This window comes from Artemia sp. Qi Xiang Cuo, chromosome 14 (genome assembly GCF_049724085.1).
Source record: "Artemia sp. Qi Xiang Cuo chromosome 14, ASM4972408v1, whole genome shotgun sequence".
NCBI classification, from domain to species: Eukaryota; Metazoa; Arthropoda; class Branchiopoda; order Anostraca; family Artemiidae; genus Artemia; species Artemia sp. Qi Xiang Cuo.
Window position 1 is genome coordinate 6,700,114 of NC_142807.1, and position 281,569 is coordinate 6,981,682.

The 281,569-nt window shown below is 34.3% G+C and overlaps 3 protein-coding genes across 3 annotated transcripts; 1 reads left to right on the plus strand and 2 right to left on the minus strand.

Annotated features, from left to right (window-relative positions):
* Positions 1 to 20,295: 20,295 nt before the first annotated feature.
* LOC148944074 (tubulin polyglutamylase TTLL5-like) lies at positions 20,296 to 157,266 on the plus strand. The gene is made up of 12 exons (XM_089100602.1): positions 20,296 to 20,374; positions 24,547 to 24,713; positions 31,265 to 31,371; positions 40,559 to 40,772; positions 52,988 to 53,244; positions 58,995 to 59,099; positions 94,700 to 94,931; positions 133,247 to 133,622; positions 144,078 to 144,159; positions 146,995 to 147,145; positions 152,036 to 152,205; positions 157,056 to 157,266. The coding sequence occupies exons 1-12, from the start codon at positions 20,296 to 20,298 to the stop codon at positions 157,264 to 157,266; spliced, it is 2,151 nt and encodes a 716-aa protein (XP_088956728.1).
* Positions 157,267 to 159,503: 2,237 nt separating this feature from the next.
* Positions 159,504 to 240,867, minus strand: LOC148944075 (uncharacterized). Its single transcript, XM_089100201.1, has 14 exons — positions 240,755 to 240,867; positions 212,662 to 212,877; positions 209,904 to 210,066; positions 193,045 to 193,168; positions 187,973 to 188,088; positions 180,304 to 180,397; positions 177,063 to 177,166; positions 175,435 to 175,576; positions 171,057 to 171,262; positions 168,607 to 168,812; positions 166,199 to 166,328; positions 163,024 to 163,122; positions 161,029 to 161,310; positions 159,504 to 159,694 (listed from the first exon to the last, which is right to left on the minus strand). Exons 1-13 carry the CDS (start codon positions 240,832 to 240,834, stop codon positions 161,032 to 161,034), a joined length of 1,959 nt encoding a protein of 652 aa, XP_088956327.1. The 5' UTR covers positions 240,835 to 240,867; the 3' UTR covers positions 159,504 to 159,694; positions 161,029 to 161,031.
* Positions 240,868 to 260,870: 20,003 nt separating this feature from the next.
* Positions 260,871 to 263,345, minus strand: LOC148944076 (uncharacterized; the record flags this gene model as incomplete). The annotated part of the gene is made up of 1 exon (XM_089100603.1): positions 260,871 to 263,345. A coding segment is annotated over one exon (966 nt), but the record flags the coding sequence as incomplete, so codon positions are not given.
* Positions 263,346 to 281,569: the final 18,224 nt, after the last annotated feature.

Sequence of the window (281,569 nt, forward strand, 5' to 3'; positions counted from 1 at the left end):
CATCGTTTCAAAAGTTGTTACTTGTTCAGAAAAATTAAAAATTTTGAAAGACGTGGCTAAAATTAGAAGGATAAATTTGAGGTTTTTTGGCATAACCAGCAACACTTCAAGCGTCCTGGAGTACTGTTTCTGGCTGCCTACCAGGGGATAAAGGCAGGCACACTTAGCAGACCCTACCCCTGAGGTTTAAGAGGGGACTCATCAGATGAGACGTATACAAATTTTAACTTGTAATTCTCCTACAATAAACAATCTTTGGATTTAAGCCACTGCTATTCTTCAAATTTTCCAATATTCTGCTTTGCTATTTGTAATTTGTTACTAGGTTGTTGACAATATCCTGCCTTATACTCAAACTGTCTTATACCACAGCTTATTCTGTTCCTGTTTTATTGTTTACTTCAAATAAGATATGAAAAGTAAACTCAAGCCACCTCTTGAACTAAAGTCTGACAGCACAATCCAATTCTCTGGATCATAATCTCTTTACGAGCAACTACTCATGCTCACTAACCACATAAATAGCACATAAATCAAACATAAAATGCTAGCAGATTCACTGCAACCTGAAAACCTTAAATCTTCAGTGAAAGGGTTACTTGATGACCGCATATTGGCTAAGATCTCGTCCCAGGTAGATGAGGCAGAGGTTAAAATGAAAGAGGAACAGACATTCTTGCGGCATAATGCCACTATCTCTTCCGATAAGCTGGATGCAATAAAGTAGGAGGTGTATGCTTGCATCAACCTAGATCTTAGTAATCTAGTGGATAAAATACTTGAAAGCTATAACATACGCATATTTTCTGTTGAATCTTCTTTGGCTACTTAAGAATCATCCACCAGCCTATCTAGTCCAACCTGGCAAGATTAAACTACCATTTTCAACAGCAGGCTTTGAGCAACCAAATTAATGTCTTTCGGGTGATAGAAAAGGCCTCCATTGAAATCATTCAAAGTCGATTCTTGTCACTATGTGCTGGAAAATTTTCTGGCATACCAGTTATTCAGTCTGATTTTGTATCAGCCAAAAGAATTGGCAAACCATCTGCAAAACCCAGACCCATAGTTTTAGAATTTTGTAACTTCCGAGTTCTTCGACTGCCTCTCAGACAAAAGAAGGATTTGAAAGGATCTGGGATTTTATTTTCTGAGACGCTTACAAAACCACGCTTACAACTTATTTCATATGCCAAGTCAAAGCTTGGTTTACGTAATGTTTGTTGCAGTGAAGGTGATATCCTGTATAAAACCAAATCTGGAAGAGTGGTTATGTTTAATGATCAGAATGAAATTTATTCATGTGCTGCAAATGCGGAAAATTAAAGTTATGAATTTAGATTTATTTTGTTATAATATATTGAATTGTTTCTGTGGGAATTCGTTTGACGTTCTTAAAATATTCCTCTATTATTCTTTACTGTCTTCACATAATTTTGACTGGTACCATATTAAACTTTGGGCCAATAAATTGGATGACATGTCCCTTCCCACTTATATTTCTTTATGTTTGTTTGTCATTCTGTCACCTTCATGTTGCCTGATTTACATCATATTCTTGTCGTGTCAATTGATCAATTCACCATCACGTAGCTTTGCTTCTATAATATTTTTGTCATGTCAGCGCACTTGCAGCTCACATAGTTTTCACTGGTCCTATATTACATTTTGGGCAAATAACCAATATAAATTTCACTTGGAACGTTCAACACTTGACTGCTTAATGCCTCAGCACCAGGAGTGGATCAAACTTTGGGCAAAAGAATATGACTTGAGGATACTATCATTTGACATTGCTGAAGCTCTTTACAGAGTGTGACATCGTGACCTACTGAATAAAAATCACGCTTTTGGTTTCAGAAGACATTTGTTAAAGGTAACTGAAAGCTTTGATTCTTTCTTGACAGGTTCACCTCCCTTAAATATCCAATGGCAAGTGTATCCCAGGGTAGCATATTGGAACCTACGCTTTTCATTCTCTACAAAAATAACGTGAGAGATAAAGATACGAGCCCCCTGCATCGCTTTGCCGATGACACCACAACACATTTAGTCATTGAAAAATGGTCTGCTGCCTGGATCGTCATATTCAATGTATTGAAAGCAAAAGAGCTGATGATCTTCTAATCAAACTACTTTGCATACACCCAAACTTAATCTTCTTGAACGAAGCTATACCGAAAGTCGACGAGCGTTCGTCTCCATGGAATCCCTTTCTTCACACATCACCATCGGAACACCCATCTCGATTGGGCTAGACCCTCCCACGCAAGAAAATTGAAGATAAACATTAACTGCCAAAACCCCACCACTCAGCTTGTTCATCCCACTTTATAAGTCTTGTATTAAACCCATTGCAGAATATGGATGCCCACTCAATGATGGTTGTCCAACAACCTTGCTGATACCAGTCCAAAAAATCTAAAAAGGGCAGGTTTACTCTTTACTCACGACTCTCAGAAGTCTGTTAGTGAGAAGTTTGATGTAGCAGCAATGACTGTTTTCTACAATTACTTAAATTCACCTCCTGCTGTAGAGCTTTCTCGTATTATGCCCCAATAGTCCAACCAACAAGAGAGACACGAAGACACACAGCTCGGTCCAATTAGCTTGAGATTGGCAAGGCGAGAACCAAGTACTTAAAGAAAATTTTATCCGACGTTGTGCTTCGATCTGGAATGATCTTACCGAGGAATTTATCCCTAAGGGTTTCTCTATTAACTCTTTCAAGAGAAGATTCAATAGTACTCAGCCTCAATAAAAGACTACCTGCATATTAAATATTTAATTATACCTGGTGCCGCCAGTTATAATTAAATATTTATTTATAACTAAATATAATTACAATTAAAAACGAAGAGAAATTCATTTTAAAAACAAACTTTCCAAAAACCTTCCATATAAAATTATACAGCTATATTAAAAGCAAAGATAAGCAGAAATAACTAAAAAAAATTGCTATCATAGGTAGCGTAATAGCGCTGCTAAAGTAAATAGCGTTGTCGGCACAATGTTTTTTTTATATATTTTAGACCAGGGCACTTTGTATCGAAAGAATTGTCGTAAAAATTCAAAAAGGGCTCATTTCATTGGAAAATAGAAGGGCTTGAGCCCTTTTTAACAGTCAAAAGTGATTAACGAGAAACTAACACCCGTTGCACGCCCACCATTTTCCCGAAAATATTCAATAAAAACTTTGAGATAGGCATTTTGTTCAATATAGTTGAAAGGTGCGGAAATTATATCTAAGAGGAGGACAATACCCCCAGAACCCACATGATCAGGGTTGATTCGATACTCCGATAGAATCTTAAATGTTGATGTGCGTCACCGCTGCTGTGACATTGAACCCGCCGCCATGATTATCAAACAGAGAAGACTGCGTTGGTTTGGTCATGCCCTTAGAAGACCCAATGACCACATTTTAAAGCAAGTGCTTCTAGCTTTCCAATTGCCAGATTGGCTCAGGCGACCTGGCTGTCAATTTAAGAATTGGTGGACGACTGCCAAAAACTACCTCGACCCAATAGGCAGATTTCTAAAGTTTGGCAGAAAGCGGGAGAGCTGCTGGCTCCGGTTTGCTTAAGAGCTGGCAGAAGATCGCGACAAATGAGAGTCAATCATACGCAGTCTTATAGATGCCGGGTGAGGCGTCAGCATCTGGTCCCGCAACAAGTACAAGTAAGTAAGTAAGTTAATCCCCCACAGTTCCCAGGGGAAGGGCTGCAAGCTATGAACTTTGACCCTTGTTTACATATTGTATTGGTTAATGGGAAGTATACAGACATTTTCAGGAAGGATTTTTTTCTGGTAGGGGAGGGGCTTGCGCGGGAGGATCTTTCCGTGGAGGATGTTTCCTTGGGGTAAGGTACATTTCTATGAAAGGGGCGCCTGATATCCCAGCATTATTTAAAAAACGATCAGAAATTAAATTAAAAGAAACAATTTTTTCTAACTGAAAGTAAGAAGCAGCATTAGAACTTAAAACGAACAGAAATTATTACGTATATGAGGGGGGTCGTCCCCAAGTCAGTACCTCGCTCTCTACGGTACAGTTTTTTTTTTTTTAGTGTTTTCAAAAGAGCTATCTATTCTAATTAAACGGCTTTTGTGATTCAGAGGTTTGTGATTTAAACGAAATTTTACCTTTGGGTAAAGAGCGGGGGATTGACTAAGGGAAGAACCTCCTTATGTACGTAATAACGTATACGTAATAAAAAAGAAATAAAAAAGAACAAGCGATACGGCTCAATAGGAATCGAAACTTTTAAAAGCGGAATTTTGATGTCAATAAAAGTATAAAAAAATGGGCTTATAATGCTGATTCTAAATATATGAATTTTACCAAGTTTAGTATTACTCATCAAAGGGTACGGGCCTGAGAAAATTCACCTGATTTTTGAAAGAGGGGAAAACATCCCCTACAAGTGAAAGAATTTTAATGAAAATCAGACCGTCAGATTCAGCGTATCAGAAAACCCTATTACATAGGTTTCAAGCTCATATCTACGAAAATCTGCAACTTTGTATTTTTTGTAAATAATTTCTTAGACCACACTGCTTTTCCATTAAAAACAAAAAAATTTTTTAAACACGAAAAACGGGTTTTAATTTTCTAAAAAGCAGTGAACTACAAACAATTAAATATGCACAAAAGCTCCGAATATTTCGGCTCCACATCCGGGAGCCTTTCTCAACGGAAAAAAATATAAATAAATAAAAAAAAAACAAATTTAAATTACATTACAATAAAACATACTAAACACATATAGAGAACGAAAAGCAAAAACGAAAGAAAAATATAAATAAATAAGAAACAAAACTCACATCTTAATTAAACACTTCCATGCACTGAATGTCTTTCAACTGGACTCCTCTCAATATATAAATGGAAATATATTAAATAAACACTTCCATGTACTGAATGTCTATATTGATTCTACTCGCCTCCTCCCAGTATATAAATTGAAATATATCAAAAATGAAGAATATGTTTATACTTAGACCAAAACAATAAAAGGTCAACTAACCCCCCGGCCCATAACCCTTAATTAAATTTCACAAGTTCATCAACCAATTTATGAATTATAAATTGAATGGATTTGTTTGGTTGCAAGCTTAGCTGCAGTTCGTTTACTTTTCTCTTCATTTAACCCATTCTGACCTTTGTTCGCAAGGTCATCTTTCGTTTCAGAAATATTATTAAAATAAGTACTAGTTGAATATCTTGCCTGCATTTTAATTAAACTATTATAAATTGAATTGATCCCAAATTTTCCTTCATCTCTATTGATACTAGTACCCCCATATTTTATCTTTTTTATTTCTATAATTTCCCTGAAGCTTTGTAAAAGTCCTACAGACGTATCTACTATTTTTGTTTGATCAAATAAAATACTGTGATGAGGAAAATTATAAAGATGTTCTGCAACCGCTGACTCAAACGTTTCTGGTGTTTTGTTTTGTTTTAGAGCGTAATCTATTGCATTTTTGTGTTGTTCTAGCCTATTTTCTAAAGTTTGTTGCGTTCTTCCCACATAAAATTTACCACAAGAACATGGAATTTTGTATACTCCCTTTTGCAAATTTCTCGGTATCTTGTCTTTCCCTTTATTTAACAACGAGCTTATATTATGTCCTGATTTAAATGCTGTATTTATATTATGTTTTTTTAATTCTCTTCTTAATTTTTGTGATAAAATTTGTATAAAAGGCAAAGTTATGTAATTTGTTTCTTTATTTGACCCATCTTCTTCTAATATTTTTGGCTCCGTCAACTTTTTTTTTCCTCTTTTCAATTATTTGAGAAATCATATTTTCCGGATAGCCATTACCTATTAGAATATCCTTAATAAAAATTAGTTCATTTCTTATGTATCCTGGTGATGCTAATTTTAATACCCTATCAACTAAAGAAATAACCACACCCCTTTTTACTTGGATTGGATGATTTGATGTGAAAGACAAATAACGGTTGTTACTAGTCGGTTTACGGTAAATTGAAAATGCTAGTTCATTATTATTTCTATGGATCAAAATATCTAGAAACGGTAACTTATTCTCTGTTTCCTTTTCAATTGTAAAAATTAATTCTCCTCCCAAATTATTTAAATGTTCCAAGAAACCTTCAATTTCTGATTCCCCATAATTCCAAATAACTAAAATATCATCCATATATCTGCCCCAAAATTTAGGTTTTAAAAAATATGTTTCTATAGCTAAATTTTCAACATATTCTACATAAATATTTGCTAACAACGGACTTAAAGGCCCTCCCATTGCTAAACCCCTAATTTGATGGTAAAAATTATCTCTAAACGTGAAATAGTTAGTATACCTGCTAGTTATTTTGACTAAATTTAATATAGTTTCCAGTTCAATTCCCGAAGGTAATTCTTCTATCTCATTTTTTCGTTCCTCAAGTTTTTTGGATAAAATACTGAACGATTTATCAAAAGGAATATACGTATACATGGATTTTATATCGAAACTGAACAATCTAGATCCTTCTGATATTTCTACATTTATAAGTTTGTCTTTTAAAAATTTTGAGTTTTTTATATACGAATTTTGGAGATATAATAATGGTTTAAGTGTCATTGCTGCCCCTTTCTCGATTTTTACCGTTGGTGAATTTGTTGTTGAAACAATAGGTCTTAAGGGGATGCCTGTTTTATGTATTTTTGGCAAACCATATATTCTAGGGCTAACTGATCCCCTTGGAAAGAACTTGTGATACATCTGGGGTGTGATACTTCCATTTGTTTACAATGGTTTGTTACTAAAAACAACAAAAGTTTTTAGAAAAGTGCAAAGTAAATAAACTAATTCCAAAATCGTTTCGTTTTAATTATCATTTAAATACATATAATGAAGAAAAGCACACGAGAAAGGTAAATTTACTAAACTTAAACCATGTGCTGAAAGATAAACGTTTCCAGCGATCACAAGTTGTAAAAGAAATAGATTGTTTAAAATATAGCCTTGGTAATTTCCTTAATACAAATGATTTCCAACAAATTACATCAATCTTTAAAAATTCTTTTCAACATATTCTAAGATTATCTAAGGAAAGACTAAACCAAAAATTTTTGCAGTTAAAAAGGGAAAAAGAAAAACAAAAACTATCAATGTATAAGCCTAATTATTTCCCAGGTCCTGGGGTGATTAATTTAAGCAAAAAGGAGCTAACGAAAGAACAAATGGAAATCCTTGAAAGAGGTATAAAATTTGGACTAAATCCTAAAAATGTACCGATAGAGGAAATTATTTCAAAGATTGAAACAGGGATTCATAAGTTTCCAAAAGATATAAATAATGTAGATGAGTTAAGACTAAGGGTAGTGAATATTTTAACAGATTTTGGTAGTTATCAAGAAAAAGTTAAGAACAAAGATATTAAAATTTTAAAAGATTTAAAAAAAGATGATTCTCTAATAATAACGAAAGCGGATAAGAGCAATACAGTAGTAATCCTAGAAAAAGATGATTATGATAGTAAAATAGAAACAATTCTAAGTGATACTTCAACATATAAAAAACTTAACTCGGACCCAACTGATTTGTATGTTAAAAGATTAAGAAAAGATTTAGAAGACCTTAAAACAAATGGAAGTATCACACCCCAGATGTATCACAAGTTCTTTCCAAGGGGATCAGTTAGCCCTAGAATATATGGTTTGCCAAAAATACATAAAACAGGCATCCCCTTAAGACTTATTGTTTCAACAACAAATTAACCAACGTTAAAAATCGAGAAATGGGCAGCAATGACACTTAAACCATTATTATATCTCCAAAATTCGTATATAAAAAACTCAAAATTTTTAAAAGACAAACTTATAAATGTAGAAATATCAGAAGGATCTAGATTGTTCAGTTTCGATATAAAATCCATGTATACGTATATTCCTTTTGATAAATCGTTCAGTATTTTATCCAAAAAACTTGAGGAACGAAAAAATGAGATAGAAGAATTACCTTCGGGAATTGAACTGGAAACTATATTAAATTTAGTCAAAATAACTAGCAGATATACTAACTATTTCACGTTTAGAGATAATTTTTACCATCAAATTAGGGGTTTAGCAATGGGAGGGCCTTTAAGTCCGTTGTTAGCAAATATTTATGTAGAATATGTTGAAAATTTAGCTATAGAAACATATTTTTTAAAACCTAAATTTTGGGGCAGATATATGGATGATATTTTAGTTATTTGGAATTATGGGGAATCAGAAATTGAAGGTTTCTTGGAACATTTAAATAATTTGGGAGGAGAATTAATTTTTACAATTGAAAAGGAAACAGAGAATAAGTTATCGTTTCTAGATATTTTGATCCATAGAAATAATAATGAACTAGCATTTTCAATTTACCGTAAACCGACTAGTAACAACCGTTATTTGTCTTTCACATCAAATCATCCGATCCAAGTAAAAAGGGGTGTGGTTATTTCTTTAGTTGATAGGGTATTAAAATTAGCATCACCAGGATACATAAGAAATGAACTAATTTTTATTAAGGATATTCTAATAGGTAATGGCTCTCCGGAAAATATGATTTCTCAAATAATTGAAAAAAAGAAAAAAAAGTTGACGGAACCAAAAATATTAGAAGAAGATGGGTCAAATCAACAAACAAATTACATAACTTTGCCTTTTATACCAATTTTATCACAAAAATTAAGAAGAGAATTAAAAAAACATAATATAAATACAGCATTTAAATCAGGACATAATATAAGCTCGTTGTTAAATAAAGGGAAAGACAAGATACCGAGAAATTTGCAAAAGGGAGTATACAAAATTCCATGTTCTTGTGGTAAATTTTATGTGGGAAGAACGCAACAAACTTTAGAAAATAGGCTAGAACAACACAAGAATGCAATAGATTACGCTCTAAAACAAAACAAAACACCAGAAACGTTTGAGTCAGCTGTTGCAGAACATATTTATAATTTTCCTCGTCACAGTATTTTATTTGATCAAACAAAAATAGTAGATACGTCTGTAGGACTTTTACAAAGCTTCAGGGAAATTATAGAAATAAAAAAGATAAAATATGGGGGTACTAGTATAAATAGAGATGAAGGGGAATCTGGGATCAATTCAATTTATAATAGTTTAATTAAAATGCAGGCAAGATATTCAACTAGTACTGATTTTAATAATATTTCTGAAACGAAAGATGACCTTACGAACAAAAGTCAGAATGGGTTAAATGATGAGAAAAGTAAACGAGCTGCAGCTCAGCTTGCAACCAAACGAGTCCATTCAATTTATAATTCATAAATTGGTTGATGAACTTGTGAAATTTAATTAAGGGTTATGGACCGGGGGGTTAGTTGACCTTTTATTGTTTTGGTCTAAGTATAAACATATTCTTCATTTTTGATAGATTTCAATTTATATACTGGGAGGAGGCGAGTAGAATCAATATAGACATTCATTACATGGAAGTGTTTATTTAATATATTTCCATTTATATATTGAGAGGAGTCCAGTTGAAAGACATTCAGTGCATGGAAGTGTTTAATTAAGATGTGAGTTTTGGTTCTTATTTATTTATATTTTTCTTTCGTTTTTGCTTTTCGTTCTCTATATGTGTTTAGTATGTTTTATTGTAATGTAATTTAAATTTGTTTTTTTTTTTATATTTTTTTCCGTTGAGAAAGGCTCCCGGATGTGGAGCCGAAATATTCGGAGCTTTTGTGCATATTTAATTGTTTGTAGTTCACTGCTTTTTAGAAAATTAAAACCCGTTTTTCGTGTTTAAAAATTTGTTTGTTTGTATTTTTTGCAAGAAGAAAGATGCTTGTTTTTTTTTCGTTTTTTTCAGGGGTAATCGTATCGAGCCAGTGGTCCTAGAACGTTTGGAGACAGCTCATTTAAAGGGAAATTAAAAGTTATAGCGCCTTCATAATGAAGATAGATTAGAGAGTAAAATCGTAAACATCTAGAAAGTCATCCAATTCATAACAAAAATGAGGAATTTCACATCTTTTAAATGTCATCTTTTAAAAAGCGACTTTAACCCTTTCATACATGCTGAAATTCATTCCACAATTTCTATCAATATCGAACCAATATTTTGGGGGAATATGATTCCTGTTTCCAAAATTATATCAAGTTTCGTGAGCTAATATCAATGATAAGCACCTTTAATGATAACAAATTTTACGTATTTTACGTATATTATTCAGCATTAATAACACATTTTGTTTTTTCGTATATTTAATCAGAATTTCATTTTTTACGTTTTTGGTTTCTTTTGTCAAAGGGTCACTCTGAACTTACAGTTTGTTACTATTGATTCAAGACTCCCCTAAATTTGAAGGATGTTAAAACTCCCCTTTTTCAACCCCTATTCTTTCATTCAAGTTGAATATTAATATAACAATACTTAATCAAAATTCTTTTAGGCCAAGCGTATAAGTGTCATTAACTTGTTTTTGCAGTTCATGCATTTAAACAAAGATTCATAGTTCAGGGCTCAATTATGTTTGACGTTGTCTGGATAACCACGTCCAATTAAAACTTTCCGTATAATTAATTATCAAAAAATATCTTGGCAATTGTTTTAGAATAGAGCTACAAAGCAAGCGGATTGTAAGAACTTAGGTGACACCTGAATGGAATGACATTCCAAAAATGAAAATTCCAACCACAAAAAGGGGCACAATTTCATGAAAGATCTATAATGACATTCTCTATAGAACTGCGTAAACAAAAATTGTAAATAATTGGAATTGAGAAAAATTCCTTGGTCATTTCACGAAATTTCAAAGTGGTATTTATTGAAGAGTTCTCTAAACAAAACGTTGTTCAAGACAATCTAAGAGCTATCAAAAATTATAATATAAAAGTATGAAAACAAACTTTAATAGATCAAATCCGCTATACACCATTTAATGAAGCTAAATTTGAGGAAACAATATTTTGCCAATCAAGTAAAAATATTAGCTCTAAGAAAACAGAAGGCAAGCGTAGTCTCATGTATTCTGATCTTATATTCAGCCTCTAATTTAAATTAAATAAAAAAAAGTTTTTCCAACAGAATGTAAGGAGCAACATTAAAACTTAAAACGTAAAACCAACAGAAATTATTACGTATATGAGTGGGGTTTGCCCCCTCTTCAATACCTCGCTCTTTACGCGAAAGTTAAAACTTTGTTCCAATTGTTTAAGAATGATCTCTGAATCACAAAGACCGTTTAGTTAAAATAAATAGCTCTTTTGAAAGTACTAAAAAGAACTTTAGTGTAAAGAGCGAGGTATTGTCAAAAGGGCAAACCACCTCATATGCGTAATAATTTCTGTTCGTTTTAAGTTTAAATGTTTCTCCTTACTATCAGTTGAAAAAACTAGTTTTTTAATTTAATTTCATTCAGGCACGAACTGCAGCCCTAAGTAAGTGAAGTAATAAAAGTAATCCTTATATTTCCCATACCGGGAATCGAACTTGAGCCAACTGGGTGGCAGTCAGCCTACTGTTCATTACCTTAAACTATCTGATGTAAATGATGAGTTTGCTTAATTAATTTTGTGTTTTTTCTTGCAGATTTTAAAGTAACTGTCGTAAAACACCTTACGACTGATAAAGTGTATATGAATACGGAGATTTTAGTAGGCGTTAAACTCTCCCAATAATAACAACATATTTCTATTTGGGACCCTGTCTATTTGCTCTTATAACTGTAAGAAAAATTCCTCTGAGTCACTAGTTTCTTCGTCAGTCGGTTCTACAGGGATGTATACTACTATATTTGATACCCTGAACTGTTTAGTCATAAAATGAGCAATTAGTATTCTATTATTGATAACTTACCAGCCTACACAAGACTTATCAGCTTCCTTATTCATCATGAGCAATATTCTCTGTCTATGTACCCCATACCTCCTGCCTGAGTAAACAAACTCTATATCAACAAATTTCATGCTTCCTACCCCTGGAATATGAGTTTCTGAAGCTCCTAATAAATCCAGTGTGGATCGTCTGAATTTGTCAGTCAAAATGTCGATTCAAGAGTCATATTTTAACTACGTAACATTCCAAGATCCAATTTTCATGTTCTTTAAATCATTGAAGTTATTTTCACCTCAGGAAAAGTAATAATCCCGGGTACCAGTGCAGGACGGGGATCACATATCTTCTCAAGTCTGCACCGAGGTGCTTAAACCGGCTAAGAACCGGACAGCAAGAAGTCTCTGGGACCTCCATGAATGGAGGCTTTGCGCAATCCTGGGCCCATCTTGGTCACAACATAGTTTTCAGCACTTGGCGATGCTCTTCTATCAACAAGAGTCGAAATCTTGCACAGACAGTCTCAAACCTATTACCTCCGACTCATTATAATATTCGTGCCTACAAATATTATGCTACTACATGCAGCCCGTAATAGATGAATTAGCTATGAAGAGGGTTTTCAGCCCAAAGACGCCTATTAAAACATACCAAGCCCAGAAGAATTGTCCATCAGTCAGAATCCCATGCAAATACTGTGTCGTTAACTATGCTATAATTTCCTCGAAGGGCGCCACTCCTCAAGTGTGAATAGAGTTGACCGCAAGGTCCCCAGTCTTGCAGGTGCCCCAAATAGGTCGAGACAGCCCTTTGCAGAGGCCGTTCCATAGATCTGGATCTTACACCCTGCCAATGTTGTCCTCCTATAGAGGATCCTTCCGCGACGGTGTTCTGCATCATCATGCAATTTAACTTATTACTTGGAGAAGGTTTCTAACTCATGGGACTTGTGGACAAACCAGTTGGCCCGTTTGAGTGAACATCTGAGGGGCCTTCTTCCTCCTCCGCCTGCATTCATGACACCGGGTAAGGGTGCCCCGGTTTCTATTATGGACCCTCAGGGACAATTTCCCCCCTTGGTCCGTGCTTCCTATGGACATAACCTACATATCTATAGAGCACTCCCCTCTCGCCACCTGTAACATGCTGAATTGCCTGCGGAAAGCCTGAAACATAAAAATGAAATTAATTAAAAATATTATGTTTCCTTTAAACATGGAAAATGGTATAGTCTTCTGTATGACTTCAAAAACATCAAATTATTATAGAGAAGTTATACAGAAGACCTTTTGGTTTCTTATTTTAATATAAATCAACACTAGCTTGTAAAATTAATGTCTATCCGAATTTATTGATTTACTTTAACATTAGCTTGTAAAACTAATGTAAAAAACTAATGTAAAACTAATGTAAAACTAATATCTAGCCCAATTTATTGATGTTTTTGAATGTCTAGCCTAATTCATAGCCTGATAAAAGATGGGAGTCAGGAGGTAACTTCATCCTGGTATTTAAAGTTTAGACAAATTAGGCTACCATTGAAATTGGGAGGATGTGTATATTGCTACCCCTGATTAGCCTATTAATCAGTTTTTATAAATTAGCCTACCACTGAAACTGGAAGGACATGTATATTGTTACCACTGATTAGCCTACTAATCAACTAACACAAATTAGCCTACCCTATAAACTGGGAGGATATGTATATTGCTACCACTGATTAGCCTACTAATCAGTTTGCACAAATTAGCCTACCACTGGAACTAGGAGGATATGTATAATGCTACCATTGATTAGCCTACTAATCAGTTTACAGAAATTAGCCTACCACTGAAACTGAGAGGATATGTATATTACTACAACTGATAAGCCTATTAATCAGTTTACGCCAATTAGCCTATCACTGAAACTGGTAGGATATGTATATTGCTACCACTGAAGCAATTAGTGTTCTATTATTGATACCTTCCCAGCCCAAACAAAACTTAGCTCAGGGTATCAGTTATAGTAGTATACGCCCCCTGTAGAACCAACTGGCGGAGATACTAGTGACTCAGATGAATTTTACTTCAAGTTACAGGAGCAAATAGACAGTGTCCAAGGTAGTAATCTGATATTATTACTGGTTTAACGCCCAGGTTGGTAGAAATAGGGATAGATGGTATCCCAACCTATGTAAATTTGGTGTAGGAAAAGAAAACACTAATGGACACAGACTTTTGCAATTTTGTAAGTATAACGGTCGAGTTATAACCAATACGGTGTTTGGTCATAAAATGGCTCATAAGTTAATATGGTATTCACATGATGGTATGACAGCAAACCTTATTGATTATTTTGTAGTAAACTGAAGACTGGCAGGATCAATACAAATTAATAGGGTATATAGGAGTGCCGTTATTGATGTTGAAAGCAAAGACCACCATCTAGAAGTGTCAAGGGTTAATTTAAAGTTTAAATATCGGAAGGGTAACTACCTCTCGGGAGGTTATGATGTTGGTAGCCTCCAGGATGAGAATTTCAGAGAAATTTTCCAGGAACAGTTGGATACTAAACTCAAGAGCTTAAAATTTGATAATGTGGAAGATGGTTGGAATAATTTTAGAAAACGATTTGTAAAGTTGCTGAAGGTGTATTAGGGAAGAAAGCTAGAACTGCAGCTAAGAATATTAGTGAAAAAGCTTTATGCTTTTTAAAGGAGATATAAAGGAGAAAGGACTTTTACTAGAATTATTTGAGCGATAGATCATATGAAAACAAAAGGAATGTAAAGAAAGTGGAGAAAGTATTAAAATATTAACTAAGGAGGTGTGAAGTAAATGCCATGGATAAAATTGCCGAGGATCTGGAAGATAGAGCTAGACGGCATAATAGTAAAATATTGTCCTGGCATGTTGACAAATTTCGAGGGAGTAGTCAATTCCGATTTGGCCCAGTTAAAGATAGGAAAGGGGCCGTAATTAGTAATAAGGAAAAAACAAAATAGGGGTCGACCATTTGAGAATTTGCTTAACCGAGATAGAGTTGCAGGAAAAGATATAGAGGAAAATGAAAAAGTTTGTGATACCTTGGATTTGAAGGAAGATCTGTTTTGTGAGGAGAAATTAGCAACAGTGCTAAAGGGATTTAAAAATAATAAGGCTCCAGGTCCTGATAGGGTGGCAAATGAGTTTCTTAAATATGGTGGCTCTGAGGTTAGAAATAAGTTACTGAAGATTATGAATATGAGTTTTGAAAAAGGGGAAGTACCTAACGATTTTAGAAAAACCTTAATTAAGCCACTTTATAAGAAAGGAGATATAAGTGAGTGTGGTAATTATCGAGGCATTAGTCTGGTCTCTTTAGGTAGCAAATTACTTAGTAATATGATTCTTTTTAGACTGAGAAATGCCTTAGATAAAGTTTAAAGAGAAGAACAGTGCGGTTTTAGAAAATATAGAGGATGTGTTGACCAAATTTTCACTCTTAGGCTAATAATAGAGAAGTGCCTAAGTTTCCGAACACCCTTGGTCCTCAGTTTTATAGATTAAGAGCAAGCGTTTGATTGTGTTGATAGAAGACCTAAGTAAAGGTCTTATCTGTGTATGGTATACTAGACAAATACAATAAAGTAATTACTGCTATGTACGAGAATAACACTGCTGCGGTTAAGGTAGGAATTGAGGTTAGCAGCTGGTTTTGTATTAAATCAGGAGTTAAGCAGGGTTCTGTTCAATCCTTTTCTATATGGATTATTTTGATGGATTTTTTTAAGGAGCATAGGAAAGGCAATGGGAGACCACAGAATCAATTAGGGAGGAAACAGTATCCTGAACTTGGATTATGCTGATGATTTAAGTATCCTAGATGAAAGTGTGAGCAAAGGGAATGAAGTTTTAGAGGTTTTGCGAGTTCAAGTGGCTAGAATTCGTTTGAAAATTAATGTTAGGAAGACTAAGTCACTAAGGCTAAGAATGAGTGAAGATTAAAAGGTGACGTTGGGTAATGAAAAGATTGATCTGGTGGGCAGCTTCACTTACCTTGGTAGTATTATTAGTAAAGATGGTGGGAGCAGTGAATATTTTGAAAGTAGAATAGCCAAGGCTTAGGGTATTTTTTCACTGTTAAAAAAGTTTGGAAGAATAAGAAGATAAGTCTGCAAACCAAGATTAGAATGTTAGAAACTACAGTGATAACAGTGGTCAAACATGGCTCCGAAGCATGGACGCTCCGAAAAAAGGATTAAAATTTGCTAGATGTTTTCCAGAGATATTAGTTAAGGATTGTTATGGTTACCCGGCTTACTGACCGTATTTTAAACAATAGGATATACAAAAAATGTGGTTCAATACCATTCTCTAGGGCTATAATGAAAGAAATGTTGAGGTAGCTAAGGCACATTGTGCGGATGAAGGGTGACAGATTGCCGAAAATTGTTATTTTTGGCCAACTTTCTAGGGCTAAACGGAAAGTAGGTTATCCCAATCTGGGGTGGGAGGACGTCAGGTTGGAAGGAAATGGGAACTTCGTGGGGGCGTGTAAAAAGAGAGGTTTTGAATAGATTGAGGTGGAGGAGGAGCATGTGTACCTGTGTTGGCCTCAGGTGGCTTGGTGCTGTGGTGAGTTATTAGTAGTAGTAATGCTAGTGGATGAATAGAAAATGAGAATAAGTAAATTCTATGATATTATTGAATAGAAAAGATGTAATTTGTACATTTTTCATTGTTTTCTTATAGTTTTGTTAATAAAAAGAAAATTTGACAATCTAAAAAATTAATGTGTCTATGTTTTGCACTTAAAAATTTGGCTTGATTTTAAGTTTGCTATCAATAAAACTACAGGTACCTTTTCTTGCATAACCTATCATATCTTGCAAATCTTTATACCATCGAATCTTGGGCTTTTTTGACTTGATCTCATTAATCGAAGTTGAGGTCGTCAATCAAGGTTAAAGTTAACAATTACAAATTCAATGTGTAAGCTAGCCTATCTCTTAGGAAATATTAGTTTAAAGAGAGAAAAAAAGTAAGGGTAAAAATTATTATATAATATAACATACTTAGGTTGTAGAATGACTCAGTCGAAATAAGGTTAAACAAAAAATAAACTTAGTTCAAATTCTATAATTATTATCTAAAATATGAATAATGCACTGGCAGCAATTCTACTTCTTACAAAAATAATTCTTACGACCATAAATAACACTCATTTAGTTTGCGTTCTGTATTGAACGGAATTTTTATAGCTTGGGATCTGTATTGGAAGAGAATAATGACTACGACACAGACGAGTTGGAGAAATTGCAGTACAAGTATTTGACTGTGAACCACACTTAACTACACTAATTTAGTGTGGAAAATACCTGAAAATTTTAAAATATATTGCATTCTAAATTGGTTTTAAGCATTATGCTATGAAGTTTCGTTTTAATTTAATTTTAGCTGTTATTTATTCGTTATGGCATTTAGACAGGAGTTTAGACGAAAGAAAAACAAATTAAAGCACCAGAACTTAGCAACCAATCTATCAACTGCAAAATAGCAGTATTATTTTAAAAAGAGACAAAGAACTCAAGAAAATATGAAATTGAAAAGGAAAATAAGAGATAAAGTAAGATATGAAAATATGAGATTGAAAGGCCGCTGAAAGAAACAAAAACTTGAGCTCGCACAAAGACTTTCGATGTAAATTTTAGGAAAATAAAACTATACAGAGCAAAGTATAAATAACGTTAACAGACCAGGGCTACCAATAAGTAAAAAATTAAGGAATGTCAGCTTAGTCACCTCTTGCAAGACTCATTTTTAACGCCACTGTTTGGATGACTGTATTTTCCACTGGTTTGACAATACTTCATTCATCCTTCCCCATCCCTTTGCCATATAGGACTGGAGAGGTCATCTTGTTCCTGTCGAAGTCACTTTCCTAATATGCTGCCAATATCATTTCCGTTTATTTAAAGTTTCTAGCCCAAACTTATTTATGGTTTCTGAGTTTGGATGTGCGCCTCCATTGGATTGTAAGTCCTCGGCGTAAGCTGACTTACAATTTTTATTTGGGTGATACTTCAAATGAGTCAATCGCGGCAGGACTGTAATGTGTTTTCTCCTGAGTTTTGGACCCTGAGAGCCAAATTCCTTGTTAGCTTAGGGTTTGACTCTTTTTATCTATTTCCTTTGTCACCAAAGTTCATGGCCATTTTTTTGTAATTCTACCATTTCCTCTCTATTAAATCTAAAATACCAATCGGGGTGCAGTTTTGTTTTATTTGTGTCAAAAACCTTATCGTGGCAGTTAATAGATATAAACCTACTGTTTGTTGGCACCTTTGACATCTTTAATTTGTCAGTGCTCTAAAAATTCAATGGTTTTCACTGGATGAAGACGTTTTCGTCCCTTTTCACTGATGACCGCACTCTTGGTACCGCAGCACAGAGTCCGATATGCATCCTAAGCAAGTCGACCTTTTCGAGAGAGTCATTCTTTGGTTCGATGCTAATTGCCTTGCCGTGAATGTCACTAAGTCATGTTTTTTATTTTTCTCGGGTATTTCTTACACTTGCCTTCACTTATTTAATATCCATTTATCAAGGGGTCCTCTCCGTAGATCTACAGAGTGGTATATCAGATTGGTATGAACAAAGAGTGTGGTTCAATCCCGCTTTCTAGGGCTACAATGAGAGAAAGGTTGAGATGGCTAGGACATGTTCTGCAGATGAAGAATGAAAGATTGCCAAAGATAGCACTTTCCAGCTAACAGTCTAGGGCTAAACAGAGAGCAGGTCGTCTGCGATTGGGGTTGGAGGATATCGTAAAGAAAGATTAAAGGGAAATGGGAAGTTTCTGGGAGAATGTAAACAGGGAGGCTTTGAATCAATTGGGATGGAGGAGGAGCGTACATAGATGTATTGGGCTCAGGATGCTTGATGCTGCAAAGAATTGTTAGTAGTGGTGGTGGTAGTAGATTTTAAATTGTCCCATTAAAGATTACCTGGATAGTCAGCTTAAAATGCGTTTTAAACGTTGTTGCTTGAAATGGAAAACTAGTTGTTTCTATCATCAAACTTGATGTCGAATGATACTACTAATATACCTCGGATATTCCCAATAAAACAACGACTCCTTTAGGACCAACTTAGAACTCAATGCAACCCCAGATTCCGACCGCTTTAGCACTAAATTAAGACCACTGTCAATCCCGCGACTCCAATTTTAAAGCATTGCTTATAGAAATCAATTCTCTTTTTTTGTTGGTAGGGTAAACAGTTGCTTTTTGGCAGAATATGTGCCAAAATATTTGGTAAAATAATAGCAAAATATCTGGAATTTTTTATGCCAAAAGTTTTCAAAGAAAAAGCTATTGAACTTTATCATGAAATTCAAGGTTTTCAAAGTTTATTATTTAAGCTAATTTCTGAAAAGTGTCACTCATCTGGCTTCAGTTTTTATAAATAGCAAAAAAAATGTCCTAAAAGTAATTGTTTACCCTGATGTTTTGTGCCATTTTTCTCACGTTTTTGCATTAGAAACAAGTGAATTTTCGGTATACAAGCAATCTCAGTCCACAAAATAGTTCAACCAGGGGCAACTAGAGGATAAAACTTAGGACACATACAGTTCAACCTGCAAAAGGTTTTCTTTTCCTGCTTCCAAAGGCTGCATTTTTTACATCAGCATTGAAGACGGCTTAGCAGAGGGACCTACCTAAAATTTCTGCTTTGTTTCAATTTTTTCTTTCACTGGCTGAAAATTGTGCCCGTCACTGATTTTTCTTCCCGTTTCTTCATATATTTTTTTTGTCCTCTTTTTTTTCGTGAACCATGGTAAATTTCCTATTTTAGACAGCTTAATATAGGAAAAATTAGATCCCTCAAAGTTTAACCGATGCAAACCATACTCTTAAACTGGTTTAAGAATTTAATCGGTTTAAAAGTATCTCCAAACGTTTAACCGGTGCAAATTCAAAACCAAACTCCTTCTGAAATGCAAATGGAAGTTTAATGCCATTAAAGTAAATCCTCATAAAGCTCAACTATAAAAATCGCTGCAATGCACATAAAGTCACCAAGCCTGAGCAGCAAAGATTCACGTTATTCTAGATTTTTTTGCAAAATTTGTTTTATATAGTGAAGTCACAAAAGATCTAGAGTTTTAACAAGACTTACTAAAAGATTACCAATTAGAATAACCAGAATATCTTTAATATAAACTAAAAAAGCAGCAAATAAATAATAAGACTAGAAACTTTAAATACCGTTTCATTTGATCCTCCCTTTACAATTCAAGCGAGGCTGAAGCGAAAAATAATGAAAAAAAAAAATTATATAGCTCTGGGAGACAAAGGTTAGTGTTTGCATAACATCGTCAAATTAATGAAAAATAAATAATCCACTTACTTGTGATTAATCTTCACTATAATACATGTTTTGTTGCTGGATTATTACTTCATATAAACATCAGCTTAACTTAGAAAAGCTAAACACGCCATCTTCTTAATTTTATTTATATGTTGACATGGAAATGGATTTTCTCTTGCTTTCAAACCTTCTCAAAGATAAATTTAGTCTTGCTTTATCCCTATATAAAGCCAGAGGTGAAATTTGGGAATATTTCTTTTTATGGTTAAGAAACTTCGTTTTTGGATTAATAGTCTTTTTTAATAAGTTTATAATAATTGGTTGCACGTTTCTGATAGAAATGAATTGTTTCCCAGCAAAATTATTTTGGAAGAGAATTCAGGGTTGAATTTTGGCTCTTTTACTGAGCACTTAAAAAATGACCAATAATAACATTTAACGCGTAAACAAAAAGATGCTGAAATGACACTTTAATAGCACGTCACAATGATCCGACGTCATTACCTTAGACCTTAGATCCACCTATACCTCCTGAGGCACCCAAGGCATCAAGGAGGAGCCGCCAATCTTTCCTCCTGTTTGTTGCTGCAGTGATGTCTTCCCATTCCAGTAAAACGGAGGTGTGCATGTTTCGTAGATCTCTTTGGTAGATCCGGCGCAGTGTGTTACTGGGCCATTCCCGGCTATGAGTTTCTGGTAGCTGGAACTGGTAACGTAAAATGATAACGTCACATCACCTATAATATCAGAGTCGTTATAAATGTTGAATTGGGATCAAAATGGAAAAGTTAGAATCCACAGACCCCTTAAAATTAATATTTTATGCATGTTAAAAGTTCTAAAATAAACAAGGCTTTCCGTCTAAGATTTATATGTTTTATAGAATTTTTTTTAAAATCCTGTTACCAGAACTTATTTGATCTCTTTTACAGAGATTTATTAAATAAGTTTATTCCACAAAATAAGTTTTTCAAAGAAAACTAAAGAATTCCCTGAAACTAAAAATGAGCAAAAATAAAATAAAATAGTCTACCAAGCGTAAAACTACCACAAAACAGCATCGATAAATAAACAAAACCCAAAAGGAAAAGAAATTAGAATAAATAACTGATTCAAACTCAAAAAGAGGAAAAAGTAACATGAGTAGGGTTCAAAGCCCCTATACCTTCCCAAGGCCAGAGCAGAATTTGCACTTTACTGAGAAAATGCAAATGAATCTGGATTTTCAGTTTAATATACATATGCGGATATTCATTCCTTAAAATACTAATAACATTCATATATTGAAGATATTAAAGTGAAAACATTTAAATTAATTTTTTTCAGTAAAGTACAAATTATGTTCTGGCCTTGGGAAGGCATAAGAGTCTTTAGCCCTACTTATGTTACTTTCTGCTAGTTTTGAGTTTTTATTGGTTATTTATTGTAATTTCTGTTCGTTTTGGGTTTCATTTATTTATCGATGCTGTTTTGCGGTAGTTTTACGCTTGGTAGATTATTTGATATTATTTTGGCTCATTTTTCGTTTAATGAAATTCTATAACTTTCCTTTGAAAAACTAATTTTGTGGAATTTTTTTTTGATTGATTTCTGTTCATTTTATATTGACATTGTGTTTTCAGAGAAAAAATAAATAATAGGTTAAATCTTTCCTGTTTTTTTTTTTAATTTATAGTTTGGCCTGCTATTGGTATGCTGAAGAAAATTTTTTAACAATTTTTAGCAACATTTAAAAAATCTAGAGACAAATAGTAGTATTTAATTTTAGTTTCAAACTTCCTCCAGTTGACCTGAAAAATAAAACTTTATACCATTTGCCAAAAAAATCTATTTATGCTCATTGACAGCCTGGATGCACTTACACTCTTTTGATTTAGTTCAATTTTAAGAGCAGAAGTAGTTAAGAAGTAGCCCGGGAAGTTTGAACATAATAGCCTATTCTTAGTCGTTCTTGGGATACTGCTGAGATGTCTTACTGGCAATCAGTAAGCACACAGTGCTTTTTGATTTAATCTTAAGGCAACATTTTGTTTTTAAACATAAAGTCAAATGGGAGGGTGGGTGTGGTAGGGGGATAATCACTTTTAATTATTAAAAAGGGCATCAGGCCTTTCTATGTTCAATCAAATGAGCCCTTTCAAAGTTCCTGCGACAACTCCTTCAACACGAAGTACCCTGGTCTAAACAACAACAACAACAACAAAAAATCAAACATTATACCCACATCGATCTTTACTATGAACATTTCAAACATAGTTTTTAAACATAATGGGCAAATTGCAAAAGTATGGAGGGTTGACATATACAGCAGCCCTAAAGAAACAATTACAAGACTGTTCAGCTACGCTGAACAAAATGGCTATCTTAAATATTTATAGGAAGTGCTTAGAAAATTACGAGCTAAAGAAGAGGGCTAATTGCCCTCTAATCACAATTGACTCTTAAAATGGTACTTGAGCTCCAAATTTCCAATCAAATTAGCTCCTTTAAAATACCAATGGTAGCTAGTCCCGTAAGATATTTTGATAAAAGACCCTTTGTCTTTATGACAGTCAGCCGACACTGAGTCCCATAAAATCCTTTTAAGGTACCATTTCCCCTTAACAAGTGATCCATTTCACTTAGGAATCATTTTGAATTAGTTACAAAGATAGTATTAATGAGATAGTCTTAGTTAGATAGATTCGACAGACAGCATTGTTGAAATGCAAAAGCATCGTCAAAATGCATCCGTGGAATTGAATTATAAATTTAAAATTTAACAGTTCGTGAGGATGAACTGTAAGCACCTGGGCAAATAGTAACCCAAACTTTAGCAAAATGTGGATTTTTCGTCCAAATCCTCTCCGATTGGTTGATTGGATAACGCTTTTCCCGCTCAATTTCATAGCGTCAACCTTTAGGAAGCCAAATAATCTGATCGTCTGGCATATTGAAGTAAGAAATCAGTGTAAGCATCAGTAATCTGTGGTTGAGGAGGGGGCTGAACCCCCTCCACAACCATACAGCCCCTCATACACTGGATTATTTTTTCCAATTTGAATTTTAATGTCATTCTTTACTTTCATTTAATATACAACTGTTTTTTTTTTCATTTAAGAAAAGGAAGGAATGATACCACTTATTATACAAATTATGCAAAATCATTAACAAAAGCTTACGAATAGTCAGGATTTTGTTTGAACACTTAATATTCTTGATAAGGAAATATTATGAAACTGAATTAGCATTTAGATTTATTTTTAATAGAAGTAAACGAGATTATTTCACTAGACTGTATTTTGGCATTTTGAAAAACCTTTGGTGTAGGGTCATAAACAGGCGACGAGAGGCGATCAGTTCCATTGGAATTCTTAGATTTAGACACTTTTTCTAGATTTTATTACCTTTGTCCATCTTTCGTCTAGTTTATGTGTCTTTTTGGAGGCTCTAATCCCTCTCCCGAAATTAAATCCTTCGAGTGTGACACTTTGTGTGATGAGTGTGGCTTCTTTGATGGGTATAGTTTCCTTTTTACGCGCCAATTAAAAAAAAATGTGGAGCTGTTTTCGAGAAAAAATAAATAGATGAATATACACTTACAAATAGATGAATATATATATATATATATATATATATATATATATATATATATATATATATATATATACATATATATATATACATAATGCCGAGAGCCCCTTGCACTAAGCACTCAGTAGACTTGTATATATTTGATTTTCTAAAACTGGTCTTGTCCTGACTTCTGCCTGAATATCTATTTTACTTTTGCTTACAGTATCTACTTGACAGGCCTGCTGATATAAGTAATTACACAGCAACATTGTATGCTTTTACGGTCTTCCTAGCACACGGTGTTTTATGCTCTAAGCACTAGAAAAATGCGCTAGGGTGCTTATAGGACAGAACTTAAATAAGGAATGAAATACATTGTTAGATTATCCAGTTAATGGTCTTTCAAAATACAGTAATCGGTGATGTCATAATTGTATCCCATCCCGCTTCTCAAGGCAAGATATAGACCAAGGCTGTATACAAAACCTTGCATATTTTGTGGGTTTGTTATTATTTTCTGCTTATTGCTCATCGAATGATTGATTGATATTGTCAAATAATAAGTCAGCAAATTTTCCCATATAACTTAGGACTATATATAACCTCATATGGGTGGGGGGCTGGTATGGATTGGTGCCGATGGTAAATATTATTTTTGGGAAGAAAATTGAATGGAGAATTGAATTGTATATTATTTTCTTTTCCTTTCTGATTTCTGTCCTATAAGTAAGCATAACCAAATATTACCGAAGAACAGCTGCAAAGATGATGGTCTGTAGAAGCAAGCCCGAGATATGTTTATTTCTTTTTCAATTAAAGTTTGAACTTGGTTTTAACAAGTTATACTTTTTAGAACCATCAGAAACAGTTATGAAGAAGGAAAATTTATTGCATTTTGATGCAGAAGGATTGAGCCCGAAAATGAGAACACTCCAGTCACCTACAAGTGTACTTTTTAAATGTAAGAAAGGAGAGTGTGGAATTCTTTCATTAATCCTAGAAGCACATGGATTAGCACAGGTAAAACATTGTGCTTTAGTTATTAACCCCTGTGCTAACTTATAACTCACGGTAAAACGAACTAAACATTCGGTGCTACTATAATGAGGGAAATATTTAGATGGCTAGGGCACGTTTTATGGATGAAGGCTGGCAGATTGCCAAAGATCCTCTTTGTTAGCCATCCAAATAGGGCCGAAAAAGAGATCGTCCCAGAATGGGGCGAAGAAAGGTCATAACAAAACTAAAGTAAGTAGAAACTTCTTCGGAGGGCTTAAAGAGGGAAGCTTTGAACAAATCCAGATGGGGGAGGAGATTGCGCAGTTCTGATGGCCTTAAATGGCTCGGTACTGCAATGAGCTGTTAGTAGTAGTAGTATTATAATCAATTACAATATCAAGATGAACTGGTTATTGCATGAACCAAAACAAAATTCTTATTTTAGAAATTATGAAAAGTTGAGTCACAGATAAACTTATATAGATTTAACACAGAGTAATCCAATAAATTCAAACTAATCTTTTACTCGTTTTACTGGTTTACAATTTCAAACAACGAAATCAGGGTATAAAATAACGGATGTTATTAACTTTCTCTTTGCCATAGATGTTGAATAGCTTGGCTGGCTTCACAAATGTAAACCATTGAATACAATGCAAACCTTTAACCAGGAAAATATAGAAATTAGTCTCTCTTTTTCCATTAGTTTAACTGACAACTGAGAATTCACACTCTCTAGGTTTGCTGACCATATTTGTATCACATGCAGTGCTAAAAATAAACATTTATGTGTATATTAATGAATAATATTTTAAATATTACGTCAACCTATATGAGGCTCTAGGTCCTTCATCGATAAATAAAGTGTTTTTTCCTTGACTTTGGTTTCTGATCGCCAATTCACGACCCTCACCACCGATAAATCACTTTCAGACTTGAACCAGGGAGTGGCTTTGGTGGAGTCCCCCACGGGCTCCCTCAGCTATCCCCTCAGGATTGTCATCCAGTGCTGTTTAGGTGCACACAAGATAACGCATCATCTAACGGGGCAGCTGTCTGAGTGGCAAACTTAGGGCTTGGCCTTAAGCATTTGCTCTATTTCTAAACAGTGGCCTCTCACACGGGAAAACCCAGTTCTGTCTGCTATACCATTTGTCTTGATCCTTATCTAGAACTTCATTGCGGTTCAGGTTCCTTTAAGACCTAAAACCAACTCCACCATTCTAAACCTTGGCTGTGCTCCTCACTCACCACCTCAGTTACCAACAAAGGGTCAAGAAACACTCACAGTGGGGGAGTAGGTAAACTAGGCTGTTTTGTACCCCCAGAACTGGACATGAGGGTGGTCCTGAACGTGAGAGATTACTTCAGCCCAGAGATGAAAGTTGCCTAGATATCAATATCCAGGATGTCCTTAGGCTCCTAGGGCTCTCCCTTGCCATCCACCATTTCGAGATTCAAGCCTAGGTTTCTCTCTTTGACCCTCCCCATCCGTGGTTACGGGCTTATATTTTCACCAGGCAGGCCCTGTGTTCTGAAACCAGTCCTAGATCATATAGAGAAACTATAACGACCAAAACGCTTTTCACTTCGCTCCCATATTAAGCCAAATACACTAAGCCAGTACCACAAGAAGAATACCTCCAATGCCACCGATATTACATTGATAAAACTGTTTCTTCAAAAAATCATGCGAAACTGATGGTGAAAATTCTTCCACAAAATTTGGTCATGCTTTAAACCTCCAATTTAATGTCACAAGGCAAATTTCAATCTTAAGATTTACCATAGTTAAATCAATATAAGTGGTTCAAATTGATGCTTTTCCCGTGGTTAATGACTAAGATTTCAAGATTGTCAAAATGAGAATTCCATAACCAAATTTAAAATTCTCCCTGCTGCTGGTTTGCGTGGCTTTTAAACTTTTCTTTTCATGCATAACTATAAAAATAATTCATTACTGCTGCTGCTATTATTATTTATTGGAAAACCCGTTTTATAAAAAAGGAAAAGACGGAATAACAAATGAAAAAAAGAAAATAAAATAGATCTAAACTTAGTAGTTATACATGATGGTCTTTAGTGACGAAATCAGCTCTGAGAATAAATCAGCAAAGATGAAAAAGAAAACTCATTTATACACTGCACTGCAGCCAAGTGACATATTTTTTTAAACTCCCCAATACTAAAGAAACATAAGCGATATGAGCATCATTGCATCAAGCCACAATTGGTAAGAAATTAACCTAAATAATCATCAGTGAATTAAAATACACAGTAGATAATCATATAATCACGTAGATAATCAAGAAACGGTAAAACAATTAAACGAGGCTTTCAACTGCTGGTCTCAAAATCAGATCACTCTCAACAAATGATTCATTTACTCCAATATACATAAATATGAGAAACAAGGAAATTATTCAATCATGAATTTTTTACATCTTTACTTACAACCATATGCTTAAAAGAATGAATAATTTAAAAACATTTAAATTATTAATAATATGCGTACTATATTATCAGAGAAAAATTGACACCAAGATTGAGAATAACCAATGACACTTAAATCGGCTTCGTACGAAAAGAGGCTAAATCATCTATCAGTTTAAGAGTTGAAGAAGTTATACTAAGCGCGACAAGAGACACTTAAAAAAACACAACAAATGCCTCTTAACTACTGGGCCAGTACCAACGGCCAACGATGGTTCAATTTCGTTAAACGGGAATTACAAGCAGACATTTGCTTTTCCACAGCTATGAGGGAGTCAGCAATGCTGAATTTCTAATCAGAAAAGAGTTCTGGGTCCTAGGAGAAAATGTAAAATATATTTTGCCAGCTGGAAGAAAACTGAACGAAGTTTTTGCTTGTCGTATTTTGTGAGCATTTTCCAAAATGGTGATATGTACAATTAATATGGCATGGCGACAGAATTGAAATGTTTTGAAAGAAGACGGTGGTTGAAGCGTAACTGTTTCATTTACAAAAGAAGCATATGATCACCCAACTCTACGTTCAATATGAGCAATTAATGGTTGTCATGTGGGCATTATTGACGAACCAATGAGAAGACCGAGGTAAGTTGTATGATCTACTGGCTTAATCCTACTATTTCCCAGAGGAATATCCCCAGACGAATCTTGCTTCCGGTTGAAGAATACTCTTTCAGACTTTTCAGCATTAAACTAAAGACCTAGTTTTGCATACTCAGATTGTAGCATTGCAAAAACCTCACTAATGCGCTGGATAGTTTGGCTCAAATTCAGAATGTTGTCTGCATAACATACGAGAGATAAATTAATACCAGTAAAGATGAAAGATGTGGGGACAGCTGACTGTGCATAAAGAACTCCATTGTTGAAGAGTGAAGGTGAAAAAACAGCACCTTGACGGGTACCTTTTTTGACGTTGACAAAAATATCAGGGGTTGGTTTGTAGAATTGAGAGTTGTCAGCCTAGCTAATTGATAAAGTACTAGGTGAACTTTAAGACGAGAGTACATGTCTCGAAGGGCTGTGATACATGAAGGGCTCACTCAGATGGTCAAACAACAGAAGTTCAAAAAGTTTACAGAAGGTAGAAGCCACTGTTAAAGGGCGAAAAGACGAGCACTGGGTGGCGAGTTTACCTTTCTTTGAAGTTAGAGTGGGATCTCCAATTGAGGAAGAAGAAGGTGCAACTCATAGAGTAACAATTATCTGCATAAAAAGAGCAATATGACTTACCAGAAGCTCACTTCCATGCAGAATATGAAGAGCGCTCACTTTATCGGTGCTAGAAGGTTTCTTACGTATTAGGCGTTGGATTGCTCGCAGTAAAAAACCACCCGAAAAAACAAAATTGTCGGTTAGACAACTAGACCGAAATTTATCAAGCTTGTTTTCATATTCGGACAGTGGGTGGTATCTGGTGGGGAGAATTCAGCAGAGAAGTATGAATTCCACTTGAAATCAGGAATAACCTGAGAAGATAGGTGGACGCTAGGAGGATATCTTGATACATTTTTCAGAAGGAAGGTTGGGCCAGAGAAGCTTGCTGGGATGTCTTTCAAACTCTCTGTTTTATATGGATAGATAGTTCTGTTGCAAAGTTCCTTTTGGTAGAAAGACGAATATCAGAAGCCCAGCCAGATTGATGATGGTCACACTGGAGCCACAAATGGTACCAAAATTTGGATTCTCTCCAAGCTTCAACTAGGCTTGGATTACCGGGCCGATGCTTTGTGACAATCCAACGTATACGCTTAAGAGAAATAGCGGCTTTTTCTGCGCATCACAGGGCATGGAAAATTTGTACAATATCTAGATAAAGCCACATTTCATTTGCTCCAGCTTGTGGACTTCTCATGAGCAGCAGGAACGGAACATGAATTCTATGTAAGACAGAATTAGTAAAGATTGCAAAAAGATCACCTTGGATATTTTTCCAATCCTTGTAAAATTGGGCGTGAGGCTAATTTGGCTGTAGGGTGGGAGTAGACTGAGCAGAACGACAAGATATAGATGCAGATATTAGAAGGTAGTCTGATGGTTGGAAGTCAGCAAGAGCGTGGACAGGTGACACTTGGAGGTTTGCAGAAGAAACTGCAAGGTCAAGGTCCGACACGTGACTGCAATGGTGTGTGTAAATGTAGTCAAGATCTTTCTTCCAGATCCTAAGCCAATCATCAAAAATAACTGAGAAAATAGAAGTAAGCAATAACGAGGCGTCACTTAAATTACAGTTAAAATCTGATATAACAATACAACAATTATCTAACTGACAAATCTTAGAAAAGTAAGCCCCTTGTTTCTCACACGCAAAAGTAAATAAAAATTTCGATCAGTCATTGCAGTAGCCTGTTGAGAGAGAGACGTCTACACCGACATACTCTTCTTCACGGACAGAGAGAAAAAAATGAAATGAATCAAAAATATTTGACCGAGACAAGGTCCTAAGAAGCATCGGAATACCACCTGTGAGGTGGCCACTGGAAGCGGATCATTTAGCAGGCCCAGAGCAGCGAGTAAAATTATTGTTAATTTTGGGAAGGCCTAAACTATGACTAGTCAAAAAGTGCTCTTGTAAGCACAATATATCACAGTTCAAAAGCAAAACTTTTATGACTGGAAATTTTAATTCAAGTCCACCATTAATATTTGATGAAAGTACAGCTTGAGCGGCGGTAGACAGATCCACATCGAACCATGGGCTTTGCTAGTTGACTGTTGTCAAATACTCTGCTCTTTAAATATTTTTTATTTTAGGTGTGAATCCCTAGAAGTGGGTTATGTTCTCCTCTAGTTGCACTGACTAGATCGAGTTTGCGTTCATACTGCCCACAGTAATAATAGTTTATATTATAATTACAATCTAAGTTGTATTTCTTTAAGAAATTTTTTTATAGTTTATGTTTAAATGATAATTTGGGATTTGTTGATCTATCATTATTTTTTTGTTGAGAAGATAATAATAAAAGATTATTTGGGTTTATTTTATCACGAGTGTGAATCTCTATCTTCCACGCTAACGCGTTTTTTATTTTACTTAAACTTATAGATTTAATTGTTTTCTTTTTCATATGTCGGGTCTATTTATAATAAATTTGGCAGAAAATTCAATGAAGATATTCTGAAAAATCAAGCCTCAGTAAGAAACTTGCGACCCAAAATGTTACATTCTAAAACAGTTATTTAGGAAGAAGCAAAATTTCTAGCGTTTATATTGATGCCAAAATCTTTCGAACCTATCCACAGAACAGGCAAGTTACAGCTTACTGTGGAACAGAAAAGGATGCTGTTTTTGTAATATCGAAATAAACAGAAGCAGCTGTGAAATTCTAAAACAGATTTTAAAAAGCTAAGAAAATATTAGGCGATCACGGGAGCAAAACGGTAAGCCTTAGTGTTGCTACTTCTATATTATTTCTTTTAGGAAATAAGTCAACTTATTTTCCTTCATCCCCCCGTCAGTTACCATATAAAGGCTATAATTTTTTGATAAATGAAGATGATGAAATTGCGAAATGAATAATACATATTTCCAACATAAGAAATTTTCAACTGTAAAACGAAAATAGTACTCTGAGGAATGCCATTGACACTTATACATCCTAATTGCATAATAATGTAATGTTTTAGATGAATTTATGTTAATTTTACAGTCGATACAAGCCTAAGAAATGGTAATTAATCTGTGCATATTTTAAGTACGACTTTGTTGAGCAAAATGCCGATTTTTAAAGGTCGACCTGTCGTAACTTGACATTCCGTGTAAAAAAAAAAAACGTTTATTTTATAAGAAAAGCAAAGAAAAGAAAATCAATAAAACTAGGCCCTTTGTATGTATTGATAAGCTGTTTGTTTAGACATAAGTCATGTTTGACATTAATACAGTGTCTAATCCCTAAAAGTGAGAAAAAGCGATAATATTAGTTTTTGTAATGGCGTGTAGTTGACTTCTTTTGCTAAATCATTGATTGAGATTTCCCCAAACTGATTTGGAACTCCTTTGAAGACAGTAATTCTTGAAAAAGAGAGGAAAGCATAGAGAGAAGAGAAAGAAAACAAATGTATGTATTCCTGTGTTCTAGGCAGCAGCCCCGTCTGACGATGTCACTTTAATTTGGACGGCTACCCACTTAAAACCAGATAAGCTAGGAAATCTGAAACCTCACCAGAAGATAAATCACTTTCCCAGGTAAACTTTGGGGTATATTTGAAATTCTTTTTATACCTCCAACCTGCTCAAACTATTTTATTATAGATAGTAAGCCTACACAGTCGTAACTAAGGTCATATCATTTCCTTTGTAATTTGTAGGATTGTTTCTCTCTGTTTAGGATTGTTTCAAGCTGATGTAAAATAGACTAAGTTTCTGACCTCTGGGGATAAACAGTTTCTTTCGTAACAGTTATAATTTAATGTATTGTTTTTAACATTTAACCGTAATATAGGCTTACCAAGCTTGTGTAAGCATCTGTGGTCAGAAAATAAAAATTTCCTCCGTACTGTGTAAAAGTTATTTAATTGTACCTTATATTTAACCTAGAATTTAGTCTGTGGTGCCACAAAATTTCTCAAACTATAAGCTTATTTGCTCTAAGCTTAATTTTTGTCTGACTTGTAAAAACGTGAAAAAAAGCGTATAAGTGAATTTTGGATGTGTTTAAAAAAATTTGTGTAAACCAAAAATGTAAAGGAAAATTTTTTATACATTTTTCTTACGTTTCTACGAGGCGGACAAAGCATATTTTGTCCCTCGGTAGTAGGGAGAGGGTTATTACTCCTGTACGAGCATTGTGTTGCCATCTATAATCGAGTCTAATGCCGAAAGGACATATTGTATGCATGTTTTTATGGTTTCTCTCACTGAGGATGAAAAAATATAGTTTTTCTCACTGAAGATGTATTTATCATGGTTTTTCTCACTGTTTTCTTAGATATCAAAATAAGTTCACATCAACAATAGCTGGATTATTTATCGAGTCCAACGGGACAGGGTAAATGACACCTCTTACAAGGTCAATTGGTTTGTTGTTTTCTTGGATGTCAATATAAGTTCAACAACATTGCTGAATTTAGACATCTGGATATTGTTTGATGGTCATGTGTGTTGGTCAATTTATTCGTTGTTTTTTTGGATGACAAAATAAGTTCACATCAACAATTGCTGGATTATTGATCGAGTCTAATGGGTCAGGGTCACGTGTCTCTTTCTAAGCCAATGAGGGAGTCGGAAATATTAACGGGATAGGAATTGCAGTGAATATAAGGAAAAGATTTTTGCTATAGTTTTTATTAGTGTGTGAAAAGAATTCAAGGAGTGAGAACAGTTTGGCTTTACTCATCAGGATATATTTTTAATAATGAGTAGAATGTTTACACTATTAGAAGTTGATAGTGGAGTTGGTAGCAATGATACAAGAGCACCAAACATTGCGGTAGAAATTACGAGAGGATCACGGCTTTATCTGGAATGGGATGATGTATATGCAAGATATGTGATATCCTTGAGCAAATTTAAAATGTAGGATCAATTATGCTTCGCTGCAAAAGTTGATATAGCACATGTGAATAGACTTCAAAGTGCTTTAAGTGCATTAGTGAAGCATATAGAAGACAGTAAGCTATATCACTAATTCTACATGTGTACTACAATTGTTGTAATTATAAAATAAAATGGTTTCGAAATCGAAAATGTTCCCTTTCTTTTTGTTAGATTAAGTTGAACGAATCATGGTCAGTCTAAGGTCAGCAGTGAGACTGATAGGATTAAAAAATGAATAAATTCGAGAAAAAGAGAATTAGATCGAATCTTGTGACTTGGGAAAAAAATTTGATTTTGGATTATGATTTTCTCGAGTTATCCCTTCATCGAAAGATATTCTCACAGAGAACACTTGACAATATAATGAAAACTGATTCTCCCCCATTGGACTATTGTATGAAACTTTTACGATGTGACTCAAATGCTTATACTCAACTTATTGATATATTAACTGGAACAAAGACGAATAATATCATGGACATACTTTTGAAAACATTGCCATATATTCAATGTAGATGGCTCCCCCAATTCGAACGAGGTAGCGTCAGAGAGTTACTCCTCTCACCGTTCCTCGTTCTGAATTTATCGAACGAGGATCAGTTTCGTTTTAGCTGTGAGAGAGTTGACATCAAAAACCAAAAATGTTCTATACATGTCCACTATGCATGTACATTCTTGGCAGTTGATCATCATGTGAGAATTGTACAATTATTCATGACATAATGAAAAGTTCAAATAATGCAATCCTTGTAAATTACATAGAGGATATGAAGTGCAAATTAAAGGATGTAATTATTTCTTGAAGAGTTTTGTGACTCTCAGCCTAGAGGACTTCTGTGCTCCAATTTTCACTATGACAAATTTGATCAGTGGGAGAATACTTACCCCGATATGATTGGAAAGAATCCCAAACACGATTTTAGTTTATTTCTACGAGATTGGTATGGTCTTGGATTTAAATTATTTTGGGAGGAAGAATCAGGCCTACGATTCATCTGTTGAAGCAACAAAACAATTTGGTTTCTACGTCATCGTTGTGACGATCCTGCCTATTATGACTATAAACCTAGTGATTTTTATTTGGCAGTTACGGAATGTGATCCACCAGTTGAAAACACTGTATGTGATATTGCTTTAAATAGACAGATTGAAACACAGCGAATTTCATAATATGAATGAAAACAGTATTATTAACTATACAAAAATATATGACAAGAGTGAAGTTACATTATAGTGTAGAAAATATGACCCTGACTTTGCAGCCAATCAAGATCAATATACAGTGATTTCAAATGATCTACCAGCATTAGTGGTTCACGACAGTTGCCTGTACACCAAAGAAGAAGAAATCTGAAGTAAAGAAAAAAGACATTGTTGCATATACATTTTTCATTTTTTATTAAACAAATTCACATACATTTCTTAAGCACTTTAATCGTAGGCAACTGAAATCAATATTATACAGTTCAGAGAGGATATTCTCCACTAGAAAATCATTCAGACGTGGATTGTCTACATAAATGTTGAAAAACTGCTTGTAAGTATAGCCGCGACATCGAAACACGAAATATAGTAGTGCATGGAAGCCACAGCTTTTAGTCATCAGATCCTGCACTCGTTTCTGATTTTGAATAATAGTTTTCCTACTATTCTCAATATAGTTGCTGATGTGTGGAGTGTAGAATGTTTAGGGTAGGCCAAGAGGATCAAAAGTTCAATCGTCTTCATTGTTTGAAAGATGCACAACCATCTGTGCAGACAATGATCTGTCTGCACAGCCGACGGATTGCTATTAGCAATAATTAGAGTATTGTTGGCACTTTGAATTTTTCCAAGAAAGTCCAAGGGCAGACAATAGGATCTGTATTTGGACACGTAGGGGTCCATATTAAATACATTGATTATTTGACTGGTGTTCATGGTGCCAAGTCTAGTTTAACACTGCCTTCGGGAGTTATTTCCCAATAGGTTTCAAATTGATTTAGCGAGATTAGTAAGATACTCTCAACTAATAGGTCGGCAAATGTACTTTCTAAATACACACTCCCCGTACGTACTATGCTCATATCTCGGGTGCCAGAAAAATACAATACAATGATACCATGTGTTTTAGCAAACAATTTTTCGGTTAGACCATTTTTTAAATAGTTGTGAATAATGATCTAGGGTTTGCATGGTCAACTCATACAATGTCCTGTAGGATTTATCAAAAGATAGATTTTAGAGTGGGATTCCATTTACTTTGCAGACAAGAGATGAAAGCCCAAACATTTCAAATTTATGTGGGCATCCAGTCTACGATCCTATTGCAATAGCGCTTTTTACAAATGCCTAGGCTAGTTTTGACGGAATTTCACCATTGATAAAGGATGAATCGGTGAAGCTGATTGGTGATTGTATGAGTAACAAGTAGTTTTACATTATTTCCACTGGCTCTCAGTTTTTCCACTGCCAAAGCAACAGAACTCATAATCTGTTCTATGCGTACATGTAGCATTGCCGAGAGGGAGAGAGTTACTTGAGGATTGACAGCAAGTTCTTTTCTCAATATGAAATTATATGGAGTAAGCGTCAATTTTATATCCACTTTGATATTGGGTGATAGCCATTGGGGTATAGTAAATATTTCATGATATATTTTTCCAACTTGATGCAATTCACTAGTTGTAGCATTTTTAAGTGCATCTGTTCTATCAGTATTAGTTATATATTCATATCAATTGGAGGTGCCTCTCAACTCCTTGTATGACTTGAATATGATCAGCATGAGTTACATATAGCTTGTAAAGTCTGAGAGATTGTTGCTTGTGCTCACCAGCTCGTCATTTATGACGAAATAAATTAATTGACGAAATAAATTAAGTAATATACAGTTTTCATAGGATATTCCATCGGCAAAAATTGGCAATGTATTATCGGATTTCCGGACTTTCATTTGTAAATCTATAAATATAGAAGACATGTCCATAAAGTAGTCTTCATTGGAATAAATCGGAAAGTGGATATTATCGGAAAGGGGTTGCTGTGGATAAAATTGTTCATATTATCCATGTTTTACACTCACATCAACATTGTCTGCATTGAATAGATTCAACGAGGAGGTGATTGAAGGCTGGGAATCCTTTTGCGGTATATGTGACATCTTAGGAATAGGAATCTAGTCTTGATCTAGTGATTCTCTCCCTGGGGCTTCTTCTTCTACTGTTTACAGTACGTGTCGGCTTTTTCCTTCTTTTCTTTGACAGGGGTGATGTCTTTCGTTTCTGACCTGAGTAGAGACTGATGAGTGGTGCACTTTTTCTCGACCTTTTTAAAACTTTTCCTTTTTGTTTTAATCTCTCGCCAAGGGTTCGTGCAGTGGACCTAAGATTTTCCGAAACACTTTTTTCTAAATCACTTCCAGACCTCCAATCGTGTAGTGTAGATGACGCAAAATCTGTCGCAGCTGTTACGATATATTTTCTAGCTAGAGGTAGTGCAGAGCAAAACAGCTTAGCAAACCAATTGCCAAGACCATAGCCAGACATTGACGAGCGACCTCTGTAATAGTTCATTCCATTGCCCAATTGTCTTGGGCCAAGGGTATTAACATTGCAGTCAATATCAGGACAAATGAATACCACTTTTCTATTAGACATCTTGTTGTTGTTGAACATTGGGTCGAAAATGGCATGTAATCACAGCCAAACCTTTTGATATTGCCAGGGTATGACCTAATTCAGTTCTTAGTGTTAACTGACAGAGTTACAAATAGAAAGTGTTTACGCAGATGTACTTAACATGCTTTATATTGTAGTGGTGAATGCCTTCATGATTGGTTTCTCGTTCAGAACTCGTAGGAGGGGAACATTGCTATTGCAAACCCGGGATGTTTCCACAAATGAAGCATAGAAAAATATACTAGTGTCCGTGGAGAAGGCTGGCGGATAGTGAGCAAAAATAAAATTGGTTTTTCCAGCACTTTTACCATGAATTATATTGAACTTAAAGCCAAGAACATCTCTCAGATTATCATTGATAATGACCTTTTCATTGGCAATGGGTGAACTAATGTAGATCTTGCCCCCCTCCTTTGAATAGTTGAAATGAAAAGCTCCTTTTTTACGAGCGGAAATTCTTTTATTGATAGAATGAAATAAATCCTTCTTACAGGTGAGTTCTTCGTAGGGTAATTCAATGTATGGATAATTCATTCAATTGATCTTTTTAATTTGTTCTTGATAACCTGAGTGTGGCGGCGGCCAATCATAGAGTCTAATTTTATATCATATTTGCGACCTTTTCTCAGGATGTCATATTTATTTTAGAAAATACTATTGACAAGAGCCACTTTATATGCGCCGTCAAATTTGGTGGCATTGGAAAGTTTCGTCCAAAAATCACTTGTGCTATTCAAGTCATTGTAAAGAAAATTAGAAATATTGGACATGAAAGTCAAATAGAAATCATTGTGCATTGTTAATATCTTCAACACTGACCCAAGAATCAAAATCAGAGTTGTATCCTATCCAGCGAACAAGCAACTGTCTCTTGCCCCTTGGAGTATGACTCTTTAATATCTTTTCAATTTGATAAATTTCACTAGTGTTTCAAACTTTTTGTAGTTCATATTAATAATAACCGCCGAGAATCTCATCATCTTAGGTGTCTCGCAGTCGATACGTCGTGGATATAGCGTTTAGGATTTTTGACACTTTAAAAAGTTCAGTGCTCTATAAATAATTCCCCTTTTCAGAAATATTGGTGGTTCTATTAATTCGAACAGCATCACCAACATTGAATTTCTTCTTTTTCTTCTCATTGACACTAACCCTACCATTGGAATATTGCTTTAGAAAATCCTCAAATGTATTTTCACTGCAATGAACGTCCCGAGGGCTTGAGGTGGACAGGGATCGATGGGTCGTTGGTTGTAGATTTGCATGATTTTACCAAATCATGAATAAAAGCAGCAGTCTTTTTCAAAGTACAATATCTTGAAATTAATAGACGAATCGTTCTTATCCCTCATTCAGCCAATGCAACCTTTATTGGGCTGTGACTATGACAGAGTGTTGTATTCTATTTCAATAGAACCTTTTGCGTTTGAGGATTAACAAATTCGCTGCTGCGATCCGATTGAATTTTCTATAGCAATTCTGTTCAAGAATACTTTCTAAAGTATGATTAACTTCAACACCTCTCTTTGATTGCAATGGAATAGCTAGCCATAGTGACTAAAGACACTGATTGCCACTAGAATATATTTGTAGGGTGCATTGTGACGTCATTGAATTGCATCTAAAGTTAAAAGATCAGTTTGCATTATATGCAGAGGGGAAAAGGCTGTAGTTTGCCGATATTGTTTACCACGAAGCCTGCGATTCCGATGCAGTGTGTAACTCGGTTCTTTTTCTAGATGCACTTTTGCTTTTTTTAATGTGCTGCTATCTATGTTAGAGGCAACTTTAGAAAGCGATGTGGGGGAGCTTAGACTTCACGCTTCACCAATATCTTCATAAACATGTTTCAGAGCTTCGACCATTTTGAACGCAAACACGTAGCGTAATGTCCACTCCCACTTTGCAAACTGGAGGGTGAATCAATCCGTCGTCGCTTTTTTCTTTCAGTCACGGTTGTTATAAAATCAATTCTTCTGCTGCTGCTGACGCAAGTATTTTCCAAGATTGAATCTTCTTCTTTTTTAAATGGTGGTGTTGGCGTTGTTTGAGGATTTGCTTATTGCCAATAAGACTTTTGGGGAAGTTTGATGCATTTAGAAAGGAGTATAGATTATTGTCAATTGATAAAAGTCCTTTACGATTCGTCACCATATCACAAATTAAATCAACTAGATTATAAATTTTTCCCTGAATTATAATTCGGTTCCCTGTGCTATCAACTTGAACTTGATGTTCACTGCTTTCCAACATGAGATATGTTAATACTCTTATACTTTGTTCTCGATAGGAAATTCAATTCATATGGAATTCAATTTTAGAGAATTCAATTCCTTCTCCTTTGATTGTATAGAATCTTGAGGATATGTTTCCTGTTTATGGGTATCTGTGAAGATGGCGGTGGATCGCTCACGATAAGGTCTATGTTTGTCCATATGGCGCAATGCCTCTTGAAGTAAAACTAGCTTTTTATCATCGGCAACAATCTCATCATTAATGAATTTGCTTAGATTATCTTCAAAATGTTCCACGGGCGAGAGGACACGTTCAAATGGTGTCAATTTATAGGGTTTAGCCATCACTGTTTACAAGTCCTGCAATTATTGGCAGTAAAAGTATCAAAAAGCTACCTCCCGCTTGAAGGAGATGTTTTCTTTTAAAAAATTTTCCATTGTATTTGCAAGCCAAGGCACATCAAGTGGAACGATGTTGCTTTGTCTGTTGTCTAACACCTTCTGGCAAGTGTACTTTGCCCTCAGTTAAATTTAAACGAAGTTCAGATATTAGATTAATGAAATCTTTATCAACACCATGTTTTAGTATGGCCTTCCTGAGTGGAGGTTTTGAAGTGCCTAAAACGGAAAATAAAAGTCGTTGTTCGTGTAGTTTCTTCATTAAAGCAAAAGAAACTACCTTCAGGTGAGTATATCCAACGGTGACAGCCCACTTGATAGCCTGATCGACAGATTGTTTCTCTTTGAAGATCAGTTTGACATATAAGCTATCGCAAAATCTGTAAGCATCACTCAAGTCTGGAATAGCTTCAAACATCTCCACTTTCGTAGTTTCTATCGGGTGTAACAATTGTCTTTGTGTCCTCGGCAGATTTTGTATATATAGTAAGAGCAAGCTTAGAGATTACGGCCTTATGAATTCTCCCAGTGGCACTAATGGAGTCAAGCAAATTCTTTTGACTTGAACACACTTTAAGCATCTCTGTGGCAGGGGGGTTCAATGTGACAGGACCTCATTTGGCACAGATTTAGAGGGTTTAAACCAGGCAGCTTTGTATATGGAGTATGAAGAACGTTCGAGAAGATAATTTAGTTTTTCACTGCAGTTACCCACTATACAGGCCAGTTTAGTTGCTGCCTGGTAATGTATACTAAGAACTTCAGCAGGGTCGCAATTTATGAAACTAAGTTTAAGCTGGTCGGCAGCATCCTTTATTTTTAGAGCCTCTAGAATATCCTCAACAACTAGTAAAACCGGCACGGCTGTTCTCCGCTCCTTGGGAATGTCCAAACCAACCTTATCCGTCAAAAACTTAGCAGCCATTGTAATATTCTCCTTACTAAAAAACTTCACAGCGGTATCCACTATAATGTTCTTTGGAATACCCTCATTTTCATCATTTTCTGAACGAGATTCAATACAGGGGCATATACATAATATGCCATTTCACTTCAATCACACCACTCCTCACAAGTGCTTCCAAGTGACCATAAACTATTAATACTCTACTAAGAAAACTCCAGGAAAACAAATCTGTTCTGAAGTACAAATTACATGAAAAGAATTGTTAACAACTATATTTTCTTACTGATCCTGGAATCACAGTATCCAAATTAAGCACAAGCTTGATTCAAGGATCAAACTACTTTCGATTTAATTTGACTTATTTAAAACTTAGCATTTTATTTGCTTCCAAGGTTTATCGAATTTTACATCTTCTTTGTCTTTTATCCACTTTCTCGTGCTCTATCACCTTTTATTTTGTAGGTTTGGACAGCTATACATCTAAAAGGTGTAAAAATCAATTATGACTAGTAAAAAGAAATGATTTTTATTAAGATCGATGTGCAAATGTTCTGCATGCTTCTTTTTGTATGCAACATGCGCATATACGAAAATGTTGTACATCTGTCTGAGTGTATCGTATACATATGAATTCTTAGGTCCTATGAACTAACAAGAAAAGACCGCCTTTACAAGAATCTCCAGAGAATGCAAGACTTATACGGAATGAGGCACTTCGACTTCATTCCACCAAGTTTTATCCTTCCAGCTGAGTATAAAGAGCTACTGATGGCGAGTTATAGACTACGATGTCCCTGGATTGTTAAGCCAGTAGCATCATCACGTGGAAAGGGAATATACTTGACATATGAGGTGATGCCATGTTTTTTCCATCAAATACTGTAAAATACACAAAATTACTAAAATAAAATATTTGAAGTGGAGATAAAGGTATTTTATATGTAAAATGTTTTGCGCGTGTATCTTAAACATTGCCTAAAACTTAGCAATGTTTAAAAAATGAAAGTCCTTCAAAAAAACTTTTCAAGAAAAAGTAAAGAGCAATATTCAAACCATAAATGATCCGAAATAAAGTAATGTAAAAAGCAAAACCCAAAACCAGTAGAATTTGCTTTGAGTGAATAAATAAAACCTTAATCAGACATATTAAAATGAATAATAAAGTAAACTTTAAAACGAACAGAAATGGCCGAAAAGAAAACTGGAACAGTGGCTTTTTGGACGCCTTTAAAAGCTAGGGTCTCATTTAGGCTTCCTTAAAACAATATGTCCTTCGAAATGTGTGTTTTAGCTTTTCATAACATTACCAACAACAAAAAAGTGATATACAAGCTATTAAAAGTTTATAACTACAGCATACACCACATGCTTTCAAACACTGTGCAAGGTTAATGTTATTAACGCTCTACAGAAAACTATATGTATTTTGAACATTATTTTTTTTTGTTTGAGATAAAATCACCAGATAGATCACTTGCCTTATTAAGATCAAAAACGAATAATTGTTTCTTATATTGATTAGGCTCTATTTGTGGATTTCACTTTAATTTTCAATTTTGGATTGAAATTTGTTTGTCAAAAAATTATTATTGGTTGCATTGTCTCATTTAATATCTAAATAAAACCATTGAATTGCGCATTTATAATTATTTAAAGAAATTGTTTGGTCTATTGAGGCAATATTTTGAGTGATTGATTAATGGCTGATAAATGATTGATAAGTTGCTCCACCAGTTGATATTCTGCTCATATTATTTAGAAGTTTTGTATTTTAAAATCCTTGATGTTCTTTTTTTTATTCATACAAACAGTCGGAAAATTCAGACTTTGAGCTCAAAATTTATTTTGTTGCATCTTGGATGCCTGAAAACACTCCCTGCACAAACAATAGATCCAAAATATCAGTAAAAAAACACAATATACATTTCCACTTATCTTGAGTTGTCAATCTGCTGCAAAAGTATTGTTTTGGAAGGTAAAATTTTTTGAGTTGGCCCAGCCAAAATGCTAATAAGTATTTAACAGATCAGTAAAATTATCTTTAAAACGAATCTTGTTTTCATAAACCCGTTTCGGTCAGATTATACCACCCTATTCACTCTATCACATAAACATTTATCTGACATGTCATTGACCAATGACTAATGTGCTCTTTCAATATTCTTCATTTTGTAGATTCCAATCCCTCTGAAACGTAGAGTATTGGGGAGTGGGGGTGGAGATAAAGCCTTAAGTTCCATACTTGCTATTTTTTAAAAACCGCAGTTCAAACGTTACATTTATTTTGAAGAAAAGTGCATACAAATACTTGGCAAATCACAGGAGCCGTGACCAAAAATTGCAGCTATCCTTATCTTACAGAAGAAGAGGAAGCAGATTATAGTAGTGGGGAGAGGGTTCCAGACTCTACCGGTCAGTCCCCTCTGAATACAACCGGTCACAGTTTCTTCCGGTCCCTAGGTTCCCGTTACGCTATGAACGAAACACTGCTGTTTTAAACGGCCAGCTGGTCTTTCGTAACACGACATAACCCTGTCTTATATGGTCAGGTATAATATGGATGACCTAATCGTGCGTGACTTAATGTGCGTGACTAAAATAATTTAATGACGGTGCACATGTTGCTGTTGTGTAATGACAGCGCACATCTTACGTAATGACAACGCACACATCACTGTCACATAATAGTTTTTGAAATTTTATTTTTCATCGAAATGTTCAAGGTGTTCCTTTTTTTGCTTTCTTTCAAAGCGTTTCTTTCGGCTTATTTTTCTTTCAAAAAAATTTTTCTTCAGTTCATTGTCCTCGTTAGGACTCTAAAGATCAATTTCAAATCAATACAACAACGCCCCAGACGCTAGGTTCATCAGGCTATTTCAAATATTTTATTCTGGCTAATATATTCTAGAAAAAGCCTACTGCATGTTAGGAGAGCTCCTGTTTTTCACGCATAATAGAATGACGAGTCTCCTACGTCTGCAATATTTGAAATACAGAGGGTGAATTCTATTTCTAGAAATTGCACCTGTTTTATTAATGTATTTTTAGGGAGTGATATCAAATAATACTGCGGCTTGCTCTTAATGTATTTTTAGTAATAAAGATGAAAGGGGACTACAAGATACTTAAAATGTGTATACGTTTCGGTACTGAAGATTCGCCCAACCAATAAATCTAAAAGACAAAGGAATTTGTACTAACAAACTTATTAATAAAAAGCATTACAAAACTATCAAAACACAGACAAGGCAGTTTAAAAATATGACAAATGGAATAAACAAAAACATAAGTGAATAGAATAGAGTTATGGGTCATAGCAGGAAATTCCAGGGAGGGGGTCGATATTAGAGGTAATTTTTTTGGCACTATTGAGTTATTTTCGAGAGCCTTAAACGAAAACACAGCGATTTTGAGACATGACTATGCAAAGTAAAAGCAAAACGTGAGACAACATGACAAATCTAAGGAACAAAAATATGCGTGAAGAGAAGAAAAGTATGGGTCCTAGCACGCAATTTCAGGGGGGATTGATATTAGAGGTAAAGTTTTAGGCTCTATTTCATTATTGTGAGGGTTTAAATCAAAATATCTCGTTTCTTTTTGAGTACATGTTAGAGTTTCACCCCCTTCTCCTTCCGCGGGAGAAATTCTTTTAAAACTTCGATCTTATCTTTTAAGCTTTAGAACATTTTACTCCATGCAATTCACACAACAGCGACATTATTTGACTGCCCCTCTGACACCCTATTCATCATTCCCGAGACATTTTCAGACATTTCTTGTTATAAATTATACTTCAATCCGGTGATTCAAGTTTTTGCAAGGCAAGCCTATCTTAATAACCTCCAAAACACTCCAAGGCATCACGTGCCTGCCCTACTGTCATCAACATTGCACTCCCCATCAACACCTCCTTGGATATTTTCAAACTTTTCGCTCCAAAACTAAGCTCCTAAATCTAAATTAAACAATTTTTTATTATTTGAACAGCGGAAACAACATTTTATTGCTATAACGTGATTCTGCAGGCAATTCAGGCCACAGTGACACACTATTAATGCTCATTGGGACCCTCTGTCACCTCATTTATCATTCCTATGACATTTAAAGACATTTCATGTTAAAAATTATATTTCAATCTTGTGATTCAAGATTTTGCAAGCGAAACCTATCATAATAAAGTCTAAAACACTTCACACCACCATTGCATTACTTGACTGCCCCTCTGTTATCCACGTTGCAACCCCAGTTATCATCCACGAGGATATTTTCCACCTTTTCCATCCAAAAATATGGTTATAAATCTAAATTAAACACTGTTGTTTATTTGAATAACGGGAAACTTGGCATTTCATTGCTAGAGCGTAATACTCCAAGCAATTACGCCACACTATGACTTCCCTGCGATGCCCTCTCACATCACTCATCACCCTCAAGATTTTTCAGACATTTCTTGTTAAAAATTTGCTTCAAACTAGTGATTAAAATTTTTTGTAAGCTAAGCCTTTTATGATGCCTCTAAGTTCCGCCAGTTCCAAGGTTTTTGTACGTTACTTCATCCTTAGTAAACTATGGCTACCAAATGGCAACCCACAGGGGTATATTATCAGGCATAAAGATTTTTCAACCTTTTTCCGCCTCAAAACTAATTTATAAACTAAAAATGATTGTTTGAACAGCAGGACTTGGCATTTCATTCCTAGAAGATGATACTCCAAACACTTCAAACCACAGTGCCAAAGTATCACTGCTCTACAGCACCCTCTGACGTCGCCCCTTCACCCCAAGAAATTTGTAAGATTTTTTTTGTTAAAAATTACACAATCGATGATTTGAGTTTTCGCAAGCCAAGCCTTTCATGATACTCCGCAAAAGAAATTACACTACCATGGAAATACATGCCTGCCACCTAACTTTCATACAGAAACCTTTTCACTCCTATGGCATTTTCAACTTTTTATTCCCGAAAACAAGCTTATGAATCGAAACTAAAAACAGTTTTAGTTATTATTTGAAGAGTAGGACTCGGTATTTCACTGCTTAAGCGTGATACTCCAAGTAATTTACATCACGGTGCCACACAAATACTGCTTTGTGGAACCCTCTGATATCCTCCCATCACCCCGAAAACATTTTTAAGGCATTTCATGTTACAAATTGCTGCATTTAATCCAGTTTTTTACGCAATCCAAGCCTTTCATGATTGTCTACAAAACACATCAAACCAGAATGGCATTATAGGCCTGCCACCAGCATCCCCGCAAACCCCCTCATCATCCTTAGGGCATTTTTAACCGTTTTCTCCTCAAAATAATCCTATAATTCTAAATTGAACACTGTTTTTTTCTTATTATTTGAACAGCGGGACTCGACACTTCATTGCAAAAGCGGGATACTCCAAGCAATTTACGTCACATTTCCAGACTATTACTGTTCTCCGACACCCTCTGTCATCGCCTCATTACCCCTAAGACATTTTTGAGATATCTCTTATCAAAATGTATGTTTCAACCCATTCATTCAATTCTTTTCAAGAGCTAACCCTATCATACTGCTCCAAAGAATAAGACCCTCCCCCCTCATACACATATCACCTAACAGGTTTTTTCATAACTGTAAAAAAATACTAACAAAATTTTTATTTATTTGTAAAAATTCTTAGAAGTAGCATGTTCTTCTTAATGGTAACAAAATTTATCTTGGAAGTAGCAAGTTTTTCTTAAAACCAACAAATTAATTCTTAGAAGTAATAAGTTTCACTTAATAGAAACAAATTTTTTCGTGTAGTAGCAATTTTTCTGTCAATGGTAACAAATTTCTCTCAGAAGTAGCAATAACTTTTTCTTAGTAGTCTTTCTTAATACTAACAAACTTTTTTCTTACTACTACAAGTTTTTTCTCAAAAATAACAGTTTTTTCTTAATAGCAACAATTTTTTTCTAATAGTAGCAAGTTTTCTGTCAACGGTAACAAATTTCTCTTAGAAGTATCAATAAATTTTTATTAGTAGTAATATGTCTTTATTAATGCTAACAAACTTTATCTTACTGCTAAAAAGTTTTTCCTTAAAAGTAAAACTTTTTCTCAAAAGCACCAATCTTTTTCATTATAGTAAGTTTTTGTACTGATAGTAGCAAGTTTTCTGTTAATGGTAACAAGTTTTTCATAATTGTAACAAGTTGTTTCTCTATACTAACAAATTTTTCTGGGAAGTAGCGAATTTTATCTTAATACTAACAAGTTTTTTCTTAGAAGCAAACTAATTTCTCTTAGAAGTGGCAAATTTTCTGTTAATGGTAGCGAGTTCTTTCAAAACTGTAAATTTTTTCTTAGTACTAAAAATTTATTCGTAGAAGTAGCAAGTTTGTTTAATACTAACAGTTTTTTTTAACATAACAAAGGCTTGTGTCAATGATAACAAATTTCTCGTAAAAGTAACAAGTTTTCTGTTAATGGTAACAATTTCTTCCCTAATTGTAACAAATTTTTCTTAATGCTAGCAAATTTTTCTTAGAAATAGCAAGTTTTTATTATTACTAACAAAAATTTTCTTAGACGAAACATCCTTCATCTTAATAGCAACAGATTTTTTCTAATAGTAACAAGTTTTCCTGATAACAATATAAAATTTGTTTATAATAACAACAAATATCTCTTAATAGTTGTGTCGTTCATAATACTAAAAAAAATCTTAATATTTTTTCTTAATAGTAAAATTTTTTCTCTTAATAGCAACAAGTTTTTATATATGAGTATTTTTCTACTAAAAGTAGCAAGTTTTCTGTTAATGGTAACAAGTTCTTTCATAACTGTAACTTGTTTTTCTAAATACTAAAAATTCTTCTTTGGAGAAGCAAGTTTTTCTTAATAATAACAAATTGTTTCCTAATAGTAACAAGTTTTCTGTCAATGGTAAAAAATTTTTCTAAGAAGTAACAAGTTTTCTGTTAATGGCATCAAGTTCTTTCATAATTGTAACAAGTTTTCTTCATACTCTTATAAAAACCTATTCATTTAATATTAACAAAATTTTTATAATAGTAACAAGTTTTCTGTTAACGATATCAATTTATTCTTAATACTAACAAATTTTTCTCAATAGTAATATGTTTTTCTTAATGCTAACAAAACATTTTCTTACTACTAAAAAGTTTTTCTTAATAGTAAAATTTGTTTCTCTTAATAGCAAGAAGTTTTTTCATAATAGTAAGATTTTTTTACTAGTAGTAGCAAGTTTTCTGTCAATGGTAATAAGTTTTTTCTTAATTGTAACAGTTTTTTTCTTAATACTAAAAATGTTTTATTAGAAGTAGCAAGTTTTTCTTAATACTAACAAAAGTTTTACTTAATGCTAACAATTTGTTCTTAGAATTAACATGCCCTTCATAAGTAGCAAAATTTTTCTTGTAAATAACCAATTTTTATTAATAGTAACAAATTTGTTCTAATAGTTGCAAATTATAAGTCAATGGAAGCAAATTTCTCTTAGAAGTCACAAGTTATCTGTTAATACTAACAAGTTTTTTTATTAGAGTAACTATTTTTTTAATGCTAACAAAAGTTTTTCTTAATAATGAAAAAATTCTTAGAAGTAACATGTTCTTTTTAATAGTAACATAATCTTTCTTGGAAGTAGCAGGTTTTTCTTAACACTAAAAATTTTTTTCTCAGAAGTAAAAAGTTTTCTTAATATTAAAAAACTTTTTACTTAATATTAACAAAATTTTTCTTAACAGTAACATATTCTTCATAAAAGTAACAAAATTTTCTTGGAGGTATAAGGTTTTTCTTAATAATAACAAATTGGTTCTAATAGTTGAAAGTTTTCTGTCAACGGTAACAAATTTGTCTTAGAAGTAACTAGTTTTCTGTTAATGGTCACAAATATTTCCATAACTTTAGCAAGTTTTTCTTAATACTAACAAATATTTCTTAGAAGTAACAAGTATTTCTTAATAGCAACAAATTTTTCTAACAGTAGCAAGTTTAGTAAGAATACTTTTGTTAGTATTAAGAAAGACATATTATTATTAAGAAAAATTTGTTAGCATTAAGAAAAAATTTGATATCGTAAACAGAAAAATTGTTACCATTAGAAAATTTTTTTAATATTAAGAAAAGAGATGGTGCTTCTGAGAAAATTTTGTTATTATTAAGACAAACTTGTTACAGTTATGAAGGAATTTGTTACCATTAACAGAAAACTTGTCACTTTCTTAGAGAAATTTCTTACCATTGCCATAAAACTTGCTACTATTAGACAAAAACTTATTACTACCAAGACTAAACTTGCTCCTCCTAAGAAACGTTTGTTGCTATTAAGAAAAACTTGTTACAGTTATGAAAGAACTTGTTACCATTAAACAGAAAACTTATTACATCTAAGAGAAATTTGTTACCATTGACAAAAAGCTTGCTACAATTATGAAAACTCGTTACTATTAAGAAAAACCAGTTACCTTCAAGAAAAATTTTGTTATTATTAAGAAAAACATGTTAATTCTATGAAAAAAATTTTTAGTATTGAGAAAAACTTGTTACTTCTATGTAAAATTTTTAGTGTTCAGAAACACTTACTACTTTTAAGGAAAATTTGTTAGTATAAAGAAAAGAACTTTTTTCAATTATGAAAACTTGTTACCATTAAGAGAAAACATGCTACTATTAGTAAAAATTTTTACTATTATGAAAAATTTTTCTGCTACTAAGAAGAAAATGTTACTTTTAAGAATACTTTTTAGTAGTGAAATTAAATTTTGTTAGTATTAAAAAAGACATATTACTACTAAGAAAAAATTATTAGTATTAAGAAAAAAATTGATATCGTTAACAGAAAGCTTGTTACTATTATAAAAAATTTGTTACTATTAAGAAAAAAGATGTTACTTCTGAGAAAAGTTATGTTAGTCATAAGACAAACTTACTGTTTCTAAAAAAATTGTTAGTATTAAGAAAACTTGTTACAGTTATAAAAGAACTTGTTACCATTAACAGAAAACGTGTTATTTCTAAGAGAAATTTGTTACTATTGACCAAAAACTTGCTACTGTTAAAAAAAATTTGTTACTATTAAGATAAACCTGTTCCTTCCTAGAAAAAATTTGTTATTATTAAGAAGGACATGTTACTTCTAAGAAAATTTTTGTTAGTTTTTAGTATAACTTTTGTTAGTATTGAGAAAAACTTGTTACTTCTAAGATAAAATCTGTTAGTGTTAAGAAAACTTGCTACTTCCAAAAACAATTTTGTAACTATTAAGTAGAACATATTATTTCAAAAAAAATTTTTACTATGAAGTAAAACTTTTGTTACAATTAAGAAAACTTGTTGGAGCAATAGAAAACTGTTAGGTGGTTTGGGGGGGGATGTTTTGGGGAGCAGCATGAAAGGGTTGGCTCTTGAAAAAAATTGAATCAAAGGAATGTTTGGAAAATGTCCTAGGGGTGATGGGGCTATAGCCCAGGGTGTCTCAGAGCTGTAATAGTGTGGCACTGTGGCGTGAATCGCTTAGTTTATAACGCTCTAGCAATGAAACGCCGGAGTCCCACTGTTCAGATAATAAAAAAAGTGTCTAATTTAGATTCATTATCTTATTTTCGAAAGGAAAGGGTTGTAAATGCTTAAGGAGTGATGAGGGGAGTGCCATATGGATATTGGGAGACAGGCGTGTAACGAAATAGTATTCAAATGTGTTTTGTGGAGCATCATGAAAGGCTCGGCATCCCAAAACTTGAATCATCGGATTGAATGTGTAATTTTTAACAAAACATTTCTGAAAATGTCTTGGGGGTGATGGCGTGATGTCAGATGGTGCCATAGAGTAGTAATAGTGTGGCAGTGCGGTGTACATTTCTTGGAGTATCACGCTCTAGCAAAGAAATGCCGAATCCCGCTGTTTAATTAATAAAAAAATATTTAATGTAGATTCATAAGCATTTTTTCGGAAGTAAACAGTTAAAAATGCCCTAGGGGTCATAAGATGGTTGCCATGTGGATGACACGCGGCAGGCCTGTAATGCCACGATTGTATGATGTGTTTTATGGAGCAGCATCAAATGCTAGCCTTTTACGAAAATCTGGCACAAAATCTTGGAATTGGTGAAACTCGGAGGTATCTTAAAAGGGTTTGCTAGCAGAAAACATGAATCACTGGATTAAAGCATAATTCTTAACAATAAATGTCTATAATGTCTGGGAGGTGATGAGATATGTCGTAGGGTGCCCCTCAGCAGTATTAATGTGGCACTGTGGTGTGAATTGCTTGGAGTATCACGTTCTAGCAATGAAATACCAATTTTTCCGTTGTTAAAATAAAAAACAGTGATTAGTTTATATTTATGACTATATTTTTGGAGGAAAAGGTTGAAAATGTTCTAAAAGCTGATGAGTGGGGGTTTCTACGTGGATAACAGAAGAGGCATGCGCGTAATCCCATGGTGGTGCGGAGTGTTTTGAATGTTATTATGATAGGCTTGGTTTGCAAAAACTTGAATCATCCGATTGAAGAATAATTTTTAACAAGAAATGTCTAAAAATTTCTGAGGAATGATGAATGGGGCGTCAGAGGGCAGTACAGAGCAGTAATAGTTTGGTCCTATGTGTTGAATTACTTGGATTATCACCTTCTATCAATGAAATGCCGAGATCCCGCTATTCAAATAAAAAAGCAATGTTTAGTGTACATTCATGAGCTTATTTTTAGAGGGGAAAGGTCGAAAATGTCCTAGGTTTGTTGATAATGGAGAGTGACACGTGGAGAACATTAGAGCAGATGCGTAATGCCAGGGTGGTGTGAAGTGTTTTGGAGGTTATTATAATATACTTGTCTCGCACAAGCTTTAATCACCAGATTGAAGTATAATTTTTAAAAAGAAACGTCTGAAAATATCTTAGAAATAATGAAAGGGATGTCAGAGGGGCAGTCAAATAATGTCGCTGTGTCAAGAATTGAATGGAGTAACATATTCTGCAGCTTAAAATTTAAGATGGATATTTTAAAATAATGTTATACTTGGAGGGGGGAGTGTAAATTTAAGTTACGCTAAAAAAAAAACAGATGCTTTCATTAAAAGCCCTTAAAATGATAAAATAGAGCCTAAAAATTTACCTCTAATATCAACCCCATCCCCTGGAATTGTCTTATAGAACCCACATCTCTCTTTTATTCACGTATGCTTTTATTTTTTCCAGTTGGCATGTTTTTTTTACGTTTTATTTTTACGTTAGCATAGTCATGTCTCCAAAACGCTGTATTTTCGTCAAGGGCTCCCAGAAATACCTCAATAATGCCTAAAAAAGTTACCTCCAAATCAACCCTCCTCCTTCCTGGAATTGCCTGCTAGGACCCATATCTTTTTTCTATACATGCATGTTTTAGTTTTTTCCATTTGTCATGTTTTTTAACTGCCTTTTCTGTGTTTTGATAGTTTTATAATAATTTTTGTTAATATATTTTTATGTACAAAGGCCCGTGTCTTTAAGATTTATTTCTTGGGACGAATCTTCAATATTCAATACTAAGCATCTTGGAGTCCCCTTTCACCCAAATTATTAAAAATTGATTAAGAGTAAGCTGCAGTATTATTTGATATCACTTCCTACAAACGTATTACTTAATGAAGAAGTGCAATTTCTAGAAATAAAATCTTTCCTCTGTAGCTCAAATATTGCAGGTGTAGGATACACGTTATTCTAGCATGTAAGAAAAATCAGACCTCTCCTTGCTTGCAATAAGCTATTTCTAGAATATATTAGCAAGAACAAATAATTGGAATAGTCTGTTGGATCTTGTGTCTGGAGCGTTGTTGTAGTTGATGAAAATTGATATTTTGAGTCCTAAAAAGAAAAATAATTAAAGAAAAAAAACATCTTGAAAGAAATAAAAAACCTTGAAAAAAAAAGGAACAGAAACGCTTTGAAAGAAAGAAAAAAGACCCGCTTTGAACATTTCAACGAAAATAAAAATCTCAAAAAGTATTATGTGACATTGATGTGTGCGCTGTCATTAAGTAAGATGCGCGCTGTCATTATGCAACACCCACGTTTGTGCTATCATTGCATAAAACCCACGTTTATGCCGTCATTACGTATCATGCGCACTGTAATTACACAACACCAAAGTGAGCACCGTTATTAAGTTATTTCCGATAAATCCACGTACGACAGCATTACCCTCAACTCCAATTACTTAGGTTAAAAATTCCTATAATATAACATACTATGTACGATTGCGTCATCCATTTTACACTTGACCATTCAAAACAACGGTGTATCGTGTGACATAAGACCGGCTGGCCGTTTAAAATAGGGGCGTGTCTTATATGGCGTCACGGAAATCCAGGGACCGGTAGAAACAGGGACTGGTTGTATTCCAGGGGTAGTGGCCGGTGGAAAATAGGGCTACAGTCGAATCCCATGGGAATCCTTACATATGTGTTCCTTCTAATACTGAAGCAAGATTGCGTCATCCATATTATACATAGCCATTTAAAACAGGGGCGCGTTGTGTGACGCAAAACCAGCTCGTAGTTTGAACAGGGGTTTGTCTCCCATGGCGTCTCGGGAATCCAGGGACCGGTTGAAATAGAGGCCGGTTGTATTCCGGGGGTACTGACTGGTAGGGTCTGCAACCTCCACCCACAGACTATTGATTAATTCCATTTGCTTCTGTTGAGCATTGTTAAATTGAAAAAAAGGAATCATAATTTGTGTTTTATATCCACTACCGTCTTCAGGGTGAGATAGCGGAATTGACCCCCCCCCCTGTTTGTCTACATCGTAAAAAAATGAATAACTCGTAAAATTAAATTAACAGAAATGAATATAAAAAAACTATGCATTTTTCAAAATGTATTTTTGTAAACCTCCCCCCCCCCTAAAAAAATTCCTGCTCCTTTTGATCTGAGTTACTCTTCCAAAATTTGGTAACTCGCTGTGTTTTTCTGTAAAACTCAGAATAAGGGAACTAATGGTTACAGGTAAGGTAGATTTCCCTTACCTAAAGTTAAGCTATATATGAACCATGAACACTCATTTAGATAAACACTTATTATTTTTTTATTATAAAGCCATCTGAAATATTAATGGAAGAGCCCGTTATTGTATCAAGATACATTGACAATCCGCTTCTTATTGACGACAATAAGAGTGATCTTCGTTTGTACGTCCTTATGACTTCATATGACCCTTTGGTGATTTATTTGTATCGAGAGGGACTAGTGAGATATGCAACAGTAAAATATACAAGTAATGCGATGAATCTGGATAATCCTTGTGTGCATTTATGCAACTACAGCATAAATAAATATCATTCAAACTTCCGAACGTAAGTTATATTTTATTTTACATTATATAATATATTTTTATATTAAAATTCAGATTGCTTATAATTCAAACTTCCGAATGTAAGTTATGTTTTAAAGTTAATTTCCAAATCCTTTGTCGTTCTTGCAATGCAATAACAAGAAGTACATGAAAAGTAGTCCAAACGTTACCTTTTCAAAATCTAATATATTTGATATACTTGTATATTATATATAATATTATGTTATATATTTTTATATTATACAGTATCATTCAAACGTCCGAATGCAAATTAAGTTTTTAAGTTAATTTCCAAATTCTTTGTCGTTCACACAATGCAATGTAAAGACAAACTTAAAAATTAATCGAAATGTTACCATTTCAAATTTCAATATGTTTTATATATTTTAGCATTATATATTATAGTATATAATATATTTTTATATTTTTTTGTATCATTCGAACTTCCAAACGTAAGTTAAATTAAAAAGTGGATTTTTCTGTTATTTTCCAAATCCTTTGTCGTTCATACAATGCAGCGTACTCGTTGTACAAAACAAAATTTCTTCAAGGATTCTTAAAAAAAAGGGAATTTTAGATTCAGGAATAAATTTTTAGCCATTGGAACCTCCTCCCCCTTGCTAGTGAGAAAATAAAATAATTAAAATAACTGGAGTGTAAAATTTGAATGATTAAAGCCTTATGTAGCACAAGCAAAGGCCAATACGATTTAAAGCAAGTCAAAATTATCAGAAAGTGGCCTTTACTCCTTAAGCCTCTCTTCTCCCATTAAGAATAATAGGATATGATTTCTCTTTAAGCTAGTCATCACATTAGGGTAGCACACTGGTTTTTTTTTTATAAAATGTGAGATAACTTTTAATGAAAAAAAATATCAGAATATATATGATATATATATGAAAAAATATCAGATATGAAAAAATAAAAGATATGAAAAATATGAAAAAATATATATGTATAGAATATATATGAAAAAATATCAGAATATATATGATATATATATATATATATATATATATATATATATATATATATATATATATATATATATATATATATATATATATATATATATCAGAAAGTCAAAATTATCAGAAAGTGGCCTTTACTCCTTAAGCCTCTCTTCTCCCATTAAGAATAATAGGATATGATTTCCCTTTAAGCTAGTCATCACATTAGGGTAGCATACTGGGTGAATTTGACCAACTAAGTTTTTTTTTATAAAATGCGAGATAATTTTAAATACTCTTCAAGAGAGAACTGAGGGAGTGGTAGCCACCCTTTAATGTTTTATTTATGCTAATAATTAGTTTTAATCGCCTTTTACTGGCATATTTCTTTCAATAGCAAAAAAGTCGTTTTAGATTACACATTATCTTAAAGATTAGTACAACTACATTTAGTTAAAATGTTCAAAATTGGTTTATTCCTCATGTTCTGAGGCCCCTAAACCCCCCCCCCCCGATCTACCTAACAGCTTCACTTCTTTCTAAGTCCCCCGGCATCTCTTTTCATCACAAGAGTTATATATATGTATATATATATATATATATATATATATATATATATATATATATATATATATATATATATATATATATATATATATATATATATATATATATATATATATATATATATATATATATATATATATATAAATATATATATATATATATATATATATATATATATAGCACCAGGAGCCCGGTAGCTTCACTGCCAGATTCCGGCATGGCTATTTGGATGGCTATATATAGATTTTCATTGTCGCTAGTGTTTTAATAGCAGATCATGTGAATTTATTCTTGATGTCATGGCTTTAGGTTAGGTTTGATGCAATTACCATAGGAAAAATGCTAAAAAGGCATATAATTCTAACAAAAAGATGTTTTAAATAAATACACAGCTGTTCGTTTACAGAGAGTATGCATATTCACAATTCTTTGTTTTAAGTCATGAGCTGTTTAATAAGCAATAATTGAGTTAAGAAATTCTGACGTGAATTCAATTACTCCTTCCTGTTAATGCACGACAGAATCATCCATCTTACAGTATTTATTTTCTTCTGGAGCTCATTTTGATTCTCACTGTTGCCTCTCTTCTAACCACAGATTACACTGACAATTCGATGCATTCGTTGTGATACTGGTTGTCAAATGTCTTCTAGCAGCAGTGCTTGCTTGCGCTTCATTTTCCTGCATAATTGTTCCATGCCTCTTACTTTAGCGGATCTCTCTGAATTTCCTAATTGTCTAATATTGGCATGATCATCGTTTTATTCTTTACTTTCAAGTAATAGGGTGGGAAATCAGTGATATCAATTTAATTAAGAAATCCTGTCGTGAATTGAAGACCTCCTTCCTTCTGAATTGTCCACGTTCCTTATTCAAATGTCATTTTTTGAAATACGAGGCATGTTTTTTAAGTAAGTACCGTTTTGGAATTAAAAAAAGACGTGCAAAGATATCGCAATAATTTTATTTTTACACGAAAGCCTGTACCTTAATCTACTTTTTTACATAATTTCCGTGAGTATTGAGGAACTCGTCATAACGTGGCACCAGTTTTTGAACACTCCCATCATAAAATTCTTCCGCCTGACTTTTTAACCACTGTATCACAACTGTTTTGACTTCGTTATCGTCTTGAAAACGCTGACCACCCAGTTGTTTATTCAAGTGCAGGAACAAATGATAGTCGCTGGGCGCCAGATCAGGGCTTTATGGAGGATGATCTAGAGTTTCCCATTTAAGAGATTTGATGAGATTTTTGGTCCGACTAGCAAGATGTGGACGGGCATTGTCATGCAGCAAAATGATGCCCTTATTCAACTTGCCAAGTATTTTGTTCTGGATTGCACGACGCAGATTGTTCAATGTCTCACAATAAGACGCTGCATTGATTGTCTCATTACGAGGTAGAAACTCCACCAGCAATACTCCTTTTTTGTCCCAAAAAACTGTGCATATGATTTTCCAGGCAGAAATTGTTTGCTTAAATTTCACTTTTTTGGGTGATGATGAATGTTGCCATTCCACGGATTGTAGTTTGGATTCTCACCCATTTCCTTACAATTCCATCACTCATAATGTTTTATCCGGAAACTTCACAGATCTCACGATGAATATCGATCGATTTTACGCCTTTAGCACTAAGAAATCGTATAACCGCCCGTACTTCACAATCGGCAGGACTCAGGATTGTCGGAGGCATCTTAAACAATCAGTAAACAACGTATACAATTAAGAATCAGACTGTAATGGCGTCAGTGTGTAGACAAGAGATATAGGTAACCACCGCGCATGCGTAGAAAGACGACCTTTGCGCTGTGGCGGCGAAATCACAAAACGGTATTTACTTCAAAAACATGCCTCGTATCTAAACTCCGTAATAGCATAATTATCGTGATATTTTTTTAGTTTTAAGTTTACATTTCTGTTTGCAATTCAAATGATTGTTGCTGAATCTTGTTCAATGTCTTCTTTTTTGGCTGTTCAGAGTCACTTGTGATTTTGTATAATTTTGTATGTGTCATAAATACTAACTATTAATATCTTCTTCTACCCTCTAATTTCTTCTTCTAAAATAATACGCCCCTTCATCAATTTTAATTTTCTGCAATGCAGTTTTTCATCTTGTGTAATTTATATGCTTCATAAATGTTAAAAGCGATACGGACACTCATTATAGATTCATGTATCATCTTATGTAATTTCTTAAGACGTAATTGATACTGAAAAGTGTCTTTTCCAGTTTCTAACCACCGATCGCAGTTCACAATTTCCTTTGCAATTTAAAGTGATTCTTTCTGTCGTTTGTTCCAAGTCTTTTGCTTTAGCTGTTACGATTTTGCTTTCGCTTCTTTTCTATTCACATTTAGTTGTGCTTCATTTTCATTTAGCATTTTCACCCCTTAAGCATTTTCTCTCCGTGCTCTTTGCTTTAAATTTTTGGATACGATCAAAATTTGATCGTCCGGGCTGTTGGACAACAATTTATTCTTTGTGTTCAAATGACGCATCATTTACAACCATTTTCAATTAAATCATGTCATGTTGTTTGTACTCTGTTTAAGCAAATAGACCTTAAATTGGAAGTAGTGCCTTTGCAGATTTACAACTTTTTTTTCTTAGTGTTCCGGTTACTGTTGGCCCGAACTTAACGTCTTTTGGTGCTTGATGCTTTAAACTAGCCTATATAGCTATATATCCTTTGTCACGTCTTTGTTTAGGGTTGTTTTTTTTATTTGATTTTTAACTGTTGCCTCGGCTTTTCTTTTTGAATTATTAAAAACACGGCGCTGTACTATTGTTTTTTTTTAACAGAAGCTTGTTCAATATAAGGTTTTAATGTTTTTCTTTACTTGGATTTTTAACTCTTGCCTCGTTTTGTCTTTTGTCATTATGAAATACTTATCGCCGAATCGTTTGATTTTAACAGAGGCGTGGTAAGCATTGATGAAATCATCCATGTCAAAATACCATACTCAATCATCATCGCTATAATTTTGAAATGTGACATTTCTTTCATCTTCATTTTGTCTCATTTGATCATCCAGGCTGTCCATTTTCACCTATAGTGAATTTACATTGTTCGGGTAACTTGTTTTGATGTCTTCTATTCCCACAATTTTTTCTTCTTCACTTTCGTTTTCAATTTGTTCTGCTTCTCACTGTTACTTATGCTCTAACCACATTTTTCTTTCTTCTTCATTTCTAATTTTGATTACTTCAGAAAATTTGTCAATGCCTTTCGCTTTAGTTGCGCGTATTGGTCATGTCTCATTTTATCGTCCAGGTCAGAGTTTAGATAAATATATAAACTGTGGTCTAGGTTGTTGATTTTCAGTCATTGTGTAATTGAGTTGTTGAAGTTTTTCTCTTGGACTTATCATGTTTAATAGTTCAGGTGGTTCCAACGTATCATCATTTGTAATAATTGTAAACTTTTGTGTTTTGTGTCTTCCTCCAGGCATATTTGCTTATGCTTATATAACCGCTTGCTTTCAGAAATATACTGATTGATCTCCTTTTTCCAGCCTTTAACCTTTTAAAATTGCATATTGCTATTATATATTCAGAAGTCATTGACCTAACAATCCCAGTAGAAGCATATCATTCCGATATTAAGCAATCTCCCTGTAGAATTCGCTAGAACATTGAACCTAAAAAGGAAATGTCCCAACCTATCCCCCACAATACCGCATGATGGGCAATTTCATAGTCTATTTGGAAAATTGATATTCATCTAATTTATTATAAGTGGTAGACAATAAGTTCGTACATGAGACTGTATTATACTTAATAATAACCCAAATAATATATTCATATTCCTAAAAAAACTATCTTTAAAGCTTCTATAGAAAAATTAACTATTCAAAGCATTTGTGTCAGCATCCCAATGTTGAATCCCCTGGTCTTCTAACCTAGCCCTTAAATCCATAAAAAAAATATAAAAAAGATAGTTCCTTTAGTTTAGTATTTTTCGATATTTTCCATTTTTAAAAACATCCTAACACTAAACATGCTCAAAAATCCCAAGGAAACTGCCCGGTGGCACAGAGAATATTTTGCTCGTGTGAATTTGTGTATTTTAAACCTGTTTCCATGTTGTTCAAGATTCAATAAAATGTTACCAAGGGCCTAATAGTTACAAAAATATAATTGTCTTTCACAAAGAATAAGGGTTCCAAAGGTTTTCGAAACGCAAAAAATACCGTTTTCGAACACCAAAGTTACTTCATTTTAGATCACCCGACCTTGAGGCTGATGGCGGACATAAAAGGTCATTCACTTCCCTAATACGAAGCCTCAGTCAATCCGGAAAATATACAAGAAAGCTGATATTTTCGATTTAAGACCTTATCATAAAAACCATCGCTAGTACGACATCCCATGTCAATATTGCATGCAAGATGTTTGTTCCGTCTTTCACGAACTGTTTCGGTAAGCATTTTTCGTTTTGTTTACATTTCATTCGGAAATTAATGGCTTTTCCAGAGTTGCTATCATTAATAAACATTTGGTACATTTTTTATGTCACTGGAAATAACTAGTTTGACTAATGATATTCTGTTCATTGAGACCCACTTTCTTTTATCGTGTGAAGATCGAATCTTTTGCAGGTTTCATTAAATTTGATATCATTTGGTAATAAAAGTTGACGATACAACATTAGCTTTTTTACCTGCATTGCCTTTTTTGAAAATCATAACGTCGAAATAGACAACAATAAACGAAAAAGAGGTATGCATGACCATTTTTAAGGGGAGAAATACAACATTTTGAATTTTTGTTTCACTATGAAAAAGACTTTCGGAGAGCAGGGAATCAACTGGACAGGTTTTAGACTTTTGTTTCTAAACTAAACTTCGGTTTTAGACTATTCTTCTAGATTATAATAACCTGCATTACGCACGGTAAGACTAAAATCGGTTCTTCGGTACCCGAGTCGGTTGGAACTCTATGAATCTGAATTCGTTCTAATAGCTTGCTAATTTTGGTACCCGGGGCGGACCTCTGTGAATCTAAATTCGGGGTATTAGCTTGATAATTTTGGTACCCGGGTTAGACCTCTTTGATTCTGAATTCGGGGTATTAGCCTGCTTGCTCTAGTACTCGGGTCGGACCTCTAAGAATCTGAATTTGGGCTGTTAGCTTACTAATTTCGGTACCCGGGTCGAACTTCTATGAATTTGAATTCGGGTTGTTAGCTTACTAATTTCGGTACCCGATACGAACCTCTATGAGTCTGAATTCGGGATATTAGCTTGATAATTGTGGTACCCAGGTTGAACTCCATGAATCTGAATTTGGGGTATTAGCTTGCTAATTTTAGCACCCAAGAAATTCGGAGCTATCTAAAGTCGGTGATACAGGTTGATGATTTCGGTGGTCAGGAAGGTAAATGGTGTAATATGGATAGTACGATAGTAGATATGGTGGCTGCTGATGGGATGCTTCCTTGTGTTACGGAAAAACATAACCAGTAATGCAAATGGAAGAAAGCAGGAAACAAATGTTCGTTAGTGCACTATTTCCAGTCTCAATGCAATTTGCATATCAATGTAATTTTATAAGAAAGAAACATCTTTGTGTGATAAAGAAACATCGATTGTTGCTCTAATCCAAGAAAAGGCAGGAAAAGATTTTTCAAAGGTCCTGTCCATTGGAATAGCGACAACAATTGGCAGAAAGGAGGAGGACTCACAATTACTTCCCCAAAAGTTTTTTTGGATAAAAAAAAACTTTTTATGAATTTTTTATTTTTTATAATAACAAAAATATGTTAAAACCCCATACCAAATTTCGACAAATATCGTTTTTATCTTCATAAAAAAAATCCCTGCCCTTCTATGCATTTTCAAGAATTGGTCCACTGCTCGGCACGAAATTCAAAGTTTTTTTTTATCAGAATAAGCGAAATGTACTTTATTGGATTTCCAAGGGTGCCGAAACTTTAGATGTTTTTGATGCCGACACTTTTTGAAACTTTAAAACTTAGAAGCTTTTCGAGACTTTAGATGTCTTTGGAACCCAAAATTAGCTAACTTCTATCCACGGTTTTAGATCACAAGGAGCACGGACCCGGGCACTGAGGACCTGATTTTGGTGAGAACTCATTATGTAATTTTTTTATGTGCAAAATGAGTGAATTTTTGGAGGGTTTGCAGGTTGCAAGAATAAGTTTGAGGATAAGCGTTGAGAAGTTTTTCTGACTAGGAATGATTGAGGGCGAAGAGGTGATCTTAGGTAAAGGGAAAATCAATCAAATGGATTTTCACTCTCCTGGGTAGTATTATCAGTAATGACAATTAATACAGTAAATATGTATAACTAGAAGAGCCAAGGCTTAGGTCTTTTTCCACTGTGGAAAAGAAGTTTGGAAGAATGGAAACATATGTTTGCGAAACAAGATTCGAATAACAAAATCTATAATAGCCTAATGACAGTAATCAAGCATAGTTCAGGAGCGGGGGCGCTTCCAAATGCTGAGGAAGGTTTTTAAATGTTTTCCAGAGGAATTGTATAAGGTTAGTCTCGCAGGAACTGTTTTGACCGTCCGTATTATCAAACAATAAATATATATATATATATATATATATATATATATATATATATATATATATATATATATATATATATATATATATATATATATATATATATATATATATATATATATATATATATATATATATATATATATATATATATATATATATATATATATATATATATATATATATATATATATATGTGTTTCAACCCTCTTTCTGTGGTTATGATGAAGAAGGCTAAAGAGGAATAGGCCATGTTTTGGGGGTGAAGTATGAGAGATTGCCAAAGACTGCGCTTTTGGTCATCAACAGAGGACAAACTAGAAGTAAGGCACCCCCGAGCGGAGTGAAAGGTAAAATTTAACGGATTTTGCAACTTAATTGGAGGGGGTAAAAGGTTAGGATTTTATTAGAAGTTAGGGGTTTATTAGGTTAATGGTTAGGGTTGGAGGAAAAACACGTGCAGCTCTGTTGGCCTCATGCAGCTTGGTAGTATATAGAGCTTTAAATATCTGCTCTCAGATTCTCAATTGAGTTCAATTTCACGGTATAGTCTTTTCCATAACGAATTTAGGGGTTGTGTTCACCTCCTTCGCCTTGCAAATGCGGGGTCTTTTTTTTATAAATTTTGATGGGTAAGTTTAAAATTAATCAGTCTGTTATTGCTATTATTATTTATTTGAAAACCTGAATGTACAAAACCAAACCAAGTAGCAGATAAAGAAAAAAGAACAAAGAAAATAAAACATACGCAATTTACAACACTAAACACTAATGAAACCAATGAACTAGTGAATGTAATACAACCACTTCAAAAGAAGAAGGACAAATGAGCAAAATGAAAATAAAGCTACTTAGTGTTTACTGGAGTATTTAGGGTCGTGATTCTCAACATGGGGCGCAGGCTCCACTAGTGGGGCGTGACAATATCTTGGTGGGTCATGGGCAGGACATGCACCCCTTGGCTGACTACAATTTAGAGCTTGAGTTTTGAAAGAGACATTTTCCCTGCGAATAACGTCACATTCAAGCACATTTAAAAAGCAAAAAAGATGCATGATAGTAATGCAATGACGTTCTACATTCCAAAAAAAACTGTTGTATTCAAATAATATTTTCCATTAACGTAAAATAATATTCAAAATTGAACCAGGTTATATTTTTAAAATAAAACCAGCCAATAATTAGAACTCTGTTTCAGAAATAATATCAGCTGACCAGGGGCAAACGCCTGATTTTTTTCGGGGATATAACAAAAGAAACTAGTTTGAACAAGAAAGTTCCAGAAAACTGGTTTTGGGACCCAGAAAGATACCTAGTTACATAGTTGCCAGGTGGTGGCGCCATTAGGGTGCTTTTTTGAGTTGATTGCGCATTGAATTTTTCAAATTGGCGCATTGCGTCGATTTCGCGCATGTCAAAAAAAAAAATCGGCGCAAATTGGGCGCATTTTGCCTTCTCAATAACAATGACAAAACTCAAAATCTTTAGGTCTAGTGTTTGCTGACAACTACTACTGACAGATTCAGGAATTTGTCTATAAAAACAGATGGAATTTTCAGAACCCCATAGGGATTTTCACATCGCATTCCAGGCTCCATGACGACCTAAATTTTAAATTATCAAAGCGTGCTAAATGACATACTGGAGAGATGTGACCTTCAAGGATCATGCTATTCTTGTGTTCTTCATTAGGAAATCCCATCTATTAGTTATCTTTGTCAAATGCAAGTAGAGAGGGGGGCTCTACTCCGAACGGGACTCCTTATAGGGGCATAGAATACTGACGGGACTCCAAATATGGGCATAGAGTCCCTAGAGAGAACACGTGGTTAATGGGGTCAATGACCTCTTTCTCCAGGTGTGTTTTTGGCACGCTCTCAGCGAATGTTATGCCGTCCAGAAAGAGAAATCAGTGTGACGTAATCAACTAGGACAAATGGATTTTCTGAGAAATTGATTACATAATCGGTAGAACCATATCAGGAGGTCGTGACGGGGGTCCATATATGGACATAGAATGACGTAATCGACTAGGAAAATGGATTTCTGGGAAATTGATTACATAATCAGTAGAACCCTATCAGAAGGTCATGACGGGAGTCCATACATGGGCATAGAATGACGTAATTGACTAGGACAGTTGGATATCTGATAAATTGATTAAATAATCGGTAGAACCATATCAGGAGGTCATGACGGGAGTCCATACATGGGCATTGAATGACGTAATCGACTAGGACAGTTGGATTATTTCAGTAGTGTTTTGTTGCGGCTTACCTTGTCACAGTTACATTCTCTTGATTTTTCAAAGATCATTTTCGATTTCTTTCGTTGAAATGCAAGAGTTGGATTATTTCAGTTTTCGTGGTTTACCTTGTCACAGTTACATTCTCTCGATTTTTCAAAGTTTATTTTGAATTTCTTTCATTGAAATGCAAGAGTTGGAATATTTCAGTAGTGTTATGTTGTGGTTTACCGTGTCATACTTACATTCTCTTGATTTTTCAAAGTTCATTTTGAATTTCTTTCATTGAAATGCAAGAGTTGGAATATTTCAGTTTTCGTGGTTTACCTAGTCACAGTTACATTCTCTTGATTTTTCAAAGTTCATTTGAATTTCTTTCGTTGAAATGCAAGGGTTGGATTATTTCAGTAGTGTTTTGTCGTGGTTTACTTTGTCACAGCTACATTCTCTTGATTTTTCAAAGTTCATTTGAATTTCTTTCATTGAAATGCAAGAGTTGGAATATTTCACTAGTGTTTTGTCGTGGTTTACCTTGTCACAGTTACATTTTTTCGATTTGTCAAAGTTCATTTTGAAGTTCTTTCATTGAAATGTAAGAGTCGGATTATTTCAGTAATGTTTTGTCATGGTTTACCATGTCACAGTTACATTCTCTTAATTTTTCAAAGTTCATTTTGAATTTCTTTCGTTGAAATGCAAGAGTTGGATTATTTCAGTAGTGTTTTGTCATGGTTTACCTTGTCACAGTTACATTCTCTTGATTTTTCAAAGTTCATTTTGAATTTCTTTCGTGAAATGCAAGAGTTGGACTATTTCAGTTTTCGCGGTTTACCATGTCACAGTTACATTCTATTGATTTTTCAAAGTTCATTTGAATTTCTTTCGTTGAAATGCAGGAGTTGGATTATTTCAGTAGTGTTTCGTCGTGATTTACTTTATCACAATTACATTCTCTTGATTTTTCAAAGTTCATATTGAATTTCTTTCGTTGAAATGCAAGAGGTGGAATATTTCAGTAGTGTTTTGTCATGGTTTACCGTGTCACAGTTACATTCTCTTGATTTTTCAAAGTTCATTTTGAATTTCTTTCATTGAAATGCAAGAGTTGGAATATTTCAGTAGTGTTTTATTGTGGTTTACCTTGTCACAGTTACATTTTCTTGATTTTTCAAAGTTCATTTTGAATTTCTTTCGTTGAAATGCAAGAGTTGGATTATTTCAGTACTGGTTTGTTGTGGTTTACTTTGTCACAGTTACATTCTCTCGATTTTTTCAAAGTTCATTTTGAATTTCTTTCATTGAAATGCAAGAGTTGGATTATTTCAGTACTGGTTTGTCGTGGTTTATCATTTCACAGTTACATTTTCTTCATTTTTCAAAGTTCATTTTGAATTTCTTTCATTGAAATGCAAGAGTTGGGATATTTCAGTAGTGTTTTGTCGTGGTTTACCTTATCACAGTTACATTCTCTTGATTTTCAAAGTTCATTTTGAATTTCATTCATTGAAATGCAAGAGTTGGAATATTTCAGTAGTGTTTTGTCGTGGTTTACTTTGTCACAGTTACATTCTCTTGATTTTTCAAAGTTCATTTGAATTGCTTTCCTTGAAATGCATGGGTTGGAATATTTCAGTAGTGTTTTGTTGCGGCTTACCTAGTCACAGTTACATTCTCTTGATTTTTCAAAGTTCATTTTGAATTTCTTTCGTTGAAATGCAAGAGTTGGATTATTTCACTAGTGTTTTGTCGTGGTTTACCTTGTCACAGATACATTCTCTTGATTTTTCAAAGTTCATTTTGAATTTCTTTCATTGAAATGCAAGAGCTGGATTATTTCAGTACTGGTTTGTCGTGGATTACCATATCACAGTTACATTCTCTTGTTTTTTCAAAGTTCATTTTAAATTTCTTTCATTGAAATGCAAGAGTTGCAATATTTCAGTAGTGTTTTGTTGTGGTTCACCTTGTCAGAATTACATTTTCTTGATTTTTAAAAGTTCATTTTGAATTTCTTTCATTGAAATACAAGAGTTGGAATATTTCAATAGTGTTTTGTTGTGGTTTACTTTGTGACAGTTACATTCTCTTGATTTTTCAAAGTTCATTTTGAATTTCTTTCCTTGAAATGCATGGGTTGGAATATTTCAGTAGTGTTTTGTTGCGGCTTACCTAGTCACAGTTACATTCTCTTGATTTTTCAAAGTTCATTTTGAATTTCTTTCGTTGAAATGCAAGAGTTGGATTATTTCACTAGTGTTTTGTCGTGGTTTACCTTGTCACAGATACATTCTCTTGATTTTTCAAAGTTCATTTTGAATTCTTTCGTTGAAATGCAAGAGTTGAATTATTTCAGTAGTGTTTTGTTGTGGTTTACCGTGTCACAGTTACATTCTCATGATTTTTCAAAGTTCATTTTGAATTTCGTTCATTGACATGCAAGAGATGGAATATTTCAACAGTGTTTTGTTGTGGCTTACTTTGTCACAGTTACATTCTCTTGATTTTTCAAAGTTCATTTGAATTTCTTTCGTTGAAATGCAAGAGTTGGAATATTTCAGTAGTGTTTTGTCATGGTTTACCGTGTCACAGTTACATTTTCTTGATTTTTCAAAGTTCATTTTGAATTTCTTTCATTGAAAAGCAAGAGTTGGAATATTTCAGTAGTGGTTTATCGTGGTTTACCTTGTCACAGTTACTTTCTCTTAATTTTTCAAAGTTCATTTTGAATTTCTTTCGTTGAAATGCAAGAGTTGGATTATTTCAGTACTGGTTTGTTGTGGTTTACTTTGTCACAGTTACATTCTCTCGATTTTTTCGAAGTTCATTTTGAATTTCTTTCATTGAAATGCAAGAGTTGGATTATTTCAGTAGTGTTTTGTTATGGTTTACCTTGTCACAGTTACATTTTCTTAATTTTTCAAAGTTCATTTTGAATTTCTTTCGTTGAAATGCAAGAGTTTGATTATTTCAGTAGTGTTTTGTCGTGTTTTACCATTTCACATTTACATTCTCTTAATTTTTCAAAGTTCATTTTGAATTTCTTTCGTGAAATGCAAGAGTTGGATTATTTAGTTTTCGCGGTTTACCTTGTCACAGTTACATTCTATTGATTTTTCAAAGTTCATTTGAATTTCTTTCGTTGAAATGCAGGAGTTTGATTATTTCAGTAGTGTTTCTTCGTGATTTACTTTATCACAATTACATTCTCTTGATTTTTCAAAGTTCATATTGAATTTCTTTCGTTGAAATGCAAGAGTTGGAATATTTCAGTAGTGTTTTGTCGTGGTTTACCGTGTCACAGTTACATTCTCTTGATTTTTCAAAGTTCATTTTGAATTTCTTTCATTAAAATGCAAGAGTTGGAATATTTCATTAGTAGTTTATTGTGGTTTACCTTGTCACAGTTACATTTTGTTGATTTTTCAAAGTTCATTTTGAATTTCTTTCGTTGAAATGCAAGAGTTGGATTATTTCAGTACTGGTTTGTTGTGGTTTACTTTGTCACAGTTACATTCTCTCGATTTTTTCAAAGTTCATTTTTAATTTCTTTCATTGAAATGCAAGAGTTGGAATATTTCAGTAGTGTTTTGTCGTAGTTTACCTTATCACAGTTACATTCTCTTGATTTTCAAAGTTCATTTTGAATTTCATTCATTGAAATGCAAGAGTTGGAATATTTCAGTAGTGTTTTGTCGTGGTTTACTTTGTCACAGTTACATTCTCTTGATTTTTCAAAGTTCATTTAAATTTCTTTCCTTGAAATGCATGGGTTGGAATATTTCAGTAGTGTTTTGTTGCGGCTTACCTAGTCACAGTTATATTCTCTTGATTTTTCAAAGTTCATTTTGAATTTCTTTCGTTGAAATGCAAGAGTTGGATTATTTCACTAGTGTTTTGTAGTGGTTTACCTTGTCACAGATACATTCTCTTTATTTTTCAAAGTTCATTTTGAATTTCTTTCATTGAAATGCAAGAGTTGGATTATTTCAGTACTGGTTTGTCGTGGTTTACAATTTCATAGTTACATTTTCTTGATTTTTCAAAGGTCATTTTGAATTTCTTTCATTGAAATGGAAGAGTTGGAATATTTCAGTATTGTTTTGTCGTGGTTTACCTTATCACAGTTACATTCTCTTGATTTTTCAAAGTTCATTTTGAATTTCTTTGATTGAAATACAAGAGTTGGAATATTTCAGTAGTGTTTTGTTGTGGTTTACTTTGTCACAGTTACATTCTCTTGATTTTTCAATGTTCATTTGAATTTCTTTCCTTGAAATGATGGGTTGGAATATTTCAGTAGTGTTTTGTTGCGGCTTACCTAGTCACAGTTACATTCTCTTGATTTTTCAAAGTTCATTTTGAATTTCTTTCGTTGAAATGCAAGAGTTGGATTATTTCACTAGTGTTTTGTCGTGGTTTACTTTGTCACAGATACATTCTCTTGATTTTTCAAAGTTCATTTTGAATTCTTTCGTTGAAATGCAAGAGTTGGATTATTTCAGTAGTGTTTTGTTGTGGTTTACCGTGTCACAGTTACATTCTCATGATTTTTAAAAGTTCATTTTGAATTTCGTTCATTGACATGCAAGAGATGGAATATTTCAACAGTGTTTTGTTGTGGCTTACTTTGTCACAGTTACATTCTCTTGATTTTTCAAAGTTCATTTGAATTTCTTTCGTTGAAATGCAAGAGTTGGAATATTTCAGTAGTGTTTTGTCATGGTTTATCGTGTCACAGTTACATTTTCTTGATTTTTCAAAGTTCATTTTGAATTTCTTTCGTTGAAAAGCAAGAGTTGGATTATTTCAGTAGTGGTTTATCGTGGTTTACCTTGTCTCAGTTACATTTTCATGATTTTTCAAAGTTCATTTTGAATTTCTTTCATTGAAATGCAAGAGTTGGAATATTTCAGTAGTGGTTTGTTGTGGTTTACTTTGTCACAGTTACATTCTCTCGATTTTTTCAAAATTCATTTTTAATTTCTTTCATTGAAATGCAAGAGTTGGATTATTTCAGTACTGGTTTGTCGTGGTTTACCATTTCACAGTTACATTCTCTTGTTTTTTCAAAGTTCATTTTGAATTTCATTCATTGAAATGCAAGAATTGGAATATTTCAGTAGTGTTTTGTCGTGGTTTACCTTATCACAGTTACATTCTCTTGATTTTTCAAAGTTCATTTTGAATTTCATTCATTGAAATGCAGGAGTTAGAATATTTCAGTAGTGTTATGTCGTGGTTTACTTTGTCACAGTTACATTCTCTTGATTTTTCAAAGTTCATTTGAATTTCTTTCCTTGAAATGCATGGGTTGGAATATTTCAGTAGTGTTTTGTTGCGGCTTACCTAGTCACAGTTACATTCTATTGATTTTTCAAAGTTCATTTTGAATTTCTTTCGTTGAAATGCAAGAGTTGGATTATTTCACTAGTGTTTTGTCGTGGTTTACCCTGTCACAGTTACATTCTCTTGATTTCTCCAAGTTCATTTTGAATTTCTTTCGTTGAAATGCAAGAGTTGGATTATTTCAGTACTGGTTTGACGTGGTTTACCATTTCACAGTTACATTTTCTTGATTTTTCAAAGTTCATTTTGAATTTCTTTCATTGCAATGCAAGAGTTAGTATATTTCAGTAGTGTTTTGTCGTGGTTTACCTTATCACAGCTACATTCTCTTGATTTTTCAAAGTTCATTTTGAATTTCATTCATTGAAATGCAAGAGTTGGAATATTTCAGTAATGTTATGTCGTGGTTTACTTTGTCACAGTTACATTCTCTTGATTTTTCAAAGTTAATTTGAATTTCTTTCCTTGAAATGCATGGGTTGGAATATTTCAGTAGTGTTTTGTTGCGGCTTACCTAGTCACAGTTACATTCTCTTGATTTTTCAAAGTTCATTTTGAACTTATTCGTTGAAATGCAAGAGTTGGATTATTTCACTAGTGTTTTGTCGTGGTTTACCTTGTCACAGATACATTCTCTTGATTTTTCAATTTTCATTTTGAATTTCTTTCGTTGAAATGCAAGAGTTGGATTATTTCAGTAGTGTTTTGTTGTGGTTTACCGTGTCACAGTTACATTTTCTTGATTTTTCAAAGTTCATTTTGAATTTCGTTCATTTAAATGCAAGAGTTGGAATATTTCTGTAGTGTTTTGTTGTGGCTTACTTTGCCACAGTTACATTCTCTTGATTTTTCAAAGTTCATTTTGAATTTCTTTCGTTGAAATGCAAGAGTTGGAATATTTCAGTAGTGTTTTGTCGTGGTTATATTTGTCACAGTTACATTTTCTTGATTTTTCGAAGTTCATTTTGAATTTCATTCATTGAAATGCAAGAGTTGGAATATTTCAGTGGTGTTTTGTCGTGGTTTACCTTGTCACAGTTACATTCTATTGGTTTTTCAAAGTTAATTTGAATTTCTTTAATTGAAATGCATGGGTTGGAATATTTCAGTAGTGTTTTGTTGCGGCTTACCTAGTCACAGTTACATTCTCTTGATTTTCAAAGTTCATTTTGAATTTCATTCATTGAAATGCAAGAGTTGGAATATTTCAGTAGTGTTTTGTCGTGGTTTACTTTGTCACAGTTACATTCTCTTGATTTTTCAAAGTTCATTTAAATTTCTTTCCTTGAAATGCATGGGTTGGAAGATTTCAGTAGTGTTTTGTTGCGGCTTACCTAGTCACAGTTACATTCTCCTGATTTTTCGAAGTTCATTTTGAATTTCTTTCGTTGAAATGCAAGAGTTGGATTATTTCACTAGTGTTTTGTGGTGGTTTACTTTGTCACAGATACATTCTCTTGATTTTTCAAAGTTCATTTTGAATTTCGTTCATTGAAATGCAAGAGTTGGATTATTTCAGTACTGGTTTGTCGTGGTTTACCATTTCACAGTTACATTTTCTTGATTTTTCAAAGTTCATTTTGAATTTCTTTCATTGAAATGCAAGAGTTGGAATATTTCAGTAGTGTTTTGTCGTGGTTTACCTTATCACAGTTACATTCTCTTGATTTTTCAAAGTTCATTTTGAATTTCATTCGTTGAAATGCAAGAGCTGGAATATTTCAGTAGTGTTTTGTTGTGGTTTACTTTGTGACAGTTACATTCTCTTGATTTTTCAAAGTTCATTTTGAATTTCTTTCCTTGAAATGCATGGGTTGGAATATTTCAGTAGTGTTTTGTTGCGGCTTACCTAGTCACAGTTACATTCTCTTGATTTTCAAAGTTCATTTTGAATTTCTTTCGTTGAAATGCATGAGTTGGATTATTTCACTAGTGTTTTGTCGTGGTTTACCTTGTCACAGATACATTCTCTTGATTTTTCAAAGTTCATTTTGAATTCTTTCGTTGAAATGCAAGAGTTGAATTATTTCAGTAGTGTTTTGTTGTGGTTTACCGTGTCACAGTTACATTCTCATGATTTTTCAAAGTTCATTTTGAATTTCGTTCATTGACATGCAAGAGATGGAATATTTCAACAGTGTTTTGTTGTGGCTTACTTTGTCACAGTTACATTCTCTTGATTTTTCAAAGTTCATTTGAATTTCTTTCGTTGAAATGCAAGAGTTGGAATATTTCAGTAGTGTTTTGTCATGGTTTACCTTGTCACAGTTACATTCTCTTCATTTTTCAAAGTTCATTTTGAATTTCTATCATTGAAAAGCAAGAGTTGGAATATTTCAGTAGTGGGTTGTCGTAGTTTTCCTTGTCACAGCTACATTCTCTTAATTTTTCAAAGTTCATTTTGAATTTCTGTCGTTGAAATGCAAGAGTTGGAATATTTCAGTACTGGTTTGTTGTGGTTTACTTTGTCACAGTTACATTCTCTCGATTTTTTCGAAGTTCATTTTGAATTTCTTTCATTGAAATGCAAGAGTTGGATTATTTCAGTAGTCTTTTGTTATGGTTTACCATGTCACAGTTACATTCTCTTAATTTTTCAAAGTTCATTTTGAATTTCTCTCGTTGAAATGCAAGAGTTGGATTATTTCAGTAGTGTTTTGTCGTGATTTACTTTATCACAATTACATTCTATTGATTTTTCAAAGTTCATTTTGAATTTCTTTCGTGAAATGCAATAGTTGGATTATTTCAGTTTTCGTGGTTTACCATGTCACTGTTACATTCTATTGATTTTTCAAAGTTCATTTGAATTTCTTTCGTTGAAATGCAAGAGTTGGATTATTTCAGTAGTGTTTCGTCGGGATTTACTTTATCACAAGTACATTCTCTTGATTTTTCAAAGTTCATTTGAATTTCTTTCGCTGAAATGCAAGAGTTGGAATATTTCAGTAGTGTTTTGTCGTGATTTACCTTGTCACAGTTAAATTATCTCGATTTTTCAAAGTTCATTTTGAATTTATTTCATTGAAATGCAACAGTTGGAATATTTCATTAGTAGTTTATTGTGGTTTACCTTGTCACAGTTACATTTTGTTGATTTTTCAAAGTTCATTTTGAATTTCTTTCGTTGAAATGCAAGAGTTGGATTATTTCAGTACTGGTTTGTTGTGGTTTACTTTGTCACAGTTACATTCTCTCGATTTTTTCAAAGTTCATTTTGAATTTCTTTCATTGAAATGAAAGAGTTGGATTATTTCAGTACTGGTTTGTCGTGGTTTACCATTTCACAGTTACATTCTCTTGTTTTTTCAAAGTTGATTTTGAATTTCTTTCATTGAAATGCAAGAGTTGGAATATTTAAGTTGTGTTTTGTCGTGGTTTACCTTATCACAGTTAAATTCTCTTGATTTTCAAAGTTAATTTTGAATTTCATTCATTGAAATGCAAGAGTTGGAATATTTCAGTAGTGTTTTGTCGTGGTTTACTTTGTCACAGTTACATTCTCTTGATTTTTCAAAGTTAATTTGAATTTCTTTCCTTGAAATGCATGGGTTGGAATATTTCAGTAGTGTTTTGTTGCGGCTTACCTAGTCACAGTTATATTCTCTTGATTTTTCAAAGTTCATTTTGAATTTCTTTCTTTGAAATGCAAGAGTTGGATTATTTCACTAGTGTTTTGTCGTGGTTTACCTTGTCACAGATACATTCTCTTTATTTTTCAAAGTTCATTTTGAATTTCTTTCGTTGAAATGCAAGAGTTGGATTATTTCAGTACTGGTTTGTCGTGGTTTACAATTTCATAGTTACATTTTCTTGATTTTTCAAAGTTCATTTTGTATTTCTTTCATTGAAATGCAAGAGTTGGAATATTTAAGTTGTGTTTTGTCGTGGTTTACCTTATCACAGTTACATTCTCTTGATTTTTCAAAGTTCATTTTGAATTTCATTCATTGAAATGCAAGAGCTGGAATATTTCAGTAGTGTTTTGTTGTGGTTTACTTTGTCACAGTTACATTCTCTTGATTTTTCAAAGTTCATTTTGAATTTCTTTCCTTGAAATGATGGGTTGGAATATTTCAGTAGTGTTTTGTTGCGGCTTACCTAGTCACAGTTACATTCTCTTGATTTTTCAAAGTTCATTTTGAATTTCTTTCGTTGAAATGCAAGAGTTGGATTATTTCACTAGTGTTTTGTCGTGGTTTACCTTGTCACAGATACATTCTCTTGATTTTTCAAAGTTCATTTTGAATTCTTTCGTTGAAATGCAAGAGTTGGATTATTTCAGTAGTGTTTTGTTGTGGTTTACCGTGTCACAGTTACATTCTCATGATTTTTCAAAGTTCATTTTGAATTTCGTTCATTGACATGCAAGAGATGGAATATTTCAACAGTGTTTTGTTGTGGCTTACTTTGTCACAGTTACATTCTCTTGATTTTTCAAAGTTCATTTTGAATTTCTTTCGTTGAAATGCAAGAGTTGGAATATTTCAGTAGTGTTTTGTTGTAGTTTACCGTGTCACAGTTACATTCTCTTGATTTTTCAAAGTTCATATTGAATTTCTTTCATTGAAAAGCAAGAGTTGGAATATTTCAGTAGTGGTTTGTCATGGTTTACCTTGTCACAGTTACTTTTTTTGATTTTTCAAAGTTCATTTTGAATTTCTTTCGTTGAAATTCAAGAGTTGGATTATTTCAGTACTGGTTTGTCGTGGTTTACTTTGTCACAGTTACATTCTCTTGATTTTTTAAAAGTTCATTTTGAATTTCTTTCATTGAAATGCAAGAGTTGGATTATTTCAGTACTGGTTTGTCGTGGTTTACCATTTCACAGTTACATTTTCTTGATTTTTAAAGTTCATTTTGAATTTCTTTCATTGAAATGCAAGAATTAGAATATTTCAGTAGTGTTTTGTCGTGGTTTACCTTATCACAGTTACATTCTCTTGATTTTTCAAAGTTCATTTTGAATTTCATTCATTGAAATGCAGGAGTTGGAATATTTCAGTAGTGTTATGTCGTGGTTTACATTGTCACAGTTACATTCTCTTGATTTTTCAAAGTTCATTTGAATTTCTTTCCTTGAAATGCATGGGTTGGAATATTTCAGTAGTGTTTTGTTGCGGCTTACCTAGTCACAGTTACATTCTATTGATTTTTCAAAGTTCATTTTGAATTTCTTTCGTTCAAATGCAAGAGTTGGATTATTTCACTAGTGTTTTGTCGTGGTTTACCTTGTCACAGTTACATTCTCTTGATTTTTCAAAGTTCATTTTGAATTTCTTTCATTGAAATGCAAGAGTTGGATTATTTCAGTACTGGTTTGTCGTGGTTTACCATTTCACAGTTACATTTTCTTGATTTTTCAAAGTTCATTTTGAATTTCTTTCATTGAAATGCAAGAGTTGGAATATTTCAGTAGTGTTTTGTCGTGGTTTACCTTATCACAGCTACATTCTCTTGATTTTTCAAAGTTCATTTTGAATTTCATTCATTGAAATGCAAGAGTTGGAATATTTCAGTAGTGTTATGTCGTGGTTTACTTTGTCACAGTTACATTCCCTTGATTTTTCAAAGTTCATTTGAATTTCTTTCCTTGAAATGCATGGGTTGGAATATTTCAGTAGTGTTTTGTTGCGGCTTACCTAGTCACAGTTACATTCTCTTGATTTTTCAAAGTTCATTTTGAACTTATTCGTTGAAATGCAAGAGTTGGATTATTTCACTAGTGTTTTGTCGTGGTTTACCTTGTCACAGATACATTCTCTTGATTTTTCAAATTTCATTTTGAATTTCTTTCGATGAAATGCAAGAGTTGGAATATTTCACTAGTTTTTTGTTGTGGTTTACCGTGTCACAGTTACATTTTCTTGATTTTTCAAAGTTCATTTTGAATTTCGTTCATTTAAATGCAAGAGTTGGAATATTTCAGTAGTGTTTTGTTGTGGCTTACTTTGCCACAGTTACATTCTCTTGATTTTTCAAAGTTCATTTTGAATTTATTTCGTTGAAATGCAAGAGTTAGAATATTTCAGTAGTGTTTTGTCGTGGGTTTCTTTGTCACAGTTACACTCTCTTGATTTTTCAAAGTTCATTTTGAATTTCTTTCATTGAAAAGCAAGAGTTGGATTATTTCAGTAGTGTTTGCTTGTGGTTTACCTTGTCACAGTTACATTCTCTTGATTTTTCAATGTTCATTTTGAATTTCTTTCTTTGAAATGCAAAAGTTGGAATATTTCACTAGTGGTTTGTTGTGACTTACCTTGTCACAGTTACAATCTCTTGATTTTTTTAAGTTTATTTTGAATTTCATTCGTTGAAATGCAAGAGTTGGAATATTTCAGTAGTGTTATGTAGTGGTTTACTTTGTCACAGTTACATTCTTTTGTTTTTTCAAAGTTCATTTTTAATTTATTTTTTTCAGTAGCGTTTCGTTGTGGTTTACCTGGTCACTGTTAAATTCGCTTGATTTTTCAAAGTTCTTTTTGGATTTCTTTCGTTAAAATGTAAGAGTTGGAATATTTCAGAAGCGTTTTGTCGTGGTTTACCTTGTCACTGTTACATTCTCTTGATTTTTCAAATTCATTTTCGATTTCTTTCATTGAAATGCAAGAGTTGGAATATTTCAGTTGTGTTTTGTTGAGGTTTACCTTGTCACAGTTAAATTCTCTTGATTTTTCAAAGTTCATTTTGAATTTCTTTCATTGAAATGTAAGAGTTGGAATATTTCAATAGTGTTTTTTCGTGGTTTACCTTGTCACAGTTACATTCTCTTGATTTTTCACTGTTCATATTGGATTTCTTTCATTGAAATGCAAGAGTTGGAATATTTCAGTAGTGTTTTGTCGTGGTATACCTTGTCACAGTTACAATCTCTTGATTTTTCAATGTTAATTTTCTATTTCTTTCATTAAAATGAAAGAATTGGAGTATTTCAGTTGTGTTTTGTTGTGGTTTATCTTGTCAAAGTTACATTATCTTAATTTTTAAAAGTTAATTTAGAATTGATATAGTTTAAATGCTAGAGTTGGAATATTTCTGTAGTTTTTTGTCATGGTTTACCTTGTCACACTTATATTTTCTTGATTTTTCAAAGTTAATTTTGAATTTTTGTCATTGAAATGAAAGATCTGTATTAGTTCAGTTTTGATTTATCTTTGTTTCCCATGTAACAGTTACATTTTATTTATTTTTACAATTTCATTTTGAATTTCTTTCGATTAAATGAAAGAGTTTGATTATTTCAGTTGAGTTTTGTCAGGGTTTACCATGTCATAGGTAGTTTGTATTGGTTTTTCAACGTTCATATTAGTTTTCTTTCATTTAAATGCAAGATTTGAAATACTTCAGTAGTGTTTTGTCGTGGTTTACCTTGTAACAGTTAAATTCACTTGATTTTTCAAAGTTCATTTTGATTTTATTTAGCTGAAATGCAAGAGTTGGAATATTTCAGAAGTGTTTTGTCGTGGTTTACTTTGTCACAGTTAAATTCTCTTGATTTTTCAAAGTTCATTTTGAATTTCTTTCAGTAAAATTCAAGAGTTGGAATATTTCAGTAGTGTTTTGTCTTGGTTTACCATGTCACAGTTACATTCTCTTGATTTTTCAAAGTTCATTTTGAATTTCATTCGTTGAAATGCAAGAGTTGGAATATTTCAGTAGTGTTATGTCGTGGTTTACTTCGTCACAGCTACTTTCTCATGATTTTTCAAAGTTCATTTGAATTTCTTTCCTTGAAATGCAAGGATTGAAATATTTCACTAGTGTTTTGTTGCGGCTTACCTTGTCACAGCTATATATTTCTTGATTTTTAAAAGTTCATTTTGTATTTCTATCATTGAAATGCAAGAGTTTGAACATTTCAGTAGTGTTTTGTCGTGGTTTACCTTGTCACACTTACATTTTCTTGATTTTTCAAAGTTCATTTTAGATTTCTTTCATTGAAATGCAAGAGTTGTTATATTTCAGTAGTGTTTTGTCGTGGTTTACCTTGTCAAAGTTACATCCTCTTGATTTTTCAAAGTTCATTATGGATTTCTTTCGTTGAACTGCAAGAGTTGAATTATTTAAGTAGTGTTTTGTCGTGGTTTACCCCGTCAGAGTTACATTCTCTTGATTTTTCAAAGTTCATTTTGGATTTCTTTCATTGAAATGCAAGAGTTGGAATATTTCAGTAGAGTTTTGTCATGGTTTACCTTGTCACAGTTACATTCTCCTAATTTTTCAAAGTTCCTTTTGAATTTCTTTCTTTGAAAAGCAAGAGTTGGAATATTTCAATAGTTTTTTGTCGTGGTTTACCTTGTCAAAGTTACATTCTCTTGATTTTTCAAAGTTCATTTTGAATTTCTTTCGTTGAAATGCAAGAGTTGAAATATTTCAGTAGTGTTTGGTTATGGTTTACCTTGTCACAGTTACATTTTCTTGATTTTTCAAAGTCCATTTTGAATTTCTTTCATTGAAATGCAAGAGTTGGAATATTTCAGTAGTGTTTTGTCATGGTTTACCTTGTCACACTTAAATTTTATTGATTTTTCAAAGTTCATTTTGAATTTCTTTCATTGAAATGCAAGATATGGATTATTTCAGTAGTGTTTTGTCGTGGTTTACCTTGTCAAAGTTACATTTTCTTAATTTTTCAAAGTTCCTTTGAATTTCTTTCATTGAAATGCAAGAGTTGGAATATTTCAGTAGTGTTTGGTTATGGTTTACCTTGTCATAGTTACATTCTCTTGATTTTTCAAAGTTCCTTTTGGATTTCTTTCATTGAAATGCAAGAGTTAAAATATTTCAATAGTGTTTTCTCGTGGTTTACCTTACGACACTTACATTCTGTTGATTTTTCAAAGATCATTTTGGATTTCTTTCGTTGAAATGCAAGAGTTGGAATATTTCAGTAGTGTTTTGTCGTGGTTTACTTTGTCAAAGTTACATTCTCTTAATTTTTCAAAGTTCATTTTGGATTTTGTTCGTTGAAAGGCTAGATCAAGTTAGGTTAGGTTAAGTTAGGTTAAGTTAGGTTAGGTTAGGTTAGCCTACGTACGCGCGCGTACGTAGGCTAACCTAACCTAACTTAACCTAACTTAACCTAACCCAACTTGATCTAGCCTTTAACGAACAAAATCCAAAATGAACTTTGAAAAATTAAGAGAATGTAACTTTGACAAAGTAAACCACGGCAAAACACTACTGAAATATTCCAACTCTTGCATTTCAACGAAAGAAATCCTAAATGATCTTTGAAAAATCAACAGAATGTAAGTGTCGTAAGGTAAACCACGAGAAAACACTACTGAAATAATCCATCTCTTGCATTTCAATGAAAGAAATTCAAAATGAACATTCAAAAATCAATAGAATTTAACTGTGACAAGGTAAACCATGACAAAACACTACTGAAATATTCCAACTCTTGCATTTCAATGAAAGAAATTCAAAATGAACTTTGAAAAATCAAGAAACTGTAACTGTGACAAGGTAAACCACAACCAAACACTACTGAAATATTCCAACTCTTGCATTTCAACGAAAGAAATCCAAAATGAACTTTGAAAAATTAAGAGAATGTAATTTTGACAAGGTAAACCACGACAAAACACTATTGAAATATTCCAACTCTTGCTTTTCAACGAAAGAAATTCAAAAGGAACTTTGAAAATTAAGAGAATGTAACTGTGACATGGTAAACCATGACAAAACTCTACTGAAATATTCCAACTCTTGCATTTCAACGAAAGAAATCCAAAATGAACTTTGAAAAATCAAGAGAATGTAACTCTGACACGGTAAACCATGAAAAAACACAACTGAAATAATTCAACTCTTGCAGTTCAACGAGAGAAATCCATAATGAACTTTGAAAAATCAAGATAATGTAACTGTGACAAGGTAAACCACGACAAAACACTACTGAAATATAACAACTCTTGCATTTCAATGAAAGAAATTTAAAATGAACTTTGAAAAATCAAGAAAATGTAAGTGTGACAAGGTAAACCACGACAAAACACTACTGAAATATTATAACTCTTGCATTTCAATGAAAGAAATTCAAAATGAACTTTGAAAAATCAAGAGAATGTAACTGTGACAAGGTAAGCCGCAACAAAACACTACTTAAATATTCCAACCCTTGCATTTCAAGGAAAGAGATTCAAATGAACTTTGAAAAATCATGAGAATGTAGCTGTGACAAAGTAAACCACGACATAACGCTACTGAAATATTGCAACTCTTGCATTTCAACGAATGAAATTCAAAATGAACTTTGAAAAATCAAGAGAATGTAACTGTGACATGGTAAACCATGACAAAACACTACTGAAATATTCCAACTCTTGCATTTCACTGAAAGAAATTCAAAATGAACTTTGAAAAATCAAGAGAATATAACTTTGACAAGGTAAACTACGACAAAACGCTTCTGAAATATTCCAACTCTTGCATTTCAACTAAAGAAAGTCAAAATGAACTTTGAAAAATCAAGCGAATGTAACTGCGACAAGGTAAACCACGACAAAACACTACTGAAATATTCCAACTCTTGCATTTTAATGAAAGAAAACCGAAATGAACTTTGGAAAATCAAGAAAATGTAACTGTGACAAGGTAAACCACAACAAAACACCACTGAAATATTCCAACTCTGGCATTTTAACGAAAGAAATTCAAAATGAACTTTGAAAAATCAAGAGAATGTAACTGTGACACGGTAAACCATGACAAAACACTACTGAAATAATCCAACTCTTGCATTTCACCGATAGAAATTCAAAATTAACTTTGAAAAATTAAGAGAATGTAACTGTGACAAGGTAAAGCACAACAAAACACTACTGAAATATTCCGACTCTTGCATTTCAATGAAAGAAATCGAACATGAACTTTCATAAATCAAGAGATTGTAACTGTGACAAGGTATACCACGACAAAACACTACTGAAATATTCCAACTTTTGCATTTCACTGAAAGAAATACAATACGAACTTTGAAAAATCAAGAGAATGTAACTGTGACAAGGTAAACAACGAAAAAACACTATTGAAATATTCCAGCTCTTACATTTCAATGAAAGAAATTCAAAATAAACTTTGAAAAATCAAGAGAATTTAACTGTGACAAGGTAAACCTCAACAAAACACTACTGAAATATTCCAACTCTTGCATTTCAATGAAAGAAGTCGAAAATGAATTTGAAAAATCAAAAGAATGTAACAGTGACAAGGTAAACCACAACAAAACGCTTCTGAAATATTCCAACTCTTACATTTCAACGAAAGAAATCCAAAATGAACTTTGAAAAATCAAGCGAATTTAACAGTGACCAGGTAAACCACAACGAAACGCTACTGAAAGAAATAAATTAAAAATGAACTTTGAAAAAACAAAAGAATGTAACTGTGACAAAGTAAACCACTACATAACACTACTGAAATATTCCAACTCTTGCATTTCAACGAATGAAATTCAAAATGAACTTTGAAAAATCAAGAGAATGTAACTGTGACAAAGTAAATCACGAGCAAACACTACTGAAATAATCCAACTCTTGTTTTTCAACGAAAGAAATTCAAAATAAACTTTGAAAAATCAAGAAAATGTAACTGTGACAAAGAAAACCACGGCAAAACACTACTGAAATATTCCAAGTCTTGCATTTCAACGAAAGAAATTCAAAATGAACATTGAAAAATCAAGAGAATGTAACTGTGAAAAAGTAAGCCACAACAAAACACTACTGAAATAATCCAACTCTTGCATTTAAATGAACGAAATTCAAAATGAACTTTGAAAAATCAAGAAAATATAACTGTGACACGGTAAACCACAACAAAACACTACTGAAATAATCCAACTCTTGCATTTCAACGAAAGAAATTCAAAATGAACTTTGAAAAATCAAGAGAATGTATCTGTGACAAGGTAAACCACGACAAAACACTAGTGAAATAATCCAACTCTTGCATTTCAAAGAAAGAAATTCAAAATGAACTTTGAAAAATCAAGAGAATGTAACTGTGACTAGGTAAGCCGCAACAAAACACTACTGAAATATTCCAACCCATGCATTTCAAGGAAATAAATTCAAATGAACTTTGAAAAATCAAGGGAATGTAACTGTGATAAAGTAAACCACGACATAACACTACTGAAATATTCCAACTCTTGCATTTCAATGAATGAAATTCAAAATGAACTTTAAAAAATTAAGAGAATGTAACTCTGATAAGGTAAACCACGACAAAACACTACTGAGATATTCCAACTCTTGCATTTCAATGAAAGAAATTCAAAATGAACTTTGAAAAATCAAGAAAATGTAACTATGAAATTGTAAACCACGACAAACCAGTACTGAAATAATCCAACTCTTGCATTTCAATGAAAGAAATTCAAAATGAACTTTGAAAAATAAAGAGAATGTATCTGTGACAAGGTAAACCACTACAAAACACTACTGAAATAATCCAACTCTTGCATTTCAACGAAAGAAATTCAAAATGAACTTTGAGAAATCGAGAGAATGTAACTGTGACTAGGTAAGCCACAACAAAACACTACTGAAATATTCCAACCCATGCATTTCAAGGAAAGAAATTCAAATGAACTTTGAAAAATCAAGAGAATGTAACTGTGACAAAGTAAACCACGACATAACATTACTGAAATATTCCAACTCTTGCATTTCAATGAAAGAAATTCAAAATGAACTTTGAAAAAACAAGAGAATGTAACTGTGACTAAGGTAAACCACGACAAAACACTACTGAAATATTCCAACTCTTGCATTTCAATGAAAGAAATTCAAAATGTACTTTGAAAAATCAAGAAAATGTAACTGTGAAATGGTAAACCACGACAAACCAGTACTAAAATAATCCAACTCTTGCATTTCAATGAAAGAAATTCAAAATGAACTTTGAAAAAATCGAGAGAATGTAACTGTGACAAAGTAAACCACAACAAACCAGTACTGAAATAATCCAACTCTTGCATTTCAACGAAAGAAATTCAAAATGAACTTTGAAAAATCAAGAAAATGTAACTGTGACAAGGTAAACCACGATAAACCACTACTGAAATATTCCAACTCTTGCATTTCAATGAATTAAATCCAAAATAAGCTTTGAAAAACCAAGAGAATGTATCTGTGACACGGTAAATCACGACAAAACATTACTGAAATATTCCAACTCTTGTATTTCAGCGAAAGAAATTCAAATGAACTTTGAAAAATCAAGACAATGTAACCGTGACAAGGTAAGCCACAACAAAACGCTACTGAAATATTCCAACTCTTGCATTTCAGTGAACGAAATTCAAAATGAACTTGGAAAAATCAAGAGAATGTAACTGTGACACGGTAAACCACAACAAAACACTACTGAAATAATCCAACTCTTGCATTTCAACGAAAGAAATTCAAAATGAACTTTGAAAAATCAAGAGAAGGTATTTGTGACAAAGTAAACCACGACAAAACACTAGTGAAATAATCCAACTCTTGCATTTCAACGAAATAAATTCACAATGAAGTTTGAAAAATCAAGAGAATGTAACTGTGACTAGGTAAGCCGCAACAAAACACTACTGAAATATTCCAACCCATGCATTTCAAGGAAAGAAATTCAAAATAAACTTTGAAAAATCAAGAGAATGTAACTGTGAGAAGGTAAACCACAACAAAACACTACTGAAATATTCCAACTCTTGCATTTCAATGAAAGAAATTCAAAATGAACTTTGAAAAAACAAGAGAATGTAAGTGTGAAATGGTAAACCACGTCAAACCAGTACTGAAATAATCCAACTCTTGCATTTCAACGAAAGAAATTCAAAATGAACTTTGAGAAATCAAGAGAATGTAACTGTGATAAGGTAAACCACGACAAAACACTACTGAAATATTCCAACTCTTGCATTTCAATGAAAGAAATTCAAAATGAACTTTGAAAAATCAAGAGAATGTAACTGTGAAATGGTAAACCACGACAAACCAGTACTGAAATAATCCAACCCTTGCATTTAAATGAACGAAAATCAAAATGAACTTTGAAAAATCAAGAGAATGTATCTGTGACAAGGTAAACCACGACAAAACACTAGTGAAATAATCCAACTCTTGCATTTCAACGAAAGAAATTCAAAATGAACTTTGAAAAATCAAGAGAATGTAACTGTGACTAGGTAAGCCGCAATAAAACACTACTGAAATATTCCAACCCATGAATTTTAAGGAAAGAAATTCAAATGAACTTTGAAAAATCAAGAGAATGTAACTGTGACAAAGTAAACCACGACATAACACTACTGAAATATTCCAACTCTTGCATTTCAATGAATGAAATTCAAAATGAACTTTGAAAATCAAGAGAATGTAACTGTGATAAGGTAAACTACGACAAAACACTACTGAAATATTCCAACTCTTGCATTTCAATGAAAGAAATTCAAAATGAACTTTGAAAAATCAAGAAAATGTAACTGTGAAATGGTAAACCACGACAAACCAGTACTGAAATAATCCAACTCTTGCATTTCAATGAATGAAATTCAAAATTAACTTTGAAAAATCAAGAGAATGTATCTGTGACAAGGTAAACCACTACAAAACACTAGTGAAATAATCCAACTCTTGCATTTCAACGAAAGAAATTCAAAATGAACTTTGAGAAATCGAGAGAATGTAACTGTGACTAGGTAAGCCGCAACAAAACACTACTGAAATAATCCAACTCATGCATTACACTGAAATAAATTCAAATGAACTTTGAAAAATCAAGAGAATGTAACTGTGACAAAGTAAACCACGACATAACACTACTGAAATATTCCAACTCTTGCATTTCAAGGAAAGAAATTCAAAATGAACTTTGAAAAATCAAGAGAATGTAACTGTGCTAAGGTAAACCACGACAAAACACTACTGAAATATTCCAACTCTTGCATTTCAATGAAAGAAATTCAAAATGTACTTTGAAAAATCAAGAAAATGTAACTGTGAAATGGTAAACCACGACAAACCAGTACTAAAATAATCCAACTCTTGCATTTCAATGAAAGAAATTCAAAATGAACTTTGAAAAAATCTAGAGAATGTAACTGTGACAAAGTAAACCACAACAAACCAGTACTGAAATAATCCAACTCTTGCATTTCAACGAAAGAAATTCAAAATGAACTTTGAAAAATCAAGAAAATGTAACTGTGACAAGGTAAACCACGATAAACCACTACTGAAATATTCCAACTCTTGCATTTCAATTAATGAAATCCAAAATAAACTTTGAAAAACCAAGAGAATGTATCTTTGACACGGTAAATCACTACTAAACTTTACTGAAATATTCCAACTGTTGTATTTCAGCGAAAGAAATTCAAATGAACTTTGAAAAATCAAGACAATGTAACCGTGACAAGGTAAACCACAACAAAACACTACTGAAATATTCCAACTCTTGCATTTCAGTGAACGAAATTCAAAATGAACTTGGAAAAATCAAGAGAATGTAACTGTGACACGGTAAACCACAACAAACCACTACTAAAATAATCCAACTCTTGCATTTCAACGAAAGAAATTCAAAATGAACTTTGAAAAATCAAGAGAATGTATCTGTGACAAAGTAAACCACTACAAAACACTAGTGAAATAATCCAACTCTTGCATTTCAACGAAATAAATTCAAAATGAACTTAGAAAAATCAAGAGAATGTAACTGTGACTAGGTAAGCCGCAACAAAACACTACTGAAATATTCCAACCCTTGCATTTCAAGGAAAGAAATTCAAAATGAACTTTGAAAAATAAAGAGAATGTAACTGTGACAAAGTAAACCACAACAAAACACTACTGAAATATTCCAACTCTTGCATTTCAATGAAAGAAATTCAAAATGAACTTTGAAAAATCAAGAGAATGTAACTGCGACAAGGTAAACCACTACAAAACACTAGTGAAATATTCCAACTCTTGCATTTCAACGAAAGAAATTCAAAATGAACTTTGAGAAATCGAGAGAATGTAACTGTGACTAGGTAAGCCGCAACAAAACACTACTGAAATATTCCAACCCATGAATTTCAAGGAAAGAAATTCAAATGAACTTTGAAAAATCAAGAGAATGTAACTGTGACAAAGTAAACCACGACATAACATTACTGAAATATTCCAACTCTTGCATTTCAATGAATGAAATTCAAAATGAACTTTGAAAAATCAAGAGAATGTAACTGTGCTAAGGTAAACTACGACAAAACACTACTGAAATATTCCAACTCTTGCATTTCAATGAAAGAAATTCAAAATGTACTTTGAAAAATCAAGAAAATGTAACTGTGAAATGGTAAACCACGACAAACCAGTACTAAAATAATCCAACTCTTGCATTTCAATGAAAGAAATTCAAAATGAACTTTGATAAAATCGAGAGAATGTAACTGTGACAAAGTAAACCACAACAAAGCAGTACTGAAAGAATCCAACTCTTGCATTTCAACGAAAGAAATTAAAAATGAACTTTGAAAAATCAAGAAAATGTAACTGTGACAAGGTAAACCACGATAAACCACTACTGAAATATTCCAACTCTTGCATTTCAACGAATGAAATTCAAAATAAACTTTGAAAAACCAAGAGAATGTAACTGTGACACGGTAAATCACGACTAAACACTACTGAAATATTCCAACTGTTGTATTTCAGCGAAAGAAATTCAAATGAACTTTGAAAAATCAAGAGAATGTAACCGTGACAAGGTAAGCCACAACAAAACACTACTGAAATATTCCAACTTTTGCATTTCAGTGAACGAAATTCAAAATGAACTTGGAAAAATCAAGAGAATGTAACTGTGACACGGTAAACCACAACAAAACACTACTGAAATATTCCAACTCTTGCATTTCAACGAAAGAAATTCAAAATGAACTTTGAAAAATCAAGAGAATGTATCTGTGACAAAGTAAGCTACGACAAAACACTAGTGAAATAATCTAACTCTTGCATTTCAACGAAAGAAATTCAAAATGAAGTTAGAAAAATCAAGAGAATGTAACTGTTTCAAGGAAAGAAATTCAAGGAAAGAGAATGTTCCATTTCAAGGAAAGAAATTCAAAATAAACTTTGAAAAATCGAGAGAATGTAACTGTGACAAAGTAAACCACAACAAAACACTACTGAAATATTCCAACTCTTGCATTTCAATGAAAGAAATTCAAAATGAACTTTGAAAAATCAAGAAAATGTAACTGTGAAATGGTAAACCACGTCAAACCAGTACTGAAATATTCCAACTCTTTCATTCCAATGAAAGAAATCCAAAATGAACGTTGAAAGATCAAGAGAATGTAATTGTGATAAGGTAAACCACGACAAAATACAACTTAAATATTCCAACTCTTGCATTTCAATGAAAAGAAATTCAAAAAGAAATTTGAAAAATAAAGAAAATGTAACTGTGAAATGGTAAACCACGACAAACCATTACTGAAATAATCCAACCCTTGCATTTCAATGAAAGAAAATCAAAATGAACTTTGAAAAATCAAGAGAATGTATCTGTGACAAGGTAAACCACGACAAAACACTAGTGAAATAATCCAACTCTTGCATTTCAACGAAAGAAATTCAAAATGAACTTTGAAAAATCAAGAGAATGTAACTGTGACTAGGTAAGCCGCAACAAAACACTACTGAAATATTCCAACCCATGCATTTTAAGGAAAGAAATTCAAATGAACTTTGAAAAATCAAGAGAATGTAACTGTGACAAAGTAAACCACGACATAACACTACTGAAATATTCCAACTCTTGCATTTCAATGAATGAAATTCAAAATAAACTTTGAAAATCAAGAGAATGTAACTGTGATAAGGTAAACCATGACAAAACACTACTGAAATATTCCAACTCTTGCATTTCAATGAAAGAAATTCAAAATGAACTTTGAAAAATCAAGAAAATGTAACTGTGAAATGGTAAACCACGACAAACCAGTACTGAAATAATCCAACTCTTGCATTTCAATGAATGAAATTCAAAATTAACTTTGAAAAATCAAGAGAATGTATCTGTGACAAGGTAAACCACTACAAAACACTAGTGAAATAATCCAACTCTTGCATTTCAACGAAAGAAATTCAAAATGAACTTTGAAAAATCAATAGAATGTAACTGTGACTAGGTAAGCCACAACAAAGCACTACTGAAATATTCCAACCCATTCATTTCAAGGAAAGAAATTCAAATGAACTTTGAAAAATCAAGAGAATGTAACTGTGACAAAGTAAACCACGACATAACACTACTGAAATATTACAACTCTTGCATTTCAATGAATGAAATTCAAAATGAACTTTGAAAAATCAAGAGAATGTAACTGTGCTAAGGTAAACCACGACAAAACACTACTGAAATATTCCAACTCTTGCATTTCAATGAAAGAAATTAAAAATGAACTTTGAAAAATCAATAGAATGTAACTGTGAAATGGTAAACCACGACAAACCAGTACTGAAATAATCCAACTCTTGCATTTCAATGAAAGAAATTCAAAATGAACTTTGAAAAAATCGAGAGAATGTAACTGTGACAAAGTAAACCACAACAAACCAGTACTGAAATAATCCAACTCTTGCATTTCAACGAAAGAAATTCAAAATGAACTTTGAAAAATCAAGAAAATGTAACTGTGACAAGGTAAACCAAGATAAACCACTACTGAAATATTCCAACTCTTGCAGTTAAACGAATTAAATCCAAAATAATCTTTGAAAAACCAAGAGAATGTAACTTTGACAATGTAAATCACGAGTAAACATTACTGAAATATTCCAACTTGTATTTCAGCGAAAGAAATTCAAATAAACTTTGAAAAATAAAGACAAAGTAACCGTGAAAAGGTAAACCAAAAAAAAACACTACTGAAATATTCCAACTCTTGCATTTCAGTGAACGAAATTCAAAATGAACTTGGAAAAATCAAGAGAATGTAACTGTGACACGGTAAACCACAACAAAACACTACTGAAATATTCCAACTCTTGTATTTCAACGAAATAAATTCAAAATGAACTTTGAAAAATCAAGAGAATGTATCTGTGACAAAGTAAACCACGACAAAACAATAGTGAAATACTCTAACTCTTGGATTTCAACGAAAGAAATTCAAAATGAACTTTGAAAAATCAAGAGAATGTAACTGTGACTAGGTAAGCCGCAACAAAACACTACTGAAATATTCCAACCCTTGCATTTCAAGGAAAGAAATTCAAAATGAACTTTGAAAAATCAAGAGAATGTAACTGTGACAAAGTAAACCACAACAAAACACTACTGAAATATTCCAACTCTTGCATTTCAACGAACGAAATTCAAAATGAACTTTGAAAAATCAAGAGAGTGTAACTGTGAAATGGTAAACCACAACAAAACAGTACTGTAATATTCCAACACTTGCATTTCAATGAAAGAAATCCAAAATGAACGTTGAAAGATCAAAGAAATGTATTTGTGACAAGGTATACCATGACAAAATACTACTGAAAAATTCCAACTCTTGCATTTCAATGAAAGAAATCCAAAAATAAATTTGAAAAATTAAGAAAATGTAACTATGAAATTGTAAACCACGACAAACCAGTACTGAAATAATCCAACTCTTGCATTTCAATGAAAGAAATTCAAAATGAACTTTGAAAAATCAAGAGAATGTATCTGTGACAAGGTAAACCACGACAAAACACTACTGAAATATTCCAACCCATGCATTTTATGGAAAGAAATTCAAATGAACTTTGAAAAATCAAGAGAATGTAACTGTGACAAAGTAAACCACGACATAACACTACTGCAATATTCCAACTCTTGCATTTAAATGAATGATATTAAAAATGAACTTTGAAAAATCAAGAGAATGTAACTGTGACAAGGTAAACTACGACAAAACACTACTGAAATATTCTAACTCTTGCATTTCAATGAATGAAATTCAAAATGAACTTTGAAAAATCAAGAAAATGTAACTGTGAAATGGTAAACCACGACAAACCAGTACTGTAATAATCCAACTCTTGCATTTCAATGAAAGAAATTCAAAATGAACTTTGAAAAAATTGAGAGAATGTAACTGTGACAAAGTAAACCACAACAAACCAGTACTGAAATAATCCAACTCTTGCATTTCAACGAAAGAAATTCAAAATGAACTTTGAGAAATCAAGAAAATGTGACTGTGACAAGGTAAACCACGATAAACCACTACTGTAATATTCCAACTCTGGCATTTCAACGAAAGAAATTACAAATGAACTTTGAAAAATCAAAGAATGTAACTGTGATAAGGTAAACCATGACAAAAGACTACTGAAATAATACAACTCTTGCATTTCAACGAAAGAAATTCAAAATGAACTATGAAAAATCAAGAGAATATAATTGTGATAAAGTAAACCACGACAAAACACTACTGAAATATTCCAACTCTTGCATTTCAACGAAAGAAATTCAAATGAACTTTGAAAAATCAATAGAATGTAACTGTGACATGGTAAACCGCGAAAACTGAAATAATCCAACTATTGCATTTCACGAAAGAAAATCAAAATGAACTTTGAAAAATCAATAGAATGTAACTGTGACAAGGTAAACCATGACAAAACACTACTGAAATCATCCAATTCTTGCATTTCAACGAAAGAAATTCAAAATGAACTTTGAAAAGTTAAGAGAATGTAACTGTGATATGGTAAACCATAACAAAACACTACTGAAATAATCCAACTCTTGCATTTCAATGAAAGAAATTCAAAATGAACTTTGAAAAATCGAGAGAATGTAACTGTGACAAGGTAAACCACAACAAAACACTATTGAAATATTCCAACTCTTACATTTCAATGAAAGAAATTCAAATGAACTTTGAAAAATCAAGAGAATGTAACTGTGACAAAGTAAACCACGACGAAACACTACGGAAATAATCCAACCCTTGCATTTCAATGAAAGAAATTCAAATGAACTTTGAAAAATCAAGAGAATGGAACTGTGACAAAGTAAACCACGACATAACACTACTGAAATATTCTAACTCTTGCATCTCAATGAAAGAAATTCAAAATGAACTTTGAAAAATCAAGAGAATGTAAGTATGACACGGTAAACCACAACATAACATTACTGAAATATTATAACTCTTGCATTTCAATGAAAGAAATTCAAAATGAACTTTGAGAAATCGAGAGAATGTAACTGTGACATGGTAAACCGCGAAAACTGAAATAATCCAACTCTTGCATTTCAACGAAAGAAATCGAAAATGATCTTTGAAAAATCAAGAGAATGTAACTGTGACAAGGTAAGCCGCAACAAAACACTACTGAAATAATCCAACTGTCCTAGTCGATTACGTCATTCAATGCCCATGTATGGACTCCCGTCATAACCTCCTGATATGGTTCTACCGATTATGTAATCAATTTCCCCGAAATCCATTTTCCTAGTCGATTACGTCATTCTATGTCTAAATATGGACCCCGGTCACGACCTCCTGATATGGTTCTACCGATTATTTAATCAATTTATCAGATATTCAACTGTCCTAGTCGATTACGTCATTCAATGCCCATGTATGGACTCCCGTCATGACCTTCTGATAGGGTTCTAATGATTATGTAATCAATTTCTCAGAAATCCATTTTCCTAGTCGATTACGTCATTCAATGCCTATGTATGGACTCCCGTCACGACCTCCTGATATGGTTCTAGCGATTATGTAATCAATTTCCCCAAAATCCATTTTACTAGTCGATTACGTCATTCTATTTACATATATGGACCCCCTTCACGACCTCCTGATATGGTTCTACCGATTATTTAATCAATTTATCAGATATCCAACTGTCCTAATCGATTACGTCATTCTATACCCATGTATGGACTCCCATCATGACCTTCTGATAGGGTTCTACTGATTATGTAATAAATTTCCCCGAAATCCATTTTCCTAGTCGATTACGTCATTCTATGTCCATATATGGACCCCCGTCACGACCTCCTGATATGGTTCTACCGATTATGTAATCAATTTCTCAGAAAATCCATTTGTCCTAGTTGATTACGTCACACTGATTTCTCTTCCTGGACGGCATAACATTCGCTGAGAGCGTGCCAAAAACACACCTGGAGAAAGAGGTCATTGACCCCATTAACCACGTGTTCTCTCTAGGGACTCTATGCCCATATTTGGAGTCCCGTCAGTAATCTATGCCCATATAAGGAGTCCCGTTCGGAGTAGAACGCCCCTCTCTACTAATGCAATTTTAACTTCCACGTTTTTGTATAGATTATCTATATTGCAAGACCAGTATACTGAGTACCTACTTCTTGTTTTAGTTCTTAATCACAATTTCTATTGATGATAGAGAATAATTCAGTATATCAGCCACAAAGTAATGTAAAATACCACCTTAGATATTGGCAAGTATTTTCTTTGTTAGATAATCTTTAATTCCCGCCTTTATTTAATTCTCTGACACACCAGAGAACTGAGGAAAATATCTTTCTTGTCAAGTCTAGAGACTGAGAGCAGAAAATTTCGACCACAAAAGCGCATGTAATCAGTCAAAAAATTGCTTCACTGTTTCAGATTTCGGGATCTGGTGCCGAAATCTGTCATTGAAGACTGAATCCTGCCATTTTCGAGTTCTAGTTTTCTGAAAGACAAAATTCACACAATTTGTGCCTATCTGGTAACGTTGTCTCTGAATTTTAATTTAATTTTATTTTTATTTTTTTTTATTTTTGCACTCATCCCTGCAAGATTTAATTTCCCCTGAATTTCGAACCATAAAAAAAATTATGACGAAAATGCGCCAACGGCACATTTTCGCTTCCCGTGGTGCGCTTTTTAATGTCAGGCACCTGGCATCACTGCCTAGTTAATACCTTTTAAGCTTCCTTCGGATGAAAACATGTAAAATTTTGAATAACAAAATTTGAATATCACAAGGGGGAAGGCCTCGGGGGGGCATGATCCAAACTCGGTTGGGAATCGATTGGGAACCAAGAATTGCTTGGGAACTGATTTAGAGTCGAATTGTTTGATATCGAACAAAAGTTCAAACTTGCATTCTATACTCTATTTACAAAGGAAAATTAGAATTATAATAGCTTCTTGTTATTTCGCAATGACTAAAAGCTGTGATGCTTATTTACTTTATTTATAGCATGCATCATTTTGATTTTACTTTAAGGGCAGTTTATTTGATCTCTGTATCCTTATATTTAAATATGAACCATAATTTAATGAAATCTACATGGTAACAATTGGTCACAGACAGTTCTCTGATAATACCAGGGATATTTGATTAATCCACCTTTATTTCTAACACGATGAAGAGAACCTAGCATGCAATAGGGAGGGAGCAAAAAAACTACAAAAGACAAAATTGATTGAGATATAAATGATTTACTAGTAGACTCGAGCATATAGTAATATTAAATCACGAAAGAAAGTTTTTTATTGAAACCTAAGGAGTGATATTTAAACCTATAGCGGGCAGAAGTTAACGGATATAGGCAATAATTTTTAAAGAAAAACATAAATTATTTATAACAAATACAAATTTGATATCACCCCCTCGAACCCCTCTAAAGCTAGAGTGGGGATATAGCCACGACTTACCAAGAAGTTTGCGCGGTTTGCCAACGCCTGGAAAAACAGGAAAATTCCACTAATTTACCCTCAAGCCTACCTTCATTCTGATGAATATTTTTGGTGTAAATCATGGATGTAAAAAATGGCGTTAGAGGGGGGGGGGGATTACAGCCTCACTTATAAATAAGACAACCCTGGATGATTGCTGCTTGTTAATTTTCTAATTTTCTAAAAATTTGAGGAAAAAATCAGTGCAGAATATTTCATTTGCATTTCCAGGAAAGTTGTTGCCACAGCAGTAGCTTTAGCCTAGTAAAGAGCGAAACAAAGCTCGTAGCAGCCAGAAATAAAATAAAATGATTTTCTAAAGAAAATCTCTAGTGACCCCATACTTCCCATGCAAAATTATTTTGAAAATATCTATTTTTTTCAGATTTAACTGAGCAGGAATTTGTAATCCCAAGAAAAAATTTCTTAGGATTCTAAAAAAGAGGATGAAACTTATTAAAAATTACCAATTTCCAAAACTGTCGAATAGAAAGAGAAAATACACTGTTGAAATTGTCATTGTCGAAAACTCTCAGATGACGGCTTATAGTCCCCATCCCAAACAAAAAAAAAAACACATTTTTCCATGGGCAGTAATGATGTGTTTTCCATGGGTAGTACCTGTACAAAGCAGGAGGGGAGAGCTTCCTGTTAGAGAAAACCCCTCTCCCGATTCCCACTGGAAACGCTTTTAATAAAGATGACCTAATGATGAGTTTGTTCTAGTATTAAAGCCTCATTTAAAGACTCCTTTCATGGCTGTTTAAAGTGGATTAGTTGTAACAAAAAGAAAAATCTTACAGAAGTAAAGAGCGAAGTTGAAACAAAAAAAGAAACTATTACCTCGCCGAATACATAAGGTATATCTACAAAACTAGCTCAAATAAACTGGTGCCTGATATTTTGAAATATCTATTGAATGCCTAAAATTGGGGCTTTACTGAAAACACAAAACTGTCACAAAAAACAGAGTACTCTCCTGCTATAAGAAAATCCGGGGTGTTCCCATTTGAGCGCTTTCCCATTTGAGCGCCACGGAATTTTGTTCCATTTGAGCGCCATGGAATTTTGTTCCCATTTGAGCGCCACGGAGTACCATTTGAGCGCCAAACCCAAAATTGTGATTTTGCGGTGGATGAAGCGTGGTTTGCTGCCACATTGACCTGTAGAAATATTTATTGCCACGAAGACAACGAACAAAACTGAGGATTTTATTGGGTCAATGGTTGTGAAAATAACTTCCATTTATAGTATTATAAACTAAGTAAATATATATAGTATTTATGTATACCATATATATTTACTACTAAAGGTATATACAGGTACTTATGCATTATGCGGTATCCACCGCTATATACTGTATGAGGAAAACAGACATGAAGACCCGTCGGTAAATTTTTCGCAGTTGATATTATTGACATAAGAATAAAGTAAACATACCACTCGATACCTTTTTTATGCTCTTTCCAAATAGAATAATCATTTTTTCTGATATGAATTTTACCCCCACCCCTATATATACCAATTCAGGGTATATATTTGCACATTAGGGGGGGGGTAAATTTTATTTCTGATGTTAATGGGAGAGTAAGTTTAAAATTTACCCCCACCCCCTAATGTGCAAATATATACCCTGGATTGGTATACATAGGGGTGGGGGTAAAATTCATTTCCGACAAAAATGATTATTATATTTGGAAAGAGCCTAAAAAAGGCATCGAGTGGTGTGTACTTTATTCGTAAGTCAATAATATGATTTGCGAAAAATTTACCTGATCAACTAGCTATATCACCTAACATACGCAAAATATTATCTGGCGATCAAATGGGACAAAACTGAACTAATTAAAATACGGCGCGCAAAGGGTGAATTCCCATTTGCGCGCCATGGCGCTCAAATGGGAAAGCGCTCAAATGGGATACACCCGAAAATCCTATGACTAGCCTACACAAAACAAATACCAATGTTAAGCCTCCCAGTATCCTTTCAGCGACCATGATATCGATAACTTTAAGTGTACAATTACAAATCTGTTAAAAGCTCAAGCAAACTCAGTTTTCAGTAAAGCGCTTGTTTTTAGAATCTTATTGTTTAATAGGTGGTTTACCTTTATTGTTACAGAACTGTATGGATTCGATATACTTATTGACACAAACTTGAAACCTTGGTTGCTGGAGGTTAACTTCTCACCGTCGCTTGGCTGCGACACATCTATAGACAAGCAGATAAAATCTGCTATGCTATGTGATTTACTAAACATAGTAGGAATAGAAAGCAAATCTACGGAATGGCGTAGAGAAGAAAATATATGTGGAACGGATAAGAGACAGGTGAGGTGTTTTTGCACTTCAGGTATATTTTTTCCTTTTTTCAAAATCTGACCGAAGATTTCAACATTGTTAGAAAACAGGAAATGGCTTTTCCTTCAGATGAAAGAAGTCTAATGGAAAATGAACAGTATAATCGTGACCTTGTTTCTTTATTAATTAAAAAAAAAATTCCACAAAATAAGTTTTTCAAAGAAAAATAAAAACTCCATTAAACAAAAAATGAGCAAAAATGAAATCAAATAATCTACCAAGCGTGAAACTACCACAAATCAGCAACAATAAATAAATGAAACCCAAAACGAACAGAAATTACAATAAATAACCGATTCAAACTCAAAACGAGCAGAAAATAACATGAGTTTGGCCGTAAACCCCTATGCCTTCCCAAGGCCAGAACAAAATTTGCATTTTATTGAAAAATATAAATGTTTTTACTTTTATAACTTTAATATATCAAATAATATTAACATTTTGATTACAAAATATCAGTATATCAATATTAAACTGACAATGCACAATCTTTTGTATTTTTTCAGTAAAATGCAAATTTTGTTCTGGCCTTGGGAAGACATATGTGTTTTGCGCCCAACCTATGTTAATTTTTGCTCGTTTTGATTTTGACTCGGTTATTTATTGTAATTTCTGTTCGTTTTGGGTTTCATTTATTTATTGTTGCTGATTTGTGGTAGTTCCACGCTTGGTCGATTATTTGATTTTATTTTTGCTCATTTTTTTGTCTAATGGAGTTCTTTACCTTTCTTTGAAAAACTTATTTTGTGGGAAATTTTTTTTAGTTAGTTTCTGTTTGTTTTATATTGGCATAGTCTTTTCAGGGGAAAAGAAAATAACACCTTAAATCTTTTCGTTTTTAAGACTTTATAGTTTGGCCTGCTATTTCTATGCTGGAGAAAAATTTTCAGCAATTTTTAACAACATACACCCTTTTAATAATCTGGACACGAATAGTAGTGTTTAATTTAGCTTCATACCTCCTCTAGTTGACCTGAAACAGAAAACTTGATGCCATTCGCAAAAAATCTGTTTACTTTCTTTGATAGCTTGGATACACTTAGGCCATTTTGATTTGGTTAAATTTTAAGAGCAGAAGTAGCCCGGAAAGTTTGAACATAATACCCTCAGCCGTTCTTGGGGTACTGCTGAGATAACTTATTGGGAATTAGCATTATCAAAGTACATTTTGATTTAATCTTTAGATTTTTTAGTAATTTTAATATTTAGTTTTTAAACATAATGGGCAAATGGGAAGGTGGGCGTGGGAGGGTGGGATTGGAAGAGGGATTAGTTGCCCTCCAATAACTTTCGACTATTAAAAGGGTATCAGCGCTTTCTATTTTCAATCGAAGGAGCCTTTTTCGAAGTTCCCACGACAACAGTAGAGATGACCCTAAAGCTCCCACGCGACACCCCTGCTGCCACCTACAACTTTTTTTACATAATTTATGTCTGTTTGTTGTCAGTGAGAATGAAAAAACAGGAATTTTCTCACATTGATGTCTATTTTCTTGGACGGTTATGTGTGTTGTTCGATTTATTTGATGTTTTTCATGGATGTCAACAGTAATTTATGTCTGTTTTATGGTTTTTGTCAGTGAGAATTTGAAAAACAGGGACTTTCTCACATTTATGTCTGTTTTCATGGATGGTTATGTGTGTTGTTCGATTTATTTGATGTTTTTCATGGATGTCAACAGCAATTTATGGTTTTTGTCAGTGAGAATGGAAAAACAGGAACTTTCTCACTTTAATGGATTATTGAGTCTAATGGGGAACCGGGTCAATGACACTTCCTTCAAGATCTTGTTGTTGTTTTGGTCATGTGTACGCAAGACGTAATGGAATCCTGGAAACCGTTAGATCCCGTGTTTCCTTCTCAGCCAATCAGCGAGTCGGATACATATCCTTTCTCAGCCAATCAGAGACTTGCTTACATATGATTTTCCCCGTTACATAACAATTCACCCTTGAGATTTCGTATATAACGGGCGTGCAATATGATTAAATTATCAGTAAGTATTTTTACATAGTTCAAACCGAAATATTCTTTTTATTACCTAAACCTAACCCCCCCCCCCCATTGGTTTCTTACAACCAAAATTCTCGCAAATAGAAATAATTATCCTTTCGAAAAATTTAGCTTTTCCATATTGTAATCTTTTCTCTAACTGAGACTTCCGTCAAATCTTAAAGCATTGTCGTTCTATTTTGACATAATTCTCTACGCGGGGTAAAAGTTAGCTGTCACCCCTATTCCTATGTGTTTACGAACGCAGCAGCCAAAGTCAAAAGAAACTGTTCCTCCGCAAAATTAAAACGCTTTGAGGCAACTGTAATAATTAGGCGCAGACACACTGCGCTCTTTTGGAGAAGTGAAACAGATTATTTTCAAGCTTTCTTTCGATAAAGTTTCTTTTATATTCCCGGGAGGGGAGCGTGAATCCAGGATTTTTTCTGAGGAGGGGGTTAGCACTTTTTATAGTGACAAAATAGAAATGAAAGATTGTTTTTACCATAATTATTTTCAACTTCAGTGTCTAACCATTTCTCTTTGATATTTTATTGATTTTATCTATAGCATTAGAATTAAAAGTATTAAGATATATTTTTTATTGATATGCCTTTCGCTTGAATAGATCGCAAGATTAATTCAATGAGAGGCTTGGCTTACTTTTCCTCAATTTCGGGGCGGGGTGGCGTGAATCAAGGATGTTTGTGGGAGCGGGGGTTAGCACTTTTAGTACTGAGAAAATAGAAATGAAAGATTGTTTTTATCTTGATTGTTTTCAACTTCAGTGTCTAACCATTTCTCTTTGATATTTTAGTGATTTTAGCTATAGCATTTGAATAAAAGGTATTAAGATATATTCTTTATTGATTTTCCTTTCGCTTGAATATATCGCAAGATTAACTCACTGAGAGGGATGACTTAATTTTCCTTAATTTTGGGTAGGGGGGCGTGAATCCAGGATTTTTGTTGGGTAGGGGGTTAGCGCTTTTATTAGTGAGAAAATAGAAAATAAAAGATTTATTTAAACATAATTGTTTTCGACTTTAGTGTTTAACAATTTCTTTGTGATATTTTAGTGATTTTATATCTATCATTTGAATTAAAGGTATTAAGATATATTCTTTATTGATATGCCTTTCGATTGAATATATCACAAGATTAACTCAATGATAGGGATGGCTTAATTTTCCTAAATTTAGGGGAGGGGGGGGGCGTGAATCCAGGATTTTTGTTGGGGAGGGGTTAGCACTTTTAATAGTGACAAAATAGAAATGAAAGATTGTTTTTACCATAATTATTTTCAACTTCAGTGTCTAACCATTTCTCTTTGATATATTAGTGATTTTAGCTATAGCATTCGAATAAAAGGTAGTAAGATGTATTCTTTATTGATATGCCTTTCGCTTGAATATATCACAAGATTAACTCAATGAGAGGGATGGCTTAATTTTCCTAAATTTAGGGGAGGGGGGCGTGAATCCAGGATTTTTTTTGGGGAGGGGGTTAGCACTTTTAATAGTGACAAAATAGAAATGAAAGATTGTTTTTACCATAATTGTTTTCAACTTTAGTGTCTAACCATTTCTCTTTGATATTTCAGTGATTTTAGCTATAGCATTTGAATAAAAGGTAGTAAGATATATTCTTTATTGATATGCCTTTCGCTTGAATATATCGCAAGATTAACTCAATGAGTGGGATGGCTTAATTTTCCTAAATTTAGGGGAGGGGGAGTGAATCCAGGATTTTTGCTGGGGAGGGGGTTAGCGCTTTTGTTAGTGACAAAATAGAAAATGAAAGATTGTTTTTATCATAATTGTTTTCAACTTCAGTGTCTAACCATTTCTCTTTGATATTTTAGCGATTTTATCTATAGACTTCTAACAATAATTATTTAGTTTTATTCTTTATTTATATGCATTTCTATTTAAAATATCGCAAGCTTAACTCAATGAGCGGGAAGGTTTAATTTTCCTAAATTTAAGTGAGGGGGGGGCGTGAATCAAGGATTTTTGTTGGGGAGGGGGTTAGCGCTTTTATTAGTGACAAAATAGAAAATGAAAGATTGTTTTTATCATAATTGGTTTCGACTTCAGTGTCTAACCATTTCTCTTTGACATTTTAGTGATTTTAGCTATAGCATTTGAATAAAAGGTATTAAGATATATTATTTATTGATATGCCTTTCGATTGAATATATCGCAAGATTAACTCAATTAGAGGGTTGGCTTACTTTTTTTAAATTTAAGGGAGGGGTGGCGTGAATCCAGGATTTTTGTTGGGGAGGAGGTTAGCGATTTTATTAGTGACAAAATTTAAAATGAAGGAGTTTTTTTGTCATAATTGGTTTTGACTTCAGTGTCTAACCATATCTCTTTGACATTTTAGCAATTTTATCCTTAGAATTTGTATAAATGGTAGTAAGACATATTATTTATTGATATGCCTTTCGCTTGAATATATCGCAAGATTAGCTCAATGAGTGGGATGGCTTAATTTTCCTAGATTTAGGGGAGGGGGGCGTGAATCCAGGATTTTTTTGGGGGCGAGGGTTAGAGCTGTTAATAGAGACAAAATATAAAAAGAAAGATTTTTTTTAGCATAATTGTTTTCGACTTCAGTGTCTAACCATTTCTCTTTGATATTTTAGTGATTTTAGCTATAGCATTTGAATAAAAGGTAGAAAGATATATTCTTTATTGATATGCCTTTCGCTTGAATATATCGCAAGATTAACTCAATGAGAGGGATGGCTTAATTTTCCTAAATTTAGGGGAGGGGGGGGGGCGTGAATCCAGGATTTTTGTTGGGGAGGGGGTTAGCGCTTTTATTAGTGAGAAAATAGAAAATGAAAGATTGTTTTTATCATAATTGTTTTCAACTTCAGTGTCTAACCATTTCTCTTTGATATTTTAGTGATTTTAGCTATAGCATTTGAATAAAAGGTAGTAAGATATATTCTTTATTGATATGCCTATCGCTTGAATATATCGCAAGATTAACTCAATGAGAGGGATGGATTAATTTTCCTAAATTTAGGGGGGGCGCGAATCCAGGATTTTTGTTGGGGAGGCGGCTAGCACTTTTATTAGTGACACAATAAAAAATCAAATGAGAATTGTTTTTATCATAATTGTTTTAAACTTCAGTGTCTAACCATTTCTCTTTGACATTTTAGTGATTTTAGCTATAGAATTTGAATAAAAGGCAGTAAGATATATTCTTTATTGACCTGGCATGCGCTTGAATAGAAAACTGAAAGTTCGTATGATAATGCTTTGAGTTATTTCTGAGAAAAGTTGAATTTATTATAATCAAACTATGATTTTCAGATTTTAGGTTGTTTTCGACAAAGATTTCTCTTTACATACGGTAAATTTTCACGAGGTGATTGATCCATGGTCCTTCCAAATGTGATAGAAGCTACTACACCCTGCTCCAATCTCTTTTTACGTATTCAAACTGAATGTTCGTATAACAATGCTTTGAGTTATTCCTCTGAAAATTGACCCCTCCAAATATTTACTCAGAGGAGCGGTTGCTGAAATGTAAAACGATACTTATTTGCCAATCATTTTCACAGTTTTCAAGTTGGGATCTTTGAACACACTCCCTCCTTCTCAGTTAATTCTATGAAAGTGAGCCGTATTTGTTAGAGGTTCAGAAACATTACATATTTATTTTATTAAGCACTTTTTTTCGGATATAATAATGTTTGGTGTGACTGACACAAAATATATTGGACTGAAATATTCCTCAACTGGCATTATTTTCGAAGCAGCTTTCTTACTCCTAGACAATCAACGACGTGAAATTCATTGCTATAAATGAAATATCAGATACAATATGTATAAGTACAAGAAAAACAGATGGGGTCTAACACTAAATTTTATAAATTGAAATGGCTTTTACGTTAAAACCATAAGACCACGTAATGAAAATGGCTATGAAATAAAACATATACAAGAGGAAATTCAGGAAATATGCAGTTTTTTCAGTGTGCAAGCTGTTTATGTTAAGGGAAACGTGCCAACTGATAAACTCTTACTAGAAGAATGTGATAAAAACATAGCATTATTCAATTTAGAAGACTTCAAATGTGAGAAATACCCGCATTCAGTCCATGACCCAGAAGATGAAGTTAAATATTTCGCTCAATGGATACCGGAAAAGATACCTGACATGGAAAAATGCATCAGATATCCAAAGTCCTAAACTTACTCCGCCTCATATCAAATGGATTAAGCTTCTTTTTTTTAAATATGTTATTATTTTTTTCAAATGTTTTTAAATATGTTTAAGCAATAAATATCTTAAGTCTCAACCGTTTTTATTCTTTAGAATAGTCCATCGCCATGAAAATTACACTTTCAGATTCAACATGTCAGGGAACACACTTTCAAGTTCAGCATGTTGGAGAACCCTAAATAGTCACCCCTAAAAAGGTAAGTTAACCCTAAGAGGTTAAAGAATTTCTCTGAAATTACACTTTCAGATCCAACAGGTCGGGAAACAAATTTTCAGGTTCAGCATGTAGGAAAACCCTAAATACTCATCCCTAAAAAAGGTAAGTTAACCCTAAACACTTAATGACTTTCTTTGAAATCACACTTTCAGGTTAGGTTAGGTAGGCCCCCGACCCCCACTACCCCAACCCCGAAGTAACCCCCGGTCCCCAAAGGCCCCCAGGCCCCCCGGTCCCCGCAATGCCCACCAAACGACACCGAACCCAAAGGCCTCCAAAGCCCCCCCCCCCACCCGACACACCCAAAAGACCAACAAACAAAAATTTCTCTTATAAATAATATTTTTCGTCAGTGATAACACTTTTTCTGTTTTAACTAGCATGTTTTCTACCAAAGATACCAAATATTTTCATAGAAGTAACATTTTTGATTGTGATAACAACTTTTCTATCAGAAGTAGCAAGTTTTGCTTAACACTAACAAACATTCTCATCAAAGTAATGATATTTTACCTTAATACTAACATACTTTTACTGAACACACACAAATTTTTCTTAGAAATAATATTTTTCGTCAATGATAACACTTTTTCTGTTCGAACTAGCAAGTTTTCTACCAAAAAACCAAATGTTTTCTTAGAAGTAACATTTTTTTATGGTGATAGCAACTTTTCGCTCAGAAGTGTTAATATTTACTTAAAACTGACAAACATTCTTATCAAATTAAAGACATATTACCCTTAATACTAACATAACTTTAAAGAAAACACAGAAATCTCTCTCTTAAATAATATTTTTCATTACTAACAACACTTTTCTGTTCTAAATAGCAAGTTTTCTACCAAAGATACCAAATAGTTTCATAGAAGTAACATTTTTTATTATGATAACAACTTTTCTGTCAGAAGTAGCAAGTTTTGCTTAACACTAACAAACATTCTCATCAAAGTAATGATATTTTACCCTTAATACTAACATACTTTTACTGAACACACAGAAATTTCTCTTAGAAATAATATTTTTCACCACTAATAACACTTTTTCTGTTCGAACTAGCAAGTTTTCTACCAAAGATACCAAACACTTTCATAGAAGTAACATTTTTTATTATGGTAACAACTTTTCTGTCAGAAGTAGCAAGTTTTGCTTAACAGTAACAAACATTCTCATAAAGGTAATGATATTTTACCCTTAATACTAACATACTTTTACTGAACACACACAAATTTCTCTTAAAAATAATATTTTTCATCAATGACAACACTTTTTCTGTTCGAACTAACAAGTTTTCTACCAAAGATACCGAATATTTTCATAGAAGTAACATTTTTTTATTCTGATACCAACTTTTCTGTCAGAAGTAGCAAGTTTTGCTTGACACTAAAAAATACTCTCATCAAAGTAAAGACATTTTACCCTAATACTAACATACTTTTACTGAACACACACAAATTTCTCTTAGAAATAATATTTTTCGTCAGTGATAACACTTTTTCAGTTCAAACTAGCAAGTTTTCTAGCAAAGATACCAAATTTTTTCGTAGAAGTAACATTTTTTGATTGTGATAACAACTTTTTTATCAGAAGTAGCAAGTTTTGCTTAACACTAACAAACATTCTCATCAAAGTATCGATATTTTACTTTAATACTAACTCACTTTTACTGAACACACACCAATTTTTCTTAGAAATAATATTTTTCGTCAGTGATAACACTTTTTCTGTTCGAACTAGCAAGTTTTCTACCAAAGATACCAAATATTTTCATAGAAGTAACATTTTTGATTGTGATAACAACTTTTCTATCAGAAGTAGCAAGTTTTGCTTAACACTAACAAACATTCTCATCAAAGTAATGATATTTTACCTTAATACTAACATACTTTTACTGAACACACACAAATTTTTCTTAGAAATAATACTTTTCGTCAATGATAACACTTTTTCTATTCGAACTAGCAAGTTTTCTACCAAAGATACCAAATTTTTTCTTAGAAGTAACATTTATTAATTTTGATAACAACTTTTCTGTCAGAATTAGCAAATTCTGCTTAACACTAACAAACCTTCTCTTCAGAGTAATAATATTTTACCTTAATACTAACATACTTTTACTGAACACGCAGACAAAGTTCTCTTAGAAATAATATTTTTCATTTCTATGTCTGAATCTATTTGCATACATGTCTGGGTTGGTGTATGGTTAGGTTAGGTTAGGTTAGCTAAGTTAGGTTAGGTTAGCTAAGTTAGGTTAGCTAGTAAACATTTCTCCATGTTTAAGTTAGGTTAGGTTAGGTTAACTTATCATGAGCGCTCATGATAACCTAACCTAACCTAACTTAAACATGATACCAAGTTGACATGGGTGGATTTTCCGGCGAGTATGGTTAGGTTAGGTTAGATCAAGTTAGATTAGGTTAGGTTAGGTTAGGTTGGGTTAGGTTAGCTTACGTACGCGCGCGTACGTAGGCTAACCTAACCCAACCTAACTTAACCTAATCTAACTTGATCTAACCAAACCTAACCATACTCGCCGGAAAATCCACCCGTGTCAACTTGGTACCATGTTTAATTTAGGTTAGGTTATCATGAGCGCTCATGATAAGTTAACCTAACCTAACCTAACTTAAACATGGAGAAATTTTTACTAGCTAACCTAACTTAGCTAACCTAACCTAACTTAGCTAACCTAACCTAACCATACACCAACCCAGACATGTATGCAAATAGATTCAGACATAGAAATGAAAAATATTATTTCTAAGAGAACTTTGTCTGCGTGTTCAGTAAAAGTATGTTAGTATTAAGGTAAAATATTATTACTTTGATGAGAAGGTTTGTTAGTGTTAAGCAAAACTTGCTTCTTCTGACAGAAAAGTTGTTATCAAAATTAAAAAATGTTACTTCTAAGAAAAAATTTGGTATCTTTGGTAGAAAACTTAATAGTTCGAATAGAAAAAGTGTTATCATTGACGAAAAATATTATTTCTAAGAAAAATTTGTGTGTGTTCAGTAAAACTATGTTAGTATTTAGATAAAATATCATTACTTTGGTGAGAATGTTTGTTAGTGTTAAGCAAAACTTGCTAGTTCTGATAGAAAAGTTGTTATCACCATCTAAAATGTTACTTCTATGAAAATATTTGGTATCTTTGGTAGGAAACATGCGAGTTCGAACAGAAAAAGTGTTATCGCTGACGAAAAATATTATTTCTATAAGATATTTTTTTTTGTTCAGTAAAAGTTTGCTATCATTAGAGTAAAATGTTTTTACTTTGATGAGAAGGACTGTTAGTGTTGAGTAAAACTTCTTACTTTTGACAGAAAATCTGTTATCACATTCAAAACATATAACTTCTAAGAAAAAAATCGGTATCCTTGGTAGAAAACTTACTAGTTCAAACAGAAAAAGTGTTATCACTGACGAAAAATATTATTTCTAAGAGAAATTTGTGTGTGTTCAGTAAAAGTATGTTAGCATTAATGTAAATATCATTACACTGATGAAAATATTTGTTAGTGTTAATTAAAACTTGCTACTTCTGATGGAAAAGTTGTTATCACTATCATAAAATGTTACTTCTATGAAAATGTTTGGTATCTTTGGTAGAAAATTTGCTAGTGCGAACAGAAAAAGTGCTATCACTGACGAAAAATAGTATTTCTAAGAAAAATTTGTGTGTGTTCAGTAAAAGTATGTTAGTATTAGAGTAAAATGTTGTTACTTTGATGAGAAGGATTGTTATTGTTGAACAGAACTTGCTACTTCTGACAGAAAAGCTGTTATCACATTAAAACAATGTTACTTCCATGAAAATATTTGGTATCTTTGGTAAAAAACTTGCTAGTTCGAACAGAAAAAGTGTTATCACTGACGAAAAATATTATTTCTAAGAGAAATTTCATGTGTGTTCAGTAAAAGTATGTTAGTATTAGGGTAAAATATCATTACATTGATGAGAATGTTTGTTAGTGTTAAGCAAAACTTGCTACTTCTGACAGAAAAGTTGTTATCATTATCAAAAAATTTTACTTCTATGAAAATATTTGGTATCTTTGGTAGAAAACTTGCTAGTTCGAACAGAAAAAGTGCTATCATTGACGAAAATTAGTATTTCTAAGAGAAATTTGTGTGTGTTCAGTAGAAGTATATTATTATTAATGTAAAATATATTTACTTTGATGATAATGTTTGTTAGTGTTAAGCAAAACTTGCTACTTCTGATAAAAAAGTTGTTATCACAATCAAAAAATGGTACTTCCACGAAAAAATTTGGTATCTCTGCTAGAAAACTCGCTAGTTTGAACTGAAAAAGTGCTATCACTGACGAAAAATATTATTTCTAAGAAAAATTTCAGTTTGTTCAGTAAAAGTATGTTAGTATTAGGGTAAAATGTTGTTACTTTGATGAGAATGTTTGTAAGTGTTAAGAAAAAACTTGCTACTTCTAACAGAAAAGTTTTTATCACAATCAAAAAATGTTACTTCTATGAAAATATTTTGTATCTTTGGTAGAAAACTTGCTAGTTCGAACAGAAAAAGTGTTATCACTGATGAAAAATATTATTTCGAAGAGAAATTTATGTGTGTTCAGTAAAAGTATGTTAGTATTAATGTAAAATATCATTACTTTGATGAGAATGTTTGTTAGGGTTAAGCAAAACTCGCTACTTCTGACAGAAAAGTCGATATCACAATCAAAAAATGTTACTTCTAAGTAAAAATATGGTATCTTTGGTAGAAAACATGTTAGTTCGAACAGAAAAAGTGTTGCAATTGATGAAAAATATTATTTCAAAGAGAAATTTGGGTGATTCCATTAAAAGTATTTTATGATTAATTTTCAAATGTTATTTCTTTTAGGATAATGTTTGATTATGTCAAGAAAAACTGGCGAATTCTGACAGAAAAGTAGTTATCATAATAAAAAATTTTTACTTCTACTAAAAAACTGGGTATATTTGCTAGAAAATTAGATAGTTCTAACAGAAAAAGTATTGTCAGTAGTGAAAAATATTACGTATAAGAGAAATTTCTGTGTGTTCAGTAAAAGTATGTGAGTATTATGGATAAAATGTCATTTCTTTGATGAGAATGTTTGTTTGTGTTAAGCAAAACTTGCTATTTCTGACAGAAAAGTTTTTATAATAATAAAAAAAATGTTACTTTTATGAAACAATTTGGTATCTTTGGTAGAAAACTTGCTATTTCGAACAAAAAGAGTTTTATTATAGACGAAAAATATTATTTCAAAGAGAGATTTGTGTGTTTTCAGTAAAAGTATGTTAGTATTAAGGTAAAATGTTATTACTTTGATGAGAATGTTTGTTAGTGTTAAGTAAAACTTGCTACTTCTGACAGAAAAGTTGCTATCATAATAAAACAATGTTACTTCTAAGAAAAAATTTGGTTTTTTGGTAGAAAACTTGCTAGTTCGAATAGAAAAAGTGTTATCATTGACGAAAAATATTATTTCTAAGAAAAATTTGTGTGTGTTCAGTAAAAGTATGTTAGTATTAAGGTAAAATATCATTACTTTGATGAGAATGTTTGTTAGTGTTAAGCAAAACTTGCTACTTCTGATAGAAAAGTTGTTATCACAATCAAAAAACGTTACTTCTACGAAAATATTTGGTATCTTTTGTAGAAAACATGCTAGTTCGAACAGAAAAAGTGTTATCACTGACGAAATATATTATTTCTAAGAGAAATTGTTGTTTGTTGGTCTTTTGGGTGTGTCGGGGGGGGGGGCTTTGGAGGCCTTTGGGTTTGGTGTCCTTTGGTGGGCATCGCGGGGACCGGGGGCCTGGGGGCCTTTAGGGACCGGGGGGTTACTTCGGGGTGGGGGTAGGGAGGGTCGGGGTCCTACATAACCTAACCTGAAAGTGTGATTTCAGAGAAATTCTTTTAGTGTTTAGGGTTAACTTACCTTTTTTAGGGATGAGCTTTTAGGGTTTTCCAACATGCTGGACTTGAAAGTGTGTTCCCTGACATGTTGGATCTGAAAGTGTAATTTCAGAGAAATTCTTTAACCTCTTAGGGTTAACTTACCTTTTAAGGTGTGACTATCTAGGGTTCTAACATACTGAACTTGAAAGTGTGTTCCCTGACATGTTGAATCTGAAAGTATAATTTTCATGACGATGGACTATTCTAAAGAATAATAACGTATGAGGCTTAAGATATTTATTGCTTAAACATATTTAAAAACATTTGAAAAAAAATAATAACATATTTAAAAAAAAGAAGCTTAATCCGTTTGATATGAGGAGGAGCAAGTTTAGGACTTTGGATATATGATGCATTTTTCCATATCAGGTATCTTTTCCGGTATCCAATTAGCGAGATATTTAACTTCATCTTCTGGGTCATGGACTGAATGCGGCCATTTCTCACGTTTGAAGTCTTCTAAATTGGATAATGTTATGTTTTTATCAAATTTTTCTAGTAAGAATTTATCAGTTGGCACGTTTCCCTTAACATAAACAGCTTGCACACCGAAAAAACTGCATATTTCCTGCATTTCCTCCTGTACATGTTTTATTTCATAGCCATTTTCATTATGTGGTCGTATGGTTTTAGCGTAAAAGCCATTTCGATTTATAAAATTTAGTGTTGGATTCCATCTGTTTTTCTCGTACTTATACATATTGTATCTGATGTTCCATTTATAGCAATGAATTTCACGTCGTTGATTGTCTAGGAGTAAGAAAGCTGCTTCGAAAATAATGCCAGTTGAGGAATATTTCAGTCTAATACATTATGTGTCAATCACACCAAACATTATTTTATCTGAAAAATAGTGCTTAAATTAAATAAATATGTAATGTTTCTGAAACTCTAGCAAATACAGCTCACTTTCATAGAATAAACTGAGAATGAGGGAGTGTGTTCAAAGATCCCAACTTGAAAACTGTGAAAATGATTGGCAAATAAGTAACGTTTTACATTTTAGCACCCGCTCCTCTGAGTCAATATTTGGAGGGGTCAATTTTCTGAGGAATAACTCAAAGCATTGTTATACGAACATTCAGTTTGAATACGTAAAAAGAGATTGAAGCAGGGTGTAGTAGCTTCTATCACATTTAGAAGGGCCATGGATCAATCACCTCTTGAAAATTTGCTGTATGTAAAGAGAAGTCTTTATCGAAAACAACCTAAAATCTGAAAATCATAGTTTGATTATAATAAATTCAATTTTTCTCAGAAATAAATCAAAGCATTATTATACGAACGTTCAGTTTTTTATTCAAGCGCATGCCAGATCAATAAAGAATATATCTTACTACCTTTTATTCGAATGCTATAGCGAAAATCACTAAAATATCAAAGAGAAATGGTTAGACACTGAAGTTGAAAACAATTATGATAAAAACAATTATCTTTTCATTTTCTATTTTGTCACTAATAAAAGCGCTATCCCCCTCCCCAACAAAATTCCTGGATTCCCGCCCCCCTCCCCTAAATTTATGAAAATTAAGCCATCCCTCTAATTGAACTAATCTTACGATATATTCAAGAGAAATGCATATCTATAAAGAATATATCTTACTACCTTTTATTAAAATGCTATTGCTAAAATCACTAAAATATCAAAGAGAAATGGTTAGACACTGAAGTTGAAAACAATTATGATAAAAACAATCTTTCATTTTCTATTTTGTCACTAATAAAAGCGCTAACCCCCTCCCCAACAAAAATCCTGGATTCACGCCCCCCTAAATTTAGTAAAATTAAGCCATCCCTCTCATTGAGTTAATCTTGCGATATATTCAAGCGAAAGGCATATCAATAAAGAATACATCTTACTACCTTTTATTCAAATGCTATAGCTAAAATCACTAAAATGTGAAAGAGAAATGGTTAGACACTGAAGTCGAAAACAATTATGATAAAAACAATCTTTCATTTTCTATTTTGTCACTAATAAAAGCGCTAACCCCCTCCCCAACAAAAATCCTGGATTCATGCCCCCTCCCCTAAATTTAGGAAAATTAAGCCATCCCTCTCATTGAGTTAATCTTGCGATAATTCAAGCGAAAGGCATATCAATAAAGAATATATCTTACTACCTTTTATTCAAATGCTATAGCTAAAATCACTAAAATATCAAAGAGAAATGGTTAGACACTGAAGTCGAAAACAATTATTATAAAAAAATCTTTCATTTTCTATTTTGTCACTAATAAAAGCGCTAACCCCCTCCCCAGCAAAAATCCTGGATTCACGCCCCTCCCCTAAATTTAGGAAAATTAAGCCATCCCTCCCATTGAGTTAATCTTGCGATATATTCAAGCGAAAGGCATATCAATAAAGAATATATCTTGCTACCTTTTATTCAAATGCTATAGTTAAAATCGCTAAAATGTCAAAGAGAAGTGGTTAGACACTGAAGTTGAAAACAATTATGATATAAACAATCTTTCATTTTCTATTTTGTCACTAATAAAAGCGCTAGCCTCCTCCCAACCAAAAATCCTGGATTCACGCCCCCCCTCCGTTAAATTTAGAAAAATTAAACCATCCCACTCCTTGAGTTAATCTTGCGATATATTCAAGCGAAAGGCATATCAATAAATAATATATATTACTACCTTTTATTCGAATGCTATAGCTAAAATCACTAAAATGTCAAAGAGAAATGGTTAGACACTGAAGTAGAAAACAATTATGTTAAAAACAATCTTTCATTTTCTATTTTGTCACTAATAAAAGCGCTAACCCCCTCCCCAACAAAAATCCTGGATTCACTCCCCCTCCCCTAAATTTAGGAAAATTAAGCCATTCCTCTCATTGAGTTAATCTTGCGATATATTCAAGCGAAAGGCATATCAATAAAGAATATATCTTACTACATTTTATTCATATTCTATAGATAATATCTCTAAAATATCAAAGAGAAATGGTTAGACACTGAAGTTGAAAACAATTAAGGTAAAAACAATCTTTCATTTCTATTTTGTCAGTATTAAAAGTGCTAACCCCCTCTCCAACAAAAATCCTGGATTCACGCCCCCCTCCCCTAAATTTAGGAAAATTAAGCCATCCCTCTCATTGAGTTAATCTTGTGATATATTCAAGCGAAAGGCATATCAATAAAGAATATATCTTACTACCTTTTATTCGAATGCTATAGCTAAAATCACTAAAATATCAAAGAGAAATGGTTAGACACTGAAGTTGAAAACAATTATGATAAAAACAATCTTTTATTTTCTATTTTGTCGCTAATAAAAGCGCTAACCCCCTCCCCAACAAAAATCCTGGATTCACGCCCCCTCCCCTAAATTTAGGAAAATTAAGTCATCCCACTCATTGATTTAATATTGAGATATATTCAAGCGAAAGGAATATCAATAAAGAATATATCTTACTACATTTTATTCTAATGCTATAGATAACATCACTCAAATATCATAGAGAAATGGTTATACACTGAAGTTGGAAACAATTATGGTAAAAACAATCTTTCATTTCTATTTTGTCACTATTAAAAGTGCTAACCCCCTCCCCAACAAAAATCCTTGATTCACGCCCCCCCTCCCCTAAATTTAGGAAAATTAAGCCATGCCTCTCATTGAGTTAATCTTCTGATATATTCAAGCGAAAGGAATATCAATAAAGAATATATCTTACTACCTTTTATTCGAATGCTATAGCTAAAATCACTAAAATATCAAAGAGAAATGGTTAGACACTGAAGTTGAAAACAATTATGGTAAAAACAATCTTTTATTTCTATTTTGTCACTATTAAAAGTGCTAACCCCCTCCCCAGCAAAAATCCTGGATTCACGATCCCCTCCCGGGAATATAAAAGAAACTTTATCGAAAGAAAGCTTGAAAATAATCTGTTTCACTTCTCCAAAATAGCGCAGTCTGTCTGCGCCTAATTATTACAAGTGCCTCAAAGTGTTTTAATTTTGCGGAAAAACAGTTCCTTTTGACTTTGGCTGTCGCTTTCGTAAACACATAGTAAAAGGGGTGACAGCTAATTTTTACCTCGCGTAGAGCATTATGTCAAAACAGAACGACAATGCTTTAAGATTTGACGGAAGTCTCAGTTAGAGAAAAGATTACAATATGGAAAAGCTAAATTTTTCGAAAGGATAATTATTTCTATTTGCGAGATTTTCGGTTGTAAAAAAACACTGGGGGGGGGGGGTTAGGTTTAGTTGATAAAAAGAATATTTCGGTTTGAACTATGTCAAAATACTTACTGGTAATTTAATCATATTGCACGCCCGTTATATACGAAATCTCAAGGGTGAATTGTTATGTAACGGGGAAAATCATATGTATACAAGACCCTGGTTGGCTGAGAAAGGATATGTATCCGACTCGCTGATTGGCTGAGAAGGAAACACGGGATGTAACTGTTTCCAGGATTCCATTAGGTCTTGCGTACACATGACCAAAACAACAACAAGATCTTGAAGGAAATGTCATTGACCCGGTTCCCCATTAGACTCAATAATCCATTAAAGTGAGAAAGTTCCTGTTTTTCCATTCTCACTGACAAAAACCATAAATTGCTGTTGACATCCATGAAAAACATCAAATAAATTGACCAACACACATAACCATCCAAGAAAACAGACATAAATGTGAGAAAGTTCCTGTTTTTCAAATTCTCACTGACAAAAACCATAAAACAGACATAAATTACTATTGACATCCATGAAAAACATCAAATAAATCGACCAACACACATAACCATCCAAGAAAACAGACATCAATGTGAGAAACTTCCTGTGTTTTCATTCTCACTGACAACAAACAGACATAAATTATGTAAAAAAAGTTGTAGGTGGCAGCAGGGGTGTCGCGTGGGAGCTTTAGGGTCATCTCTACTGACAACTCCTTCGATACGAAGTGCCCTGGTCTAAACAACAACAACAACAACAAAATAATACATTATACCCACATCGATCTTTACTATAAAAATGTCAAGCCTTCCAATCACTTTCGACTATTAAAAAGTACACTAGGCCTTTCGATTTCCAATCGAACGAGCCCTTTTGGAAACGACAACGCTTTCTATAAGCACCTTATATGCCCCCAGGGCATAAATTACAACACTCACCCTAAGGTCTGTTAGGGTGGTTGTCATCCTCTAAGATCGAATTTCCAGTACTTTCAACAACATTAAACAAAATGGCTATCTCAAAATTTTGATTGGATGTGTTTTGGGAAATGGTGGGAATGAGAGGGATGGTAGTCACTCTCCAATCACTTTCAACTATTAAAAATGGCCCTAGCGATTTCAATTTCCAATTAAATGAGCCATTTTGAATTTTCTACGACAAAACTTTCAATAAATATATTATATGCCCCCAGAGCATAACTTACAACTCTTGCCCTGAGTGCCCGGGGGGGGGGTGTCATTCCCAAAGACCTAATTTCCAGAATTTTAAACTACGTTGAACAAAATGGCTATCTGAAATTTTTGATTGGATGCATTTGGAGGACTGGGGGGCGTGAGAGGGGGGTTAGTTACCCTCCAATCACTTTCGACTGTTACAAAAGGCAGTAGCCCTCATTTTGAATTGAACGAGCCCCTTTTGAAGTTTTACAACAAATTTTTCTATAAAAAGCTTATATGCCCCCAGGGGAGAAATTACGACCTTTGCCCTTGGGGCTCTGGGGGGTTTGTCATCCTTAAATACATAATTTCCAGAACTTTCAAATACTTTGGAAAAAATGGCTATCTCTAAACTTTGATTGAATGTTTTTGGGAAAATGTGGGCGTAAGAGGGGTTAATTACTCTCCACTCACTTTCGAATATTAAAAAGGGCAATTTTAATGTCCAATCCAATGATCCCTTTTTGATATTTCTATAACAACTTTCTATATAAACTTTATATGCCCCAAGGGCATAACTTACAACCTTTGCACTGAGGGTTCTGAGGGGGTTATCATCCTAAAATACCTACTGTCAAGAACTTTCAACTACGTTGAACAAAACTGATATCTCAAAATTTTGATTAGATGTGTTTGGGAAAATGGTGGGCGTGAGAGGGGCGTTAGTCACTCTCCAACCACTTTCAACTATTAAAAAAGGCACTAGCCCTTTCAATTTTCAATTAAATGAGCCCTTTTTAAGTTTCTACGCTTTCAATAAAAACCTTATATGCCCTGAGGGCATAACTTACAACCCTTACCCTGAGGACTGAGGGGGGGGTTGTCTTCCTTAAAGACCTAATTTCCAAAACTATCAACTACGTTGAATAAAATGACTATCTAAAATATTGATTGGATGTGTTAAGAGAAAAGATGGGCGTGAGCGGGGGTTAGATGCCCTCAAATCACTTTCGACTATTAAAAAGGGCACTATTCCTTTGAATTTCCAATCGAATGAGCCCTTTTTCAAGTTTCTACGAAAAAGATTTCAATAAAAACCTTATATGTCCCCAGGGCATAACTTATAACCCTTGCCCTGAAGACTGTGGGGGGAGTGTCCTGCTCAAAGGTATAATTTCCTGAACTTTGAACTGCGTGGAATAAAATAGCTATCTCAAAATCTTTATTGGATGTGTTTGGGGAGATGGTTGGCGTGGAAGGGGTGTTAGTTGCTTTCCAATCATTTTCGACTAAAAAAAGGGCACTAGCCATTTCAATTTCCAATCGAATGAGCCCTTTTTGAAGTTTCTATGACAACGCGTTATATAAAAACCTTATATGCCCCCTGGGCATAATTTAAACCCTTTCCCTGAGGGCAGTGGGGGGGGGGGGGTTCGTCATCCTCAAAGACCAAATTACCAGAACTTAAAACTGAATTGAATAAAATGGCTATCTCAAAGTTTTGATTATATGTGTTTGGAGAAAAGGTGGGTGTGAGAGGCGGGTTAGTTGCCCTCTAATCACTTTCGACTATTAAAAAGGGCACTAGCCCTTTGAATTTCCAATCGAATGAGCCTTTTTTGAAGTTTTTAGGACACCTCCTTCTATAAAAAACCATATATGCCCCCAGAGCATAACATACAACCCTTGCCCTAAGGGCTGTGGGTGACTGTCCTCAAAACCATAATTTCTATCTAGAAATCAACTACTCTGAACAAAATGGCTGTCTCAAAATTTTGATTGCATGTGTTTCGGGAAATGGTGAGCGTGGAAGGGGTGCTAGTCACCTTCCGATCACTTTCGGCTATTAAAATGGCACAAGCCACTCCAATTTCCAATTGAATGAGCGCTTTTCGAAGTTTCTACAACAACTTCTTCGATGCGAAGTGCCCTGCTCTAAAGGAAAAAATTAATAAATAATTAATTGTGCCAACAACGTTCTTATATGCCCCCAGTGCATAACTTAAAACCCTTGCCCTGAGGGTTGTGGGGGAGTGTCCTCCTCTTTACTTAGTCCCCGGCTCTTGTCTCGTTCTCGAGTGTCCCCGTTCTTTACTTAGGCAACAACCCTTGTACTGAGGGCTCTGTGGGGGTTATCATCCTAAAAGACCTAATTTCCAAGCCGTTGAACTACGTTGAACAAAATGGATATCTAAAAATTTTGATTGGATGTGTTTGGGAAAACGATGGGTGTGAGTGGGGCGTTAGTCGCTATCCAATCACTTTCAACTATTAAAAACGGCACTAGCCCTTTCAATTTTCAATTGAATGAGCCCTTTTGAAGTTTCTACGACAACGCTTTTAACAAAAACTTTATATTCCCCCAGGGTATAACTTACAACCCTTGCCTTGAGGGCTGTGGGGGAGGGGTTGCCATCCTTAAAGACGGTAATTTCCAAAATTTTAAACTAAGTTGAATAAAATGGCTATCTAAAAATTTTTATCGGATGTGTTTGGGGAAAAGGTGGGCGTGAGAGGGAGATTAGTTGCCCTCAAATCACTTTTGACTATTAAAAGGGTACGAGCCCTTTGAATTTCATATCGAAAGAGCCCTTTTTCAAGTTTCTACGACCAAGATTTAAATAAAAACCTTATATGCCCCCAGGGCATAACTTATAATCCTTGCCCTGAGGGTTGTCGGGGAGTGTCCTCCTCAAAAATATATTTTCTATCTGGAAATCAGCTACGCTGAACAAAATGGCTATCCCAAAATTTTTATTGGATGTGTTTGGGGGAATGATGGGTTTGGGAGGGCTAATTGCCCTCAAATCACTTTCGACTATTAAAAAGGACCCTAGCCCTTTGAATTTCCAATCGAATGAGCTTTTTTGGACGTTTCTACGACAACTCCTTCTTTTAAAACCTGATATGTCCCCAGGGCATGACTTAAAACCCTGGCCTTCAGGGCTGTGGGGGAGTGTACTCCTCAAAAAAAATATTTTATATGTGGAAATCCACTACGCTTAACAAAATGGCTATCTCAGAATTTTGATTGGATGTGTTTGGGGGAATGATGGGCATGTGGGGGCGGCTAGTTGCCCTCCAATCGCTTTCGACTATAAAAAAGAGCACTAGCCTTTTGAATTTCCAATCGAATGAGCCTTTTTTGAAGTTTCTACGACAACACCTTCTATAGAAACCTTATATGCCCCCAGGGCATAACTTAAAACCCTTGCCCTGAAGGTTGTGGGGGAGTGTTCTCCTCAAAAGCATATTTTCTATTTGGAAATCAACTACGCTGAACAAAATTTCTTTCTAAAAATTTTGATTGGATGTTTTGGGGGAACGGTGGGCGGTGGGGCGGGGGGTGGGCTAGTTGACCTCCAATCACTTTCGAGAATTAAAAAGGGCACTAGCCCTTTGAATTTCTAATCGAATGAGCCTCTTTTGAAGTTTCTACGACAACGCCGTCTATAAAAACCTTATATGCCCCCAGGGCATAACTTAAAACCCTTGTTCTGAGGGTTGTGGGGGAGTGTCCTCCTCAAAAGGATATTTTCTATCTGGAAATCAACTACGCTGAACAAAATGGCTATCTAAAAATTTTGATAGTATGAGTTTGGGGGAGTGTTAGCGCTTGGGGGGCTAGTTGCCCTTCAATCACTTACGGCTATTAAAAAGGGCACTAGGACTCTCAATTTCCAATCGAATGAGTCCCTTTTGAAGTTTGTACGAAGACCCCTTCCATATGAAGTGCCCTGCTCTAAAGGAAAAAAATAATAAATAGTACATTGTGCCAACATCGCTCTTATATGCCCTCAGGTCATAACTTAAAACCCGTGCCCCGAGGGTTGTGGGAGAGTCTCCTCATCAAAAACATATTTTATATCTGGAAATCAACTACGCTGAACAAAATGGCTATCTCAAAATTTTGATTGGATGTGTTTGGGGGAATGATTGGCGTGGGGGGGGGCTATTTGCCCTCCAATCACTTTCGACTATTAAAACGGGCAATAGCCACTCTAATTTCCAATCGAATGAGCCCTTTTCGGAGTTTCTACAACAGCTCCTTCGATACAAAGTGACAGTAGAGTACTACATTATACTTTGAGTAGATTATGTTCCTTGCCGTGCTATTTAAGAAGATTATGCTCCTTGCCGTGCTATTTGATTAGATTATGTTCCTTACCGTGCTATTTGCTTGGTTTATGTTCCTTGGTACCTTTCCAGAGCATGGCCTTAAGGATTTACCTAGGTTATGTTCCTTGGTACCTTTCCAAGTGAAAGCGATGAAACACGTTATATTTGGAAGCAGGGAGGAGATTGTGTAATGCAATCAGACGGGTTTAGACACTGGTTTCTAAGCCAAAACTTTTGATTGTCACATTACGTATTCAAAAGGTTTATTGCGCCTTCTGAAAAAAAATACTGGTTTCAGTCATAGGGTAAGAAAATCATGTTCTTCGTATAAATAGTTTTCTTTTAAAGACATGTCCAAGTTAAACATGTTTTTTAATAAAAAACTTTCAAAAACCAATTAGGTCTCCGCTGGAGGTTCCGTGCGTATTGCCTTAAATTGATTAGCAGACTGTTTTAAATCCATTACCAAAAAAATAGCTTAATTAGTAAAAAAGGGTATAGTATTTGTTAATTGAATTTGTACACTTCAGCCATTGTAAAACATGCTATAACATTATAGTATACTAAAAGGTTAATACTAAGAGAGATGTAGATGGCAAGAAAAGAATTTTAATAAAGAAATTCAAAACAATACATATAAATCCTTACAAATCAAGTAGTGAGGTATATCTGAGTATGAACAATCTAGGATCCTAAGCACCAACGACCCTAACAACCAGGGACATCAGCCCCGAAAGGTTCCCTATCCCCAAACTCCAAGTGGCACCCTCCCCTCCAACTTTTTGGCCCCCTCACCCCATTTTTTTTTTTTTTTTTTAGTTTTTTTTAACTTTTTTTATAATTTTTTTTAACATGATATATTTTTTCAACTTTTTTTACATCTCTAAGAATGACATGTAACATACTTAAAACATAAGACAATCACATTTAATATTTTCAAAATTCAAAGTGAGAATGATATAGAAATGTTATTCGTGACTTTTACTATTAGAAAAATATTGTTTGTAGTAGGACTTTTTTTTATTGGACTAAATTTTTTTTTGGACATGAAATATGCTTTTGACTGTAACAGTTGTACTCTGTGCTTGCCCCGAGACACAATGCGGCTTCCCCCCTCCATTTTTAAAAAAACAATTCGATTTTTTTTTAAACTTTTTTATTATTTTTTTAACATGATATATTTTTTCAACTTTTTTTACATCTCTTAGAATGACATGTAACATACTTAAAACATAAGAAAATCACATTAAATTTTTTCCAAATTCAAAATGAGAATGATATAGAAATTTTAGTCGTCACTTTTGCTATTAGAAAAATATTGTTCGTAAAAGCACTTTTTTTTATTGGACTAAATTTTTTGTTTGAACCGAAATTATTCAACTTTTTTTTACGTATCTCAAAATGACATGAAATATGCTCATGGCTCTAACAATTGTACTCTATGCTTGCTCAGAGACACAATGCGGCTTTCCCACTGGTACTCTATGTTCGGTTATCGACACTACCTAGTTTATTGGATGTATTAAATCAGTATTTTTTACACAGTGGAACAATAAACATAACTCATATCTCTAAGAAGTGAAGATGAAGCATTTTAAGAAAGTATGTTCACATGATAGTGTTATTGTAGCATTGAATGCCGAAAAGGAGAAGTATTTAAACTATAAAATAAGTACAAGTGGTAGCACTATCGGAAACGTATGCGCACATTGTCATGACAGGAAGGAATTAAATGTCTTTGGAGTACCCAAAAAATTGAACTCTTATGATGGTGGATATGCGAGATTGAGATCTCCGGAGATGATTGCACTCAAAGGTAATGCCAACACAAAAATAATAGTTGATGAAGAGGGGCATCTTCTTGCTATTGCTTGTGGTAACATGTTACCCAGTGTTAAACCATCTCGTCAGCTTTAGAGTTTTACTACTGATGACGGTCACTGTATATGTGACCGAAATATCTAGTATTTTTGTGAATTTCTATCATCACTGTCTATTAAAAGGATTTTATCCCTATTTGAACTTTTATTTATCGTCATGGAAAGGTAGTGTGGTCTCCGAAATTATCTATGTCATATTTATGGGGATGATTTGACTAGAATTCAAATGAAAGCAAAGACGAAAAGAAAGGCCTACTCTTCTACTAATATCATAAACCATATCTTGTCTACGTACCGGAACTGTTACCTATGTAAAAATAGTGTAATAATAAACAGTGAAATTGCCAGAAAAATAAAAAGGGCATTGGCAAAAAATATCACTAAGGAATATAAAGATGAATTGATGAAAAACAAAGTACCAGCAAACGTTATTGCCATTGATCAAACAGTCAATGAGCCAAATAAGACCAAAGACGAAAAGTATATTTACCCTGTCGATGACACACCTGTAAAAATTGTGTATGACTCAAAATGGAATAATGATTATTCTACTGTTTACGAACTAAGAGAAGACAATAGCTATAGTATCAAGAGAGAACATGGTGAACCATTTTATGGAACAGATTCAAAATGTCCAAAGTTGATCATTGATATTAATAATGTATAATAATGTATCTACCATACATTTATATTAATATGATACATGTCATTATTTCATTAAAAATATGTTATCTATTACTTTGTTATATTCCCATTATTTCTAGGGTAAGCTAAGACAGACATTGAGAGAAGCAAACACCTGACCAAACACACAAGCAAAAAGAGTGAGAGACACATACCAATACATATACTCAGACATACAAACCGACAAAGACAGGCACTGGGATAAGCAAACACCTGCCCAGACACACACAGACAAAGAGAAAGAGAAACACATACAAACATATAGATTCAAACCTGCAAACTGACAAAGACATGCACTGGAACAAGCAAACAACCGCCCAAACACACAAGCACTAAGATTGAGAGAGATAAAAACACACGCAAATATATAGATTCAGACATACAAAGCAACAATCACAGGCATTGAGATAGGCAAACACCCGCCCAGACACATAAGCAGAGGAAGTGAGAGAGAAAAAAATACATATAAATATATGGATTCTGACATACAAACCGACAAAGACAGGCACTGAGATAAGCAAACACCCACCCCGACACATGGGACCAGAGAGTGAGAGAGACAAAAACACATGCAAATATAAATATTCAGACACATAAAGCAACAATGACAGGCATTGAGATAGGCAAACAACCCGGCCAGACACATAAGCAAAGAGAGTGAGAGAGTCAAAAACATATAAATATATTGATTCTGACGAACAAACCGACAAAGACAGGCACTGGGAGAAGCAAACTTCCGCCCAGACACAGAGGCAAACACAGTGGGAGAGATAAAAACACATGCAAATATATAGATTCAGACATACAAACCAACAATGACAGGCATTGAGATAGGCAAACACACGCCCAGACACATAGGCAGAGGAAGTGATAGAGAGATAAAGACACATATAAATGTATGGATTCTGACATGCAAACCAACAATGACAGGTATTGAGATAGGCAAACACCCGCCCAGACACATAAGCAGAGGAAGTGAAAGAGACAAAAACCCATACAAATATATAGATTCTGACAAACAAACCAACAAATACAGTCACTGAGATAAGCAAACATCCACCCAGACACAAAGGCCCAGAGAGTGAGAGAGACAAAACACATGCAAATATATGGATTCTGACCTACAAACCAACAATGACAGGCATTGAGATAGGCAAACACCCGCCAAAACACATAAGCAAAGAGAGTGAGTGTGACAAAAACACATATAAATATATAGATTCTGACATACAAACCGACAAAGACAGGGACTGGGAGAAGCAAACATCCTCCTAGACACATAGGCAAGGAGAGTGGGAGAGATAAAAACACATCCAAATATATTGATTCAGACATACAAACCGACAGAGACAGGCACCGAGATAAGCAAACACCCCCGCCCAGACACATAGGCCCAGAGAGTGAGAGAGACAAAAACACATATAAATATTTGAATTCTGACATGCAAACCAACAATGACAGGCATTGAGATAGGCAAACACCCGCCAAAACACATAAGAAGAGGAAGTGAGAGAGAGAGAAATACATATAAATATATGTATTCTGATATTCAAAGTGACAAAGACAGACACTGATATAAGCCAACACCCGCCCAGACACATAGACCAAGAGAGTGAGAGAGACAAAAACACAGGCACATATATAGATTCCGACATACAAAAAAACAATCACAGGCATTGAGATAGGCAAACACCCCGCCCAGACACATAAGCAAAGAGAGTGAGAGAGTCAAAAACACATAAAAATATAGATTCTGACATGCAAACCAAAAAAGACAGGCACTGGGAGAAGCAAACTTCCGCCCACACACATAGGCAAAGACAGTGGGAGAGATAAAAACACAGGCAAATATATAGATTCAGACCTAGAAACCAACAATGGCAGGCATTGAGATGGGCAAACACCCGCCCAGACACATAAGCAGAGGAAGTGAGAGAGAGAAAAACACATATAAATATATGGATTCTAACATAAAAATGAAGAAAGCCAGCCACTGATATAAGCAAACAATCGCGCCGACACATGAACCCGGAGAGTGAGAAAGACAAAACCACATGCAAATATAAAGATTCAGACTTATCACACCAAAAATGACTGGCATTGAGATAGGCAAACAACCTGCCCAGACACATAAGCAAATAGAGTGAAAGAGTCAAATCATATAAATATATAGATTCTGACATACAAACCGACAAAGACAGGCACTGGGAGAAGCAAACTTCCGCCCAGACAAAGAGGCAAAGAGAGTGGGAGAGATAAAAACACATACAAATATATAGATTCAGACATACAAACCAACAATGACATGCATTGAGATAGGCAAACACACGCCCAGACACATAGGCAGAGGAAGTGAGAGAGAGATAAAGACACATATAAATGTATGGATTCTGACATGCAAACCAACAATGACAGGTATTGAGATAGGCAAACACCCGCCCAGACACATAAGCAAAGAGTGAGAGAGTAAAAAAACACACAAATATATATAATCAGATATACAAACCGACAGAGACAGGCACTGGGAGTAGAAAACATCCACCCGGTAACATGGGCAAAGAGAGTGGGAGAGATAAAAACACATGCAAATATATAGATTAAGACATACAAACCAACAATGACAGGCATTGATATAGGCAAACACCCATCCAGACACATAAGCAGAGGAAGTGAGAGAGACAAAAACACATATAAATATAAGGATTCTGACATAAAAACCAACAATGAGAGAGACAAAACACATGCTAATATATAGATTCAGACATACAAACCAACAATTACAGGCATTGAGAAAGGCGAACACCCGCCCAGACACATAAGCAAAGACAGTGAGAGAATCAAAAACAAATAAATATTTAGATTTTGACATTACAAACTGACAAACAAAGCACTGGGAGAAGCAAACATCCACCCAGACACATAGGCAAAGAGAGTGGGAGAGATAAAAACACATGCAAATATATTGATTCACACATACAAATCAACAATGACAGACATTGAGATATGACTATGCATCATTTCGTTGAATTTAGGTCAGATCAATTATAGATGGCAGCATACCCGCTCAGACACAGAATAAAAGTGAGAGAGATATCCAAAAAGTTGGGTTGATCTAGGTTCACTTAGAGTGGCGCGCCACTCTAAGTGTTTGCCTATCTCAATGCCTATCATTGTTGGTTTGTGTGTCTGACTCTATATATTTGCATGTGTTTTGTCTCCTTCACTCTCTGGACCTATGTGTCTAGGCAGGTGTTTCCTTATCTCAGTGCCTGTCTTTGTTGGTTTGAATGTCAGAATCCTTATATTTATATGTGTTTTCTCTCTCTCATTTCCTCTGCTTATGTGTCTGGGCGGGTGTTTGCCTATCTCAATGCCTATCGTTGTTGGTTTGTGTGTCTGAATCTATATACTTGCATGTGTTTTTATCTCTCCCACTCTCTTTACTTATGTGTCTGGGCCGATGTTTGCTTCTCCCAGTGCCAAGAGATTGTTACTTACTTACTTATATCTCTTTACCTATGTGTCTGGGTGGGTGTTTGCTAGTCCCAATGCTTGTCATTGTCAGGTTGTAGTCTGAATCTAAGTATTGGTATGTGTTATTTGTTTTGTCTCTCTTTCTCTCTTTGCATGTGTCTCTGGTCAGGTGTTTTCTTGACTCAGTGCCTCTCTCTGTCGGTTTGTATGTCTGAATCTATATATTTGTATGCGTTTTTTTGTCTCTCTCACTCTCTTTTTTGTCTCTCTCACTCCCTCTGCTTATGTGTCCAGGTTGGTGTTTGCCTATCTCAATGCCTGTCATTGTTGGTTTGTAGGTCTGAATCTACATATTTGCATGTGTGTTTATCTCTCCAACTCTCTTTGCCAATGTGTCGGGGCGGAAATTCCCTTCTTCCAGTACCTGCCGTTATAGGTGTGTATGTTATAATTTATATACTCGTGTGTTTTTGACTCTCTCACTCCCGTTGCTTACGTGTATGGGCGGGGTATTTGCATATCACAATACCTTTTATCTTTGTTATGTATGTCTGAGTATATATATCTGTAAAGCAATTTTTTTCTCTCTAACTCACTTGGCCTATGTGTCTGGGCGGGTGTTTGCTTATCTCAGTGCCTGTCTTTGTCGGTTTGTATGTCAGAAATCATATATTTATATGTATTTTTCTCTCTCACTTCCTCTGCTTATGTGTCTGGGTGGGTGTTTGCCTATCTCAATGCCTATCATTGTTGGTTTGCATGTTAGTATCCATATATTTATATGTGTTTTTGTCTCTCTGACTTCCTCTGCTTATATAACTGGGCGGCTGTTTGCATATCTCAATGCCGGTCATTGTTGGTTTGTATGTCTGAATCTATAAATTTGCAAGTATTTTTATCTTTCCCACTCTCTTTGCCTATATGTCTGGGCGGAAATTTGCTTCTCCCAGTGCCTGTCTTTTTCGGTTTGTATGTCAGATTCTATACATTTATGTGTTTTTATCTCTCTCACTCTCTTTGCTTATGTGTCTGGGCAGGGTGTTTGCCTATCTCAATGCCTGTCATTGTTGGGTTGTATGTGTGAATCTATATATTTGCATGTGTTTTTGTCTCTCTCACTCTCTGGGCCTATGTCTGGGCGGGTGTTTGCTTATATCAGTGCCTTTCTTTGTCCGTTTGTATGTCTGAATCCATATATTTATATGTATTTTTCTCTCTCACTTCCTCTGCTTATGTGTCGGGGCGGGTGTTTGCCTATCTCAATGCCTGTCATAGTTGGTTTGCATGTCAGAATACATTTATTTATATATGTTTTTGTCTCTCTCACTTCCTTTGCGTATGTGTCTGGGCGGGTGTTTGCCTATCTCAATGCCTGCGATTGTTGCTTTGTATGTCTGACTTTATATATTAACATGTTTTTTTGTCTCTCTCACTCTCTTGGCCTACGTGTCTGGGCGGGTATGTGCTTATCTCTGAGCCTGGCTTAGTTGGTTTGTGTGTCTGAATCAAAACATTTGTATGGGCGTTTATCTCTCACACTCTCCGTGGCTATGTGTCTAGGCGGAGATTTTCTTCTCACAGCGCCTGTCTTTGTCGGTTTGTGTGTCAAAATCTATATATTTATATGTGTTTTTGTTACTTTCACTCTCTTTGCTTATGTGTCTGGCCAGGTGTTTGCCTATCTCAATGCTTGTCTTTGTTGGTTTGTAGGTCTGAATCTATATATTTCCATGTGTTTTTGTCTTTCTCACTCTCTGGGCCTATGTGTCTGGGTGGGTGTTCGCTTATCTCAGTGACTGTCTTTGTCGGTCTGTATGTCAGAATCTATATATTTATATGTGTTTTTGTCTCTTTCACTTCCTTTGCTTATGTGTGTTTGCCTATCTCAATGCCTGTGATTGTTGGTTTGTTTGTCTGAATCTATATATTTGCATGTGTTTTTGTCTCTCTCACTCTCTGGGTCTATGTGTCTGGGCGGGTGTTTGCTTATCTCAGTGCCTGTATTTGTCGGTTTGTATGTCAGAATTCATATATTTATATGTATTTTTCTCACTCACTTCCTCTGCTTATGTGTCTGGGTGAGTGTTTGCCTATCTCAATGCCTATCATTGGTGGTTTAAATTGTCAGAATCCATATATTTATATGTGTTTTTGTCTCTCTCACTTCCTCTGCTTATGTGTCTGGGCAGATGTTTGCCTATCTCAATGCCTGTCCTTTTAGGTTTGTATGTCTGAATCTATATATATTTGCAAGTGTTTTTATCTCTCCCACTCTCTTTGCCTATGTGTCTGGGCGGAAATTTGCTTCTCCCAGTGCCTGTCTTTGTCGGTTTGTGTGTCAGAGTCTATATGTTTATCTGTCTTTGACTCTCTCACTCTCTTTGCTTATGTGTCGGGGCGGGGTGTTTGCCTATCTCAATGCCTGTCATTGTTGGTTTGTATGTCTGAATCTATATATTTGCATGTGTTTTTGTATCTCTCACTCTCTGGGCCTATGTCTGGGCGGGTGTTTGCTCATATCAGTGCCTTTCTTTGTCGGTTTGTATGTCTGAATCCATATATTTACATGTATTTTTCTCTCTCAGTTCCTCTGCTTATGTGTCTGGGTGGGTGTTTGCTTATCTCAGTGCCTGTCTCTGTCGCCTTGTATGTCGGAATCAATATATTCTCATGTGTTTTTATATCTCCCAGTCTCCGTGCCTGTGTTTCTGGGTGGATGTTTTCTTATCCCATTGCCTGTCTTTGTCGGTTTGTATGTCAGAATCTATATATTTATATGTGTTTTTGTCTCACTCTCTTTGCTTATGTGTCTGGGCGGGTGTTTTCCTATGTCAATGCCTGTGATTGTTGGTTTGTATGTCTGAATCTTTATATTTGCATGCGTTTTTATCTCACTCACTCTTTTTGCTTGTGTGTTTGGGCGGGTGTTTGCTTATTCCAGTGCAAGTCTTTCTCGGTTGGTATGTCTGAATCTATATGTTTGCATGTGTTTCTCACTTTCTTTGTCTGTGTGTGTCTGCTTTGTTTTGTTTTGTCTGTGTGTGTTTGGGTAGGTGTTTGCTTATCCCAGTGCCTGTCTTTTTCGGTTTGTATGTCTGAGTCTATGTACTTGTATGTGTCTCTCACTCTTTTTTCTTGTGTGTTTGGTTAGGTGTTTGCTACTCTCAGTGTCTGTCTTCGCTTACCCTAGAAATAATGGGAATATAACAAAGTAATAGATAACATATTTTTAATTAAATAACGACATATATGTTATTAATCTAAATATATGGTAGATACATTATTATACATTATTAACATCAATGATCAACTTTGGACATTTTGAATCTGTTCCATAAAATGGTTCACCATGTTGTCTCTTGGTACTATAGCTATTCTCGTCTCTTAGTTCGTAATCAGTAGAATCATAATTAATCCATTTTGAGTCATACACAATTTTTACAGGTTTGTCATCGACAGGGTAAATATGCTTTTTGTCTTTGGTATTATTTGGCGCATTGACCGTTTGATCAATGGCAGTAACGTTTTCTGGTACTTTGTTTTTCATCGATTCATCTTTATATTCCTTAGTGATATTTTCTGCCAATGCTCTTTTTATTTTTCAGGCAATTTCACTGTCTATTATCAGATTATTTTTACGCAGGTAACAGTTCCAGCACAGAGACAAGATATGGTTTATGATAGTAGTAGAAGAGTAGGCCTTTCTTTTCGTCTTTGCTTTCATTTGAATGCTAATACCTGAAAGCTAACGGTACGGTTTAACACTGGGTAATATGTTACCACAAGCAATAGCAAGAAGATACCCCTCTTCATCAACTATTATTTTTATGTTGGCATTCTCTTTGAGTGCAATCATCTCCGGAGATCTCAATCTCGCATATCCACCATCGTAAGAGTTGAATTTTTTTGGTACTCCAAAGAAATTTCATTCCTTACTGTCTAGACAATGCACGCATACGTTTCCGATAGTGCTACCACTTGTACGTATTTTATAGTTTAAATACTTCTCCTTGTCGGCATTCAATGCTACAATAACACTATCATGTGAACATACTTTTTTGAAATGCTTCATCTTCACTTCTTAGAGATATGAGTTGTGTTTATTGTTCCACTGTGCAAAAAATACTGATTTAATACATCCAATAAACTAGGTAGTGTCGATAACCGGACATAGAGTACAAGTGTGAAAGCCGATTCGTGTCTCTGAGCAAGCATAGAGTACAATTGTTAGAGCCATAAGCATATTTCATGTCATTTTAAGATACGTAAAAAAAGTTGAATAATTTCGGAGTCCAAAAAAAATTCTAATCCAATAAAAAAAAGTGCTACTACAAACAATATTTTTCCAACAGTAAAAGTCACGACTAACATTTCTATATCATTCTCATTTTAATTTTGGAAAATATTAAATGTGATTTTTTTATGTTTTAAGTATGTTACATGCCATTCTAAGAGATGTAAAAAAAGTTGAAAAAATATAAAAGTCCCGACTAACACTTGACTTTTAAGGTGCTTAAAAGCCACGACTAACATTTCTATATCATTCTCATTTTGAATTCGGAAAATATTAAATGTGATTTTTTTTATGTTTTAAGTATGTTACATGTCATTCTAAGAGATGTATAAAAAAGTTGAAAAAAATATCGTGTTAAAAAAATAATAAAAAAACAAAAAAAGCTTCGAAAAAAATTCAATAAAAATGGGGGTAAGGAGGTGGGAAAGCCTCATCGTGTCTCTGGGCAAGCATAGAGTACAATTGTTACAGTCATATTTAATGTCATTTTAAGATACGTAAAAAAGAAAAAGAAAAAATTTTTGAATAATTTCGAAGTCCAAAAAAAAATTTAGTCCAATAAAAAAAAGTGCAACTACAAACAATATTTTTCTAATAGTAAAAGTCACGACTAACATTTCTATATCATTCTTATTTTGAATTCGGAAAATATTAAATGTGATTTTTTTTAATGTTTTAAGTATGTTTCATGCCATTCTAAGAGATGTAAAACAAAGTTGAAAATATATATCATGTTAAAAAAAAATAATAAAAAAAGTTAAAAAAACATAAAAAAAAATCAAAAAAATGGGGGAGGGGGCCAAAACGTTGGTGGGGCGGGGGTACCTTTGGGGGTTGAGGTCCCTGGCGATTAGGGTCGTTCGTGCTTATGATCCTTGATGGTTCATACTCATATATACCTCACTACTTGATTTGTAAGGATTTCTAGATTGTTCTGAATTTCTTTATTAAAATTCTTTTTTTGGTATGACAACACTGTTCAACTCCAATTCACAAATGCTATACCCTTTTTCACAAATAGAGTTATTTTTTTGGGTAAATGTTATAACACCATATGTCAATCAATTCTAGACATGATGCAAGGTACCGTCAGCCTAGAGCTTATTAGTGTTTGACAATCTTTTAGTCAGAAACATGTGCAGCTTGGATATGTCTTTAGTAAAAAACATTATTCATACAAAGAATAGGATTTTCTTACCCTATGACTGAAACCAGTATTTTTTCAGAAAGTGCAATAAACCTTTTGAATACGTAATGTGACGATCAAAAGTTTTGGCTTAGAAACCTATGTCTAAGCCCGTCTGATTGCATTACACAATCACATCCCTGCTTCCAAATATAACGTGTTTGATCGCTTTGCTTGGAAAGGTACCAAGGAACATAACCTAGGCAAATTCAAATTCAAATTAATTTATTTAACATAAAAAAATACAAACAAATTTACAGCGGCCATCTACAAAAACCCGAAGGTTTGTTTACGATGGCTGCAAATCCATTATTATAAAGCTCTACATCCACATAAAAACTATCTCTTTACGGGGAAAAATCAGCACTTGAGCTGAATCAACATAAAGAACATCTCCTACTCTAAAAGGATTACACTCTAGAAATTGCAAGTGAGAAATATCGCATATCATCCTTAAAACATACACTCAAAAAAAAAAAAAAAAAAAAAAAAAAAAAAAAAGAGATACATCTAACTAAATCAACTATGACAAAATAAATAAGTATCAGCTACGCTATAGAGCCGACTCCGTGCGCTTTGGCTGGGTAATTTCGCAAAATGCGACCATTATCTGTCCAAACAATTTTCATACCAAACATTAATCAAATTCAAAAATCTAATCATTCAGATTATAACCCAAAAGGTAACGCTTCAATCTACTCTTGAGCTGGCTTACACTATCAACTTGTCTAATAGCATCCGGGAGGGAATTCCACACCCCCGGTCCCGCAAAACGAGGCAGAAGCTTAAATAGCATGGCAAGGAACATAAACCAGGCAAATCCATAAGGCCATGCTCTGGAAAGGTACCAAGGAACATAAACCAAGCCAATAGCACAGTAAGGAACATAATCTACTCAAGTAGCACGGCAAGGAACATAATCTAATCAAATAGCACGGCAAGGAACATAATCTACTCAAAGTATAATGTAGCACTCTACTAGTGACCGGGTATAGAGGAAAAAAAACACACTGTGCCCACATCGTTCTTTACTTAGGCAGTGCTAGTGCGCTGCCTATGATGGAAAAATAGTTTTTGTGATAGAATACCTTTCTATCGTAGTAATTATTAAACAGTATGCTATATAGTAATTATTACGCTTAAGGGAAACTGCGGTCAGATCTCACCCATTTTACTTACCTTTGACATGTGTCTTCAAAGTTGCTAAGTTTTATCACCGTAATCACCGTAAAAAGTGGAATCTTTTGATGTGATTGTTATCATTAAAATTAATTTTTTTAGAGTTTTCGTTGCTATTAACACGAGTCACGCCTTGCATAATGTTTATTAAGCGGCGTTCACAAGCGTGTCTAGCTAGAATCCCATGTCCAGACACGTGTTTAGCCAGAATTCAATGTCTAGACAACGACCGTTCACAAGTAAAATTCGGTGCTTAGCTAAAATTGAAAATTTAGTTTCAAATTGTCATTTCTAGCCAATCAAGAGAGCTTGTGCAGGCAAAACTTTCTAAACTGTAATCCCTATTTTTACTGTCACAAGATAATAGGTGAGATAAATGAAACAATTGCCTTTGTGTGCTTCAATATTATGTCTGCTGTTGCATATTTGCCTAAAATGAAAAAAAAAACAATTAATGAGAAAACAAAAATTAAATTTCAGTTCTAAAATGTAAACATATATCATAAAAATAGTGGAACTTGACAATATTCTGATTGGCTGTATTCGAAAATCCTAGACATTGAGTTCTAGAGTCCAGAACTCAATAACTAGCCAAGCGCCTTGTCTAGCGTGTCTAGCTAAGTGCCAAATTTTACTTGTGAACGGTCGTTGCCAAGACATTGAGTTCTAGTTAGACACGTGTCTAGACATGGGGTTCTAGCTAGACACACTTGTAAACGCCACTTTACCATCAACTTTATTATTACCATTTTATCACTTAGATAGAGCTATTGCTGGTGAAGAGGGCGTTGAATTGACGTCTTGGTAGTTATCTCTTATAGCTACCACACTCAAGCTCTTGATCTATGTAGAACCGGTTTCTTTCTGTATTTCAGTATGTACCCGGTGACAATCAGCTTAGTTTGAGAGAGATAAACTACATTGTAGTTACATTTTATTTAAATATCGTAGTTGGCATTTTGGTTGGGTTAGAAACCATCTAGTATAATGCATTCTAAGGGCCTGATTTAGATAATTCTCTGTTTTAGTTTCGGTAATTTTGTTACTAAAGCACTTCATTTTCATGAAACTTATGTATATTTCATTAGGATTAACCTAACTTCACTTCTTGAGTGTGGTGGCTATAAGTGATAAGTACCGACATTTACTGGGTCTTTTTTTGAAGGGACAAGTAGTAAGCCACTCTATAGAAGCGAAGTTGAAAATGAGGAGTAGTTGTTTTTGAGGAGACACGGGTTTAAAGGGGCACGACTTTTTGTTGTTTGATCCTATTCCAAATAGTTCGTGGGGTATATCGTTTGGTGCTAACATTTTTAACGGGTTTACAACCGCCACTTGAGCATGAAATTGACAACCTTTTATGGAACATTGCCAAATAAAGTAAGTATGAATGAAGTTGCTCTAGAACGATGATTGTCATAGAAAAAACAACGTTTCTTTAAAAATTGCTAAGTAACCATCTATAGACTGTTTGGAACGGATGAAAACCAATTTAGCTTGTAAATGTCCGTCTATTAAATTGTAAATAAATAAGTAAAATATTCAATATACACTTCTTGTTGTTCCTATTTAAGAGTGGGTGATTTCGTTCCAAATATACCAATTCTAGAAGACTATCGGCCAAGATGAATTTCAGCGTCAATTTCCAGTAATTTGGCAAACAGCACACAAGGAAAGAAAAATTCATACGCACCTGCCCAATGGAAGTCAGCACACTTCGACATAATTGATTGAACTCAAATAAACTGATTTATTTACAAACAACATGTAAAATAAATATCACTCTCAACAACCACCAAGGGAAGTTGACAAAATACCTGACAAAAGGTGGCTGCAACGATTTCACTTTCAACCAATTAATTGATTACTTAAAAGAAGGAAGACCTCTCTTTCATCTTACCACTTCCATAAAAAAATAAATGAGAAATATAAGTAATAAACAATGGATCTTCATGAAAGTAAAACTTATTTAGTCTATTTTTAAATAGACTCGTGTGCTCACCTCCCCCCCCCCCCAAATCTCAGTCAAATAATATTCTAATTTCCGGAGTTAAACAACGGATATTGAGGCAGAACTGCATAGTGTCTTGACACTCATAAAATCACGACACCATGATTTTCATCATGTGTCTTGACAATCATAAAATCATGACATCCTGACACCACTTTCACAAAAAAATAAATAAGAAATATAAGTAGTTGTGGTGATTCCATCTAAACTCAATTGCTAACTTATTATATATTCTGAAGTTTAATAAATAACCTTGAACTCTGAAACGAGATGTAAGCCTGGGTGGGGAATTGCGCTCCATTGAATGAAAATAATTAGTTAGTTACCGGCGTTACAAGTGAATAGATGTGAATTTTTATATGTTGTACCGAATAGAGTTAATAAAACTGTATTTCTATATACGAATTATGATAGTAATAAACTATGCATCTTCATAAAAGTAACACTCAATTAGTCTAATTTTAAATATACTAGTGTGCTCAACCCTCGCCAGACCTCAGTCAAATAATATTTCAATTTCCCGGAGTTAAACAACGGATATTAAGGCAGAACTGCATAGTGTTTTGACACTCAAAACACGAAATTGTCCGCATTTCCGGTGTTAAATGAGTGAAGGGCGCTATTAATAAGAAAGAACTTCCTAAACACTAAAGGGCACACTTTAAGAATGGTAATATTTCAAAATAGGGGAAAGGTGATGCCAACTTTGTCCTACGTTAAGCCCACTCAGACACCTGAAACTAGCTACTTCGTCATTAACGTCTTTGACAAAATTTCACAACTGTCAAACGGCTTTATCCAACAGAACCTGCACTTTTCTGAAATTACATAAAAGTACTCGACTACAAAACACGGCCATAAGAAATATAATGGCTTACTATCGCATAGTGTAGTGTTAAAAGAACCGATAAAGGTAAAACATACTTTAATATCGTTATACCCCTTGCAACTTTCACAATTCTTGGAGCTTCTGGTGCAACTGACACTGTAATGCTTCCGAGATACAATACAATTTAGAACGAAACCTAACTAACTTACTTCATTTACCTGCCAGACGGGTATACCGTTAAGAAACTCTCTTACCAATATTTGCCATACTTCTAACTTTACTATAAATGATAGGGTGTTGGTCATAAATGACCAACATCCTGTTGACTTTCTCCAGCAATTCCTCTAATGGCTAACAAGAAACTGTAATCCACAAAAGGTGTGAGGAAGCACTTTAGCAAATAAAATAATATTATCTCAACATAAGCCAGATATAAAAGGGGCCTTAAAAGTGATCCCTGAGGAACACCCCAAGTAATTCAGTTAAACTGATCATGCTAATAGAGATGTAACTAATTCTACGATTCAGAACTACTATAGATCGGGTTCCATAGATATTTAACTTTTGTCGTTCTACTCAGAAGCAAATACGAGTTCCACTAAGCCCCCCTCCCTCCGGATACACCTCCCCGAAAGTATCCGCTTGATCCCCGTAGGCGTTCCCAATATATTGTAGATAGATTGTTTTGATTATCTGGAAACACATATCGATGTTGCTTAATTACCTCGTTCCCTAACCGTGAACAAGTTCCATGCCCAATAGGGTCTTTTATTGCATAGGCGTTTAGACGAATCGGAAACAAAACATTTTTAGTGCCTCCCTCCTCCAATACATTATTTAAATTCTGTGTATCCTTATTTAAGAGTGGACGGTTTCGTTCCAAATCTGCCGATAATAGAAGACGGTCAGCGAAGAGTGACTTTAGCACAATCTTCCATTATTTTGAGCAGCAGCATACAAGAAAAGGAGAATTTATACGTATCTTCCCAACAGAGGTTAGCATGCATCGTTACTATAATTACGCTGACACTGATTTAAACACAGCCTTCCACGACTTTTTATTCCCTAAAGGTGACCAATCAATGTTAGGTGTTAAGAAGCATCGAAGAAAAGATTTTGAGTTTCCTATAACTCATACAGATCTGGCAAGATTCAAAAATTATGAAAAATACTTTGAAAAAGGATATGTTTCAAAGAAGATCAGCAACATAGTAAGGCCAATAGCTGAAATTATGAGAGGTAATTTTTTTAAACCTACAAAATACCAAACAATTCTAGCTTGTTTCGAATTATATGTGTATTTTGAACTTAGCTATTCTATATAATTTAATCATATTTTAATTATGTTTATATTTTCTTTTTAATTATATTAATTATGTTAATTAAATATTTTTTAAAAAAATGTGACCATATAGCAACACGCTAGTTTACGAAGTCGCGTCCCAAAGTTTAGTCTGTTAAAATAAATTATTAGCCTATTAAATAAAAAAGGGCGTGCTTACTCCAATTGCCGAATGATTGCTAACTTGCAAGATACGACAAATAAGATAATTAAATAAAAAGCTACAGTAAATGTTTTTGTAAAAGTTTTCTTTTTAAATTTGTTCGCTGAAATAATTTCGGTTAGTAAGGAGATTACGTTTTTTCGATTTTTTTTTTATGAAATATCATAAATGGAAGCGTTTCTTCTTTTTTTCTTGATGTATTCTGCACTCATTGAACTTTTCTAAAATTGTCTATAGTAGCAAATTGATATATAATAATGTTAAGAAACATAAATTTATGATACGTTGCAATAGTAAACTTTTTCATTTTTTTTTTTTTTTTTTTTTTTTTGTCTTTTTCAATGAAACTAAAATGGCTAAATTGGTATTTGAAATATTCGAACGAAATTAACTACTATAAAGTAGTACATTACTTACTTATTTGAAAACTTAATTTATTAACCACACAGTTCGCGGTAACGAACTGTAAGTACGGAGCGATTCGGCTCAATAGTAACCGAAAATCTAAGAAACAGAGCCTTAATAACAATAGATACAATAAAACAATTAAGTTTTAATGCTTATTCAAAATATATAAAATCCATAAAGTTTAATGCTACCCATCAAAAGTTAAGAGCCTGAGAAAATTTGTCCAATAATTAAAAAAGATGGGAGACATCCTCAAAAAATCAAGTAAACTTCATGAAAATTACACCATCAGATTCAACATATCAGAGAACCCTATTGTAGAGGTTTAAGCTCTTATATACAAAAATGTAAAGTTTTTTATTTTTCCGAAAATAAAGATCACGAATGTGTGTTTATTTGTTGTTGTTTTTGTTAGTCTATTTCTCACAGGGGTGATTATATCGAATCAGTGATCCTAGAAGATCGTTAGGGGGCTCATTTTATCGGAAACAAAAAGTTATAATGTCCTTTTTAAATTACCAAAAGGATCGGGGGCAACTAGGCCCCTCTCACGCTCCATTCTTCCCCAAAGTCGTCCAATCAAATATTTCGAATAGCTGATTTTTTTCCACACAGTCTAAATATCCAATAACCATGTCTTTGAGTAAGACTTGAACCCCCATATCTCCTGTGGGAAAGGCTGCAAGCTTCGAACATTGCCTATTGTTTATATATAGTATTGGTCATTGGGAAGTACACAGATATTTTTCTGGGGGGAGAGGATTTTCCATCAAAAGAGGGGGGGGTTGCATGGGAGGATCTTTTCATGGAACAATTTTTGTGGGGGAAGGGAATTTTCCGTCGATGGGGAGCCGAACTTCACGGCATTATTTAAAAACGATCAAAAATTATACAAAAACACAAAAGTTTTTTTCAACTGAAAGTAAGGAGCAATATTAAAACTTTAAACGTAAAGAAATCCCTACGTGTATGAGGGGGGTTTCTGCCTCATCAAGATCTCACTCTCTACCGTAAAGTTTCTCTAGAACTTCTAAAAAAGGAGTTCTAGTTTCTCTAGAACTCCTAAAACTATTATTCTAATTAAATGGCCCTTGTGTTTCAAGAGCCATTCTTAAATAATTGAAAAAAAGTAAAACTTTAGCGTAAAGAATGAGGTATTGAGGAGGGGGCAACCTTTGGTCAACCGTCCTCAGTACAAAAACAGAATTAATGAGTAAAAAATACAGATCAAAGTCCACAGAACATAATAAAACGAGAAAAGTTTTACAAACAAACACGAAAAAATATCAAACAAAAGACGACCTTTTCAAGTAACGGTAAAAGGGCAACTTTTGAGGGGGTGAGTGACGATTTTTAAGTAGTTACTGTTGAGTTGAGGTTTCGACCAATATATTCCCATATTATTGCTCGTTTTTCAGTTTGCGGAATGATCCTCGTTTGTTTCTTCGTTACAGATTTTTCGGCTTGGTGGATTATTATTTAATACTAATTATTTGAACGTTGTTTATATATTTAGATGATATTTGGAATGTAATAGTTGGAATAAAAAAATTCTGTTGCTCTGTGAAGAACAGTCTCAGGTAAAGAATAAAAAGACACAGAAAAAACGTTAAATGAGGCTATAGGAAAAGACCCACTTGTAAGGTATCTCTTACTGTGTGCATTTTTTTTGGCCGACGGTGTATCCTGTTCATTTCAAATTTTAATACAGACACGTATATGTGTTTGTGTACATCTTGCAAATAAGTTTTAACCCTTCTTCTCATCTGTGAGTGATGCCAAATTTTACATGTAACGTTTAATATAAAAGAATTTCACAACTTTTTTTGTGTTACTTATTATTTACCAATCTTATCATCATGATCGATGCGCCGTTCTGTGTTTCTAGATCCGAAATTTGCCCAGTTTTTGAAAAAGGGGAGTAAAACACCTAAAATATCAAGTGATCTTAATGAACATCACACCATCAGATTCAGAATATTAGAGAACCCTATTTAGAGGTTTCAAACTCCTATATACAAAAATGTGGAAATCTGCCTTTTTTACCAGATGAAAGATCAGGGATGCATGTTTATTTGTTGTTGTTTTTTTTCCAAGGGTGATCGTATAGAACCAGTTGTCCTAAAAGATCGGGAGGGGGCTCATTTGTTCGGAAACCAAAAGTACTAGTGCCCTATTTAAGTGACCAAAAACCTTGGGGGTAGCTAGCCCTCCTCCATGCCCTTTTTTCCCCTAAGTCACCTATACAAAATTTTTAGATAGCCATTTTGTTCCCAATAGTCGAAAGATCTAATACTTATGTCCTTTAGGATGACTTGACCCCCACTGTCCCCGGGGAAAGGGCTGCAAGCCATGAATTTTGCCCATTGTTCATTGTTTACACATAGTATTGGTTATTGGGAACTATACAGATATTTTTTTTGGGGGGGGGGGCTGAGAGGAGGTTTCTGGAGGAGACTACCTTTGAACATCTTTACATGGAGGAATTTTTGTGTGCGAAGGGATTTTTCCATGGAGAAAAACCTGACTTGCCGGTATTATTTAAAAAACGATCAGAAATTAAATTAAAGAAAAGTTTTTTCAACTGTAAGTAAGGAGCAACATTAAAACTTAAAAAAACAGAAATTGTTATGTATATGAAGGGGGTTGCCCCCTCCTCAATACCTCGCTCTTTATGCTAAACAGTCATTCAGGAGTTATTCTTAAATAATTGGAACAAAAAGTCAATCTTTAGCGTAAAGGGAGAGGTACTGAGGAGGGGGCGACCCCCCTCAGAAAAGAGACGGTAACAGTTCTATTTTTTAGAGTAAAGTGAAAATCGTTTGGAATGGTTGAAGATCCGAATTGGCAAATGTAGTGACTGGGGTGCCAAAAGCCCGTGAATTAGGCTTTTTGATTGGAAAGAGCGGTCTTCTTTATGAAAAAGAAAATAAAAATTATCTAAGCGACATATATATATATATATATATATATATATATATATATATATATATATATATATATATATTATATACCTTTGGTCAACCGTCCTCAGTACAAAAACAGAATTAATGAGTAAAAAATACAGATCAAAGTCCACAGAACATAATAAAACGAGAAAAGTTTTACAAACAAACACGAAAAAATATCAAACAAAAGACGACCTTGTCAAGTAACGGTAAAAGGGCAACTTTTGAGGGGGTGAGTAGAAAAGCCCCAATGCATTGAAAATATACATGCAGTTTCACAAGCCTGAGGCATATCTACATGGGTTGGCAGACAGGTTTTCTATTATGACACTCATTTTTTGGAGGTCAAACTCATGGATACATATTTATTTTTTTTTATTATATTTTTTTGTTTAAACTGGTATTTTTTCAATGAAGCCCATAACACTTTGCAGAAACCCGTGAATGTAGGACTGAAAGTCCGTTCGTAGTATATCTGAATCCAATTACTAATCAAGTTATTGTGACCGCCATTTTTTGATCTGGTTAGGTGGGTATAATCTGGTTTGGTTTGTTATTGAGAGAGGATTCCTCAATTTACATCTTAGTGTTAACTGGGCGATGACTTAGTCTAATTGCGTAGGTACTAAAGGAACATTTGAAGGTGGAGAAAAAAAGAGGTAATTAGTGATTGGATAATTTTAACAAGAAATGACTGAAAAGTGTTTTGGAGGAGATGGGATGAATGTGTACTGTATAATACACAAGTGATGATTTGCACAGTGTTGTCAATTTTAAATAGTTTAGAAATAAAAAAAAATAACAAGAAATGGCTGAAAAGTGTTTTGAGGGAGTTGATTTGCCCGAGGGTTGACTTGCACGAGGGTTCAGTTACATGCGGATTCAGTTACACGGGGATTAGTTAAATGGGATCGAGTTGCACGAGGATACAGTAGCACGGAGGTTCAGTTGTACGGGGTTTCGGTTATACAGGGGTTCAGTTACTTGGGGGGTTCAGTTGCACGGGGGGGGGGGGTATTTGCTATAAAAAAAACTTAATTCTAAACAAAAACGAACATTTTGAAAAGCAGACAAAAAATTGGACACTATAATCATAATTATTTGATTAACATTTAAAAAGGGGTAATGAGATATGTGATCTGTATAATACACAAGTGATGTTTGATAAGTAGTGTCAATTTAAAATAGGATCTAACGTTCCCTTCGTTCCCCCATTTCTGAGGGCAGGGAGGGGTGGGGTCAATTATGGAGGGAAAACATCTGCATCAAGGGGAAGGCTCAGAGACCCTTCGTTCCCACATTTCCGAGGGCAGGGGAGGGGAAAAGGTGATAGTATTCCAATACAATAATTCAAGCATAATAGAATTTATGCTCCTAGTGGAAGCTCGTAAAACTCTTCCCCCTCCCCGTGCTAGGGTTATTGCCTGGCTGTGACAAAGGATATTATCTCTAAATACAGAGAATTAAGGTCATAGAATTACAATACAATAAGTCAAGTATACTAGAATTTATGTTCCTAGAGGAATCTCCTAAAAACTTTTCCCCTCCCCGTGCGAGGATTATTGCCTAGCTGTGACACTGGATATTAACACTAAATACAAAGAATTAATGTGATAGTATTCCAATACAATAATTAAAGCATAATAGAACTTAAGCTCCTGGTAGGAACTCGTAAAACCCGTCCCCCGCCCCGCACTAGGTTTGTGGCCTAGCTTTAACAATGGATATTATCTCTAAATACCGATAATTAAGGTGAAGTATTTCGATACAATAAGTTAAGGATAATAGAATTCAAGCTCCTAGTGGAATCTCGGAAATCCCTTCTACCTCCCCGCACGAGGATTATTGCCTGGCTGTGACAATTGATATTAACTCTAAATACAGAGAATTAAGGTTATAGTATTCCGATACAATAAGTCAAGTATACTTGAATTCATGCTCCTACTGTAAACTCGTAAAACCCGGTCCCAGCCCCGTTCGCGGATTATTGCCTCGCTGTGACAATGGATATTACCTCTAAATACAGAGAATTAAGGTGATAGTATCCCGATGCAATAAGTCAAGTATACTAGATTTGACAGTCCTACTGGAACCTCCTAAAACCCGCCCCCCTCACCGCGCGAGGATTATTGCCTAGCTGTGACCATGGATATTACCTCTAAATACAGAGAATTAAGGTGATAATATTCCAATACAATAATTCTAGTATAATAGAATTTATACTCCTAGAGGAACCTCGTAAAACCCGTCCCCCACACCCGCACTAGGATTATTGCCTAGCTGTGATAATGGATATTACCTCTAAATACAGAGAATTAAGGTGATAGTATTCCGATACAATAAGTCAAGTATACTAGAATTTGTACTCCTAGTGGAATATCGTAAAACCGTTCCCCCTCCCCCCTCGAGGATTATTGCCTAGCTATGACAATGGATATTACCTCTAAATACAGAGAATTAAGGTGATACTATTCCGATACAATAAGTCAAGTATAATAGAATTGATGCTCCTAGTGGAAGCTCGTAAAACCCATCCCCCTGTAAAATCTGAGCTAATAAGGGTTTTTGACTGTAAACTCTAGATTGTTGAAAGAAAATTATGGAAAATACAATTCTCAGGTTCAAATATGAAACTTAAGTACTGTTTTGGATTTAAAAATAAAACTATATCCGTACAATCTTAACTAATAATTCATTATTTTTTTCATAAAAATAAACTATTTTTTTTTAAACATCGAAATTTTTTCAACTTTATTTATTTTTTTGTTTTTGTATATATCTTAAATTTCAAAGTATTATTTAGGTTAATTACCTTTTACTCTAGAGTTTGTAAGAGAAATAATGTGGCGTTGTGGCTGACATTCTATGAGCGCTTATCGTCACTACCTAGTCTGCTGCATGTATTAAATCAGTATTTTTGACACAGTGGAACGATAAACACATAAATCATATCTTTTAAAAAAGTAAGTGAAGATGGAACATTTTAATAGAGTGTGTTCACATAACAAGGTTATTGTAGCATTGAATGCCGACAAGGAGAAGTATTTAAACTATGAAACAAGTACAAGTGGTAGCACTATTGGAAATGTATGCATGCATTGTCATGACAGTAAGGGATTAAATTTCTTTGGGATACCGAAAAAATTTAACTCTTATGATGGTGGCTATGCGAGATTGAGATCTCCAGAGATGATTGCACTCAAAGAGAATACTAACATGAAAATAATTATTGACGATAGAGGACAACTCCTTGCTACTGCTGCAGGTAGTACATTACCTACGGATACATCCAATCATCAGCTTTCGGGTATTAGCATTCAACGGAAGGCTAATAAAAGAGAGGCCTACTCTGCTACTAATATCGTGAACCATATCTTGTTTACGTGCCGAAACTGCTACCTGTGTAAAAATAATGTATTAATAGACAGTGAACTTGCAAGAAAAATAAAAATGGCATTGTCAAAAAATATCACTACGGAATATAAAGATGAAACGATGAAGAACAAAGCACCAGTAAAAATTACTCCCATTGATCAAACAGTCAATGAATCAAATAATAGCAAAGACAAAAAGTATATTGAGCCTGTTCATGAGACACCGGTAAAAACTGTGTATGATTCAAAATGGAATAATGATTATTCTACTGATTACGAACTAAGAGACGACGATAACTACAATATCAAGAGAGAATATGGTGAACTATTTTATGGAACACATTCAAAATGTCCAAAGTTAATCATTGATATTAATAATGTATCATAATATATTTCTGCATTAATATTCTACATAGCATAATTTCATTAAAAATATTATATTGTTACATTTTCATTATTTTTTAGAGTAAGCTAGCGTATCAAGCGTTTAGAATGTATATTAAAACATAGAAGATGTAGGAAAAGGAATTTGCCTACATCTATTTTCAGACACACCATTTCTGAAAAATCTGAGCTATAAAGGGTTTTAGACCGTAAACTATAGTTTTTTTTTGTAAGAAAATTATGGAAATACAATTCTCTGGATCAAATGCGGAACTTAAGTCTATTTTTGGATCGAAAAATAAAACTATTTCCGTAAAATCTGAGCTAATAAGGCTTTTTCGATCGTAAACTCTTGTTTCTTATAAGAAAACTATGTAAAATACATTTTTGTACGTATCTTAAAATGACAAAATATCATTCTTGAATTCAACTCTTGGATACACAATACAGAAATTATAAAAAAAAATTTTAATACATCCCCCCACACTCATATTTTACAAAATGATACTATAAAAGCTTTTAAAATATTTATAAAACACTAATATAAAGAGCCCTCAAACATTATACTCGACTTCAGTGGACACGTTATATAACGGGACGTGGTTTTGAAAATCCCCCGTACCCCTCAACTCAAAATTTTCCAAAATTATACTTTAGAAGCTTTTAAAATATTTCTATAGCACTAATAGATACGGTGCTAAAACATCAGAATCGACTTCAGAGGACATGTTATATCACGGGAAAATGTTTTGAAAATCCCCCGCCCCTCCAAACTCAAAATTTTACAAAATTATACTTTAGAAGCTTTTAAAATATTTCTAAAGCACTAATAAATACAGTGCTAAAAACATCAGAATTGACTTCAGAGTACACATTATATCACGGGAAGAGGTTTTGAAAATCCCCCTTCCCCCCAAACTCAAAATTTTTCAAAATTTTACTTTAGAAGCTTGTGTTTGTCTCTTTGGGCTTTTTGTGTCTCTTCGGACTGTGTGTATGTCTCTACAAATGTAGAAAAACCCGTGTGGGTGAGTTGAAATAAAAAAAAATTAACAAGAAATGACTGAAAAGTGTTATTCTTTGGTTCAAATGTAGAAAAACCCGTGTGAGTGAGTTGAAATAAAAAATTTTTTTTAACAAGAAATGACTGAAAAGTGTTTTGGAGGAGATGGCTTGATTGACTGAAGGATGTATTAGCGAAGTTATAGTGGAGGGCGACAATGTCTTCAAAGTCAAGGCTATAAGAAAAAAAAGTTCCAAATATTTTTGTCGGTTTGTAGTTTATGCCATTTTATTTGTAGTCAATAAACATATATATATATATATATATATATATATATATATATATATATATATATATATATATATATATATATATATATATATATATATATATATATATATATAATATATATATATATATATATATATATATATATATATATATATATATATATATATATATATATATATATATATAATATATATATATATATATATATATATATATATATTTTGAAAGACTGCAACAAACCTTATTAAAAAGGGTCGAATCGATAATACAGAACTCAAAATTAAAAAGTTCATCATTTTATTTTTTCCTAAAATTGATAACCGGTATATTTCTAGAAATCAATGTCTAACTTAAAAACACAAGAAATGAAAAATTACTAATAGTAGTAATAATTTATTTAATAATAAAACGCAAACAAAATCGATCGGTAGCACACCAAAGGCGTTGCTTGCAAGGGTGTGCTACTAACAAGAAAACTTTGCCAATGACCCCAGCAAAGCAATGTCCGTTTATGATCAGGGTTGCCACCCTGACCTGGAAAAATTTACTAAATCGGAGAAGAAAAATTTACTAGATTGCATCTGTATTTACTAAATGCTGAAAAAAAATTTTACTATAGGAGGATAATCAATACGATATTCACAATCTGTTTTTCCTTTTTTCTTCTTTTTTTTCTCTTTTTCTCTTTTCTTTCGTTTTCATGGTATGATTGAAAGTTACGGAAACCTACAAGTTAAAAAATATCACCTTGGGTGACTGGCTTTGTTTGATTCCAATAGATTCCCAATCATCACAAATCCCAGTGTCATTATAGCTTCATTTTTAGTTGATAAGATTTGATACACAGAAAGCTGCTTCTGTCGAACCTTTCAGACGCCGGGAGTTGAAGCTTTTGTTTATGAAAATAGTGACTGCTTGTCTGTCTCCGAGATCAGACAAGCAAAATCGCAAACTGTAAAACAGTACAAGCAAAAATTGTAAATTGTCATATGTTTACGGTAATTTTTTCCTGAATTCATGGAAAATAAAAAAAGTTTTGTTTACTATAAATCATGACTTTTTACTAGTTTTTACTAGATTTCGGGAAATTTACTAGATCCTCTAAATTTACTAGATTTTTTTTACTAGATCTAGTAAAATCTACTGACGGTGGCAACCCTGTTTATGATGGCTGCTAAGCTGGCAAACATTGGGGTCAGAGGCGACGTAATGCTTTTTTATTGTTAACCAGGAAATAATGAAATTCTTAACTAGTATACCTTTAGAAATTAATTTCTAAGATGAAATAAACACAAACATAAAATTTAAAGATTAGTTAGGCCCAATATTATATTCTTCAAATCAAATAAACAAAACAATTTAAAAGTATTGTTAATATATTTTGTTTTTTTGTCTTCACTACATAAAATTCACAAGATCAGGTCTTTACAAAAGTACAAATTGTTAATTTTCATAAAATGATCAAATGAATCGTATTTTTCAAATGTTTTCATAAAATGAATAATAATGTATCAATTGAATCATATTTTTCAAATCATAATTTTCAAAATGAATCAAATGGAAAACTTTTCTAATTGTCCTGATATTTTCCAACTTCTGGAAGATATGAAGCCAGGAAAGTACTTTTTTTTATTATTTTTTATTATTTTTTTTTGAAAGATTAAATACAAAAATTATATTCCAATTAATAGGTTATACGAGGCTCGTACATGAAAGGAAGTGTTAAAGAGCTGTTAAACTTTTTTATTATTATTTTACTGTTAATAATAGCTTGTTTTCAGAATCTCCAGAAGATGGAAACAGGTGGATTGATACTATTTTTGAAGAATTAAAATATTCAATAAATGAAGGGAAAAGATTGAGGTAATATGAGTTATTTTTAACAGTTTATAGCTTATTGTAGTTTCACGTAACTAATTGAATACTAAGTAGCTTTGTTAGGGTTTTCTTTTGACATTTAAACAAAGATGGTTCGCGATATTAAGTCAAGCGAAATTAAAATTGGCATAGCCAGGATTTTCCCTATGAGCTTCAAAAGCCCACATTTCGCTAAAGCCTCCTCTGAAGTCGTGTGTTGGCTTGTCCTAATTGGCGAATTACTGTAATAAAGAGCCCTTTGTATTCGGGTAATAACTTGAATAAGGTAATTAACGCTAATATTGCTAAAATATATAATTGTTCTGGATACTTGGTCCATTGTTCAGAAGTAATAGCCAATAGCCAATTGGCTATTGGCTCGAACTGAGAGAAAGGTACGGTCTTTTCTATTCACGTTACACTTATCAATAAGGAGAATAATAAAAGATAGAAGGGCGTGGTTGTTTCTGATATTCTTATGCATGAATGAACACAAGGTGAAACTTGCTCTCTACAGTTGGTGTATAACTGTCTTAAGGCGTAGAATCCTTAATATTCCAATTCAGACAGGCTTAAGGGACATATCAAAGCCATAAGACCTCTTCTAAATCTTGTTTTAAAAATATTTTACATTTTAAAAGATATTCTATTAAATATATTAACTATTATACTAACTTTAATTAAGATATTAATCTCGTGAGTCTAATCATTAACTACTACTACTACTAAAAACATATTGCAGCACACCAAGCCACCTGAGACCCACAGAGCTACGCAAGCTCCTCCTCCCTACCAATCTATTTAAATCCTCCCTCTTTACACCCTTACAAGTAGTCCCATTTCCCTTAAACCCTTCTTTACCAACTCCTCTCACATACTTCGGGGACGATGGCTTTTTGTTTGTCCCTAGATGGTTGACCAAAAAGGAAGGTCTTTGGCAATCTGTCATGTTTCATCCGCAGAACGTGTTGAAGCCATCTCAACCTTTCTCTCACTATAGCTCTCAGAAAGTGGGAAAGAGCCACATTTTTCATGGTTCAAGGCGTTTACCCCCTCCCCCCGGAAAATACCCCGCGGAAAATAGCCCCCCGGAAAATACCCCCCCGAAAAATACCCCCGCAGAAAATAACCCCCCGGAAAATACACATTCCCCCCGCGAAAAATACCTTCCCCCCCCCGTGGAAAATAAGGCTTTCCAAATTTGAGAATTTTATTTGAGTTTTATTTTTTGATTTCCGTAGGGGGAAGAAATTTTGGTACTTGTGTATTATGCACCACTCTCTCAAGTTCACACTATGTAAAACTCGAAAACGAAACCTGTTTCTTCATTAGATTTTTTTCGCTTAGCGCGAGACAGAATATATTGGAAATATATAATTTGGGCTATATATTTGCACATAGGGGGGGGGGAGGGGGTAAAGTATTTGGATAGTTTGAAGTCAGAAAATAAAAAAATTACAGAAGAATAGCGAGGTATCTGGAAATTTTGTTAGCTAAAAAAAAAAGGTACTATTACTAGGTTAATGTAGCGTTTCATTTAAGTGTTTTATGATGCTCACTGATCAAAGTTTATGTTATTTGTGCCTTTCATTTATGTTATTTTACTGTGTTCATGGCCGTATATTTGGCTTTAAAATACACTTATCTATCTATCTATATAATATGCAGAATAAATCATCGGGGGGGGGGGGGTCCACCATTTCTCATAGAGCTTAATGTTTGAAATACGGCCAGTCTGACGGGTACCCAAAAAAAAATCGTGGATAATTACTCTGAAAAGCATGTAATAAATCCTTCTCTGTTTTCCGTAGCGCCCGTGTTTCAGAGCCATACTTGACCACTGTCATGAATGTAACTTCCAGTTTCTCAATTTTGGTTCTCTGGCTTATCTTCCTTTTCTTCCAAACTTTTTCAACTGTGGAAAATACCCCGGACCTTGGCTATTCCAGTTTTAGCATCACTGCATCCACAATATTTATTAATAATATTACCTAGGTAAGTGAAGCTGTCCACTTTTTCGATCTTCTTGTTAACCAGCATCCCCTCTTCAACTTAACTTATTCCCAATCTAAGTGACTTAATTTTCTTCTGTGAATTTCCAAGCCTATTGTTGCACCCTGAGCTCTAAAAATCTGCAAAAAAGCAATAATTTTACCAACATTTTCATATAGGACGCTCAGATCATCAGCATAATCAAAATCTAAGAGTTTTACCTTCCCAGTTGATTCCTTGCTCTCCCATGGCTTTTGCCGTGTTCTTCAGGAGAAATGACCATGATAAATTATTTTACGGTTTTTAATAGAATATTTCAGAAGAAAAAGAAGCATAAACATGGGACCCTGTAACAAGCCAATCATGCTGTTCAAGAAATACATCAATTAACATTATGGCCGAAAAAGATAATAAGCAAAAAGGGGAAAAAGAAATGAAAGAACAAAATCAAAACGAAGAAAAACCACTTTAATAGAAAACAAACTTTATTTTCATTTATGCTGCAAATAAATAATTTTTCTAGCGTCCAGGGGTAAGAGATTACAAAGAATGCCAAAAATAGAAAAAGAATAAAAATCAAAAGAAGAATAAATACTTTAATACAATAAGAGGTTTCAATTTTCTTCTCTGTGTGTGATACAAATAAATTATTTTGTCTAGCGTCAAGGGTAATTTATTTCTCCTTCGAAATGAAACAATCAAAGGATTGCAATTGGATATATCAATTGGGTGTGGTAGAAAAAAGTCTAATATTTCATCCCTATCAATATCTTTTTGAGTATTTTAAATTTTTCCTAATTGTTTTCTGTTCTCTTTTTCCCTCTTTTGTATCTCTTTGTCTGTCAACAGTGCAAGTCAAGCAAGAAAACTATTTAGTCGCTACTTAGGATGCATTATGCAACGACTAGGATATTTAGCGTCGCAACCGGGTCAACAGCAGCTGAATTTGGTAGAAAAATTTGTGTGTCGCGTCGCAACCAGAAATCGAAGTTTGCACCAGGTTAGTTGTTTGTATAAACAAAAACTTAATGTGCAAATCAGAGATTAGTTTCTGATAAATAAGAGAAAATTTGACATAAAATAACCCTATATTTTCTTATCTTTTTTAAATCACGATTGATGCCAAATCTGTTACTTATTGAAAAGCCTCACCATTTGAGAGGTTTCTGAAATAGCAAAGCCCCGAAGGTGACACCACCAACGAACCCATCAGCCCTTCTCCAGTGCCTGTTTGACTCTTGACATGCCTGTAACCCCTCGTGTTGTTAGATAGCTTCTTTTATTAAAATAGTTGACAGATCCAATAAACATACATCTGGGAATGACATGATACACGCAATCCCAGGGACAAGACTCTGCATTATGCAAATTTCCCATCGTTTGAAAATAGGTTTTATATTAAAAGAAGATTGATTTGTTTGATCTTGGTTGTCCGATTGGCTTGAAACTTTTGAGAACCATTCCAAAGGAACCATAGATTTTTGTTGAAAGAGTGAAGGTCTTTTTGCAGCCCAGAAAAAGCCAAATAGGTACTTGTTCCTGATCATTTTAAACATAGAGCCATAAGTCTCTGGTTCAAGGGGAACATGACATACAGATGAGAGTCTAGTTTCCGGGAAAAATTTCCCCTAAATATAAGGCCATAAAAAGGGTCATAGCTGGCTTTTTTCAATCTATTCAAAAATTATCCCCGTAAGTTCTTTGGCGATGGTAACCTCAATGCATAAGATAAAAGAAACATATATTGGTTCGCTTGAAAATGGAATCTTAAAAAGAACCAGAAAATTATTTTCTGATCAGTTTGAAACTAAAAAGTGTAAATCCCTAGGAAAAGGGAGTCCTGATATTTAAGGGAAAATTGGGTGGTGGGTGCGATCAACTTAAAAATAGTGCATTTTTTCAAAAGCCTTGAAAATTATGTCCCTAAATCCTTCGGCCAATTTAACCTCAATATACAAGAAAACAAATAAAAAAGTCTTTGTTCGCCCAACAATAGGTCCCAAAAAAGGGAACTTTTTTTCAAAATGGTTTGGACTTTACACCCAAAGGCCCCAGGGCTAAGGGTACCCTTTTACACAAAAAATAAAAAATATTGCTTTGTCTAACAATAGAGCCCGAAAAGGGCAAAACAACTTTTTTCTGAATGGCTTAAAACCGCATTTGTAAGTCTCTGGGAAAAGTTGAAAACTAATAAACATGTATATATTCAGTTAGGTTGAAGGCACGGAACCCAAAATAAGGGGCTTGGAGGTGAGCCAAACAACTCTATTTTCAGATAAGATTAAACTATACAGGAATTATTTCCCGTGAAAATTATGTCTTAGATTTTCTGAGAGGAGGGGGGAATTAGAGGACCCGAAAATAGGACGAACAACTACTTGTTTCTGTTCGTTTAAAACTGTTATCTGCAATTCTTCGGGACAATGGAATGGAATCTGAATTTAAAAACAAAGGGACTCCTTTAGGTGAAGGACAGGAACACCTGGAAACCAGAGCTCGAAAAAGGTCCTAATATTTTTTTCTTCGATCCGTTTGAAGCCTATATCGTTAAGCTTTTGGGCCAAGGGGACCTCAATGCACAAGCAAAATGAAAAACAATAATTGTTTGCCCAGAAATGGGACCCAAAAAAGGATTTTGTAAAAAGGCTAAAACCTTACAATTGTCAGATACTGGACCAAGGGAATCCCAGCGTAAAAAGGACATGTATTAGATTGGAGGCACGAGCTTCCAGAAAATGGGATGAAAAAACTTTTTTCCGATGTGTTTGAAACTTTTGAATTTTTTTTTTGTAAATGACCTAGACGTGCATTTATTTTTAACCACACTAACAGTTACAACAAAATAGAACATGAAAAGGTTCTTTAAAAGTAATTACATGGATAAATCTATATTTAAAGTTATTTACAAAATATGGGTCAGAATGCTTTTTCCCCGTAGAATAGCATGATATGCCTGTTACCCCGATATATATACATCTATTTTACCTTATAGATACAACTATATTTAATAGAAAAATTTAGATATTTTGCCTTATCATTGTATATATTTATGCTTCATTATATTTTACCATATTTTTGATTTGCTTGCTCTATGTATTTATTCATACATTTAATAGACACGTCCCATAGAATAGCAAGATACATCTATTAGCCCCATATCTTTATATCCATTTAGCCCATAGTTGTACCTATATTTCATTGATTTAAAGTTATTTACGAAAAGTGGGCCAGGATACCTTAGCCGAATAGAATAGCAGAAAATAGACAGATTTGCAATGTAAAAAAAAAAAAAAAAAAAATAAAAAAAAAGAAAAAAATGTGTATGACCATCACACATTCAATGTGTATGATGGAAAGCCCCGAATTTTAAAGTAGAAATATCATTAAGGATTTATTGCACAAAGCTATGGCTTTGACATTCTGACCGAATATTCAAACTTAAATGGCAATCCAAAATTTCACTTTTAAAGCAGAAAGATTGAAAAAAAAAACTTTACAAGAATTCCTAAAATTAACCCCCAACAGAACTTATTTCAATTTAAAAAATGAGCTGAAGTTAATTTTAGAAATTATTTTCAAAAAAATTATTTCAAAAATTAAAGAGCGATACTAAAACTTAAAACGTTAATAAATAAAGTTATTAAATAAGCCAACTTAAAACGACTAGAAATTTAGATGAATAGAAGAAACCTAAAACAAAGAAATACTAGAATGAATAATGATTTGAAACTCAAGAGAAGTAGACATTGCAACAAATAAAGTGAGGGCTACCACTCCCACAAACCTTCTAAGGGCTAAAGTGTTCTTCCTGTTTTACTGAAGATGATTTATAGTGTCATTTTAAATTATGTTTATATTAGGTTTCATTTACTTAAACTAATTTGGTTCTATTTTAAGTTTTAACTTATGTTACAAGTTTCTGGTTTTAATTTCACTCTCTTATTTTCTTTGAGAAATATTTTTCTTGGATTTTTTTTAATTAATATAATTAAAAGATATTGTTTTTTTTACGGAAATTGATGGAGCACTATAGCAGTTTTTTGAATTTTAATTAAAGAAAGGTTTGATTCACCATTTTGAGCTATTGGTTCACATTTAGTTAAGTAATTTCACCAGGTTTCAACAAAAAGGGGTGGTATTTTCAACAGCAAGACGTCCACTATAGCTTGACTCAAATTTAGGGGACGACTTCAAATATCAAATCAATACCTTGGTCATTGAAATTTGTAGAAAAATCTATCTTAACAATCTCCCAAGAATTTGGCATTTGATCAAGCTGGAAAAGTAAGTTATAAACTTGATCGCCTATATAGTGCATATTGTGCCCCTGCTATTTATTACCTACGTGGTTTCAATCACATTCTCTGTAATAAGGATAGGAAGAAGTTGCGGATTAATTATTTGAAATTTTCAAAATTTTTGATGTACCTCCCAAGGCGGACCCGAAATCGATACATCATAAATAATTTGTCGGTAAATGCTGCCCTGCCTGTCCTTTTTGGGAGGATCTATGAGCAAACAGCTTGCCGCATTGGTCTTTACGATCAATTAGTTTATTTTTTTTAATTTAAGTGATCGTCCACCTATTTTTGATATCGGTTACTGTGATGTTAATGCGCTTTTATATATATTATGAATCTTTCAGTGTATGTTCTTTTCTGTTTTTTTGTGTCTTACTCTACTGTTTTTTCTCTTGAGTGGGTAATAAATGTTTGATTGAATGATTGATTTATATATATATATATATATATATATATATATATATATATATATATATATATATATATATATATATATATATATATATATATATATATATATATATATATATATATATATATATATATATATATATATATATATATATACTTTTCACTTTAAGTTTCCTATCGTAACAGTCTTAGCAAGTGATGATCCCGCTTATACCATGTATGGTATCAGTGGGAAAATGTTTTGTATCGGTTGGCATATATGGTATCAGTGAGCAAATTGCCCATTTTATAATGATTTTATGTTTCTCAGGTACTAATATTAAGGGCTAGGTAAATTTACCATTTTTGAAGTTCAAAACGGTCATATTTATTAGGGAGTATTTTTCGCCTCCTCTTCAAGTAAAATCTCTTTCTAGGTGAACGCTCATTAGCGTTTTATAAGCTGACTTTTATGTTTGTGCGGTGTTCTCATTTTTTTTTGAATATTTTCTTAGAATTATGTACTAAATTACTTAATATACTTCTTAATGGCAAGGCCAAGCAAGTTGTTTTACTGAGTGTTATGTTTTAGAACCCTAAAATAATTTTCTAAGAACTTGCTATCTTTTCTGCAAAAAAATACGCTTATCATTCGCACATGTACACTTAAATGCTGGGAGGAAACACTCTATCTGTCTAGTCCTATAGCAGGCTCTTCCTTCGACTTTAAACTCAAAAAGCCCAGTACGGGTAGCAAAGAGCTAACTTAGTTTTACCGATCAGAAAGATATTTGGAAAAAACAACAACAAAAAGAAACGTAAACCATATATGAATATGATATGAATCACCCTATATGATAATCATCATATATGAATATGATATGAGTCACCATATATGATAATCGCCATATATGAATATGATATGAATCACCATATATGATAATCACCATGTATGAATATGATATGAATCACCATATATGATAATCACCATATATGAATATGATATGAATCACTATATATGATAATCACCATATATGAATATGATATGAATCACCATATATGAATATGAAGTCACAAAAAAAAACAGCCCCCGCAAGGTTTTTAGTTTCATTTTAATTTCAATGCACCCTCACAGATTAAATTGTATTATTATGAATACTGCGCTCATATTTCATGTCTATGTAATTTTTTGCTTCTAGAAAGTTTTGGCTTCTCCTCGTGCAACAATCGACGACAAGATAGCATTTTTGTCTACCCAGCTTCGGTCTTTTATAGATGGCTTGGAAAAAGAGTGTAAAGATAGCTTTGGATTCCCATATAACAATCATTTAGATGTAGAAATACTTGAAGAATTTTGCAACATTGCTAGGTATCTACGGCTTATATTTCAGGTTATTTTGGTGCTGCAGAAAGTGCTACATTGTATAGCAGAACTGCAGAACAAAATGAAGATAAGAAAACTTTTTCTCTTAAAAAGCAACTTAAAAAGTGAAACTCAAACTCCAACCCGTGAAAAAATAATAAAGAAAATCAAAATATGAACTAACAGTAGCTTTATTTCATATCAGCATTACGAGATTGGAGCTTAAAACTTCTCTTTATCTACTTTCGCCTTTTTCGACAATTAATTTTTGTCGAAGACTTTTATAAATTTATACATACAGAGGTCAATAGTTCATGTTTGAAAAGCTGTCCAAGTAAAGGAAAACTTTTGGTAACCCTTCAATTCCTACTTTCTCATTCCTTGAGAAAGTAGCAAATGCAAGCAAGAGGCTTGCATTTTTTTTTTTTTTTTTTTTTTGTGAAAGAGCTTCACTCTTTCATAGAAAGAGCGGAATACGTGAAAAAGGAAATACTTGAAAAGAAAAGTAAAACTAGCCCAATTTGGGCTATTCATTAGGGCTAGCATAATCCATGAAAAACTGGCAATCTTTAATCCAAAACGAAAATGTAAACCCTAGGAAAGAGAGGAAAATGAGGAAAAGAGAGGAAAGAGAGGAAAAACTCTAGGGGATTTTCCCTAGGGAAAAACCCTAGGGAATGCTTTACATGAGAGGATAACTACAAAACAAACAATAAAAATAGTAGGCCTATTCTTATCCACTGAATTAAAATCTTCGCCCATCCCCCCTAAACGGCTTACCAACGGCTGACCGTGAAAATAGCTCAGGCTCCCCAAATAAAAGTCACTTTAATGTTAAAAATTCTTGAAGAATTCTGAAATATGACTACGTATTTCTGGCTACTATCTCACATTATTATGTTTCACCCAAAAGCACCACACTACCTAGCAAAACTAGAAAAATTCAGAAAAGTTGAATTATATTTATCCAGTTAATGATCCAATTTTAATTTAGATAAAACCTAAAATTTACCAAAAATATTTGGATTCTTTTTGCTTTAAAACTTTTTTTTAAAGCCAAAAATATTTATTTTTATTTTATTAATTTTATTTATTAAGGAATAGCTTATTTTTATACCTATTCCTTGGTGATTAGGGCTATTACTTGGTAATATTGCTAATTAATACTACGGATTTACGAAAAAAAAAGAAATATCTTTCCCGAATATTGCATTTTCTTCTCTCAAGATCGATCGTTCTAAGGACGTTTGGCCAAGATCATGTTTCTTATAGCTAGGTTGACCACATATCCCGTTTTAAATGAAACTTACCTAATTTCTCAGCATTTTACATATGCCCTTCATTTTTTTCTTACAATATAATGAATAAAGGGCAAATATGTATTGAGAATCAAAATAATGAGGATAACACTCCAGCATTTAGTGAAAAAGGTGTATTTTAATAAGCAGGGTTTCCAACTAATTGGTTTCCTCGTATTAACTAAGACGTTATATTAATAATATTCACCCTAAGACTTTTAACTTTTCCGTTAATTAAGATCTATTAACTTTCTTACCATTTTACTAAGTCTAGAAAGTGAGTTTTATGAAATTACAAATTTTTTAATGGGATTTCAAAAAAGGCATCCACTACAGTCATGGTTTTTTAGATGGCCAGCCGCCAATACCCTGGTGTTTTTAACGTGGTATTCTAAATTTGGGCTTAGGATTAATTAGACATACACTCTATCACAAGGCAAAATTACCTTGTCTTTACAAAATATATAGATATATATATATATATATATATATATATATATATATATATATATATATATATATATATATATATATATATATATATATATATATATATATATATATATCAAATCGCTACGACTTCGACAAAATAAGAGGCGAGCGAGTTACGATGCCGATTTGTTTAATGCTACAGGATCTAATTTCGGCTTTGTCCAAGCTCGGTGATACACTGCAGCCTTAGGTGGTAAGATGTGGTGGTGCTGAGGTGAGGCAAGCAACTCTTTCCCAAAAGACATTATTAAGTGACCACGCCTATCTTGTATTAATTCAACGCTCAGATTTTTCAGTGTTTGGATATAATCTAGTACTCTACTTTCGGTTATGATTCCTACTGCTCTTTTCTGCATAGCTCCAATTTAGTCACATAAGTAGCTGGTATTGTGGACTAATGGGTCCCAAACAGGGGCAGCGTGTTCGAACTACAGTCTTAGATAGGCAAATTGACACTGCTGCTATCTCACTTAAATCGGTGCATTGCAGCAAAAGTTTGGATTGATGTGTTACCGGCTTTTATTAGCTTATCAACGTGCTTGGGAAAAGTCAATCAGAAGGAAGCACAAATCTAAGGATTTTTACGACGAAAAATTGGAAATGGCACTAGGGGGAACTCGAGTTCCCGCTTTAGGGGGCATAACCTAATAATAATTGATTGGAAGTGGCCGAGAGTCAATCTTTACTCTTCGCAATCATCAAAGAAGGGCTTTAGGAGGCTATCACGGAGCTGCGGCTCTATCACTTGGTTAGATACTAGAATAAAATAGCAGCTTGACATCTACCAGCTTGAATCTTCCATCAAAATCTATTAGGACGAAGTTGATCAGGCAGATGAAGATAAAGTCGGTTCCTTGTGGGGCTCTGCACGTTGTGTTTGTCCATCCAGAGGTAATGTCCCTTTTAAATAGTGGAAGTAAGCACTGTATTTGTTCTTTCAGAAAACTCAGAACAAGCATACAAATGCTAAAAACATTTATTTGACTGCTTTTGCGTCAAAAAGAAAAACGATTCCATGACAAGTTATTAACAGTATCAATTAAATAATAACAATATTTAACAACATTGCTAAGACAGTATGAAGAATGCTCCTAAAACAGGTTTTGCCGTAGTTAAAAAACTCATGAATTCAGTGAAACAGGTCCTCATGGGCAAAAGAAAACTCGTATTTTTTCAAATCTCCTTCAGGGCACATTTTTTAGATTTTTCTTAATGATTTCTCGTCAGCTAACTATTTCACTTGTTTTTATATAAAACTGAACCAAACTATTTAAAAATGATAACACACATAGGTTGTTTTGTGAGAATGTAACACTGCCACAAAAAAGCAGTGGATTTTTGTTAGGCATAGACAAAGAATATGAGCACACACACATATATAGCGTATATATATATATATATATATATATATATATATATATATATATATATATATATATATATATATATATATATATATATATATATATATATATATATATATATATATATATATATATATATATATATATATATATATATATAAATATATATATATATATATATATATATATATATATATATATATATAATATATATATTGACCAATACTTACACACGATGTGCAGTTACCTTTTGCTAATAGGTAGCAGTATTAGTTTAATAAATGAGAGAGAATGGCAAAAAAAAATTTCACTTTCATAACAGGTTTGCAAATTTGGTCGTACCCACTGAGCACAGACGCTCAATGCACACATTCCCTGTTTTGAACTTATTCAGCACGGAATCAGAACTGAATTAAAAAAAAATCGAAAGAACTTCGTCTCTCCAAGTATGTCACAGTACAACAGATACTGACATAATAAATAAAAGAGTTTTTGGAACTGTATGATGATATTCGTTATTATGAAAAACATTTGTGATAGTAAAGACGTACATCCTGTTACTATCACATAGATGTTACTAAGTGATACATGTCACAATATGATAGATGTGATTATGGCAACGGCTTAAGATCTCATTTAGTAGGATCAAGTTCAGAAAAAAGCTTTTTATAAAACCTGTAATTAAGGAATAGCAATTTGACCATTTGTAGATGCTAACCACAAAAAGTAATTTTTTTAAACAAAATGAAATGTCTTCGCTAAAATAAAAGTGACAGACGATTAAAAATTTCCTAAATTATAATTAAATCTGATCGAATCCTTTGATCAAAACTCCGAGAACATCGAACATCGAACTCTTTACAAAACTTTTTTTTAAGGCTAATGACTATTTTCTAGATAGAAACTCTATGAAAATCCGGTATTAAGCCAGTAAAATTAAAAAGACAAATACAAAGTTAGACATCCTTTAGAAATCAGATATAGTAGTCCACAAAGCTTGCACATTGCCACATCTATGCACGTTATATATCATAGGTATCTATGATACATATTGCCACATCTATGCACGCTATGTATCTCTGTCTATAAATAAATATCATAGGCAGCGCAATAGCGCTGCCTAAGTAAAGAACGATGTGGGCACAATGTATTATTTTTTATTTTTTCCTTTAGAGCAGGGCACTTCGTATCGAAGAAGTTGTCGTAGAAACTTCGAAAAAAGCACAATCAATTGGAAATTGGTGTAGCTTTTGCCCATTTTAAAATTCGAAAGTTATAGAAAGGCGACAAGAACCCCTTCTTCGCTCACCCATTACCGACTCGATACGGATCAAAATTTGAAATATCCAATTTGTTAAGCGGAGTTTAGTTACAGATAGAAATTATGTTAATCCCGTATTAAGCCAGTAAAATTCAAAAGACAAATAGAAACTCAGACATCCTTTAGAAATCAGATATAGTAGTCCACGAAGCTACACATTGCCACATCTATGCACGTTATATATCATAGACATGTATGATACATATTGCCACATCTATGCACGTTATGTATCTCTGTCTATAGATAAATATCTTCATGAAAGAACCCCAAAAGGATATCAAATTATCAAGATAAAATCGAAACCTCAATGATCTCAAGAAGTAGCTTAGTGAATAAAAACCGTCAAATTTATTAATAATATTTTTAGCTCTTCTTTTGCAGTGAAACAGACTTTGAGCGGCTGTTAGCCTTACATACTGAAGTTGAGCCGGATTGTTCACTACAATTTTTGTTTGGAAAAAAGTTTTCTGACCACACAAAGCTACCACTTCCCGTTATTTGTGAAAAAGGAAGGCTAGACTTATTGAAAAAGGCATGCCTTTTAAATGGACACGGGTCATCTCATACTGAAGAAAAACCATGTTCCTCTTAGCAAGTGTGCCACCAGGGAAGGGATCAGGGGGCTATGACCACCCCTGGTAAACAAGAAGATTTTCTACAAAACGTACTATGAGAGAAAACTGAAAAATAATCTTGCTTGAATACAGGCAAGAAAAAAACTTCCCTTAGTACCTATCTCTTCCCCACGACATTTTTGGCAGCGCTTTTGCTTCCTAGTATCTATGTACATGGTACTTTAGTTTTGAGATAATAAATTCGTCATTCATCTTTAGATTTTAAACTAGAAAAGAGGTACGGAATTAGGTTGAAGATAGTTAAGTCTTTATTTGTTGATGATTGGGGTAAACAATTGCTTTCTGGACACTAAACATTTGGTACGAGTGTGCAAGTGCCTGTATGGTGTATTCGTTGTCTAGTCTCTGGTGCCTAGTAGAGGACATGACCGCATTTCAGGTAACACTAAAACGATCTTCAGACCAAGGATAGTAAGACCTAGGCAAGAGTTGAGATGAACCTTTGAATAGGTAAATTTATTTACCGCGTTTGACGGAATTAAAATTTGAAAAGCAATTTCTTTGTATTGTGATTTCATTCTTCTTGAGAAAATTCACGGCGACTTTTGAAAACAGAAAGTTTATTTAACTCATCGTTCATTTGGCGAGAAGGAATTATCCTTAGAGCATTCGTTACCCCTGAAGGCACAGGTTGCAATATTTGTCTCAAGACTGGAGAATTCTCACATTGTCCGTTTTATATCCATATTCCAGACAAGTTACTAATTTATTTGTTAACTATTGTTAAATTAAAAGTTATTCAATTTGTTAAACGCCCTGAAAAGAAAAATTTCTCCATTGCAGTGGATACCAGAGGCTATAATGTTTAAGAAGTTTTAAATATTCTTCCCATTCCTGTTGCTTGCTATGCAATTTAGATTAGATATTAAAATACCAAGGACAGTGAAAATAAAATTTGATTTCTCAAACCTGGTTAAAATAAAACTTACTCAACCATATATAACTTGAAAAATTAGGCAAAATCAAGATTTCAATTTTTAACAAAAATAACGTCCATATACAGCTATGCTGTTTTTTATAGCAGCAAGGGCCAAATTAAAAAAAACGACGTAAATAATCAGCGAAAAATCAGCTAAAAACGTGTGGCACCCAAAACTTGGGAAAGTTCGACCTTCTTTGAATCAACAGGAATCAACAGATTAAATTTTTGAATTCAGTGTGAACTTTCAAGCATGAAAAGCATTACCAAATTTATCGACAAATTGAAATAAAAAGATTTGCTTATTTATTTTCACAGCTAAATGTGGCAAAACTGACCAAAATGTGATAATGCACTTAAAACTTCAGGATTTTTAAAACAATCATAAAGAAAATCTTAAGAAATCGTACCCTTCTGTTATGAATGTACTTAAACAGATCCTGGGGGGGAGATTTTTATTTCGATGTTTCTGGGACTTAAAGAAAGTATTGTCCGAAAAACAGTTTTCGCTATTAGAAAAACAATTGAAACAACATGGCAACTATGAATTATGACCAAGAACTGGTGACCTTAAAAATTATTGCCAGAATCACCAAGAAAAGTTTGTTTATGCCACATAAACACGAAAGAGTGATTTCAAGCTCTCGCTAACAGAGAACTCATTTTATGAGCTGCCAGGCACAACTCATTTTATTTCAGCACCTAAATCAGAGAATTTTCTTTGGACGAGGGAAAGGAGCGGGTTGAAACCTGATAAAGCTGCATATTAGGCTGCTACTTTTGTATCATGAAAGGGGTGGTATTTCGAGCAACTTTCAAAGTGAGTCTCCCACCCCCCATATTTCTAAGAGAATACAGGTTGTTGCAATCATTGTGACAAGAGTACATCATGAAGCAAAGCCATACCAAGATTAAGGTTTTGCCCTCTCCTCTTTGAAATGTGACTAAATATGTTTATACACTTTTTGTTTAACTGCTATGAAAGAATGTACCATCTCTGAGACTCCATCCCCCCCCCAATTAAAAGGTAGACCCAGGTATACAGTTTTCTTTTATTTTACCCATAGTTTGAGTCTAATTCACTTATTATGGCGTATTGATGAACACAGCCTCTGCTTTTGAAAGTGAGCGAGCCAAATCAACTTCCCAAATGCAAGGATTGCCAAGGCACCAAATCAACATCTAGCTTACTGAATCACCTAACGAATCACGTAACTGAATCACTTAGCGAAACAACCTTCCAATTCGAAGCTAGTTCACATAAGGAAGTGCACATTAATAAAAATCTTTAATACCTTTGAATAAGTTAAAAAAAATGTTTTCCAACAATAGGAATTATTTTGCATATGAAGTCATATAATATGTTAAACAAGAATAAACATATGGATATGAAGCATTACAAATATGGGTCTTCAAACACAGAACACCGATGACATCATAAGAAGTCATTTACAATAAAGCTCCATCTAAAAAGAAGATAAATGTATTAATTTCTTATTGGTTGAAATAGAACGTTAGCTTTGTCCTGTCTGAGGGTCTTAGCTGTCAACCCCGATGAAGGGTAAAAAAACACATCTATATATGCTCTCAACACAATCTACTTTTAACCAAATTGTAATTTAAGGAGTTGAGTGATTTCCAACTAGATCCATTGATTTCTTGACTTTTTTGTCTCAGTATTACTGATTTAAAAGTTAATTGATCATTGCACTTGTGTCTTATTATCGTCAATAAATTATTGTCATTAAATTTATTGTCTTCTCATTGGTGGCTACTTATCATAATGGTAGCAATTTGTTTTGGCAATAAATGAATCTACCCTAACATGTATTTTACCTAAAATATTTAAAATATAATTTCGATAATTGTAAATATGCTTACAAGTAAAAGTTGTTATTTCTTCCTACTGATTGGTCTTATTTAAATCATCCCAGGGGCACATGGGGCACATATATTATCACAAGGGGCACATACAATTCGTTCCTCTGAATTCATAAAATTATTAAAAAGTCACACAAATAATGAAATACAACGCAGGGGATCGGGGGCAAATTAAAAAAGTGGATTATTTAATAACTAAAGGAAACTACGATATAATTTATGAATAAATTTATATAATATAAAATACAAAATAAATAAAAATATATATATAATTTATATTTACAAAATATTTGATAAAATATTTATTATTTATAAAATATTTATATAATTTATAAAATATAAAATAAAATTTATATAATTTATAAAATATAAAATAAAATTTATATAATTTATAAAACATAAAATAAAATTTATATAATTTATAGTGTTTCCGACCCCTCTCCCTACTGTGCAGTTCGACTTCAAAGGCAAACCATGAACTAACACCGCAAAACTGAGACATAAACTCACAGAGAGGAACCTTTGTGTTCCTGCTCGGTAGCTGTTTTCGCTCTACAACCTTCTGTATATTTGACTAACTATTACACTATATAATAACTATCTTAATATACTATATATTTATCTAAATTTTGATCTAAAGTTCGGATTTTCAAATTGTGATTACAACCTCTTGTTTTACAAGACAAATATATTCACGGAATTTGCCTTTTATATACAAGCTTTAATTACAGAGTAAAGGCTAATCTGAATAGGCTCAGAATAAAAAAAAGGAATAAACTCTGATCCCGAAGTTCTAATGTTCGAATTGCGATTACAACCTCTTATTGAAAAAAGAAAAACTTTGTTCCCGACGTGCAGATGTTTGAACTGTGATCGCAACCGCTTATTTAATATGGACAAAATAATTCAAGTCACTTACCTTTTAAAAATCTAAATTATGAAGCACAGGGTAGTCAGCATATATTTCCTCTATACTCTTGGCTAATTCAGGGTCACCTTTCTTTTCGTCCATCATTTTTTTCATAATTGCTAATTTTTCGAGCCATTTTCTATCTACAGCATCTATATGCGCATTGGAATTTTCGTTTATCTTCTTGGCCTCATCAATGCAACAATTAGTTAACTGTACCAATTCCTCCCCAAGCTTTTTATCTAATTCAGATGTTTCCTTGAGGGTACCTTCTTTTTGAGCAGCCAAATTCTGCAAAGTAAAAAAAAATTAAGGATCCAGGTCAACGAAAATGCAGATCATCTCCCAAATGAATCGAAAAGAAGGTATTCTTTTCGTTAATCTGAAAAAATTAAAACAAACCTTACGAGAGGTGTTAAAGAGCATAAACTTTTATTAGTGGGGTCGGAGGGGGAGCGTCCAAAGCTGTGTCAGCCTCAACTGGGGAGCTTGGTACTACCAGACGTTTCTGGCAGTAGTAGTACAAACCTTCCAGAGAAAAAATTCCTACAGTCTATCAACAATTAAGACCGTTATATATACTAAGTCATATATACGTCCTACATGACCGTCATATATACATAAAATATGCTGATGAGTATATGTGATCGAAATATTTAGGATTCTTTTATTGTTTTTTCGCTGTCTAATAAAAGGATGTATCCCTATTTGAACTGTTATTTATTGCCATGGAAAGGCAGTGTGGTCTTCGAAAATACCCAAAATTTCACGATAAATATAAAAAAAACAACTTCAGCATAGTTTCACCTGTGAGGTTCCATGGCTAGAAAAGAAAAGGAGGCGGGAAAATTTTTCTCCTCTGGCCTCAATGGCCAGAGGAGAAAAAAATACCAACAAAAACAAACAAACCAAAAAAATTGTCCAGCACTACAGCCCTTTATTGTCCAGTGCTAGGCAGTATTGTCCAGCACTATAGAGAAGCTGTTGAAATTTATAAATACCAACATTTAGGTCTAGCTTGGAACAGGGATTCAGGTGATTTAAGAATACTACTACTACTACTAAGAACTCACCGCAACACCAAGCCGCCTGAGGCCAACACAGCTACGCACGATCCTCCTCCACCCCAATCTATTCAAAGCCTCCCTTTTTACACCCGCCCACGAAGTTTCCATTTCCTTTAAATCTTTCTTTATGACGTCCTCCCACCCCAGACGGGGACGACCTGCTTTCCGTTTAGCCTTAGACGGTTGGCCGAAAAGAACAATCTTCGGCAATCTGTCATCCTTCATCCGCACAACGTGCCCCAGCCACCTCAACATTTCTTTCATTATAGCCCTAGAGAGCGGTATTGAACCACATTTTTCGTATAGCCTATTGTTTGAAATACGGTCAGTCAACCGGGTACCCAGAACAATCCCTAAGCAATTTCTCTGGAAAACATCTAGCAAATCTTCATCTGCTTTTCGGAGCGTCCATGCTTCAGAGTCATATTTGACCACTGTCGTCACTGTAGCTTCTAATATTCTAATCTTGGTTGGCAGACTTATCTTCCTATTCTTCCAAATGTTTAACTGTGAATCCCGATTTTCAGACATAAACAGACTCAAGACCTATCCAGGGTCAAAAATGTTTGTATTTCGATGTTATTTGTATTTAAAGAACTAAAAATGATCCTTTTTCGTAACAATACTACCTCTGATGATAGTATTGTTAAATACTACCTCTGATGATAAGTATTATCATAAATATTATTTTTGAAACTATTTAATGAATTTCAATATTACATTTTCAATTTGTTTTCACTTTTACTTCCAGTTGACATCATTTAAGAATTAAAATTTGTGAAAATATGTTGTATACTATGTTGTACAAATTTTATCAATACTAAGTTCGTATGTATGATGCGTTTCCCATACATACACAGGGAAAGTGTCTCCCATAGATACATCCAAACATACATATACGAACATAGGATAAACACTGCTGACATGAGAAACTTACAGTAAGCATTTCATTTAGTTTCTGGATATGCAGCTCCTTCGTATCAACTTTCTTCCTTACTTCTGCATACGTTTTACGATATCGCCCCAGCTCCTCTGTCTGGAAGATAATAATCATTCATTAATTTGTGTTTATTAATTTATGAGAATATTTTGAAAATCAAAAGATTTGTAAAGCTTTTAGAGAAAATTACCAGCCCAGTCTCTGTTTGTGACATTCTATATTTTAATTTTGTAAGACAGTGCGTATTTTCAGCGATTTCTAAAATATTTCTACAATAGAAATTTTAATTAATATTCCTAGTGATATTTCTACAATGGAAAATAAAATCTAACACAACTTCAAGAAAATAACATAAACAATGTTTAGGGCTAAAGCTTTGACAAAAGTGATGCAAGGCTAAATAGACATGAACTTGTGGCCAGCCACGTGCGAAAGATTTATTTCACGGAGTAGAGGGGGGGGGAATGATAATTTGAATAAGAAATGTCCATAAATAAAAAAAAATATAGGATTTCAGGAAGGCGAAGTCTCAATAGTCCCCCTCCCCTACTTACGTCCCTGTCTCAGAAAGTGTCTTAATAATTGCAAAAGAATACATAACAAAATCTCAGGACTCTAATCTTACCTCTGAGGCTATTTTTTTTCAGATGTCATTTTAATATTTTTGAGGTTGTTTTTTTAATTCTTCTTAGATTAGTGATCTAAGGACTAAGAATAAAATGTAATCAAAAGCCCTTTACGTGGCAGATTGGTGCTTCGCTAGGTAATATGCGACACAGGGTTCAATTCCGGCTGCCGAGAAGTTAGGCGACTGGCATATTACCTATCATTGTAAAAACAAGTCAGTAACTGAAGCGTTCCTTCCATACCCAATGCTTGACCAGAAGGACCACCTGGAAAGGATCGAATACCCAGCTCTTCTGGTAGTTTCTAAATTTCCCGAAATCCCTTATACAACTCTTTCGGCACGTTGTGATGAATTGCGTTTCAAATTTGGTGCCGACATTTTGGCAAATCCACGGCTTCGTGAAATCCTCCCCCTGAGTATCTCCCTTCGCGCCAGTAGATCCCGCGACAAGTAGTTGAATCAATACCTAAAATGAAGCCAATACCAGCACGACATATGCATTACGACATTTTTGTTCCCTTTTTTGTCAAGATTTTTAATAATACACTCACTCGTCAACAATTGTACGTATTTGTGGGTTTTAGTTCATTATTCTTATTATTTGTTGTCGACTTTAAAGTTTTTTTTTTTTTTAATTTGAACAAGAGTTATTTTATTTTTTGCAGAGAATTGAATACTTCAATTTCTTAGGTTTTGGTCTGACTATTTGGGATATTTGGAGTCGACATACAATTTTGTGTGACGATGGCTATGGCTGTGATTTGTAAGGTTTTTATAGTACTTTATCTTTTATTATCACAAGAACTGCCAATGATCGGCATGGTCGTGTAAGTCGTTTGACAATAAAATCATTTGAGTTTGCGTCACCAATGGCTTCGGAGGTTTTTTATCCTCTATTCAATATCCTATTCGGCACAATAATTTAAATTTAAGCTATTTTGACTAGAATCTTAGCAGAATTCTGTAAGATCAGCTAAGTAGGATCTAAACAGAAAAAAGAATCTAATAGGAATAAGTGTCTTTTTTAGGCATAACTAAACAAAATGAAAATAAAACCCATCTGATTAACTTATTCATATTTTTACTTCTCAGATGCTTCGTCAAATTTCATCCTTTACCATTAGGTGTGTTCATAGTTGTTATTTATGATCAAACGAACGCAAAATAGTAAATCTGAAAATCATTTCTCTTCATGAATAAAACCTCAACAAATAGGCTTACGGTTCAAATTCAGTCCTGAAAAAAAAAATTCAAAATTCTATATTTATTATAATGAATTGATTTGAACAATTTGAGCTAAAAAATAGACATTAAGTAACATCACTTTCCTGCATCAAGGTCGTTTCTTATATTATTATACACCAGAGCTAATTGCAAAATACTGTTGGCTAAGCTGTTATGAAAGGAAGAATCAGCAAGATTGTGGGGTCAGCACAGTAAACAGTTTTTGACTTTTTTTAGAAGAATGAAAATGTCAGTACCTTTAGACGTAAGAGGAACAATCTGAATACAGTACTTTGTCTTAAGTGTAACTGCATGCTGGATGCCCCCCCCCTACAGAGAAACATTTCTTTGTTACGACACCTCTGCAAACAGCAGCCACACTAAATATAACATATTCCTCCAGATTCTCTTCATCGCCCCAAGTAACTACACGATAAGATATTTTATTTCAAATTACCGCTATCACAAGCCCCGAAAGTCCGAATTCAATTTTCGGGTTAATAAATAGGACAAGAACATAAAAAAAGCTTAAAAAACAGTGAGACACTTAATATTGGCAAAAGAATGTAAAAATCAAAAAAGTTTGAGGTAAGTACGGAAGAATGGTAAGTAAGAAAAGGTTGATGATTTGTTTTCAGATTTTATGAAGAAAAAATACGAGTGAAGTTTTTGTTGTTTTTTTTTCTTTTACAAAGCGGAAGATTTGATATTAGTACAAAAAAAAACTGTGAATTAAAAATAACTATATGTTTGTATTCAATTACAACTGTATTTGCATATAAACTTATACGTAGCCTATACAGAATGAACCGTTACTATACACCGTTTTTTGAGTAGTACTAAGAATTTTACAGAACTACATAGTTATACATGAGATATTAGGGGAAATGCCAGTAGATCAGTTAATGGGCGTGGGGAAAAGGGACCTAAGGCGTAAAAAAAAATTTTTAGGCTCAAAATTTCCAGCTTTTTGGGATAGGTCCATCAAAATAATATTTTACTCCAATACTGTGATTTCAGACTAATAAGTTAAAAATTTTGTGTTCAATAATTAAATAAGAAAGATTTGAAAAAAAAAAAAACATAGAGACAATCCTTGTAGTTTGAAGGTATGTTCTTATAATTCTAGGAACTCTTCCCAGAATATCCGTTGAATCACAAGATATGCTAATTTTCTGGGAGAAGGGGGGGGATATGTCAAATTATCCGGTTTCAAGATGCATTTCCAATGACGTATAGATATAGTAAATTGGGTTAAGGCAATGAATTTTATTTGAAATAATAACATTTTTGTTTTTACAAATATCACCAGTAACTTACAATTTCCTGACATTTTTGCATATGGTCATTCATTGCAGATTCCATAAATTGCATGTCGAATTCACTTTGCTTGACTATCTCTTGACTCATATCCCTTTTTGCGCTGTCCTCCTCTATTTCTTCTTCGATTCTATAATTGGAGGATAAATGACTAACTTTACCTCCTTTTAGAGAAAGGGAGAGGAGGAGGGGGAGGGAGAGTGAGAGAAACGAAAAAATACACAAAAAGATTTCGCTAGGAGAACCATGTCATTAGAATTCATACGTTAAGAAGAAGAAAAATATAAGGCAAAAGCAAATGGACCACACATTACAGTCCAATATTTAGGGGTGACATTATGACGATTTTTATGGAGAAGGGAGGGTGACAAGAAAACAACCAAAAATTATGGCTCTAGGACAGAATTTTCCTGGAAGGGTCCTTTGGAACAATCTTAGGGGAGATCACCTCTATCCCACCCTGTGTCCAGGCATGATTTACGGTTAAAACCAGCTTAAAGTTAAAACATACAGCAGCGTAATAAAAAATTGAAATGATACATTCAGTTTAAAATGCCAGAGAAAGAAACAGAAACTAAGTAAACAAGAACAAAACATAGAGAACACTTAACTTTAAAGCCCCCCCTCCCCAAAGAGAAAATCAAAATGCGCCAAAAAAGGAGCGATACAAAAAAGGGTAGTAGTGATAGAGGATTCAAACGTTTTCAAATCGAACTGGTCACTCTAGACAGGAAAAACAAAAATTTTGATGGTAGAGTCATGGGCGTAGGCAGCATTAGGCAGCATATCGTCTAGGGGGGGGGGGGAGTCGATAGTGTGATGGAGTTTTATCAACTGTTTTTTTCCAAACCATCTGCTTTTACAGCCATATCTAGTGTAAATTTGAAGGTCTAGGGGGGGGGGGCCGCTGCCCCCATCCCTACGCCCATGGGTAGAGTTGAATAATAAGCTAAACTTCCTAAGCCTTGGACTTGGACCTAAACCTTGGATGTTCATGGCGAATATAACACGATATTAGCATAAAAATCAATTTATTTTTATTGTTTCACATCATGATTAATAACCATATTTAGTATCCATTTATTACAAACAAGGTAGGATTTCAAGTATATATGAAAATTTTCCTTCCTATTTTTTTGGCATTCGGAACTTTTACAGAAGTTTTCTTTACTGTCTGCTTTCTTTCAATTTTTTTTTTTTATATCTTTTTTTTATTTGAGATATTAGTGGAGAAAAAATTAAAACACTTTTCAATCCCTATCTAACCCACGAACAAGGTTTTGATATATTGTCAATGATCTTGCCCAGTGATTGTTCATAAGGCAGGGTAATTTGTGGAATACGCTGTCGAGGTTAGAAAGACTGAAGTCTGTAATGGGTGCCAAAGCATACGGGGAGGGGATTGATCCCCCTCGACACATGAAGTGTCGACCCTGGCGCAGGAGAAGATGCCCTGAGGAGTAATTCGGGGTAGAATGAAGAATTTCTATTGCTAGTACCAGCTCTGAAGATCAGGTGTTGCGTGTTGCTGATGGCTAAAGAGGGGTGAGTGACTCTCCCCTCTCTTTGAGAAACGACCGTTGCCTGTCCAAGACAGTCTCAAGCTCGCCTATGGGGTTCTCAGGATAGGGAGGGGGGAATGTTAGAAGCTTTGAGACTACCTTCAAATGTTCATCGACAAAAGGAAAAAGATAGACTTGCCTGTCTCAAAACACCATACCCTTGGGGGGCATCTATTATCCCAGCGACTATTGTGTTATTTTATCTTTTTATGCTGTGGAGACAATGAGCATTTATGGCCTGAACCTTAGGTCAATTGTTTGTTTGACCCCCGCCCCCCCCAAAAAAAAGGAAGAAGTAACTTAATTGACCTAACTGAGTACTTTTTTCAGCATGGTTCACAGCCCCGAGATTTGATACAAAACACATATGAGCAATTAAGCCTACTGCCTGTTTTAGGACTACGGGCGTTTCATACACTTTCTTCATATTAAGACTTTAGCAGAGCATGCACCGTGCATGTTTTGATAGCTTAGTGCACTTGAGATCCTTAATGACCAAGATATCAAGAGATGACTTAATATTACAGACCAAGAGATGACATTCGGTCCTCCATATAAGTTGACATCTCATTGGTTTTTCTGCTCAGTCAACCTTCTCTGTTCTTCAGAGGGGGATGAGAAGTCAGAGGCATCTTGATCAGAACATAAAAATATTAAACATATTTCTTTGTTTAGAATACAATTTAGCAAATTCTGTTTTGTAAGTAGGTTTTTTAACAAATATTTTCTTGTTTACTTTTAACATATAAGTTTAGTTACATATGCAAAAAAACAGTGATACCAGAGATCTATACAAACCATCACCTTCGATTTTCATTAAAAGTAAAAAGGTTCATAATAGCAAACCTTTTGATTATACCCAGTAATTCATCTAAGCGTTGCTTCTTTTCCAAAAGAATATTTCGTAGCGCTGGTTGAACAACACTTTTCCATCGTCCGAGCATATCCGTGTTCCCTATGTACTCCTGTGGGTCAAAGCAGAGATCTCCTGTCTGAGGAATTAACCCGATGGTTCGGGCTAGCGATCGAAAGTTTTGAACGGCAGCATTACACTGAAAAAAAATTAGATCAATTATTCAAGAAAGCCATATGTTACTCCGGTAGGGGTTGAAACCCACCATACCATATCAACACAGTTATAACCTGTTTAATTAAGGGAAGCAGTGATTAGCAAAATGATGGCACTAAACTGTTAGTTACGCACTAGGGTTATGATTCCGTAAGTACCATTTCAATTGCCAAAGTTCGGGTGTTCTCCATTCCCTCATACTGTTGAGCCAGTGAGTATTTGAAGCTGATCAAACAAGTTTACACAGTTCAGAATAAAATTCAGAATGCAGAATGTAGCATTGGGTGAACAAGGGTTTTAAAGCATTCTAACACATCCGAGTTACCTATACATCCTTGCGTGTCTAAAAGGAGAGAGAACAGATTAACAATTGGACGTTTTGAAAGGTAGCACTATCTTAGACATATTTGATTCTTTTCCTCAATTTTTTTTTCACTCTAAATTTGAACTAACATCCTAACCGTTTGATTTGTTTTTCTTTTGAAATATTCGAAATATTCATTTCCTCTCAAAAAAAGGGAGAGGGGGATTCTTCCTTAGATCAGTTTGAATTGCATCCTGTTCCTTGGAAAAAAATAAAAAAAAATTGACTCTAGCCAACTTTGACCTCCCTTACCCGAGAATAATTTTCTGAACCTTCTTCTTCTTCTTCTTCTACGTTCTAAGAATTCTCTATGTCAAGACTAAATTTTTTTGGTATGGTTTTTGGTTTGGTATGTTTTTTTTTGGCCCTTTTTTGGTATGGTTTTTTTGGTATTTAATTTTTTTAGTATATAATTTTTTGGTATGGTATGGTTTTGTGGCCCATTATTACGGATTACTTATATACGGATTAGACCTTAGATAATCGTTTCTCAACTCAACGACTTTTTTCGTTGTTGCATTTATATCTTTCCGGGAAAAAGGAAGCCCGGTTAATACGATGGATATCAAGTCTCACATACCCGGAGTCCACTTTTTTAACAAAAAGGGATATTATACTATTAAATCTCATTCCCGCATCAAGTCTCCTTAGGCAAGTACGTCTGCTCACACTCCTCAACGAAATCTGTTCAAAGCTTCGCTCTTTAGTTCTTCCCATGAATTTCCTTTAAATCCTTTCATATGACCTCTTGCCACTCCATTCAAGGACAAACTATTTTCGTCTGACACGGATGGAAGACCAGAGCATAATTTTTGGCTTTTTATCATCCTTCCTCCGTGTAAACCTGAACTACCCAACTTAACCAGTCTTTTCGCTATAAAACGACATAGGAGCAGACGAATCAGGTTTTAGGAGGTGCTCTTAAAAGTTTTTTTTCTGAAAGGCGTAAGTTGCATCAATTAATCTCCAAGTTTATAACCTTTATTTAATTTTTAAGAGAATTAAAGAAAATTTATAAGGTAAGAAGATTATTTCAAGTTAAAAAGTAATTTTAACATTTTTCCACCCCCTTGACATTTTTCTTCCTGGCTAACAATATTATATTGGCTTGCTTTTTTTGCATTTTGTGTTTATTGACTCGAAAATGCAAATTAGGCTCATCTGGGCCTGTAAAGAAATTTCCCAGAAATAAACCTTATTTTAAAACTGAAGAAAAATCCTAAGACGTACATACAAACCTATAGCTTAAAGTGCCAAATCTTTGCAAATCCTTGGATATTTAAAGGATTTTTGCAAATCCTTTACGACCTCAGGGCGTATAAGCATTATACATTTTTTTTGGGTTTTATTTTGGTTTTAGCCTTGAAAAAGTTTAAAATTTAACTTAAATCCTTGGAAATAAATCCCCCTTACCTGATTCCTCTAGAACACCTTCACATGTAAAATTTAGTCAAATAAACGATGTGCTACAAATAAACGAATTCCTTATATAAATTCAGGCAAATTCCCCTAAAGTTCATTCCCTCCGGATACTCCCCTCTCCATGAAAAATTCTTCCCATAAGAAACCCATCCACAGAAACTTCCCTCCTTGCCTAAAATGTCTGAATACTTCCCAATCAAGTACTAAATGTAAACGAAAGGCCAATTTTATAATTTGGACCCCTATATCCGGAGGCTCTGGGGGGTTATATCATCCTCAAAGGCATAGTTGTTGGAATTTTAAACTATTCAGAACAAAAAAACTATCTCAAAATTTTTATCTAATTTGGGCGTTTTCTTCTCTTTGTTAATATTTTTTCTCGGCTTACAACCCCTTTGACAACACGAAGATAAAAGAATCATCGAGCTCAAGTTTATTTACCTTTTCAAGAGCTTTATTATAAGAGGTTTCAGAGAGACCAATTTCTCTCTCAATAGACGCACGGGTATCTTTTTCTAAAGCGACCTCACTCCGAAGCTGAACAAGTTGTTGGCGCTGGCTTTCAAATTCTAACTTCGTAAATGGCTGACTTTCTTTGGCTTTCTTTAACTCATTGATTTGGCCATGGATTTCAAGTAATCTATTACCTATAAAAAAAAGGACGGTTCATAAAAAGAAAGGTCAATGACGATGATAAAATCAATAAGAAAAAAAAACAGTTTAAAATTACATTAAAAAGTGGAGATAAATGTACGGTGCTTGGACAACGTGAAGTGTAGTACTAATCTCAAGTCGGATTCACCGAGAAAACTTTGGCCCCGAAAAACATTGAATTCACTAAGAAAAACTATTATAACAATCAATGGCATTAAGATAATAATATTAAACATAAGAAATGCCAAAGATGGACTATCTTATATTTGGAATGAGGGACTAGGACTGCCAGAGAATGATGAATCACCTATGTCTCGGTTTCGGAATAGAGGGACTAGGACTACCAGAGAATGATGAATCACCTATGTCTCGGTTTCGGAATAGAGGGACTAGGACTATCAGAGAATGATGAATCACCTATGTCTCGGTTTCGGGATAGAGGGACTAGGACTATCGGAGAATGATAAATCACCTATGTCTCGGTTTCGGGATAGAGGGACTAGGACTATCAGAGAATGATAAATCACCTATGTCTCGGCTTCGGAATAGAACGGAAGACCTTGAAATCCAGATTTGGAACCAGGCAGTAAGAAGGTCAGACACGTTGAATTTTATGTCCAAGTTAAAGAGGTTTGTAATTTTGATCATTATGTAAATATTATTTATTTTTTGAAATAGAAACATGGTGTTTGATAGAAAAAATCTGGCCTCGATCGCAGATTATTCTTGCCCCAGATGTAATCCAGGAATAAAGGAGGTGGCAGAAATTCTAGCAGGGTGCCAACAGCTTTCTAATTTAAGAAGTAATTTTTTGAGGGAGAATTCCTTGAATCCCCGGGGAAGCAGCAGATGACTTTGAAAAAGGTGACTTTTTTATTATCCACTAATACTATATCATTGTATCTTTGAAAACTTGTGAAAATCAAGTTTGTGTTGTTGTTTTTTTCTGTGCTATTTTTTGGGTGGGGGAGTGAAGAGATGATTATTTTTTAAGTCCTTATACTGTGATGTGTTTTAGGATAAATTTTGTATGGCCTTATTCAGCTTACAATAAGACTTATTATAAGTAATGATAAGGTAATAAGAAAAAATTACAGCTTATTTATATTTCTTTTGAAAAAAAAAAAAAAAACGGACAGAGGTTTCAATCTAAACGCCATGGTCGTACTTAAATAAAAAGCAAGAACCAAAATCATGTACTCAAGAGCTAATTCGGCTACTTTTACTTGAAACACTACTTCCCAACACTGCTTCATACACACCAGGTAATAAAAACTCCGATAAAATGGAGGTGATGCAAGTCAGATATTTCCAAAAAATAATGAAAACCCTTTATATAAGTAAACAATTAATCTTCTTATGTATTCCTTTGCATAATTGTTCTCCTTTTTTCATAATCGTTCATTCCTATAAAAATTTTTTCTTTCTGTTTTTCACCTTTTCACGGGCAGTGTCCGGTTCATATTGTGAATTTGGACCAAGCAGTTACCACCCACACTCCACTAACGAGCTTTGTGCCAGCTTTTGTTGAAATCCTAAATAAATGAAAATTGTAATGTGTCATGTGTATTGTTAATGTGTTAGTTTTTTTGTTAGCATTTTTAGTTGACAGACCAGTCGGAGCCATCGCTGTATGTTTTTATAATGTACCTGACGAAGAGAAACAATGTTTATATAATGTTATATTTTGATTTACCTGACAACAAAACATGATGTACCGACAATGTTTATGATACAACGACAATGTTATATGTATTTTTTTTTTTTTACCTGACAGAAAACAACTAATTTGACAGTTTGATGTTGTGAAAGTTCATTTGTTAATAGGCATCATTCAAACAAATAAAAGCATGCAAATAAAAATAATATATAAATATAAAATCGTAAAAACATATAAACTAATCTTGATCTGTCTTTTTCACTTTCCTGTATTTAGCCTTGAATTGCTACCTGATTGTTTTGACAGGAGTCATCCACATTACTATTACATGTGTTAGTCTTCATTAATTTAATTTTTTAACTTTCTCTCATTGATCGCATCAGTTAAATACCCAAAATTATTTCATTAGAATTTATTTACAGTAAAATTCGTGTTTCCATTATTCAACCACTGCTTATTTAGTTAAGGGACTGAGAACATGAATTCGGCTGTGATAATAAAGTGCGACATATGTCATTTTTGTAACTTTTCAGGGGAGCCAAAAAAACGGAAAGAAGTTTGTTGGCAGTGGTCGCTCTCAAGGATGAGGCTAATGGGGATAAAGGAAACATATTCTAAACCACTTTTCATGCTCCTTTCAGTGTATAAATTATATTCAAGTATTCCGAACAAATTCGAAATTACTACGTTTTATGGCGTATGTCTCCATTTCCTTGACAAAAAAGGAGGCAAATGCCAGTTATTGCTCCATAAGATAATCCTTTTTTGTCATTCTGAGTTAGAACAAGACCTGATAAAAAAGATACATGCGCCACTTAGAGGCTTATATTTCTTTGCATCTTCTTAATGGTACAAGATAGGCCCATGCAAGGCCGTATCCAGGTTGGGGGGAGGGTTAGGGGGTTTGAATCCCCCCCTAAATGTTTGTCTGAATCGTAAGAACGTAACAAAAATGGATATAAACAAATTTTGTATGCGCTTTTTAAGGTTTTTCGTGTGTAAGCCCCCCCCCGAAGAAAAATCCTTGTGTGAAACACCCCCCCCCCCCAAGTAAAAATCCTGGATACGGCCCTGGGTCCATGGGTCCATCAAACATACATAGCTCATTTTCGACCAAAATGACATGTGTCGCACTTTTAATTATCACAGCCGAATTATTCTGGGAATTTCTTCCTTAAAATTGTAGTACATATCTCTTCAGGATTCTTTCAAATAATAGTTTCTTGTAGTGCAAGTTAACCTTACAACTTCTATAAGGGTTCTTCGTAATAACAAGTTATAAGGATTATCCATCCTATAAATGTGCATCAAGATGTGCATCATGATGCAAGACTTGTGCATAAGAATGCCCTAACTTCGGACGGCAGATTTTGCCTTGACTTAGTTTCACACCTTCCTCTCCTTTATTATTTTCCTTAATATTAGATATAAGACAGCCAGAAGTGGCCACACCTTTCTCTTCTTCCGCATCAGTGGCCATTCTGGACTTGTAGCCAGGTATTACTTCAGCATTAAGATGAATAAGAAAAATACAACAGCGTTTTGACGTTTCTAGCACTATTCGCCTTGCTCACGTTATTAATCTAACAAAACTTTTCGAAAAAAGAAATTTTTCAAGGAAAATAAAGAGCTATAAAACCTAAGATGAGCAGAAACAAAGTCAAACGTAACTAGATTTTTTCTTCTTCTGAACAAGTAGCCATTCTTAACCTGTAGCCAGGTATTCCTCCAATATTAAGACGAATAAGAAAATTAAAACGATTTTCTACTTTAACGTTATCAAATAAAAAGAAAAAATCAAACGAAAGCAAAGCGCAACATTAAAACTTAAAACCAACAGAAATTCGTTTAAGAGTGGGGCAGTCCCAAAAAATGCGCTTTAATTCGCTATTTAATGTCTGCAACGCATCTTTATAACGAAATCACACTATTCCTTAAGCGGGTTACTAATGTTGAGTGATAAATATAGACTAACAAGGAAATAGAAATTCTGGAGAGACAAATTATTATAAATTAGGTAAATATAGATAGATTTAAAGAAGAGGTAAATATAGACAAATGCGATCTTGAACCTAATTGGTTCTTAAGCGTGAAAATTTAAGCCAGTAAAAAGGGCGAAAACAGCTTATTTGTTGTTTTTTTCTCTCAGTTGGAAACCTGTTATACAGCCTGCTTAAACTAATATTTTTTGAATGTATTAAAAATGTTTTTCAATATAAGGGAAAATAATAGACCCCGTGGAGTAAAACAAGGAAATTTGCTACTCTCAGTTAGAAACCTGTAGTACAGCCTGCTTAAACTAATATTTTCAAAGCTATTAAAAACTTTTTTTCAACAAAAGCGAAAATAATAGACCCTGTGTATTAACACAGGGAAATTTGCTACTCTCGGTTCAAAACCTGAAATACAGCCTGCTTAAACTAACATTTTTAAAACTATTAAAAATAGCTGTTTCAATATATGGGGAAGTATTAGACCCTATGGAATAACAAATGAAAATCTCACGTTTTTCTGCATTCAATTGTTTAATCCTTTCAACTGTTGCCCTTTGTTCTTTATTGTATTTGTATATGTCTTCTAGGTATTCCTGCAGCCCATTTTTGTCCTTAGTGAGGGCTTCACATTCTGGCGCTAAGCCCGATTGTTGCTGTAAAATAAAAACATATTTTATTTATAAGAATAGGATTGGGAGTACTCGCTAGAAAATAAGAATGGAACAAAGAAGCATAAAGGTAGCATCAGCAAATTAAACATAAAAGTTTGTAAAAGCGCAATAAGTTCTAACTTATAGCAAAAGTTCAATCATCCTATAGCAGACACTACTTATCCTATAGCAGAAGCTAGCATCAACAAGGTAAGTAAAAATACATATTGAAGCACAATGATCCCTAACTTACAACAAAAGTATAATCCTTCCGCAGCTAAACCTATTCATCCCAAAGCAGGGTCTAATCATCCTATAGCAGAAGCTTGCATTTGTATAGTTCATTCCTCGGCATTTCTCTTTTCGTACCATATGTTACCAAACACAATTTCAACTAAAGTAATCCATAACTTTTTTCAAATATATTAAGGTAAGATGAAATCGTTTATTAAATATCCGATTTGATTCAAAATATCAACTCTATCTTTTTTTTCTTTCTTATTAAAGTAAACAAAATGAGAAAAGGATAGAAAAGGGTGAAGTAATCCAAACAAGACGAGAAATCGATTTATTCTTCCATAAATGAGAATATTCTAACTTATAAGAATACAATTACGAGTAGGCGTTAGAATAAATATAGAAATAAGTGGCATAAAGCTAAGATCAACGAGGTAAGCAAAAATACGGGTAAGGCCACAATAGGTCCTAACTTACAACATAAGCTTAATCATCATATAGCAGACGCAAATCATCCTATAGTAGGAGCTACTCATCCTACAGGATCGACAAGGTAAAAATAAATACGTGAAGAAGCAAAAAAAAGCCCAAACTTACAACAAAAGTACAATCATTCTATAGCAGAAGCCATTCATCCTATAGCAGGAGCTAATCATCCTATAACCAAAGCTTGCCTGACTAAAGTCAACATAAATACGCGTTAAAGCATTGTAAGTCCTAACTTACAACAAAAGTATGATCATCCTATAGCAGATGCTATTCATCCTATAGCAGGAGATTGCATGAACAAGGTAAACATACTGTGTAAAAGCACAATAAGTCAATACGTGCGACAAAGGTGTAATCATCCAATAGGAGAAGTTAGTAAGTGAGCAACGGAAAATAAAAAAATGACATAGAAACAGTCAGTTGTATATGAAATTGACCAAAAAGGAATTAAAGAAATAAAAGCAATGAGTTTTCAAATGAAAGGAAAGAGCAACGTAACAACTTACAATAAACAACAACTTTGCTGCCCTCCCCTTTTTTTGAAGACATTCAAATTTGCAAAAAAGCGATAATTTTAGGGTTAGCTCTTTTTATCACAATATTTCGAGAATAAATAGGCTTATATAGGTGAACTGTATTTAGTATATCAATGTTTTTACTTTTAAGTTTATACTTCCAAATACACCCTACCCACAGTTGGAGTCTAATAATATAAGGTCTTGGTTTGCAATGTAAAAAAGCATGTAAAATTATAATTCGTAACCTGTAACTTCAGACGATCATCCTTGATTTTTGCCAATTCTTCCTTTTTACTCCGAACGTTATTGAGGGAAGACTCGAATGATTCTTGAGAAACACCAACTCCATCTAAAAGAAAAACATATTAATTGAAGGCTCAGCAAGTCTGTGTATTTGAAACAGTAGAAACTGGCAGTTTACCTTCCAGTTTTGTCCCTCTCCCCTTCCTCTAACTCTGCCTCTCCCTCCTCTAGCTCTGTCTCTCCTTCCTCTAACTCCGCCCCTCCTTTCTCTAACTCTGCCTCTCCTTTCTCTAACTCTGACTCTCCTTCCTCTAACTCTGTCTCTCCTTCCTCTAACTCTGACTCTCCTTCCCCGACTTCTGTCTCTCCTTCCTCTAACACTGCCTCTCCTTCCTCTAGCTGTCTCCCCTTCCTCTAGCTTTGTGTCTCTGTCCCCGTACTCTATTTCTCCTTGCTTTAACTCTGTCTCCCATTCCTCTAACTCTGCCTCTCCTTCCTCTAAATATGTCTCTCTTTCCTCTAACTCTGCCTTTTCTTCCTCTGACTCTGCCTCTCCTTCTTCTAACTCTGTCCCCTCCATCTTCTAAACTCTCTCACTCCTTGGTCTAACACTCTTTCTCCTTCTATGAACCCTGTCTCTCTTTCCTCTAACTCTCTTTCTCCATCTTCTCATTCTATCTCTCTTTCGTCTAACTTTGCCTCTCCTTCCTCTGACTCTACCTCTCCTTCCTCTAACTCTGTCTCTCTTGCCACTAAAGCTGTCCTTCCTTGCTCTAACTCTGGCTCTCCTTCCTCTGACTTTGCCTCTCCTTCCTCGAACTCTGTCTCTTCATTTTCTACCTCTATCGCTCCATGCTCTAGCTCTCGTTCCCCTTCCTCTAACCCTGTCTCTCTTTACTAACTCTCTTTCTCCATCCTCTCACTCTATCTCTCCTTCCTCTAACCTGTCTCTCCATCCTCTAACTCTGTTTTCAGTCTAGCTTTTTTAACGCACGATTCAAAATTCCTCAAATTTAATCAATCTTGAGTTTCATTTAATCGTCCTTACTTAGATTGAGTCCTTAACAGTGGAGGTTTGCTGAGTTTAATAAATTGTAATGAATATTCTTCGGGATTTTAATTCAAATCTTTATCTATTACTACATAGCTTTTTTCTTTTGTTTTCCTTTTAAATTAAATTTCGAAGATCTTTTATTTCTGACACAACAAAATTACATAAGCATTGCCCCTGAAAAGAATTTCAAAAACATTACCCCTTGGATAAACCGAACTGGTTATAGAGTTTGAACTACTTTAAAACCGATTTTATTTCCATAAATAGAAGAAGAAAAAATAAGAAAAGAGAGGGAGAGTGAAAGAGATAATTAACATATTATTTTTTATAAAAATACAAATTTTTTTTCATAAAAATTATTTTTATAAAATTCAAGTTAAAACGCTGCATTTCTTGAATGTAAATCTAGCAGTAGTAGTAAATTAGATCCCCACATTCAATATAGTCTACATCCAACTGTAAATTGGATACCCATATTCAGCATCATTTTCATCACCACCACGATTTGTACAGCTGTCTTTCCCACCTTCACTTACATCTTGACGAAAAGCATCGTTATGTATAACAAGATATACCTAAAAAAAATTACCTTGCTGCAAAGCATTCCTTTACCTATCCACGAAATTTTGGGCTTTCCCCGAAATTTTCCTGAAGAAAATTTGCTTCTCCAACATCTCCCCGAGAACTAAAGTTAACAAATGATTTGTATTTCATATTAACTTTTGTTTACCTAAGAACCTTAATTTTTAGGGAGATTTTGTAGAACCAAATTTTCTTTCGGAGATATTCGGGGAATCCCGGAAGCACTGATGTCCAGCAAGATCATTTATTATTTATGAATTGTTTGTCTCAGTTTTCAAAATAAAACTTAAATGATTAAGTAAAATTGTTCAGGATTTCCCTAAAGTATTCCTGAAGAATATGTGGTTCTCCAACATCTCCCCAAGAAGCAACATTAACAAAAATTAATGGTTTTAATTTCGTATTAACTGTTTACTTTAATTTTCAGGGGGATTTTGTGGAACCAAATTTTATGTGGAAGATATTTGGGGAATCCCGGAAGCACTGGTGTGCAGCAAGATCATTTTATTATTTATGAATTGCTTATCCCCAATTTACAAAACAAAAGTTAAATGATTTAACATAAACTTTTTTTTTGCATCATCTCAGTAAACAGACCTAAAATTTCAAATTGTATTTTCGAATAGCCAAACCTAAAATATTACAACTAGTAATTTATATTTGTGTTCTGATCCCAATTTTTTTCTTGATTTTGCAGTATGGCCATACTCGGGATTGCATTCCAATTGTTTCAAGTCGTTACGGAGTGAAGGAGGGGGAAGGGGCTAACGACTATGAAGATTTCCCATTTTAGTTACAGCAGCGAAATGAAAAAAGGGATAAAGATCCATCAGAACCCTTTCTGGCACACAGGGCCACGAATCAACGTTTCAGTTGCAGGCTCTTTTTTACAGGGACAAGTGGCAACCTTGTCTCCCGACCCTGCCGTGGCGATCATCGATCCCTGAGCCCCGTATTGCCAAGCACATCAATCCGCTGTGCTACCACAAGCTACAGCAGTTAAGTGCGTATTTTAAAATAATTTTCCATGGTTCCGGTAAGGAGGGGGGATACCAGAGCCTCCTTTTCCCCGAAAGTTTTCAAGCTATTCAGGAATATTCAGCTATTCAGCCAACGGCATCTTTTTTTACTTTTTACTGTCCAGTTTTGCAGACTTCTTTGTTTTAAAATCATTAGAATCATTTACTTCAAAAAAGCTTTCATATTCTTTGATAAAAAAAATCACAAACTAAGTTGCGCTGAGAAGAAATAAAGCTTTAACATTAGGGCCTTTTATTAAGAGTGGTGAAGTCCTGTTTCGTAAGCTGATTCGGGAGAGACCAGCTGAGATACGGGAAGGGAATTTAGCAAGAGCTTCTCTCAAAGTAGATCTGCATAGCCCTACCTTACCACAACTTACCATTGCTATCGCTACAATTACAACAGAAGAAAGTAGTACGTTGAGTGACATACCCAGGGAAAGCCTTACCTTACCACAACAATCGCTACATACGACTTAAAAAGACGTTCCGCGATCGACTTACTCAGGAAAAGCTTTACCTTACCACAACTTACCAAAACTAGCGCTACAACTATAACAGAAGAAAGCTGTTAGTTGAGCGACTTACCCAGGAAAAGGATCCACTCATTATATTCAGCATCAAAATTTTCTTGTCCTTTCATCCAGGGAGCATATAAAGACCTCACCTTCTCTTGAAAACTCTACAAAACAATAAAATACAACCATTAGTAATAATCATCTGAATATGAAACAAAACTAAGTACTTTCCTTTATAATATAAATTATATATAAAATATACATAAATAATATTATATATATTTAACCTAAATTATATACAAAATATAACATATCAAATTCTGTCTGATATTCAGTATTGCGTGGTTGAGTCAGACGTAGCTAAATTCAATAAAAATTCAGTAGTTAACTACAGTGAAGGATGACTAATTATATTACTTCGATGAAGCTGGTTAAACCGAACTTCAAGTCCTCTATCCAATTTTTCCCCCTTTCCGTAGAATTATTTTTCCTGATTGGTTAGTCCTTCTCACATGGTTGCAATTTTTCTATTACTGATTGATAGAAGTTTTGGCTTAGTTCAGTTTTTGTCCTGATCGTTGTTTGGCAATTAAAAGTGAGTTTCTATCTTAATATGCGAGTGATTGTTCCTTAACTTAAGGTAGGTTGGCAAAGTTTGTCCAAGCTGATAGCTTCAGCTTGGTAGAAGATATTTCCCAGAGAGTGGGGCAATATCCGAGTATTGTTTTCCGTAATCGGATATATGGCCGGGCAGTTTTAGACGACTTCAATTAAAAGTAAGGAGTAGCATTAAAACTTAAAACAAACAGAAATTATTCCGTATATAAGGGGGGTTGTCCCCTCCTCAATACCTCGGTCTTAACGCAAAAGTTTTTATACATTTAAAAAAGCTTATTATTGTTCTAATTAACCGACCCATGTTTTCCGGGAATCCTTCTTAAAGAATTCGGGCGAAAAGTCAAACTTTAGCATGAAGAGCGAGGTATTAAGGAGGAGGCAACCCCCTTATATACGTAATAATTTCTGTTCTTTTTAATTTTTAATGCTGCTCCTTGCTTTCAGTTGAAAAACTTGTTTTTTATTTGATTTCTGACCGTATTTTAAATAATGCCCGAAAATCAGGCTCCCGCTCCACGGAAACATCCTCTAGACCCAGTGGTTCTCAAACTGTGGTACGCGTACCCCTTGGAGTAAGCAAAAACTTTTAGGGGGTACGCGGCCGGCCAACAAAAAATAAAACAATCCTTTAACTCTAGGACTGGCAATTTTATTTATGCTTTAGCTATAGTTTACTTAGAACCGGTATCTTAGAAGGGGTACCTAAAATGTTTTAAGTTAAAAAAGGGTACATTGTCAAACCATTGTTCTAAACAACTCAATCCCAGGTGAAAATTTACCCCGGGCAGTTACCATTAACATCTCCACATTTGAAATTGAGTCGGCAAAGAGAAGGTATGACAAATGAAAAAAAAATCGCGCAAGAATCCTGGCAAATTCCCCCAGTGCAAAATATGCCCTGAAAAGTTCACCCACCGGAAACTTTATTCTCCATGGAAAATTCTCCCCGTAGAATATTCCCCAGCAGAAAATTCACCCCCCCCTATCACATGAAAAATTAAGGCATACTTCCCAATAACAAATACTTTACGTAAATAATGGCCAAATTTCATAGTTTCAAGACCTTCCTTCAGGGGCTTTGAGGGGTCAGGTTATCTCTTAAGGCATGGTTGTTGGATCCCTCAACTATGTTGGAAAAAAGCTACCTCAATATTTTGATCGAGCTGCTTTGGCGAAAAAATGGGGCGTGGAAAAAGGCCTAGCTGCCCTCCACTCTTTTTGATCGCTTAAAAAGAGCACTAGAACTTCTAATTTCCGCTCGAATGAGCCCTCTCCTGATATTCTAGGACCACTGGTTCAATACGGTCAACCCTGGGAAAAATTAATAAATAAATACTCATCTGTGATGTTCTTTAGGAAAAAATTGCAAAATCCTACATTTCTGAAGATTGGACCTTGAAACTTCTACAGTAGGGTTCTCTGATACGCAGAGCCTGATGGTGTAATTATCATTAGGATTCGTGGCTTTTCGGGGATGTTTCTCCCTTTTCTGAAACTCAGGCAAACTTTCTCAGGCTCATAGTCTTGGAAAGGTAAAACTGAACTTAATGAATCTTGCATATTTTGAATCAACTTAATAAATCAATTCTTTTGATATACCAATTGATATCAAAATTCGGTTTTTTAGAGTTTCGGTTACTATTTAGCCACGTCCCTTCGTACTTACAGTTCATGACCACGAACTGTTTGATAAAGCAGGGACTTTCTTCACAGGGGCCCTAACAGCGTCGTACGGTAATAACAGTCAACTAACAATAGTAAACAAGAACAGCATATTCAGCATCATATACCCCCTCCTCCCCCACGAGGCTATATGGCTAGGAATACAAGGCTTATGAAAAAATTAAACAAAATTCGTCCTTAAAGTAAAAATTAAAGAAAGTTTGTCAGGGAAGCAATTGTTGGCCCCTAGATAAGGCATCTAGAAAGGAATCTAAAAAAACCCAGCAATAATACTTTTGAAACACGCATTTGAGCCTCTCAGATGTCGGGTCAATTAAGACCAACTTTTCAAACATTAAAGGACAATGTTTTAGGTCAAAGTACTTAAAAGACACTACTAACATGATACCCAATACTTCCAATCTGGTTATTATTTTTTTTTACCAATTTTCTGTACTTACAATTTCTGGTTATTTTCGGTGCTTTTCTATACCAATTTATGTACTTAACATTATTTTTAGTTCGTTTCTTTTTCGTTGCACTATATTTATTTATTTATCTGCGTTTTGCTTTGGCGTGTGTTGTACATTACCAAGAAATACTAGATCCTATGGCTATACAATATGGTTTAAGTGGCCAATTTGACTAAGTGCGTACTAGAATGTACTTGCGAATAGTCTCCTTTCTTCGGAATTTTTCAATTGAATTTTGCCATTATGTTCATCCCTTCACACAAAATCCTACGACATTTAGAAGTCTTACGTGAGACCTTACGTCAATCTAACCGTAAGATGGTACGAAACTAAGGCCGTATCCAGGGGGGGGGGTACCCGGTTTAAACCCCCCTCCCCCGAAATTTTTGACCGAGTCGAAAATTAGTCTAAAAATACCTGTAAAGACGAAAATACCTGTAAGGACGGGAAAAAATCGGGTAAACCCCCCCCCCCGAACAAAAATCCTGGATCCGCTCTTGAACGAAACACAAGAGCATTGAGAAACAAAATAGAGCAAATTTCAACTTTGGTTTTAATTCTTCATAGTCAACGCAAAACAAAAATTTTACGACAATATGATATTTGATATTCAAATTTAGCCATATACCTTATTACAGTTTAAAATTTGCTTTGCATACCTAAGAACTTGCATACCTACAATAATGCGTATTTAGTTTGCATAATTGTGCTTCTTTTTATTTCACCTTGGGTATGGTTTTCCTTGTATTTTTTGGGTTTCATTTTATTGCTTTGTTTTAGTTCCTCTAAGTTCACGTAGTTCTGGTTCCTGCTTAGTTTTAATTTTATTTCATTTCTTTTTATTTCACCTTGGGTATAGTTTTCCTTGTACTTTTTGGGTTTTATTTTATTGCTTTGTTCTAGTTCCTCTAAGTTTACGTAGTTCTTGTTCCTGCTTAGTTTTAATTTTATTTCATATCTTTTTATTTCACCTTGGGTACAGTTTTCCTTGTACTTTTTGGGTTTTATTTTATTGCTTTGTTTTAGTTCTTCTAGGTTCACGTAGTTCTTGTTCCTGCTTAGTTTTAAATTAATTTCATTTCTTTTTATTTCAGTTTGGGTATAGTTTTCCTTGTACTTTTTGGGTTTTATTTTTTTGCTTTGTTTTAGTTCCTCTTAGTTCACGTAGTTCTTGTTCCTGCTTAGTTTTAACTTCATTCCGTTTCTTTTTATTTCACCTTGGGTTAGTTTCCTTGTACTCTTTGGATTTTATTTTTTTGCTTTGTTTCAGTTCCTCTAAGTTCACGCAGTTCTTGTTCTTGCTTAGTTTTAATTTCTAAATTTCTTTGTCATCTGCTCTGAGGACGTCTTGTTGGTTATACAAACCAAACCCCCCATGTGTTTCTCTTCAATGCATTTTCTAAACTATAATATTTTTTAATGCAAATTCTAAACTATAAATTCTATATCTGCAAAATCAAGAAATATATTTAATCTCATTCAATTTTAAACAACTTTGTGTTAGTTACTTAAAACCGATCAGCGTACACTCCCTTTCAAAAGACCGTATTCCTAGAATAAGTTTCTGAAGCAATCTAAAAGGGCAACAGAAAGAAAGAACACCCCCGACAGGAATCGAATTTTTTAGATTTTTTAGATTTAGAAACTCAATTTTTTAGATTTTCTGCTATTGTAAACTGGCGTTGTGTGATATACCACAAATACCGCAGCCCGAACTTTTCTGAAAGATAATATTTCTTGAACCTCCTTTGAGAAGTATTTTGGCTATTTCGTATGGCAAAAACATTGCCAGGACGAGAAGCTTGTTACTATCCACTAGAACGAAATATTGCTAATTTGGGGAGCATTTTTGGAATTAAATTTCTTTGTCGTTTGCTCTGAAGACGTCTTGTTGGTTATACAAACCAAACCCCGCATGTGTTTCTCTTCAATGCATTCCACTGGTCTTAGGACCATGTTTATAGTTCTTTTCATTATTTTTCTTTAAAATTTGAAATTAAGATAAGATGTTCAAAATATACATACGATCCAATAAATATAATAAAAAAACACATATAGCGGCTTTTTTTTTTTTTTTTTTTTTTTTTTTTTTTAAATCCCACCTCCTCTCCTCTCCTCTCAGTGGCACTAACATTAAAAAAAAAGCCGCTTTTGCGGCTTTTGGGACGTCAAAAATCAGTAGTACTAAATTAACAGTCCGATGGACGGTTCAAAACTCATATTCATGGTTAAGATACGGAAAAGATACGGGTACGGATTTTGATACAGAAAATCATCTTTCGAGATATACGATCCTGTTAAGAGACTTAACAGAATCCCTGTGTTTCTTACATTCCTGTTCGTTTTTTCCTTCAAATCCCCACCTTCACTTGTATCTTGACGATAAAGTATCATTGTGTACAGAAGAAAAATTTTTGCCTTCCTGTACATAGGTCCTTCCACTATCCCCGAATTTTTCCGAAGTTCCACAAAGTTTCCCCGAAGAAATTCGGTTCTCCTAGATCCCCTCCCACCAAAAAAAATAACTGTTATGTTATTTATAACCCCAAAGTTAAGAGACTAAACTGAATCCCTGGCTTCTCCGTCTCCCCCTTGCCTTTACCATCGACCTCCTCACATTCCCTTGCATTTTGACATTAGAACAGTGTTTCGTAGAGCAGAAGGTTATGATCCCGAAAGTTAAGAGACAAAACTGAATACATGGCTTCCCCGTCTCCCCCTTGCCATTGCCATCGACCTCCTCACCTTCCCTTGCATTTTGACATTAGAATAGTGTTTCGTAGAGCAGAAGGTTAAGATCCCGAAAGTTACGAGACTAAAGTGAGTCCCTGATTTTCCACCTTCCCCTTGCCTTTACCATAGTCCTCCTCACCATCCCTTGCATTTTGACATTAGAATAGTGTTTCGTAGAGCAGAAGGTTAAGATCCCGAAAGTTAAGAGACTAAAGTGAGTCCCTGGTTTTCCATCTTCCCAACCTCCCCTTACCTTCACTTCACACCTCCCCACCTCCACTTTTGTCTTAACGATAAAATAGCGTAGTAGGAAGCAGAAATAAAATTACCTTCATATACGCCAGTAATTTCACTATTCCTGAGTCTTTCAGAGTTTCCCTGAATTTCCCCAAAAGAAAATAAGGTTCTCCTAAATCTCCCCAAAAACCAATGTTAGCAAAAATTAACGATTTGTATTTCATGTTAATTTTTGTGTATTTACAAACCTTAATTCTAGGGGAGCATAAAATTAATATCGCTAGTACAAAAATAAGTAAAGTAAAAAGTTAAATTAATAAACAACTGAAAATAAATGAAAAAAAATAGCAAAAATAAACAAGAACTAAGTATATAAATAACTAAAATACACAAAGAATACTATTTTTTTGGGGGGGGGGGATTTGGAACCCCCCAGGAATTTGGGGATAGCGGAAGCAGTTTTGCGACGGCAAACATAAATAATACTAAATCAGTAGCCAAATTAAAAAGATACGGATAGGGATTTAGATACAGAGAACTATCTTTTGAAATATATATATCATGAAAATAAGAGACTAAACAGGACCTGAGACATCAGCTATGACCGTAAGCGTAAGCTACGACTGTAAGCGATCAGTAAACGTTTGTAAGATAAATTTCCCATGGTCTGTCACAATCCCATGGATAGGGATTTAGATACAGAGAACTATCTTTTGAAATATATATCCTTTAGTTAAGAGACTAAACTGGACCTGAGACATCAGCTACGACTGTAAGCGATCAGTGAACATTTGTAAGATAAATTTCCCATGGTCTGTCCCTATCCCACGGATGGGGATTTAGATACAGAGAACTATCTTTTGAAATATATATATCCTTAATTTAAGAGACTAAACTGGACCTGAGACATCAGCTACGACCGTAAGCGTAAGCTACGACTGTAAGCGATCAGTGAACATTTGTAAGATAAATTTCCCATGGTCAGTATGATAACTTTCAAATAAAAGTTGAGGGTAATAAACGAAACTAAAAATCAATCAAATTAGGATCAAAGTTGCAATGTGGGAAAATGGCTCATTTTAAACCCTTTAGCAACTGCCAAAACATATTAGGCCGATTCACAAAATCCACCCTAGTTCAATTATTCATTTTCGATTATTTTGGGGTATTCGGCATACTTTAGAAACTCCTCCTTATATTACTCTAAGAGACCCCTCCTAACAAAATTATGTCATAGCCCCGTCCTGAAAAAATACCTTTTCAGTGTTTTTGACCACTCCTCTTTCTTTTTGGAGAAACCTTCAATTCGTTCGCTCATCCTAGTGGTCAGACTTATTTCTAAGTATCAGTACTTGGAAAATGTGAAAACAAAATCATTTTATTTATAATATTTAACTGTCCTTATCGGTCCCCACTGGATTCGGAGTTATTGCCAAGAAGATGCGTTTCGGAAATGCCAATTTTTGAGATTTTATTGCTTTTCAATTCCCGAGCGAGCAGGACTTTTGATCTAGGGAAGTTTAGCCACAAAACATTTCAGGCGGCAATTCAAAGACCACCTTGGTCAATTAGGTTTAGTCGTTGTTAGAACTCGGTCCATAGATAGGCAGGGGTCAATAATCAGAGGGGGGTAAAGTATCCATATTAGTTATGGTGACTAAATCGAAGCCACGAAAACCATACATTAAACTGAATTGAATTTTATTAACAACCCGTCTAACAATCAACAAGAAAAATGGAGCACAAACAAGAAAAACAAAAAGAAAGAAAAACAATTACAGTCACTACCAACACAGGTAATACTGCTACAACTGCTAACAATTCACTACAATAAGGCACCTGAGAACAACAGAAAAGCGCATGCTCCTCCACTATCCCAATCTATTCAAAGATTCACTCTCTTCCCCATCCCAAAAAGTTGGCTAAAATGTTGCCAACATAAAGTTGGCAACATTTTGAAGGATGAAAGAAAAGCATACATAAGGTGTGAAGATTATTGACAATCAATTTACTTACCCTTCTGACGTAAGAAACAACGTCATCATCTGATGTTTGATCTGGAAGAGGCTCTACCAAATCAGTGAGCCAGGCAAATAAAGCAATAAACTGCCCCGCAGAATGAAGAGCCCCAACTGAAAAAAGTAATCATAAAATTAATATCTCTTCCAAAAAAAAGTAAACAAAACTTAAATTAACTAATAATTAAAAAAAAACTAATTATACAAATAAGTAAAATACAAAAAAAATAACTACAATTTACAAATAAATAAAATAAAGAAAAAATCAACAAAAATGTAAAATGTAATCATAAGATTAATAACTTATAAAAAAAAAGTAAACTAAAATTTGAGTTAGTAAATAACTGAAAATCTACAAATATCAGTTCAATAGGGATAAATCCTTTTATTTGGCAGTTATTTGACAGAAACTCAAAAATGTATTACTTTAGTTTATCTGCTCAAGACCGCCACTGTATATGCAACAGGAATATCCAGAGATTTTTTGTTGTTGTTTCACTGTCAAATAAAAGGACTTGTCCCTATTAAACTTTTATGTCTACGTCATGAAAAGGCAGTGTGGGCTTCAAAAATACCAATTAAAAATGAAAAACTAAATGATGAAAACAAACAAATAGCTAAAATTTTAGACTACTATTTTGTTTAATATAGGCGGAGAAAAAAAAACTTTCAAAGATCCCAGCTTGTAGTAAATATTATAGAAAGCATCTAAGAACAGAATTTTCAGGCTGGCTTCTCAGAGAAGATACCGAATAAAAAAAAAAAAAAAAACAAAGAATGCCATCTAAGGATTATCAGTTGACCCGAGATGCTATTTATACTTTTCAATTACACTGCCCAGCGCCTCATACGATTTTTGGCATGAACATAAGCCAAAATACAAAGCCTCTAAAAATGAATATGTATATTAATGGGGAAGACGTGTAAGATATTTGATACTTAATTCTGGAACGTCATTTTGCGCTTTATACTTCACCCATGATCTACATACTCTATTTTTTAGCAAAGTGAGATCCTCCTGCTCCTGGAAACTAGGAGTCATCATGAGATGCAAAAGACTCCTCCCTGACGAGTCCATTTCGATACTATTCACGTCATGTATCAGACCAGTCATGGAAAATTCATGTTCTCTCTTTGCTGGCACTCCAACTAGCCACTTCGCTCCTCTTCAACGTGTCCAAAACCAAGCGGTTCGTTCCGAAATTTCAAGCAACTCTGATGCCAAACCCCTGCAGTCAATCCAGAATCAATTTGTGATGCCAAACCCCTACAGTCAATCCAGAATCAATTTGTGATGCCAAACCCCTGCAGTCAATCCAGAATCAATTTGACGTGGCTTCGATGTCAATGCCCTGCAAATACAGGCATTTCCCTCCATCTGAGAAGGTATCAAGACTTGTTCCATATACAGTACAGGCTTTGTGATCAACTCGCCAGAGTACAGCTCCACAGGACTGCCTTATGCAGGGCACACTCCGTCAAGAATACTTGAAGACAAGTCTCGCTCGACGATTTATCGCCATATGGAATGGTTTCTAAGGGGTAATCCCGGAAAGTCCTTCTTTTGAGCCGTTCAAGAGAAGCTAAAATAAACATCTTGAAAGTAATTAGCGTGGTAATAAGCCTGAGTAAAAAATAACAATAATTACTGTATATAAAAATGAATGGCTATCTACTTAGTGTTTTTTTTTTTTTATACAGTAACAATAATTACTGCATATAAAAATGAATGGCTATCTACTTAATGTGTTTTTTTTTTTTTTTTTTTTTTTTTTTTTTTTTTTTTTTTTTTACCGGTACACAAAGTTAAAACCATAGAGCATCCGAAAGTTAAGATATTTGAAGACGTAGTATACAAAACATTAGTTTGAGCTGACTGAACACAATCAAAGAATTTAATATAATTCTTATAAAATATTTAAAGATATGCAGCAACACTGTTTCCTTGGGGTTATTAAAACTGCCTAAAGTAGATTTAGAGAAACTACTTGACTACTTATTCTAATAAATAACTTCATCATTCTTAGGTACAGGATCATTATTTGTATTTCTATAATTTGCAGCATAGTTACTTATAAATCTTATGAGTAATTGTCTAGATCACAATATCCTTAAGAATAATTATGTATACCATTTTTTATCCATAATTCCATAATGCACAGCATTCTTATGGATAATTCGGATGAGTAGCAGTCTTATGTACAATTCTATAATTCACAACATCCTTATGAATAATTCTATAACTGACAGCTCACTTATGTATGATTCTTATGTATAGCATTTTGTGAATAATTCTATAATCCACAGCATCTTTTTTTATAATTCTATAATTCACAGTAGTCTTATGTATACTATTTTGATACATAATTCTATAATCCAAAACTTATTATGTATAGCCTTCTTATATATGATTCTGTAGTTCCGAGCGTTCTTATGTACAGCATTCTTATTTATAATTCTGTTATTCACAGCATTCATGGGTATAATTCCTATATACAGCATTTTTAAATATATTTCTATGATTCACAACATTATTATATATAATCCTTACAGTTCCTTATGTAAAATTCCAGAATACACTGCGTTCTTAGGTATAATTCTTGTGTATGGCATTCAAATGGATAATTCTATAATTCACAGCATTCTTATGTATAATCCTCATGTATAGCATTCTTAAGTATAATTAAATAATCCACTGCGTTTTTATGTATAACTCTTATGTACAACATTCTCATGCATAATTCTATAATTCACAGCATTATTAAATATACTTATTATGTTCAATATTCTTTTGTATAATTCTATAATTCACAGAATTCTTATGTATAACCCTATGAATATCAACCTTATGTATAACATACTAGAAAAATCAATCCCTTTGTATCTTTTCAACATATTGTAAACAGTAAGCTTTTCAATGTGATTATATGTAACTTATTTTTCATTAAGTCTTCGATGGTACAATGGTAAGCATACTAGTGGTTAGGATAGCTGGCATTCATAAAGACTAGCAATAAAAATGCAGTTTTTAGTAGAATTTAAATAAAAAAGTTTCTATTTGATTAAATTTTGTTTTTTTAATTAAAAAAGGCACTAGAACTTTTAATTTCCATTTGCATGAGCCCTCTCATGACATTCTTGGACCACTGGGTCTATACAATCACGCCTGCAAAAAAAAAAACAAAAAAAAAAAAAAAAAAAGTACGAATCCGTGATGCAAAAAAAGAAAAGAAAATCCCACATTTTTGCAGATAGGAGCTTGAAACCTCTCAAGTGAGGTTCTCTGATATGCTAAATCTGATGGTGTGATTTTCATTAATATTCTATGACTTTTAGGGGGTGTTACCCCCTTTTTTCAAAAATAATGTAAATTTTCTGAGGCTCGTAACTTTTGATGGGTCAGCTTAAACTTGATGAAACTTATATATTTAAAATCAGCATAAAAATCCGATCCTTTTGATGTATCTATTGGTATAGTTTTTTAGAGTTTCGGTTACTATTGTTCGTTACCACGTTGGTTATCACGAACTGTTTGATTCTATAACTCACACCAATCATGTGGATTAATTCTTATGTGTAGCATATTTATGTATAATTTTTTAATTTACAGCATTTGTGTGCATTAATCTTATGTAGGGCACTCTTCCGTATAATTCTATAATTCACAACATTCGTATGTGTAATCCTTAAATATAGCATCCTTATACATAATTCTATAACTCAGAATATTCTTATGTATACTGGTTATGTATGGCATTTTTATGTACTATTATATAATGCACAGCAGTCTTATGAATGATTCTTTTAATGCTTATGTATAATTTCACGGAATACTGACTGGTGGAAAAATCACTTTTGAAACGAAAAAAAATATAAATAGGAGCATCCCACTAAGCCCTTCCTCTTTCTCTTTCAAAATCAAGTTCACATTTCGCCTCTCAACAAAAAACACTTAAGGGCGCGACCCAAGTAGCTTTTTTCGGGTACCGATTTCAGCAGCTCAGTGGGCAAACGATGGCGCTACAAAAACGAAGTCCTTTGCGCGAGACTTTCAAAACCAAACATCATGGACACCAATAGTCAGCTGAGGGATACTTTTCTGATACTTTCCTGTAGTATTTTAACATAATTTCTTTACTTCTAGAAATGTAGCTCAAAATCTTATACTTTCACTGGAATTTTGGCTAACTAAATTTTGCGGATTATCCGACCAATTATCCTAGTCCATATGAAAATCGGTCAAAAATCCACTAAGTTTTCAATGATAAAAAAAAAATAACAATTAGGTTTCGGGCACGCCAGTCTTTTAAACGCCATCTTTAAAATTTCTTTGATAGATTGCAGAAAAGGTAACTACAGTTATTCGATGGTAGCTCTAGTTGTTACCTAATTTTAGAATTTTACGTAAATTTTGTTACCTAAATTTTTTAGGAATTTTTTAGAAAGTCATGTTTTCAGGTAGGCTGTTAATAGGTCTAAGACGGGCTTAAGAAAATATATAGAATAAAAGTTATCTTTTTATTTCAACTGCAAGTTCCTCTTTTAATTTTGTTTTACGTGTTTTATTCTGTTTTATAGTTGTTTTTTTTTTCTTTTTGAACTGAGAAGAGCAAAGTAAAGGTCTCAGCAAAAATATTTAAATTATTTTCTGGTTGTCACTGGCTGAAATGTTCCCTCGTTTATTTGTTCTATTTTTTTCTGAAGGCGTTGTTTAGTCAGTATGGTCTTAGCAATGGCGTCAATAGGGGAAAGGGGGAGTGGCATCTGTCCTCCTTTGATTTTGAAAAATACCTCTTTTTGGAGGGGAGATCACTGATGGGAAGGATTTTTTTGTATTTTCATTGAAAAATTGAAAACAACATTTCCACCCCGCAGTTTTGAAACAATACTTTTTGCTCCCTCCTAATTTCATGAATTGACACAAGTCTTAGTATTTATTTTCTGTTTAAATACAACTACCATAACCTTATAATAGATCACAATGTAGATGTAGATAACTTTGTGTAACATATAACAATAATGAAAACAATAACAGACAACAATGTACATCAATGTAGATAAAATACATACTTGACGCAAAGCTTGCTTTGGTGAACGTTATGTGATGACAACCAAGTCTTTTCAAAAGTTCAGGAACTTCTTTTTCTATTTCATGTAAATTTGGAAAAGTCCCTTCAAAGTGCTCCATAAACATCTGAAAAACAGAGGAGATATTGAAATTAAAATCTGAAAAGAAAAACACCCCGATTTCGTTTCAGAAGCTCAGATTATTTTTGTTTCATGCACGTATAGAAAACCTCCTTTTAAGTGTTCCATATACGTCAGAAAACAGAGGAGATGTCAAAACTAATATCGAATAAAAAGGAAAATTATACGTCAGAAAATAGAGGACACGCCAAAACTAATATTGAATAAAAAGGAAAATTATACGTCAGAAAACAGAGGAGACGTCAAAACTAAAATCGAATAAAAAGGAAAATTATACGTCAGAAAATAGAGGACACGCCAAAACTAATATAGAATAAAAAGGAAAATTATACGTCAGAAAACAGAGGAGACGTCAAAACTAATATCGAATAAAAAGGAAAATTATACGTCAGAAAATAGAGGAGACGTAAAAACTAATATCGAATAAAAAGAACATACGTCAGAAAATAGAGGAGACGTCAAAACTAACACTACTACTACTACTAACAACTCAAGACTTCACCATGCCGCCTAAGGCCAGTAGAGTTGCACCCGCTACTGCTTCGTCCTAAACTATTCTGAGTCTATGTCTCTATAACATACCAGGAGGTTCTCATTTCCTCTGAATCTTTCTTTACGACGTCCTCCCAAACCGAATGAGGACGACCTGCTTTCCGTTTAGCCCTAGACGGTTGGCCTAAAAGAACAATCTTCGGCAATCTGTCATCCTTCATCCACACAACGTGTCCTAGCCATCTCATCCTTTTTTTCATTATAGCCCTAGAGAGCGGTATTAAACCACATTTTTCGTACAGCCTATTGTTTGGAATACGGTCAGTCAGCCGGGTACCCAGAACAATCCTTAAGCAATTTCTCTGGAAAACATCTAGCAAATCTTCATCCGTTTTTCGAAGCGCCCATGCTTCAGAGCCATATTTGACTACTGTCATCACTGTAGTTTCTAATATTCTAATCTTGGTTTGCAGACTTATCTTCCTATTCTTCCAAACTATTTTTAATTGGTGAAAAAACACCCTGAGCCTTGGCTATAAACATCTTCACTGCTTCCACCGTCTTTACTAATAATACTACCAAGGTAAGTGAAGCTGCCCACTTGATCAATCTTTTCATTACCCAACGTCACATTTTCATCTTCACTTATACGTACCTAGCCTTAGTGACTTAGTCTTCTTAATATTAATTTTCAAACCTATTCTAGCCCCCTGAACTCGCAAAACATCTAAAAGTTCATTTATTTTGCTCATACTTTCCTCTAGGATGCTTAAATCATCAGCGTAATCTAAGTCCAGGAGACTTTTTCCTCCCCATTTGATCCTGTGGTCTCCCATTATCTTTCCTGTGCTCCTTAATACAAAGTCCATCAAAATAATCCATATAAAGGGGGATAGAACACAGCCCTGCTTAACTCCTGACTTAATACAAAACCAGCTGCTAACCTTATTGTCTACCTTAACCGCAGCAGTGTTATTCTCGTACATAGCACTAGTCACTTTAATGTGTTTTTACGGTAGGCCATGCAATGATAATACTTTTGCTGAAGCTCTTCTGTCAGCAGAATTGAACGCTTGCTCATAATCTATAAAACTAAGGACCAAAGGTGTTTGACTACTCAGGCACTTCTCAATTATTAACGTAAGAGTGAATATTTGGTCGACGTATCCTCTACCTTTCCTAAAACCGCACTGTTCTTCTCTTAAAACTTTGTCTACGGCATCTCTCAGTCTAAAAAGTATCATATTACTAAGTAATTTGCTACCTACAGAGACCAGACTAATGCCTCGATGATTACCACACTCATTTTGATCACCTTTCTTAAAAGTTATCGAATAAAAAGGAAAATTATACGTCAGAAAATAGAGGAGACGTCAAAACTAATATCGAATAAAAAGGAAAATTATACGTCAGAAAATAGAGGAGACGTAAAAACTAATATCGAATAAAACGGAAAATAGCCCAAATGTTTGATTTTTTTTAAAGTCCAGGTTCTTTCTCAATTCCATGAAGCTGAGGAACATTTACTTCAAAGTTGAACATCCGAAACATCTTTAAACATAAATAAGTTTAAATGTATTTTTAAACATTTTATGTTTAAACATAAACACCTGAAAAATAGAGTTGTCGAAAGTAGACTTGCATGCACCAAAGAGCCTCAAATTGGGCTCTTGAAACGTACAGATTAGAAATATTTAAGGGCATTGTATGATTCTGATTACAACAAGTTATAACAATTGTAATATCTGCTTTAAATTTTATATATGATCTAGTATCAAAGACAGCACGATAGCGCTGCCTAAGTAAAGAACGATGTGGGCATAATGTATTATTTATTTATTTTTTTTTCTTTCTCCATACCCGGGCCCTTCGTATCGAAGGAGTTGTCATAGAAACTTCGAAAAAGGCTCATTCAATTGGAAATTGGAGTGGCTAGTGCCCTTTTTAATAGTCGAAAGGGATTGGAGGGCAACTAGCCCCCCCCCCCTACGCCCATCATTCCCCCAAACACATCCAAATCAAAATTTCGAGATAGCTATTTTGTTCAGCGTAGTTGATTTACAGATAGAAAATATATATTCGAGGAGGACACTCCCCCACAACCCTCGGGGCAAGGGTTTTAAGTTATGCCCTGAGGGCATATAAGACCGATGTTGGCACAATGTATTATTTATTTCCTTTAGAGCAGGGCACTTCGTATCGAAAAAGTTGTCGTAGAAACTTCGATAAGGGCTCATTCAATTGGAAATTGGACTGGCTTGTGCCCTTTTTAATAGTCGAAAGTGATTGGAAGGCAACTAACATCCCTTCCACATCCACCATTTCCCGAAACAGATCCAATCGAAATTTTAAGATAGCCATTTTGTTTAGCGGAGTTGATTTCCACATAGAAATTATGTTTTTGAGGAGGACACTCCCCCACAGCCTTCAGGGCAAGGGTTGCAAGTTATGCCCAGGGGCATATAAGGTTTCTATAGAAGTCGTTGTCGTAGAAACTTCAAAAAAAGCTCATTCGATTGGAAGGGTTAAAAGTTATGCCCTGGGGGCATATAAGTTTTAAGTGAAATCTTTGTCGTAAAAACTTGAAAAAGGACTCATTCGATTGGAAATTCAAAGGTCTAGTGCTCTTTTTAATAGTCGAAAGTGATTTGAGGGCAATGCACCCCCGTCTCTCGCCCACCTTTTCCCCAAACACATCCAATCGAAATTTTTTAGATAGCCATTTTGTTCAGCGTTGTTGATTTCCAGATAGAAATTATGATTTTGAGGAGGAAACTCCCCCACGGCCCTCAGGGCAAGGGTTGTAAGTTATGCCCTGGGGGCATATAAGGTTTTTATAGAATGCGTTGTCGTAGAAACTTCAAAAATGGCTCATTCGATTGGAAATTGAAATGGATAGTGCCCTTTTTAATAGTCGATACTGATTGGAAGGCAACTAACGCCCACCATTTCCCCAAACATATCCAATCAAAATTTTTAGATAGCCATTTTGTTCCACGCAGTTGAAAGTTCTGGAAATTATACCTTTGAGAAGGACACTCCCCCCAGTCTTCAGGGCAAGGGTTATAAGTTATCCACGGGGGGCATATGAGGTTTTTGTCGAAATCTTTGTCATAGAAAATTGAAAAAGGGCTCATTCGATTCGAAGTTCAAAGATTTAGTGCCATTTTCAAAAGTAGAAAGTGATTCAAGGGCACCAAATACCCCTCTACTACCCACCAGGCCGTAACAAACATATACTACACATTCATACATAGACTTTTTATTCACCTAAGTTGAAATTTGTGGGAAATAGGCCTTTTAATATGGCAACCCATCCCCCCCCCAAAAAAAAACCTCAGGGCAAGGGTTTTAAGTTATGCCCGGCGAACATGTAAGGTTCTTATGGAAAGCGACGTTGTAAAAACATAAAAAAGAGCTCAGTCAATTGGAAACTGAAAGTGCTAGTAACCTTTTAAAAGTCGAAAGTGATTGAAGGGCAACTAACCCCCCTCTCACGCCAACCATTTCCCCAAACACATCCAATCAAAAGTTTGAGATATCCATTTTGTTCAACGTAGTGAAAGATCTGGGAATTGGATATCTTACGATGGTAAAATCCTAACAGCCCTCAGCGCAAAGGTTGTAAGGAATACTTAGGGGGTATGTAAGGTTTATATCCGAATTTGCTGTAAAACTCTCGAAAAGGGCTCATTTGTTTGGAAATTGAAACGGCCCTTTTTAATAGTTGAAAGTGAGGGGAGAGTAATTGACCCCCCTCTCACGCCCAACTTTTCCCCAAACACATCCAATCAAAATTTTTAGATATCCATTTTGTTCAACGTAGTTGAAAGTTTTGGAAATTAGGTCTTTAAGGATGACAACCCCTCCCCCTACAGCCCTCAGGGCAAGGGCTGTAAGTTATGCCCTGGGAGCATATAAGGTTTTTATTGAAAGCGTTGTCGTAGAAACTTCAAAAGGGCTCATTCAATTGGAAATTGAAAGGGGTAGCGCCCTTTTTAATAGCTGAAAGTGATTGGAGAGCCACTAACGCCCCTCTAACGCCCACCATTTTCCCAAACACATCCAATCAAAATTCTGAGATATCCATTTTATTCAACGTAGTTGAAAGATCTTGAAATTATGTCTTTTAGGATGATAGCCCCCTCAGAGCCCTCAGTGCAAGGGCTGTAAATTAAGCCCTGGGGCATATAAAGTTTATATAAAAAGTTGTTGTAGAAATTTCAAAAAGGGCTCATTTGACTGGAAATTGAAATTGCCCTTTTTAATAGTCGAAAGTGAAAGGAGAGTAATTAACCCCTTCTCACGCCCACAATTTCCCTAAAAACATTCAATCAAAGTTGCAACATAGCCATTTTGTTCAACGTAGTTGAAAGTTCTGGAAATTATGTATTCAAGGATGACAAACCCCCCAGATCCCCAAGGGCAAAGGTTGTAAAGTATGCCGTGGGGGCATATAAGGTCTTTATAGATAGAGTTACCGCATGATTTCGACCTGGGTCCATTTAATTGAAAATTTAGAGGGCTACTGCCGTTTTTACTACTTGAAAGTGGCTGGGATGCAACTAACCCCCCTCTTACGCCCATCATTCCTCCAAAACAGTCAACACACAACCTTTAGAGAGCCCTTTTATTCAATGTAATACACTGTTCTGAAATTCGGTCTTTGAGAATGACATCCCCCGCAGCCCTCAGGGCAAGGGTTGCAAGTTATGCCCTGGGGGCATATAAGATTTTTATTGAAAGTGGTGTCGTAGAAACTTCAAAAGGGCTCATTTGACTGGAAATTGAAAGGGCTAGTGCCATTTTTAATTGTTGAAAATGAATGGAGAGCGACTACCACCCCTCTCGCGCCCACCATTTCCTCAAACACATCCAATCAAAATTTTGAGATAGCTATGGTGTTTAACGTAGTTGGAAGCTCTGGAAACTAGTTCTTAGAGGATGACAACCACCCTAACAGCCCTTAGGGGCTGTTAGGGGTTGTAATTCATGCCCTGGGGGCATATAAGGTGTTTATGTCGTTTCAAAAACGGCTCATTCGATTGGAAATCGAAAGGCCTAGTGCCCTTTTTAATAGTCGAAAGTGATAGGAAGGCTTGACATTTTCATAGTAAAGATCGAAGTGGGTATAATGTATTATTTTTTTTTTTTTGTCGTTTAGACCAGGGCACTTCGTATCGAGGGAGTTGTCATGGGAACTTCGAAAAGAGCTCATTCGATAGAAAATAGAAAGGGCTGATGCCCTTTTTAAAAGTCGAAAGTGATTGGAGGGCAAATAATCCCCCTCCCACGCCCACACTCCCATTTGCGCATGATGTTTAAAAACTAAATGTTGCCTTAAGATTAAATCAAAATGCACTGTGTTAATGGTAATTCCCAATAAGCCATCTTAGCAGTATCCCAAGAACGACTGTTCTTGGGATGTTCGACTGTATTATGTTCAGACTTTCGGGGCTACTTCTGCTCTTAAAATTTAACCAAATCAAAATAGCGTAAGTGTATCCAACCGATCAAAGAAAGTAAACAGATTTTTTTGCGAATGGTATCAAGTTTTCCATTTTAGGTCAACTAGAGGAGGTATGAAACTAAATTAAACACTACTATTTGTGTCCAGATTTTTAAAATTGTGTATGTTACTAAAAATTGCTGAAAATTTTTCTCCAGCATGCAAATAGCAGGCCAAACTATAAAGTCTTAAAAAAAATTAAAGATTTAAAGCATTATTTTCTTTTTCCCTGAAAAGACTATGTGAATATAAAACGAACAGAAATTAATTTAAAAAACTTTTTCCACAAAATAAGTTTTTCAAAGAAAAGTGAAGAACTCCATTCAACAAAAAATGCGCAAATATAAAATCAAATAATCTACCAAGCGTGAAACTACCACAAATTAGCATCAATAAATAAATGAAACCCAAAACGAACAGAAATTACAATAAATAACCGATTCAAACTCAAAACGATCAGAAATTAACATAAGTTGGGCTCAAAACCCCTATGCCTTCCCATGGCCAGAACAAAATTTGCACTTTACTGAAAAAAAAATACAAATGAATGTGCATTGTCAGTTTAATATACATATGCTGATATTTAGCAATCAAAATGTTAATATTATTTGATTTATTAAAGTTATAAAAGTAAAAACACATATATTTTTTTCAGTTAAGTACAAATTTTGTTCTGGCCCTGGGAAGGCATAGGGGTTTTGAGCCCAACTTATGTTAATTTCTGCTCGTTTTGAGTTTGACTCGGTTATTTATTGTAATTTCTGTTAATATTGGGTTTGCCCCATTTAAGATTAACCAAACTGATCCTTTATATAACAAACTTGTTTCAAAAAGAGATTTTTAACCTTTGGCAACTATGGGCTGCAGTTCGACTTTTACTAGATTGCAACTACAGCTGCAACCATGATACTATAACCCCTCCCCATACCCATACACACCTTTCAGTTACTATAGGTTAGAGTTCGTTCTTTATTGTAACCATTTATAATGTAATCCTATATTGGCCTTCGTATGCAAGATGATGTGAATAACATTAGCTACTACAGTGTTATTGAAAAATGTAGTTTTTCGTAAAAAATTGATTCTATTTGAAAAAAATATTGCTGTTAATTACAAAAGGATTTTAAACACATCAATTTCCCTTAAAATGAGTAATTAAACAGCTCTCTTATAATGTTCCAGTGTCCCGCTGGCGGCGGAAAAAACGGAATAACAGGTGCCTTTGATGCAGAATACCGTAGTTCAAGCCACTCTTCTTGTTTTTCAAGCCAATATATTTTCTCTGTTGTTCAAGCCAAGAGACTATGTTTCCTATATAGAAGTTTTGGACAAGGGGGTTCTAATAGTGCACTTCTTGTTTTGATCTAACACTATTTTCAGGAACTATGGGCTATTACATTTTTAAGAATTGGAAGTGATCGTCTCTTACTAGGTTGCTAGCTACCGCTGCAACTCGGATTTCGGACAAGGAGGTTCCAGTAGTGTACTTTTTTTCGATCTGACACTATTTTTAGGAGTTATGGGCTATTGTAGTTTTTACTATGGTACGTGATCGTCTCTTACTAGGTTGCTAGCTACTGCTGTAACTCGAATTACGTTTAGTTACTATGTGCCCTGATTTTCCTTTACTATGTTTCAGCTATATCCGATAGTCCCCCTTTATAATGAAATATATCGATCCTATATGTAACGTACTAGGTTTTTAGCTACCACTGCAACCCGGATTAAATTATCTTGTCGAAAGATAAGCGTATATAAATATAGCAGCATTCACTTATTACGTAATATATGGTTCAAACTTAGGATTATGACGTCATTCATCAAGCTTGTACATGAAAATGCAGTTTTTTGTAAAAATATTATATTTTACACATATATTTTCTTTTTTACAAAAGCCACTAGATTGGACAATTTCGTTTCAAATGGGCATTAAACAGATCTCTATGATTTTCTAGTGCGCTGCTAGCTGAAGAGGAAAATCGAAAAGAAAAAAAGATGCCTTCAATACAGAATATTGTGGTTCAGCCACTTTTCTTATTTTTCAAGCCAATAGATTTTCCTTATTGTTCAAGCCAAGGGACGGTAAGTTTCCTAAATGGGGATTTCGAACAAGGCAGTTCTAATAGAGTACTTCTTGCTTTGATCTCACTATATTTTTAGGACTTATGGGTTGTTTTAGTTTTTAATATGGAACGTAATCGTCTCTTACTAGGTTGCTAGCTACCAGTGCAACCTGGGTCATTCAGCAAACTTGAACATGACAATGCATTTTTTTTTTAATTGATTTAATTTAAAAAACTTGTTTTTTTTTACAAAAGGCAATAGATGTAGCAATTTCCATTACAATGAGCCATTGAACAGCTCTCTTATGATTTTCCAGTGCCCAGCTAGCTGAGGAGAAAAAAAAACAGAAAAAAAGATGCCGTCGATACAGAATATCGTAGTTCAAACAACTTTTCTTGTTTTTAAAGGTAACATATTTTCTTTGTTGTTTAAGCCAAGATACTGTAAGTTTCCTATATATGAGTTTCGAACAAGGCGGCTCGGATAGTGTACTCTGTTTCGATCTGAAATATTTTAAGAGGTTTTGAGGTATTGTATTTCTTAGTATGGGAAGTGATTATCTCTTACTAGGTTACTAGCTATCGCTGCAGCCCGGATTTAATATAACATTTTATAAATTTGGAGTAAGCATGAAAATTTACCTGCTATAAGGTATCTGTATCTGCCAAATATCTGTTTTTTGCAGTTTCAGTTACTATTGGGCCATGTCGCTCCTTACTTATACTACCGCTGCAACCACGATATATCATACAGTGACTCAGTGTTTTAGTTAATATGGGCTAGAGTGCGTTCTTTATTCTAATTTTTGTAAAAATTGATTCTATTTTAGAAGCTATTTTTTTAATTACAAAAGGCACTAGATGTCGCAATTTCATTTAAAATGAGCCATTATACGGCTTTCTATGATTTTCCAGTGCCCAGCTAGCTGAGGAAAAAGAAAAAAAACGGGAAAAGATCCTGTCGATGCAAAATATCGTAGTTCAAGCAAATTTTCTTGTTTTTCAAGCCAACATATTTTCTTTGTTGCTCAAGCCAAGTTTAAGCGTACCAGTATTGAGTTCGACATGTAAATGTAATACTGTTTAGATCTATTTGTAAATGTACCCGTGTTGAATTCTATACGTAAATGAACAGTGTTTAGTTCTATATGTAAAGTTAAGTTTTATATGTGAATTTGCCAGTGTTTAGATCTATATGTAGATGCTCCAGTGGTTAGTTCTATATGTAAATGTTAGAGTTCTCAGGTTTTATATGTAAATGTACCGGTGTTCAGTTTTATATGTAAATGTATCAGTGTTCAGCTCTATATTTAATGTAGCTGTGTTTAGTTTTACATGTAGAAGTGCCAGTATTTAGTTTTATATGTCAATGTATCAGAGTTCAGTTCTATATGTAAATGTACCAATTTCAGTTCTATATATAAATGTACCAGTGTTCCGTTCTATACATAAATAAACCTATGTACGGCATCGTTTTTTATTATGATTCAGCTTCTATATGTCATTGTTTGTTCTTCTCTTGGTTTTATATACCTCTATGACGGTGATTGGGTGCTACCATTTCATCTAACCGTCACAAGCACTAAACGTCGTTTCGTCGACAAGGAAAATCCGTCAGAACTACTAACCATCAAAACGTTGACAGTCACAATCGCTACCCGTCAGAACGTCGACAGTCATAACATCGAAAAAAAATGTATAATTTTATATAATAGTAATAAGTATCTAATTGTTTAGAAACAAATTTCAGCTATATATTAGCACATCAGGGGGGTCGGGGTAAAGCATAGCATATATTAAATACGTAGTCTAACCTAAACTAGGTACCTTTTTCCCCATAAACCCCAAAAAACTTAAATTTAAAAATTTTAGAGGGTATAACGCATTTTGTTGATGCCCTGACGTGTCGATGTTATGATTTTCGACGTTCTGACGGGTAGCGATTGTGACTGTCTATGAACTGACGTGTCGACGTTATGACAGTCGATGTCCTGACAGTTAGTGGTTCTGACAGATTTTTTGTCGACGCTATGACGGATTTTGCCGATGTCCTGACAGTTAGTGGTTCTGACAGATTTTTTGTCGACGCTGTGACGGATTTTGCCGATGTCCTGACGGTAGTAGTCCTGAGTGTCGATGTCCTGACGCCTTCCCACCGTGATACTCATGTCTAAATTTTAGACTGAACGCATATAGATCCTTTATGTGCTTAATTAAAAAAACTTTTCCCACAAAATAAGTTTTTCAAAGAAAAGTAAAGAACTCCATTTACCAAAATGAGCAAAAATAAAATCAAATAATCTACCAAGTGTGAAACTACCACAAATCAGCATCCATAAATAAATGAAACCCAAAACAAACAGAAATTACAATAAATAATCAAGTCAAACTCAAAACGAGCAGAAATTATCACAAGTTGGGCCCAAAACTAATATGCCTTCCCAAGGCCAGAACAAAATTTGCACTGTACTGAAAAAATACAAATGTGATTACTTTTATAACTTTAATAAATCAAATAATACAAACATTTTGATTACGAAATATCAGTATATGTATATTAAACTGACAATGGTGTTGCCCTAAGGGCTGTGGGGGTGTTGTCATCCTCAAAGATCTTAGTTTTAGAACTTAAAACAACGTTGAAAATAATGGTTATCTCAAAGTTTTCATTAGATGGATTTGGAGAAAAGGTGGGTGTGACAGTAGGGATAGTTGTCCTCCAATCACTTTTGACTATTAAAAAGGGCACTAGCCCTTGGAATTTCCAATCGAATGAGCCTTTTTTGAAGTTTCTACGACAACGCCTTCAATAAAAATCCTTATATGCCCCCAGGGCATAACTTACAACCCTTGCCCTAAGGGCTGTGAGGGGTTGCCCTCAAAAACATAATTTCTATCTGGAAATCAACTTCGCTGAACAAAATGGGTATCTCAAAATTTTGAATGGATGTGTTTCGGGTAATGAAGGGCGTTGAAGGGGTATTAGTCGCCTTCCAGTCACTTTCGACTATTAAAAAGGGCACAAGCCACTCCAATTTCCAATTGAATGAGCCCTTTTCGAAGTTTCTAAGACAACTTCTTCGATACGAAGTGCCCTACTTTAAAAGTTAAAATTAATAAATAATACATTGTTCCAACATCGTTCTTACATGCCCCCAGGGCATAACTTAAAACTCTTGCCCTGAGGGTTATGTGGGAGTGTCCTCCTCTTTACTTAGTCCCCGTGTCTTGTCTCGTTCTCGAGTGTCCCCGTTCTTTACTTAGGCAGCGCGATAGCGCTGCCTATGATTTATACAACAACTTTCTATATAAACTTTTATGCCCCCAGGGCATTACTTACAACCCTTGCACTGAGGGCTTTGAGGGGATTATCATTCTAAAAGACCTAATTTCCAGAACGTTGAACCACTTTGAACAAAATGTATATTTCAAAATTTTGATTGGATGTGTTTTGGAAGATGGTGGGCGTGAGAGGGGCGTTGGTCGCTATCCAATCACTCTCAACTATTAAAAAAGGCACTAGCCCTTTCAATTTCCAATTGAATGAGCCCTTTTGAAGTTTCTACGACAACAATTTCAATAAAAACTTTATATACCCCACGGCATAACTTACAACCCTTGCACTAAGGGCTCTGAGGGGATTATTATCCTCAAAGACCTAATTTCCAGAACTTTCAACTACGTTGAACAAAATGGATATTTCAAAATTATAATTCGATGTGTTTGGGGAAATGGTGGGCGTGAAAGGGGCGTTAGTCACTATCCAATCACTTCCAACTATTAAAAAAGGCACTAGACTTTTCAATTTCCAATTGAATGAGCCATTTTGAAGTTTTTACGACAACGCTTTCAATAAAAACATTATATTCCCCCAAGGCATAACATACACCCCTTGCCCTGAGGGCTGGGGGGGGGGGGAGGGGTTGTCATCCTTAAAGACCTAATTTCCAAAACTTTCAACTACGTTTAATAAAATGGCAATCCAAAAATTTTAATTGGATGTGTTTGGGGAAAAGGTGGGCGTGAGAGGGGGTTAGTTGCCCTCAAATCACTTTCGACTATTAAAAAGGGTACTAGCCCTTTGAATTTCAAATCGAATGAGAAGTTTTTCAAGCTTCTAGAACAAAGATTTCAATAAAAACCTCGTGTACATCCGGGATATAAGTTACACTCTTTGCCCTGAAGTTTTTGAGGGAGGGTCCGCCTAAAAAATATGTTTTCTATCTGTATATAAGTTACGCTGAAAAAAATGGTTATTCCAAAATTTTGACTGGATGTGTTTGGGGGAAGGATGGGTGTGGGGGGGGGGGGGTCTAGGTGACCAACAATAAATTTCGTCTATTTAAAAATGCATTAACACATTTAATTTACAATGGAATGAGCTTTTTTTGAAGTTTCTACGGCAGCACCCTCTTTTAAAACCTTATATGCACCCAGGGCATAGATTAAAACCCTTGCTCTGAGGGCTGTGGGGGAGTCTCCTTCTTAAAAATATATTTTTTAACTGGAAATCAACCACGCTGAACAAAATGGCTACCTCAAAATTTTGATTGGATCTGTTTGGGTGAATGATGGGCATGGGGGGGGGGGGCTAGTTGCCGTCCGATCACTTTCGACTATCAAAAAGGCACTAGCCACTCGATTGTCCAATCGAATGACCCCTTTTTGAATTTTCTTTGACAACTCCTTCGATACGAAGTGCCCGGGTATGGAGAAAAAAAAAACACATTGTGCCCACATCGTTCTTTACTTAGGCAGCGCTAGCGCGCTGCCTATAATTTAACATTGGTCATCTTTTATATGAAGAAACAGTTTTTGATGTTTTGTTGTTTTTTTTACTCAGTTTCATCTATTAATCCGAATTAATAATGAACTATGCCAAACCTTTATTTAACCATTTACTATACAACATACTAATTCTTAATTTGAATTCCATAAAAAATCCAGAGCGCTTGTAAAAATCCCCAGAAATCCCCAATTCCCTAAATCAAAAAGTTTGTCCCGAAAAGGCATCAAAAATCCTCATTTTAGGGGCAAATCCCTAGGATGGAAACACTGTATGGTACGTGCTCTTCTTTACTGGTTTGCCACTACCGCAGCATTTATGATTAATGCTTCAGTTACTATGGACTAAAGTTCGTTCTTTACTATAAAATAAAACTATGACGACATTTATTATCTAGTATATGAAAATGAAGTACTTTGTAAAAATATTCATTTTATTAAAAAAAAATTTTTGTTAATTAAAAAAGCACGTAGATGTGACAAATTCCTGATGTTAATAACATAAGGTACTACCGAGTTATAGAAAAATGCAGTTTTCAGTAAAAAGAGATTTTATCAAAAAAATTAATTGAAAAACATTTTTAACCACATCAATTTCCTTTAAAATGAGCCATTAAACAACTCCCTACGATGTTCCAGTGCCAAGCTATCTGAGGAGGAAAAAAAGAAAGAAAAAAGGAAAAAAAAGATGCCGTATATGCAGAACATAGTGGTTGCAGCCACTTTTCTTGATTTTCAAGCCAATATATTTCTCTTGTTGTTCAAGCCAAGGGACGGTAAGTTTTCTATATAGGGGTTTCGAACAAGGCGGTTCTAATTTCTTTCAGACTAGGCGGTGTACTTCTTGTTTTGATCTGACTCTATTTTTAGGAGTTATGGGTTATTATATTTATTAGTATTGGACATGATCGCCTCTTACTAGGCTGCTAGCTATCGCTGCAACCCCGATTCTTTACTATAGTTCAAAGATAAATCACAAACAGGAAAAAGGAAGAGACGAGCCTCGGAGAATCAAGCAGCTAACTAAGTCTAATATGGCCCCATACCATGGAAAATTTTACAAAAGATAATACAGCCACTAAAACTATTAAGGCTACTACTATTTATTGATATTTCAGTAACTAAAAGTTAGTGTTTGCCCTCTATTATAATTTTCTTGTTTTTCGACTCAACAGATTTTCTTTGGTGTTCAAGCCAAGGGTCTATAATTTTTCTTTATAGGGGTTTTAGACAAGCGGTTCTAACTGTGTACTTTTTATTCCAATCTGATATTATTTTTAGGAGTTATGGGCAGTTTTATTTCTTAGCATTATAGGGGTTTTAGACAAGCAATTCTAACTGTGTACTTTTGTTCCAATCTGATATTATTTTTAGGAGTTATGGGCTTTTTTATTTCTTAGCGTGGGATGTGATCCTCTCTTACTAGATTGCCAGCTACCACTGCAACCCTGATTTATCAAAACCATTCTTTAAAGTAAAAATACATTACATTTTAATGTTACTAAGGGCTAGAGCTTCTCCCTTACTATTAATACTAAATCAGAGTTAGATGGCAATTCTTCTCATCAGACAATTTTTCAACTTTCGGTATTATGGGCTGTGGTTTGCCTTTTACTAGACCGCAACAACTGCTGCAACCATGATGCCTTTTCGCCTTTTACTAGGTTGCAGGAACTGCTGCAACCGTAACATAATTTAGAGTTTGTTCTTTAATATAGCCTCAACACGACATCATAAGTAAATAAACAGTGGTATTTAACCGGGTTCATTAGTCTGTAAAATTTATCTTAAATTGTATCGACTAAATAGCTAAATTTACTAATGCTTTAAAGAAGGCAAAAAAATTGAAGTATTTATTTGCATAAGCTATCTCTGAAAACAAAAATGACGTTTTACATTTTCATTCTTTGAAAATTTTCTCTGAATTCCTGGGATTCAAATTTTGCTATTATAAGCTAAAATTTAACACAAAACCAATACAATAAAAAAGTTCCTTGTTAATGGACTTCATTTTCTTGTAAATTGTTTTTGAGAAAACACGAAGGAAATTTTGTCCTATCTTTCAATTCGAAACTATTTCAAACGAAAGTAACAAGTTGCTAGAAAGAAATCATAATATACTTAATCGCTATAGAATGAATGTTATAAGTAACTTAAAAACCCCATTATTTTACACTGTTCCCGTTTTGGGAGTAATACTCGTATATTACTTAGAAAGGAAGAAGAATGTGCCGGCTCTGGATAATTTTGGTATTGTTGCTGAAAAGTGCATTAGCAGTATAAGAGGATTATTTTCAAAATTAATTGAAAATAAAAGCAAGGAAAACGTAGAATCTGGAAAAGTGAAAAGTGAATAAAGTCTACCAGGCGACATAATTTTCCTGATTGTTGAGCAGGGGAAAACATTACTGATATGGAAACGTGCAAATTATATTAGAAAAAAAGAAAATCATTTCTCCCTTCTTGGACGCTACAACAACTACAATAGATGGAAACAAGAAAATCGTCAACCATAAAGTTATGGAAAATAGGTTAAAAACCATCTTTGTTGCAGAAAATTGAGTTTGAAACTGTGACTGTCATAGATTGCAGAATGAAAAATTTGTTTCTAAAAAATGTAACAGTGTTCACTTCAAAATGTAAATGTACCAGTGTTCAGGTCTATTTGTAAATGTACCCGTGTTCAACTGTTACTTTGTGACTACTTCAAACGCACTGACAATCTCAAAATTTTGATCGGATGCATATAGAAAAAACGGAGTGTGTGGAAGGGGGGGGGGTAGATGCCCTCCAATCTCTTTTGACTCATAAGAAGGTAACTAAAACGTTCAATTTCCAATCAAATGAGCCACTTCTGAAGTTTATACGACCTCTCCTTACATAAAAACCTTATATGTTCCGAGGCATAACAAAAAAAAATTGCCCCCGGCCTCTGGTTTTTTTTTACCAACCTCTGAGTTTTATTATCTGATGTTTGAACTATTTCTAATAAAATACCTCAAAATTCTTTTCTGATGCATTTGTAGAAAAAAGAGCGTGAGGGGCTAATTGCCCTTTGTGTCGACTCTTTAAAAGTGAACTCAAAAAAATTCAATTTTCAATCAAATGAGCCATCTCTGAAGTTTATACTAGCATCCCTTCTATAAGAACCATATTTTCCCCAAGGCACTACTTACCACGCCTGCCCCCGGGTCCTGGGGGGATGTGTCGACACCGGGTTTTTTGTTATATGACCTTTGAATAATTTTTGACAAAATGACAAAATCAAACCTCTGGGTATGAAAGGTGGCGGAATTCTGTCATTTGTCCGTAATGACTTGTACCCAAGTGAAATCTCAATTCCGTGTCTTGCTCCCTTTGATGAGATTATGTGGGTGTGTGTTCGACCTAAAGTCTTGCCACGTTTTTTCAATTTAATTGCCCTGTGTTGTTTTTATTACACCCCTAATCAGAGATCCGCTGACAAAAAGATCCGAAAACTTACATGCAAGTGCTGACTTTCTACTATCAAAATACCCAAATGCAGGATTTTTCCTGATGGGTGACGCAAATGATATAAAACTTGATTCTACATGTAAGGATTTTAATATAAAACAGGTCGTTAAGGTCCCAACTACAAGAATCTGGATTCCGAACTACAAGAATCTGGATTATCACTGGAACAGCAAATTTACAATTCAGATTGTGATTTTACAATCCAGTTTGTCAGAAAGAAAGGCCTCTTGATTCAGTACATCTTGCTAGACGGTGAAAAAAACATTAACAGCATCCAAAAGATCAACTTTAATATTTAACTTTTAACATTAACAGGATCCAGAAGATCAACTTTTATATTAACAGCGTCCAGTAGATCAGCTTTAATATTACCCTACCTTAAACAGTCCGACAAATTCTTTTTTGTCAATCCTAAGGGTTCCTCGGAATCTCTCAGCAGCGTCTCGAAGTCCACTTGCATCCAAAAAGTCGTGAATCTTGACCAAAAGCTTCTTTTGCACAGCTTTGTCATGGTAGTTCACACCGTCTTTTGCACGACCCCTGCGACATAGAACAATTTATACCATGCATGAAATTAAATCTGCAAACAGAGAGGGACCGGGGGACTTTCATAGAAATCAAGACAGAAGAACTAACCCAAACCCTAATTTCTAACTTTATTTGCAGCCACATCTGAGCACTATTGACCACCTCCCTGGAAAAAGCATCTGGTAACCTTAAAATTTCGGTTTACATAGCCTGCAGCGATTTGTACCATCTTAGCACTTCAATTCTTTAAAAAAATATTTGTAAGAAGAATAAGAAATTCCAGCACTTTTAATGAAAGCTTCTCTTTTAATTTTCTACTCTTTTAATTTTTCAGTCATCCCTCCAAAAAGCAAATAAGAAGAAGCAACTATACGTGGCAATGAGGTTTCGACTGCATTTTTTTTTTACTAGACCTGCTTCTGTTTTTCCTTAAAAAACTATTTTTCTCTTGTCTGTTTTCTTCTACTTCTGTTGTTCAAAAAGATAAAAAAAAGAGTTATTTTACTTTGAATGATTTTGGGAACAAACTGTGGAGGTTATGAACAAACTAAAAATATTGACATAGTTTTCTGATTAAGCATAATGGATGTCTGATTATGATTATGAGCATGCATTTGTTGCAAATTCTTTTGGTTTCACGTTTTCGTTGAACATATTTAGTAGGTCAGGCATTCACGTTGGGCAAGGATTCTTAAACCCGTACAATCCGTACCCAGATCAACAGAAATAGAAACACAAAATTTTTGGGAAAATACCATATTTTTCTATAATATTCGCACAGTCTATTTGCTTGTCGGAGTTTTCATAAAAACCTCCCCCTCTACGAAGTACGCGGCACTCCACAATGAACTCATGCACATGTTCCTAACATGAATCTGTCATTATGATCTAACCTAGAAAAACTTTACAATGACGCATTACTGCTCCGAATGAAAATACAAATACTCAAATTCATATAAGGGATGATCAAGGAAGGGGGAGGGTAAATTATACCTCCACTTCCCATGTGGAGCTCCACAATCGACTCGGCGAACCAAGCCGAGTGGATTCGTGCGCTGGATTTAGGATTCTTTATCCAAGAGGGCGAGGGTTCGAATGCTAGCGTATCCAATTATTTGGTTTGGGACAGGAGTCAGTAGTGTGATTCTGTAAGCTCAGCCAGAGTCGACCCAGCTCAAAATGGGTACCTGGAGAAATCTGGGGAAGGTAAACAGGAAGGGTGTGCGACAGCACAGGATGGTTGGCCCCCAGTCCCCCATTGCACCTCCTTGCTGAAGGGCCAAGAAACGGAGAACAGCACCGCCGGTAGGGACTTCAAAGTCCAATGCCGTATTCTTTACCTTCTTTTTTTACCTTTACTTCCCATGTCTGAAGACCGTTGAACCATATTTCCATTGTTTTTTATTATCTCGATGACGCAATGAACTTTTGAGTTATGAAGCAAATCTCAAATTTAAGGGGGGCCTCTCTTTTGTCATTCCTAATAGGGAAGAATTGAAAATCACGTTGTGCACCTTACTTGGGGTTTTAGAGCCAGAATCAAATGTTACAAGTTAAAGGAAGTATAATAATAAATCTAAGCAAAAAAGGAGATAAAATAACATTGATACTTGGAGCTTCCGTTCGGTTTGGTTTTTCTTTGTTCAGAATAGACTCTAATGAGCAAATACATTAACATATTTTCTTTAATGACGTATCATCTGGAAAATAAATCTTTTTAAGAAATAAATTTACATTTAATAAAATTAGTATAATTTATTCAACCCCCTGGAAAGTACCTTGAACCAAAAATACTCTTTCTATATTCCTCGTATTGCAGTTTTAAATAACATGTGCTTTCGTTAAATAAATGCGAAAACAAGGAAGAGATACATTATTTTCAGAAAAAAAATAACTTTTGTATTTCTCTTCTATGATACAAAAAATGAAAATTGTCAAAACTGTTTACTATGAAATCAAAACCAAAAAAGGTAAACTAAAAAAGTTTATGGTTTATTTCATCTATAGAAGAAATAAACCTACATGGTTGCGTCAAATTGTGTGACCTTAGTGTCATGACTAGGCTGATCTCATATGAAACAACCAGTTATAGAATGATCAGTTATGGAATAACCATGTGATGTTGCACTTCCAATTAAAGAATAAGGTTCTTTGACTCTTTGATGTCACGAAAATAAAGTAAAATTACAGAAAAAAAAAGAAATTAAGGTACTCCTTTTATGCTTAGAGAGGAAATGCCCAACTTCCCTTAGAAACAGTACAAAGCTGCAAAAAAAAGGAAGGTACAGCCAATGGATTTGCCAAAATGACCATTATCCAAATATTTAGGATTTTCAAGGTACATTCTTTACTTATGGCATGTCAGCATACTTACTGTATAAAATCTCGGAAATACAATGAAACATGACATACCAACTTTTTATAATTGGACTGTTTTTCAGTTTTCATGAAACAATCTTTTTGGTTGTATTTGTATTATAAAAATCGAAAACGATAAAATTGCCCCCTCTTCTACAACTAGAAAAATAAATTTTACCTCCCCTTTCTCCATTTTTTTTTTTTTTTTTTTTTTTGTAAATTTGTAAATTTGCCATTGTTTTTAATTACTTATTGGACCTTTGTAAACCCAGTCCAGAACCAGGAGTAGCAAATACAGTTGATATTGGTGTCTGAAAAGGGGTATGTGCTACTGCGTTAGCAGATGATCGTCCATGATCAGCAGCAAAACTGCCTGTTCTTTTAAGCTTAAAATTCGATGGTCCACCAAGTTGTAAATTACTTGTTCTAGGGATTGGAAGACCACTCTTTTTTCCACTTGCACTGCTAAAATTGAAATAACTGACATTAAAAATCCTTAGCATACCAAATATCTCAAATCAGCTAAAATGTCGACCAAGTTATAAATTACTTGTTATAGGGACTGAAAGACCACTTTTTTTCCACTAGCACTGCTACGATCTAAACTACCAACATTAAATCCTTATCATATTAAATATCTAAAATCAGCTAAAAATATTTTTTAGAGGTAAGATAAATTGGCTGAAAAAATTTTCTAATACCAAAACCAGCTGAATCAATTTATTAACAATTGCTAAAATTTGATGCATACTTAAAAAAGTATGACTGAAATAGGAATTGTCTAAGCAAATTCATTCATGATGCTTATGACTCATTTGGTATTTTAATATGCTCATTTATGATGCTTATGACTCATTCAGAGACAATTTCTGAAATAGAAACTGTCTAAGCAAAAAGATCTGTTATGCTTAAGACTCATTTGGAGTTTGGGGATACTTATTTGTGATGCTTATGACTCATTTGGTATTTTAAGATGCTCATTTACGATGCTTATGACTCATTCAGAGACAATTTCTGAAATAGAAATTGTCGAAACAAATAGATCTGTTATGCTTAAGAGTCATTTGGAGATGGATCCATTGGAGTTTGGAGATGCTTATGACTCATTTGGAGTTTTGGGGTACTTATTTGTAATGCTTATGACTCATTTGGAGTTTTCAGATTCTTACTACCCATTTTGAGAAAATTCCTGAAATAGGAATTGTCTAAGCAAATTCATTTTTGATGCTTATGATTCATTGGATTTGGCAAATATTCAGACATTTTGAGGCAATCAAACGAATTAAAACAGAGGCAGAGGAAGTAACAACAGAGCAACACTGGAATTCTTGGGGAAGGGGGGACAACAGAGCTCAGTTAAATTTTAGCATGCTTTTCAACTTGTTCTAATTTTCTTTTATTGAACAAAACAAAGAATTCAGAATATCAGAGTCATAATCCCTCTTTGTTTCTCATCCTCAAATTAATCGTTAAATCATGTGCAAACAATATTGGGAACTCATCACTTGAAAGTAAATAATTTGTAAAATTATTTATGTACATTAAGAAAAGCATTAGCCCCAGGAAAGATCCCTGAGGTATCCCTATATTTTTGAATACAAAAATATGAGACAGTGATGAGATTTGTGAGCCCCAGTGATGAGTGATGAATAAATAGATTGGTCAACAACAAAGACTTTATAACTTCTTCCAGATAAATATGATCCAACTAAATCAAGTGCCATTCCCTGAGTTTCTATATTTTCCAACATATCGAAAAGAATAGCATGGTCAACTGCTTCTTGATGAATAAAAAAAAAGAAAACGAAAAAAAGGCTATTTAATGCCAAATGGCTATCATCTATATCTATAGCCTCAGCTAAAAACTTATATAAAGCAGCTCCTGCTTTCTCTATAAATCTATCAGAGGCAACGCTATAGCGTTACCTATAGTAAAGGCCATACGGCTCCAATGTTTTATTATTATTAATTTATAAAACCTTTTCCACAAAATGAATTTTTCAAAAAAAAGTAAAGAACTCCATTAAACAAAAAATAAGCAAAAATAAAATTAAATAATCTACCAATCGTGAAACTACCACAAATCAGTATCGATAAAGTAATGAAACCCAAAACGAACAGAAATTACAATAATTAACCGAGTCAAACTCAAAACGAGCAGAAATTAACATAAGTTGGCCGCAAAACCCCTAAGACTTCCCAGATCTAGAATAAAATTTGCACTTTACTGAAACAATGTAAAAGTTTACACTTTTATAACTTTAATAAATCAAATAACATTAACATTTTGATTACTAAATATCAGTATGTGTATATTAAACTGACAATGCATATTCATTTGTATTTTTCAGTAAAGTGAAAATTTTGTTCTAGCCTTGGGAAGGCATAGGGGTTTTGCGCCAAACTTATGTTAATTTCTGCTCGTTTTGAATTTGACTCAAAACGAGTATTACTTCTATACTTCTATAACTTTTATAAAAGGTTAATTATTGTAATTTCTGTTCGTTTTGGGTTTCATTTATTTATCGATACTGGTTTGTGGTAGTTTCACGCTTGGTAGATTATTTGATTTTATTTTTGCTCATTTTGTGTTTAATGGAGTTCTTTACTTTTCTTTGAAAAACTTATTTTGCGAAAAAAGTTTTTTCAATTAATTTCTGTTCGTTTTATATTGACATAGAAAATAATACTTTAAATCTTTTCGTTTTTTAAGACTTTATAGTTTGGCCTGCTATTTGTATGCTGGAAAAAAATTTTCAGCAATTTTTAACAACATACACCCTTTTAAAAATCTGGACACAAATAGTACTGTTTAGATTAGTTTCATACCTCCTCTAGTTGACCTAAAATGGAAAACTTGATACCATTCGCAAAAAAATCTGTTTACTTTCTTTGATAGCTTGGATACACTTAAGCTATTTTGATTTGATTAAATTTTAAGAGAAGGATTGGGAGGGTTGATGTGGGAGGGTGGGAGTAGAAGGGGGATTAGTTACCCTAAAATCACTTTCGACTATTAAAAAGGGCATCAGCCCTTTCTATTTTCAATCGAATGAGCCCTTTTCGAAGTTTCCACGACAACTCCTTCGATACGAAGTGCCCTGGTCTAAACAACAACAACAGCAACAAATAATACATTATACCAACATCGATCTTCACTATAAAAATGTCAAGCCTTCCAATCACTTTCGACTATTTAAAAGGGCATAGGCCTTTCGATTTTCAATCGAATGAGCCCTTTTGGAAACGACAATGCTTTCTATAAACACCTTACATGCCCCCAGGGCATAAATTACAACCCTTCCCCTAAGGTTTGTTAGGGTGGTTGTCATCCTCTAAGATGAAATTTCCAGAAATTTCAACTACGTTAAACAGAAGGGCTATCCCAAAACTTTGATTGTTTGTGTTTGGAGAAATGGGGGGTGTGAGAGGGGCCATAGTCGCTCTCCTGTCACTTTCAACTATTAAAATGGCCCAATCCCTTTAATTTTGCTATCGAATGAGTCCTTTTTAAGTTTCTACGACAAAACTTCCATTAAAAATCTTATATGCCCCCAGGGCATAACTTACAACCCTTGCTCTGACTGATGGGGGGGGGTCATTCTCAAAGACCAAATTTCCAGAACTTTCTACTACGTTGAACAAAATGGCTATCTGAAAATTTTGATTGGATGTGTTTGGAGGAATAGTGGGCGTGAGAGGGGGGTTAGTTACTCTCCAATCACTTTCGAATATTACAAAGGGCACTGGCCCTCTGGTAATTTCGAATTGAATGAGCCCCTTTTGAAGTTTTACGACAACTCTATCTATGAAAACCTTATATACCCACAAGGCAGAACTTACAACCTTTGCCCTTGGGGCTCTGGGGGGTTTGTCATCCTTAAATAAATAATTTCCAGAACTTTCAGCTATGTTGAACAAAATGGCTATCTCTAAACTTTGATTAATGTTTTTGGGGAAATGGTGGGCATAAGAGGGGCGTTAATTACTCTCCACTAACTTTCGACTATCAAAAAGGGCAATTTCAATTTCCAATCAAAAGAGCCCTTTTGAAATTTCTATAACAACTTTCTATATAAACTTTATATGCCCCCAGGGCATAACTTACAACCCTTGCACTGAGGGCTCTGAGGGGGTTATTATCATAAAAGACCTTATTTCCAGAACATTCAAAAACGTTGAACAAACTGGCTATCTCGAAAGTTAGATTGGATGTCTTTGGGGAAATTTTGGGCGTGAGAGGGGCGTTAGTCGCTCTCCAATCACTTTCATCTATTAAAAAAGGCACTAGCCCTTTCAATTTCAAATTGAATGAGCTCTTTTGAAGTTTCTACGCTTTCAATAAAAACCTTATATGCCACCAGGGCATAACCGACAACCCTGGCCCTGAGGGCTGTGGTGGGGGGGGTTGTCATCCTTAAAGACCTAATTTCCAAAACTTTCAACTAAGTTGAATAAAATGACTATCTAAAATATTCATTGGATGTGTTTGGAGAAAAGATGGGCGTGAGAAGGGAGCTAGTTACCTTCAAATCACTGTCGACTATAAAAAGGGCACTACCCCTTTGAATTTCCAATCGAATGAGCCCTTTTTCAAGTTTCTAAGACAAAGATTTCAACAAAAACCTTAAATGCCCCCAGGGCATAACTTACAACCCTTGCATTGAAGACTGTGGGGGGAGTGTCCTGCTCAAAGGTATAATTTCCTGAACTTTGAACTGCTTGGAACAATATGGCTATCTCAAAATCTTTATTGAATGTGTTTGGGGAAATGGTGGGCGTGAAAGGGGTGTTAGTTGCTTTTCAATCACTTTCGACTATTAAAAAGGGCACTAGCCATTTCAATTTGCAATCGAATGAGCCCTTTTTGAAGTTTCTACGACAACGCGTTATATAAAAACCTTATATGCCCCCTGAGCATAATTTACAGCCCTTACCCTGAGGGCTGTGGGGAGGGGGAGGTGTCAACCTCAAAGACCTAATTTCCAGAACTTAAAACTACGTTGAATAAAATGGCTATCTCACAGTTTTGATTAGATGTGTTTGGGGAAAAGGTGGGCGTGAGAAGCAGGTTAGTTGCCCTCTAATCACTTTCGACTATTAAAAAGAGCACTAGCCCCTTGAATTTCCAATCGAATGAGCCTTTTTAAAGTTTCTACGACAACGCCTTCCATAAAAAACCTTATATGCCCCCAGGCCATAACTTACAACCCTTGCCGTAAGTGCTGTGGGGAACTGTCCTCAAAAACATAATTTCTATCTGGAAATCAACTATGCTGAACAAAATGGCTATCTCAAAATTTTTATTGGATGTGTTTCGGGAAATGGTGGGCGGGGAAAAGGTGTTAGTCGCCTTCCAATCACCTTCAACTATTAAAAAGGGCACAAGTCACTCCAATTTCCAATTGAATGAGCGATTTTCGAAGTTTCTAGGCCAACTTCTTCGATACGAAATACCCTGCTCTAAAGGAAAAAATTAATAAATAATACATTGTGCCAACATCGTTCTTATATGCCCCGAGGGCATAACTTAAAACCCTTGCCCTGAGGGTTGTGGGGAGTGTCCTCCTCTTTACTTTGAATACTTTGAATACCTCTTTACTTTACTAGCCCTTTGAATTTCCAATCGAATGAGCCTTTTTTGAAGTTTCTACGACAAATCCTTCTATAGAAACCTTATATACCCCCAAGGCATAGCTTAAAACCCTTGCCCTGAGGGTTGTAGGTGAGTGTCCTCCTCAAAAACATATTTTCTATCTGGAAATCAACTACGCTGAACAAAATGGTTATCTAAAAATTTTAATTGGATGTCTTTGGGGGAATGATGGGCGTGGGGGGCTAGTTGCCCTCCAATCCCTGTCAACTATTAAAAAGGGCAATAGAACTCTCAATTTCCAATCAAATGAGCCCCTTTTAAAGTTTCTAGAGCGACCCCTTCCATATGAAGTGCCCTGCTCTAAAGTAAAAATAATAAATAGTAAATTGTGCCAACATCGTTCTTATATGCCGTCAAGGCATAACTTAAAACCTTTGTCCTGAGGGCTGTGGGGGAGTGTCCTCCTCAAAAACATATTTTCTACCTGGAAATCAACTACGCTGAACAAAATGGCTATCTCAAAATTTTGATTGGATGTGTTTGGGGGAATGATAGGCGTGGGGGGCGGAGGGCTAGTTGCCCTCCAATCCCTTTCGACTGTTAAAAAGGGCACTAGTCACTCCAATTCCCAATCGAATGAGCCCTTTTAGAAGTTTCGAAGACAACTCCTTCGATACGAAGAGCCCGGGTATGCCAACATCGTTTATGATTATTATTTTTTTTCCCCAGAGGAACTTCATATAAAAAGGGGTCGTCGTAGAAACTTCAAAGGGGGCTCATTAGAAAGAAAATCGATAGTTCTAGTGCCCTTTTTAAGGGTCAAAAGTGACAGGAGGGCAACTATCCCCCCCCCCACCACGCCGATCATTCCCCCAAACAAATCCAATCAAAATTTTGAGACAGCCATTTTGTTCAGCGTAGTTGATTTCCAGAAAGAAAACATGTTTTTGAGGAGGACACTCCCCCACAGACCTCAGGGAAAGGGTTGTAAGTTATGCCCTGGGGGCATATAAGGTTTTTATAGAAAGCGTTGTCGTAGAAAGTTCCAAAAGGACTCATTCGATTGGAAATTCAAAGGGCTATTGCCCTTTTTAATAGTTGAAAGTGATTGGAGGGCAACTAGCCCTCCCTGCCCCTACGCCCATCATTCCCCCAAACACATCCAATCAAAATTTTGAGATAGTCATTTTGTTCAGCGTAGTTGATTTCCAGATAGAAAATATGTTTTTGAGGAGGACACTCCCCCAAAACCCTCAGGGCAAGTGTTTTAAGTTATGCCCTGGGGGCATATAAGGTTTTTATAGAAGGTGTTGTCGTAGAAACTTCAAAAAAGGCTCATTCCATTGGAAGATCAAAGGGCTGGTGCCCTTTTTAGTAGTCGAAAGTGATTGGAGGGCAACTAGCCCTCCCACACCCATCATTCCCCCAAACACATCCAATCCAAATTTTGAGATAGCCATTTTGTTCAGCGCAGTTGATTTCCAGATATAAAAAAATATGTTTTTGAGGAGGACACTCCCCCACAACCCTCAGGGCAAGGGTTTTAGGTTATGCCCTGGGGGCAAATGAGGTTTTTATAGACGGCGTTGTCGTAAAAACTTCAAAAAAACTCATTTGATTGGAAATTCAAATGGCTAGTGCCATTTTTAATAGTCGAAAGTGATTGGAGGACAACTACCCCCCCCCCCCCCCCACTCCCACCATTCTCCCAAAGACATCCAATCAAAATTTTGAGATGGCCATTTTGTTCAGCATAGTTGATTTCTACACAGAAAATATGTTTTTGAGGAGGACACTCCCCCACAGCCCTCAGGGCAATGTTGTAAGTTATGCCCTGGGGGCACATAAGGTTTTTATAGAAGGTGTTGTCGTAGAAACTTTAAAAAAAAGGCTCATTCAATTGGAAATTCAAAGGGCTAGTGCCCTTTTTAATAGTCAAAAGTGATTGGAGGGCAACTAGCCCTCCCACGCCCATCATTCCCCCAAACACATCCAATAAAAATTTTGAGATAGCCATTTTGTTCAGCACAGTTGATTTCCAGATAAAAAATATGTTTTTGAGGAGGACACTCCCCCACAACCCTCAGGGCAAGGGTTTTAAGTTATGCCCTGGGGGCAAATGAGGTTTTTATAGAAGACGTTGTCATAAAAACTTCAAAAGAGGCTCATTCGATAGGAAATTTCAAAGGGCTAGTGCCCTTTTTAATAGTCAAAAGTGATTGGAGGACAACTTGCCACCCCCACCCCCCGACTCCCACCATTCTTCCAAACACATCCAATCAAAATTTTGAGATGGCCATTTTGTTCAGCATAGTTGATTTCTACACAGAAAATGTTTTTGAGGAGTATACTCCCCCACAGCCCTCAGGGCAAGGGTTGTACGTTATGCCCTGAGGGCATGTAAGGTTTTTTTTTTATATAAACGGTTGTAGTAGAAACTTCAAAAAGGACTCATTCAATTGGAAATTCATAGGGCTAGTGCCCTTTTTAATATTCGAAAGTGATTGGAGGGCAATTAGGCCCCCCACTCCAATCATTCCCTAAACACATCCAATCAAAATTTTGAGATAGCCATTTTATTCAGCGTAGTTGATTTCCTGATGAAAAATATTTTTTGAGGAGGATACTCCCCCACAACCCTCAGGGCAAGGGTTGTAAGTTATGCCCTAGGGGCATATAAGTTTTTTGCAGAAATCGTGGTCGTAGAAACTTCAAAACAGGCTCATTAAATTGGAAATTCAAAGGGCTAGTACCCTTTTTATTAGTCGAAAGTGATTGGAGGGCAACTAGCCCCCCCATGCCCAGCATTCCCCCAAACACCACCAATTAAGATTTTGAGATAGCCATTTTGTTCAGCGAAGTTAATTTCCAGATAGAAATATGTTTTTGAGGACAATCCCCACAACCCTCAGGGCAAGGATTTTAAGTTATGCCCTGGGGGCATATAAGGTTTTTATAGAAGGCGTCGTCGTAGAAACTTCAAAAAGGCTCATTCGATTGGAAACTCAAAGGGTTAGTGCCCTTTTTAATAGTCGAAAGTGATTGGAGGGCAGCTAACCCCCTTCTCACGCCCACCTTTTACCCAAACACATCCAATCAAATTTTGAGATAGCCATTTTATCAAACGTACTTTTAAGTTCTGGAAATTTGGTCTTTGAGGATGACAACTCGCCCAGAGCCCTCGGGGCAAGGGTTGCAAGTTATACCCTGGGGGCATATAAGGTATTTTATAGACAACATTGTGTTAGAAACTTTAGAAAGAACTCATTCGATTGGAAATTTAAATGACCAGTTCCTTTTTTAATAGTCGGAAGTGATTCTAGGGCAACTGACACCCCTTCCACGCACACCATTTACCCAAACACATCCAATCAAAATTTTGATATAGGCATTTTGTTCAACGCAGTTCGAAATTATGGAAATTATACGTTTGAACAGGACACTCCCCCCACAGTCCCCAGGGGCAAGGGTTATAAGTTATGCCCTGGGGGCATATATGGTTCTTATGAAAGGAATGCTCGTATAAATTTCAGAGAGGGCTAACTTGATTGAAAATTGAAAGTTCTTGTTCACTTTTTAAGAATCAAAAGATATCGGAGGGCAACTACCCACCCACCCACCCCTCCCCCTCCTCCACGCCCTAAATTCATCAAATAAAAATTTTTATATAGACATTTTTTAAAAATAGTTCAAAGTTCGGATAACAAAAAAGACTCCGGTGTCGACACAGCCCCCCAGGGCCCGGGGGTAGACGTTTTAGGCTATGCCCTGGGGCATATATGGTTGTTACGGAAGGGATGCTCGTACAAAATTCCTAGAGGGCTCATTTGATTTGAAATTGAAAGTTGTAATTCACTTTTTAAGAGTCAAAAGTGATTGGAGGGCAGCTAGCCTCCCCCACACTCCATTTATTTTTTCCCCAGAGACACCTCATATAGAACGGGTCGTCTTATAAGCTTTAAAGGGGGCTCATTCGATTGGAAATCGAGAGTTCTAGTGCCCTTTTTAAGAGTCAAAAGTGATCAGAGGGCAACTGGCCCCCCAAGCCCTTTTTCCCCAATTATATCTAATAAAAAATTTGAGGTAGCCATTTCGTCAAAAATAGTTCAAAGATCATATAAGAAAAACTCTTGTGTCGACACCCCCCCCCCCAGGGCAGGCGTTGTAAGTAATGCTCTGGGGGCAGATAGGGTTCTTATGGAGGGTATGCTCGTATAAACTTCAGAGAGTGTTCATTTGAATGGAAATTAAAAGTTGTAGTTCATTTTCCCAGAGTGAAAAAGGATTAGAGGGCAACTAGCCCCTCCCACCCTCCACGCCCTTGGGTGTATCGGATGGATAAACCCATCCGATAAAAATTTCAGGTGACCATTTTGTTAAAAATAGTTCAACCCTCAGATATTAAAACTCCAGGGTCAGACACAACCCCCCAGGGCCCAGGGATAGGCGTTGTAAGTTATACTCTGGGGATATATATGGTTCTTATAGAAGGGATACTCTTATAAACTTCAGAGAGTGCTCATTTGATTGAAAATAGAAAGTTTTTTGATATTAAAGAGTCAAAAGAGACCGAAGCTTAATCTAGTCCCCCCACGCCCTTTTTCCCCAAACCCATCCGATAAAAATTTTTTTTTTAAATAGTTCAAACATCAGATAATAAAAACTCCGAGGTTGACACAAACCCATTTTTTCACTTTAATATTGTTAATTTGATATCAGTTTTGATGCTTTGAAGAATATTTGATTTTTTTTAAAGTTTGATTTTGAAATAAGGAATTTTTAAAAACTTGAAATTTTTTCCAATAAAAAACGAACAAAAATTAATTTAAAAGAACTTTCCAAAAAATAAGTTTTTTAAAGAGAAGTAAAGGCGATATTAAACTTAAGCTCAGCAGATATAAATAAGTTTTAAAATTCAAACTCAAAACGACCAGAAATTACTATTAAAGAATAAATGAAACCCAAAACGGACAGAAATTAAATAAAAAATCATAGCAAAAAGATACAACAAGTAATAATGTAAATAAATAAATAGATCTTAAAGCGAGTAATGCTTAGATTGAATATGAATATCAAGCTTAAAACGAAAAAAATATTTTCCTATTGAAGTATAAATGAAACTTAAAACGAACAGAAATTAAATAAACAGTCAATGCAAACAAACATACAATAGATATTAATTTAAATTAATAAATAAATCTTAAAACTAGTGAAACTTAAATTGAATATGAAAATCAAGCTTAAAACGAACAAAAATCACCACAAACAAGAGTATGGGTATGACCTCCTTCTCTTACTGTAAAAGTCTAAAACCTACTGCGTCATTAGCGCTTTACTGAAAGCTATATGCGTCTTGAATAGTCTTAGGAAGTACAAACAACATCAAATTGAATATTTATTGCATAATGATATTAATTGTTGCAAGATCCATCAGTTCAAGAATTTATTTCACTGTAATTGTATTTTTATTTTCAATACTGTAAGAACTGGAAAAGAAAACATTTGTAATATAATCCGTTTTCACTTAAGCGCCAATGACGCAGTAGGCTTTTGGTTTTTATTTACAGTTAGGAAAGGAGGCAGTATCCAAACACTTGTTTGTAGGGAAACTTTATTCGTCTTCAACAGCTTTAAAAAGAGCTAATAAATTAAACTGAATATTCGATGCACAATGATATTAATTGCTAAAAGCTCATCAGTTAAAAATATTACTATAACTTTAATGTTTATTTTCAATATTAAGTACAAAAGTAAATATTTGTCATAAAACTGGTTTTCAGTAAAGCGCCAATGACGCAGTAGGTTTTAGACTTTTACAGTAAGAGAAGAAGGTCATACCTAAACTCTTGTTTGAGGTGATTTTGTTCGTTTCAAGCTTGATTTGCATATTCAATTTAAATTTCACTATTTTTAAGATTTATTTATTAATTTACATTAATATCTATTGTATGTTTTTTGCATTGATTGTATATTTAATTGCTATTCGTTTTAAGTTTCATTTATACTTAAATAGGAAATTTATTTTTTCGTGTTATGCTTGATAATCAAATTCAATCTAAGCGTTACTGGCCTTAAGATCTATTTATTCATTTATATAAATGCTTGTTGTATGTTTTTGCTATTATCCCTTGTTCATTTTCTTCTTGTTTTGGGGATTATATGTTCTTTAATATTAATTTCTGGTCGTGTTTATTTTGAATTTAAAAGGTATTTATATCTGCTGAGCTTAAGTATAAAATGGCCTTTACTTTTCTTTCAAAAACTCGTTTTTCGGAGTTTTTTTTAATTAATCACTCCAAAAAGAAAGAATGATTGAATACTGATTGAAGATAACTAATTGAGAATAGACTAACTAAAGAGAACTAAGAGAATGCCAATATTTTATTTAGTTATTTTATTTAGTTATTTTATTTATGTATTGTATTTTATTTAGTTATTTTAAACAAAAAAAGGAGTAAGCCCTAGACTTGTTTCGTTATAAACAGACAATAAACAACAATAAACAAAATAAAAAACCAAGAATTGGACACCTGGCCATTTACTACTACAACATAGCAAATAAATTCCATGGGCTGAACACATTACGGAGATAAACAAATACAACAGAATGCACAGAGACAAAAACCTGACACTCTTCTTACGGGGCACTGAGTAAAGCAGCTTTTATAAATGCCATAAATATTATGGTTCTATATATTGCCTTTCATAAAAAGAAGTTCCAACCAAACTTTTTTTAAAAAGCTGTAACATTATTTCTAGAAAAACATAGTCAGGTAACATGTTCCATGATTTTACCCATTAACGCCTAAGACCAGTTACTGTTAAATTTTTGCGGTGCTTGCTTTAGTGCAGTGAAATAGGGTTCTAACTTAAAGATTCGTGGTTCCAAATATTTTTTCGCACCTAACAGTGTAACCATGGTACTATGTTCCCATATGGGAATGTTGGGCGGTAATATTGTCTTTGGAACTGAAGAAAATATATGGATAAACATCTTTTGTCATGCTCATTGAAAATTAGTATAAAAGACGAATCCAAATTAGGCGTGGAATTACTCGTAGCACCGTTGCAAGTGAAAGTTGACGCAGCACTCTCTGACCTCTAGCCGTGCATTTTTTTTTGCATACTTGGCATCGACCCTGCTTCTCTACTGTCACCAGTACATGAGCGCGGTTGATTTCTTAGAGTAGATCCGCAGAGATCCTAAGCTCTCATCATGACCTGGACGGTAGGTTTCGTTGTGAAAAGACCCTGAACAACTTTACAGAGGAATTCAAACTGTGGGATCTTTCCAGCCACATCACCATCATGCAAGTGACGGTAGAACCGCCAAGCTGCTACCATGAACGTGCAAAGAAGATTTTGGCCTATGATCCAATACAACTTTTTTCCTCGAAAATTTGGTCTGTATGCTGACAAAGCATTATCGACTAGGTCAACGCCTCCCATTCCCTGATTGAAATTTCTAATAAGGCGTGGCTGTCAAATTAGAACATCTTTGCGCTCCGCCACTGAGTATCTTTTTGCCTGGTGAAGCGGTTTCATGGAGTCATAGTCGGTTACTACACAAACGGCTTTGGTATCTTTCCACTTGGCAGCCACCACTCCATCTGACCTGTAGTCACAATAACCGCGTTCCTTCTTTTCCATAAATTTCTTTTCTTCGAGACAACACCCCTTCAAGCGATTTTCACGCACAGTTCCAGTGGCATGAAATCCTTTGCGAGTGAAGCTGTGTGAGAAGATCGTGGCTTGTGAAGAAATTATCAAAGAAGACTTCGTGATGGGCTACTTTTTCAACAACTGACAATAGGTTTGTGACCACACGAGTTCCTATGGGTGTTGCAGGCTGTTGCTCACTCCTCCCATAGTAAAGATCGATTTTGCAGGGATATCCATGAGAACAAGCTAGCACCCATGCTTTGTATCAAAATCGGATCTGTTTTCCTCTATAAACATTTTGCATCTGTGACAACCAAAGAAAGATATCATTTGTTCGTCCACAGAAAGTTTCTGACAGAACGTCCCATATTCCTGAAGTTTGATGTTCACGGCATCTACAAGTGACATCACTTTAGCCATCTTGTCGCTTTCCTGGAGCTCATTATTATTTGCAAAGTGCAGGTTCTTCTTTATCTTCAGAAATCTGTTGCGGCTCATGACTTGTACAACTATAGGAATGACTAGGTCGTCTGACCTGGATCAGTACATTCTCTCACTGAGAAGGCGATGATATCCTGATAGTAGCACAATTCCCAAAAAATCGTCAAGTTCTTCAAAGATCAATGTAAAGCTGATGTGAACATTCTGAGAAGCATATCGTGATGTTTCCCGTATGATCATAGCGAGGACTGTTTCGTTGTAGAACTGACAAAAAACCTTGAATTCAGAATGTTTATCATGTGACTGACCTTGTCTCCCAGTCTAGGTAGTGATTCTGAAGATCTCCAGACTGTGGTCTCTTTTTCCATTTTGGCTTATCTCTTTGGGCCTTTTTCGTAGGTCCAGATTCTTTAGAGGCGGGTTTTGAAGACTGTACTTGCAATACTGTTGGGGCTGTTTTTCTACGACAGCTTAGTGGGACGTCGTCTAAATCATCAGCATCCAAAGTAGAAGCGGCAGGAAGCCCGGATGGATTATCTCCAGCTAAATCGTCTGTTACGGAAATATGGGTGATATCAAGCTCTGTCGGCCCTGCAATATCACTTAGAAGATCACTCAAAGACTCTGTGTTGTCCTCATCCCCTTCTTATTCGTCGCTAATTGCCCCCACATCAAGGGGAATTATGACCATATCAATCTCTTCCTCGTCATCAATAAGTTCGTCTAGTTTAAGTCCGTCCGTTTGGGGGCCATCTGCAAAAACACTTATAGTTATACAATACTGTGTCCTTATTCTGTGGATATTTTAATATAAGCGCTTGATAGATTCTAAGGTCGGTAAGTACAGAGTTCTAAAACACCAAAACAAGATATTTCAGACACTCATCTTTGCTGGCATTTCGCCCGAAAGTGCTGGTTCCCAAAAACTGACTTTTAGCTAGATTTCAGAAAATCCTGAAAAGTCCCCTGATTCCAATTCAAGGCACAGAAAATTCGAGGAAGTTGCTGGCTAGCCTTAGATTTCTATGGAATGTTTAAAACTTGCCCGAGCTGCTACCTTGTGAGAAAAAAAAACAAAATGAGATGTTCCCAAATGGGAACGATGAGCGCTAATAGGTTAATGGACCGATTTAAAAAAGAACCCTGTCCAACCTTTCTTAAAACACTTTTGAGGTACAATTTTAACGGGTTCTGCTGTGTGGGTGAATAATGGCTGAACTGAAAGAAATTACTAGAAGATAAATTATTACAATGACAATTATTACATCCTTGCCAAATACCAAATTACATTTGCAATGAGCAGAGCTCTCAATGCAAAGTTGGAGGGTGGAGGGGGAAATTAAGAGAATTTTTCCTAAAGAGGGAAGGGGTAGTATGTCAAAGATACTACATTTTTAGGTCAATTTTTTCCTTTTTTGAGGGGGAGGGGGACTATCTAGAGGACCAGTGTTGGATATTATGTCTATATACAGCTACTAAATTATTTGTTAAATTTTGTTAAATTAAAATGTAGTTTAAATTGTTTCAAGCACTAGAAGTGAAACGAGTCAATATAGCGGACATTAGAGACTATTATATCAAGGGATAAAAAAAATCTCTTTCCTATCCCTTTTCTGTGCCTTGCTATAGAAATTTCAGTGTAAAAGTCGATTAGCTTCTACAAAGACCAACACAAGGTCGTATTATGGTTAAATAAAAAAAACAAGATTCTTTTTTAACTAAAACAAGTTTTTTTTTTAACTAAAACAAGTTTTTTTAACTGAAAGTAAGGAGCGACATCAAAACTTAAAACGAACAGAGATTATTCCGTATATGAAAAGGGATGTCCCCTCCTCAACGCCTCGCTCTTTACACTAAAGTTTGACTCTTTCTCACAACTCTATTTTTTAAAACAATAAAAACTTTAGCCTAAAGAGCAAGGCGTTGAGGAGGTTTTAGTTCAAAAATTCAAATGAATTTACTGAAAAAAAAATGAGCATTGTCTGTTTAATATACAAATGCTGATGTTTATTCCTTAAAATCTTAATTAATTTTTGATTTCTTAAAGTTATAAAAGTGAAAACATTTAAAAGAATTTTTCAGTAAAGTACAAATTATATTCTGGATTTTAGAAAGCATAGGGTTTAGAACCCTATTCAGATTAATTTCTGCTCGTTTTGAGTTTGACTTATTTTAATTTCTGTACGTTTTGGGTTTGATCTATTTATTGATACTGATTTGTGGTAGTTTTATGTTTGGTAGAATATGTGTAAAAATGTTAAAAATGTACTTGGTAAAAATGTGTTTGGGGAAATAGTGGGCGTGAGAGGGGGATTAGTTGCTCTCCAATGACTTTTGACTATTAAAAAGGGTACTAGCCCTTTCAATTTCTAATCAAATGAGCTTTTTTTAAAGTTTCTACAACAAAGCTTTCTAAAAAAAACTTATATGCCCCCATCATAACTTACAACCCTCACCCTGAAGACTCTGAGGGGGTTATCATTCTCAAAGATCTAATTTCAAGAACTTTTAACTACGTTGAACAAAATGGATATCTAAAAATTTGATTGCATGTGCTTGGGGAAATGGTGGGCGTAAGAGGGTGGTTAGTTGCCCTCCAATCACTTTCAACTATTAAAAAGGCACTATTATTAAGGGAAGTTGATATGACAACACTTTCTACAAAACCTTATATGCCCTCAGGGCATAATTTACAACCCTTGACCTGAGGGCTGTATGGGGTTATCATCCTCAAACACCTATTTTCCGGACCTTTTATTTACGTTGAACAAAATGTCTATTTCAAAATTTTGATTGGATATGTTTGAGGAAATGGTGGGTGTGAGAGGATGGTTAGTTGCCCTCCAATTACTTTAAACTTTTTAAAATGCCACTAGCCCTTTGAATTTTTAATCGAATGAGCCCTTTTTGAAGTTTCTACGAAAACTTATCTAGAAAAACTTATATGCCCCCAGGGCATAACTTAAAAACCTTTGCCCTGAGGGGTTTTGGTGGTTCATCATCCTCAAAGACAAAATACCTATCTCAAAATTTTGATTGCATGTGTTTGGGGGAATGGTGAGTGTGAGAGGGGGATTAGTTGCCCTCTAATGACTTTAAACTATTAAAAAGGGCAGTAGCCATTTCAATTTCCAATCGAATGGGCCCTTTTTGAAGTTCCTACGATAAAGCTTTCAATAAAAACCTTATATTACCCCAGGGCATAACTTACAACCCTTGCCCTGAAAACTGTGGGGGAGTGTCCTGCTCAAAGATATAATATCCAGACCTTTCAACTGCGTTGAACAAAATAGCTATCTCAAAATTTTGACTGGATGTGTTTGGGAATAGTGGGAGTGGAAGGGGTGTTAGTTGCCCTTCAATCACTTTTGACTTTTAAAAAGGGCACTAGCCATTTCAATTTCCAATCGAATGAGCCCTTTTTGAAGTTTCTACAACAATGCTTTCTATAAATACCTTATATGCCCCCAGAGCATAATTTACACCCCTTGCCCTGAGGGCCGTGGGGGGATGTCATCCTCAAAGACTTAATTTCCAGAAGTTTCAACTACGTTGAACAAAATGACTATCTCAAAATTTTTATTGGGCGTGTTTGGGGAACAGGTGGGCGTGTGAGGGAGGTTAGTTGCCCTCCAATCACTTTCGAATTTTAAAAAGGCGCTAGCCCTTTGAATTTCCAATCGAATGAGCCTTTTTTGAAGTTTCTACGACAAAGCTTTGTATAAAAACCTTATATGCCCCCAGCGCATAACTTACAACCCTTGCCCTGAGGGCTGTGGGAGGAGTGTCCTCCTCAAAAACGTAATTTGTATCCGGAAATCAACTACGCTGAACAAAATAGCTATCTCAAAATTTTGACTGGATGTGTTTGGAAATAGTGGGCGTGGAAGGGGTGTTAGTTGCCCTTCAATCACTTTTGACTTTTAAAAAGGGCACTAGCCATTTCAATTTCCAATCGAGTGAGCCCTTTTTGAAGTTTGTACAACAATGCTTTCTATAAATACCTTATATGCCCCCAGAGCATAATTTACACCCCTTGCCCTGAGGGCCGTGGGGGGATGTCATCCTCAAAGACTTAATTTCCAGAAGTTTCAACTACGTTGAACAAAATGACTATCTCAAAATTTTTATTGGGCGTGTTTGGGGACCAGGTGGGCGTGAGAGGGAGGTTAGTTGCCCTCCAATCACTTTCGAATTTTAAAAAGGTCACTAGGCCTTTGAATTTACAATCGAATGAGCCTTTTTTGAAGTTTTTACGACAAAGCTTTCTATAAAAACCTTATATGCCTCCAGGGCATAACTTACAACCCATGCCCTGAGGGCTGTGGGAGGAGTGTCCTCCTCAAAAACGTAATTTGTATCTGGAAATCAACTACGCTGAACAAAATAGCTATCTCAAAACGTTGATTGGATGTGTTTGTGGGAATGGTGGGCGTGGAAGGGGTGTTAGTTGCCTTCCAATCACTTTCGACTATGAAACGGGGCAGTAGCCATTCCAATTTCCAATCGAATAAGCCCTTTTCGAAGTTTCTACGACAACTCCTTCGATACGAAGTGCCCTGGCCAAAACCAGAAAATAAATAAATAATACATTGTGCCAACATCGTTTCTTTACTTAGGCAGCGCCATTGCGCTGCCTATGATTGGGAGAACAGAATTCAAGCAGAAGTGAGAATAGGATTAAAGATTGGTTGCTAGACAGCGGTCGTTTTCAAGGAGTAGGGATCATGTACTTCTACTGAAAGGTGTCCCCTACAAACAATAGTATGGTTACTGCCCATTTCTCTAACGGTAAAAGCATAAGACCTACTGTGTATTTGGCGCTTTACTAAAAGCAATTATGTTACAAATATTTTCTTTTGTTTTTATTGCAATATTGAAAATAAAATGAAAATTGCAGTGAAACCAGACAAGGATTTACCAATAGGCCCTCTAGGCCCTGTGGCTTTCATTATTCCCGTGGTTTTGGGGATTTCCCGAAAACCTTGCAAAACGGAGCAGCAAAAACGCTTGGGTCTAGACACATCAAAGCTTTAAATCCGGCCTGGGTGAAACAAAATCTTGAGGACACATTTGATTAAAAAGGGGCGTGATGAGAGGGGGCTAGTTACCCTCGGATCTCTTTTGACTCTTATGAAGCGAACTAGAATTTTCAATTTCCAATCAAATGAACCTTTTCTGAAATTTATACAAGCATTTCTTTCGTAAGAACCATATACGCTGCCAGGACACAACTTATAAAGCCTGCCCCCCAGGTCCTGGGGAGTTGTGTTGACACCAGAATTTTTGTTATTGAATTTTTGAACTATTTTTAAAAACTGGCTATCTCAAAATTTGTATTGGATGAGTTTGGGGAAAAGGGCAGGGGATGGGGCTATTTGCCCTCTAATCTCTTTTGACTCTTAAAAAGTAAACTATAACTTTCAATTTCCAATCAAATGAGCCCTCTATGAAGTTTATACGAGCATCGTTTCTGTAAGAACCATATATGCTCCCAGGGCACAATTTAGAACGCACGTCCTAAGACCCTGGGGGGTTGTATTGACAACAGATTTTTTCTTAATCGACCTTTGAACTATTTTTAACAAAATGATTATCTCAAATTTTTTATTGGATAGGTTTGGGGAAAAAAGACATGGGGGAGGGCTAGTTGCCCTCTGATCTGTTTTGACTCTTAAAAAGGGAATTTAAACTTTCAATTTCCAGTCAAAAGAGCCCTTTCTGAAGTTCATATGAACATCCCTTCCATAAGAACCATATATGCTCCCAGGGCCTAACTTAAAAAGCCTGCCATGGGCCCTAGGGGTTGTGTTGACACCTGAGTTTTTGTTATCTGACCTTTGAACTATTTTTAACAAAATGGCTATCTCAAAACCTTTACTGGATGCATTTGGGAAAAAAGGGGAATGAGGAGGGGGCAAGTTGCCCTCCAATTTCTTCTGACTCTCAAAAACTGAACTATAACTTTCAATTTCCAATCAAATGAACCCTCTCTGAAGTTTATACAAGAATTCCTTCCACAAGAACCATATATATCTCCAGGGCATAACTTCAACGCTTGCCCTGGACCCTGGATGGTTGTGTTGACGCCAGAGTTTCTGTAATATGATCTTTGAACTATCTTTAAAAAAATGGCTATCTCAAAGTTCTTACTGGATGGGTTTGAGGAAAAAAGGACGTGGAAGGGGGAGGGTGGCTAGTTGCCTTCCAATCTCTTTTGCAGTTGTTTTATATATCCTGAAGCCATATCCAGGACCATCATGAGGGGGAGCGGGTCAGGGTGCATTGTTAGAAAAGTGAGCATGATGTTTGTAAGAGCATAAAATAAGAAATCTAACATTACCACTTTTGTTAGCATATTTTTTTCTAGAAATGGTCTACCACTTAATATTTACCATAATTTAGGCTTTAAACGCATTCTTAAGAATTTTTATTCACATATCTTAACCAATATAAAATTTTTAGTTTTCTTGACATATCTCTAAAATAAAAGTGCATTGCTTCACACGTCAATGATGGATAAACATCCAGGTTATTCTCAATTTTCACAATAATTTTAAAATACCATGACTTCTTTCTTCAAGCCAATCAATTAGCAGTTGTTGTAAAATAACAGAGAAGAAAAGAGTGAAACCCTTGAAAAATATAGTATGAGTAGCCTATATAGTGTAGACAGTATATTTATCCAACACAGAGGGGGGGTATACAACAGGGGGTAAGGTATTTATCCAACGGGGGAATGTATTGATGATTGTTTTAAGGGAGTTCTCACAATTTCTGGTAACCATTTTCTAATAAGAAACAAGGTGTCACTGTGGGTACTTTTAAGGGTTCAAAATAAATTTGCAGAGGAAGCAGTTTGTATATTTGGGAATTTTGTAAAGGCACAAAAGTGGTGTGTTTATCTTTGATCCCAGTAAATAACAGAAAAAAAATCAAAAAATACCTAATTAATTTCCAAGATAGCAAAATGCCTATCCTCTAGAATTCTACCAAAATCATAGTTCAACGGGCAAAAAAGCTATAGAAAAGTTGGCATTGTTCTACTGCATGACCACTTTACTCAGTCTTAAACTTTCAGAGTAAGTAGACTTAATGAGTCAAGGATTTTTGAACAAAAACGTGGTTGTATAAATTTCTAGGGCAAAAATTTCAAAATTTCTTTTACACTGATCTAATTTTCATGCATGCTATTATGAACATTTCATGCTATCCAGATACCTCAATTGAGATTTTAAAACAAGGGGACCTCAATTTCGATTTTTTTTTTTTTTTTTTTTTTTAAGACAACAAAACAGACATATTTTTGTTGAATAAAACATTTATTTGAACAAAAAAACAATAACAACAAATATTAACAATGACACAATTCTTTTAATTTAATGGTGGAAAATGATGTGCTCCACCAAGGGCATTTACATGAGGGGATCTGTATGGATTCAGCCCCATAGAAACTGAAAAGTTTTGTAGATATATAATTTTCACAAGAAATAGTAACTCTACCCCTTCAACTTCAACTCTGCAGTAAAACTATTATTAAAAGTCCCTAACACAATACTACTGCTGATTGAAAATGTTGGTCATATATTCAAAATTTGTCCAATAGGCTATTTAAACTGCAATCCAAAATTAAAATTTTTAAGCAGAAAAACTGAAAAAAAATGCTTCTAATATTAAACAACAATAAAATAAACTCAATCAAAATCAAACAAAAATTAAAAGGAAACTGGAACAGCTTGGGAGGGAGTCAAGAATAAAGCTTTGAGTATATTGTGGTGGTGGACAGTACACTGCTGCATTGGCCTCAGGCAGATTGGCACCACAGTGAGTTCTTAGTAGTAGTAGCTTAATTGTCATAACACATTGAACCAATTATTACATGAATCAATACATTTATTCTTAGTAGAATAATGTGGTCAGCATATTCAATGCATGACAAACTGATTTCACCATAAAACACTGAAGCTGAAAGAGATCATGAACATTGAGCTCATATGCACTTAAATATATTGGGTGACAAGCAACCTTCTGGATGGATTCCTTTACAAACAGAATCCTTGCTATTACAATAAAATTCTGCATATATCCCTGAGTAACAAGATTGTGCAATAGGTCACTTTATGTGAACTAACAACCACAAAATAGTTCTCAAGTCTGATAAGCACTAACCAGGGATACCTTTGACAGACGTTGTACAATCTCTTCTATTAAGTAAGATGAAATATCTTGATTTAATTTCTCAATTTTGTTGCAAGGTCAGTCATTAAATGAAGTACCATTAATTTCATGGACAATAGTCTGATCAAAACAGATAAATCCTCAAATCACAGTAGTTGATTCACAAATCAAATCACAACTATCAAACCCTATTCAGAGTTGTATATAATTTTCTAAACCACACTGCCTTTCCATTTACAGAATCTAATAAATGAACATAGGATCTTTCTTCATGCAAAAATACAAACTTCCACATTTTTGTAGATATGACCTTAAAATCTGTACATTATGGTTCTCTGATATGCTGAATCTGATGGTGGATTTTTTTTTTTAATTTTACTTGATATTTCGAGGGTGTTTTCACCCTTCTCAAAAATCTGGAAAATTTTGTCAGACTTACTGCTTTTGATGAATAACATTAAAATTAATGAACTTCAGATATTTTGCATCAGAATAAAAATGCAATTCTTTTGATGTATGCTTATTAATTATTATCAAATTCTTTTTTTAGAGTTTTGTGTATTATTAGGTGGAGCTGCTTCTTACTTAAAGTTTGTTACCACAAACTGTTTGATCAAACTAAAAGAAAAAATGAAAAAATAAAACTCTTACTTTATATGACCGAATTTTCACTCTTACGTTAATAATTGAGAAGTGCCTGTTTACCAAACACCTTTAGTCCTCAGTTTTATAGATTATAAGCAAGCGTTTGGTTATGTTGATAGAAGAGCTTTAGTAAAGGTCTTATCCTTGCATGGTATACCAGACAGAAAAATAAGTGATTAGTACATTTGTATGAGAATAACACAGCTGCAGTTCAGGTAAGAAATGAGGTTAGCAGCTGATTTTGTATTAAATCAGGAGTTAAGCAGGGTTGTGTTCTATCCCCTTTTATATGGATCATTTTGATGGACTTTGTCTTAAGGAGTACAGTAAAGGCAATGGGAGAACACAATCAAATGGAACGGAAAATTTTCCAGGACTTAGATTATGCTGATGATTTAAGCATCCTAGATGAGAGATGCTGCAGACAATGTTTTAAGAGAAGAACGGTGCGGTTTTAGAAAAGGTAGAGAATGTGTCAACCAAATTTTTACTCTTAGTATAATAATTGAGAAGTGCCTTAGTTGTCAAACACCTTTGGTCCTCAGTTTTATAGATTATGAGCAAGCGTTTGATTCTGTTGATAGATCAGCTTTAGCAAAGGTCTTATCTTTGTATAGTATACCAGACAAATACATTAAAGTGATTAGTGCTATGTACAGGAGTAACACTGCTGCAGTTAAGGGTAGCAGCTGGTTTTGTATTAAATCAGAAGTTAAGCAAGGCTAGGAATAAGGGAAGATGAAAAGGTGATGTTGGGTAAAAAAAGATTGATTGGGTGGGTAGCTTCACTTAGCTTGGTAGTATTATTAGTGAAGACAGCAGGAAAAGTGTAGATGTTAAAAGTAGAATAGCCAAGGCTCAAGGCGTTTCTTCACATTAAAAAAAAAGTTTGGAAGAATAGGAAGATAAGTCTGCAAACCAAGAATAGAATATTGGATGGTACAGTGATGACTGTGGCCAAATATGGCTCTGAAGCATGGGAGCTCCAAAAAGCAGATGAAGATTTGCTAGATGTTTTCCAGAGAAATTGCCTTCAGATTGTTCTGGGTACTTGGCTGACTGACTGCATTTCAAACAGTAGAGTGTACAAAAAATGTGTTTAAATCCTGCTCTCTAGGGCTATAATGAAAGAAAGGTTGAGATGGCTAAGGCATGTTCTGTGGATGAGGGATTTCAGATTGCCAAAAATTGTCCTTTTCAGCCAACCATCTAGGGCTAAATAGAAAGCAGGTTGTCCTTGTCTGGGGAGGGAGGATGTCATAAAGAAAGAATTAAAGGAAATGGGAACTTCCTGGGAGTGTGTAAAGAGGGAGGCTTTGAGTAGACTGGGGTGGAGGAGGAGCATGCATAGCTGTGTTGGGCTCAGGCGGCTTGGTGCTCAGGTGAGTTGTTAGTAGTAGTAGATGAAGGTGTGAGCAAAATGAATGAGGTTTTTTAAGTTCAAGGTGCTAGAATAGGTTTGAAAATTAATGTTAAGAAGACTAAGTTGCTAAGGCTAGGAACAAGCAAGGATGAAAAAATGACATTGGGTAATGAAAAGATTGATCAGGTGGACAGCTTCAATTACCTTGGTAGTATTATTAGTAAAGATGGTGGGATCAGTGAAGATGTTAAAACTAGAATAGTCAAGGCTCAGGGTGTTTTCTTCACAGTTGAAAAAAGTTTGAAATAATAGGAAGATAAATCTGCAAACCAAGATTAGAATATTGGAAGCTACAGTGGTCAAATATGATTCTGAAGCATGGGTGCTCCAAAAAGCAGATGAAGATTTGCTAGTTATTTTCCAGACAAATTACCTACAGATTGTTTTGAGTATCTAGCTGACTGACCATATTTCAAACAGTAGGCTATACAAAAAGTATGGTTCAATATTACTTTGTAGGACAATAATGTGAGAAAGGTTGAGACAGCTAGGGAACATTCTGTGGATGAAGGATGGCAGATTACCAATGTTTGTCCTTTACAGCTGACCATCAAGAGCTAAAGGGAAAGCAGGTTGTCTGTAGTTGGGGTGAGAATATGTAATAAATAAAGATTTAAAGGAAATGGGAGCTTCCTGGTAGGGTGTAAAGAGAGAAAATTTGAAGAGACTGGGATGGAGCAGGAGCATGTGTAGTGGTGTTGGCCTCAGGTGGCTTAGTGTTGTGGTGGGTTGTTAGTAGTAGCATATTTATGTTAATTCATGCTGAAGCTTTTTAGTACTTTAAGAAAGCTTATTATTCCAACTAAATGGCCCTTGTGTTTCAGGAGGTATTATTAAAGAATTGGGACAAAAAGTCAAACTTTAGCATAAAGATCAAGATATTGAGAAGGGGTAGTCCCCATCAAATATGGAAAAACTTCTGTTCATTTTAGGTTTTGATGTTGCTCCTTACTTTTACTTGAATAAAAAAAAAAATTTAATTTCTGATAATTTTTCAAATACTTCCAGGAAATCAACCTCCCTCTTGATAGAAAATTCCCCCAAAATAGATTTTTTATGAAAAGTTCATCTCATGTAAAATATCCCTGGAAAACTCCATCCTTGCTCAAAATACCCCCCACACACACAACAAAAAATCATTGGACAATGCCACCAGAAAGTTCTTCTTAGCCTACTTTCATATTAAGAAAATACTTGCTTTTTATTTAATTTATGTTTTTTTACAAATCATGCTGGAAATTACCCCCCTCCCATCATGGAAAGTTTCTCCCACAAAATAATTCTTCCATGGAGAATTTCTGGCTGCAGAAATTACCCCATGGAGAATTTCCCCTGTGGAAAATCCCTCTCCCCAGGAAAAATCCTCTAGACAATTCTAGCTGCCCTCAAAATTACCCCAAACAATTCCTCCCAAAATATCTCCACATTTAAACTGAGTAGCCAAAGAAAAAATAAGACAAATAAAAATAATTTCATGTAGGAATTATGGCAAATTCCCAACATGTAAAATTTTTCCTGGAAACATCACCCCAAGAAACAGCCCTCTCCATGGAAAATATTCTCTCCCTTGAAAAATTTCAGTATACATATCAATAACAAATGCTATGTCAAAACAATGGGCAAATTTCATAACTTACAACCCTTAACCCATGTTGTGATGGGTCATGTCATCCCCAGAGGCATACTTATTGAACCCTTATGCTGAAGAAATGGTTATCTCAAAATTTTGATTAGGTGACTTTGGAGGGGTGGTAGTTTTCCTCTAGTCTTTTGGGTAACTTAAAAAGAGCACTAGAACTTTTAATTTTCATTTGAATAAGCCCTATAGCAATCTTCTAGGACTACTCTTTCAATACAATTATCCATAGGGAAAAAAATATCATATAGGCTATCTTTGATCTTTCTTCTGGTAAAAAATGCATAATTCTAGGTATTTTCCAAATGGGAGCTTGAAACCTCTACAGTAGGGTTAGCATTGAACTTAATGCATTTTATATATTTGGAATAAGAGAAAAACCAATTCTTTTGGTGTATCTATTTTTATCAAAAATTTGTTTTTTACAGCTTTGGTTATTATTGGGCCTAGTTGCTCCTTCCTCACAATTTGTAACCACAAACTGTTTGATACATCAACACAGGTTTTAACAGTCATGAAGTGAAGTTGCAGTCCAAAGTTTAACAAACTAATGGCAGATTCACAATTGCCTAATGTTTAAGGAATGTAGACCTATAAAGGAGACAACTATAATCTTATAGTAGAAAGTTGGACTTAAACTAAGTAAAAAAAAACTTATTTACATGGAACCACCAAGCACAAACTTGGTGCTTATATTCCTTAGGTATTTGTAATCAGAATGGTTAATTTTGACCTAAGCCTCTCTCAGATCACTTGTACCCCTCAAGTTCCTATTTTTTCAGAATTTTAATTTCTTATAGTTGACAATTGTATATTTATTTGGCTTCCAAACCAAATAAAAAAGATACTACTATTGCTACAGAGCAAAAGGAGTTGAAAAGGAACGTAAAACAAGGAATCTAATGGTTCTACATTTATTTCATCAAAAATGTTTTCTTCTGAAGAGCTGCTGCTACCTTTACCAGTTTCCTTCAGAAATGGTCAGCCACTAAATATTTATCCAAATTATGTCCAAGAAAAGTTTTTTAAAGCATATGCCTCTTCTCTCTCCAAAATGCAATGACCTTGCATGATTTGACCTTTCAAGCCAAATTTTGCAAAAGAAAATTTATGATTTTCTAATTTTTAAATATATTTAAAAACAAATTGAGACCTAACAGAAGTTTTTTAGCTTTAACACAATACCTTCTCTAAATCCCAAGCTAATCCTAAGCTGTAAAAGTTCCAAACCAATTCAAAAAATGTGTCTACAAATTGAAAAAATAAAAATGAATTCCAGGTACTGATTCATGGATATAGGCTAAGCCAAGAAAAGTGTTTTAAAGCATATGCCTCTTCTCTATCCAAAATGAAATGACATTGCATGATCTGACCTTTCAAGCCAAATTTTGAAAAATAAAATTTATGATTTTATAATTTTTAAAAATATTTAAAAACAAATGAGACCTAATGGAAGTGTTATAGCCTTAAGACAATACCTTCTCTAAATCCCAAGTTAATCCTAAGCTGTAAAAGTTCAAAAACAATTTGGTAAAATTCTACTTTAGGTACTGTTGACTATCTTGGAAAGGGGTTAGGTTAGGAAAATCTGTGATTTGTAGAAGCAAAGCCTTCCAAAATAGATCTACTGCTTAAATGAAGCACAATAAAATTGTTTTGAGCTTTGCAACTTTGCTCAATCCTAATTTATAAGTAAAGATATGCAAATAAATTTCCTAAATTTTGGAAATAAAACATTGATATGGCTTAAAATTCTGCATAAATAACTGAAACTGTATTTTCAAAGCTAAAGCCAGGGAAGAAGAAACTGGTGACTGAAAATTAAGGTAAAATGTTTTTTTGTCAAAATTTCAATGGGTCAGACCTGTCATGTAGGAAAATTTCAGGACCCTCTAGAGCATGAAGGAGTGGAGGTGGGTACTTCAAAATACCTTCCAGGACATACTTTAGCCTGTAGACCCATCCCTGAAAGTTTCACTTTCCTATTTTCCTAACCTCGCCCCATTCCAAGATAGCCAAAAGTAGCTAAAGCAGAATTTTACCAACAATTCAAAAAATGTGTCTCCAAATTGAAAATATGAAAATGAATTCAAGCAGCTGAATCATGGATATAGGCTAAGCCAAGAGTTTGGGTTAGTGAGAAAAAAACATGTTCAGAAAATAATTTGTAATTCATAATAAGGTAGCCTATGCAGAAAAAGAGTACTTAAAAATTTTAGAAAGTGATTCCACTAGCCTAGACCTATAATTTACCCCCCACCCCCTGGGATGTGTAAATATATAGCCCAAATGTATATTTCCTATATATCTCTGGTTCTTGAATTTGTCAAGAAACAAAGTCTTGGTTGATTCAATTTACAGGTACATGGGTAGAAGCAGGAGCAATGCATGGTAAATATATAGCCTAATATGAAAAGGCCTACATAAGTACATATTACGCATTGAGGAGTAAATTATTCTGAGATTGCTTTCAAAATTTGCTAACTAGTCTGCAGTTTTACTGCACATTAGCCTAGGCCTGAGAGCATAACTGCAGCTTTTTCATTTGGAAGGGGGGCGAGAGGAGTCCAAATCCGGAGATTCAAGGAGCATGGGCTATATAATAAATTACTCACCAAATTATTAGGGGACAAGGGGAGCCCCACCTCAAACAACCCCACTGATCAAACCTATACCCATGAATTAAGAATAATTTCTTAACATATTTCTTTATCAGTAGCACCGGTTCAAAGATTATTCTGAATTACGTTTTATTACTTACACTGCACTAGCTCTACTCCCCAGAGATGAATTCCTCACTGGAATAGACTTTCGTTTAGCAGGCTCTGAGCTTTTGCGCATGGCTAATTTAAATTAAATTTTGGCGGGAAAGTTCCTAACAGTAAGGTATTCGATGATTTTGGGTTGTCGCAGTGTAAGCCAAATATCTCAAATATTTTTCTGCGATAAAATTAACCAAAATATTATGCCCGTGCCACATTATTGTCACACTTGTCGATAAAACCAAAATTACGCCCGACTACAGCGCCAATTACGTTCGTCGTTCGTAATTTCTCGAGTTGAACATTGTTCAACTTTAAAACATAAATTTCTTGACTGACCAATTAGAATCAAGGTTTAAGTCATAATTTTTAAAACTAGAAAAGATGGAAACTTGGAACAGCGGTTTTTCTATCTGGGAGAGGAATCTAACAAAAATTAAAAAAACCCTTGCCCGTGCCACACCATAGTAACATTTATCAATAAAGAAAGCCAAATATCATGTATAAGATGGCAATTTTCTTGATTTTAGCGTCGCACTTGTATTTAAAAAGCCCAAAATTTAACATTGCAAAAAATTAGTTTAAAGATTTTGCTCCAACAGTAATTTGTGTCCAACTGTCCTCTACTAATAATAAGTCTTCTTAACTTTTGTTAGATTCCTCTCTCAGATAGAAAAACCGCTGTTCTAAGTTTTGATCTTTTCTAGTTTCAAAAAGTAACCTTTAAACATTAACTCTGATTGGTCAGTGGAGAAATTTATGCTTGAAATGAACAATGTTCAACTCGAGAAATTACGAACGGCAAGCATAATTGGCGCTGCAGTCGTGCGTAATCTTGATTTTATCGAGAAGTATGACTATAACGTGGCACGGGCATTAGTATTAAAAGAGAACAGTAGGACACAAAGTACTGTTGATACAAACTCTTTAAACTAATTTCTTGCAATTTTAATTTTTTGCTTTTTAAATACAAGTTTGACGCTAAAATCAAGAAAATTGTCTTTTCATTCATGATATTTGGCTTTCTTAATCGATAGATGTGACTATGATGAGGCACGGGCATAAAACAGAAAATTGAGTGTAGAATTGAGTGTTGTGTCCTAGGGGATAGAAAAATTCCAATGAGGGCATTAACAAGGTATATCAAAAAACAAATATAGCGATCATTTAAATTTTTAGTTTGGCTTAAAATAAACCCTGCTAATTCACGAAAAAAAATTGGGTTTATATTTCACAGCTGCCTCAATACTCCACGTGTTTTTAAATCACCTGTACGTTTCGTTTGCACTGCAGCTAAACAAATATAAACAACCAGTAAAATAGTGGATCAATATTTTGACTTGAAAATGTAGCTATACTTGTTAGTAGTAAATGTAATTAAGGTCTATTCTAAATTGAATCACATTTTCAATTTGAAACTTTTATTGCAAAGAAGTATAAAATGGTAGTTATATCAGTTTTTCTTTTTCGGTGGTAATCAGTTCAAATTTGTCTTCTTCATTGTAGTTGAATGCAGTTTCGTTACTAGCAAAAATGTTTGGGTGGACATGAGTGCCCATAGGCTGAATTCCAGGGAAGGGCTTACCTGGTCTAATTGGCACTTTTAATGCTATATAATAGAAGTCTCAAAACAAAAATATAAAAAATAAGGCAGTATTATTCAGCCAGGAGGGGGCTCGCACCCTTTTCTGTCCCCTCTTATGGGTGCCCATGGGGGAGAGCAAGGGATTTTACCGACCGGGTCGTGAGTTTTACTGACTGTGTTTTGTACCAATTAGCATAACGTTCGTTTCGAAAATAATAAGTAATGTATTTACCAACCAAGATTTGGGTTTCGGTAAATATCATTTCACTATTTTAATGTTGTTTATTTAACCAAATGAAAAGTTGTAGCACCATCTGTAAAATCACTGCAGTAGTCGGTAAAACTGGTGTTTGCTGACCAAGTTCAAAATTTCTGTAGATAACATGTCATTATTTTCGTAGTCTTTCTTGAACCGGACAAATAATTTTAGTAGCGTCGGAAAAATCATGGCGCGAAGCATCACGATTTTACTGACTTATTTTTTTTTACCAAGTGACCAAAAGATTGGGGGCGTCCCCCCTCCCATACGTGACGGCCCTGGTTGATTGGACTCTATTCCCATAAAACCACTGAGAAACCAAGGTCTTGTATGACATTTTAGTGGATCATATATTAAATAAGAAAACAAAAAAGCATTCTGTATAACTTTATTCATGTTTCTAAATAATAATTTGATGTTTAAAAAGTCATACAGAAGACTTTATATCATTCTCCATGTTTAAAGGAAACACAATATTGCCTATTGTTTTGATTTTATAGTGCTTTGTATATAAGAGTAAATGACAATATTTGTTGCTTAGAGCATAAAGAACCAATGACTTTAATAGGCCTAGTCAAACAGTGCTCACCCAAGTAGGCTAATTTGTATTTCTAATATAAAAAAAGCATAAAAGGTATATGCTACTATTATATAGTAACTATGAGGTAGATTTATATCAAAATATTCAAGCAAATCACACAGCCTACTAGGTATCTTACCTTAGACCGTTTACTTTAAAAAATTATCAGTTTACTTTTATTTTACTAGAATATGAGTCTCTGTCAGTAAGGCAATAGGTGCATTTTCAATCACTGGTGGTGTCTCAGTTCTCTGATCATCTTATTTGAAGTTTTGCCGGCGAACCAAAAACAGAGAACTGTGAGCGTTTTTCTTCATGGCTCTCTGTTCTCAGTTCTCTGGCGCAGAGCATCCACCCAAGAACTGGCTTCTGAAGTCAGTTCGGTCTCTGTTAGATAGGAGAAATTTGGTTGCTAGAAATGAAATTCTTAGCAAAGAAATAGATAAGTGTTGCAATTTACTATTTTTGCTTTTTTAGTCTGTGCTCTAACTCAAATAAGCAATTAGTTCTTATTACCACATGTCTATAACTGTGTTTTAGGTCATTTCATGAAAATTTTACCTAAAGGACTGGAAGTCAGCGGCTGTTCAAAGATATTTAATTCGACCATCAGTAAGTTGATGAAAGCTCCCTTATTAGTTGTCATTGGCATTGGATAAAAGGACAGAGCCAAGCAGACATCTTAGGGATAGTTTGGGATATAGGACCATAATGAGATAGGTTAGGATAAATAAGTAATAAAAAAATATTTGATTCAGAGTTCAATGTTGTATCCAAATATAGCAGTCTTTTCCTGCAAAAATTCCTTCCAAAAATTTAGAAAATTCACCACTGCTAAAATTCTATATATCCCCTAGATTCTAAAATTCAAGGTTTTTTGGGGAGATCATGGGATTCAAGGGTAGGCTTCAGGTTTTTTGTGGTACAGCTTGAACTCAGAATCCCGAGCGAGCTGAAAACTAAACCAAAACTGGGGTTTTCAAGTTACAGATTCTGGAAATTACAGAATTTCCTAAATCTCTATGAGAGATTTCCTCGGGAAATGATTGTTATGTTTGGATACAGAATTGATTTCTGTATGGAATGTTATGTTTATTTCATTGCTATCTTATTATAGTCTTATATTCCAAGTTTACCTATTTTAGGTCTCCCTCTTCCTGGAAGAGCCTTGAATGAAAGTAAACTTCGAAAAAAATTATACCTCCAGATACATTTAAAAAGGACCATAACTGTTCTGCCAAAAGGAAATTTCATTCTTGATAGTCTTGATACAGTACCTAAATACAAAAATTAGTGGTGTTTTTGCATACCCACGTACCTTATCCTTAGCGTATAGCAGCTGCGTATATGGTATGTTAATCCCTGAGCTGTTGAACTTTGGCCTGTGAATCCCCAAGGGCATTTTTTTGCGTCAACCAAAGAGACCGTTTGAGCTCAACCACTGGGTGTGGTTGAGCTCAACCGCTGTTTTTGTGTGAAGCAATTACAATCCAGTCTGTGATGTTATAGTGTTCTTTTGCAAACGACTTTACTCATTCTGCTCTGATCAAAAGTCTAAAAAATTATAAGGCCGTTCTTTTACTCATCTTTGTGCTAAGGTCTTACATCTTTTGACAAAGAACGCTTAAAAGTGAAATCTTAGCACTAAGATCTTGCACCTTATAGTGTACTTTTGCAAACGTCTTTCATCATTCTGCTCTGATCAGCGGTCTAAGAACAATATGATGAGTATATCATCAAAGCTCTCTCATTATTGTTCTATATGGCAGAAAGATGACATCTTTCACAATTTTTGCCAACATCATTGAGGTGTAAGATCTTAGAACCAAGATAAGTTAAAAGAACGGAAATCTTTGCAGAAAGATGTGAGATTTTAGATATAAGATCTAAGCGCAAAAGAACGGGCCTAATGATGATTATTTTATCAAAGTTCTCTCATCATTGTTCTATTTGGCAGAAAGATAGTGTCTATCACACTTTTTGCAAACATCAGTGAGCTGTAAGACTTTAGCACAAAGATGAGTTAAAAGAACGGAAATCTTTGTAGAAAGATGCGAGGTAAGATCTTAGTGCAAGAGAACGGCCCTAATGATTGGTTGAGCTTTTCAGGCGTAAATTTCAAAAATAAAAAAATGTAGTCTTTAAAATAAGTCCAAAAACATTCAAGTTTTTTGATTTTATGGGATAGTACTCGAAGTGAAAAGCATATTATTGATTGAGAATTTTAGACATATTAAAGTAATCCAATTCAATCACCACAGAATTGAAAAGGACGGACTAGAGTTGTAGTATGGAAGGAGATAAAATATTGTTAATTTGTAAAGACTTAAAGAATATTTGTTGCAAGAAGAGGAAAGTGGACAATAACGGAGCAATCAGGGGCTCAGGTCAAAATCCCCTATGGCTATTATATGCAAGGACTAACGACATTTCCTGTAGTTAACCAGTATGGGCAAATTTTTATACCAATAAAATCTAATAGCCCTAAAATCATGTGCTTGCCCAGTGTATCATCCTATGCGGGCAATGGTACCCACAGAAAATAGATACAGCCCAATATTTGATCAAAAGTATCCACCCCTACCAAGAAGCATATAATGAACAGGAATTAGACACATCTGATTGTGTTAACCCTATTCTCCAGAAGGTGTGAACATTGAAATAGACAACAAATCAGCTTCAAAAACAAGAGCTACAGATATGGAGTGTCAAGAACCTCAAACGAAAAAGTAAAAAATATGGAGCCATACCAGATACAGTGGTTGTCAACAAAATCAAATATCAGTAAAGAATTTGAAATCCCAGAAGAAGAACTTTTCAAGATTGGAATGACCATTAAAGAAAGGAGGAAGAGGAATCAAGAAGATTCCCAGAAGATTTAAGACTTTCAAAGTGCATAAAAAAACTATTAAAGGAAAACAAGTTTGAGTTCGAAGTATTTCCTGAAAGAAGGAAAATAGTTATTTTTGTGAAAAAATGAGATGGCAGCTGAGGAAATTTTGAAGGAAAGGCAAATGTGTGATTTGGCAATAGAGGCTGAGAAAAAACGTGAGACAGTAGGAGGGATAATAAAAGGAGTACCCCTTGAAGTTTCCGAGGATGATATTTTGAATAGTTTAGATAGCCCAATTGCAATAATTGGGGCTAAAAGGCAAAAAAGGTTTAAAAGTAAGACTAGAAAAACGGAAGACAGTCTAGCAATTTTGCTAATACTTGAAAATAATTTCCTTCCTCCAGTGGTCTGGATGGGGGGGGGGGTCTTATGAATATAAGAAACAATTACTACAATGTCATAAGTGCCAAAGATATGGATATGTAAAGGAATATTTCCCAGCAAAAGAAGAAATTTGCCTACGATGTGCTGAAAAGCATGCATCTGAAATGTGTCAAATGAAGAACAACAATCTACAAAATATGTTCGTAATGCAACGGCATATGCGTAGCGACTAAAAACAGTTATTGCAAGTAAAGTATACTTGTACGGTCTATTATGACATCTTTGAATCTTGTCTAGAGCAAAAGATCTGCTGGTGATACATGCAAGGGAAAAAAGGCTTAAGGTTTTCGATAGTCACGACCCCTGATCCTATGGTTACGATGAAGATTGTAACAGGAATCTTTCTGTAGAAACTCTTTCGCTTATTGCTTTTTAACTCTGTCGACTTGAGCAAGTATGATGAGAGAACTTATAACTTCCCAGTTCTCCAATATTTTCATAAACCCGTTTCAAATTTGATCCATTTTGAACGTAATCGTGGTGTGAAGCGCCAGTACCCTTTTGCATACTAAATGAGGTGGAAAGACGCGCTCGTTAATACCATTAGCAGGTCTCACTTGGTATGCTATCCAATGATACATCTCGTGATATTTTTTCAAATTAATTAAAAAAACTTTTTTTTTACTTTTATAACTTTAATCAATCAAATAATATTAACATTTTGATTACTAAATATCAGTATATGTATGTTAAACTTTCTTTGATAGCTTGGATACACTTACGCTATTTTAATTTGGTTAAATTTTAAGGGCAGAAGTAGCCTCGAAAGTTCGAACATAATACCCTCAGTCGTTCTTGGGACACTGCTGAGATGCCTTATTGGGAATTAGCATTGACAGAGTGCATTTTGGTTTAATCTTATGGCAACATTTAGTTTTTAAACATAAAGGCAAATAGGAGGGTGGGCGTGGGAGGGAGATTAATTTCCCTCCAATCACTTTCGACTATTAAAAAGGGTACCAGCCCTTTCTATTTTCAATCGAATGAACCCTTTTCGAAGTTCCTACAACAACTCCTTAAATACAAAGTGCCCTGGTCTAAAAAAAAAAAAAATAATACATTATACCCACATCGATCTTTACTATAAAAATGTCAAGCCTTCCAATCAATTTCGACTATTAAAAAGGGCACTAGGCCTTTCGATTGCAAATCGAACAATCTCTATTTAAGTTTCTACGACAAAGCTTTCTAAAGACATCTTACTTGCCCCCCAGGGCATAAATCAAAACGTTTAACGTAAGGACTGTGAGGGTGGTTGTTATCCTAATGCCAGACTTAGTTTCCAGAACTTTTAACTCCGTTAAACAAAATGGCTATCTCAAAATTTTTATTGCATATGTCTGGGAAAATGGTGGGCGTGAAAGGGGCGTTAGTCGCTCTCAAATCGCTTTCAACTATTAAAAAGACACTAGCCCTTTCAATTTCCAATCAAATGAGCCCTTTTGAAGTTTCTACGACAAGGCTTTCAATAAAAACCTTATATGCCCCCAGGGCATAACTTACAACCCTTGTCCAGAGGGCTGGGGGAAGGGGGTTGTCATCTTCAAAGAACTAATTTCCAGAACTTTCTGCAACGTTGAACAAAATGACTATCTGAAAATTTCGATTGAATGTGTTTGGGGGAATGGTGGGCGTGAGAGGGGGGTTGGTTACCCTCCAATCACTTTCTATTAAAAAGGGCACTAACCCTCTCAATTTCAAATTGAATGAGCCCCTTTTGAAGTTTTTACGACAAATCTATCTATAAAACCTTTTATACCCCCAGGGCATAACTTACAACCTTTACCCTTGGGGCTCTGGGGGGTTTGTCATATTTAAATACATACTTTCCAGGACTTTCAATTACGTTGAACAAAATGGCTATCTCTAAACTTTGATTGAATGTGTTTGGGGAAATGGTGGGCGTGAGAGGGGGGTTAATCCCTCTCCACTCACTTTCGACAATTAAAAAGGGCAATTTCAATTTCCAATCAAATGAGCCCCCTTTGAGATTTCTACAACTACTGTCTATATAAACCTCATATGCCCCCAGTGCATAATTTACAGCCCTTGCACTGAGGGCTCAGAGGGGGTTATCATCCTAAAAGACCTAATTTCCAGAACTTTTAACTACGCTGAACAAAATAGATATCTCAAAATTTTGATTGGATGTTTTTGGGGAAATGGTGGGCGTGGAAGGAGTGTTAGTTGCCTTCTAATTACTTTCGATTATTAAAAAGGACACTAACCATTTCAATTTCCAATCGAATGAGCCATTTTTGAAGTTTCTACGACAATGCGTTCTATAAAAACCTTATATGCCCCATGGGCATAAGTTACAACCCTTGCCCTGAGGGCTGTGAGGGGGGGGGGTGTCATCCTCAAAAACCTAATTTCCGGAACTTTCAACTACAATGAACAAAATGGCTCTCTTAAAATTTTGATTGAATGCGTTTGGGGAAAAGATGGGCGTGAGAGGAGGGTTATTTGCCCTCCAATCACTTCCGACTATTAAAAAGGGCACTGGGCTTTTAAATTTCCAATCGAATGAGCCTTTTTTGAAGTTTCTACAACAACGCTTTCTATAAAAACCGTATATGCCCCAGGGCTTAACTTGGGGTACCTCGCATCCTGAGGGCTATGGGGAAGTGTCCTCCTCAAAAAACATAATTTCTATCTAGAAATCAACTACGCTGAAAAAAATTGCTATCTACAAATTTTCATTGGATGTGTGGGGAAAAGGTGGGCGTCAGAAGGGGGTTAGTTGCCCTCAAATCACTTTTGACTGTTAAAAAAGGCACTAGACCTTTGAATTCCCAATCGAACGAGCCCTTTTTCAAGTTTCTACGACAAAGATTTCAATAAAAATTGATATGCCCCCAGGGCATAACTTATAACCCTTGCCCTGAAGACTGTGGAGGGAGTGCCCAGCTCAAAGGTATAATTTCCTGTATTCTAAACTGCGCGGAACAAAAAGGCTATCTCAAAATTTTAATTGGATGAGTTTGGAGAAATGGTGGGCGTGGAAGGGGTGTTAGTTGCCTTTCAATCACTTTCGAATATTAAAAAGGGTACTAGCCATTTCAATTTCCAATCGAATAAGCCTTTTTGAAGTTTCTACGACAACGCGTTCTATAAAAACCTTATATGCCCCCAGGGTATAACTTACAACCCTTGCCCTGAGAGCTGTGGGGGTTGTCACACTGGCTGTAATGTGATCTACTCGCAGTGTTGCCATACTGGCTTATTTCTCCCCAGATTGCCTTATTTTGATGGTAATATTTTTTTTTTATTTATCCACTGGCTTAAATCTTGGCTAATTTTATTGGATCTAGCTTAGTTTTGGCATGAAAAGCTTTTTTTGGGAGATAATTATTTTCTTCCGACATCCATAAGTCATTTGAATCGAATACTTTTATATCACATAACAAAAATGTACTCTCTGTGTGCTCGAAAGGCTTGGAAGGAGGAACTAAAGGCTTTTGTTCGTCAATTCTTCTAATAGGTTCGGGGTTGTGTTCTCGGAGATTGCATTTGGCAATGTAAAGAAAATTATCAAGGCTCTGACTTATTTTTTGTACCTTCTGGCAACACTGGATTGTTTAGTGAAGTTAATTGCCCGTGCTTCACCGTAAAGAGATTTAAATTTTTTTTTCTTTTTATTCACTAATTAATCAGTTATTATATATAATATGTTATTTTATATATTTATTTGAATTGAGATCAAAGTAATTTTTAGCCATGGATAAATGGCTTTACTTATATAAGAATGGTACTGACGCAGATAATAATGCTACAAACTCTGCTCAGGCAGGACAAAGTATTGAAAAAAAGATTTTAATGTACGAAAAATGAGTGATTTCTTCAATTTTGCTTTATATTTCAAAATTGTAACGGTAATAAACAACCCATTTGCTTGATCAGCAATAAATAATAGGCTCCAGAGACTATGAAACCTTAAAAAAAAAATACTTCTTGAATCGAAGCATGTTTTCTGCCAATAAACCAAAAATTTTTTTGAAAGACCGTATAAATCTTTAGCAAAGCAAAAAAATCCTTTGAGAAATTAATGACCATTAATGAAAATATTTACTAACGTCACATGAAGTTTCATACTGTATTGCTAAAAATAAAATGCCGTTTACCATTGGAGAAGATCTTGTATTGCATGTTGCTATTGGTAGAAAAATTGGAGAAACACTAGATGGAAGTAAATATGATATTAAAAAAATTTTTTTGTCAAACGAAACTGTTTCGAATTGAATTTCTGATATTAACAAGGACCAACTATTGCAAATTGTTCCAAGAATTGAAGAAAGCCCAAAATTTTCAATTCAGTTGAACAAAATAACTGATATTACTAAATTGGCTCAGTTGTTAGTATATGCCAGATACATTTATAAAGATTCGTGGATGAAGAATTGTAATGTTTTCGTGCTTTGAAAGACCATACTACAGGGAAAGACACAATTATATTAGAAAGTTGACAAATTGTTAATACTGAAGTTTTATAAAGAAAAAATTGCTGTTAAAATATGCACAGATGGTGTAAGATGCAGAGACGGGGCAAAAATATTAGTTTTAAATCATTCTTTCAAGCTGTTCATTATGATCATATAACTTTTACTCACTGCCTTATTCTCCAAGAGTCCTTGAAGCAAAAAACTTAGCACCAGAATTAAACGATCTGCTTCAGGATGCTGCAAAGATTTCAAATGTTATTAAAAGCCATGCCCTTAACAGCCATTTATTTTCAAATCTCTGCAAGGATACGGATTCCAACTGCTCAACTTTATCCATTACGTGCAAAAGTAAAATGGCTGTAAAGAGGTTGAAGTTTAAGAATATTATTGTTATTTAAGGGTGAAATTGAAATATTTTCAAACCAAAGGAAAATGTTTCAAAATGACTTATGACTACCCAAGATGTGTTATTTGTCATTGCAAAATTAAACAACCTCAAATTGTATCTCCAAAATAATGCAATATATTTACTTCAAATGATAAAACTGAAAGTCTTATAAAAGAAAGCATTAACATTTGGTAAAGTATCGTAGAAAAAAAAATCGTAGTCTCTCCCTTATTGTTGTTAATCCACTCTCCATAAGCAGAAACTTGGTGCTTGTGGGTTTCCTAAGACCAAATTTGAGACGTATTATATCGTTTCGTATTGTTTCAATTTTTTGCATCTGGGTCTTCACACATGTACCATAGACGATGAGCCCATAGGCAATATGGGATCATATATGTGGTTTATAAAACTGGAGTAAGGTTTTCTCCTTACATCCCCAGGGTGTGGAAGGAAGTCTTTTTATTATACTTGTTTTTCTATAGCATTTTTTATTGTGTTTGAAATGTGGAGGTGGAAATTAAGTTTTGGTCAAGCATGAGACCTAGGTAATTAATATGATTGTCTTCTGGAATAGTTGTTCCATTTAGAGTTAGTCTTGCATTAACATGATTTCGCTTTCGGTGAAATTGGATTATTTTTGACTTGGTAGGTGCAATGGGTAAATCTGAATTTTGAGAGAATTTTTCAAATTAGAAAAGTGACTTTTGCAGCTTTGACTATGCAATCTCAAAAGTGTTGCCAGATGACCATTATACCAGATCATCATCATATTGTAGAAAATTGTGTGGGGGAGGTTCATGCCCCAGAGATATAGAGCAAATAGGAGGCAGCTGAGGACTGCTCCATTAGGAAGGCCTTTGATTATTGTCTTTTGGGGCGAAGAGGCTGAACTTACACAAACAATGAAACTTCGCAATTCTATGAAAGATTTTATAAAAGATACTAACTTGGGGCGAAGTCCAGGGTTTGCAAGTTTAATTAAAAGGATTTTATGGTTCACATTGTAATATTTCCCTTCAAAATCTAGGAAAACTGCAACTAGGACATTATTTTTTGAGAATGATTCATTTATTGCATTTGTTAACAATATGGAAGCATCTGTTGAGGAATGGTGCTTCCTGAAACCAGTTTGAGTGAGAGGGATCATATTATTTTTTCAACGAACCAGAGGAGTCGATAATATATCATTTTCTCCATTATATTCCCCATCACAGGAGTAATCATTATGGGCCTCTGAGACTCAGGGTTATTTTTCTTTAGGATTGGTAGAAGGGACGAACATTTCCAGATATCGGGGAACATAGATAAAGCCCAAGCATGATTATAACAATTTAGAAGTACCTGTTTGTATGAAGGGGTAAGATTCTTTATCCATGTAGGGTGTATATTGTCATAGCTGCCGCTAGTCTTGGTCCTACTATGATGTACTGCATTTTTCATTTCCTGGATTGAAAATGGGCTGGTTATATACTCGGATCCTGGGCGAGGTTGGTAAATTGGGTTCATTGGGATTGGGGACATTTAACTGCAATTATTTGATGTTAGCTTATTAACAAAAAGAGTGGCAAATAAGTTAGCTTTTTCATTATCATTGTCATAATGGGTATTATTATGTATAAGCTCATACAGGAGTGGGTTGGAGGAAGTCTTTTTCTCATAGATGTGGCTTATGACTTTATGTATATTTGGCTCATGTGTTTCTCTAGAGAGATTATTTGCAAAATTATTCCAGTAGTTATATTTGGCATTTATTAGCCTATAGTCCTTTTTAGATTCGATTCTGCTTGTAATTTTTTTAAAATATGTAGTAGGTGATGGTTTTTTTTAAAGAACGTTCTCCTAGCTGCCTTTTTTGTTCTCTATTTATTTTTGCACTCATTTGTCCACCATGCTTTGGGAATGTGTTTAGGGAAGGTTTTCCTGGGTGTTGTCCCGGGGATAGCATGATTAGCTGTATTTATTAGTAAAGATGCCAAAACTTCAGCATGTCTGCCAGCTGTTGCGTTTGAAATGCATGACTTTTGGGTGAAACTTGTAATTTCATCATGTAGCTTATTTTGGAACATAGGCCAATTTGCTTTAGTGTTGATATATTTGGAAATATGTGATAGGGTTTCAGCAGGTTCGTTTAGGGAGCAGACTATGGCAAAGTGGTTAGTACATAGACTATCAATTTTATTTATATAAATTTTATTCAAAATATTTAATGACACAATTTGTAGGTCAATTGTAGAGAAACTGCCACTTTTGGGGTTGAAATATGTATTCAGGTTTGGAGGGGTAGCAACAGCTAATTCAGTATAATTTGAAGTCATAAGCTCAATGAACTTACCAGCTTTATTTGCTGGTTTATTCCCCCACAAAAGGCTTGGGGCATTAAAGTCTCCCCAAATAATGACATTTTTCAACATATTAGAATTATTTATATAGCTGAAGAAATCCATGGCATCTGTAGTTTGGCCATTAGGGTTATAAAAGCTTAATATGTAATTTTTGTATTATTCAGCCAAACACTGATACTAATTACATCAACATCATTTACAAAATATGGAAAGTTGATGCCACAGAACTGTATAGTATTATTAATTATTAAAGCTACTCCGCCCCCTTTTCTCTCTGATGATCTATCCTTTCTCAGGATAGTATATCCCAGAGACTTAATTTGTTGATTTTGGGTTAAATGAGTTTCTGGAGGCAAGCAATATTGATGGATTTATTATTCATGAAAGATATTAGTTCATTTAACTTATTTTCTGTGATCTTACGTTCCACTGGAGTATTGATATGTGTTGTGTTGTTGATTTATTTTTCATATGACTGAGTATCAATGTTCAGCTTTGTTAATAGTAAAGCAAGATCTTTTTTCGCTTGAATGAGCATATGATCAGGGATGTAGATTTTTGCCTATTCTGCAATGATTTTTGTTTTCTGTAGTTGATGTATATTCATGGCCTGAAGCCTGGACTGCATTACAGTTTAAAATGAATAAGCATATATTTGGGGATTGCATGTTTAGTTGTGCATCCTGTTTGTCAGTTAAGGGATTAATTCCTGGTAGTGTTTCTGGTTCGTTCCTTCTTGGGAGGGGAGGGCAGGATGACCTCATCTCACTGGACAAGGAGGCTTGTTGACTTGATGATTCTTTCTGACAGGGATGTGAGCTAGGGGGCTTAGAGGATGGTGTTTTATAAGGGTTACTCGATGCAATGGGAGTGTTTGACTTGGGAGTTTTGGTTGGTTTCATTATGTGCTTTATTTGGTATGGTTGGGCAGCATTTGCTTCCATAGCTGCAAAGGGGTATGGAATGGCCTTCTCTGTTGCTATTTAGAGCGTTAGTGCTCTTTTCTTATATGCAGAGCATAGTAATTTATTGGTAGATTCATGTGGGCCTTTACAATTGATACATGTATGCTGAGTGTTGCTGCAAGTTGTCAACTCTTTAGGATGGGATGATTTGCCCAAATAGGAATAACTTTTCTGGGATATTAATTTTTCCCTTCAGTGTAGTAAATAAGAAAAATCTACTTGTTTTTAGGCCATTAGAGTTAGGTTTACCAAGTTGGGTAACATCTTCAACAGGGATTGCGTTGCCTGCCCTATCTGAGAGTCCTTCTTTTAACTCCTGAATGGGTATTTCTGGGGGAACATTATATACTACTATTTTTGTTGGGGATTGTTTTGGGTTCCATTTAGATGCACTAATTGGGATATTTAGAAGAGATTTTAGATTAATTATTGTACCTGTTGATTTCTGATCTTGGACAGCTATTAGCAAAGATCCATCACGGTGAATGTTAAGAGAGAACATTGATTTTAACAATTTGAAAATTGCAACTCTTATTGCAGTAATCTTTTTTATTTCAAAGGGGGCTCTGAAGCATGGACTCTCCGAAAAGCGGATGAAGATTTTCTAGATGTTTCCAAGAGAAATTGCGTGAAGGCTGGTGTGAGAACCTAACAGACTGACGCGTATTTCAAACAGTTGAACGTACGAAAAATGTTGTATGATATCGTCCTCTAGGGGTATAATAAAAGAAAAGGTTAGGTAGCCTGAGCAGGTTGTGCGGATGAAGGGTGATAGATGTTCGAAAATTGTCTTTTTCAGCCAACCGTTTAGGGCTAAACTGAAAGCAGGTCGTCCCCGCCCGGGGTGGGAGGGCGTCAAAAAGAAAGATTTAAAGGAAATAGGAACTTTGTGGGCGGTTGTAAAAAGGGAGGCTTTAAACAGAGTAGGGTGGAAGAGGATCGTGCGTAGTTGTGTTGGCCTCTGGTGGCCCGGTACTAGATTGATTTGTTAGTAGTTGTAGTAGTTCAAAGGGGGTATTAGGAGAAATCTTAAGCTAAATTCCTAAGTTCTGGGAGGGAGAATCTTGGGCAGGGGGAGGGGAAATACATGTGATTGGGGAGATTTTTTTCCTTTTTTTGGAGCTTCTAGAAAGGACCTCTTGAAACCCATTATCATCGTTTATTGTGACATTAGCCCCTACACTGATCATTGTCCTATTCTCAGAATTAGAGCCATCATGTATGCTTTGTGATAGTGAGCTTGACCAGCAAAGATGGGGATCAATTTCACTAGTATTTGGGGTGGGATCTGGGGGGACTTTTTTTTAGGGGGAGTTCTATGCATTGCCTATTGGAATAAGCTTTAATCTAAACAAGAGAGGATATTACAATGATAACAGACCGCCTGCACTATACTGTAGGGAAAAAACTTCACCATCCACAAAAGAAACACCACAGTATGGCCCCGAGGAGGATTTTGAGCACGATTGGTTCGGTACAACTACTGATAAATCGAGATAATAATTCACAAAAATTTATTTATGAATTTCTTAAAATGTTGTGTTGTTGTCATCTACTGAAATTGACGTATTTCAATTGCAACCAGGGCTGTCACGTATGGGAGGGGAGACACCCCCCTGTTTTTTTGGTCAATCCGTAAAAACAAGAAGTCGGTAAAATCGTGGCAATTCGCACCATAATTTTTCCGACGCCGATAAAATTATTTGTTCGGTTTAATAAAGATCACAAGAAAACCGACGTATCATATACAGAATTTCAAACTTGGTCGGTTAACACAGAAATTTTACCGAATCCATAAAAAATTATACATTTGGTGCCAAAATTTGCAATTTTTTTAATTATTGGCCCCACAACCCTAAAAAAAAAATAAAAAAAAATTGGCTAGTAACGACCCTGATTGCAGCTCCACTATACTTTACCCCTAATTCACCCTAATATGTAAATAAATAGTCCAAATTATTTATTTCCGTGTTTTCCGGATCTTGACTTTATCACAGTCAGCTGTTCCAACAATTGGGCCAACTGCCGCAAGTGCCACAGCAGATTAGGGAGAGGGTGTAGCTGGGGGATTACCCACTTTGACCAAAATTTTCACTAGGATTTTTGCTTATATTAGTGTTTTTGCTTATATTTGAATTGGAAGGGAACACTAAAATAATACTTCCCTACGCACCACAAACCCTAGTAACAGCTCTGGTCACAGTCAACTCAAATTATGAACACATGAATATAAACAAGAGTTACACATGGCAAATTTGAAAAGATTTACAAAAAGTCTTTTCAATAGGATCATGATAATTCAATACCTGTTAATTAAATGACTTTAACAAAATAGAATTATAATCAAATAGAAACCTAATTTTTTAGCTAACATTTTTACATTTTGCTAAACCCAGGAATAAGAGAAAGAGGTCTCATCTTTAGGGTCCACTATTATTATTACATTTCCAGGTAAAATCATTTTTATATTTGGAATGAGCATAAAATTTCTTTCTTCTTCACTTTCATTTTGAACTCTTTCTGATTCTCTCTTTCATTTGTCTTCTAAAAGCACAATTCTTTGTTCTTCACTTACATTTTTGGCACGTTCTGATACTCGCTATCGCGTGTCTGCTAACCACACAGTTCTGTTCTTTAATTTCATTTTTAACACGTTCTGATTCTCCCTGTCTTTTATCTTCTAACCACCTATTTCTCTGCTGTTTGCTTTCATTTTCGATTTGTTCTGATCCTCGTTGTCCGATGACTTGTATCCGTATATTTTTGTTCTTCACTTTTGTTTTTGCCTTATTATAATTCTTACTTCCTCTTATCTTTCCAATACATATTTCTTTGTATTGTGGCAATTATTTCTTAATTGGGGCAATTGTTAGTATGCGTATCTTTCCTCTAGATATTATGGAACTGCTGAAAATGCCTTTTGAAAACAGACTTATCATATTTGGTATTTTGTAATCAGCTGTTTGTGTATTTTGTGTATGTTTCTTGTGTATTTTTACATTTGTCGAAGTTACTAAAAATGATAGAACCACTCCTGAGACGGAAATGACGTACATGTCCTTTTGAAATTTGCTAATAAATATGACGTTACTCATTTAAGTTTTTCTTCCGAAACAAAGGTTCTTAATGTGCTTTCTTATACTTCTGACCTGTCTAGATCGTCTGTTTTCACGCCAGAAAATCTAAGGATATCAATCCCCCATCCGCCCAAAAAATATTCAGCCGTTTCGAAAAAAATTTAAACATACATAAAACATACACGTTAAACATCATTTCTCGCTAACAAATTAAAATACCGTTTATTCAACATAGATTTACATCTTCGAAGATGATTACATAAAACAGTAAATTCATTCTCAAAGTCTCTGAAAATCTATTTTCCTTGTGTCTTCAATTCAATCGGCATCTGCTGAACTATTAAATCTGTTCCTGATTCATTGTCGATATAAAGTAGTTTTTTTATTAGTTTTATCCTGGAAATATGATCACTCTCAAGGAGAAACTACTACTACCACCACTCACCGCAGCACCAAGCCAACACAGCTACGCACGCTCCTCCTCCATCCCAATCTATTCAAGGCCTTCCTTTTTACAGCCTCCCACGAAGTTCTAATTTCTTTTAAATCTTTCTTTTTGACGTCCTCCCACCCCAGGACGACCTGCTCTCCGTTTAGCCCTAGACGGTTGGCCGAAAAGAACAATCTTCGGTAATCTTTCATCCTTCATCCGTACAACGTGCCCTAGCTACCTCAACCTTTCTTTCATTATAGCCCTAGAGAGCGGTACTGAACCACATTTTTCGTACAGCCTATTGTTTGAAATACGGTCAGTCAGTCTTGTACCCGGAACAATCCTTAAGCAATTTCTCTGGAAAAAAATCTAGCAAATCTTCATCCGCTTTTCAGTACGCGCATGCTTCAGAGCCATATTTGACCACTGTCATCACTGTAGCTTTTTATATTCTAATCTTGGTTTGCAACGCTTACAAGAAATATTAAGAATATTCAACAATTTCGAAAAATAGAGTTTATTTTGATGGCAGCGTGGGGTCTTTCCAAACACAGGGTTTGATTGGACCCAATCGCCCTCTGGTTGAAAGAATTTGTATTTTATTGATTTTTTATTGTATTGTAATGGGATTTTATGAGTGTCTGATTTTTTTTTAGTGTTGTTGTTTCTTATATATTTAATAAAAACTAAGACTTTTTTTATAAGGGTAGTTTTTCTTCTTTATAAATCTATTGCTTTAGGGACAGAGCCCTACTCAGGAAGATTCGATTCTAAAATGGAGATTTGGCAAGATTGTATATTCAAAACTCGCTAAACCTGAAACACTAAGGACACAAAAAAAGCATTTTTTCTAAATTAGAATGACAACTCGCACAGCCAATTTATCTTAGTAAATTAGAAAAAGAGGGAATTCAATTTCTACTGAAACAGACCTCTATTTGTAGTTGCGCAGTTTTGGTAGTCGTGGCATAATTTTCAATGTTTAGTAGTCTTTGGGAATCAACAGATTTTGCATCCCAACTAAAAAGGCCAAAATAGAGAGAATGTATAATTGAATATATCTAATACCAAATAGTCTCCGGGGAGAGGCTCCAACTAGGCAACCTCCAATACTATTCCTCGCATCTTTGTCCATTGTGGCAGTTAAAAAATGTCATTTCAGAATATTACTGTGAAGATCAAAGACGAAAATCAAAGACACTTGACGAAAGGTATGCTTGCTATATATTCTTGAACTGAGGATATCTTTCGAAAGACATTTCGAGTATTTTCTTAAAGAGTATTTTCTTTCGAAAGATATTTCGAGAAAACTTTCCCAACTTATGCAATTGGCTAATATCAAAAATAAAACTTATTTGCTTGCAGAAACAAAAAAGAGTTGTTAGAGGTGTATATTTTAGTGAAGCTTGAAACGTATGTCACGGTAACTTGCATAAAAAACTATTGAAGGATTCCTAGGGCCGAAACATCTTATACAATGCAGTAAATTACATACATATTATTTAAGACCGAAGGTCTGATTCATACTCTCGGAAAAAATTAAAATTAAGCTAGTGCAACATATTCAATTGGAGATTGGGTATATAGTTTGAAGTTGCAAATTTATATTTTTTTCAAATTTATCTGGCCAAAAACTCAAAACCAATAAATAAAATTAACAAGCCTTTTTTTTTTAATCTAAATCTGTTTAAATTTCTTCTTACAGCCCCACTAATCTCAGCAAATCAATTTGAGAACATACGGCCTTTTGTTTGGTCCAAGAAAAACGGCCAAAAATGTCAATTTTCGGTAACAAGTAAAACGTTTATTATGGTCAGTTAAACAATCACTTACAATACTCGATTCTCTGGAAGAGCTAAAACTGATCCTTCTTCAATTTTAGATGTAAATATATCTGAGAGCAAAAGCAGTTACTGTGGGTTTAAACATTCCAATTTTAATTCAAAGTCCAGTTCTGCTGTTTCTCAGAATGTTAGTGTTTACATAGTGACGGCTGACGGCATTGTTTTCAGATTACAGGTTTAATAGGTGAAAAACAGTTTCCAAGTAAATAAAACAAGATGTTATGGAGTAATTGGAGCTTTAGTAATTTTACGCCTTTGACCTAATGGAATTATTGTGAATCAATAAAGTTTACAACAAATTGGAAACTTTTCATAATTGGTAACATCAGAATCCCCCCCCCTCTTACTGAGACACTACATTTGTTTGCGAAAATTTTCCTATGTTGAATCTTGGACTTGCATCCAAACTATCTAAACTGTCTTTTCTCTCCAAATGTCTGTACACAACCCTAGTTTACACATAAAAGATTCCTGATCTTGGGAATTTTTCTAGCTATTGCCCACCAAGAGTTGATTCTCAATGTCAAACAATGTTGTTTGGGAAAAGTCCCAATAAAATCAGCAAGTTTTTAATAATACCGTGAAATAAGAGGGGGGGGGGGGGGGGGGGCTCTTAAATCCAGACTAACCAGCTACTGGATTTAATAAAACCAAACAAAAAAAGGTCCCTCGATTTTTTCCACATAGAAGACCTCTTTACACAAGATTTACAATCAATACATGTAGTTTAAAAGCCGACTTTAGACACAAATATTTAATTCTTTTTGGTCTTGGTGGCAAAAAGGCAATCTAGTGAATCCTTTCAAGCTACTTAGAATGCTAATTTTGGCCAATTTCTACTGATCCTCTCTGAAGCCGTTCACCAAACAAATCAAAACAGACTTATTGAGTCGGTTTTTGGTAGGAGGGGACTTGCTCTTTAGCTACTTTTTCAGCATTAGAGCTCTCTTACACCACGAATTTGTCAGCATAAGTTCAGAATATATCCATTAAAAAATTGTTGTCAACAAAATTAAAAATTAAAAAAAATTCAAAGTAATTCAGAAAGTAAATTTTTATAGCACATTCTAATATCGGAACGCATTGAAATATTGAATGGTAGATAGCCATTTTTTTTTTTTCAAGAAACAAAACAAAACTTTTCCCAACAATTCCAACATTTGCAAACAAAGCTTTTGGGTCTTTTCTAACATAATATACTGACAAAGAAATGTTTTCAGTTCTTTTGTGTGGTTGGGTCTCTTGGTCCAAAACTACATAATTCTGCACAATACCATAAACAAAAGAGGTACACCTGTGGCTGAAATTTATCTTACAGAGTTCTTTTTTTTTCAATAAAAACCGGAGTAATGAGATGAAGATTGTTTATAAAGAAAAAAAAAACACATTAGCCACAAATTTGTTTTTGTCAATTGATCCATGGTTCCCGTTTCTTTAACCTTTTGATCCTTTTCATCTTTTCTTTTATCTTTTTGTGGAACAAAGTGAAACCAATGACAATAAATTATATTCTGCTTTCTTACGTAAATTTTTGGTTGCTTAAAAATTCTGATTATTATGCATTTCAGTTTTGGACAATGTAAACTTCCGTTTCTATTGAGATTATCAATTAAAGAGGAAATTTTTCAGAAAATAGGGATTTGCTTTTTTTTGGCTCGTGTGGTTCCACATTGGTCATTGGATTCACTTGCAAAAATCAAAATTACCAGAAAACTATATAAATATCCAAAGCGTTAATTAAAATATGAGACTTAGCCAACGTAGAACAGCTTTGATTCTTCATCAAGCTTTCTTCTTTAAATAAAAATCACTATGGTTCCAAAGATCTTCTTGTAGTCTATAATCTCAGAGGGTTTTTATAGACTAGGTTGTTAGATGCTAATTCAGAGTCGACTTAAATGAAAATACTCTTTTGCAGAAATCACATTTAAATGGTGTCTCACATGTATGCACTCTTCGTGCGTTCAAATAGTCCAGTCAAAACAAACACTTCCTGCATAAATAATCTTTTAAACAGTTTTCACTTGTATGAAATCTTTGGAACTCATTCAAAACCTTGATGTAGACAAGCATTTCTTACAACCGTCACATTTATTACAATCAAGCAAATATGTATCACTATTTTTATCAGAATAATGATGAAATTGCTATTGAAACTAAACACATGGAAAAAATTGAAAAAAAAACTTATTCGATGTATTACTATATGGTTGTAAGAATAATAACCACAAGGCAATGATGATACAGCTTGTGTTACAAAAATCTTCCTAAACTCCCGTATGGACTTTTTGATGACAGTGAAAATTGCTAATATCAAAAAAGTTTTTCTACACAACACATATGAAAGGTTTCTCACCTATGTACAGTCTTCGATTTGTATTCAAACTTTGAGCTTGCGAAAAATACTCCTCACATACATACTTTTTAATTAGTTAATCACCCGTATGCCGTCTTTGGTGCTTGTTCAAACCTCCTGCTTGAGAAAAGGTTTGGTCACAAACATCACACTTAAACGGTTTTTGACCTGTATGCACTCTTTGGTGCTGGTTCAAACTTCCTGATTGAGAAAAGGATTTGTCACAAACATCACACTTAAACGGTTTCTCACCTGTATGCACTCTTTGGTGCTTGTTCAAATTCGATACTGTAGAAAAACCTTTATCACAAACATCACACTTAAACGGTTTCTCACCCGTATGCACTCTTTGATGGTTATTAAAATCAGCTACGTAAGAAAAAGTCTTGTCACATACATCACATTTAAATGGATTCTCACCCGTATGCATTCTTTGGTGCAGTTTCAAATTTGCTGCCTGAGAAAAGCTCTTGTTACATACGTCACATTTGAACGGTTTCTCTCCTGTATGTATTCCTTGGTGCTTTTTTAAATTTGCTACGTGAGGAAACATTTTATCACAAACTTCACACTTAAACAGTTTCTCACCCGCATGCATTCTTTGGTGGGTTTTCAAATTTGCTAAGTGAGAAAAGGTCTTGTTACATTCAGCACATTTAAACGGTTTATCACCCGTATGCACCCTTTGGTGCCGGTTTAAATATGGTGCTTGAGAAAAAGTTTTATCACAAATATTGCACTTAAACGATTTCTCACCCGTATGCACTCTTTGGTGCCCGTTCAAATTGTACAACAGAGAAAAAGTCTTATCACATACATCACATTTATGTATCTTTTTTTCTTTATGAATTCTTTGATATCCTTCCAATTTTTCATACTTTTCACTTTGAAGGCGACTTTTAAAACCTGTTTTCTGATTTTCTAGGCCTTTTCCTTCAAATTTTGATGCAAAAATAATTGAGAAACCGCTCCAGGATGGATTCTTTACATCAACTAGTGACGCATTTCCCTGTAAGTGAAGTCCAGACACATGTGGTGAAAAGTGACATAAAAATTTAAAAGTCAACAGTTAAAAAAAAACAAAAACCGAATAACACAAAAATCAAAACTAAGAAAAAAAGTAAAAAATATCTTTCAAAATGTTATGAAAGCCTACAGAGTTAAAAAAAAGTATATATTTCGGGAGGTTTTAACACTATTTTTTCCCCCAGAGGCAATTCCTATGTAGGGGGTGGTAGTTTAAGCTTCGGAGTGGCTCATTCAATTGGAAATAGGTAGTTCTAAAAAATCAAACATTATCTTTCAAAATGTTTTAAAAGCCTACAGAGTTAAAAAAAAGTATATATTTCGAGAGGTTTTAACACTATTATGATTTTCCCCAGAGGCACTTTATATATAAGGGGTGGTAGTTAAGCTTCAGAGTTGCTCATTCAAATGAAAAGCGGAAGTTCTAGAGCCCTTTTTAAGAGTCAAAATTGATCGGAGGACAACAAGCCCCGATTAAAAATAGTTAAGAAAAACAAACTCCGCGGTCGACACAAACCCCCAGGGCCCGGGGGCAGGCCTTGTAAGTTACTCCCTGGGAGCATATATGATTCTCATGGAAGGGACGCTCGTTTAAACTTAAGAGGGGACTCCTTTGATTGGAAATTGAAAAATTCTAGTTCACTTTTAAGATTCAAAAAAGATTGGAGGGTAAATACCCCCCATGCCCTTTTATCCCCAAACCCACCTGATGAAAAGTTTTGAGATAGCCATTTTGTGTTCAAAAGTCAGATAAAAAAAAACTTTAGGGACAACATAACACAACCCCCCCAGAACCCTGGGGCAAGTGTTTTAAGTTATGCCCCGAGGACATATAAGTTTTTATGGAAAGGATGGTCATATAAACTTCGGAAGGGGCTCATTCGAATTGAAATCGGAAGTTTCAATACCCTTTACAAGAGCCAACAGTGAAAGGAGGGCAACAACAACAACCCCCCCCCCCACTATGAGATAGTAATTTTGTTAAAAATCAATCAAAGATCAGAAAACAGTAATTCCAGGATGTACACATCCTCCCAGGGCCTAGGGGTAGGCGTTGTAAGTTATGCCCTCGGAGTATATATAATTGTTATAAGTTTATAAAGGCAAGTGTTATAAAGTGTTGTAAAGGCAAGTGTTATAGGTTATGTCCCGGGAGTATATCAGGTTTTATGTTAAGGTTGTGTGTTTAAGTTAAGAAATTAACTTAAGGTTCTTATGGAAAAAATGGTCACATAAACTTCGGAAGGGTTTCATTCTGTTGGAAATTGAAATTTCTAGTTTTCTTTTTAAGAGTCGAAAGGGACTGGAGGGCAATTAATGAGTTGCCCAGTACAGATACAACCTAGTAGCATCTATTTTCATCATATCTCAACCAACGAAGAGTACTCGCCATAGACTCCAGGCAATTTTCATCCCAGCTTCGTCTACGAAAACAACAGTTACCTTTGATCATTGTTTCTTCGACCACAAACCATATTACGCATAAGGTAACATTATATTTGAATCTCAGTATCCAGTGCTTTATCGAACTATATAATCACATAAACGCTGAGAACCCCATCGATCAGTACAAGATATAAATACACAGATATCGCCTTTGATAATCATTATGGACCCCAGAAGCATTTGATTGTGTAGTGATGATATTTGAAATTAAATGATATTTAACGATATTTGAAGTTAAATGATATTTGAAGATATTTGAAGTTGAAGTTAAAGACAATTTGAAGTTTAATCGATCAGTACAAGATAACTGATATTTAACGATATTTGAAGTTAAATGATATTTGAAGATGTTTGAAGTTGAGGTTAAAGACAATATGTTAAAAGAGTCACTATAGTTTGATGACAACCCGTTCCAAATCCAAACTTCAATTACCCCGTAATTAACCTAGGAATCACCGCAAAGGTTAATCGACGCAAGCCATGAGCTAACAATCTTATAAAAGGCACAAATGAACAATTTTACGTGAGAATACATTCCCTATGTGCCTCAAAATATCCTAAAAATGATATGCTGAGAAGAAAATAAACGCACTCCCAGTGTTCGACCCCTTAATGATAAGGCACCCTATGAACTATAAAAAGAAGCAGGTGAGTATGAACCCTGATAGCATATGCCAACACCTGTAGTGGGAAGCATCATTTCCCAGTTAACAATTAGAGAAAACTTGTCGTGTAAATACAATCAGGCTTGAACTGTTCCATGAAGAAACCATAACGTAAATGCTTCAAAATTTTTACCAAGACAAAAAGAGTGAAGGATAATAATTTACAACAGAAGGAGGGTGTGCACTAAATACTCGAAAGTGATGAAATAGATGTGATTTTACATATGTTACTTCCTAATAACTTTGATAACTGAAAAATCCCAATAGTGAAAGTGTTCTAATGTTACTAGTGAATATGGTATACCCAATATTGTTTGTTATAAATAATTCATGTATGTACCGCTAGACGTTCAAGTAGAATTAGGTGTAATATTATCATTTCATTCATTTAATGTAGCGTAGATCTGATGTAGTATGCCATATAGACAGCAAAATAAAAAAAAAGCCTTGTAAAAAACTGAATAAAAAAAATCTTTAGTATAGTAGCTAGCCTAGAACCATGAAAAATCTTAGTCCGATAGATGAATTTTAGATAGGGATGTAGAATAAAATAAGAAAAGTAATAGAGAAAATTTTTAGCACTCCTGATTAAGCCATAACATAAATATAAAACAATTATGTAGAAGAAATAGTCAATAAATGGCGAACATTTTAAAAGCCCAAAGGCAAACAATTACTAATGACGGGGCGTCATTAATTAATGGGTCGGGTGATATGTACCGGGAGCAAAATGCGATATATTTAAAATACAAGATTCTTTCATTCTAAAGATGATTCAGACAAGAAATTAAACGTCCCCTAATTGAGTTCAAATACCGCTTCCAAGAGTCTAAATTCTTAATAAGCAAAAAGAGAAATTGCATTATAGCTTCAGTCAAACAACGACGCAGGTCGTTCGAATTTCGCTAAGATAATTAGTAACAAAAAAAAATGCTACGCACAATATTTCTAAGGAAGTTTAAATGGTAAGAACCGTGTGAACCCTTGAATCATCAGAAATATTTAAAAGAATTTATTAGGCAAAAGGTTTGCATCCTTGGACCAATCGGGTCAATTGTGAGCCAGTTCTTACAGCGCAAGAGTAAAGAGCTACGTTTGATAGTGGGGTAAAAATACTTTTTGAAAAATATTCGTAAATCAGAATCAGGACCATTCAGACAGAATTCTTATATTCTTTCATCGTTGTCACCGTTATTATAATTTGATGTGACCCATTGCTGTGCACCTAAGTATGTAAGTCCCTATAAACCTTTTGTTTTTTTACCTGTGTTTATTTCATTTTATATTTCTGGATTTAGCCTAATAATAGGCAATTAGTTCGCAAAATCTCCAAGGTAACGTTCCCAGGGAATAGGATCTCCAGATAGCTCAAGAACAAGAGGTCACGTTTAAATGGCTGTACATTTTATTTTCACTCAATAATTGAGGGTGGTGTAGGCCTTGTTAGCACAATCTTCAGTGCTATAAGCGGCGCTATCGGAGAAATTACAAGGTGTAAGCTCACGACCTTAGGGCATAATATCGCCTTTAACGCGGTCAGTATTTAGCACCACATTTAGTATAGCCGGCTTATTTCTTCATCGCTACAAATACTAATTTTTCATCGCTACATTTGGGGGTTGCATCCTTCTCACACTGTGAAAGTCTAAAACCTACTGCGTCATTGGCGCTTCACTGAAAACGAATTAGATTACATATATTTTCTTTTGTACTTATTAAAACGTTGAAAATAAAAATAAAAATTACAGTACAATTAAATTTTGAACTGAGGAGCTTTCAGCAATTAATATTGTTATATACGAATATTCAGTCTAATTTTATTAGTTATTTTCAAGACAAATATAGTTCCACCACAAAAAAGATACTGCCCCTTTCCCTAATATTCACCTTGAACATTAAACCTGTTGATTGAAATTATCAAACCTAGATTCAGTTTGATTTTATTCGTACTTTCAAAGGCTGTTTGTTGGGGCTCCACACACTGTTATTTTTCTTTTCAGATAAATTACCCGTTTTCTTTTCTGTAATTACATTTGCCTCTAAGATAATTTTCAATCGTAAGTTAAACTCCCGCCCTTAAGGTAACCATTTTACAAGAGAAAATAAGTTGACTGAATTTTAATTCGGTATGAGTCACCACACGGGCTTGCTAGATCTCAATCCATTGATTATTAAAATGTGCGGAGGGCAAATTCAATTGAGGGACTTGATACATTGGATTGGTCCACGTCACATTGAGCTAGATCTCAATCCATTGATTCTTAAAATGTGCGGAGGGCAAATTCAATTGAGGGACTTGATACATTGGATTGGCCCACGTCACATTGAGCCACACCCAAAGTGCCAAGATGCTTTTAGTGTTCAAATATTATTTTTTAGTCTTTTTTGAGAGTCTGTATTGAGAAGTTGATATGTTTTGTGTCCTTTTAGAAGATTACAAGTATGCTATTTTCTACTGCTGTATAGACTGTTTTTCCAGGAACTCAGACAGGGTAGGAAAAGAGTTGCGAGTCATACCGTCATTTATTATATAGACAGGGTGTCCATTTAACCTCCAAACAGATAGCTAGAGATATTAGTGGTGACCCAAGTTGGGGGACCCTTGGCCTAGAGATTGTCCGTTTGACCGGTAGATCACGTTATCATACCCTGAAGCAGGGTGTACCGTACAAAGGTATTAACATACTCTATATTTACGGAATAAAAGTGGTAACCGCGGGCACTCCATTACAATATGTGGCGCCAGCGAGGCTTCCCCTCCAGTAAGTGGTTTAGCACGATTTTTGCGCCAATATATGGTGGCAGTCGTGGCTTACCACTAAAAATAGTGGTGACAGCAACAAAGGCCCTATCGGTAAAACTGACAGTAAAATAACTCTGCGTTTCCGAAAAGAAGATTTAGTTTAGCGTACAAAGTGGCCTAGTGTGATTACATATAAAGAAAAAATACGGAATCAATTAATAATACTACGAAGATCTAAATAGGCTGTGCCTAATTAGATAATAATAAAAAAAAAATTATGAATCAATATATCACGCAATTAATTAGCTTGTGAAATAGGCAAATTGAGACGTAATAATTTTCCACGGAAAGACCAGAAGTGATATTTGAAAAAAATTTTCTGTTAGATCTAAATAATAATAGGCGTTAACTGAATCTTGAAATAATAGCAGAAAAACGGAAGGTTAACACAAGGTCAGAAAAGGGACAAGAGTTCATAGAATTAGATATGCATTCAAAATAACCCACCGCGGTAAGCCATAAATCGTATTCCGATTCACAATTGTATGCGAAATACCCTAGCTGGAAATACCCTAGGAAAACCACCATAAGACGGAACCATATTTCACTCAGAGGGTGAAATAGACATTTCTGACACGTATGAAGGGGGAAACTTCAAAACACGATCAAGAATAGAACGATATCCGGTACGAACCGTAGAGGGAGAAAAGAATGTACGGCAGATTCAAAAGGAGTTATTCCCAGATAGAGAAGCCCAGATAAAAGAAAGAGAACTGGGGGTACAAAGAATACAATCGGGAAGCAGCACACCCATTAATATGAGAGAACATGAAATATAAACAGTAGCGATAGTACATGAAAAAAGTATCACTACATGAAGATACGAGTAAAAGAAAACCAACTCACCCTTCAGATGCTGTGCAAAATGTAGGGGAGTTGCGGGTAGCAGAAATATAATTATAGAACGAACAGACTCAGAAAACGAATAGAGAGGATATAACGACAAAAGGAATCAGAGTAGGCCGAGTAGCAGGAGAAGTAGAATCTCAATTTCTAGCAGGGGATCGCGAAAAAGTAGTAATGTAGATATGACACAACATATATTAAAGTTAATGGAAGAAGATAGAAAAGAAAAAGAGAAAGATAGAAAAGAAAAATAGAAAGAAAGGAAACAAAGGAAAGAGGTGGCCAAAAGAGAGCACCGCGAATATATGGAAAAAAAATACCGGCCGAAATAGATGAAATTAAAAGAGATAAAGAGGAGTTAGAAAGAACAAGAGAAACCCTGAGAAAGAACAAGAGAAACCCTTAGAAAGGCTAAAATTGAGGCTGATAGAATAGCCAGAGAAGAAAAAGAGAAGAATGATAAAATAGCTAGAGAGAAGAAAGAGAGAGATCACCAAAAGTTTAAAGGAACCATGATAGGCCTAATAAAAGTCCACTGGGGAATTCCAGAAAGTGAGATTTTATCACAACTAACTTTCGACCTCGCGGCCGACCGAAGAAACTATGGTTTGACAGCCTTTCCGAGTTCCTGACGATGGTAAATATCAGGTTGAGCGATGTGCAAACGCTTTCCATGGACCGAAGTGGATGGAGGAGGTAGACGTCACTCTCTACGCCGAGCAGCGCCCGGCAGGTGACATAAGTCAAAGTAATCAACTTAAAGGCTGTCAGATAGCCATAACGAATTTTCTAAGAATCAATCACGAGAAAATGAAAATTACCAGACATTAAATGCTAAGACGAAAAAATATGAATGTTCGTTGACTATGCGGGGAGGTGGACCGGCCCAAAAAACAAATGGGAGGCTGAGCCACCCTGTCGAAAAAACGAAATACCTGATACTCTCGTTCAAAATGTTGATAATCCGGTAAAATGTGAATCCTCGGAGCCTTTTCCTAAAAATTGCCATAATAGAAATGGGAAAGTAACCTATAAAATAACAAATTTGCCTATATCCCATAATAAGGGAATCTTTGACGAGTTTGTGAGATCACATAAGATAGAAGGATAATTAAACAGAAAATTGACTCAGGGAGTGAGCAAACTTTTGTGCGAATGGACCTAATTAAAAAGACAGAATAGACCATAAAAACAATATTACAACAGTATGTTATTATGGAGATAATCACCAATGTCCGTCTGCTTGGGCAAGAATAGAAACTGCGAAGAAGGACGGTACAGTCCAGAGAAAAATGATAAAAATAGGATTAGTACCTACTCCTTCAGTGGATATTTTAGTGGGAGCAGACTTGGGGAATATCAGAAATCTCCTATCTTTAAGCGACTAAATTAATGGTTGGAGATGCAGATGTAAAGAGGTCACATAATATCGAAAATAAAACGCACCAAATTGATCTTTCGGAAGATTTTTCAGAAAATAGAAAACTTCAGAACACTTATACTGAATATGCCAAAATTATTATACGCCCTTTTCCTCGTAAAGTTCGAGAACTTTTAGTAAAATATGGAAAAACCAAATGTCGGAATTCAATTCCCATTTGATGACAATTTATTTAATACTACGGCAAGAGAAAATAAAACTAAAAAAGAGAAAAGAAATATTAAAAGGTATTACACAAGAGAAATGCATTCAAAAATGGTGGACACTGGATTCCCATTCAGATTTAACGATGATTTATTATTTTGCGTGTATGACAAAATTGAGAGCAGTGAAAATAGAAAAAGAAATGCTAACAACAGAAAAAATTTGCAGCTTCAGCCTGCACTGGCGAAAAATAAAAATTAGATGGGCTGTGCAAAGCTAACATAAATATAATAAATTTTAGAAGGGCAAAGAAGTCCAAGACCCATGGGGAGTAAAGCAAGATGATAAAAAAATAGAGTTGAACGACCTACAACGGGTTGGGGAAAGGTTGGAAGATGTTGATTGTCAGGTTAGATTGGAAAAACTTGGGAAGGAATCTGATATTCGTCCTGTCACCTCTATGGGAGATTTGGTCTCTTTTGCGGGGAAGGAGCCCCTTTGGGGAACAACGAATGATGGACGATTTGCTCAATGGACAACTGGTTGGCCAGTTATGACTCTCTTACCGACATTTTGCCTCACTGATCTAGAGTCCTTGGGGGATACTCTCTTCCAGTCACTTCATATTTCACCAAAACCTTTGTCCAGTAACCCTATTCACGGTTGTTACTCTTCATGGATATTGATAATTATTTCCGGCAAACCGTATTCAGTATCCAAATTTAATCTTCAATTGATATCAACGTCTATTCTTCATCTGATTATCCCAGGGTAGGGAACCCAGAATGAACTGAATAATGATTCGCTCAAACTTTTAACAGATATCCCCGTGCCCCTATCTTTTCCAAAGACTTGCGTTTTTTCGGCCTTGGATCATTTCAAATTATGCCAAGGGGCAATTTGCAGTTTAAGTGAGAGGCAGTGTTGTTTCCACCGATGGAAATTAAGACGCTAGTGCAGCCAATTTTTCAGGATGGCTGGCATCGTCGAATGTGCCGTAAGCTGATTCTCTGCTCCTCTCAAATATAAATACGTTACAGCGAGAAAATTTGTATTTTTAATTGTGCTGATCACGATTAATTTCTGCAAATCTGGTGGACTTCAATTTTCAAAGCCTCTTGCGGATGCCATAAGATAAAGACCATGGTGGTTCGATATTAGAAACGTTTGGATGACGACAAATCCAGAGCCAAGCAGTATAAGCAAAAGCACTGGTGGAAGAAAGAAGACAAATGGATTTTATAAAATTGAAGTTCAGTGCTATGTTTGTAAGGGTTGACCAGTGTGGCACATGGGTGGTCATTTATCTTACGGGGGAGGTGTTTGGGTTTCACCCCTTGTTTTTTTCAGATAAATGATCCATTTTCATTTCTGTAATTTCATTTGTTTATAAGATAAATTTCAATCGTAAGTTAAACTCTCGTCGTCAAGGCAACCATTTTACAAGAGAAAATAAGTTGACTGAATTTTAATTCGGAATGAGTCACCACATGGGCTCGATAGATCTCAATCCATTGGTTCCTAAAATGTACGTAGAGTAAATCCAATTGAGGGACTTGATACATTGGATTGGCCCGCATCACAATGAGCCACACCCCAAGTGCCAAGATTCTTTAAGTGTTCAAATATTATTTTTTAGTCATTTTAGAGAGTCTGTATTGAGAAGTTGATATATTTTGTGCCCTTTTGAAAGATTACAAGTAAACTATTTTCAACAGCTGTGTAAACTATTTCTTCAGGAACCCATACAGGGTAGGAAAAGAATTGTCATTTATTATATCGACGGGGATCCGTTTACCCTCCAAGGAGATAGCTAGATATGTTAGTGATTCAATCACGTTGTCATACCTGGAGCAGGGTGTATCGTACTAGTGTATTAACATACTCTATATTTACGGAGCAATAGTGGTAACGGTGGGTATTCCATTACAATATTTGGCACCAGCGAGGCTTTTCTTCAGCTAGTGGTGTAGCACCATTTTTGCGCCAATTTCTGGTGGCAGTCGTGGCGTACCACACAAACAATGTTCAAGAAACTTTTTCAGTATAGCACCAATTAAGAAGTAGGTTTTAGACTTTTACAGTGAGAGAAGGAGGCAAAACCCAAACTCACGTTTGTTGTGATTTTTGTTCATTTCAAGCTTGATTTGCACATTCAATTTAAGTTTCGCTCGTTTTAAGATTTATTTATTCATTTATAGTAGTACCTACTGTACTTTTGTTTGCTACGATTGTTTATTTAATTTCTGTTCGTTTTGAGTTTCATTTATGCTTAAAAAGCAAAATATATTTGTTCATTTTAAGTTTGATTTGCATATTCAATTAAAGCTTTCGTCGTTTCAAAATTTATTTATTCGTTCAAGTTTCAAGTTTTTCAAAATTACCTATTTCAAAATACTTTTTTATTGCAAAACAAATTAACAGCTTTGGCAAGAACTAATAAAATTAAACTGAATATTTGACAAGTAATAACCTTTCAATCTTTGACAAAATATAATAAATATAGGCTATTTATATATTAATAAATATATAATGCCCCATAATGAACAATCCCAACGAACTCAACTTCAATTTAAATATTCATCCTCTTGGACCATTCTTAGGTCTATTCATACCTGAATATCGCAGATTTCTAAAATGTTTTTATTTTTTTATTTTTTTTTTATTTTTTTTTTGGGGGGGGGAGTTAAATTCAGAAGTTCATAGGTTAAAATCTCATTTTTCTCAGTGTTGCCATGTTTAATCGTGAAAATAAATTAATCCCAAAGACACAAAAAGGAAATGTACACTTTCCTAGGATGTTTGGTGTCGCATGTTTTGCCTGCTTATTTAGGGTTCAACGTTACTCCTTACTTTCGTAATAACAGCGTAGACTAGAAATATTCCCAGAAATCTTAAGGGAGTAAATATAAATTTCACATTTTCTATGCGTTTTTAAGTCTTTATTTATAGGCCTATTTTGTGCTTTAAATCATGCAGATTGAAAATCATTGCAAGTTGCTTATATATAGAATGGGAAATATACCTCACTATCTTTAAACAAATTGGATATGAGAGAAGCTGGAAAGTTGTGTGGGCCAGGGGCCACTTCGGTGTTTGGGTCTTGCAGAACAGAATTATTTGTAATAATCCGGGTCAAACAACTTCAATAATGGTTCATATAATAAATCTTTGAAAAATAAACTTGGACAACCAAAAAAAAAAAAAAAAAACTTTGACTTCATCTGCACAAAATACATTCTGCATTTTTTTTTTAATATAGTGTTTTAAGTAAATTAATATTTGACACAAGGCCTTCTTAAAAAATAGGTCGCGACCCCAAACGGGGTCGCGTATGAAAATTCTGGGGTCGCGAGATATTTTAGTGTTAAATACTCAAATAGAATATTTTATATCATCTAGATATGTATTTTTGTAGAATTACTCTCACAAACCTGTACTCAAAAAAGGTTGGAATGCACGCACACGAGTTCAGCAAGACGATGATTCAATAACACTGACTGTAATGAACAGATAGTGTAAGATGGGGTGTAAGATGCACCGATGGGGCAAAAATATTGGTATTTAATCATTTTTCAAGCTGCTCATTATGATCATATAGCTTTTACTCACTGCCTTATTCTCCAAGAGGCCCAGCAAAAAACTTAGCACCAGAATTAAACGATGTTAAGAGCGTTAACGATGTTAACGCTGTTAAGATTATAAAAACTATTAAGAGACATGCCCTTAACAGCTTTTTATTTTGAAATCTCTTGAAGGATACGGATTCCAACTACACAACTTTATTATTATGTGCAAAAGTAAAATGGTTGTAAAGAGGTTGAAGTTTAAGAACATTATTGTTATTAAAGTGCGGAATTAAAATATTTTCCAACCAAACGTAAATGTTTCAAAATCACATATAACTATCCAAGATGTGTTATTTGTCATTGCAAAATTAAACAATCTCAACTTGTATCTCCAAAAAATGCAATATATTTACTTCAAGTGATAAAATTGAAAGTTTTATAAAAGAAATCGTCAACATTTGGTAAGTATGGTAGAAAAAAAAATCGTTCGAAATGTTTTCCAGTGTCGACAATTTTATGACCGAGAGAAACCATTCTAAAGCGTTTATTACAAAAATTATTGCAGATCATTTAAAAGCGCTAGAAACACAGTTCTGTATATATTTTGTATTAAATATTGATTTCGAAAAGGTAGCTTTGATTCATAAGCTGTGTTGGATTGTCTTAAGTGAGATTCATTACCACTTACTTAAAGCTCAAGAGGAATATGCTGAGCTTTCGAGTGACTCAAACTTAAAAGTAGAGTTTCCAAAACCGCCATTGACTGAATTCAGGATCAAAACTTGAACTGCCAACAGTTGCTTATATGGCGTTAAATGTTCTTCTACCGTTAGAAACTACATATTTATGTTAAGTTACTTTCTCAGATTCACTAAATATTAAATATCGGCATTGTTTGTCGCAAAAAATGTTCAAGAGGTCTTACGTCCAGAGTATCAAACACTCAACCAAGATTTAATTTGTTATGCAATAAGAAAAAAGAGGCATATCCATCTCATTAAATTTTTTCCCTTAATTTTAATTTAATACTTACCACTTATCGCCTGCGTTCAAATATATCCTAGTGAACTAAGAGGTTAACAGAATTCCATTTTATTTCCGTAACTACAAAAAAAGAAAAAAGAAAAAAAAAGAAAAAAGCAACTGTGATGAAAAATAGGGCATATGATTTTTGTAACTATAATAAGAGCAATTTTGCGATTTTTTGTGCAATTTTTAAATTTAGATTTTGTATGATTCTAAACAAATTCTACTAATATATATTTTCATATGTACATGTAGCCAAGTGGATTGGTGCACTGGCTTTGTCCGAGCCAGTGCACCTTTGTGCACTGTGCAGTGGGTCTTTTGTCCGAGAGGACGAGGGTTCAAATCCTAGTGCACTCAATTATTTGGTTTGGGACGGGGGTCAGTGGCGTGACTCAGCCAGATTCGACCCAGCTTTAAATGGGTAACTGGAGAAATAATGGGAGGGTAAACAGGAAGGGTGTGCGGAAGAACAGGATGGTTGGCCCCAAACCCCCCATTGCACTTCCTGATTGAAGGAACAAGAAACGGAGATCAGCACCGCCAGAAGGGACTGTAAAGTCCAATACCGTAATATTTACCTTTTTTAACCTTTTTATATTTAATTGTATTTTATTACCTAATAAATAAATCACCCGAAAATACTCATCAATCTGTTTTTTGTTACTTTTATTTGGGGCCACCAGGAAACTAGGAATCATAAATGGGGTCGTAAAAGAAAACAAGTTTAAGAGGACCTGTTCTACATTAAAAATTTTTGGTAGGCAGTTCAGATCATAACAGTCAATTTTCTGCATCTTTTAAATTCAACTTGAAATCAAAATAATAGACAGATTTATCTCTTAACTTCTAGAGAAATATTGGCTATAAATATGGATTGTTAAAGTCATATGGAGATGTGGTTTTTAGGCCTATTATCAAGCCTTTTGAAAAATAATGGAACATACCAAACTAGGCTACTTTCAGGTTAAAATGTAAAAATGTTCATAAAAGACTACAAAACGGTTTGGCTAACACCTGCACATTGGAATAAGATAAAACAAAAGTTCTAACTTAAGATTAAGTCCTTTTGTCCTATTTTTGTCCCATAAATTTTATCCCACACATTAGAATGAACAAAAACACAATGTTTCAGATATACCTTCATTATAAGAACATTTGGGCTGCAATTCCTGGGTGTTGTAGTCAAATTTATATGATCCTGAAATGCTAGGTAAATAGAGCAACGAAATGTCTTCAAATTTTGGTGGCAAAAGGTGGTTTTGAAAAGGAAAGGGCTTCTCAGGGTCACCTGGTAAAGCGTCTTCAACTTCTAAAAGAAATTTTGAATTAAACAGATATGGAAAAATTTAACAGTAAAGCTTACTAAACAAATCTGACTGCTTTTCTTTTTAGTTACGTGTAAAAATGTAAATATACAGACATTATATGCATACATAAAATTAGATATATATCCAGATTTTTCACAAATCGTTTCTTAAATCTGCTTTTTATAAAGCAAAATAAAACCTGAAACATTCAACGAAACTCATTAACATAGAACGAACAAAAATCTAAATATATTGTTCATTATACCTGCACACGGAAGATTGACTGAAAAATTATCTACGGGATGATTAATTGTCGCAACAAATTTAAAAATAAACGCAACCGTAATAATCTGAATTTAAAAGTGTGTTGCAGCACAAAGAAAACATTTTGATCCCCCCCCCTCAGCTCTTCACCTTAAATCCAAGAATATATGCAGTTACATTTTTTTTTCTTAGGACCACTTAATAAGCAAGGAGCAACAAAGGGACAATTAGTTTCTAGAGTTTTTCCATAATTCTGGGACAAAAAGATCCATGCTTTCGGTACAGCATATCCTTTTGGGCTAAATGATCGAGTAGCTAAATATGGAGATATGTCCAATGGCGTTTAGGACAGTTTTTTTTAATCAAGTAATTACCTTAATTTCATTATAATAAATACAATTCTGCAACTTTTTGTGCAATTTTTAAATTTAGATTTTGTATGTTTTTAAATAAATCCTAGTAATACACATTTTCATATGTACATGTATATTATAACCTAATAAATAAATCCCCCAAAAATACTCATGAATCTGTTTGTTTTACATTTATATGGGGTCGTCAGGAAACTAAGAATCGAAAAAAGGTTTAAGAGGCCCTGTTCTACACTTAAAATTTCTGGTAGGCAGTTGAGATAATAACAGCCAATTTTCTGCATCTTTCAAATTCACCTTGAAATCAAACTAATAGACACATTTATCTCTTAATTTATAGAGAAATATACACTATAAATATGGATTGTCAAATTTATATAGAGATGTGGTTTTAAGGCTTAATATCAAGCCTTTTGAAAAATAATAAAACCTGCCAAACTAGGCGACTTGCAGGCGAAAATTTAAAAATGTTCATGAAAGACTACACAAACGGTTTGGCAAACACCTGCAAATTGGAATAAGATAATACAAAAGTTCTATCTTAAGATTAAGTCCCTTTGTCCCATAAAATATTATCCAATACATTTCAATCAACAAAAACACAATGTTTAAGATATACCTTCATTTTTAGAACAATTGGGTCGCAATCCCTGGGTGTCGTATTCAAATTTACATGGTCTTGAAATGCTAGGTAAATTGAGCAAGGGAACATCTTCACGTTTTGGTGACAAAAGATGGTTTGGAAAAGGAAAGGGCTTCCCAAGGTCACCTTGTAAAACGTCTTCAGCTTCTAAAACAAATTTTGAATTAAACAGACATAGAAAAATTTAATAGTAAAGCTTACTAAACAAATCTGACTGCTTTTTCTTTTTAGTTACGTGTAAAAATGTAAATATACAGTCATTATATGTGTACATAAAATTAGATGTATATTCAGGTTTTTTCACATATCGTTTCTAAAATTCGTTTTTTATAAAGCAAAAGGAAACCTGAAAGATTCAACAGAACTCATTAACATAGAAGGAACAAAAACCTGAAATTCATAAAACAAAATTCATAGCATAGAACTAATAGCTGGATAAGTGCAAATCTAGGATAACGTGCTAAATCAAAACAAATGAATATTGAATAAAAAACAATTAACCAAAAAATAAACATTTTACAGCTTAACAATCACAAAAAAAATTGACCAATCAATTGGGGATTTTCTGAATTAGTTCCCAAACAATAAAATACAAAATATAGTCTCCCAAAGTTTAACGGCTTATTTCAACTAACTTTATTCCTCTCTTACATGTCTTATAACTTGATATTCCCGTCTGAAGCCCCAGGACTACTCCTACTTTGGTGGTAATATACCGTTCATCATACCTGCACACGGAAAAAATTGACTGAAAATTTATCTACGGGATGATTACTTGTCTCACCAAATTTCAAAATAAAAGCTAATAATTGGAATTTAAATGTGTGTTGCAACACAAAGAAGCCATTTTTATCACCCCTCAGCTCTTAATCCTTATATCCAAGAACATATGCAGTTACTTTTTTTTTCTCAGGACCCCTTAATGAGCAAGGAGAAAAATGATGGGCAATTATTTTCTAGAGCAAAGTAGCATTTCTTTTATTATGTATTGGAAAATTATATTTTTTTAACAAAGTATAGATAAAAATATATAATGTACAAAAAAAGAAAATATGACGAGTTATTTCTTCAATTTTGCTTTACATTTCAAAATTGTAGCGGTAATGAATAACCCCTTTGTTTAATCAGCGATAAACTATAGGCTCCAGAGAGAATGAAATCTTAAAAAAAACATCTTGAATCAAAGCATGTTTTTATGCCAATATACCAAAGTAAAATTTTGAAAGATCGTATAAATCTTTAAATAAATAAAAAAAAAACATTTGAGAAATTAATGACAATTAATGAAAATATTTACTAAAGTCACATGAAGTTTCCTGCTGTATTGTTAAAACTAAAATGCTGTTCACCATTGAAGAAGATCTTGTATTGCATGCTGCTATTTGTAGAAACGTTGTAGAAATTCTAGATGAAAGTAAATACGCCAATGATATTTAAAAAAATACTTTGTCAAACGACACTGTCTCGAATAGAATATCTGATATTAACAAGGACCAACTAGTGCAAACTGTTACAAGAATTAAAGAAACCCAAAATTTTCAATTCAGCAGAACTAACCAACTGATATTACTAAATTGGCTCAGTTGTTAGAATATGTCAAGTACATTATAAAGATTCGTGGATGAAGAATTGTTGTTTTTACGTGCTATTAAAGACCATAATACAGGGAAAGACATAATTATATTACAAAGTTGACAAATTTTTAATACTGAATTCTTAATAGTTTGAAGTTTGAAAATATTATTGTTATGAAAGGGTGGAATTGAAATATTTTCAAACCAAACAAAAATGTTTCAAAATGACTTTGACTATCCAAGATGTGTTATTTGTCATTGCAAAATTAAACAATCTCAACTTGTATCTCCAAAAAAAATGCAATATCTTTACTTCAAATGATAAAATTGAAAGTTTTATAAAAGAAAGCATCAACATTTGGTAAGTATGGTAAAAAAAATTATTCGAAATGTTTTCCAGTGTCGACAATTTTATAACCGAGAGAAATTATTCTAAAGCATTTATGGAAAAAATAATGTCGATCACTTAAAAGCACTAGAAACACAGTTCTGTACATATTTTGTATTAAATATTGATTTCAAAAAGGTAGCTTGGAGCCAAAGGATGTTTTATATTGGCTTAAGTGAGATTAACCTGTCACTTAAAGCTCAAGAGAAATCTGCTGAGCTTTCGAGTGACTCAAACTTAAAACTAGAGTTTCCAACACCGTCTTTAACTGAATACTGGATCAGAACTTGAACTGCCCACAATCGCTGATATGGTGTTAAGTGTTCTTCTGTCATTAGAAACTACATATTTCTATTAAGTTACTTTCTCAGCATTATAACATATTACATCTCAGCATTATTCATCGCTAATATTTTTTTAAATAGGTCTTACGTCCAGCAGCATCAAACATTCAACCACGATGTAATTTGTTATGCAATAATAAGAAATAGGCACATCTATCTCATGGAATTTTTTCCTTTAATTTTAATTTAATACTTACCACTCAACGCCTGCGGTCGAATATATTCGAGTAAGACGTTCATAGAACCTCTTTTTATTTATGTTGCTACAAAAAAAAAAAAAAAAAAAAAAAAAAAAAAAAAAAAAAATATTTTGATGAAAAATAGCTAATAAATAAATCAACAAAACATATTCATTAATCTGTTTGTTTTATATTTATATGTGGTCGCTAGGAAACTAGGAATCATGATGGGGTCGTGAATGAAAAAAGTATAAGAAACACTGTTCTACACTAAAAATTTCTGGTAGGCAGTTCAAATCATAACAGCTAATTTTCTGCATCTTTCAAATTCAACTTGAAATCAAATAATAAAAAGATTTATTTCTTAATTTATAGAGTTATATATACTATAAATTTGGATTGTAAAATTTATACAGCTAGACGCTAAGCGCATCGGGCAGTCCTAGACTGTTAAGGTATTCTTCTACGAGGCTGTTGGACTTTCAAATGCACTTCGTCGTGGACTTAATGTCAATATTCTTCTTAGTATAATTTTTATCTTTGTATCCGAAATTTTGTAGTTTTGTCATTTTCTGCTTCTTCTCGAAGACATCTGTCTGTCCTAACTACTTGGAATTTATTGAAAAGTCCTCAATCTAGCCTTAATTTGACTGTTTTTCCTTGTCATCTATATATGTACATATATATATATATATATATATATATATATATATATATATATATATATATATATATATATATATATATATATATATATATATATATATATATATATATATATATATATATATATATATATATATATATATATATATATATATATATATATATATATATATATATATATATATATATATATATATATATATATATATATATATATATATATATATATATATATATATATATATATATATATATATATATATATATATATATATATATATATATATATATATATATATATATATATATATATATATATATATATATATATATATATATATATATATATATATATATATATATATATATATATATATATATATATATATATATATATATATATATATATATATATATATATATATATATATATATATATATATATATGATACGCTGAATATGATGGTGTGATTTTCATTAAGGTTCTATAACTTTTGGGGGTCTTTCCCCCTTTTTTTGAAAATCAGCCAAATTTTCCTAGGCGCGTAACTTTTGATGGGT

Coding starts and splice junctions, on each gene's coding strand:
- LOC148944074 (XM_089100602.1), top strand. CDS start 20,296: ATGGAAATGGATTTTCTCTTGCTTTCAAACCTTCTCAAAGATAAATTT. Junction 59,100..94,699: donor AGAAAGCTGATATTTTCGAT/TTAAGACCTTAT, acceptor ATTGTTTAATAG/GTGGTTTACCTTTATTGTTA. Junction 144,160..146,994: donor AATGAAGGGAAAAGATTGAG/GTAATATGAGTT, acceptor GTCTGTCAACAG/TGCAAGTCAAGCAAGAAAAC.
- LOC148944075 (XM_089100201.1), bottom strand. CDS start 240,834: ATGCGCAAAAGCTCAGAGCCTGCTAAACGAAAGTCTATTCCAGTGAGG. Junction 210,067..212,661: donor GGTTTACAAAGGTCCAATAA/GTAATTAAAAAC, acceptor TCTATGTCGCAG/GGGTCGTGCAAAAGACGGTG. Junction 163,123..166,198: donor TGCAAAAATGTCAGGAAATT/GTAAGTTACTGG, acceptor ATTATCTTCCAG/ACAGAGGAGCTGGGGCGATA.